At 40.0% G+C, this 224,386-nt stretch overlaps 10 protein-coding genes across 15 annotated transcripts; 4 read left to right on the top strand and 6 right to left on the bottom strand.

Moving 5' to 3' along the window:
* The first annotated feature begins 4,676 nt into the window (after positions 1 to 4,676).
* LOC134303878 (electromotor neuron-associated protein 1-like) lies at positions 4,677 to 19,384 on the top strand. The gene is made up of 5 exons (XM_062989332.1): positions 4,677 to 4,740; positions 7,961 to 8,023; positions 18,505 to 18,586; positions 18,672 to 18,811; positions 19,271 to 19,384. Exons 1-5 carry the CDS (start codon positions 4,677 to 4,679, stop codon positions 19,303 to 19,305), a joined length of 384 nt encoding a protein of 127 aa, XP_062845402.1. The 3' UTR covers positions 19,306 to 19,384.
* A 14-nt stretch (positions 19,385 to 19,398) lies between these two features.
* On the top strand, positions 19,399 to 27,963 carry map1aa (microtubule-associated protein 1Aa). The gene is made up of 3 exons (XM_062989529.1): positions 19,399 to 26,095; positions 27,148 to 27,380; positions 27,642 to 27,963. The coding sequence occupies exons 1-3, from the start codon at positions 19,414 to 19,416 to the stop codon at positions 27,795 to 27,797; spliced, it is 7,071 nt and encodes a 2,356-aa protein (XP_062845599.1). The 5' UTR covers positions 19,399 to 19,413; the 3' UTR covers positions 27,798 to 27,963.
* A 4,124-nt stretch (positions 27,964 to 32,087) lies between these two features.
* On the bottom strand, positions 32,088 to 58,090 carry ppip5k1a (diphosphoinositol pentakisphosphate kinase 1a). 2 transcript variants are annotated; one of them, XM_062989974.1, is made up of 30 exons: positions 58,049 to 58,090; positions 55,266 to 55,720; positions 54,678 to 54,873; positions 54,198 to 54,288; positions 53,717 to 53,802; positions 52,764 to 52,918; positions 52,378 to 52,479; positions 51,351 to 51,512; positions 51,140 to 51,261; positions 50,925 to 51,026; positions 50,679 to 50,765; positions 50,517 to 50,592; positions 49,957 to 50,066; positions 49,273 to 49,358; positions 49,020 to 49,145; positions 47,065 to 47,186; positions 46,787 to 46,969; positions 46,392 to 46,533; positions 45,920 to 46,143; positions 45,700 to 45,827; positions 45,412 to 45,526; positions 45,096 to 45,203; positions 44,542 to 44,655; positions 44,303 to 44,443; positions 43,497 to 43,590; positions 42,605 to 42,730; positions 40,108 to 40,170; positions 36,227 to 36,364; positions 35,989 to 36,102; positions 32,088 to 35,374 (listed from the first exon to the last, which is right to left on the bottom strand). In XM_062989974.1, exons 2-30 carry the CDS (start codon positions 55,416 to 55,418, stop codon positions 34,746 to 34,748), a joined length of 4,095 nt encoding a protein of 1,364 aa, XP_062846044.1. In that variant the 5' UTR covers positions 55,419 to 55,720; positions 58,049 to 58,090; the 3' UTR covers positions 32,088 to 34,745. The 2 variants fall into 2 exon arrangements, with proteins under 2 accessions (XP_062846044.1, XP_062846045.1); XM_062989975.1 differs by lacking the exon at positions 40,108 to 40,170.
* Positions 58,091 to 58,535: 445 nt separating this feature from the next.
* mtfmt (mitochondrial methionyl-tRNA formyltransferase) lies at positions 58,536 to 64,065 on the bottom strand. Its single transcript, XM_062989727.1, has 9 exons — positions 63,613 to 64,065; positions 62,607 to 62,807; positions 62,400 to 62,522; positions 62,045 to 62,147; positions 60,289 to 60,364; positions 60,091 to 60,182; positions 59,925 to 60,003; positions 59,416 to 59,492; positions 58,536 to 59,301 (listed from the first exon to the last, which is right to left on the bottom strand). Exons 1-9 carry the CDS (start codon positions 63,843 to 63,845, stop codon positions 59,116 to 59,118), a joined length of 1,170 nt encoding a protein of 389 aa, XP_062845797.1. The 5' UTR covers positions 63,846 to 64,065; the 3' UTR covers positions 58,536 to 59,115.
* Positions 64,066 to 67,160: 3,095 nt separating this feature from the next.
* adam10a (ADAM metallopeptidase domain 10a) lies at positions 67,161 to 101,854 on the bottom strand. 2 transcript variants are annotated; one of them, XM_062989410.1, is made up of 17 exons: positions 101,839 to 101,854; positions 101,396 to 101,468; positions 89,855 to 90,005; positions 82,446 to 82,564; positions 79,276 to 79,434; positions 77,490 to 77,590; positions 76,716 to 76,892; positions 75,636 to 75,728; positions 74,869 to 75,052; positions 74,561 to 74,724; positions 74,161 to 74,344; positions 73,766 to 73,916; positions 73,148 to 73,331; positions 72,835 to 72,943; positions 71,816 to 72,036; positions 71,535 to 71,661; positions 67,161 to 70,286 (listed from the first exon to the last, which is right to left on the bottom strand). In XM_062989410.1, the coding sequence occupies exons 2-17, from the start codon at positions 101,412 to 101,414 to the stop codon at positions 70,177 to 70,179; spliced, it is 2,253 nt and encodes a 750-aa protein (XP_062845480.1). In that variant the 5' UTR covers positions 101,415 to 101,468; positions 101,839 to 101,854; the 3' UTR covers positions 67,161 to 70,176. The 2 variants fall into 2 exon arrangements, with proteins under 2 accessions (XP_062845480.1, XP_062845479.1); XM_062989409.1 differs by lacking the exons at positions 101,396 to 101,468; positions 101,839 to 101,854 and adding an exon at positions 100,385 to 100,498.
* A 253-nt stretch (positions 101,855 to 102,107) lies between these two features.
* On the top strand, positions 102,108 to 114,657 carry mindy2 (MINDY lysine 48 deubiquitinase 2). The gene is made up of 9 exons (XM_062989331.1): positions 102,108 to 102,902; positions 104,338 to 104,395; positions 107,677 to 107,741; positions 109,132 to 109,290; positions 109,968 to 110,070; positions 110,281 to 110,423; positions 110,705 to 110,875; positions 111,043 to 111,231; positions 111,483 to 114,657. The coding sequence occupies exons 1-9, from the start codon at positions 102,108 to 102,110 to the stop codon at positions 111,645 to 111,647; spliced, it is 1,848 nt and encodes a 615-aa protein (XP_062845401.1). The 3' UTR covers positions 111,648 to 114,657.
* Positions 114,658 to 116,922: 2,265 nt separating this feature from the next.
* Positions 116,923 to 128,723, bottom strand: sltm (SAFB-like, transcription modulator). The gene is made up of 20 exons (XM_062989945.1): positions 128,570 to 128,723; positions 126,939 to 127,026; positions 126,791 to 126,846; positions 126,221 to 126,248; positions 124,689 to 125,247; positions 124,051 to 124,094; positions 123,670 to 123,779; positions 123,407 to 123,556; positions 123,195 to 123,307; positions 122,957 to 123,108; positions 122,620 to 122,717; positions 122,472 to 122,528; positions 121,980 to 122,122; positions 121,684 to 121,864; positions 121,280 to 121,404; positions 120,765 to 120,938; positions 119,675 to 120,001; positions 118,932 to 119,070; positions 118,514 to 118,674; positions 116,923 to 117,812 (listed from the first exon to the last, which is right to left on the bottom strand). The coding sequence occupies exons 1-20, from the start codon at positions 128,702 to 128,704 to the stop codon at positions 117,704 to 117,706; spliced, it is 2,949 nt and encodes a 982-aa protein (XP_062846015.1). The 5' UTR covers positions 128,705 to 128,723; the 3' UTR covers positions 116,923 to 117,703.
* A 1,165-nt stretch (positions 128,724 to 129,888) lies between these two features.
* Positions 129,889 to 159,586, bottom strand: rnf111 (ring finger protein 111). 4 transcript variants are annotated; one of them, XM_062989585.1, is made up of 15 exons: positions 159,144 to 159,586; positions 151,559 to 152,470; positions 150,085 to 150,213; positions 145,267 to 145,387; positions 139,974 to 140,131; positions 138,411 to 138,617; positions 137,673 to 138,025; positions 136,752 to 137,007; positions 134,834 to 135,203; positions 134,332 to 134,457; positions 133,472 to 133,589; positions 133,054 to 133,131; positions 132,141 to 132,236; positions 131,900 to 132,003; positions 129,889 to 131,349 (listed from the first exon to the last, which is right to left on the bottom strand). In XM_062989585.1, exons 2-15 carry the CDS (start codon positions 152,394 to 152,396, stop codon positions 131,238 to 131,240), a joined length of 3,066 nt encoding a protein of 1,021 aa, XP_062845655.1. In that variant the 5' UTR covers positions 152,397 to 152,470; positions 159,144 to 159,586; the 3' UTR covers positions 129,889 to 131,237. The 4 variants fall into 4 exon arrangements, with proteins under 4 accessions (XP_062845655.1, XP_062845656.1, XP_062845657.1 ...); XM_062989586.1 differs by having other exon boundaries at positions 136,752 to 137,004; XM_062989587.1 differs by lacking the exon at positions 150,085 to 150,213.
* Positions 159,587 to 166,009: 6,423 nt separating this feature from the next.
* aqp9b (aquaporin 9b) lies at positions 166,010 to 172,556 on the bottom strand. The gene is made up of 6 exons (XM_062989939.1): positions 172,455 to 172,556; positions 171,912 to 172,038; positions 171,541 to 171,678; positions 170,785 to 170,903; positions 169,857 to 170,074; positions 166,010 to 166,234 (listed from the first exon to the last, which is right to left on the bottom strand). Exons 1-6 carry the CDS (start codon positions 172,554 to 172,556, stop codon positions 166,066 to 166,068), a joined length of 873 nt encoding a protein of 290 aa, XP_062846009.1. The 3' UTR covers positions 166,010 to 166,065.
* A 4,729-nt stretch (positions 172,557 to 177,285) lies between these two features.
* Positions 177,286 to 202,861, top strand: aldh1a2 (aldehyde dehydrogenase 1 family, member A2). Its single transcript, XM_062989938.1, has 13 exons — positions 177,286 to 177,455; positions 186,417 to 186,521; positions 186,853 to 186,993; positions 188,003 to 188,132; positions 191,003 to 191,064; positions 192,333 to 192,461; positions 193,410 to 193,523; positions 198,488 to 198,590; positions 199,992 to 200,176; positions 200,297 to 200,461; positions 201,127 to 201,284; positions 201,496 to 201,570; positions 202,179 to 202,861. The coding sequence occupies exons 1-13, from the start codon at positions 177,339 to 177,341 to the stop codon at positions 202,246 to 202,248; spliced, it is 1,554 nt and encodes a 517-aa protein (XP_062846008.1). The 5' UTR covers positions 177,286 to 177,338; the 3' UTR covers positions 202,249 to 202,861.
* Positions 202,862 to 224,386: the final 21,525 nt, after the last annotated feature.

Here is a 224,386-nt window from a genome sequence, read left to right as displayed (position 1 = left end):
TACAAAGTGCACCTGTATGGTTAGTGTACAATAAGACGTTCAATAAGTGCAGGCACAAAGCAGGTGGCAATTCAGTACTGTATATATATTGTAATCTAGGATGTATGTATATATTCTAATGGAATAAAGCTGAATGTAACATAAATAGAAGTTGTTATTTTAGTCCTAGTACAATTTTGCCAGCGGTGTAAGTTTGAAATGTTAATTCTGTACAGTTACTGCTTATTGTGTCCATCTATGCCAGCAGTACATTCTTAAGATTTAGAATTGCGTCACTAATAATGACTGGCATTTGTACTGACTGTATTTTATTGACTGTCCTTTATAGCTCTGCAATCACAGAGATTGAAATATGAGGAAATATGGATAGAAAAATGCCAGATTCTAGGCATATTTTAGACATGTCTGTATGTATGTTATATACATGTACAGTGTATCACAAAAGTGAGTACACCCCTCACATTTCTGCAGATATTTAAGTATATCTTTTCATGGGACAACACTGACAAAATGACACTTTGACACAATGAAAAGTAGTCTGTGTGCAGCTTATATAACAGTGTCAATTTATTCTTCCCTCAAAATAACTCAATATACAGCCATTAATGTCTAAACCACCGGCAACAAAAGTGAGTACACCCCTAAGAGACTACACCCCTAAATGTCCAAATTGAGCACTGCTTGTCATTTTCCCTCCAAAATGTCATGTGATTTGTTAGTGTTACTAGGTCTCAGGTGTGCATAGGGAGCAGGTGTGTTCAATTTAGTAGTACAGCTCTCACACTCTCTCATACTGGTCACTGAAAGTTCCAACTTGGCACCTCATGGCAAAGAACTCTCTGAGGATCTTAAAAGACGAATTGTTGCGCTACATGAAGATGGCCAAGGCTACAAGAAGATTGCCAACACCCTGAAACTGAGCTGCAGCACAGTGGCCAAGATCATCCAGCGTTTTAAAAGAGCAGGGTCCACTCAGAACAGACCTCGCGTTGGTCGTCCAAAGAAGCTGAGTGCACGTGCTCAGCGTCACATCCAACTGCTGTCTTTGAAAGATAGGCGCAGGAGTGCTGTCAGCATTGCTGCAGAGATTGAAAAGGTTGGGGGTCAGCCTGTCAGTGCTCAGACCATACGCCGCACACTACATCAAATTGGTCTGCATGGCTGTCACCCCAGAAGGAAGCCTCTTCTGAAGTCTCTACACAAGAAAGCCCACAAACAGTTTGCTGAAGACATGTCAACAAAGGACATGGATTACTGGAACCATGTCCTATGGTCTGATGAGACCAAGATTAATTTGTTTGGTTCAGATGGTCTCAAGCATGTGTGGCGGCAATCAGGTGAGGAGTACAAAGATAAGTGTGTCATGCCTACAGTCAAGCATGGTGGTGGGAATGCCATGGTCTGGGGCTGCATGGGTGCAGCAGGTGTTGGGGAGTTACATTTCATTGAGGGACACATGAACTCCAATATGTACTGTGAAATACTGAAGCAGAGCATGATCCCCTCTCTCCGGAAACTGGGTCGCAGGGCAGTGTTCCAGCATGATAATGACCCCAAACACACCTCTAAGACGACCACTGCTTTATTGAAGAGGCTGAGGGTAAAGGTGATGGACTGGCCAAGCATGTCTCCAGACCTAAACCCAATAGAACATCTTTGGGGCATCCTCAAGCGGAAGGTGGAGGAGTGCAAAGTCTCAAATATCCGCCAGCTCCGTGATGTCGTCATGGAGGAGTGGAAAAGCATTCCAGTGGCAACCTGTGAAGCTCTGGTAAACTCCATGCCCAGGAGAGTTAAGGCAGTTCTGGGAAATAATGGTGGCCACACAAAATATTGACACTTCAGGAACTTTCACTAAGGGGTGTACTCACTTTTGTTGCCGGTGGTTTAGACATTAATGGCTGTATATTGAGTTATTTTGAGGGAAGAATAAATTGACACTGTTATATAAGCTGCACACAGACTACTTTTCATTGTGTCAAAGTGTCATTTTGTCAGTGTTGTCCCATGAAAAGATATACTTAAATATCTGCAGAAATGTGAGGGGTGTACTCACTTTTGTGATACACTGTATGTGTGTGTAACCATAATGTAACTCTTTTTCCAAATGTGAAAACAAAATGATGTCTTTATTAATTAGCATATGATTAAAATATTACGCAGTAGATGATAATGTCCTCGCATCAAAGCGCATATGTCACCACAACCTTTGCGCAAAATGACCCAATGTATGGCGTTCATGATAAAGGTTATTTTAATTAATAGACTGTTACCTGAATGATGATATTCCCTTATCCTAGGCAAAGCGTTGTCTTTTTCGATTTCTTAAACCGGATGATAAAATAATGTAATTAATGTGCTTTGGGTTGCCCTCTTTCCCCCGGCATATGATGGGGTGTGTTAATGCCTCCACTGATTTCACTTAAAGAGGCAGCGCACAGGCGGAGCTCTTCCATTAAACTACATGCAATAATGATTCAATCCGGGATAAATAAATATATAAGCATATAAAATGACTAGATAAAGATATGAATAATGAGGAAACTATAAAATTTATAGACTAGCAGAATCAAAAACATCAGTGCGCATTTATTATCCATCACCTTCCTTGTGTTTTGTACGATGTGATTCACCTGTGAATCGGTTCCTTTTGAACAATTGTTTTAATGAGTCGAGCAGATCGATTCACACACGGCGCTGCAAATAAAGAAAATATCAACTCGACATAACAGGCTTTTCTGTTCTTTAAGTTTCCTTTCATCCAGGAAAAAACAACTCTTGTAAGAATGGAAATTTCCTCTTATGTTAATCAAGTAAATAACTGTACTATTGTGCAGTGACCAAACCATGCAAACAAAATAACGACCACCAGCATCTGCATTATTATATTCCTCTGCTCATATTTTCTTCAATTATTGATCACACTGTGGAAAATCATAAGCTAAACATTTGGATTCATACCCTATAAAGCCTTGCTTGAAGAATGCAATAATGTAGTAATGGTAAAAATAAAACTCATTTAAATTCTCATTGAAATAGTTAAGAGATGTATTTTAATTATAATGTATTATAATAAATTATTATATTTAATATAATAATTTCATTTTCTTAATCTGCTTTATCCTGGTCAGGTTCGTGGCAAGCCCGGAAAACCCTGGACAGGGCGCCAGTCCATCACAAGACTTCAGCCCAGCTAGAGCCTGCAGATACTTTCAATGTGGTGTTAAAACACTAATTGGTTGCTAATAAATTCACGTAGATTTAAACACTGTTCTTTCATGAGTGGTGAAACATCTGTAAATGGCTGGAGAAGCTGGAGCAAGACGGTCAATATTAGATTAATACCGGGCGCTCCGGGTGGCACAGCCCACCACCGCTAATCTGTTCCTCCACGTGTTTCACAGGGGGCGTGTGATGGTCTCAGCCCTCCTCGGCCAGCATGGGGGGTGGGGAGGCATGACTCCAACACACCGTATTTTACCATCCCCCCACCCAGACAAAGCAGGTGTACATTTGTAGACTTGTAGTATGAACTGACCTGCAGGGGGCATGAGAGCATTACATTTCCTCTCTTCTGCACCTGCAAAAAGTTAGCAGTGCTGATTACCCCGTCACCTCCAGACAAGGTGCTTCAGCTTCTGGAGTATCTGAAGTCCCACATTTACTCCTGGAATTACACGAAACGAATATTGTTTCAAACAAGTACTAAACTCAACTCAAATTCATAATCATAATAGTCATTTAAACAAAATAATAAGTAGAATAAATAAGATAAACATATTTGATTAACATTTATTTTTATTTTACATAAAAATATAAAACTCGTTTCCAGAAAAGATAATTTAGTTAAAATGCAATAAAACAAGAATATATGATTTGTTATTGTCACAGATCTTTATTTAACTGACAAAAGTACAAAGAAAAGATATATTCCATGTCCCATGTTCCTGAAAAATAAAAAATAAGTTTATTTCTAAATATAATCTGTTCACCAGCTGAAACTTTTTTTGCACAGTATATGTTATCTTTTTTTTTATTTTATTTTGTACATTTTGTAAGCCAGTAGCCCAATCCTTCATTTATTGTCTGTTTTACTACTGTTTATCCTGTTCAGGGTCACAGTGGGTCTGATTCACTGGGCAGAAGTTCACCAGGCCATCACAGGGCACACACACACACACCCAGGGAAATTTTAACCTGATTTGTGAGAGGAAACCAGAGAGGAAACCAACTCCACACAGAAAGGACCTGAACCACTCAACATGGGAATCAAACCCAAGGCCTACAGTGCTACTCACCGCTGCCCCAGTAGCCTAATCTCACCGCTGCCCCAGTAGCCTAATCTCACCGTTGCCCCAGTAGCCTAATCATTATACATTATTAACTACTACGTGTCATCTATACTATCGTACTGTGTCCCAATATGTCAGAATAGTTCATCACATAGTATGTAGTACAGCAGTATTAAGATCTGACTATAAATGTATTCTGTTTTGTTTGGCAACGTCAAATAACCATACAGTCAAACAGCCAATCAGAGCATCTCTTTTTTTGGCCAAGATGGCTTCTGTTGGTCCTGTGTGGTTGGCTCTGCCCTCACACTGCTATGTCAGATTATGGATGTTGTTGTCATGGTAATGACAGAGGTATTGTTGCCATAGAGACAGCAGCGTGAGATGCTCGTGCTGCAGTGGGCTCAGAGGAGCAGCTCTATGCTGGTCAGTGTATCTGTAACAGCGGGTAATATCTGCTTATCGTGACTGGAGGAATCACAACTGATTATCAGCTCCGCAACGTGAAACAACAGACCAAACAGGGTGAGTTTACTCATTTTAACAGATGGTTACAAATGCAGATTGATTCAGTCAGAGCTATCATGGAAGCACGCACAAAGTCTGCATGGAATAGGACAGGTAAAATCACATACTGACCCAATATTAAGAGTTTTTTTTTGGCTCTGTCATAAGCCACCCACCATCTATGCTTTTTTTCTAAATCTGTCTTCTGCATCAATACTGTGTCTCCTGCACAGAACATCTTACAACAAACAACATAATGTTGCAAATAAACACTTCTATGTATTAGTTTCCTAGGTCAGGTCCATGTGCTGTTATGTTTTTCACACAGGACTCCACTCACAAGCAATCAGCATGACTGTCTGTGACTTGGACCATTAGCTACAGCTCTTCGAGACCAAACTTTCAGCACACTTCTCGTTAAAAGTGAAAAATCTGTCACTATGAGTAGTGGAATGCTTTAAAGGAAGAACATAGAACGTGACTTGGCATATAGGTAAAGTTACAGGCTGTTTATTTATTTAAACAATTAACTATTAAATCATTTATTAAAACGACCCTTATTCATTCATTTTCGCTAAACATTTTATTCTGATGGAAGTTGTGATGGGTCAGGTGTTACTTAAAAACACTGGACACGAGGCAGGAACCACAGGGCAACAAACACATTCCTGGGACAATATTGGGCAGCCAGTCATCTTTTGCATGTTTTTGAAGGTTAAAGAAAATTGGAGTGGTCAGGAAGAGCCCACGCAGACATGGAGAACACGTGTAAGACTCCTCACAGACAGTGACCGGAAAAGAGGATTGGACCCATGTTGCTGTGTGGCACCCACTCTACCAGCTGTGCAAAAATGCCAGCCAATTTGGTATAATTGTGTTAACATGTAGTACTAAAACGAAATGCCCTACACTAATTAGCTTCCTGATCAGCGTGTCTTGCCTTTATAGTAAACGTATGGCTGAATTAAGGTTTATGTGAATCTTTGTAAATAAGGACAAATGTTATTTGGACTGAACGAAGGCAAGGCTATGATATACTGTATGGTTAAATATCTGCCCTAAATATACTTCTCATTCATATTCATTCTTTTTGTAGCTGTGCTATATATAGCATAACCTGTCACCATGTGATTTTAACCCAGTTATTGAGTGGGCACAGACGGCTGACGCTGCACTAGTGAATAATGCAATACTGAACACTGCAACCATCAGCACATATGAAGCTATAGGGGAGAAAACTATAAATCTAGGTTTACTATTTTCCCAGTGCAGCATTACAACACCAGTGCATGGTGTGCATGTGTCTTTTCCCCTCTGTGTGTTAAGTGAGGCTTGTGAGAAGCTCCATAAATGACTAGCAGAGTCTGTGTTGGAGCAGAAATCAATCACAGTCGCCTTTATATTATTGTACTGTTGGATTTGGGCTTTCTTCATGGGCTCTCTCAGTTGTCTTTTGTAGTATTTAAAACCCAAAGAACCCTAAACCTGAAGTTGCCTATTAATTATGTTAATGTCAATCATGTGGGCACTCAATATGCAGTACATAAGTATGAAAAATTAATGTTTGTCCAATGTCTTCATTTACTTTGCCTTTTTTTTTTTTTTGTGGAAAATATTTTGTTCTATTTTTTTTCACTGTCAAGTTCAAACCACTAGATAAACCACCAATCACACAACAGTTCACAATCTGTAAATATACAAGTTTTGCACAGAGCTTTCAAAACAGGCAAAGACATTTGCTCCATTTTTAAAAACTGGGGTTGAATGTTACAAGACAAAGTAACAGGTGCTGGCAAGGCGAAACTTAACTTAGCCTTGGGTGTCTAAGGCATCACTGATAATCAAACTGTAAAGTACCCATACTGGCTGGCAGACGAGCTCAGGAATTTGTGACCCTTCTCAGGTATGCATTTACTTAGATTTAGATTTATTTACATTTATTTAGATATTTGCTTTTAAAAATCCTGCTAATCATAATCCGGTTTGAAAAGTGCTTTTACATATTTAGTATTACGCCTTGAAATCAGTAAGCATGTGATGTCCTTGTGAATTTGGTCCAGGGTATTCCTGCTTCGCGCTCAGTGTGACCCTGACCAGGATAAAGATGCTACTGAAAATGAAATGAAAAAATAAATAATAAATTCAGTAGAAAAAAACTAAATTGCAGACTCCAAACGTGTCGTCTAAATGACTAATGACAACATTTCAGGGTTAAAGAAAATCTTCCTTGACTATAATATACCTCACTTGTTACACATTTTACAGTTTTATTTAAGTGACCATGCTGAGCACAAGACAGACAGCTATAAAAACATCTAAGCAAGAGTCATGATTCATAAGCTTGAGAATCTGGTCTAATTCTAATTAGAAGAATGTTACGCAAATGTGTTTTTTTCTGCCAGAATTGTAGTAATTGCAATAAAAAATCATTGACCTTTAACTAATTGCCTTAAGAAAAACATGCAACAGCACAGTAGATCATCAAACTGAGAGAATTATTAGTCATAATTAGGACCAGTTAGTAAATTATTCTAAATGTTCACTTTTTCCACACAGAAACATTTTTCCAGGCCTGCATGCTTCAGTAACTGACAGAATTGTAAAGGAAAGTGGAAAGACGGAGTCTATTAAACCATGATTTGGCAGCCAGGTTTGATGCTGTCAATCTTAAGTAATAAATACATCACACATGCAGGTTGGCAGGATGATATTTTAGCATGAGTCTACAGGGAAGAGAATGTAGAGGAAAAGTAAGAGATTGTAATGACTTCATTACTAAGTTAAAGAAATACTCCAACACCCTTTAACCTAATATCTATTCACCACATGAGGAACAGCAGACTAGACCTGGTAGTCTGTTACTCAATGCTTATTCATGAATTCTTACTCTTGTAATAAATGCTCATGCAAAAAAGAAAACATTTTGCAGATTTATTTGTTTCTCCGCTTATTTTTCACTTAGCCCTTTTTTTTTGGGTCAGGGTGACGTTTCATCCCACACCAGCCGCAAACACTGGGGAGGTTAAAGTAAACCAGAGAAAATCACATTTTAAAGGCACGCTGCCAAATTTTACAGCCCTCCTTTTACACTTCTTATAGGTTTACTTCCCTTGTTACACCTTTGAGCATAGACTGAAGTAATTCTCTGCTCCACATTTTAGAAAAATCACCCTCTGTGTCTCAGCTGGATAAGGATAATGAAACAAGAGCTCTGAGCATGCTCGGTAAGGCCTGGATGCTTTCCTGCTGCTGTGCCCAGAATACTAATCAGACTTGGTAGAATGCACAGTCATCATGGTTGCCGACAAACGGAAAAACATGGTTTGTTTCTTTCAAGATTTTTTTTTCAGATCCTGAATTTAAACCTGACCAATATGCTGCCATATTTATGATTTTTGTTTAAAATTTCTTTCTAAAATCTTTAAATATTTGCCTGGTTTTATGTGCTAGATGTTGCTGTGCACCATCCATTCTGCCAGCGGTGCTGCTGTGCCATCTGTTGATACAACAGAATATTTTTATCCAGATTAAGCCAGTGTGGTGCTTTAATAATGCCTTTGATTAATTCATTTAATTATGAACATATTCATTTTCAGTGTTATGACAACTTTGGTTTGACAGAAAAGCACACGGCTAAAACTCCACCAACATCGCAACTGACTGCCTATATATTTACCATGATCCCCTTCTTCTCTCTGTGATAAATCCTCGCACCAACCTCCCTAACTCCTCCATAGCTCTTTACATTTAAATACATAGATAAATAAAAAGGGTTTGGCTGCCCAGCACAAAGAAGAAGCCACCCTTAACACCAGCCCAATTTTTTATTCTCATTGCTTTGCTCCCTTCCCTCACAGTCTCACGATCATCTATCTATCATCTATCTATCAGTCTCACTATAGTTGAAGATAGCCTGCAGGCACAATCGCTTTATCCTAGTCACGGTGGGTCTGGGGTCAAATTCACCCTAGAATAGACGCTAATTAATTGCAGGGCAACACACATACATATTCACTTACTACTTCACAAAACACAAAAGCAATTTAAAGCAGCCACTCCACCTTCTGTATGTTTTTGTTAGATGGGAGTTGTACTAATGCGTTATGGTATGGAAGTGAAGTAAGGACACAGTAAATTTAATCTCAACCTGTGGCAGATTAAGCCACTGCCTGGCACACATGGCTAGTTGCCAGTGGGCATTAAGAGCACTTAGAAGTCTGTCCTCTTATTTATAGGAATAATGAGAAGGAACCTCCCAAACATCAGGAAGATAGCTTACTAAGACTATTACAGACTACTAATAGTTACAGAGTATAAAGTCTTGTAGTTAATTCTGCTCACTTAAATACAAAAATAATGAATTCAATATTTCTTATGGTGTTGTTATTTTTGTTAAATGCATTTTTGGTAGTTCCGTATTCCTTGCACTGTTTACAAAATCATACATCAAGTTGCTCTTTTTTTGTCTGTCACTGCATCACGTTCCACACCAGTCACACTACTTCATTCCAGACCTCTGGAGCAGATCACATTTATTTAAAGCGCAGTACACACCCAAGCTCACTTGGGACAGTTGAACAAACCCCAGATTTTAGGTGGAACAGAGATCAGTATCCTGGACTCAGAAACTGTTTTCTCTTAGTCCAGTCAGACTCTGGTTCTGGAAGAGACCTGCAATTGTCAACACAGCTTTTAAACATGCACAGAACCAAAAGAGATTTCAAAAATGAGCACCACACAGAGGCCCTCTGACCATGTCAGGGGCTTGCTATTACATCCTAACAGACTGAGCCTGCTCTTAGGTGTCTACCTACATTGTAATACTATGCTGTTTGGGATTTCAATCTGATCTTCTTATTTTTGTTCTTCCCGGCAAATTTGTGTATTTACTGATCATTGAATATAGGCTATAAGAACTGCAATAAATTTGGCTTGTGAGTTTACGACCAGGCCTCCGGTGACCATCCACATCTCATTACCCTCTCTGAGATTGTACTAAAGGATGGAATGGCCAATACAGGCTCAGCCAACCATGCTGCTGTTTACTTAATTACATTCCCACATCCCCCTATCACAGCTTAATGGCTGCCACCATTGCTGACTGTAACACTCATTAACACTCATGACATTGCTGCCACTACTGACCAGGCTTAGTTGTTTTTGCTGACCTACAGCAATGTACATTCAGGAATCACCTGAGCAGCTCTAAGTGAAGTTCAGTAGTTAAAGGATCAGTGCAGTGTGTTTTTAAACTGTATCCTGCAGCATATCTGTAACATATGTCACATTTTCTTGTACTGAGAAAAGAACAGAAACTGGAAGTCTAAGTGCTGACAAAAAATGAACATAATAAAAATTGTGTTAAAAATAAATTTTCATTTCTTATCTGATTTTATATTGATGATTCATTAAAATATAAATCAAATACATTCGTTTATTTTTATAACAGCTTCATAGTTATATGGAAACAGGACAGGGTGCCAATCCATTACAAATAAATAATACCGTCTTCAGCTGTGGTCTTGTTTGCAACTCACTTATTACAGATATGAACTTCCAGGACATTAAAGGTATAGATAAACAACTTACAGGCATCGCACAGATGAATATGTGTACTACACTGCAGCTCTGTAAACATGTCACCTTACTTAAGTTTAGCATTAACAGGAAGGCCAAAATCTTAGTCAGTCTCAGAGGTACATATGTGTAGCCATGAAGCCGACATCCGCCTAAGATCAGAGATCTGGGGGGGTGTACCTGTGTGTTAAAAGCTTATCAATAATTCATAAAGAGAAATTGATTCCAGTCCTTTCTATTCGTGCTGCTGGCACATGGGCACAGAGCATCGGTACTAAGCCATGATGTCACCAGACTGCCATCGATCACGCAGCGCACCAGCTATGCATGCTGAAACCTGAGCTCATACTGCTCAATAAAACTAGATAACTAAGAAGACTGCTGAACTGATTGTCAAGGTCAAGTACAGAGCACAGAGGATGCCAAAAATATAAGTACCAAGTAAATGTGTGTTTTAAGCACCAGATCACAATACATTTTAAATAATGTAAAATATAAATAATACATGAATTATTAGGATTAAATCTGAGTGTAATGAAGCTAATATGTCCAGATTCAGTGCTTATTGTGATTAAATGATGACCTAGTTGGAAATAATTTAGGGCAGGGATGCAGCATGTCTGAGAGCAAGGGTGTGGCAGCCAGACCGCTGTTCAAACATTTGTCTGGGGTTTGACTGAATGGTATTTATAATCCCATAATAATTCCATTTTGGTGTGATCTGACAGATGCAAGTTGTTGCAAATCTCACAATAATTATTTTTGTCCATGCTATATTTAAATATTTTTGGTTTTTTTTATCCAATATAGCAGGATCTGTGACGATTAGCATTTAAAATAATCGCAAACTTCCCCAGCAGAACCGAATGGAAGTATTCATCATAAATGCAATCGGATGGCCCACTGATGTGTCTGTGGGAATTGTGGTAAAAGAATAACATAGATGGAGTCTGGTTACTGGTTCAGATTCAGACAGTCCCACCCTGCAGCTGCTAGACATGGGATGCATTACAATCCAATTCCCCCTCCCTAGTCCTTCTTCAGTCAATACAGTACCAGTATAATGACCAATATAATTACATTAGCTTGGCAGGTACTTGGTGAACGACAGGTCTCAGTATAGCTATATATAGTATATGTCCAGGTCCTTACATCTATTATGTCAGTGAAAATCTATTAAGGTTTTGCTTGGAAAACAAGTAAACTACTGATCAGAACTGTGTCTGCACCAGGTCTTCAGTGCTTTCCCACTCACACAAGTCAATCGATAAGCGGTATAAGGTTTCGCCAACAGGGCTTTAGGATATGATTACACATTATAAAAAGAGGATACAGGAAACAAAGTAGTTAAAAGGACTGGAGCCTAAAGTACTCATAGACATTTGAAGAAGTGCTTGATCTGCATAAACACGAAGCCATCTGCTCCTCCATCTTAAATCAATCTGTGACTTTATTGACTGTTTCACACAAAGCCATCCGACTAAATCAAAGCACCAAAGTCAATTTCTGTCACAGGAAAAGTGACGCCCTGGAAACGTTAGAATTACATGTCTTCCATATCTCCCCCCAAACCCAACGAAGTGAGCAGAGATGGGAAGTATTTGTTCCATGTTCATATTCACTGCTCTAATGCATTTTATTTATCATTCTGGGTGGCTACATTGTTCTACACCATATATTCTACAACCAAGATGCTGGACCAGGGGGCATGCATGTGAAATATTAATGTGTCATGAACTATTTAATATTATTATACAAGTAAACACTGATGCAGAACAGCATATAATACACTTAACATCTTATTTCAATAAATTCAGTGTAATTATACCCGAAATTATATTGTGCACTCACGCCAACAAGTGTGTACATGTGGCTGGATTTGTGGGTGGCTATCCATGGTGTATTATGCCTTTCGCCCAGTGAATCGCACCCACCGCGACCCTGACCAGAATTACGTGCTGGCAAAAGCAGACAATGAGTGAATACATAAAATCAACAGAATGAGATGTAAAAAAACAACATTTAATATTATTTATATTAAATTCAGTTATTTTAGTGTAGCTTCTGTAAAAGGAAAAGCATCCACTCTCGCAAGCCCCGCCCATTCACGTTCCCTGTGCCATGCGCGCTCATGTATCTGTGAACGCGCTCCGACACACGCACACGCACTTGAGCATCAGCGGTAAGTCCCACCCTGTTTACTCTTCAGCTAGTAAAAAATATTTATATTTTATTTAATAAGCTGCGTGACTGAGCAAACAGTGATTGATTTGGGTTCAGTCTGATTATATAATACTGGTGGTTTCAGCAGCAGTTCACACCTGACTGGAGACTGCGCCGGTTCTGTGTTGTTGAACATTATTTATTTGTGTGGGTTGTTTATTTATTGATGATTTTGGAGGCTATGTAGTCGCTTACAGGTGAACGGTCACGGAATGAGAAATGTCAAATCGGTTGCCATAGTGACGGTGCGGGATTTCAGACTGGCGGATCTTAATCTGATGTCTAAAATGCCTGTGGAGTCTGGAAGAGAACTGATATGTGTTGCATGTATAAATGTTTATTTCTTTGTACGGTTTATGGATATGCAGACGTGTTTGATTAATTCCATATTATTTTAATAACCCGAATATGGTTGTAAACAATTTTTTCATGTATTGACCTCACTGAACAGCGTGAAGGTTGTATGGTTTCCCTACATTTCATTTTGAATACATTTTAAAGGACAAACTGCTTAATCCATAAAGCTTTTTTTCTTGAATCACATCTTCTCTGAACTATTATGTTATGTTAAACATTGTTCCTCTGAGCCACTTCGTTATTCTGGATTTAACACCAACTACACATCATCGTCCAGCTGCTCTCACATCAGAATGAGATTCAAACCAGCCTACTCAAACATACACTGTATGGCCAAAATCATTTAAACACCTGACCATGAGCTTGGTATACAAAAATAGTATTAAAATAGAGTGACCTTTATGTGATTTTTCAGCTATAACATCAGCCACTCTTCCGAGGAAGGCTTCTCACAGGACTGTGAAGTATGTCTATGGGAATTTGTACCCATTCAGTCAAAAGAGGATTTGTATGGCTGGGCACAGGTCTGGACAAAGTGCAATCAAATGGTACCACACGCTCATATTTTTACTCACTCATTCACACCTAGGGGCAATTTAAATTTATGTATGGTGAGAACATCAAATGCTGACCCATGTTACCATGCTGCATTTACCGGCAGTGCCACTGAATATGTGGTGAATGTGGTATACATTTTATATGACCAAACTGACATTTTTGTAATGTGTTAAATCACTTGTGCTGTTTTCAGTTTGACACACTACACAATACTGTATTGAAAGTATTCTTCACTCTAATAAAAGCCTTATCTCTTCGAAAAATGTGAGAATCAAATTAGAGGGTTAGAGAGGTTTTATTCAGGTCAGGGTTATGAAAAGTATCAACTGCAATGTAGATAGTCTGAAAATAAGATGCCAGTCACACCACTCAAATATGCCTTAAATGCTCAGAAAGGAGAATGGAGGGATAATTCATGAGAAGGAAAATTGCCAGAATTGGGAATTAGAGCACTAAAAATCACTGTGTTACTGATCACCTGTTCTGGTTCAGCTCGGCGGACCATGATGGATGGGTAGCCACTTTGTGCTCTGTTGAACTGAGCCCTAATTAAAAACACTGCAGCTGTTAGCATTTTTTCTCTTAATTGAACACCTTATACTTGTTCGGCGATAAACTCCAATTTCATACAACAGCGTTCTCATCAGCATTATAAACAAATGGTACAAAAGAATGTGCTGCACAAAGTATATAAATACAGTAGGGCTGAAATCTAAAGCATGTTTATGAATGTATGTCTCATGCTATTGGATGCATTACATATTTACTGCTAATAAAATCTGTGCAATTCTGCAAGATTACTCTCAATTGGTGTATTCTGATTATGAAATAATAGTCTACTGTATCACTGACTCTGCTAATAACCTGAGGCCAACTAAATGCCCCCTTAAATGTTAATTGAGTGTTAACACAGTCTGACAAACAGATGCTTTTACTTTGACACCTCAGCAAAGTGTGTAATTGCTACAGAGTGATACAAGGAATACAATCATGTACAGGGTGAGGCCAAATCTTTTTAAAGGCTGTAACCTATATGGATAGATAGTTTAATGGATGCATTTTAACCTCACTGCTGATAAAACTATATGTCTATATTACATAACAACCTCTCAAGAAGTGCATTCTGGTTTAACTCAGCTAGGAAAGATGGATGACTAACCTACTTTATTAAAAATGCTGTGCTACACTATGCCCCAATACATATACTGACACATATCTCATTACATTCACACCTCCTCCAGAGTCCTAATGCATAAATCTAACAGCATCTCTCTATGGCAGTGTTATGCTCCCCCAATTTTTATTTTGAACATTTATTTTTCTAATACGTTTTGCTTTTTTTAACTACATTGCAGGGTGCTCAGGTGGAGCAGCACCTGACTTGAGCATTAAATTGCAGTAGCCCACTACTGCGGGGATCCAGGGTTCGAATCCCCAGCTGTGCTATCGGCCAGTCAAGTGCCTGTGGGGGAGGGGGGTTATGGATTGGGGTTCTTTCCAGGGTTATTATGGTTCTTAACTAATGCTCCTCATGCAACTGAATAAATATGCTCGTCACTCTGCTTCTCCACTAACCCGTATAAATAAAAATGAGATATGGAATGGGTCGAGGACAGGCAACATAATGAAGCTGAGTCACTGAGGTCTTTAGTGCAACCGATGCTGCTGCCAGTGTATGGGGATTACAGGGTTGTACGCTTATGTTCAGGCACCTGTTAGCATTTAGTGTGGCTTAAAATGGGTGTCTACATACTTATGTTAACAGAGTTAATACCCCTAAATTCCAGTTTTACTTTAGTCCTGCTCCCAGCATCACCCACACTTAAAAACAGGCCTTACAGAGACTTGTAAGACATTAAGAGTTTGGTTTACAAGTAATGGTCAGATGTTTACTGGTGACGAGTGCTATTAGGAGCATTAACAAGATTACAGACAGAAGCTGGCACTGCTAAATAAATCAATGACATTTGATCACTGTGAAACTGGGACAGAACACCTCTCTCATTTCCCCTCATTTACTTTTTCATTTCTTTCACATTTTCTCTCATTGCTGTGGTTTGGGTGCGGTGATGAACTGGAAATGGATGAACTGATATAAAAGAGCAATATCATAATGTACTATTACAAGAAAGCATTTAGTTTAATGCAACTTTAATGCTTGTTCCATTAAGGGACTTGCAAATGCAACTATCCTCCTGTCTAATGTTTAGAATTTCTAAGACCACACCCTTTTTTAGTAGAACCTCAGCTCTGAGAGTCCCACTGCCTAACAGTCAGACAGTTTCACACATTCTCAATCTTTAATTTCAGCAGGATGTCCCTATTTTATGATATGGTGACTATTTAAATGCAAGGTGGTACAGCTGAATCTGTTGTTGTATTATACCAGCATATTTCCTATGTTCACTAATATACAGTATAATACTGATTCTTTTAAAATAGCATTTTTTCCCTGACACAGATTACAGATGCACAAATTCCATGTTTAATATCTGTGTACAAGGCTGACATGCTGAATTGTTCTCATATTCAATTTGAATTATAAGCCAAGCCAATCTATTGTCATATTTCATGCCATGACCTTGTGTGATGTTTACTGACCGAGCATGGACAAGCATATCAACACAGCACTCAAAGTGTTAATTGTTAGCAGTTTTTATACTACTGTCTCGAAAGTATCATTCAAAGTATAGTTTTTTATACTCTCAACATAACATTTGCTGCCACTGTGCTGTAACATAATGATGTACCTGTAAGTGATGCATTATTTTTATTCATTGATTAGTGATGCCTCTATAAAGTGCTGGATAAATGATACATTAACAGATTTGGCAAATGTTTGGATTCAAAGTGTTTTACCATTAGGCCAGGATACAAGCAAAACGATTAGGGGTTAAGGGCCTTGCTGAATGACCCAACAGTTGTAGCTTGTCTAAAATCACATACTGCGTTCTTCACAGCTTTCGGGTGCAACCAAAGTGGATGTTCATGTTTTTCGGATAATAGGAGTCAAAAAAGCTGACATGGTTTGAAATTTTAATGAAATGTACCTCGACCTAAACACATGGAAGAAAATCAGACAATTACAGACATTTACATCATTTAATGATTTGATAAAGATAACCATGCTGTACTAAATACAGTGTATGTCAGCAGCAGATCCAACAGTGCATTTTTGAGGATCTGTTTTGGGCTGTTTTGAAAAACTGCTAATCCTCCAAAGACAGAGACATCATAGCATGTCAAGCAACTTATTGCTCATGCGACCAGACAGTTATCAAAGCATTTCACCGCAAGCTGTACCGTGTATGACTATGTATGTCATAAGCTTTCATTTCATTTAATTTTAGCAGACTGGATTTTAGGTCGACAGAGTAGATCTCAATAGTGTGCATAAATAAATAACACACAGAGCCTTTATAACATACTGTGTAAAATACTGTCTTTGTGCACAATCCTCCTTTTATTCAGCTCTTGTGCTGTATATTGTGTTATCGGGTTCTGTTCTGTTGAAGGTGACATTGGTGGCTTCAGGCCTCTGTCTGTTTAAGTGAGCCAGGTCAACAGGGACGTTGTTTTCTTTCAAATCACTTCATACCGTTATCCATCTCGGTTTTAACTCTGAAAGCCCATTTCAAGGTCATACTGGCAGAGTGCTTCTGTATACATGATACATTTGACGTTTATCACAGAGAGAAAAATAAAATACGATGTTTAAGTGAGTTTTTAAAATGTAAACAGTAAACATAGCCGTGAATTGACTGCTATGTTCATGTTTTGCCAGTTTCTTCTAATAAACATGCAATGTTGCAATTCTAGTAATAAAAGGAAAGAAATACCCTGCCTAAAGTATCACACTTCCTTTCCTTACTGTAACAGCCACCTAGACATCATCAAACAGTTTGACCATCAGTTTGACAATATCTGACCTGCAGCATGTACTTTGGTCAGACTCTTAACAAGAATATGACTTTAGTAAGTATTTTCAGACCTGTCATTGCCTTAATTCCACAAAATTTACCAGCAAAGTTGCTATTAACTAGTGTCTGCTTTATTAGTGGTGTGTCTATTCTGGCATCGTCCATTGGCCAGGCAGTCAAAATATTTAACAGTCATGACAGTCAGGTCCTGAATTTACCTTACAGAATGCAAGCAAGTTCTACACAATTTTATTTACATTACACAATTAACTCCTTGACAAGAAGAGTCTCTACTATTTTTCAGAAGTGCAGAAACAGATCATAACAACATTACCCAGCATAAAATGCTAATCATGCGAGCCTTTACAAGCACATCACACACAGGTTTACTAAGCATGTGGGAGTAGTGTAATGGAGGAGAGTAAAGCTCACTCTCACTCCTCCCGGACTGCAACGAGCAGTACTCACGCCCCTCACCTATGGAATGAGCTGTTATGTTTCTGTAGCTCAGAACAGATTCTGTAACACAGCTGAAGAGAGACTTAATATAGCATGATAAAATAGCATGATGTTCCACCTGGCCATCACGGCATGAGGCTTCTGTTATGCTGCCATGCTGTGTTGTGATATGCATTAGACGTGAGGGCTGTTTTTACTCCCTCTCTTAGAAATGCTGCAATGCGTCGCACAGCTCCAAGACTGGGTCAGTGTATCGTGGCTGGCGTCAACCGCTAGCTCATTATCCCCATGGCAACAGCCAATGGATTTGCTTACAAGACCTTTGTAATGTTGATTTTTTTTTCTGGGAGCGCCGGTCTTGCAATTTGTATGAGCTTTTTCTAATTACAAAAATATATGTGGTAATTAGGTATATGTTTATAGTCCTTCTTTGGATTTCTAATATTTTACTGTTCAAGCTTACAAGAGTGCTTTTTATAACCATTTACAGCAGCCACTGCTTACATAAGCTGAACAGTTTGCTGGACGTGGCAAGTTTAGCTTAATGTTTGCTTCCTAAACAAAGAAAAAAAACTTTATAAATGGAATTTAGGTATTTTCATATTTTGCAGGACAACAACGTCAGCAATACAAGAGTGATGGCCTTGAGACAGCTGTATTAGTGAATCCATCAGTGCACAATTTCACTCAAAGGTAATGGTCATTAATAAAAACAAACTGCTAGTCTTGCTAAAATACTTAACTCATAATGCCTAATACATGCGAGTTCTTCTTTCAGTCAGATCAGAACGCTGCTCTGCGACCTAGCCAAGCACAAGTTATTGATCCTAAGTGGTCAAAGCAGTGAAGGTGGTGACATTCTGCCTAAAAGTGGCACATTTGGTCGAAAGAATTCCTTAGACATCATCACATCAAAGGGTAAGCATGTTTGCTGAAACCACGTAACTTCGATTGTTCTCACCTATTGCATGGCACATAGCAATCAGGTACGGTTATGACCAGCATAGACTTTATTGAAGATACATGAAGTCTTTTCAACAGCACCCCATTCGACAACATTGAACAGATAAATGGCCTTTAAGGGATAGATAACTGCTGTGTTTCCGGACTTCACAGAAACCAAAATTGGCTGTTGTCATCTTAATCAGTAAATGAGGGAAAAAGGACTGCCATAATTACCATTCATGGAGCAGTGACAAAGGTGCTCTCTTGGACTATTGACCAGGGCCAATGGCATCATTTTTAAGTCTCGTAATGCGAAACGGAATTAAGACTTTTTATTATACATCCCTTTAAAATAAAAATGCACAGATTATTACAAATGTGTTAAAATTGTAACAGTTTGTAATTGATGTTACATTTGTGCTTTTTTATCAGATAAAAAAACACCTAAGCCAGTCAGGTCCAGGTGACCGGGTGTGTCTGTGGGTTGTACAGAGGGGGTCTGTAGCTCCCTAGGGCTCGACCAGGAGCAGCACCCACTGCACTACAGACTCAAACCTGACCCTCTGCTGCAAGACATGGAGGGCGTGACTGAGTACACAGATAACGTCTCAGAGACAGTGGACATTCCTTCTCCCTTTGAGTCGCTGGAGCCACCCAGTTCAGGGGGGTTTCTGAAGTTGTCCAAACCATGCTGCTATATTTTTCCAGGAGGCAGAGGTGACTCCGCCCTGTTTGCAGTCAACGGCTTCAACATTTTGATTGATGGCGGCTCAGAGCAAAAGTCTTGCTTCTGGAAACTGGTGCGACATCTGGATCGGATCGATTCTGTGATCCTAACCCACATTGGAGCTGATAACCTGCCTGGAATAAACGCACTGCTGCGAAGAAAAATCGCAGAGCAGGAGGAAGAACACTCCCAGGGTTCAAACGGCTATGGAGAATGGAAGAAAAACCTGATTTCACCTGAGCTCGGTGTGGTTTTTTTCAATGTTCCAGAGAAACTGAAGCTATTGGAGCCAACCCTGAAAGTTAAAAGAAGCATTGAGGAAGCTTCTCTCACCTTGCAGTACCTCAGCAAATTGGGAATCAAGCCTGAACCTCTGCACAGAGTCGTCAGCAACACAATCGAGCCGGTCTCACTTTTTCACAAGCTGGGTGTTGGAAAGTTAGACATGTACATTTTAAACCCGGTCAAAGACAGTAAGGAAATGCAATTCTTCATGCAGAAATGGGCAGGGAACAGTAAGGCTAAGACTGGAATCACCTTGAGCAATGGAAAGGAGGCAGAAATATCAGTTCCATACCTCACATCAGTTACAGCCCTAGTTGTCTGGGTGCCTGCCAGCCCAACTGAAAGGATAGTGAGGGTACTTTTTCCTGGAAATGCACCACAAAATAAAATTTTAGAGGGTCTGGAAAAGCTAAGGCATCTTGACTTTTTGCGTTATCCAGTTGCCACTCAAAAAGACATAGCAGCTGGAGCACCAGTAATTAAACAAACCAAACTTAAGCCAAGGACCGATAGCAAGGAAAGCCTTAAATCTTTGCCTAAAATGCAGGTCACAACTAAAGCCAGCAAAAAGGAAACAAATGAGGATATTGAGGCAAAAAGCAACCTAGTGAAAGAAAACAAAATCGAGAAGAAAAAAAAAGTGCAGGAGAGTGTTAAAACTCCTAAACAATTAAAATCAAATGCAGAGACAACTGACACAGCAAAGCAGGAGAAAAAGAAGCTGGTAAGAGAGAAATCTCCCAAGAAACATTTCAAGACAACCAAAATGGAGGAAAAAAAAGATAAGGAAAAGAAACAGATTAAGAAAGAAAAGAAAGAAGTTAAAAAGCAAGAATCTGCTAAAATAAAGGAAGAATCAAGTAAGCCTGAATTACGGAAAATCACCAAACCTGACCTAAAACCCTTCACGCCAGAGGTTAAAAAGACACTTAGCAAAGTAAAGGTTCAATCAAAACCCAAGGCAGAAAAAACTAAAGCAATTAAAGAGCAGGAGAACAGGCCTGCTGCACAACAAGTATCAAAAGAGAAAGAGGAGAATGACAGATCCCTTGTCTCATCCCCAGAGGATCTTACCAAAGATTTCGAAGCATTGAGAGAAGAAGAACTCAGTAATGCCCAAGAGAACAAAGTGCTCCTGAATCCTGAATCAGCTCTTCCTGATACAAAACTCCCACACACTGAATCTCCAGACGAAGGAATAACCACCACTGATGCTGAGACTGAATCTCCACATGAGGAAAAGCATCTGTATGAAGAAATGATAAATGAATCACTTACAAAGACAAAGGACAAGTTTGAGGATGAGGGTGCAGCTACAGAAGAGGACTATGAAGAAGAATACAAGATAGACACCAAAGCGGCCCCAATTTCAGAAGTCATGGAAAAGGCAGACGATGAAAAGAGGCAGGACTTGATGCAAAAAGAACAGGATTTAGAAAAGAAACACAAAAAGAGTGACAGCGAGGAGGAGGAGGACGTTATAGAAAAAGCTGAGCTGGAAGAAGCAGAGGACGTACTTCATGTGGAGGAGCTCAAATACAAACCTGAGGAGGCCAAAACAGAAAAACTTGGCAAGGACTGGGAAGCCAAGCGAACTGACACTAAACCTGCCGGTGCCAATGAGAACATCTCTTTCATCCAAGATGAAACCATTCCTGTATATTCAGAAACTGAACAGACCCTTTCAGATGAAGAGATCCATGAAGACACAGAGGACAAGATCTCTCATCTTTGCTATGATGATGTTTCCGTCCCTGATCAGCCTGTCCATGGCATAAAAGAGATAAACCCCCCAACCATATCTGTTGCATCTGATTTAACAGCAAAGATAAGTAATGTGGGTCAAGAGCCAGCTTTATCAACATATGCCAGTAATATCTTTGCAGCACCACTGGCAGAGGAGGAACACGTATCCTCAGCCACTTCCATTACTGAGTATGATAAATTATCCTCTTTTGCAACTTCTGTTACTGAAGACCAGTCGATTGCATCTGTGACAGCACCACCCACTGAGGAACTAGGAAAAAGCTCCTTGCTTCTGGACAATGTAAATGGTATTCCATTATCCAACCGAACAGAAGGAAAGGAGTACTTGCACTCAGCGGGTACAATCTCTCCAACATCATCTTTAGAAGAAGACAAATGCTTTAAGTCACCACCATCAGAAGAGTACCAACCCATTGTTCCAGAGATGGAAACTGCTGCAAAGCCAGCCACTCTCCCACATGATGATGATGACGACGACGAGGAAGAGGATGAAGACCAGACTCCCAATGTTGACATGCCTCTTGGAAAACTCCATGAAGCCTATGCATTTGCCACAGTGCAAGAACAAACACAAGATCCTAATAAATGCTCCTCAGTTGTCCCTGCTTCTTCACCTGGAATACATACTGCCCCACAGGAAAAGGATGAAAAAGTGGCTTCTCCTCTTCAAGATGAGCTCAAAGCAGACCTCGCTGGGAAACATCTACCCTCTGCACCCTGTTTCGTCGGCACACCAGAGGGATATCCAGCTTTAGAACTGGAAGAGAGGTGTATAAGTGAAGATGATAGCACCGTAAGAATGGCTTCACCTACACAGTCATGCCCTACTAGTGTTGGTTATTCCCCTACTGAAGAAAAGGCACCAAAGTCTTTATTTATGGAGAAGGATGAGAAAACAGACAAGGAAATACATGGTGTTCAAATGTCAACAAAGGGTAAAACAGATGTATCAAGTGACGATACCAAAAAGACAAGCTCAGTAAAAATAATGGAGAATGAATGTGATCCATTTGAAGTGGGTTTCTCAAGCACAAAGGCGACATTTGATGATTCAGGTGAAGAAGAAGAAGTAGAAGATGACGAGGAAGATGAGGAAGAAGAAGAGGAAGAAGTGCAAGAACAACAAAAAGAATATTTGTATAGCAAGGATGAGTTTAAGACCTGTAGTAAGACCAAATACAAAGAAGAGCGAGAGTGTACCTTTCTTGATGAAGATGACACCTATGAGCCACAGTCAGGACAACCAGATTTAATTTTCAGAAAAGAGAAAGAGGACTCGAATAAAAAAGATACCATCCAATCGGATAAAGAAAACAAATTCCAGATACCCAGCTCTGAAGAGGAAACAGAAAAAGAAGATACAGACTGCACTTACTCAAGCGTAAAAGAGGCTCAGGACAAGTTAGATTCAGTGTCGGCTGGTCAAAGCAGAAAAGATATGTCATTCCCAGACAGAGATGACTTAACCGTGTCCCCCAAGAATGGCGACAAAAGCGTACACTTTAACTTGTACTCTTTCCCTAAGAGTGAAAAGGATCTGAAGGAAGATAATGTACGAGAACTAAGACAAGATACACCTTACGTAGGGAAGAGTTTTACCTATTCTGATGTGTATGATAGTAAATCAAGTTCGGTGGAGTCATATTCTCCAAACCTACCAAAAGACTTTGGTAAATTTGATAAATTTGATAGTGATGGCATTCTGAAGGAAACTGAGAAAAAAGACTCAGCATACAGCTTTACAGAGGCTTCAAATGTATCGGATTTTAAGCAATCTCATCTAAAGGAGATCTCCTCAACATGCAGTGAAACAAAAGCAACAAGCGAGGCAGCATACCACATAAACATTACAGAAAAAACTAAACCAGAAGCTGTGTGTTCTTTCTCACCTGAAAGAGACCCATTTTCTGTTACATTCGATAAGTTTACAGTTGATGAAAAGTCAGGAATCAGTGCTACACCGACAAATGATGATCTATACGATGCTGGCTATTCTGCAAAAAGTCCAAGTTCTTTGCCAGCTCAGTCTTTCAAAGATGTGATCAAATCAACTGCTGAAGACAAGATGTTAGCACGTGGGGAGGAGGACGAGGAAGAAGAGGAAGAAGAAGATGAAGATACTGATAGCGATGATAGAGATGTTTATGAAAGATATGTCAGCGGCAGTGCCATAGAGAAGGATGCCAAAGACAGTTTTAAGAAAGAATTAAGCCCAACATGTGGTGCCATCAGCAAAGTGCCTTCTGAATTAGAGAAAGAAAGAAAGGACTCATTACAAGGACAAAACCTATATCCTGTCAAATCTGACAAACCTACAACACCAACTTTATTTGATCACAGTACAAGCTCCAGCAATGCAGAGGAACCATTTCAGGTCTCATCACTTCTCTCTGGAAGTCACATGGCAGAATATTCCTCTGAATATGCATCTTCCTATGATAAGGAGAACAAACCTGTTCCACTGAGTCAGTTTACTGAAAAAGATGATAGTGACATTCATTCTTCCTTCTCCAAAAAATCAAGTGAGGACAAACATCACAGTGACAAAGATAATGAGTCAGAAAAGCAAAAAACACCAGACATCTTAGCAAAAAAACCCGAAGACACTGTTTCACCAGGTTTTAATTATGCAACTTCATCAGCTCTTGCATATTCCTCTTCTTCCTCCTCTGCATCTGCCTCCCTCTCTACCAGCCGCCAGTTTGGAGAAGAACTAGAGATGCCTGCCAGTGTGGGTTACGAGTATTCACCCTTTAAAGATGAGCACTCTCCTGTTATGGATTCTCCATTCTCCAGTTCTGGTGGGCTGGTCAAAGATGAGTACTTAGAGGTGTCAGAGAAGCTGACTCCTGCCACCACCACAGCAGAGTCTACGTCTAGCTTAGCAAGGTTTTTACCACTGTCACCTTTTGAGGAGATCAAACCGTTCCCTTCTCACTCAGTAACCCCAGATGAGAAAATAGAAGAACTTTTTGCAAGTGGTGCCTTGGACAAAGGCTTCCAGGGTGCCTGCTTTTACAAGCCAGAGTGGGAGAAGGAGACAGGACTGCAGGGTGAATATGCTGCTACTGGGCCTTACAATCTTCCATCCCAGTCTGCTGAGAAAGACTCAATAAAGAAAGATCTGTTTGTTTCTTCGTTGTCACCTCGTGCTGACCTGGCTGCAAAACAATATTATGAAGAAACAGAAAGTAGTGAGGAGGAGGAGGAGGAGGGTTACATGTTTGAAAAGTCATTTCCAACGCAGTCAGACAAAAGAGATCCATTTTCTTTTACTGATAAAGTAGATGCCCTTCCAAATGTCCTCACGTATACTTCTTCAATGCCACATATAACAAAACCAGACACTTTAAATGGCCCTGCAGAGATCAGCATGGCAGCGTCTGAGGCTTTTGGTGGAGACACCAAGGTAACATCAAGCCTATCAAAATCTGAAATGGGAAGTGAGCAGTTTGAATCCTGCAAAGTTAGGAATCCATTTGAATGGGAGATGCAGAAGCAAAGAGGCATCTACCCAGGGGATTCACCGCCTCACTATCGTCATGAGGATGAGTATGAGGAAGAGGAGGAAACAGAGCCTGAGCACCCACCCCGTCCTCTTTCTCTAACATCTGCAGATCAGTCCTTCCCATCTTCCTACTACAGAGAAGAGTCAAGCAAGCTTGATCACTCAGATTATCCTCCAGATACATATATGGGTGCCCACTCTTCTTCGCCTTCTGCAGGTTACTCATCCTCTGAGTACAAACACAGAAAGGGAGACACTTCTCCATCATTCATCAACCCAAGCCTACGACAGCTTTCCAGTGATGAGGAAGATGAAGAACAAAGAAGCCAGGACGTAGATCAGCAGCAGCCATCGTGTAAAATAAGATCCCTTTACCAGCCTCAGCATGGTTCTCATCGGGAGGACAGTGAATCACAGCACCACTCTCGAGTGATGGCCACAGGCATCGGGCTAGCTGGAGAGGACACACCCCCAACATCTGTCAGCGAATCCCTGCCTTCGCAGACCGATTCTGATGTTCCACCAGGAACTGAGGAGTGTCCGTCTATCACAGCAGAAGGGAATGCTGAATCTGATGAGGATGCAGATTATCTGCCTGTGGATAAATCATCTGGTGTCTACGGAGGAAAACACGCATCCAGGTCAGAGAAGACTCATGACCCATTTCCTACACCTATGATGGATCCAGCCCCTTACCCACCTCATCCTGATGTGTGCATGGTAGACCCAGAGGCTCTTTCCAGTCTTACTGACAAACCTTTAAAAAGAGATCCAAAAACCAAAGCTCTGCGTAAATCAAGTAAGTCAAGGTCACCTGCCAGGAAACCAGGTGCTATTCGCAAAAGGTCCCCATCGAAAGACCCCTCTCCTCGTACCACATCTCTAAAGAAAAAGGACTTAGATGATGATCTGTCCAGGTCAAGTCACAACACTGGCAAGGGACTTGTCAATGGGATTAAAAGTATATCAGGTATGTGTTTACCGGCACTCACATAAAAAACTGTAAACTGCACAAAGCAAAAATCTGATTTGCATGTAAGACCTGTACAGATATTTGCCTTTCAAAAGGGCAACATAATACACATTTTGTTGTTGGTTTAATGGAAATACATAGGCTATTGTATAGGGTAATTGCAAATAGACCTATTATGCATTTGCAGGGTAATGGATCAAACCTCAAAGGCAACCTAACTGGAAACCTAAAATTCCAATTAGATCAACAAAATCGCTTGTCAGAGTCCAATAATATGCTGATACAGCACTGTGAGAAAGTAACTACCTCTTACATAAAGGGAATGTGAGTAAACAACACATTTCATAAAACATCATTTTATTTATTTCAGCAAAAAATTTAAAAGAATCTGACATTGATATCACCTTTGTATATAATAGTACTTGTTTTTTCTGTTAACATGATTTGATCTTTTGAGCCTTATAATTTAGCTTTAAGATCAATGTAACTGCTGTATCCGAAGTCCTGACATAGCTTTAATGTTTTATTCGGCTGTGAATATTTACCTGTCAGATCTTTTAGTCTGTTTAGGGGATTGCTCTGTATCACTTTTAAGAATATAATCATTTACAAATAAGAACATTTCACTATGACAGCCAATTTAAAGGTTTTGTGTAACAGGAGGCAATTCTATTAACACATATACGGTTATGGTTATTTGTTAATACTCTGAAGATTATTATGCAAGCACAGAAGAGAAATATAAGAGAAATGTTATTATTAGGCAGTCTTGACTTGCAGTATGCCACACAATTTAAAATCTAAACTCCTTGTAGCATGCACTGTCAATAAAATGCCAAAAATGACAGTCTGTGGTGACTTTTCAGCCACTTAAATTGATGTACAATAAAATACTTAGGCAAATAAGAACTCTTAATTTAGATTAATTGACATTCAGTTAATTTACGGACAAGGTTGCAATTGCATATACCTGTAGTAAATTTACACCACATGATTCATCATTCACTGAGAATTATGTTACATTTGAATAAATCTTTTGTCTCCAACAGGTACAAACTCCGCAAAATCCAGTTCTGCTATTCCCCCCAGTCAACCGATCTATGTGGACCTGGCCTACATTCCCAACCACTGCAGTGCTAAAAATGTCGACCAGGAGTTCTTTAAACGTGTGCGCTCTGCCTACTACGTAGTGAGTGGAAATGACTCTAGCAATGGCGAGCCTAGCCGTGTGGTCCTGGATGCATTGCTGGAGGGAAAAGCACAATGGGGATCTAATCTTCAGGTAGGACATTGCACAAGTCTTTACAAATCCCGTTCTGTGATTAACAACATTCAGTGCAGATAACCACACAGCAGAGCTAAATATGTTTACTATTACGGTTGTACAACCGACACTGTTACAGGGTAAAAAATGTGCCAGTAATATTTACACACTGTTTGCCCTTGTAGTTGAATGACTTTTTGAAACCTAGGATAGCTTATTTTATCTCAACCCTTAACCCAACATCATAGTTGATCATTTCATACCTCTGTTCCATTTTAGGTGACGTTGATTCCTACTCATGACACAGAGGTCATGAGGGAGTGGTACCAACAGACCCACGAGAAGCAGCAGGAGCTGAACATCATGGTTTTGGCCAGCAGCAGCACAGTTGTCATGCAGGATGAGTCTTTCCCTGCCTGCAAGATTGAGTTTTAGTCTGGCATGGTTCCCAATGCACACCAGGTTTACTCCAAAACAGTCCCTTACAGCCTTAAATGTCATTTATTCAGTCTAACAAGCTCCAGGCACGTTGATAGCTCTTGGTCCAGTCAAAATACCTAATAGTCTGATCCTGGCTGTAACAACATTCCGTGTTATACATCTATAAATATATTTCTTATATTATACAAATATACATGTACAACATAGAAAGACATTAGAAGGATGTGCCTTTAACTTTTGAATGTTCATGCTTCTTTTTCCTTTTAATGAAGTCAAAACTCACCCAATTTTTATCATTGCATACATTTTACACTTACATTTGTGTTGAGCAATTAAGTTGACACATAGGTTAAATTCTTTAATTACTATTATATTTATTTAGGTATATTTTATATAGAAAAATTCTAAATCTTTAATTGTTCTGCAAGCACCTACACAACCTACTGAAAATCCTGTATTATATATACCAGATATGGTCTTAATATTCTGAATTTGGCCACTTTACAGCTAGGATATTATTTTCAGTGTAGGAGAGGCAGCAAACCCTAACTACAATCTCTAAGTTACACTGCCGGATGATTCTTTTTTGTAACATGTCTAGCAAAGTGAGCAGTTTCACAAATCCATTGATCTTGCTTTCCAAAATTCATTGTAAAGATACCTTCTGTGTCCTTCTATAGTCACAAATGCTGATAGCAATATGAACAAAATTACAATGAAAGCTGTGGAGTATGTAGGGATATGATATTGTATCAGCTTTACCATACATTCACACCGGCAGTGACAAATACACAATGAAGCAGAAGGAGGAATATCTCGTTATGGTACACAGTATGGCCCAAGGTAGAAACGTGCTTCAAAAATGCTTCAAAGATGTATACATCACTATAAAGATGTCCTACATCTTATATGAGTCTGCCTGGCAATGCAGACTACAAAATATTTACCAATAACTTTATATATACAAAACAAGACAAAATGTTTAAGGTAGTTCTAATAAACACATTTATTAGAGGACCTTACAAACCAAGACCAAAATTAATATAATAAGTTTCTTCTTTTGTTGAAAAAGTAAAGTAAGGAATTTAGTTTGGAGATTTTGTTAGACTCTATGTGTTTATGGAAAGGTAAAAGGTACTTTTAGATTTTAAAAAAGTGCATCTTGTTTTTTTGTAACTAAAGTGGTTCCCAGTCACAGATCTGTCATTTGTATTTTGTTAACATTAACAGCACTTTATTACAAATTATTTTATGCACTGTAAATACAGATGAAATTGATGGAAGGAAGATAAAACAGAATGAAACGGAGACTCTTTGAGTCAAAGCCAAAGGAACAAGCAATAGAGATGATAGTAAATGCTGAATGTTTGATCTGTTTCAATCTGTGGTATGATATAGAAAGTATGAATGGTTTTAAGCTGATATAAAATGGATTATGCACAAGAATGGGTAAAATTAGTGCCTGACTGACCATAAAAAGTACCTGTATCATTTTAAAGGACAGAGGAGAAATATAAAACAGCTAAGAGTGAACTGAGCCTGCCAGAATTGTTGGTGAGCAAAAATATGTGTCCTTGCTTTTAGCAGTAAACCTTTCAGCAAACACCCCACAAAACTAACAGGAGAAAATATGACACTGCTTTCACACTTTTACTTACACATAACATACTTACAAAAAGCAGCACACTGCCTAAGATAGATCTGTTATGTTTTTTTTTTTTTCTCAAATAAGCACAATTTGGCCCAACTGTATATACTACTATTAATCTAATTAGTATCTAATTCTTTATTTTAATTTGTGTTGCTTGTCCGGTTATAGTGCTCTATTTTTGTGAATTGTATTATTATTTGTTATTATTCTTACTATTAACTTATTTTTATTTATTTTTTAGCAAAGAGAAATCTTAAGTCTGAAGACCCAAACAAAAGAATTTTCTGCAAAAACTAATAATAACAATAATAATGAGGAGACTTCTCTGCATATAGAGAAACAGAATGCTATTTAAACAAACTGCCAACAAACTCCTGACTGTCAGGTTATCTGACCAAATCATCTTTTGTATACAAGGTTTTTAAGTGCAAGAGTCCATTTTCAGGCAAAACGAAAACAATAAAGAAGACGACTCATCAATGTGCGGTAAAAATTCATTTTTAGTTGCCTTCTTAAATTTCCACATCCTCACTACACTGGATCATGAAAATTATGAATTTCATTCAGCTTAGCTAGTTTATGCATGTGGTCTTCAATTTGGAAGTGTATGTTGTAGTTACCGAAATATTAAATGCAGTACTATTTTAAAGATATATATTTAAAAGCTAAGTGTTTGAATAGTCTAAATGGCACATATAACCCGGCCACGCTGCCACTGCTCTGTGCATTGTTTTAAATGTGTAATTTTTAGTAGGTTTTCTTGTCTTCTTTTTGTTTGGCTTTTGTTTATTTTATGTGCAATATGATGTATCTTTCTTCAAACTTGTTGTATAAGGGTAAACCTGGTGATTACCAATAAAACAGCTGTTGAAATGTTACACAACTGGAATTCCTTAAATGTTTGAATTTTGTGTTGGTGACAATGCACATCAACAAAAAGCATCACTGTGTGTGAGGGGAAAAGTCTAATTAGGATCTTTATTAAATTTAAATGGTGTATAATTTCGGCAACACAGAGGTAAATCTAAAAACATTTCATTTATTTAAATAATCTAGTCAAATAATCTACATTCTTACCTCTTGTCTCTAGTTCGGAATGTTCTCTCTGTGTCTGCACTGGTTTCAAGGACTCTGCTTTTCTTTCCACCTTCCCAAAGCATGCAGAAGGTGAACTGGCTACTCTAAACTGCCCCTAGGTGTAGGTAAGAGTAAATATGTGATGCCCTGCGATGTACTGACACTCTATCCATGGTGTATTTCACATTTTTAATTTGTAGACCTAACGCCTGCTAAATTAAATTACCTGGCTATTGACAAACAGGAATTTAGTGAACCGAACAGAATTCGAACCGAGCTGCCCAACTTACCTTTACAAAAATAATTTTAAGTACACACACACACAAACACGTGTGCACACACGCACACATACACAATAATTACGAATTGTGTTGAAATTGGCAATATTTTTATTTACAGCTGCTCAAATGAGAAGAGAACTTGCAAATATGTTCTGATTTAACTTTGACTTCACCTTTAAGGAATAAGGAAATTATCTATAAGAAAATACATGACCAAATACATGACCAATTTTATGACCAAAGTACTAAATTGAATCTCTGAGACAAATAGTGTTTAGATGACATGGCAGAAAAAACTTAATATTTCAGCCAGTAGTTTTATAATTTGATAAAGGCAATTTAATATGCACTTAGATTAAGTTACCTGCATTCAGCTTGTGTTACTGATTTAATTCATTATCATGAATATCCAGTTTAAGCATTTATTTATGAAACTGCAGCATCACACAAAGACCAATGAGGAACCCATTATGTTTTTTCTGTATAATAACTACTCCACCCACATATATGAAAACATTTATACTACAGAGCGATATACTGTAATACTTTTATTACAGTATTATAAAACCCACCATTTAATTCCACATACAGACATCCAGTTGGCTGAGACTGTATACACATGACTACAATATTTCCTTTTGGGTCAAATGAGTATAATTTGTCAGAGGCTGCTGTTTTTTGTTCCTGGCCCTCCATGTCCATGCCATCATTCAGCTGAATGAATGGAGAAAAACAAAGCTTATGTGTCTGCATAAAAATGCAGCGCTGGGTACAAGGGCCATGCCAACAACAAAGCCTGATTTGTGATACCACTGAATGCAAAACATTTTGGGTGCCAGCTGCTCATAGAATTGACACTGAGCTGTAATTGTGTTTATTTTTTACTTTCTCTTGTATTGTGACAAGAAGTCCTTTTATTTACCTTATTCCTCGAACAATATATTTTTCATCCACCCCTGAAAGATAAACTGGCAAACAGAATGAGGCACATAAAATATTACATATTAATGTACTAACGATCATATCTATTTTTACTGTGTTCATAATTTTAATTAATTGCAAAAATCTTTAATTACTGACCAGTTATATGAAATGTAACTCCTGCCTGATTGGGATACAAATCTGCGACAACATCATCCTTATTTGGGTAAGACTAGACACCCCAGCTATAAAGTGTATAGTTGTATTTGTCTGTCAGATAACAAGGGAAGAATAATAAGCAGCTTGTTAAACAAAAGATCAAGCAAATGAGGCATTTAAAAACAAGACAGCTAATCATACATCAACTTTTATTAATAACATTCTTCTAGGAACAATAAAAAATGGCAAAATATATATATATACACATACATACATATATACTGCACAGACTGCATACACAGCACCAGCAGCACTACATCTCAGTTATACCTGTTATTAATATACTTTAATGTCAGTGATTATTAAACAAATAAACATTTAGCAAAATAAGACTTTTACACCGTGTATCTATCTCATGTTCATCGCAATTAAAACTGTTGGTAAATTGCAACAAAATGTCTTTTTAGCAAATAGTTCACACTTCTGTAGTTCCTTTTACAATGCTTCAGCACAGTAGTGCAGGTGTTTTTCCCATGTCATGCTTTATGATAATGCCCAGCTATAGATGAACAATGACTGTAGATCGCCACTATTTCTTTACAGACTATATTTGTGCTTGTGTCAACAGTAAGCATCGTCTTTTACAGTGCAAAGATCTGATCAGCAGCACATTTACTGAGTAATAGTCAATAATATCTTTTCTCATTGGTAAGATCTCTATTGCCTTTTAAAAACAACAAACAGAAATGTATACACTGGTCGTCTCTGTACAAAGCAGAGCAAAAGTGCCTGTAGAAAATCAGTATTTTTTATGCAAAGTTGAAATTTAGAAAGATAACATGAGTAAAACTATATGTTTTTAGAAAAATATAAAACCAATGATCCATTTTAATGTGTTAAATTTATATATTAAAATATGCTTTGTGGTAGCTGACAAATATATATTTATATAATGTATGTAGATCTTTATGATTGAATAAGTTATGACTGTGGCATTGGAAGCTTTGGCCAAAAAAACATTAAATAAATAAAGGTATAAATCTACACTAGGCTGTAATTTTAGTCCTGTTTTCATCCACACTGTGAAGTAATTTAGAAAAGTTAGACATTAATTAAGCATAACTTTTTAAAAACGTTTTTAAGCAAATTCCAACCACAAATAAAGTTTTGCACACAACAACTTCTGTTTCGGAAAAGTGAGGGACCTATAAACTCAGCCACCAGTTCTCTGTGTAGCTCATACATTACTAGGAAGTTAAAATATCCAAAAGTATGGCTAGTGTTTTTTGACTAACAGCCCTCCATCCCAGCCAGACAGCAAGGTCAAGTGTGCCGTCTTAGAAATGCAGCAACAGATGGATTAAAAATCGTCAGGAATTAAACTTGTGATCTTAAAAAGACATTACAAATGCTCCTTTGTTTGTTGTGTCAGTTACAATCCCCCAACATAAAATGTCAGTAAACTGGACAGAAAAACTGGACCATTCTAGTGTGCGACTTTATTTAGAATTTACTAAAAATGTTTTACTTTATCAATAAATTATTTTTAGTCCTGAGCTTTTTGACATGTTAAGGGTTAGTTTTATTTACAATATCACTTTCCAATCAAATGCACAATAAGTTTCACTGGATGTTAATTTGAAATTTGTCATTTGCAAAGTGCCATGTTTATAGATCTAGCCTTGTTGGAACAATGCAACTCTAGAGGCCAAAGCCATGAATAAAACAATTATAAATAACTAGAATACTTATAAATGATATTTAACAAAAAAATGTTACGGTTTTATGATTGAAAAAGCACAATTAGGACACCATATATTCTCAATACACAACTGATAGCATGGATTCAGTGCACCTTCCGCTGTGATGCCCTTGGTCACTGGCCATGAATATTGCACTTATAGCCACAGTACAAAGAGGTTACACTCACAAGCAGGGCCTCTGAAGAAACGCATTCCGACATCAACACGAAGCCAATGAGAAATCCTTAAAATGATTTAAGGCTGTGACACACCAAGCTGAATAAATAAACAATATAAATGGACCACCTTGCCATTTTTTTTAGGAATAAAGGCTCATAAATAACCATATAAACTTAATTTTCTGTAAATGTCATTATTGCGTACTTCTAATCGTTTGGGTCTGCCGTATCAAAGTTAGTGCTAACATGTTTCCTCCAGATTACCTAAAGCATTTTGTCCAAATACAGCCTATGTAACATAATATGGCAGCCAAACACAATTAAAAGAGGGACCCATGATTGGCAGCTGGGCAGCACTTTGATCCAGAGAGTGCCCTATGTTTGCTTTTTACTTTTAATGTACTTCAAATATCAGTTAATTAAAAAAAAAAAGCAACAGTGAGGTGTATTCCTCAAAATTTCAGAAAATGCAGAATCATGGCTTTTTAAAAATTCTGTTTGCTATTTTGTTCATGTTCTCTACACTGCAGAAATCAGACAGATTGCTTCATTTGGATTCACAGCATGCATTATTAAAAAATAAACAAGCATTAATATGAGTATCAATACACCCCTAACAAAGAATTAAATTCAGTCACTGTATTTGAGCGGCTAACCGGTAGCAGTTGGCTTGGTGTGTCTCAGCTTTTAGTTCAAGAGTAGCACTAAGACTTCACTCAAACAAATAGCATGCAGAGTTCCAGAAGGAGACTTCAAACACAGACAGCCTCCATTTCCACAAAACATCTGGGCAGAATCCTTTCTACTTGTAAGTCCTCAACATCTCCATTTAGGTCCATTAAAAGTTGTAGGACTTGACCTGAGGTCAGAGGCACTATAGCGTAAAGAGCATGGATTAGCATGCAAGCTACGTATTTAAAGTGAGCATGTATTCACGGCTCAGACACATGTGGAGCTCCGACTTTGACAGGAGTGACGGGGTAAGAAAGACTCCCTGTGCTGTTCCCCCACACATCCATCGTTTCCTGCGTCTGGAAGAACTCTTCAGGCTCATCAGGGCTCAGGGGTGTCTGTGCGCTAGAACCGGCCTCTGAGCTGCTCTCACGGAGCTCCAATAACACTGGTAAAGAGCCTGGTACAGAGCTGGACAAGGTGGATAAGGTCTCCATGGCCAGACTAAGCTCGGCTTGAAGAGAGCTCGGAGAACTGGGGTCTTTTTCAGCTTTGTTGGTGCTCTGACCCTGTTCTACCTGCTCCAGTGCTAAGGTGCCTGGAAATGGCGACTTGATAGAGGCTGTGTTGTCTATGGGGTGGTCACTGGGTCCTTCGAGGCTTTGGGGTTGAGGCTCGTCGACAAAGCCTGACTCCAAAGAAAGGCTTTCAGGCAAAGATGTGGATGGAGGAGCAGGTTGGCTGGTAGCATGAGAGGACGAGTGTATTTCCTCACTGCTTTGTGGGGTGAGAGCCGTCTTCTCGCTAAAGCTGAAACGAGGGGAGGTATCTGCAGTGGTGGGCGAGGAGGGTCCGGCACTGGATACCGTGCTGGAGGGGCCGCTGCTGTCTGCATGGAGAAAAATTTACAAACGCTAGGCATCACTAAACTAGCAAATCTTCTGTATAATACCATTTGGGGTCGAGTGATTTTGAATAGATTTTCTGTTCTTTCTTTTTCTCTTTCTTTACAAAAGAGGATAAAGGCTTCACAAAGACACTATCATGATGTAAAAGCAAACTAATCCATGAATAACCTATTGGTAGGGAGTCATTGGTATTGGTTAGTTTGAAGAAGCCTATAACAGCAATTACAGCTGAAAATATTCTTTGATATGTCTCTAAAAGCTGTTTTGACCAGAGCCCTTGGCTTTATTTCTCAATGACAAATAAACTTTTAAATACTAAAACCATACTATTATAAGAAGAAACCTTTAGGGACACCAGCTGCAAACTGAATGAGGCACAGATAAACCCAATTCTAAAAAAGTTGCATACTTACTTTAACTAACCAAGTTGGCTGGTTTGCTGGGACCTGGTACTTAATATCTGGTACTGGAACTTCAGTCATAGTCAAATAATTGGCAAGCTTGTCAATCATGTTCAGTAATGCTTTGCAACATGTAAACACAGCATAAGGTTGTTTTGGTAAAAGTAAGGAAACCCAAGCGGCACAGTACTCACACCAGGGAGGACGCTCAGAGCGTTGGCGCAGAGATACAGAGGAGGACAGCACTCTCTGTGGGATGTAAGAGTCCACTGAGGGATGGTTCTGAGAGTCAAACACGGCTGAGAAAGCTGGAAAACAGTTACATTTAGATTATAGTTTCAGAAAATCGTCAAGTGTTTTATACAGAGAGAGCTTAAATGATAAGTAGACCAACCACAATTAAGTAACACAGCATCAAAGACCAGACTTTACCTCTTGTGGTCCTGGTGTGCAAGTCCCCTGCATTCTCACACACTGCTGTGAGGAACTCATCCACCTTTTTGAGAGACAGCGAGTTGTGCAGGGTCTCCAGAGGGTAGATTGAGGGCACCATGGAACAGCCTTCAAATCCTAGAGGAGAGAACATAAAAAAGAACAAAGTGTACCCATAACTCTATGAGTTTGAACTCTGAGTCACAGCAGTGTGAGGACTACACGCCCACACCTACACCACTTAACTTTTCACATGATCACACCCTGGTTAGTAAGAGGCTACATTAGAAAAAAAAAAAAAAACCTAACACACACACACACACACACGCGCACACAAATTCCAACCAAAGGGTAGTGTCACTACAAATTTGTGTTGGCATCTAACGGAAAACATTACAGTGTGTTTCGTTTTTCATCCCTTATTTACAGTTTCCCTTTTTTGCGAGTTCTGCCACATACATGTTACCCACACTGGCCAAGTAGGGCCACAGGCTAACACACACCTTCTCTGACACTTGAGCAGCAGCTGGCAGAACATGCCATGCACTCTGTTTCTCCACCACTTGTGTCAGTGCCTTGTGACATGGCCAGTTGTGACTGCAGTGTTCGACTAGGCCAATGGAACATCCAAGTATGTTTTAATTTGACCAAATTTCTATAAGCACCGCTCACACACAAAAAGTCACACATGCAGAGGACTTTTTGGTTCTAGTTGAGAGGAAACTCATTATGAAAATTACGATTTTGGCATTAAAACAGAATCAAAACAGAATGCAAAAACAAAGCAGATTTCACAGATAAGTCAACTTCTGCTACAAGCTCAGGCGTAATTAATCAAACACCTTACATATGCATGAAGTCACACCTTCATTCCAACAGAGTTTATTTTTAATGGGTTTTCAGGCTAATTTTGGAGTGCTGTTATGATTAATGCATGGTTCGTTCATTTATTCATTATTCATATTTATTCAACTGCTTTGCCCTATTTAGATTTGTAGGGGGTCCAGGTGCCAACCAGAAACTGGGAGCAAGAGAGGAATACAACCAGGACGAAACAGCAATCCATTGCAGGACATTACCCACTCCGTTACTCAATCACTCACCCACAACTAGGAGTAATTTAGAGCAGCCAACCCACTTTTTGTGCATTTTTGGGAGGTTGGAGGAAACCAAACTACCTAAACGAGACCCACACAGAAACCCACAAACAGTAAACAGTCGCACATTTTTTGAAAAAAGGAAATGTTGCTGTGTGGCACCTGAAGGAAATGGCTCAAATTAAGAACTCTGGTTTGATCTAGGCCATGAACTGATTAATTTAATTTTAAAATGTCCACTGGATTTCCATGTTTTAATGGTCATTAATAAAAACAAAAAAAAAACAAATGGGATGACATTGGGCAACTAACTACTAATTTTAGAGATTTTGTGAGAGATACTTATTAGCTACATTAGCTTTGCAGCTCCAGTGCAAACGCAATTTAAGTAAATCGATTGGAGTAGTGAATGCTACCAATTCAAAATAAAAATCAATTCAGGTGTCTCTGAGTATAAATACTAATAGCATGTGATGCTGCACACATTTTAGTGTTGCTCTGTATTCATTTGACCAGCATGCAGCAGGCTTTTCACACAGTCAGCATTCATAAGAACTACATCACAAATCACACACCATCCAGTTCCGAAAGCTGCAGTTACATCACGAAACTGTATTAGGTGCCAGGATTAATGTGAGCCCAGTCAAATCAACTACAAACCAATAACAGCAAAGATGCAAGCGTTACATGCTCCACACAAGCAGGACAGAGGGTGAAGCTGGGACGGTCGGCAACGCGCCAATTTAAGTGCAGCACAGTGCAAGACAGGCCAGGGCTAAGGGGGCACTAATTGCAGCAGAGCTGACCGTAAAGATACTCTAAGGGGTCCTGGCCGGAGATCAGCCAGTTTCTGAAGAGGCGCAGGTGGTAGTAGCACTGGTGAAGATGGTGGGCCATAGTGCTGTCCAAACAGAGCAAGTGGCAGGTATTGGGGTCTGTGGAGAAGCGCCTTAGCAGCTGGGCAATCTGCTGTTCCTCCATCGGCTCTGAGGAAGAAGAGGCAGAGCGTGGAAGAGCGGGGAGTAGGGTTGGAATGGGTTGATAATGGCCATCAAAAAATGTTACAGTGTTGGGGACCAGACACTGGAAAGCTTTAAAGTCAAAACAGCACAGCTTTGTCCAGCCAAGAGGAATAATTAATTAAACCTTAATCATTAAATTTCATACAGGCCTAACCTTATAGTCACAGAGTCTGAGAATCCTACTTACAGCAGTACAGTCTCCATCCTAAAGATACCAAACTCTATGAAAAAAAAGTATCAAGCAATGTTTATAATGTTGAGCTTTGTTGGCACAAATGTGTGAATAATAGCGTCACTAAAATGATTAAAATGATTTAAAGAGTATGGTTAGAGAGTCTATGATTTTCAGAATGGTTACAACTGCTTGGGTGGTTGATTCCGATCACACAAAGTAGTTTGGGTTAAATGAATTACATGGCACCACTGAATGAGTAACACAATCTACTCAATCACACTAGGACAGTTTACTGATTAGGCAATCACATCTAACACTGTCCGAAACAAAATACAGGTGCAGTACACAATGTTTTTTGTAAAAAAAAGTAATAGCAACAGTAAGTAAAGAACATTAAAAAAAGATTGGTTGCTCATGTCGCTCATTTATTGCTGAAGGTACCTCTGAAAAACCTGAAAAATGAATGCAAAGTAAAATGTTGGAACTCGAGTCATACATTATGGATACCTCATGCATTATCAAACACATACATATCTGATCAAATTTCTCTCGAGTATTGTTAAGCAAGAGTTTAAAAGAGATAAACTGACCAGCAAACATTATTTAATGTCAAGGCCTTTTTTGGCCAGTTACCACAATTTAAGAGCTTAAAGCCTTTGTGACCCCTCCAGCACCCCTTGATTTGTCTAGTGGTTTATTTTTCTAATGCAGTTCTACAATTAAGTGCATAAGATGATGTTTATATAAGCATTAGAAAAGCTACAAACAGAGTAACCAGCCTAATATAATGAAATTAAACCATAAATACTGTTTTTAAAATACTCTATATGTTAGATTTGTTAAAATACCCTGTGACCACAATTTGGTGAATTTCATCACGGAAACTTATAATGTGACTCAGTAGTGCGTAACACCATATTGCCAAGCTCCTGATGAGATGGCGGTTGGTACGGGGGTTTTCCGCCCAGACCTGAATTAGGGCATCAGTGAGCCCCTGGGCAGTTTGTGGTGCTACTCGGCGGCAGCAGATGCACTGATACATAACGTCCCAGAGGTTCTTAATTGGATTTAGGTCTGAGTCAGTGGCATTAATGCCTTCGTCATCCAGGAACTGGTCATCATGTGGAGGTTGTGTGATTCTTCTCTAGTTCTATAATGTCAATTAACTTTGTAGCATGGCCTCCAAACTATTTTTTATTTTCTAAATAAAAAATAACTAAAAATGATAATTAAAAAAGGGTTATTAACAGTGTAGTTCAATCAACTTCGGATCAAAATCCCTTAATTAGAACACAAACAGCTTGAACACTTCCACATATTGCGATCAACATAACATACTGTAGAACTAAAAAAGAAATTGAAAACACTGAGTCATTGGGGTGAGAGTGACAGTGAGAGAAAATTACAAAGAGAATGTGAGAGTGGTGTTAGAGTGAGCTTTCAGATGAATGGGTGGACAGGGTCGAAGAAACACTGGGAATGGAGGGAACACAGCATTGAGCAGTGAACACCAGAGAAATGTTCCATGAGCATGCAGAACAGGGAAGGTGGAGAAAGGTGAAGTATACTTGAGAGAAGCAGACGTACCATTAGTTGGATGCTTTGCAAACGACACAGAAAATCGCTTTACTGCCGGCATAGACAACAACTCTGAGGAAATAAAAAAGGTCACTGGTGTTACCATCTTTCGGAGTGGACCTGTAGAGGATAAGGGGGCTGTCTGTTCGAGCTATACAGTGCTGAAGGAGTGAAAGATTCAGAAGGCTTTAGGGAAAATAGAGCTGGAGTTGGATGAGGTGTGCTAGACTACTGGAATGCATAGATGCAGTTAGTGCATGACTGAGTGTAAGCAGGAAAAGCAGATTTTGGCACACAGTGTAATTTCCTATAGAAGCTAAATATCTCAGCTGACCTACAAATGCAGTTTTTTTTCCAGGAGGATACAATCTTAAAATGTTTGTTACCAAAGGACACACATTTTGAAAGCTTTTTTTTCCATGTGTAACCCACATTGTACACATTGTGTAAATTTCATTTAAACAAGACGTTTAGTCCATCCCAGCAGCGTTCATTCACAAGGTGCTAATGAGCGTCCCTGCACCTTGTCTTGTGTTTGTTTCATGAATCCTCTATTTCTTTTTACTTACATACGTGAACTGAAAAGTACACTCCACAGAAACTGTTTATGACTGTTTATGGCTTTGACATGTAAGTCATAAACTTGTAATAAAGTAGAAGAATTATTTAACTGCTTTGGTACTGATTGAGCAGACCTGTAGTATATTTGTTTTTACCAACAGTAAAGCCTTGTTACTATATTTTAATTAATTATTTTAAATAATGTTTAAAATGACATGTACAAAAACCCTTTTATGTCTCAAATTGTGACCTCTTCCCTTGCAATCCACACTACAGAATACACTAGCACCCTAGTGCACTTAGTGTTAAATGGAATTGCATTTAAAGTACAACCACATACAAACGCAGCTCTAAAAAATAAATGAACGCAAATGTGTTTTCTATATACTGACAACATTGTTTAAAATATTTAAAATAAAATGTGCTGTATAGTATGAAAACCATCTGGGAAAACAACACAAACAAAAATACACCGGTAGTTCACTGTCACACTGTCTAGCTTCAGGTTTTTAGATGCACAGGTCTGCAATTACAGCTGGTACAATCCTTCTATAACAGCTATACCAATGATAATGATTCTCAGTCTTATACGTGCTAATTGCCAGAAATGTGCAGTGTAAATTAACGTGTGAATTCTATGGAGCAATATGTGAAACTATGATGCATCTGGTGTCAATTTGGAAAAAACAGACATAAAACTAGACTTGTAAAATCAGCAAAACAATGCAGGATAACTGCTTAACTTTACTTTGCCTAGGATTTCTAAAAACCACAACATCAGGGCACTTCCCATAATCAATCAGTAATCAATTACCATTGACTGGGTAAACAAACCTGAACAAGATCTGGCACTGAACCTCTCGCAGACACACACACAACAGAGTAACACTAAACAAGATGCAGATTATAGAGACAACTAGGGACAACTAGTTCAAGAATCGAATGGACATCACAGTGTTGACATGGAATTAGTATGAGAAATACAGGCATTATAGAATGCCTGCTTTGCAAATGGCAGCCGACAGCGAGCAAAAAAAAAATCTTCACAATGTCACTGCCACCTTGTGGACAAATATTTACGCAAATTGGCACAGTAGGAATGTTCTAGAAAGAGGTGAGTGAATTCACATTTCCTTAATTTTGCTTTCTCCTTTCTGTTTCCAGCTTTGTTTATTTGCATCATACCCCCTTTTTCTGGTGCTGCATTAAGAATGAGGATGCAAAAAAAAAGTCCAAACTTACAGTGACACTAAAACATCAACATAATTACAAATTATTAATAGAACCAGCATCAATCAAAATATTGATTAGAACTCTTGAACTAGATGCTAATAGAAGAAAATGAAAAGCAGATTTTAAGGTGCAACGATAAAACACGCTAGCCCACCAGAGCTGACATCTCGAGCTCTCGAGACTGAATCACAGCTTTGCTATCAGATGGCCGGGCGCCTACATAGACACACAATGGACTGTCTGTAAGGGGTTGGAACAATGGCTTAAACAGGGTCCTTCATTGCTGGGGCAATTAAAACCTCTGCTGACTGACTAAGGTGCCCGAAGGTAGGCGGCTGATCATAGATGGCACCTTGCTCTGTAAGACATGAAAAGAAATGATCTATTGCCTGCATGTCAGAGGGGGGTGTGTGACAGCCTTGGCTCTCCTTGATTGGGAGTGGAGAAGTTGTTTTAAGCAAACAAAGATAAACACATTAATGCAGTTGAAAGGAAAGGCACAAACACGATGAATGATAAATGTTGACTGTACCGATTTCATTGAGAGCAATAAAAAGTATAAAAAGATGCATCAATCTGGCCCTGTTACAAAAAAAAAAAAAAACAGTCAACACAAAACTCTAGATGGAAGTGCCCTGAACAGTGTCCTAACCTGTAAACTCTCTTTCTGGCTCTGAGGAGAAAAAATATAACAGCTAGTGCAAGCACGTACCATCTTTATAGGTCAAACTGCCAGAGGAGAATTTTTTGCGGTGTGTGCGGGCGTAGTCCTGCAGGTTGGGGGCGCTAGAAGACCCCCCAAGGACAGTGGTGCTGAAGAGCCCTGCACACTGAGAGCCTGTGGAGGAGGGTTAGAGCACTGTGTTAGTTAGTCATCACTACAAACGCATGCAGTTACTTAGACTTGAAGCGATGCACCAATTACTGTGAAAGTAAGTGTGCAAATCAGTCTTTTCAATATTGCACAACCAAACAGTTAAAAGCTTAATGAATTGTAAAAAGCAATGGAATGTATTCACATGAACCAAATCTATGAATGGTAGGCCTGTGTCTAATAAACTAGACATGTTTGTATTAGTTATCAACATTCTGCCTAGGAGTCAATAACGTAACATGCATTTTTTGTGCACAAGTTTTTTAATTTTAAATAATGTAGAACAATAATTAATCAGGATTATCTTGATCATTCTTACAAATACCAAAAAAACCCTGCAAGCTGTTACATGTTTTACAGCACATACTGTTAATTTGTTAACTTGGGTGGAAACTACTCTGGGTCAGTCTTCAAATCAGCTCACCACAGGCCCATACACGGTTTAAATAAAAAATACAATTTACACAGTTTAGACAAATTAGCCAGACACTGAACTACACCAACCAGTCATCATGGTGTAGTCTTTTCAAAATAACACAGCAAAACTCTTCAAAATCCTATGCTCAAATGCTATGACATCCTTGCACTCAACAGAATAGACCAATCACATTTCCTGACAATGTGCTTAATGTCACTATGAAAGAAAATGAACCTCATTGAAGACACTGCCTTTCTGACTAGAGGAATAGCAAGACAGGACAGTAAGGACAAACGGACACATGATACCAACCTAATCCACTCTGCTTCATTTCTGGAGACTGGCGTGAACATGAGGGGAAGAGGCGGTAGCTGCCTGATTTAGAGGACGATGTCTCTGAAAGAACCTTGAAACATACACAAAATCGAGCAATGAAAGTGAGGTATAGATTAAATCAAGTTCACACTACAACCCTAACTGTAGAAGATCAGCCAGCAAGTGTTGTCAGAGGTCTGTTTACAGATTACAGCATTGGCATGCTAGTTTACACTAAAACACAGGTGAGGAAGTATTGTGTACAAAATTCAACTGTACAAGAGACACCATAAACTAAATGTGTCTGTAAATTTAGAAATTTTATGCACATAAATTTATTCTTTTTCAGTTTAATTCGGTTGGTTTGTAAGGCAATATTCCTTAACTTTGTTTTATTCTGAACAGGTGTTTCATGTATTTATTAAAAAAAAAAAATTATTTCCTGGAATTATAGTTTTAGCCGTACTAACTTTTGTACAAACTGCAAGTCCTAACCTCACATGCTCACCCTAAAGAGCATAAAGTTGTTAAATAATCTCAAACAGATTTGACTATGTGGTTTCTGAGACTGTATGACACACTTCTAAACATGAGTAAAAGTATGTAGCATAGTTAGAATTGCAGTGGCAGCAATTTAACCCAAATTTACCTTCTTCCTCCACACAAGCATCAGACTCAGGACATTTGTTCACTATACAGTGAAATGTAGACACCTCACATTGAGCGTGGTGGACAAATCATTCAAAGAAAGAAGCAAAGATCAGACCACCAATAAAAATCTGTAAAATAGTAAGGGGCCACACCTCCATGGAACTGGTCTTGCGGTTTCGGATAAGAGGGGATCTGCGCAGAGCAGCAACTGACTCAGAGAGAGGCAAAGCTCGATCCGTCTCATCGCACACAAGGTTCTCCAAGCTGCCTGGGTCAGTTTGCTTCTGGTCATTCTAATGCAAATATAAGCAACCACAAATACATCAAATGCATCTAAACATAATTTTGAAACTGAATGTAAGCTTACAGTAATCCTGAAGAGGCTGCGTACCTCAGCAGAAGCAGGCCGGAAGCCGAAACCCATGGGTGCATTCTCCTCTTCACACACTTTAACCCCAGGACTGAAATGCAGCTCAACGTGAAAGCGCTCCTCTGAGGAGGGGTCCTTCATTACAACAAGATTGAAATCAATAGGATTCATTTTTTAGAAAATGAGAATCTATTTTATTTGCTATAATATTAATGTAAAAACACCCCCCTCCTTCCTGTGACTCATTCAACAGGAAATTAAAAAACCCCTATGCAGGTTGGTTTACAGCTGATTTCAGGAGTATGAGGATATCTGGTGCAAAATATTTGCCGCTAATAGCCTAAGCCTTGTAAACTAACCTTGTAAACTCAACAGCATATGTAATAAGCCACATTTTTAATCCCTCCATTTTATTTTTGCAGAAACCTCTTTCTTCTTTGCCAAAACAATTATTAATTAAATAAATTATTATTAATTAAAGAAAGTAATTAGCTTTTATTATGCTTCCTTTCATGTACGTAGCATGTGAATTGCACCAGTTCCGGATGCTGTAAATATGCAAGAATACAAAATACCTTGTTGTTGTCTTCATACAGCATGATAACTATTTGTGTCATGTAATTGAGCTCAGGCACAGCACTAAGATAGTCCATAGCCCTCTTCCATTGCTGGTCTTTCTCCTCCTGCAGCACAATCAGAATCTTACTTAGCTAGAAATGCATGCAGCCTCTGAATCAAAAAGGTACTGATGCTGTCACTTATTTAAAGGGAAAATCTGATTACAATTTTAGGAAAAATGACCGAAATGAAAAAAGTAAATAGAAAACCACTAAATGACAATGAGAGGGAACAGGTTTGTATTAAAACCGCAGCACTTATAACATTACTTACGTTTAGCAGGCCTCCATATCTGAAGATGCTGAGCAGAGAATGAACGTGACTCTCGCTGGTAAAATATAACCGTGTGCGCACATGCCTGCCCGGGGACAGCACACCACGCGAATACCTGGGACAAAGTAACAAAGAAATGAACAAAGAGATTCTGCTTTAGTTTATGCAACCATATTTTGCACTGTTCAATTATGCAAGATTGACCACAGGCCAAAAAGAGTTCGACCTTGTTTAAAATATAATAATTGCACATTTTACAACAGTAACTTTACAAAATAAGACTCTCACAGTGGATGGAGCTTGTTGACAGACTCGTCCTCATGAGTCCTCTGCAAGTCCAGCTGTATCTTTTTGATCAGAGGCAGACAGTAGCCATATGCTATGTCCAACTTCTCCATCTTATTAATGCCATATTCCTAAACAGACAAAAACGTGCAAAAATCAAAAGAATGAAAAAGCACATGTTGAATTATGAATTATGTAAAGTGTGCTGCTGTGGAGTGTGTACCTGCGGAATGACAACGTCGGCCAGCGCTCGGGAGAGGGTGAACAGTTCCAGTGTGTCCTCCAGGCCTAGGGAGCTGTTGTGCTGAACGTCATATTTCACACAGTCATAAATGTCTGGGATTTTGCTGATGTCATAGCGTCCACTCTTCATGCGAAAGTCCCTCTCCAGTTTAGACCAACGCTGCAGCATCATCTCTAAAGTCTCACTGTGGTACAGCTGCAAATCTGAGATTAAAAACACCAAATCTGCATTAAAAAAAAAAAGCTACAGCTACAGCCTTAGTAGAATATATTTTTAGCCTACATCGGACACATTGTCAGTACAGCTTTAGCAAGGCACTCAGTCTCTTGAGCCTTTTCACCAAGTACATCTAGATCTGATTTGTTGATTAGGTATTGGTCCTGCTTCTAATATAGTATGAACACATTTATACTGGCTTTGTGTTTTAATTAGAAGAAATTAGCAGGGTAACCTGCAGATTTGGGGACTTCAAGTTTCTTGCGGATCTGGCAGGTGAGGCTCTGGATTAGGCTGTACACCTTGTCACACGTCTTTACTGGATTCTCAACAGCCTTCATAGAGTTCACCAGAGATGTGCTGTTGGTTGGTGCCAGCTGAGTGAAATAAATAGGTACAAAATACATTAAATTGCAACATATATTAATATACAATCAGCTCAACAAGATAACATGCAGTTCATTTTATTAGACATTTTCAATACTTTAACATAAAGCATTTCAAATAAGATAAATAAATGTCCAGTGACCTGTGCAGATAATAGTAAAGTAAATAACAAACTGTGCCAATGACATGGCAGACTGGCAGATCCTAGCTGATGTACGTTTAAGCCGATAGAATATAATTTACCTTGTCAAAATCTTCATCAGTAAAGTCTTGATCTTTTTGCATGATCTCATGAAGCCTGGCTTTGACACGCTGCTGGCAGCCACTTAGTGAATCGGTGTCATTATCCAGCAAGCCATTCATGTTGGCACTCTTTACCATCTGCACCAGGATGGGTGTTAACTCACCCTCCAGTGCCAACAAACCCTGACGAGCATACCACAAAGTTCAGCTGATACCAAATGTCCAACCGCAGAGACATAGCTTTAAAGACTGAATAAGCCGATATCAGAGATTAATACCTTAGCAAAAGCGGCTGCGGTCATCTGCACCCTGCCCTCGTCAGAGGCGTAAATCTTAAGATCGTGCCGATAGGTGCTGTGTAGCCGAAGTAAGCCACAGCCAGGAAAGCCAGCATAATCCCCTACAGTCACAAACAAACGCCAGGATATATCACAGTCAAAGGGAAGAACCAGGCAAATACAGGACACATGCATGCATTAGCACAATCCCCAAAATAAATCTCTAGTCATGAATACAAGTGGAGGGAACTCGTTTATGGTAAAGCAAACAAGTATATATAAGGAAACCTGCAGTCCTTTCCTTCGTTTGTCATTATTAAAGTGTAATCCACCTGAATCAAATAAGATGGCAAAATTATGTTTTACCTTGGAGTAAACTCCACAAAGTCCCAAAAAGACTCATCGTTTAAGCCCTTATTAATCCTGAAAACTCTCTATAAACATTTACACATATATGTATCTGACCCTAAAAACTGAATGTTTAAAACCCATCAACACCAATTTGCCACTGAGAAAGGACTTTAACCTCCAGATGCTTGGATTGCCTTCGTAATTTAACCTGTAACTGTCCTGTAAATGCTGGATGATTACATAAATAAGGCCTTATCAAGACCTGAGGTATTTTTAGTTTTATGTTTCTTAACTGTAATAGTTGGTAAATTTCATCACAATCCTTGTGCCCCATTGTACTAAAATAATATGTTTTTAATAAGAATGAAATGTTATTTCAACAAACAGCAGCTGGCCCTTAATTGCTTTATCGTGGTAATGTCTTACCCCTTTCTGTGAAAATGGTTTGAACAGCTCTGCTTTATGGTGTTAGTGTATGGAGGTGTTAGGTGCAACTCTGGTTTAATGAGAGGGTGGAGGCAACAAGCAGGCCAGTTAATCATTTAAGAACCCAAAGCATCAATTAAGTGCTCCAAAGCCCTTCTTACCACAGTCAATAGGGGACTCAAATCCTACAGACTTGCACCTACTTTCTAATATACCAAAGATACAAGGCAGAAGAACAAACAGAAAATGAATGAACCAAAAAACAGAACTAAACTAAATGTATGGGCTGAAATCTGGGTTTAAGAAAACATTGTGGTGTAAGACCATATTCAATATTATAAAACATCTAAACACACTAATCAGCAAAATTTGTAAATTTGTTTTATGTTTGCTATATGATAGATATGGAATATTAATAGGATTAGAAAAAATGAAAATGAATTAGAAACAAATGAGAAAATGCACTTTAAGAAAACAATGTGCTAGATCGTGTGTTTATCTATTTAGCAAGTTTTGGTATTCCAAATCTTGCTAAACGTGTGTCAGTGTTTATCACGTTTTAATAAATGAGACAGTGATATTAATAGATCAGAAAAGTGAACATGACACTAGTAGCATGAGGCTGACGCACTCTCCATTCAGGCTTCTAGTCACCTAATCTGACCCTTGACCTTTATGCAGAAATTCCACGAGTGAGACAATGACCAAAGTGGCTAATGCTTAACATGAGAGTCAACCGTTGATGAGTTAATGATGGTAAAAAATGAAGAAAAGTGAGATCTAAAATTTGTGAAAGAAATAAAGGAAGAACGAGAACACAGTGGAATTGATGTGAAGCACCAGTGTGAATAGTTCTGATTAAAACTACTACAGTGGGAGAAGCAACGTGATTTCAAGTTGGTCCTAAAACAATTATGTGGTGTGGGCTCTTTAACCTTTGATCTTAAGTACTACTCAGTCAAGTCCAGTTGGGCTGTCCTAATTTAAAATCCTACATATAAAACATGTTCAATCTTGACACCACTCATAAAAAAGCTGATGTTAGAAGTCAATGGCCACCACTGATCTGAAGAAAAGTTATTCATAAATTATGTGGGATCTTGAGAATCGGTTGGAAATTTCATTAAGGAACAGAATTAATAAAATTTGGGGGAAATGTAGGATAGGTAAAAGTATACCTTGACCTCCAGGGTACATGCAGCGGAAGGCTCGACCCAGCTCCTCAGCCTGTACTCGTCCTGCTGGAGTCAGTTCACCTCCCCACTTTAACACAAGCAGCAGAGACGGCCCTTCCTTACGTGTGTCTGCGCACAGAGCACATGCTGTCACAGTCCTGATGTCATTTAACCAGGCATCTTTCATAACCACTGGATGAATAAATGGCAACATAAATCAGCAACCCAGTTTAAAAGATCATAGTTCTAACTGTACCTTCCTCCTCACTGGAAGTTTTAGGCTGCCCATGAGGAAGATACGTCAGCTGCACCTTCCGGTTGATCCCAGAGAAATGGCCGTACCTGATCACACAACAAGCGAACATATGTGTTTTTATAAATAGCACAAAGATTAGACATAATACCAGTAAAATAAAGCTGGCTGCACTGAGTGCAACATGGGATGTTGCTGTTCAAATCTGAGGTTGTTGCCTGCCACCAGTTACTGCCTGTAAACCTTTGCCCAAGCCCACAAAGGTATTTTTCCTTGCACCTCCTAAAATTATGCCGAAATTGGCTGTAATTGCAGATGGGCTGCTTAAAAAGTGACCGACCGACTGGGTAAGTGATTTGACATACAGTGAACTGTTACCCTGTTCAGAGTGAATTCCTGGCTTCTTTAAATGTAATGCTTTCTGCTATAATTACTGTTGAAATGACTTAAAATGGGGAAATGTGCACCTGTCTTCAAGTCCTACAGATCATTTAAATTAAAATTCCATATTATACTATTAAACAAAGAATAACCGAGTAAAGTCCAAATAACATGCAAGTCCTTAGCAGACTTGAAGTTTAATTGTTCCTCTGATACTTCCTGAAAATATAAACACTTGTGACATTTCCCAGGAAGAGTGGGTGTATGTTCCTGTTAAAAGTGGCCTGGTTTTAAACAGATACTCACATCTCTAGGACAGTCTTGAGTTGCTCTAATTTTGATGACTTCTCTTCAATCTCATGGTCACTGTGCTCCCCCAGATCTGCCAACAGCTGCCTGGTAATGTCCAGCACTTCCTAATAAAAAAATAAAATATGTAATGTCTTACTGCAACACAGTACACAAGCAGTACTTCATCTACTAAAACATTACAAATAAAAAGACAAATGAAGAAGCTGGGAATACATTTGGAAACATTTACAAATGCTGACCTTGTATATTAAAATAATCTATGTAGGCAGTTACTTTATGTAAGGAAAGTGACAAAAGATAGGAAAAATGAGTAACAGTCATTTCAAAAATTATTTTAATAAATGTGACGCTCAGTTCTACGCTAGCCCAGCATCGCTGAGATTCAAACCTGGATTTTAGCTAACAACTAACAGTCTACACAGACATTATTTGCTATGTCTAAGGTGGGTGGCCAAAGCACTGTGACGGACTGGTGTCCGGTCCAGTGTATACCTGTCCAGAGAGACAGATAACAAAAAATGTTTTATTAGTTTATTTCAGCTGTTTTTCTTTACCTGAAGTTGTTTGGGCTTTTTCAGCTTCAACTTGCCAGTTTTGTAGCCACCATATTTTTCAAACAGCTCAAAAAACCTGGAACCAGATACAACCAATCACAGCATTAGTAAGTTTTTGTATAACACTCTAAACAAGCTCCACAATCAGTCACATGAACGCACATGGGATTTCTGACTTCCATCTTCATCTTCTGTTTTGGTGTTCGGTCTCCATGACGGATCACTGCTATTACGCAACGCAACTCCATCCTGCACAAGACAACAATGATTCAGTCATCGTTCCAAACCATTTCCATCTGCATATTCAGCAAACAATACACCACATACAGATGGAAAATCTTTATTTAAAAAAGATGCCCATAGGAATAGAATCTATTTTGTGTGTGAAAATCAAAGACATGGACTCACATAGTACCGGATGTGGTGGGGACAATGGGAATATCCTCGGCCTCAGTTGGAATAGACCAGGGAATATGAAATTGAGGAGCCAACTCCCTCATTACAATGTTTCTATGCAAAGAAAAACAAGTCACACCAAATGTACATTTTGTTAAATGTTAAACATATAAACATCTTCATACGCCCCCCAAGTATTACAGTGTGCCTTAAATCCACTGGCTCACCCAAGTATTTTGGCACAATCATCATAATATTTCATGGAGTTCTTCACAAAGCTGAAACCGTTGACGTCACACACGTATGAGTGTCCGTTGGCCCGCAGGAGGTCGAAACCACAGACCGTTTGCTATAATAGAAATACCACAGAGTTTTTACTGTCTGCATAAACTTTAGCAACTGGAACACATATATTAAAAAAAATAAGCAGTCACTGACCTTGAAAGCCAGGCACACCTTGAGAGCCACCAGTTTCTCCATGGCAGTGAGCATTACAGGGTATCGTACTTCTTTTCCCTCACTGTCCCGTTCAACCTTCCCATCCAGAGCAGGAGACTTTCGGGCCTCAGCATGAGCATAATCAGGCCCAACGGTGTAAACCTGAGAGAAACACACACACACACACACACACACACACACAGACGTTATTTCTTTGTAAATGAAACATCTCTTGGTAGAGTAAAAAAATCCAGTTGGCTCTGCTAGAAAAAGGAAACCGTGTACACACTACTGGTTTATATTTTTTGCATGGGTTTTGTTTTTAAACATTAAAATGTATTTTAAGTCAGATAACTAGTAAATAATTACACAGTAAACATGTACACATTTTTACAAAGCAGGTGGGTCCTGAAAACACGTTTATTTATAAAGTTCTGCTCGGGTAAAAAAGAATATTCACTTAAAATGTTTAAAACTATAATATTCATATTACAGAGAATGTGTTGAGGTCATTTTGACCTAAAGCTTAACACAAAAAAAGACTCAATATGAGTGTACGCACACCAGCTATCAGGTAATATTAATAATGTTAATAATAAATAAAAGCTATGTGGCATAGTGGCACAGCAGATTGTGTGGGTATTTCTGGTATGAGTAAGTGTGTAAATGAATTAGTGAGCAGTGCCTTGGAATGGTGCCCACTCCAGGATCTAATTTCTGCTATGCACCCAGTGTTTCCGATTGGGAAGACTGGTAACACTAAAATAAATGACAACTGTGTTGCTATAAAATAAAGATGTGGCCTGAATCTTGGTAAATAGGGGGGAAATACTACAAATAATTAAAAAGAACAAAAATGAACAAATCCTAAAAAAACAATTTGGAAACTAAAAATCTACCCAACACACCGAGTTTGGACCTTTGGTATGCATGGCCTTATTTATTGGTAATAAAATCTAAAAATCTACCACTGCATATTTAGAATACAAAGTGCAGAAGAGTCTCAGATGACTCTGTTAAACATTACCTTGACATCTGTGCCATCTGTAGGCATGAACTCTTCATAAATGTAAGAGCCAGTCTTTCTCACGCTGCTCTCTGGAGAATAAACACTGCTTCGGCTCCCAATCTGTAGAAGAGGAAGGAATTAAGAGATTAGGAATGTACATCAGTGCCCTAAAAATAAACCTACATAAACATTTATCATGGCAGTGATAGTTCAGAGATTAAGTACTGGTGCACAAGGCAAAGCTAGTGTTGGATCTAAAGCTCATCTTGGTCTTGTGGGTTTTATGACATCACTGCTATATTTTTGGATTAGTGATGAGCCTCTCTAATATGCCACTTTGACAGGAGTTTATAATGATTATTATGTATAACGTGTCGACGAGGGTGATCACTGCAAGTACAAACCTTCCTGAAGAGACGCTGGCTGCCTCCACCAGCTGAGGTCGGGTAGTAAATGTACACGTTGTGATCTTCTGCAGAGACTGGCTTCTCTACAAAAGGTTTGGGAAAAATCTCACCATTCACCTCCACATGGTCCTCCCCCTCAACTAGGTTACACTCTGAAAGACAAGTAACAAGACACAAAGTAACTCTAAGTGGAAGATTAATAATGAATTAGGAACATCTGGTATAGGGTTTCAAAAGGGTTTTAAAAGATTCAAACAAAACAAATTTTTAGTTTTTGCAATAATAAATGTAGTGCACTTATAAGCTCTATGGCCTAAAGCATGTGGATTAAAATTGTAATGACTGAAGAATTTCTGGTGTTTCAAGCCCACCCAACACTACCCGGTGAATACAATTAATGATATATAAAAAATAATATGCCTCCAACTAAGGTAAAACTGCTTGGGGAAGGCTGTTTCAGCATGCCTGCGCCTCTGTGCAAAAACTGTCCATAAAGTCCATAAAGACTTGGAGAAATTCCAGCGGCCAACCCTGCTCCCAGAAATCTAACCACCTGAGTTTATTTTCCACCCCAACCTGACACCCATGGCTTTCATACTCAGCTGTTATTGAGCACGTTGTTCAAGTGTCAATTGGATCTACGTGTAGAATTGCAACTAGCAAGACAGTACATTTATAAAAGTTCAGTTCAGCACCCCTGAGGTTAATGGATGCCCGACAGCCACATTATTGCAAGTATTTTATGTGTCCAAGGCTGAGCTGCTCTACATCAGTGGCTATTTATAGATGTAAGCACTAAAATAAAGCAGAGCCACAACAGAGAACAGGATGTTCTGCTGCTAAAGAGGTCTGTTATTCATTCTCTATCCTCTATTGGGTTATTAATGTTTTCATGTTTTGATCCATCCTGAAAATTCTAAAGGGAACCATAAAATCTGCCACTGCTGTACCATCAGGTTTATCCGGGTCCCGGTTCAGTACAGCGTAGCGTGGCAGGTCGATGCCTTCTTCCTGCAGGATGCGATACACCTCCCTCCTAAGTAGAAAGAACCATAAAACATGTACTTGCAGGTTATACAGATTCTAATCTACAACAGTTTCAATCTACAACTTGATATCCAACATTACTAATGATATTGTATTATACGTAGAAGACTAAAATATGTTACATTAAAGATAAAGAAACCAATACCACGTTAAAAGCCATGGCTTTGTTTGTGGTGTTACAATTTCATTTTACAAAAAGACAAGTCAAGGAGGTTTTTATTGTCATGCCAATGGCATAGCATCAAGCACCATACAGACATAAAAAGGACCAAAAAGTTTCAAAGATAATGGACAGGAATGTCTAAAGTACAAAAAAAAGCACAACACATGCAGCACATTTGCAAATGACTGTTAAAAACTGCATTGATTAAGTCTCAGTCATACCTGTCCTGTATGTAGTACTGCATATTAAGATCATTAATAAGCAGTGGGTTACGGAGTTTGGCATAACTTACAGCCTTATCCAACGGGAAACCTGTCAATGGAGAAGAAAGGATAATTAATAAAAAATAAAAAATGGCTACTCTGTCAAAAACATGGTTGTTAAAGTACAAGACATTAATGATAAAATTAGGGCCCAGTGTACACAACTGCAAAAATGAATTAAAGGTGCAAAGGTGCACTGGTCAATAGTTATTTGTTCTAACTATTGCAAATAAGTTGGAATTACATTAAGGACATGAATATAAAAACGGTTAAAGCAATGTGATTAAAGTATGTCATGACTAGAGCTGGTTTAATGCTATGAGACACAGACAGAAGATTATAAGCACTGGCAATAAAAAAAAATTGGGACATAGAAAACAGAGGACATTTGAAAAGGTTTGGCTTGTTCAATATCTGCCCTGGACAATTTGCACACACCTTTTGAGTGAAAGGAGATAAGGCAGTCACAGAGAGGCCATTTCTCCACCGGCTCATTAAGTATGACGTCCTCGGGAAAGATGACCACAGTGATATACTCAAACTTGCACAGACGTTCCAGGATTTGAGTCATGGGTTTAGACTTAGACTTCTTCATCATACAGCAGATGCCCACCACGATTTGACGCTCTGGAGGCTACAGAGTTGTGCACAGTAAACCAAAACGGGTCGTTAACAGGTAACAATCATCCTTACACTTTAAAAAATGGGTCTGGCTTGGAATTGACTGTGAGGTCATTCAATGCACTGCATCCTAGAGGAAACTGTCCAGCCTGTCTTTTAATATAAAATTAATATAGAAATAAAAGTAAAACTTCAAATAAGAAAACGAAACCTGAAACACAAAGTACATTTTAGATATTTAATATGTTTGAGGGTAAAGTTTTTATTCAGAGCTTGATCTATCACTAGATGTTTTAACTTTTACTGCCTTGTTTACTGCACGTTAATCAGCACAAAATAATAAATGAGCAAAAGTTTTAAAAAAGAAAGCAACAAGAAAAATAAATGATTAGAACATATCCTTACCGTTTCTGCCTCCAGGTCATCCTCCTCGTACAGCTCCATGTCGGTTCTCATGCTGCCGTAGCTGTCCAGGCCCTCGCTCTCATCCTCCTCGCAGCCCACGAAGAATCTGGGAGCGCCACGCTGGCTCTCGCCCGGGCTGCTGGGCTCTGACATCACAGTCCACGGCAGCAAGTGTCAGCGTTCCGCCGCGCCATCGCACGGCAACACTCAGCGTGGGCCGCAACTCAGGCGTGAGGGGGGCACAGAGCACTGGTGTGACTTTGCCCAGCCTGGAGTTTGTAGGTTTGTTGGGGAAAAGACAGGGTGTGGATGCAGGTAAAAAGGCTGAGCAAGTGGAAATGGACCAGTTGTGCTGATGCTGTCTGTTTTTTTCTTCGACCAGGCTTTAGAATGAATCATACCAGTGCTGCCAACCACCAATCCTCATTTTATAGTGAACAGCAACAGTTTCCTACCTGCAAACAACAAGCAAACACAGAATTAGAGCTGAGGCATTACCTAATATAATAACCATGTAAAAGATACTGCAGAGCTGCTGTAAACAGATCCTGTTTAGTGCAGTTTAACTTAATCCTGAGAGTAGGTGGTCCAGCTCTCTGGAAACCTAAGCTGAATATAAAGCACACACTGTATTTAATCTCATATTGTGGCAGCAAAGAAATACTGTATACTAGTATGTATTTATTATTCTAAATGTTTTCATTTGTAATACAATACCTATATAAAACCTCTGAGTATTTACTGATCCCTAATACTAGCATTGCCCAGTTAAAAAGAATCTGCAAGCTACTTTTGTCAAATAATGTTAAACTTCCTAACAGGAATCCAAATTTTGCAAATTTTAAGTACAGTTTAACATGCAGTCTGAGTCCATACTGACGCAAATAGGTCTGCCTTTCATTATTTTAATAATGCAAAAAAAATTCCTGTTTAGATTAGAATCTCTGAATACAGCTTGGCAACACAGCTGGCGCCCTGGGCATGGGTGAGTCTTTTTCAAATCTACATTCTTTGTACAAACTGCAGTTTGCTTTCAATTGGAATCAAGAATTTGCTTTTGGAAATTAATTAAAAGAACATTTCTGATCAAACATTAACTTCATCTTCGGTTATAAGTTAACTGGTTAATCATTGACATCCCTACTGCCCAAGCTTGATGACAGAGTGATTTAGTACATGTTTGTTTTGCATCAGCATTAATTTATTTAAAGACCTTAGTGGATTAAAATATCCAACTTGGATATAGCATTTTTGGCAAAATATAGCTACAACAAATATTTTTCATGCCCAATAACTAATATTCATATTTTAATATTTTTAATAATGCAAACTATGCAAAGCATGTTGCTCAACAGCTACATCATGAGGTGGAATTATGACAATTATTATTAAATTTTAGACAAAATAAAAATCTTGAATATAGCTTTAAATTGTTTTAACAAGCTTCTCTAGCCTACCCTGCATGATTATTCTCTTAATCTTTATTAACTGCTTTATTCTGATAAAATCGCTGTGAGTCTGAAGTGTACCTGAAAACACTGAAAACAACAGTGGGATCAAATCTTGCATGCAGCACCAATCAAATGCAAGTTATTTCTATCTCTCTGAAACACTTTATATTCCAGGGTATAAACAGTTACTGAGGTGACTGTGTTTTAACCTGAAGGATGTTGTGTGTAAGGCATATAATTGGACCTTAGGGACCCCTTTTTTAACATAGGGACAAAGTAGTTTTACTGACCTTGAGAGCAGCTATGTGTACTACAACAAGCTATTATATCAGTACATCTAAGACTACTTTTGAAGTTGTTTTAATGAAGTAAAAATTTATTAATTTCAACTAGCTAATAAATGCCTCTTTTGCAGTGGTTACAATCTCCGGTACTTAAAAAATATTGGTTTCAAAAGAGAAAACACCCTAAATATTGGGTTCAGGTTTACCCGTAGCTGAGAGGTGATTAAAATTAATTACATAATATAAATGACAAGCTTTCAACTTGGAAACAGAACTCCATTCCCTGTTCCTCAATCAGTTCATTAAACAGCTGCAGTTATTGCTTTATTCTAGTGAGAGTGCTGAGTGTGGTGCCACCTGGAAATACTGGGTACAGGGCAGAATTCCGATGTAAAAAAAAGAAAGGGTCATGAAAATCTTGGCTTAACATGTTGTGGACAGACAAGTTTACCAAGTGTGGAATGCAATGATCTGACGCTAAAATGTGATTTAAAAAAATTGTATGGTTTACACAAAAAAATGACTGGAATGTTTTGTTTAATGAGTGAGATATGTAAATGAGTATTGATAAGGGGGTTATATAATAACAGCTTGATTATTTGATACATGATCTGAATGGTACAGATGTTCTGTTAAATGACTAGAAGAGTAATGATACTGTCAATGATTCTGAACGATACAGATGTTCTACTGTAATACAACTGGACCAGCACGGACACACTAACGGTTCTAAATAATACACATATTTATCTGGTCAATGACTAGAACAGTGAGGACACACTAACGGTTTTTAACGGTACTAATATTTTTCTTGTAAATGACTGGAATAGTAACGACACACTAACGGTTTTTAACGGTACAAATGCTTTTTTTTCTTCGCCGTAGTTAGCAACAGTTAGCTAACAGGCTAATTTCGGTTAGCTCACTGTACACATAGTTATACTTAACCGCCGAGGTAAATATAAACTTCTCCCGTCTCAGTACTAATTCCACGATATAATATGAAGTAATGCAAGCATTTTAAATACTAATATAATTAATAACTCACACTGAGATGAGTTTTCTCATTGCCGTCTCTCCTGTACCGTTTGACAGGCTGCAAATGAAACCCAACACTGACGTAATTGAATAAACAAATGTTTGAACCAATAGCGTGGCGGCATTCAGTCATTACCAAATAATGTAGCGGGGAGAGAGAGGCCTTTAAATCCTGTGAGAACTAAATAACATATAAAACTTTATTTTTAACCTGGAGTCAGGGTCGCGGCGGCTCCGAGACCCCTGGAAAATACTGGGCACAAGGCATGAATTCCTTAGACAGGGCGCCAATCCTTTGCAAGGTTGCAAGGTCCAATCGTGTCTGTATGGACGCCCAACCTGCTGATAGCACCGCAGAGATTTTAACCCTGATTCCAATACAGTATTTATTTTGTGATCTCACCAGTTTCTTACTACCAGCATCCCTGGAAAAAAAAATGAATGAGGTGAATAAACAAATAAAACATTAAAATAAAACAAAAAACAAGACACCCCCATAGATTTTCTTTATTAAAACAATTATTCAGATGTTGAGGACATTAGGCAACTATGAATAAATATGCTTTAATATGCATAGTTATGTTTTGTCAGAATTTTTTAATTTCCTAAACTTTTGGGATAAGGAGCATCTTATGGATCTGGCTTGTAAACCACTTAGTCACTTATGTTTAAATGACTGTACTTAATCATTTGTATTTTGACTGTTCGATTTGCATCAGTGCTAAACCCCTTACATTTATGTGGTCAGTCATACTAGCAGTATATTTATAACTAAAATATGAAAGCAAGATCAACAAGGAACCACCAGCAGCTCAGCATCCATTCTGTCATTACATGGCAAACTCTGTTCTCTGACATTTTAAAATGTGTCAATTGATAAAAAAAAAAAACACACAAATTACCAAAGTTTTTTAAAGCTACTGCTTCATTAAATTAGTCACATTCATAAACATATATACAGAGCTTCAACAGTAGTGCTGTATGTCAGCATAGCAGCAATGATCACTGTCTTAAAACAGACAATTATTTGCAGACTGTTAATAATAAATATTTTTTATCTGTGCTCACAGTTGAGGTTTAATGTCTGCACTTTTTCCTGTGTGATGATGGAAAATGTTCAGGTTTCTCTCTGTAGCTCAGAAACCGGCAGTTGTTCTGGACTGGTGATTTCTTTAAAACACTCTGATGAAGATACCCATTGAAGAAATCTGCTGCTGACAATCTTTTCTTCAACATTACTGTTTTGAATCCAACCCAGCCATCCTTATAGAAAAAAATAAGAAATTATTACTTCCTTTTATGCTACACAGTAGAGTAAGTATGTTGCAAATACACAAAAGACAGAATAATTTATGCCAAAGATAAATGCATTATTACCTTGCAACAGATGAGTAGAGTCGCTGATTCTTTTTGGTAATAAATGGACCCTGGCACTGAACTGGAATTAGACTTTTCTTTAAAGAAAAAAAAAGTAAATTTTTTAAGTTATTCATTTATTTCATGCATCTTTAGTCACCAATTTATTCTGTTTATAGACTTGGTGGATCCATATGAATTCATACACCAGGAGTAGAGTTTTTACCTACTGGCATGTTTTGAAAGGTTAAAAAAATTACCTCTTTTAAGATATTTTGTGCAGCTGATACATGATCAAATAGTCTATGTATATAAACATTTTAGATGATTTAATATGATACATATTTAAGATAAAACCAGTAGAGAAGCTTGTGTGTGTGTTTGTGGGCGCAAGAGGAAATAATTAACAATTCCAAAAAAAATTAATTTGCCTTGAACATTTTAATAATACACTGGTAATAAAAACTGCTGCAGTGCATCCGACTTTCTTTTAACCTTGTTGTTTGTAAGCTGGCTGTGATGCACCTTACCTGTGAATGGCACATTGCATTTTCCAACAAAGTCTAAAAGTCTGACTGTCTGACCCATCCACAAGGTTCTCAGAGGAACCTAAGCATGCAGAAACCAGACACATATTAGAACGATGGGTACTAATAGGTTTGGTAAATATTACAAAAAAATCTTGCTGTGTCCTACCCGAGAGCCTATAGCACGATACAGTTGACTGATCTGGTCACAAGTCTGCTCCTCCCAAACAAGCCAACTCAATGAAGAACTGATTTTAGGAGCTGAAAAATGAAGTACAGTACAGTGACTGCACCTTTTGTTCCATATAACACATTCCATGAATGCATACTAAAGAAAGTAGCAAAATATATTGTAAAGTGCTCATACCAAATGTGGCCCCCTCTGTAGCCTGCTCTCTTCTACTTGCAATTCTTTCTGGTAGCTTTCTCAGTGTGTCTATTAACTGTCAAAACAAATACACGTTAAGTAAATTATCAAAATCATCCATATCATATATACAGGTCCTTCTCAAAAAATTAGCATATTGTGATAAAGTTCATTATTTTCCATAATGTAATGATAAAAATTTAACTTTCATTTATTTTAGATTCATTGCACACCAACTGAAATATTTCAGGTCTTTTATTGTTTTAATACTGATGATTTTGGCATACAGCTCATGAAAATCCAAAATTCCTATCTCAAAAAATTAGCATATCATGAAAAGGTTCTCTAAACGAGCTATTAACCTAATCATCTGAATCAACGAATTAACTCTAAACACCTGCAAAAGATGCCTGAGGCTTTTAAAAACTCCCAGCCTGGTTCATTACTCAAAACTGCAATCATGGGTAAGACTGCCGACCTGACTGCTGTCCAGAAGGCCATCATTGACACCCTCAAGCAAGAGGGTAAGACACAGAAAGAAATTTCTGAACGAATAGGCTGTTCCCAGAGTGCTGTATCAAGGCACCTCAGTGGGAAGTCTGTGGGAAGGAAAAAGTGTGGCAGAAAACGCTGCACAACGAGAAGAGGTGACCGGACCCTGAGGAAGATTGTGGAGAAGGGCCGATTCCAGACCTTGGGGGACCTGCGGAAGCAGTAGACTGAGTCTGGAGTAGAAACATCCAGAGCCACCGTGCACAGGCGTGTGCAGGAAATGGGCTACAGGTGCCGCATTCCCCAGGTCAAGCCACTTTTGAACCAGAAACAGCGGCAGAAGCGCCTGACCTGGGCTACAGAGAAGCAGCACTGGACTGTTGCTCAGTGGTCCAAAGTACTGTTTTCGGAAATCAAGGTGCCAGAGTCTGGAGGAAGACTGGGGAGAAGGAAATGCCAAAATGCCTGAAGTCCAGTGTCAAGTACCCACAGTCAGTGATGGTCTGGGGTGCCATGTCAGCTGCTGGTGTTGGTCCACTGTGTTTTATCAAGGGCAGGGTCAATGCAGCTAGCTATCAGGAGATTTTGGAGCACTTCATGCTTCCATCTGCTGAAAAGCTTTATGGAGATGAAGATTTCATTTTTCAGCACGACCTGGCACCTGCTCACAGTGCCAAAACCACTGGTGAATGGTTTACTGACCATGGTATTACTGTGCTCAATTGGCCTGCCAACTCTCCTGACCTGAACCCCATAGAGAATCTGTGGGATATTGTGAAGAGAAAGTTGAGAGACACAAGACCCAACACTCTGGATGAGCTTAAGGCCGCTATCGAAGCATCCTGGGCCTCCATAACACCTCAGCAGTGCCACAGGCTGATTGCCTCCATGCCACGCCGCATTGAAGCAGTCATTTCTGCAAAAGGATTCCCGACCAAGTATTGAGTGCATAACTGAACATAATTATTTGAAGGTTGACTTTTTTTGTATTAAAAACACTTTTCTTTTATTGGTCGGATGAAATATGCTAATTTTTTGAGATAGGAATTTTGGGTTTTCATGAGCTGTATGCCAAAATCATCAGTATTAAAACAATAAAAGACCTGAAATATTTCAGTTGGTGTGCAATGAATCTAAAATATATGAAAGTTTAATTTTTATCATTACATTATGGAAAATAATGAACTTTATCACAATATGCTAATTTTTGGAGAAGGACCTGTATTTATAAATAATTTATAATTATAATACTTTTAATATTTACCAGTCGAGCTCCCATTACAGCCAAAGTGGATCCGAGCTCATCAGCAGTGCAGTGTTCAGGAACCTCGTATAGTTCCTGACTAAGTATCGGCCCCACATCAAACCTACAACACAAACATAACGCACAAATTTAAAACACAAAATATGCATTAGACTAAGTTACAGTTGTAGTGTAGGTGCCACACAGCAACATGGGTCCTTTATAAGTAAAAATATGTGCCAGTGTGTGATGCCTTGTAAAATAATGTACTTTGTTGTTGAGACTTTGACCAGAATAAAGTATGAATTCTTATTTGTACTTAGTGTTGACTGACAATTTGTGATTAGTACGCATATTAGCAGTTTAAAGCACATACCTCTTTGGTCTAATCTGCATGATGGTGACTCCAGTGAGTTTGTCTCCATGTAGAATTGTGTGAAAAACAGGAGCAGGCCCTCGCCATCTAGGTAGGAGGCTGGGGTGCACATTAAGGATCCCACTGAAATAAAATCAGTACTGTTAACCGCTACAGACTGGTCTGTGTTGATTTAAACAAGTTAAAAGTAAAATAAAGTAATCCTACTATGGCAGCTTGTTGATAAGATTCTCTTGAAGTAGGCAGCCGAACGAGACCACCACACCCACATCAAACTGCCTACTCAAGTCCACGTTTGGCCACTCATGAACTCTAAGCTCATGCTGCTCCGCAAACTTTCTCACAGGGACACTTCTGGACAGGGTGACCACCTCGAGTAAATCCACCACTGACTCTGTGCCATTGGCTCTGGGATATGAAATGAACAAATTTTAACCAAGTTAACTAGGACAAAGTGAGCAGGCAGTATGATACTGACATTAAAATGAATCACAGTGATCAAAATTTCCATTACTTACAGCTGCAAATCATTGGATTGTAAAATCATTTTAAAAAACTAGATTCTTAATATTTCTCCTTTCATTTTCTGGTTCTGATTTATTTATCATGATTTCTCACATACAAAATAATATTTAACTGCAGCCCAACAGTCCCAAGCTCAGTGTTTTCATTGAGACTTCTTAAGTTAATTATCATGAGGCCTAATGACCAAACTGTGGTTTTGTCCAGCTTGTATCTTGTTGCCCAAAGTGATGACAGAACAACCCAGGCTTAATCGTTCCCTCTTGGACCTCTGGCAGTGATCAGCTGAAGTACTGCCATGGCATAAATTCTCAACCACTTAGCAGCTTGCACAAACTGAAGTTCTGTTCAACACAGTGCTTACCTTTTAAAATAAGATAATAATTAACAGGGTGCTCCTTGTCCAAGCTGAACCTTATTATTGCAAGATGTCCAGCATGGGGCTTTTCACCCAAAGCAAGCTATTTTGCTCAAATGCTTTGTCAGTACAGAAAAACTTATCCAAATAAATCCATATATTTATCTTCCTTAACTTAATACCTAATGGGCAATGCTGTATGGTTTCATGCCTATGCAGAAGGTTTTGGTAGGGAAGAGACTTGGTTAGTGGCTGAAACTAGACATCATTTAATGCTAAATGAAAAGCAAAAAATATTCATATTTTACGTTGGTTAAAATGAGATTTTCTTACCTGGATGCATGAAGGCGTTTAAGAGACTCCACTGCAAAATCATCACTCCCAAAGAAGAGAATTCTCCAAGGTGGATTTGAGACACAGCCGGTCTGTGTCAAAACTGATGTACTGTGACATGCACCACTTTGATTAAAACATGATGTGAACTTTCCTCTAATGCATCTCTGACAAAATCCTCTAAACACTGAATTTCCATTGATAATTACTTTTAAACAAAGTTGATTCCACATCACTAAGTCTTACTGTTAAGTCTTACTGTTACAGATCTGTTAATCTTCAATAACATCAGCTCCAGAGCAAATACTGACCTGTAGGCTAACTGGCTAACACGTTAGATACCACTGATGTGATAGTATTTACCTTTAATAAACAGATCAGATTTACCATTGTACTCGATTTAATGTAGCTATTTTATTAGAAATCTAAAACATAGTTCATAACTACAGCGAATCAATGAATCATTTATAAAACTTTAACAGCCTGTTTAATTTCCTTAGCTACATATGTGCGCTGCCATCTTTATCCAACGTCACTACCGCTGACGTATATGGCTGCGTCTCAACTCGATAGTCGTTCACTTCATTATATTACTAACGCGATCTGAGAGGGACATCTGGTGGATTTAATAATTTACTACACCAACATAAAAATCAGTAAAAATGTGGCACTTAATTCATTTCTAATACAATGGCGCCATCTGGTGGATTTAATAATTTATTACACAACATAAAAATCAGTAAAAATGTGGCACTTAATTCATTCCTTATACAATGGCGCCATCTGGTGGTTTTAATAATTTACTACATTAAAGCAGAATCAGTATACTGTCACTAACTATATTTATTATACAATAGCCTTAACTGGTGGTTTTAACAATTAACTACATTAATGCAAAAATCAGTAAAATATGTCACTTACTGAATTTATTATACAAAAGCCTTAACTGGTGGTTATAACCAGAAAATGCATTAATGCCAAATGAAGTAAAATATATGTCCGGTAATTCATTTCTAATACAATGGCGCCATCTGGTGGTTTAAATAATTTACTACATTAATGCAAAATTCAGTAAATTGTCACTAACTGAATTTATTATACAAAAGCCTTAACTGGTGGTTATAATAAAAAATGCATTGATGCCAAATGAAGTAAAATATATCACTAACTAGATTTATTATACAATAGCCTTAACTGGTGGTTTTAACTACTAACTACACTGATGCAAAAATCACTAACGTGTCACTTAATTAATTTCTAATTATACAATTAGAATACTTAAATTAAAATAATTAAATTCTAATTATACAAGAGCCTTATCAAATAATTAAATTTTAATTATATTAGAGGATCATCTGGTGATTTTAACTATTAACTAAAATAATGCAAAATTCAGTAACATGAGTCACTTAATTGATTTTTAATGCAATGGCGCCATCTGGTGGTTTCAATAATTTACTACATTAATGCAAAATTCTGTGAAATGTGTTACTAACTGTATTTATTATACAAAAGCCTTAACTGGTGGTTTTAACTATTAACTACATTAATGCCAAATTCAGTAAAATATACGCAATAGATGACATTAAAACTCCAGATGGTTCAGAACTCAGCTGCCCGCCTCCTCACTTACACTCGGTCCCATCACCATATCACACCGGTTCTCCAAAACCTCCACTGGCTTCCAATAAAATATCGTATCCAGTTTAAGATCCTTCTACTCACATATAAAGCCCTCAATAATCTTGCCCCGTCCTATCTTTCTGACCTCATCTGCATCTACAAGCCTATGCGTGCTCTCCGTTCCTCTACTGCTGGTCTGCTTACCGTTCCTTCCTCTAATCTCCATAGCTTTGGTGATCGAGCATTCTCCAGACTTGCACCACGCCTTTGGAACTCCCTTCCTCCTCATATTCAACAATCAAACTCACTAACCTCATTTAAAGTCAACCTTAAAACACACATTTTCCGTTCTGCTTATAACCTGCCGCAGTGAAACCCCCCCCCCCCCCCCCCCCCCTATATGTTGTTTTACTTTGTATTATTGTATTCCTGTTTGTCATTGTTTACTTGTTCCTTGTCTTAGCAATTGTTCTTTGTAAGCGTCTTTGGGTTATTGAAAAGCGCTGTATAAATGTGATGTATTATTATTATTATTATTATTAATGTTTTCTATTGTAGGTTTGAGAAGGACACATTCACATCCCCCTTCCACCGCTGCACATCAACAGCCCATATCACACCTTCAGCTATTACCACACTCTCCCCACGGATACACAGTCGCCTGCTACTGTAGAGAGTCGGCTAGTGTTGCCAATAGTCCCGTAAAATACAGAATCGTTCCTTATTTGGAAACTAAAGGTCGAAACTGATTTGGGACGCGCTTTATTCCTTATTTTTATCAGTGGGAGAGAAATGCTGCAGATCAGACTGAGACGGGGTGATATGTATGAAACAGAAGGAAACTGCTGCTGGGAATTAGACAGTGTTTGGTTATTATTTTAAGTAGTATTTATTTTAAGTCTGAGTAACGCTGTGTGTGTGTGTGTGTGTGTGTGTGTGTGTGTGTGTGTGTGTGTGTGTGTGTGTGTGTGTGTGTGTGTGTGTGTGTGTGTGTGTGTGTGTGTGTGTGTGTGTGTGTGTGTGTGTGTGTGTGTGTGTGGGGGTATATCAGGATAACAACCTGTGCTATACTCGCTGTCTCAGTAGCGCAGTAGGGTAGAGCGCAGCGCGCATGTTTCTCTGCCCCAGGTTCGAACCCGGCTCAGGGTGAAACCAACGTAACACAAGCAGGGCTGGAGATATGGGGGCACTGGCGTGGGCATTGCACCCCCAGATTTTCTCACTGCCCCCCTAAGCAATGCAGTCCAGAACCGGGGCTGCATGTCAGTGTGAAGATGGATTATGTAAAGATGTTGTTTACACTATTGAGAAAAAATGTTACGTGATGCTCTTTATGTTGTTTTGCCTAATAGATGGATAATCTGATTTATTATTATAAAGAATGAAAATAATAAATGTTAAACAGCCTAAATAAAACATTTTGATAATGTTCCTATGACGTAAGACCCGCTATATTTTTTATAGGTCCAACCCCAACCCCAACCGCTCACACTCAGGTAAACACCCGCCATCCCACCCTCCACCCCATGCCTTCCGCCAACCCGCCAGCCCAGGGAGTTCCTTATTTCCAGTTCTGAAAGTTGGCAACCCTAGGGTCGGCTCACCTAGCCGCTGCGAGTGCTGCTCGTCCGGCGGGGATGCTACGGGTCTTTTGCTGCATGTGGTGGTGGAGGAGTAGGAATAAAGGCACACGACAAGGTAGAGTCACTTGAACTGTTTAGTCAGGATTTCAATAAGTGTTATAACACTTTAGACTGGCTCGCTCCAGCACCCGAATTGGGTTCAATGCTGGGGCCATATGGTGAGTCTCATATACAAATCAACTGCAGAAGAAATGCAATTACCTGTTGTACCTGTTGCTACCTCGCAGTCGTGTGAACAAGTAGTTTTTTTTTATTCATGTGAATAAATTGTCGATTGAAAAATTAATAAAATCAGTTTTTATTAATGCATTTCAAGTACTTTAAAAACGACATATCTTTGCACAATACTTTTTGCAGTTTTTAGTAAAAAAATTTCAAAGTGAGCGCAAATAAAGAAAGAGTAAAACAGAAATAAGCTAAAAAAAAAAAAAAAATCATATATACTGTATTAAACACGTCAGCTTTTAAAATCAAACACCATTACAACATTTTTCCATTTTAATTCTCTTACATGTTGCATTAAAATCAGTGCATTAACTGTTAAAGCAATACATGAAGAAGAGGCATACTGAAATTAAAAGCCCCCTATGCCACATTTACCCTTCCTACACCAAATTACCACAGATGAACAGACAAGAATGATTAGATACACTTAAATCAGCTCGGATCAGGACCTTACGCATTAGAGAACACCTAGAGAAATAAGCATATCCCTTGCATATATTTCCCACTGCAGGACTGACAGCAAGGCCACGGCCACCAAGAAAACATACCCTAATTGTCTGTGTGTACATTTAAAAGGATTTTGGAGGTAGCTTTATTTGACTGGGTACTTCAAAAGGCTATAAACCATAAACTCCAGTCCTTGACTGGAGTTGTACATCACTGCTCAGCTATGAAACATTATGGCACATTAGGCCCCGATAAACAATTGTGTCCAGCAAAAGAACTACCACCAAGCAAAAGAAAAAAAGTGGATTAAGTGATTTTACTCAGTAAATCAAAATGAGTTCTGCATTCTGCAATCAGGGGGTGGATATTTTTGTTCCAGACAGAGTAAACATGAAAATAATGTGCGGCCAAAGAGTTCAGAGACTACTCAAAAACAAAATGCTGACAAAACCTAAAAGTCGTGATCACTGTTAGTTTTGCACTAAGCCGACAAACAACAAGCTCTTACATTTTTGAGCTGAGTCTTTTCCTTTAAAAAAAAGCTTAGCAGTAAATCATGTAGCGTAGTAGATGTGCGTTTGAACAGTGGATGTTATATGCAGGGAAACTTGTGTTGGTCGACAGTAAGAAGTACCCGGGTGAGTGTAGTTTAATGTAGATATAGTGATAGCAGTCTTGTGGAACCAGATCTTATGTCTAAAAGTTTTATTACATCATGACAAGTTTTATTTAAAAAAACACAACTAAATTATCCTCTTAAATGCAGTTATGTGGCATTGAATGATGACACAACTTTTCACAATACTCCTCAAAATGTGAACTAAGCAGAAATTGCTAATTGTCCATGTTGTTCCATTTCTAATATAATTAATAGGTCCTGTTTGTTTTCTTTACTTGCCTTTCTTATCTTTCTTCTTTTTAACATTATTACTTTATTAGTCCTCGTAGTTGTTGTTTCCTCTAATCAGCGCAATTATTAAATTGATCAACTAGCTCTGTGAACCTTTTTTCTACCAACAAGAAGCCAGAGGCGGTGCCACATATGCACCACAAAAAAGCTGGTTCTCAGCTCACAAAATCTGCTCAGTCCTAAAACCAGACAGCTGAAAAGGTTTCGAACTGAAAATTTGTTATAATAAGGGTTTGTGGGGTTTTGTTGCCCTTAATACAAATAAAGTAAGAATAGATCATATGAGCAGCTACATGATCAGCTAAAAGCATTAAAGACATGCAACCCTCATTGTATATATGTTGTTTATAAAGATATGTTTATATGCTGTATCTCTCAAACCTGAGAAAATGCAGGCTGCTTTGCAAAAACAGGAACAAATAAGCTGAACTGTGGTCTTGTTTGCAAAAATAATTGTTCTTTAAACCAAAGTAAATGTGAGCAGGTTAGCAAAAAGGAATCACTGATGGCTTTTAAACCAGAGGAACTGTGGGACAGTTAAATATAAAAAAAATATGAATTATTGCTGACTCTAAACCTACAACCACCAGCTTTAAACCCGGTAGAAATGCAATCAATCTGGCACCTTGTGATCATAACTGTGGAGCGGGAAACTCTATGTCTAGCATACCTTTCTTTTTGCCCTTGCTTAAGCTCTCCGGGTGGGACAGAAGTACAATGCTTCCTTCTCCTCTAGTGGCTGATCTGATAGCTGACACTGACTCAAAGCTCTAAACATGACATGGAAATTAAGAACCAAAAAGATGCCTCAAACCCTATAAAAAACCTTTTACAATAATATGCAACCCATTCACACAAGTCTGACTTTCTCTCCCTCTTACTTGCTCTCTTTTTGCCAGGATCTGTACATTTCACTTAATCTAAACCACACCACTTCAAATCAACACTATGTGTATGCTCAAAAAAAATTGTATTTATCATGAACAGAATGGAACAGAACAGAATTGGAGACAGGTGGTGTCAGAATAAAAATGATATCCTTATAATTAGGCATTTCATTCATCTCTCTAACATGCTATGTGCTGGGCTTTGTAATTTGTCCTGAGTGTCAATGAAGTTATTAAATAACCTTTATTTAACATCAAGAAAATGTTCATGTAGGAACCACAAAAACTATAATGAGAAAAACCGTACTGGGGGGGAAACGGTGAATTTAAAAAAAGCTTGCAGTGGTATAACTTTTCATTTAACATTATTTTCAATGATGTCTCTGTGAAAGGACTTCTCACTCACGCAGTCTTTCCTCGACTGGCTGCAGAATCTACTATTTTTTAATCATGTCTCCTTGCAAAAAGCAGTGTAAGAAAGCAGGAGTGAAAAATGAATAGGAATCAAACAGAGAGGCAAACCCTGGGGTATGTAGCTCAGAGAAAAACCCAGGGAAAGAAGAGAGGGGGTACAAAACTGAGCAAAACTCAGAACAGAGATTAAAATAGTGATTCTTTTCTTCTCCTCGAGAAAGGACAGATTCCGTTACTGTTAGAGCAGTGGCTTCATTCTTGTTAGCCAAGTCAGTTTTAGGCCCGCCGAAGCAGATCTGGTTCCTTTATTCAGGTTTACGTTTGTGTACAGGTTTTATTGATTGGTTCAGTGACTCTTTGGAGTGAAGTGCATCCTGTTGTAGGCACTAGCTAGAACCAAGGCAGAGACTGACGCTCAGTGGCGCATCTGACCCATCTGATAGGTATCTCTAGGCTGGCGATGGTTTGAACGCTGAGGCTGAGGCTGTGAACTCTGCCCCTGAGCTCTCCTTCTCTTTAACGTACCTACAGCAGGGGAAAAGAGATGGTCGTGAGTCACCAAAAGGTTAGCAAAGACACAAGTTATCTCACTAACTCTGAACTGTAGTACCTCCTACTTCCAGCTAGAGCTGGGTGATATGACAATGCTGTATTCAAATTACAATTTATACCATCATTACTCATATGCTCCAGGGTATTTTCTAAATCGCTGGCATGTAAGTAGAATTTCTGGGACAGCTATAGAATAAATTTAATGAAAACAAAATTACACAATTTTTTACGTTTTAACGTTTGTCCTTCTGTGTGAAGCTTGAGGCTTAGAAGGAATAAATTGAACAGCAGCAGTTAGGATTCAAACAGAGCAAGAAGATAAAAAATCCGCTTAAAAAAATTAAGAATACATTAAAAACAAATCAATACAAAAAAAAAAAAGCATTCATGCGCCAATTAAACTGTTTATGCCAATTCCACCAAAAATTATAGATAAGCTACAGTGTTTAAAAATGAAAAGCAACCTAAATGCAGCATTATAGAGCTATTAATGCTTTTATTTGATTAGTTTTACTATTACGAGTCGTCAAGTCGATTCCGACTCCTGTCGACCATATGGATACTGTATCTTCAGACCATCCTGTCCTCTGTTTGGGTCTTCAGGCCTCTTAATGGATAGTTCACTGTTACTTTAATTGTCTCCATCCATCTTTTTGTGGGCCATCTTCTTCGTTTCTATTAAATTGGTTCTGGGCTTCATTTTCTAGACTGCTGTAAATATTGTAATATGATATTGTCATATCACCCACTGTTACATTCTACTGTGTTTTTAAAATCCTTTGAGAATTTGGCAAGACAAATGTACCTTTACTTATGCCAAAAAAGCAGCTTGAAAATAAAAACTGAAATGAAGAAAGAAAACAATATGTCGACAGGGAGGGAGAGAGAAAAAAAAAGGAAAACTGAGGTGAAAAAAGAACCAAAAGAGAATCAAGATTCTTTTTTTCTTCCATCGAAATAGGTTTAATAGTTCAGATGAGTAAAATATACGTTTTCAAATCATTATTACCCGCCACCCCCACCACTCCACCCCACTGTTGGAAATAAACAGTATGGATTTAATACAGACCTGTCATAATTACAATTACTGATTATTACCTATTTAAGATAATCATAATTGCATACAGTGGGGGTGGCTCTGTTGAGTATTTGTGGGAGGTGCATTAGCTGCAGTGGTTTTGGACAGGAATAGTCTGAGATGAATTGGGGTGGGTGTATTACCTGGCAATGGTCTCGGAGGGGGTAGTTTGGGGTTACTGCTTGGCGTGTGTACACTACAGATCTTGATGAATCCAGCCATGAGCAAGATGAGGGCTATGCCCATTAACAGCACAGCCCACCAGTAATGCTGTAAAACACACACAGACACAGCGTATGTTAGACAATCATACAAGCTAAAGAGCACGTTACAGCAAAAACTGGGCATTTTTCACATAGTTGAATTCCATTGCTGTGACTGGCAGAAACTGGCACTTTGAGTTAAATGAGCAAGCCGTACGTACCACTATCCACTCCGCGATGTTCTCGTACAGCACAGGGTTGAAGATGGCTTTCTTGAGTCTGGCCAGCGGTCCGTCTGCATCCACCAGCCTGCACTTCATAAACACGTCACAGTAGCCTTTATAGTCGTTGCAGGGAGAACCGGGCTGCAGGGTGCGTACCTTATTTTGAAAGAATTGTGACCATTCAGTTGAGCCTGTACTTTTGCATGTGTTGGGCTGATCTAAGGAGACATAGAGATGCAAAGGCATTTTAAAACACACACAGAGACTTAATTTAGTAGATATCCTTTGTTTTTGTTTTTACAATTTCTAATGGATCTAGCGACCTGATATAGAGTACTGGTTTCAGGGCTGAAAGCTGACTAAAACACTGGATCAGATTTGACAGTACAATATTATTTGATCAGTACACTAACATATTGTATAAGGTGAATGTGTGTAATGCTGACACAAAAAACACAATCCATGTAGATGTAGGACACACACAGCTGTCTGTACAAAAAAAGCAACATCCAAGGGCTCCCTGTGGCTTGTGGTATCATAATACTATATATTATTCATAAGGACAAAGAGCTGTTGGATACAGAGAACTGGTCTCATAGCAACATAATGCAAGTAAAAATTAAGCGTAAAAATTAAGCGTAAAAAAACAAACCGGTATTTACGAATGGCACTGTGTGCACATAATTACATGTTCGTGCAGCTAAGCTCAGATGAATGAATGACTAGAAATATGCTACTGAACCGCAAGGTAGTTTTAAAGTTTGACATTTTTAATACTAAAAAATGCTTGAAAAAACGACAGTTTTGTATGTTTAAAACATTCACGGTCATTAACTAAAAAGAAATAGAAAGCTCAAAATAGAGCATTTCAAAAAAGATTAAAGCTGGCACAAATCCATTTTAGCTCCTTGATTTGAATATATTGCCATATTGTTACAGTGAAGATCTACAAGTCCCTCTGTGTGTGTGTGTGTGAACACTTGGCAGCTTTGTCTAAGGTGGCATGTTGCACTCACTCTTCTCCATGCAGCAGACGTGACACAGTTCTGTCTCATCCTTCCCATCTTTACTGACACACGTACAGATCTGCAACCCAAAGCGCTCACAAATCGAGCCAGTACAGACCTGAAAGACAAAGATGGAAAAGAAAAAAAGAAGTAATTGTGAATAAAAAAGTGGTTTTTGAGTGACATTCTGGTTACCATTTAGACTTTTGAGGTCAAAAGAACATTACCTTATCATATCTTGCAATACCACAGACTGTACCATATCTTGTGACAAAAGTGACAACAACACATGCAAAATAAGTGGGAGACTGAACGCTCGTACCCCGTTAATGCAGACTTGTGTTTCTCTGTTGCAGGACGTTAAGTTTGCTTTGGGCTCAGACGTGGTGCACTGAGCTGTGTTGCCGTCGCAGTTCTTCTGCTGAGCACACTCCGACTCATCCCTGCACTTTTGATCTTTTCCTTTAAACTCACACTCAGGTGTACAGCACGGGCCCTGACTGGGACTGCAGGGGGAAACAGACAGAGAACACCATAGAAAGATTTAAGAAAGTGGGTAAGAATAAAATGCGAAAATGGTATTATAGGGTAAACATTTTTTATGAAAAGTGATCAGCATCTGATTATTTCTAACGGAGGTCTAAATAAGTCTTAGCAAGTCTGTTGTGTAAACATTCAACGTTCAATTTTAAAAATAACTTTATTTTGAAAAATAACAAGTAACCTTTTTAATCGCCTTTAAATAAAACCTGCTTGGCAGTGGTGCCGTTTAGCCCAAATAATAACATTCGAAGGAAATTCTATTATTATTCTATTATATCTATTAATATATCTATTATTTGCTAATAAGTCTACTTGTTTAGTGAATTATATAATCTGAGAGTGTGACGCTGATGAATAGCAGCAGTGGAGGATCTAGTCTGACTGATCTAGTCTGTACCTGCATTTGGCTCCAGGCTTCAGTTTGCACTTTTTGCCATCAGGCTCATTGGCACTGTGGCAGCAACTGTCCTTACACTGATCACTGTAACCACAATCACACTGTTCTCCAGCCTCCACTAATCCGTTTCCACAGATCGGCTGCCCAGATTCTTAAAAAAAACAAAAAACAGAGAGAAATACACAGAATTACAGAAAGATAAACAAAGATATACAAAGAAAGATCGAGATTTTAAATATTTATTATAGACTTATTAGGAGCAAATGGCCAAAACAGTCATCCTTGTAGCTCCATTACAGGACGTACAAGAAGCAAATTTCAAAATCTAAAATCATGTTTCGGCTGATTGATTTTACAGATGCACAAAGATATGACTCCATGTGGAGATTACCTACCCACGAAGCACTGTCTTCTCTTCTTATCCAACACTTGGCTGATGTTGCGGATGCTGCAGATGGAGAACTTGTTGTTGTTTAACTTGTCTCCGGACGTGGCTCTAGCGTACATGATGTAGTTTCCACGCTCCTTCATATCAGTAGTACTTGACTCTCCAGGAGTGCACTCGCTTCCAGAGTCATGCTGAAAATCCCAGAAAGAAAAGTAAAAACATTTAATAAACAGTCATAATGTAATATTTTTTAATGCTAATAATTACTAATGAATTTAAAAATGTCAAGGTGTCCTGATATTAGAAAACAACTAATAGATTCCACTTTGAATAGTGCATTTTGTTGCCTTAGTGCTGTCTTGTTATTGACCTATGTGCAAGATCCTGTTTCAACATCAGTTACTCACAGGAGAGCCAAAGTTGTGTCCAACCTCATGGGCGAAGGTGATGTGGGAAACCTTAGGGGGAACGTGGGAGGCGTAGTTCTGCACGGTGATGATGCCAGTGTTAAGAGACTTCTTCTTGCCATCAGAGTAAACCTTATTGCTCTCACAGATCCCACCAGAGCTTCCTGAGAGAACGCACGACAGAGGAAAAAAAAACAATCAGAGATGTTTTCCTTTCCTTCAGCAGTTCTAACTACAGGCAACCTAGTTATTGCAAAATTTAAAAACATTTAATTTAAGACTACGTCTGTGTGTGTGTGTGCATGTACCTGAGGGAGCGCCGACCCATGCCAGCCCTAGAACTCCATCATCAAAGTCTCTGTCGGTGAAGATATAAGCCAGACAGTAATCATTATGGTTCTGCTCCGAGTTCAGCTCTAGAAACTTCTCCACACCGATGTTGGCATAACGGAATGGGTTTGAATTGTCTTTCTCATCCTCTGTGGTGTTGATCTGAAAAAAAAAATAAAAATAGAGAAAGAGGGGGTTGAAGTGAGATCAAATAATAATTACAAGAGATCAATAACATGCAAAAAGTGGTAACAGTAATGGAAGCAATCAAGTCAGGGACTGGGTTACAAGGATTTTTGGAAAGTGGAAGATGCTCTAATCTTAAATATTTTTAGTTTGTTTGTTTATTAGGATTTTAACGTCATGTTTTACACTTTTGGTTACATTCATGACAGGAAACGGTAGTTTATCTTCACACAAGGTTAATCAGTTCACAAGGTCATATCGAACACACTCCTGGACAATTTAGTGTCTCCAGTTAACCTGACTGCATGTTTTTGGTCTGTGGGAGGAAACCGGAGCTCCCGGAGTAAACCCACGCAGACACGGGGAGAACATGCAAACTCCACACAGAAAGGACCCGGACCGCCCCACCTGTAAATATTTTTAGAAAATGTGCAATAATCTGTTTATCTTTAAATTAAAATTGAAAATTGAAATACAACGTTAATTTAAAATGTACAAATTAATTAGAAAAATTGTGCAGCACTAGTACAGTGACACACACACATAGACACACACACACCTTGATTCTCTTCACCATGAAGCCAATGTTGCGGATGCCCTGGAAGTCTGTACTCTGATAGATGGAGTTGATGGCCTTCACATGGCTGGAGATCTGCGAGGACCGACACAAATAAATCATTTCCATGGCAAAACACTCAACATTAAAATGTACAAACTATTATGTCCCACTGTGATGTCAAAAACAAGTAAACAACTGACCATGAGCTTGTTGTACAAGCTAATCCAAAACCATAAGCTGCGATATTACATTTACCTCCTATTTTGAGACTATTACTCCCTCCTCTTTTCTGGGAAGGTGTTCCATGAGAATTTGAAGTGTGTCTGTGGGAATTTTTACCCATGTAGTCAAATGAGAATTTGTGAGGTCAGGCCCTGATCTTGGACAAGAAAGCCTGGCTCGTAATGGATGTTCTACTCGTGTGAAGTCGTGGATATGTCAAGGCCACTAGAATTTGCTGGACCCTCCCACCAAATCTTATCTTCATCTCACATAGTGCTAAACAGGAAAAGGCCTTCAACAAAAGCAGGGATCTCCATCCTCCTTGAGCCCTGATGTATCAGGACGTTGTGTCTGGTCTGTGCTGCTTTCCAGCTCTTTTTTTATCATGGGTTTACAGCTAGAGCTGCTCGAGTTCCTGCTGGCACTGTGATCGCCAGCTACACTCCATTTAAAGTACTCCTCTGTCATTTTAAACAACGTGATGCTGAAGTGGATTTTGTTTTCGACACCACTAGAGATGCAGTGTTGCATGATTCTAATGCACTTCCTGCTCTGGTTCGTTTTTTATCCTGGGGTCATTTGCTTTTCCTGCTATGGTAAATAATATCGTCACCCAGAGACTGACCATATGTTTACACAAATCAAGCAAAATAAACCAACAGGAGGCCATTCATTTCCTTTGGTCATGCGCTGCACAAACCTTAGATTTAGGTACCAGCAATATATTTGCTTAACTGTTTGCAAATTAGGAAAGAAACGTTTTAGCGACAAATCCACTGTATCCAATAAAGCCAATTGTATGATACGAGTGTCTGACAAAAAGTGAAAAACCAGCTGCACCAAGAAACGACAGGTTACCTGTGCAATGACAGCCTCTCTGGTTTTATAGTATTTAAAGAAGAAGTGGTCTGTCTGGATAAAGAGCTGGCAGGTATTCTTCTCAGTGTCGGCTGCCCGTTTTTTCCTCAGGATCACTGGCCCATGTGCTCGCCCTTCCTCCTCCTCCTCCTCATGTGTGTGCACTTTAACCTTTTCCTACAGGAGAGAGTTCAAAGAGCAGAATTATGCACAGAATGCAGAAATCTCCCAACTCATACAACAACCGATTTTCATTGTAGGCAGCACTCAAATTGAAGGGTTATAAAAAAAACTGCACAGTTCCAGAATAAAGAATAATGTTGTTTTCTACACACCAGGGGCCACTAGTATTATGTAAATCTAAACAAAACAGTACATCAGTGTGGGTCCTATTAAAGTCCCCTTTAAATATCAGATAGAGGGTGGTTGTGAATTGTACAGAGCAACAAACAGTAACCTTATGAACATAAAATATAGGACAACAACCTACAGAGGTCGTACTTGTGCATAAAACACAAACATTTCCTTGACGCAAGAGCAATTTTACCCCTGCTGTTATATTCCAACCACAGTAGATGTGACTGTGTTGTGGTTACCTCCTTGGTGGGTTTCCTGGTCTCACAGTAAATACTAAATAGTAAACTTGCTTAATGATTACTGCTAAAGTAGATCAATAGTTTTTCCATCCTCGAATGACAATCACATATACAGATGTTGACCAAATCACTGTATAAACCCTAAAACACTCGGCGCTGAACTAAACTCTGGACTGACCTCAGCTGGCGTTTCCACTGCGGATGCCTGGTACTTCTTCATTCTCTCGAAGACAGAGCTATCAGCACAGCCTCCTTCACTGCCATACTTATGAGGATAATCTAGAAGTAAAGAAAGGGTACATGGTATCAGAGCCTGACTGACAATCTCACAACAAGGAGTATTGTTTTACTCAATCCAGGAATTCTAACCTATTTAAACTGCCTGGTAATGTGTCTGGTTACATTTCCATATTTGACCTGGTACTGGTACTAGGTACTTTCTCTGTCAGCAATTTACCTGGCATTTTACTTCTGGGGTTCATTCACATGTAACATGTACCTGGTATATTACTGCTAAATTTTCAGGTAAAAGTGCATGTGGGAAAGATGTGTGAGACAGCTTTTCTAATTACTGCTTCCACTGCAGAAGACAAAAACAGTGCTATAAAAAACTCCCAGTGCTAGTGCAGACTTCAGCAGGTTTAGGGAATAAGAGTGCATTATTGTATTTTCAAGCTTGAAATGAACTTCAAGGCTGTACAGTGAAAGAAAAACACGAGACTGTTAGGCTGTGCTGTAGTGGAACTGAGGGGAAGGATTGGGGCAATCAACCAACACCCTTCTCTGCCCAAGCACTAAAAGCTTCTCCAGTGGCATGACCTCAGGCCTCTGCCCTGTGCTGAATGAGAAATGGAAAATCACTTCTATCTAAGAGACAAACACAATGCTGAAAAATCCTCACAGATGTGCTTTGAAAGAAAAGGTGAAATATTTAAATATATCGGCTGTTCGATGCTAGAATAACAGATAGAAGAATGGAAAAAAAAAATCACACTAAAACAGGAAACACATGGTGGACTTTGAACTTCTGGTAAACACAGGATGAGGGACAATGAAAGTGATGTCATGTGGAGACTTACTATTTTGTTTTAAATAGAGCTCTAATAAGAACCTGCAATATTAACCCTTGTGATGTTCTATATCGTTGGGACATGGCCTTTATGGCCAGATCATGAACTGGGAAGTATATACTGTACATACACACACAAATATATAGGTGGAGTACAACAATGGACTAGTAGAGCTGAAACAGAAAAAGCTTTAGCGCACACACACACACACATACACAAACACACGCACACACACACACACACAATGGGGTTTCCTTCTCGTGTTATCAACAAGCCAGAGCATGAAAAAAGCGCGCGCGCACACACACACACACACACACACACACACGTCTCCATTTTGACGTGTTTGTTTGACGATGAATTCCACGCAGATCAACACTATGTGTCGCTGCTAGTGTTTCTGGGTGGGGCCCTGACCCATCTCTACACTCAGCAGGCTGGAGCAGTTAGTGAAAATGCTTTTTCAATGTTTTGCTTGTGTTCGGAATTAAACTTCTGTGTTAGATGGGAAGTTTTAAAAAAGCTTTCCTTACACATGTACTCTTGTTAGAGAAAATATTTAACCTTCTAGAGAGACACTAGATGACTTATAACCTTACGGCTTTTATTTCCTTTCAATGCTGCAGTCAAGTGGAGTCTAAGAAACCCTAAATGCTTTCCTGATCTCCATATATACAAAATACGTCAGGTATAGCGTAATGGTCTATACACACTATATAAAGCACAATGTTGCTAATATAAAATCAATAAATGAAAGTGGTTTCAGCAAAAACTAGCCATTTGTCACCAGTCTTATCGGCTAAACGATCTGATAAATGACAAAAATCATAAAACAGCACCTCAACATTCCCATTCAAATCTGAACCGACGGGCTCGTTTTAAGGACACACTTACCGATGTCGTCCTCGTGGTAGATGACAGAATGGTGGGGCACATTCCGATCTTTGAGGTATCGCTCAGCTGGCTCCACGTAGTACGTTCCCTGATGGCTCTGTATGAATCCCTCAAACTTGCCATCAATGACAGAGCCATGAGTCACACTGCCTGGTTCTCCTAATAGAAAAACACACATATTAAGTCTTGTTGAAAGGCCAAAACTCAAACATTTAGCTGTCTAGTGATGCTGTGTTCATGTGAAAACATATCTCTGCATATTTGTTGTAGTTACTGATATTTGACGTGATAGCAGACATGATCAGCTTGATTCTGTGTGATCAAGTCTTTTTTTAATGCAATTATTTGTCTGTACATAAAAAACATGACAATGTAATATCTAAACAAGGGCAAAAACCCTCACCACCACCACTGAAATAAAACATATGGCCTCGACCAGGGTTCTGCGATTGCTACATGGCATAGACTCTTTTCGCTACTACAACCCCTGGCAAAAATTATGGAATCACCAGTCTCTGAGGATGTTCCTTCAGTTGTTTAATTTTGTAGAAAAAAAGCAGATCACAGACATGACAAAAAACTAAAGGCATTTCAAATGGCAACTTTCTGGCTTTAAGAAACACTAAAAGAAATCAAGAAAAATTATTGTGGTAGCCAGTAACAGTTAGATTTTTAGAACAAGCACAGGGAATAAATTATGGAATCACTCAATTCTGAGGAAAAAATTATGGAATCATGACAAACAAAATAACACTCCAACACATCACTAGTACTTTGTTGCACCACCTCTGGCTTTTATAACTGCTTGCAGTCTCTGAGGCATTGACTTAATGAGTGACAAACAGTACTCTTCATCAATCTGGCTCCAGCTTTCTCTGATTGCTGTTGCCAGATCAGCTTTGCAGGTTGGAGCCTTGTCATGGACCATTTTCTTTAACTTCCACCACAGATTTTCAATTGGATTGAGATCCAGACTGTTTGCAGGCCATGACATTGACATTATGTGTCTTTCTTCAAGGAATGTTTTCACAGATTTTGCTCTATGGCAAGATGCATTATCATCTTGAAAAATGATTTCATCATCCCCAAACATCCTTTCGATAGATGGGATAAGAAAAGTGTCCAAAATGTCAATGTAAACCTGTGCATTTATTGAAGATGTAATGACAGCCATCTCCCCAGTGCCTTTACCTGACATGCAGCCCCATATCATCAATGACTGTGGAAATTTGCATGTTTTCTTCAGACAGTCGTCTGCATAAATCTCATTGGAACGGCACCAAAAAAAAGTTCCAGCATCATCACCTTGCCCAATGCAGATTCGAGATTCATCACTGAATATGACTTTCATCCAGTCATCCACAGTCCACGATTGCCTTTCCTTAGCCCATTGTAACCTTGTTTTTTTCTGTTTAGGTGTTAGTGATGGCTTTCTTTTAGCTTTTCTGTATGTAAATCCCATTTCCTTTAGGCGGTTTCTTACAGTTCGGTCACAGACGTTGACTCCAGTTTCCTGCCATTTGTTCCTCATTTGTTTTGTTGTACATTTTCTGTTTTCAAGGCATATTGCTTTAAGTTTTCTGTCTTGACGCTTTGATGTCTTCCTTGGTCTACCAGTATGCTTGCCTTTAACCACCTTCCCATGTTGTTTGTACTTGGTCCAGGTTTTAGACACAGCTGACTGTGAACAACCAACATCTTGTGCAACACTGCGTGATGATTTACCCTCTTTAAGGAGTTTGATAATCCTCTCCTTTGTTTCAATTGACATCTCTGGTGTTGGAGCCATGATTCATGTCAGTCCACTTGTTGCAACAGCTCTCCAAGGTGTGATCACTCCTTTTTACCTGCATACTAACGAGCAGCTTTAATCTGATGCAGGTGTTAGTGTTTGTAATGAAAATTTGCAGGGTGATTCCATAATTTTTTCCTCAGAATTGAGTGATTCCATAATTTATTCCCTGTGCTTGTTCTAAAAATCTAACTGTTACTGGCTACCACAATAATTTTTCTTGATTTCTTTTAGTGTTTCTTAAAGCCAGAAAGTTGCCATTTGAAATGCCTTTAGTTTTTTGTCATGTCTGTGATCTGCTTTTTTTCTACAAAATTAAACAACTGAAGGAACATCCTCAGAGACTGGTGATTCCATAATTTTTGCCAGGGGTTGTATAAAGTAGCTTCTAGCTGTAAGTGCAGTGAAAATCTCTTCCATACTCTCTTACTCATTTCATGTCTATATATTTTTTCATTTCCTTACCCCAGCACTATCGCAGATCAAACCGTACAACATTCAGTGCTACAGCCCATTTCCCAGACTCATACTGCTGTTACAAAATGATGAAATGAAGTATCTTGGCACAGGTGTGCATTATGTTTATACAAGAAAGGAGTTATTTTCTGTTTAATGTGTCTTTGCCCAGAACCAACAAGTCAGACATCACTACATCAACTACTGATCTGATACAGACTTTCATTCTCTTTGTATAATATTAAAGTTATTAAAGGGAGCGCGGGTGGCACAGCAGTTTATTATGCTAGCCCACTTCGGTGCTATAAGCTGGCTGGGTGTCTACACAGACACGATCGTCTATGTTTGGGCTTGATAACTGAAGCCCTGCGATGAATTCCGCCCTGTCAAGGGTGTTCTTGCCTTGTGCCTAGTGTTTCCCAGTGGGACCAGACCCGTCGTGCTCCTGACCAGGATAAAGCAACTGATGCAAATGAAAACGTAATTAAAATAGGATTCAGTACGCAGACATGATTGGTTATGTCTAAGGAGGGAGAGGAATGATGGGCAAAGCCCTGTAATGGATTGACGACCTGTCCAAGGTATTTCTGTCTTGGGCCCAACCGGATCCACAGCAATCCTGACCAGCATAAAGCGGTTGATGAAAATGAAATAAAATAAACCACCTCACTGGTAATAAGTGGAATTAATTATGAGTTTCAGTACATGCAGAGACTTAAAAATTACCTTTAGGACACACAGAAATCAGACTACTAACAGCAATAGGTAAACTCAGAGGTTTCCCATAATCAGAATGAAGGGCACGTAAACCCAGTGATCACACTAAATTAAATTTCTTCAATAATCTGATTATAGTGCGCATGCCAACACACTCCATCTGTTCAGTTTGGTGTAAATTAGGTGTGATGTGCAGGTGACTTACCGTATAATTCTCCACTGTAAATGTGTGAGGTGTCGTACTGCAGCTCCTCTCCAGAGACCTCCACCTTTAGATCAGGAGCAAACAAAGCCGTGTCCCTCTTCATCCGCAAGTTAAAATGTCTGAGACACACAGAGGAAGGGTTATAGCATCGGATACTTGTTCTATTTACCTGCAACTATACAGTGCATCCTTGATAAATTGGTGTTACTATGTTGCAGGTTAAACCCACTAGAGATCAGGTGGATCTAGGATCAGGTAAGTCCTGCAGGACCAGACTTATGCCTACTGAGATACTGAGTAAAACACCAATGCAAATTAGCCATGGCTATTGCAAATGCTTTCCACATGATTTTTAAAGTAATTCTATGACAAAAACACTGAATACAGTACAAAAGGATTTGTAAAGCTAGGCACTAATGTTGGACAAAAAGGCCTGACTCACATTCGACATTCTGATTCATCTCAAATGTATTTCAAGGGTTGCAGGCCGATGAAATTCTTCCTTCACAAACTCATCAAACCATGTGTTTATAGATCTTTATTTAAGCACAATGAGAATTCATATTATCTATTTACACAACAGGTTTTACACTCCTGTTAGCAATGGGTGTGACTGAGCTCTAGAATCATAAGGGGTGTCCACAAACTTTTGGCCACAGGTATAATTTGCCAGCTAGTCTTTGCTCAGCCACATATTCCTGTATGTGTTTTCAGACAGTGCTGATGTAAGGCAGGTGTTAAGCAGATTGTTTAGCTAACATGAATGTTTAATTATGTGGTGCAATGGAAAAGCATACACTCTAGAGTCAGAAGATCACAGTTCACTCACTAAGCGAAGAGAAAAAGAGGACAAGCAAAATAAAAGGATGAAATCCTTCACAAGACAAGTATACAGGTGAAAGAAGCAGAGCGTACCCTCGGTAATTAAGCTTCACTCACTCTGAGGACCACAAGAACAGGGAAAGTCAACTACATCCCCTGATACACTTGGACATCTGTGACAAGGACAGAAGCGACAAATTCTACAGTTTACAGGCGGCCCATGGAGCAACTAAATCCTCTGTTATGCTTTCCAATTCCCAGATTTCTGCATGTGAAGCTTCGTCTACATTTGTTAATTAATTCTTACTGACCAATTTATCCTGATTGTAGTGGGTTCATTGCATTTCGAAAAATAAATAAATAAAATAAATATATATATATATATTCTTTTTTCAAGTCATCCGCCCGATTACAAGTGATTTGATGGTCGTGTGCACAGCTCCCAGAGGAAATCTCTTTAATATATCCATTACCTCATGACCCACACTCTGAAGTGTCCTTCATCATTCACTCTGCTCCCACAACTATGTCATCTACCTTCTCAGGAGGCCAAAACGTTTTTTTTGCCTGTAAACCTATCCACTCTGCTTTCCGTCCTCTATTTATTTTCTTCCTGCCAGCATCATTTCATTCTTCTTTGTCAGCTTCTTTCTCACTGAGCCTCAGGAGAAAGAAGAAACTGCAATGTAAAATATCCACCGGCAGTATCAGAGATACCTCTTATGTTCTCTAACTGATGACACAAATGATTCTCCCCTGTCTGATAGTACAGGGGAGACAAAGGCTCACAAGGACAATTTAACAATTTGCATTTTTTAAATGTATTTTAATGGCACAGCCAGCAAAGTGGGTGCTGCACAGCAATAGAAAATAGGTTTCTGGGTCTGATCCTTTCCTTCAGTCAGTGTCCAAGAGTGTGTTGCTTTGTTATGATCTAGTGTCCAGTCCAGGGTGTATTTTATTTCCGGCACATTCCTGTAATTCTTTTGATAGGAGTGTTGCTAAGGTATTGAGTAATACAGCTCAGTATAAGGAACAGTGTGTGTGTGGATTTGATTCTATTTTTCTGATCAGTACAACATAGCATGGATTAATAAACAAGACTTTATTTACTGTATGCAAAGAGACTCGTAAATTACGCAGAGTTGTGCATATATGTTAATGCAGTACACGATCCAGACCAGGATAAAGCAGCTGATAAAAATGACATATAATGGAAAAATTTAGATTAAAAAAAAAGATTTAGACTTGCAGGTGAATTGCAAGTGAAGTAAACAAAGCATGATTACAATGACTTGTCTCTTACAAAACTGTATGCACGCCACATATCAATCATATGTGTGTGTGTGTGTGTGTGTGTGTGTGTGTGTGTGTTACAGGCAGGGGGTTCCCAGCACAATTACCCAAAAGCGGCGGCTCTGCTTCCCAGAGTTCTTTACTGTGCAGGCGGCTTGATTTTCAATAGCAACTCCAGGTTTCCAGTAAACTGCGACCAACACTTCCAATCCAATTACCCAGCACTCATTGCACCGCACCCCCCCCCCCCAAAGATTACACAGTGAAATGAATCATCTCCCTTCACTGCACAGTAGTTCAAGGACTTTACTGTAATTACAGTTAGGAGTCTACGTGTGGCAGTGAACACATACAGCATGATGAGAACTGGTGAGCGTTTGCATCCCGAGTGTAATGAAAGAATTGTTTCTGAGTGAGCGACAGAATACAGGGAAGATTAGTAAGAGAGTACAGGATGACTTTCCAAAACAGTGAGTGAGTGTAAGGCATACTATCTACCATTTACAATGAAGATATAAAAACTATGTAAACAAATATTGTGACCCGACAGCAGCAGCTTTATGCATTTAAATGTTCCCGCATCTGCTGAGCATTTGCTGCTTTCTTAAAGTCGGTTCAATCTGGTCTAAATTCAATTTACTAGAACTGTAGCTCATACTGCTGTAGCTTAGCTGTAAGGATAAGACTCTTACTGTACTGTGGCTCTGCGTGTGTGTGTGTGGTGATAAGGATGGGTGTTTCTCTACAGGTGTGTCTAGTGATGCGTACTCTGCTAGCCTGGCAGCACAGCTCAGCACAAAGCTGCTTTTAGCATCAGTACAGCACATTATTAACACAAATGGAGGGTTACAGAGAGGAAAGACGGCATGAGGGGGTTGTTGTTGTTTGTGCTACCAGTTATGTGGCAGCAGTGCAATAAAAGAATCTGTTTATATGTTTATATCAGACAGTAGAAGTCACGGTTGTAGCAGCAAGGATGTGGATCCCTTCGGAACAGAGAAAAATGAGTATTGATCTGACTGATCTGGTTGATAATCACGGCATGGTTGACAGTGCTGGACAAACTGGTTTGAGTATGTCAAAATCTGTTCATCTTGCATAGTATATTAGCCCTAATGCTGAGTGCTTCTGGTTGCTGTCACTGTAACCCAGACAAAGATGAAGCAATGTACTGAAGCAAGCAATGTTCTTGAGCTGCTGTAAATCATCTGAAAAGCTGAGATTAAAAGAAACCAACATGGCACCCGAGAACACAGACTGATAAAACAAAACCTTTCATTAAAAAAAAATCCAGAATATCCAAGAAGTAAACAGTGCAGCTTCAATACCTGAGTTATGGGGGATCAAATCCCAGCCTGGGCTCACACATACAGAAGGTACATGGTGTTACATGAACTTAGCCAGTGGTAGAATGCATATCAGTGCACCCTCAGTGCTGGTCCCAAGCCCGGACACAAAGAAGGAAGGGCATCTGGGCATAGACTGTGCCAAATTAATAAATAATTCACTTTGGCGACCCCCGACGAGAGTAGCCGGAAGGGATCATTCATCATTCATTTGCATACTGTAGCTTTAATCTAGTTACACAACCCAGCAATGCAAATCACCACACAAGACAACAAGCTTGACTAGTTTTTTTTTATCTAACCAAACCCATTATTTACATACCTAAACCAGGTTGTAATAATACTTAAGGCATGATACTGAACGGTCTGATTTAAATGCATCCTTCAGTAAAAAAAAAAAAACAGTACAATGTGACCTCACACTCAACACCTTCTGTTTTGTTTTGCTGCAGGAATCTCATTAATGCTGCATTATAAAAGAGAAATGGACCGTATAACTCAGGTCCTGTGATGCACTGGCATGCCGTCCAGATGCCTTGCGTCCGGTGTTTCCCTGTGGAACCGGATCTGCCGTGATCGGACAATAGCACTGCTGGTGATTCGAACCCTGTCGTTAGGATTGTGGGCTATATTTAGTCACCTGAATTGTTTTCAGCAAACCACCTTGTAGAATGTAGTTCTGGGGTGTCGTTTCACTCCTGCAGACCCATAATCCCTTGCAGCACTAATGTCACTGAGGCTCAGAGACGAGAGATTAGCTTCACATGGTCCAAACACATGGTGACATTCAGCATGACCTCCAAATTCAAACACACACACACACACACACACAACACACACTTCCCAGGGTATCTCCATGGGAGCTAAAGATTTGTCCACAGTGTCACCTGGGTCTCTCTCTCTCACACTGTTTTTCTCTCCCCCCTTAGCTTCTATATTTTGTATAAGCACTGTAGGATTTTGTTATTGAATGCAGGAACAATCAGCTGTGACATACGTTTCAAGTACACCGAGAACCACCTCGGTTTAAAACAATGTGGTCGTATTTGTATCTATAAAACTCACAATCAACCCACCAGGTTAGAATTAAGTATGATAAAACCAAATGCTGGCACAGTTTCCTGTCTAGCTACAAAACCAACAATAACCCATCAAATCTGTGTGCGTTCTCAAAGCCCAACTTTCTCAGCGACGGCTGAATTTGGCAGCATTTTACTGTGAAACTGAGGCGAGCAGAATAATAAATGACGTAGAGACTTCAGACCACATGCTCATGATAACTGTGGCACTTTAAGGAAAAACCCTTTCATTCCCCAGACAAGAAACTTGATTCTACAGCAGCCTCCGGTGCTTCAGGCAATATTTTTCACAGGAAGTTAAGGAGAACTGATACACAATTTTCTTTTTAGCAGTTATGAAAAAGGGCAGCAAGGAAACGAGTTAGATAGTCAAAGAGAGAGGCTGCAGCCTTTCCTTACATTCATAGTGTCCCTATATTGACCTAAAACTAACACTATGTTTAAATAATATGATTTTTATGTAATTTAAAGTCATCAATTAATTATATGCATACTTAAATACTGATTATCTATAAAAAAAAAAAAAAAACTCAAACTGCTCAAACAGGAAAGTCCAAAATGTAGCATGATTTCAGATCCAAACTGCTGAGCAACAAAGTTATAGACATCTAATCATCAGGTTTACATTTACGGTAATAAGTGAATGCTTTTATTCAAAGCAACTAGCACCTGCAACTGATACAAACCCAAGCCACTGAGGGTCCCAGTTGGAAAGAACCATACCTAGGCAACTTGGTGATGGTGGGGTTTACAAGGGACCTTCTGATCACTAGTCCCATACCTTAACCACCGAGTACTAGTGAGTACTAAGTACTAGCTACCACTGCAAAGATTTAGATGTTGTTAGGATGTTTCACTTCCATTTTCCAAATAGACAAATCCAAATGGCCATGTTTAAGTGTTCGTTTAACAATAATAATTAATTAATAAATAATACATTTCTTATTTACTATTTTTAGATATAGCATGTGGTTGAAACATTTTTATGTTACATTTTTTTAAGACAACAGTTTATGCAACATCAGTGGCTGTAAACATGCCTCTACAAACACATGTTCCGCCCCAGTGGGACCCAGTAAAGCACAAATGTAGTGAGGGTGGCATTTAAAAAGTGGTGGCTGCAATGACAAAGCAGGACCGGGGGGTAAAATAAGGACACAGTAAACACACAGGCTTGACTGTTCAAGAGCTCCAGCAGAGAAACAGAGAAGCTTGTTACTGTTTTTTTCAGACTTAAATGCATGCACACACTTTCTGTGATTAAAGCTCGATTAAGGGGGCGTCTGAAGAAAAACACACAGTGGTCTTTTAGACTAATATGCGGTTGTCAGATATAGAGCTTACAACTACTGATTATGTAGCAGTGGATGTGATTTCATGTAATTTCTTGTCTTCTCCTGGTAAGTCCATGGAAACGAGCTTTTTAGACCATGCACCTACCGTGGTAAGAGTGTGGTAATGGTCTGGACAGCTGTGTTGTCTAACATCATTATAAAATCTGTCACACACTTCAGAAAAGTTATTTATGTATGGACCGGCAAACAATAAAACAGACTTTACTTCAACCGGAAGACGATAAAAAACCACACAGACTTTACTTGAATCAGAAGATGATGAAACCACAGAAGCTTCACTTGGACCACAACTTTTTTTAATGGAACTGACAGACTGAAAGAAACCACGTCACCAACAGTAGACTAGACTGTAGACTAGCTGGGTACATACAAATCCAGCATAGACTCACACAGGTGAGTACAAATGAATAAATAAAGCCTAGCGTAATTAGATATTAGCCTAGTGTAATACTAAGGGGGGGGGGGCTACAAAACAAAACTACTTTCCAGTTTTGCGATATGTTTTGTCTGGTCATTCGATCACATTCCAGCGTTGGTGAAATTCGATCTGGTTGCATGTGATCAGTCCACATGCAGCCACAGCTACAAAGCACACAATCGACTGTAACCTCGGGGCAGATTGTGAAATTAGCAGGACAGGGGAGTAAAAGCAGCCATTAGAGCGGTATGAAGTCACTGAGAGCTTGGCTGAAAAGGACAGAGCTTCTCTGGGGAGGGAGTATTTTAGGATACACTGCATGCTTTCATACCCTGATGATAAAAGCGAGAGAACAGAGGAAAAAAAACAAGGAAGACAATAATAGTGTTACAGAAATGTCCTGAATTCATCTTTTATCCGGACCGAGCTTGCCTACTAAGCCTTGTAATACCAAGTCTAATTGCCAGTTACCACACACGTCATGGTTTTAATGTGAAGGTAACAAATTCACCTCTTTTTGTAACAAATATATATTTTTTTTACTTGTGGTACTGGTAGAAATGCTACCACAATGACAGGAATTATAATAATAGACTATCAAGGTGGATTCGTTCTCTGAACGTAGATGACAAGAAAAGGACTCTAATCTGAGAATTTAAGAAAATGTATTTCACACAGACACACACACACACACTTACAGTATTTGTGTGCTTTAAATGACACAGGGTCACATAATACTGCTCTTGTTTAGCTCCAAAGAGCTTTAAAACTTCACTGGGTAAGACTGGGGGTTTTATTAGGGTCATGACACATAGAGCTGATTTCTGAGAACTAGGGCCAATCCAGACTGACTAATAAGTTGCTCTTAAACCAGGCTTTTGCAGGTCAGGTGTAGTCGACTAGTCCTAGTAGCCAAAGGACATGAATAATAACTGATAATAACTGCCACTGTTATGTCCTCACAACGTCGGTTGTGTACAATCTGGCCCCATCTCAACATAAAAAACATTGAAATAGAGGTCAAAAACTAGACCATCAGGTCTCTCAACCCCAAACCACACCAGTACAAACTCGACGGGTTTAACGTACTCACCTGCCATGAGCGTGGAACTCCAGGTGGAGGAACCGGTCCTCATTGGACAGAGCTCTTTTAGCTCGCTGGTGCTTACTGTGCAGGTCGTCTGTGTCATAGGACAATCCCTCATAGTGCCGAATGTATTTATTCAGCCGATTCTCATACTGACCTGTGGAGAGACAAACAAGGGCACAGAGAGGAACTTGGTGAGCTTAGACTGTTTGGATGCATAATGTGGCTGCATGTTTCATTAATTTGAGTTTATAATGTTAAAAAAGATCAACAGCAGGAAGCTCAGAATCAGAGTTTGATTTAAAGATTAATTTCAGACTGAATGATTGAAATAGGAGTGGAATTGACAAAAAATATTTAAAATTAACTGCATCAAATTACATTAGCAACTGACACTCAAGTAGCGGCACAATAAATCTCGCTTACACTAAGATCTGAGGTTGGTATCTCAGCTGTGCTATCAGCTGGTCGTGCATCTACACAGACATGATTGGCCTATTCAAAATTATCATATACTGAACATTATAATTATTATATGCACTATACTAAGAACATCAAGCTCTTGAGAAGTCCTGGAGTCCATGTTTTTTAGGTAGGTCTTAAAATGCTTAAATGCTAAGGTCACATACAGCAGCTTTAATGTTTGTTTCCCTCTTAAAATAGCTCAGGTTTTCTTGTCAATGACAGCAGAACTAAAGATTGTAACAGGTGTTTTAGGATATAAAAATATAAAAATGTATACTAGAGTATGTCTCAGTGTAATGTAAGATGACAGAACGTCTTGAGCTGCGTGCATAACATCTTTCCTCAGCCTGAAAAAACAAAGCCACCAAAGATAACATTGCTCTGTATTAATAACAGTCCGACCTAAGAAAAGAGTCTACTGTCACATCCTAAAAAACTCCCCTTATCTCTCTTCTGCTTCATTAACATCGCAACACCAGCAGTCATGACACAGAGAGGTCAGGTTATTCTCATACAGTTTACTTGTTTCTTTGCAGACACTCTTTAAACTCTTTAAACAAAACAAACCCAAAGCACCAAAAGTGAAACCAACATATGTAAACATGAAAGAAGTGAGGATGTGATAGAGTCGTGATGTGATGCATTTCCTGTCTCAAATCAAGTTCTCAGACTCAACCACTTCCGCTTGCTCCAAATACCAGGCTCACACTCGTATTTATTTTGCTTACTCACAACAAAGAGCACCAATCCACCTCCTCCACACACCTAATATTGGCCACATGTTCTGTAGCCCTTAACACCTTGATCAGCTGCTTTTAAAAGTCAACCAGCTTTAACTGGCAGTTCGTTTCCTGGCACAGTCCTTTCAGAACAGTCCACCTATTTCTAATAGAGCTGAGGTCAGGACTTGGGCGAGGCAATCTCAAAAGTGTAATTTTAGCCTGACGTACGCAATGACATGCTTTTTGGCTCCTTGTTAAGTGTACAAACAAACACTCAAGATTCGACAGCTTCTAATTTATGCCTGACCTGTTCCATGGAGGGTCTTGAGTTATGTCTGACCATCCAGACAAATATGCTCTTATAATGCAGAGACTTGGCAAACGGACCACTGTTCTTAAATGACAACCCAGACTGGTCCAGATCCTCTCAGACTTGACTGGAAATATGTGTGGCACTGGCACAGTCTAATGAGTGCAGTCAAACAGAAGCACAAAAACAGGAAAAACTAACAGATTACTTATTAAGAGAAGGCCCTGGGAAGTACTGAAGAAACCAAGATAAAGAGACAGAGATGAATGAGACAAGAGGGATATTAAAAAGTAAAAGGTGACCGAAACAGCTACAGAGGAAGATGGGTGAAGGGAGAAACGGGATATAGTAAGAGGATTCAGAGGTAGATGGATGGATGCTGGGTGCAGTGTACTGACAGCGATGCTCTGCACTCTTCAGCTGCTAGACAGTGATAAACCCGCCCAATCATCCAGAAAGAGAAAATAAATTGGCCGTGTCTTCTTTCAATTCCAATACCATTTCTCTCTCTCCCTGTGTGTGCAGTCTAACAAGACTAGTCATGATCTCTAACCAAATTAGATGTCTGGGAAAAGCCTCTGCAAAAGTTGGCTAAGAACTAAGCTGATTCCGAGCCTGGCGGCCCTAAAGACTTTCCACAAACCGTACCAGTTTAATCCGCAACAAAAGCAGAAACGGCTTAGAAATAGGCTTACCATTAAAAGTAGTTCTCTCAAAGGTGTTTTAGTGCACCAGTGTTCTTTGTGCATCCTTTTTTACAGGTGACCGCACAGCACTTGGCTTTAATAAAAATCTTACCATATGTTACCACGAGGGCTGGCAGTTGTGCTAAAATGTCTGTTATGGATTAGTGCCTGTCCAGGGTATTTTACTTTGCACCCAGTGTTTTCTACTGGAACCAGACCCGTGATGACCCTGACCAGAATAAAGCAGTGATGAAAATGAAATGAAAATGAAACAATACTTCCCTTCTGCTCACAAAAAAGTACTTTAACAAAAGCCATTTACTGAACCTGGTCATGTAATTCATTACATTAATTTTTTTATTAAATAAAAAGCTGATATTACACATTAGCAGCCTGTAGAAAGAGCTGATGTGCTAAAATGCAACTATTGTAATTGCCAAATGTCCTAACTATATAAAGCAGCTTTTCAGTCGATCTGAGGAGCAGTTTTGTTCACTGACATTTTACAGAACCTGAATGACGCGTCAATCTCACAAAACATGCAAACAAAGCAACATTTCTACTGCAAGCCACTTTTATACCATTACATTTACATTTACATTTTCAGCATTTAGCAGACGCTTTTATCCAAAGCGACTTACACAATGAGCAATTGAGGATTAAGGGCCTTGCTCAGGGACCCAACAGTGGCAACTTGGTGGTAAGCGGGGCTTGAACCGGGAACCTTCTGTTTACTAGTCCAGTACCTTAACCACTGAGCTATCACTGGCCATTACATGCTATATATAATCACTCAGTCCCAGCAAACACAGACACTGTTAAAGCTGGAAATGATTAGCACTGTAATGTTAAACGCTAGCCAGACTAACAATAAATCAATCAGACTAACAATAAATCAATAACTGCTCTGACACCTGGAGCAAATCCTTCAGCCGTTAATCATGACATGTTTGTGAAACACTGTTTTAGCACGGAGAGTCTGAAAGAGTCACGGCACTGCAGCAAATCCTGCTTATAAAAGTATAAAAAAATAAAGCATGTGTGCAGCCCACTACTCTGGTTCATGGCCACTGTCGCTCCCTGATGTGGTGCAGGCGAAAAAAAGCCCGACAACCACTTAGGTAAGATGTGGTGACACCACATAGTGCAGACAGACACAAGAGCCGCACCACTTAGTCAGTCTACCACTACAACAACTAGGTACTACTGCCAGTATGCAACGCAGACACACTCATGCACACTGGTGCATACACCCACACACAGGCAAGCACACACAAGCTCTAGTGCCTCAGATACAGAATCCTGCATGATAACGGCACATACACAAGACGGCTGTGATTCGTATCCTGCGTTGTTGTAAGAAAAAAAAAGAAAACAAATATGCTAGATATTAAATACATGCTGATATTACATATAAACAGCCTTCATTATTGCAATTCTGAATATGTGTATATATAGAAACAGATAATAAATGCTCGGGTACAGATGTAGAACAGATGCTACCACTGAGATTAGGGTTCGAATTGCAGCAGTGCGTTCTTCTACACAGACATGACTGGCTATGTCTGGGAGGATGCCCAAAGCCTTGAAATGAATTAACTGCCATCGTGACATGCAATCAGAATTTGTAATAAACAGGGCACTTAGTACTGGAATTATTTAATGCACTAGCATGCACCTACCATAGCTGAAAAAAGGCACAATTGGCTGAGCCTGAGGGAGGGAGGTCAAAGGGCCTTAATGCAGCTGTAAAATCTCGACCTCCACTGTCTGGTTGAGGCGCTTGCACTAGCAACAAATGATTAGCGGAGTGCGTTGTGTCTCTCCCTGTCAGACTCTCTCTCAGGTTAAAAAAATGCAGCTAGGGTCATATAATATAGTCTCAGCTCTCCTAAGCCTAGGCGGTATAAGCAACTAGATCAGTTAAACTGGAAATTGGAAATGATTAGAGTTTAAGGAAAATGGGTCAAACTGCAAACTGAATGAACAAAACAGGGCATAAACAACATGAATCCTTGGGCCCAACCTGCTTTGGTAGTGGTTTAATGCAGTGTGAAACGTTTTTTTGGCACATATTTCTCAGACCCTTACATCACAGGATGGTCTCGTGTGTAGGAGTCATTTTATTACACGCACACGCACATTCATGATGGGTCTGCATTCATTTCATAGCCAATGACCACTCCCAGCACACATACACACAGCCATACACACAAATGTATAAACCCAGCACATGAACAGAAACGGAGGCCCTAGGGTGGTATGAGGGGTGAATCATCACAGTGCTTCTTTGTACGAGTGTTAACAATGAACGTTCAGGCCGCACAGAACGAGCCCACCAGTCCCAATGTAGAATCAGCAGACTCGAGGGGAGTTTACTACGGCTCAAAAAACTTCTGACGCTGGGGCTCTCGGTCACATGAGAGTACAGGACTACATTTAAAAACGATCAGCCTTTTTCACTACACAAATCCCTGCTGTAACAAGAATGGGCGGGGCTGTAAAAGACTGAAGCATGATTCCTACAGGATTAACTTCTTATATGTTAGAACTCGGCACTGCACAAATCTGTCTATTTGTTTTTTATCATGTAACTGACTAAAGAAAACTCTGATTTCCAGTGCATGTAACAATAATTCACTTTCAAATTTGATGAAAAATGAAACTATTACAATTCAGATTATGACTTCCTACCACAAAACTATTAAACACACTGTAAGGCAGTGGTAGCTTAGTGGTTAGTGATTAAAAGGTCCCTAGTTTAAGCCCCACCACTGCCAAGTTGCCACTATTGGGCTCTTAAACAAGGCCCTTAAACCTTATTTGCTCAAACTATATTCAATCACAACTGTAAGTCGCTTTGGATAAAAGTGTCTGCTAAATGCTGCAAATGTAAACTATAAGGATGCAGATAAAAAATTTGCCCAGGTGCCCAGTTCAGGCACTACTGCATACCATTCAGGCTCTCCCAGCATAAATAAAAACAAAATTAATCACTGATTCAATGAAAAGCTCAATTAAAAGCTGGAGACAGCGTTAAAGTCAGACCAGACCAGACCAGACAATAGGCATGGTAGAGCTGCTCAGCAGACAGACACAGCGGATGTTTCCAGACAAAAAAAGCTTTTGTAATGTTTCAGAGAGCCGAGTTGCTTTGGAAATAACCGGGGGGGTGGAAACAGAAACACAAAGTACAGCCATTGATTTTCTCTTTACCACAATTCAGACACAATGTAGAGCTCCTGCTTGCTTACTAGATGTGGGACCGATTCACTGGAACACAGCCTGTACAGAGCTCAGCCACACCAGTCCAGCTGATTCATCATCTTTAATGGGATTATTAAATGCACCGTTATAAAAACAAGTCAGGCTTTTATAGTGAATGTGGCATCATAATTAAAACTGTTACTAAATATCTGGACCGTTCTGGAGTTTTTGTAAAGCACAGATCACTCATCTGGCAGAAGGAATGAACAGAACATTTATTAGGCAATTCACAAATAAGTGGCTGATTTCATTTACAGATGTAGAACTTTGAAAGACTTTGGAAGTAAATCCGGGAAAACTGGTGAAGCAATCATAGGCGCCAATATTTGACTTCTCTGTAACACTGACATGAGATCATGTAACGTCAGAAGTGCACACTCATGTCAGGGAGGAATACAAAATCTCACCTTGTCAGAAAATGGCCTTAAAATGCAAAACACAGAGAAACAGAAAGGTTTCAGTCCACTTCCTAATAAGGAGGAAGTGAATAAAGTTCAAACACCATGTTGTGTATAACACAAGAACCTGTTTTACTCCAACAAAATCAGAGTGTACTGTCAAAACAATAGAACTGAAAATGCTCCGTTTCTTGTCGCTGGGGTGGTGCCTTCACACATGTAGTTTTAGTATGTTTTGTGTATGTCCCTCATCCCATTTACAAGACAGCACATGAAGTGACTTCTGAACAGTACATACGGTACAGTGATAAACACACTCTAATTCTAGTGTCTAGCTAATCCTAAAGTGCACTATGATGTAATCCAGTTTTGGGTTCATCATGACTTACAAACAGTTCGTTTCAGCCAACAGATACACTGCATACTCGCTTTGTAATTAGCTGATAGCTAAAGGTTGCCACTGTTGCAACCCTGAGCAAGGTGCTTAGCCCTGTGTAGTTTGCCTTGTGTTATCCTTATGTTCTCAGTGCAAAACTAAGCTAAATGATAAAAAAAAACTAACACAAAAACATTTGGAATATAGCCCTTTATGATGAAGTGTTAAGTGAAAGAGAAGTGATGGGTTTGTTTGTTTGAACTGCCTTCAAATCTAAGCAAAAAAGTTAAATCAACAGCTACTTTTATTCTGCCTTCTTCTGGGATCCAGAATTCCTGGCCTGATAATGCCACAGCCATCTGTCACCAGAAATCCAAAGAATCATAATTTAATAAATTACTAATTAAAAAGAAATTCAAAAAAAGATATGTTAATTAGCTCGTTCTATTATTTTTAGACTAACAGACTAATTAACTGTATGTAAACCAAACCACTGCAGCACATCTGTTTCCTTAGCTTTCACCAACAAAACAGCATCCCTCGGACATCCTCAAAGTGTCCTAAAGGAAGTACCTACAATAGCCTTTATTTAGCCCTGCTTTACAAGTGCACACCACAGGAAAAAATTAACTGTAAATAGTGTCACATGACCATGTGATAATCCACCAGACAAACAGGTTGGTTCATGTAAAACATCATTTTTTTACCCAGAGGTAGTCATTTGCTTTTTTCTAATAATTATCAGTGTGTGGGCGAGAGCCAAGCATTAGCATAACCTCTGATAGACGATTAGCACCTTGCCTTGCCTTCGTGTTATAAATTATTCACGCGAAACCACTCAGAAGAGGTGGGTACTTTTGTGAAAGGTGCAAAGTCAACATTGTCTATCAAAGAGCTGCATCACTTTACAGCAACATCTTTAGCGAGAAGTGTCCAGCTCTATTCATGTCATATTACGATATACTTTAAGATCAATACCTCACAGGGCTTATTCTTTTTGATTTTTTCAAATCGTGATGCAACCTGACAATCTAATTTAAAACCAAATGTCAGCTCTAACATCGGTGTTAGCCTGGTGCCTATTTTAAACTTTAATATCACAATAAAATCTTACTTTAGGTTACAAACGCATTGCAATACTCTATCGGAGACGAAATGACTCATTACAACATGAAACTATACTACAAATAAAATTATTGCTGTGAATAAAGAAGATTTGCTCAGTTCTGCAATTCAAAAAGTAGGTTCATTGCCCTACATAAACCAATTTTCTCAGAATCTTAAGAAATGACTTTGCTGCAGGCACAACAGTAAAACACGCTAGCCCACCTCAGCTGGGATCTCAAGGCTTTCAGTTTCAAGCTCAGCTCTCCGCTTCGGGCAGGTGAAAAGAAACGGCTGGATACTGCATGACATTTTATGTCATAATTCTCCCATGATGCACATGAACAACCTGTGATTTTCTGAAAACGCAGCTTAGACAAGCTCTTTAAAATATCAATCATCTTGGAAGCCCTAGTTTTTCAAAATGCTCAGCAACGACTCTCATCAAAAATCCGTTTTATCACATCTCTCAGTACAGACAGCTGATATGCACGGGGAAAATGTTCCCGTCTACGATAATGTCCTGCTGGCTCACAGCTTTACAGTAAACCCTTAGTCACCCAGCCCACAACAACCTTGGATTTGTGGTTAAAATAAAGAAAACTGCATACGACAACTTCACAGTATATCATTCATGAATCAACTGCACATACATGTTCTGTTCCTATTATTAAAAATCCAGTAGAATAACCGAAGAACATAAAAACAATAACAAATCTGCTTGGCTTTCACAAGTAGATACAGCGCTCCAAACTGCATTACATACCAGAATAGTTTGGCTTTCAAGTAGCAGAGCAGTTTTATTTTATTCATTATTTTACCCTCTGTGTTACTGGGAAATTGGAGGAAAGTACCTCTAGAAATCTAAGTACCCAAAGAAGTCCAACATGAACACAGAGGAAACAAATGACAAACCTCTCACATATAGTGTGACTTGGTGCTTCACAACACCTTACTACCTACTACACCACTGTGCTGCCTGTCTTTGTTTATCAAGATTTAATATTTTGCATTATTATAACATTTTCAGTAACCAGTTATTAAGCCACAGCCACAGATAATGACCCCAGTTCACAGGCACAATAGTTAAATAGTTAATAAAATTACTGTAGCAACAAAAGCACATCCAGGTCCAAACTGAAAACGTGGTGCCTTAAAATGCCGATTAAAAACTGAGCATATGGAGCAAAACTATAGTCCTTGAGTACTACTCTGCACTCTACACCGCTGGGACATCTCACAACAGCGAGTGAGCTGAACACAGACGCAGCATGTGTCTCCAGTGACTCAAGCCCACTTCCTGTTTTGTGTCGTGACTCCTCACTGGACACAATTTGTTACAGACTTGAGCATTTTGAACATCTGATGCAAAGGTCACGCTCACAAGCCACACAAAAGAACGAATGTATGAAAACAAAAGGTCTACAGCACAGAGTTGTGCTTGTAAGCATTTGTGTGTGTTTAAACTGCTTTAGACCAAAAATGTTTAGAGTTAAAAGAGCTTAAGCACTTACTGGTACAAAATTAAGAATATTGCTCAAATTTTTGTGGACGTTTACTGGTAACGTTACGGACTGAAACATCAGCCAAAAGAAATATGGTAGCTATCTAGCATGTAAGTAGTTACTACAGTGAGGTATAATGGGAGAGGAGTCTGAGGTTTTTCCAATTTTATTTACAACAAAATAATTTAAATAAATTCAACGTTTTTTGACAGTACATTTATAATAAAAGCAAAGTTTACTTGTCCAGTGTAGTTACAACTATTATAACACAGTGTGACAGTGAATGTTTTACTATATTACAACTTAGACTATATAATATATATTATAATCTATAGCTCCTCTGCAGTTATTAGGCGTTTTTTTTTAAGTTTAAGTATTTTTTAACTTCTGTATTTTGCACAAGATTTTTGCATTTACTGTACCACACTTCTTTTTTTATCTGCTTCTGCAATTACTGTACATTTAGTGTGCCTCTATGGGAAAAATTTATTTCTACTGTATAAACTTTGTTAAAAATAATAAGGGTCATTGCTTTAAGTCACCAGACATTTACATTTCTTTGTCCACCATAAAGCACAACGTAACCTAATCTGGAGCAGGTTAGTCATGAAGTTGTCGTGATAAGTGAAATAACTAAACCACCTGTGTGATATTGTTAGTAAATCCTGATTTATGGTATACCTTTGTGTTTAAAATACCTAAATGCAGATTCAAACGACCATTCTTTCTGAATGACAGAGCTTGTGTTTACTTCTTGTTCATACGTTTTGTTGTTACATGCAGGGATGCGAAAACTTTACTTAATGTTAAAATAATAAACAAATAAATCAAAAGTAAACACTTTTCTGAGTGGAAGACACCAGCTTTACAGGCATCACAAGTAAGAAAAAAAAACACTGTATAGATTTAGTTTATCTTCTTTAAAGGCAGCAAGTCTGCTTTTGTTTCTGCACTATTATAATGAATCATGTCTGAACCTGTTTAACACAAGAGGGACTGAAGAACATCGGGTAATAACCTTTATAAACCATTTTATACACAATTTGCATTAGATATTGGCTCTAAATGACAGCAGAGGTCATTTCCAAATTCCTACACAGTTAAATGTTGGGGAAGATGGACTGATGTAAATAAAATGAAGATGAAATGATACCTGGTCGTAAATGATAAATGGATTTCTTGGTCGTTCTTGGCGGTTTCACTGGTTTATTTAGCTACTGCTTTATCTTTTTTTTTTTCACATTTAACACATAGTAATGTACAAATACGAGTGTAAATATTTGTGTTGTGTGAATATATTCGACACAACACTGTTTTTAATCATTGTTACAGTGACGTAACGTTGTGTCTATGCCGAAGTTAGCTAGCTAGCATAATTAGCCGGACTTACGTTGACAGCTAGGTTAGCTAGCAACACAATTACAGTTTCTTCACGCTTTTAAACTCAGCTGTTCGTGTTTTATCAGTTACGACGTTATAAAAATGAATAAATTAGTCAGAAAGCGTTCCTGGGTGTAGAAGTGTTCTGTGTTTGTTTATACAGAAGATAAGACTGGGTGTAGTAACTGTGTAGTAGCGATCTTTCTCTCTCTCTCTCTCTCTCTCTCTCTCTCCCACCGCTCCCACAACAGTTCCGCCACAGTCCCAGTAACACACCACGCTTACCATTACAACACACTAATAACACCAGTAAACACACTCACCTTGTGAATGTGTCAAACAGTAGAATAACAGAAGCGTTTTAATCACCACCATGTCGGATACATTCAGAGCTGGTACATCCACACCCTCACACACTCTCTCTCTCAGTGAGCGTTTTACTTTCAGTCCTGATACAGTCCTCACAGCTTAAAGCTACAGCAGCACCAACCACTCGAGAACTGCACTTCACTGATCTCAGATCAGATTCTCCCTGCACGTCACTGTTCTCAAACCTGCTTCTCCCTGATCTCAGATCAGCTTCTACATTCACTTTACTGTTCTCAGACCTGCTTTTACATTCACTGCACTGTTCTCAGATCAGCTTTTCCCTGCACGTCACTGTTCTCAAACCTGCTTCTCCCTGATCTCAGATCAGCTTCTACCTTCACTTCACTGTTCTCAGACCTGCTTTTACATTCACTGCACTGTTCTCAGATCAGCTTTTCCCTGCACATCACTGTTCTCAAACCTGCTTCTCCCTGCTCCTCCCTGATCTAAGATCAGCTTCCCTGTTCATTAAACAGTCTTGTATTCGTTTCATTGCAGTTTTGGCTGGTTCTGTTTATACAGTGTTAAGTTTAGGAAAAATGTAGTGCTACCACAATATTTATTAAGGTAAATTGTAAACTTAAATTGCATTAAATAATAAATCATAACGGTTGCGTTTAGTCTGTATAAAACTAAATCTCAATCCAGACGGAATTTCTAAATGATAGTTCGATGTAGGTCGGCTCTAAACAATATCTCACGCTGAAGTCTCCATCTAGTGGTATAACTAATCAATCACAATTCAACCATCATTTTTACATCCATCGCAGCCACAAGATATTTCTAAAACTGTTTTAACACTTTTGGTAAATTATAGAACATAACAAATAAAATAGTAAAACACAAGATAACATGTTATTTTTCCTCTTTCGATTCTGATTGAAAAGTGGGAGGAAATCATGCACCCCAAAAAAAACCTAGTGAACACAAAAAAGAACACAAAGAGAACACACCAAACTACTTACAGATAGCAGCAATAGGCATGCAGTTGCATTGTAGCCTGTACTTTCGTGAAGCCAAGGAACTGTCTGAGGATCTCTGGGAAAGATAAGGGAAAATATATAAATTAATATGTAAGCTCGAGTGCTCGCAGTGGCCTTAATAATTTTGATATGGAAGAAGTTTAACACAACAAAATTGGAAGGTAAAAGAACAGTCATTCATTGTTTACTGCAAATTACTCTATGGTACATTGTTTTTTGAAATCTGTAATCCCACTTTTAGTGGTTGTTCCTTTGGCAAGTGACCCACACTGTACCTGTACTGTATATATAATTATTAGATGGATTATTAGATAGATAGATAGATAGATAGATAGATAGATAGATAGATAGACAAGGAAATTCGTGAATTATTTTAAATCGCTTAATTTATTTGTTAATATAATTTTATTTTTGTAAACACGTACACACAAACACACGTGCGTCTTCCACCTTTGTTATTACGCGTTAAAATAAAGCCGACTTTAGTATGAGTAGTATGCATATGAAGCACAGTTGTGGCCAGTATCCTAGTACGTACTGCCTAGTATGCAAGTGCGCGGTTCAGCCAATCAGAAAACAGCGCGAGTGAGTTATTGGGTGCCTGCGAGGCGATGACGTATGAGGTAAAGACGTCGTCATGGCGTCGGAGGCGCTGGAGCGGTCGATGCTGCAGTTTTAGTTTTCTACAGTAGCCATGGAGGAACATGCAGGAGCGCAGCCGGGATCGGGCGCTGAAGCGGCATGTGCAGCGGAACAAAGCGCTGGAGACGACGGGAGAGCCGATCTGTCGCTCGCTGGTTCAGCCGCGAGTTGCACAACAAGAGCTAGCCGTGTTCCAAGTGCTAACGGTAATGCTAATGCTAACGCGGAACGATCGGATGTTTTGGAAATGATGGAGCCTGACAGAAAGGCAGCGCAGGCGAAAGAGGAACCGGAGCACAGAGGGGAACAGGCTGCACCTGTGTCTTCAGCTACGGATATAAAACAGGCTCCAAACTCGGAGTTAGTAAACAAACCAGGCAGAGATGAGCCCTCTATAGGCACCACTGTTCCTGTGCACACTGCTAACGCTGATTCCGAGATCCTACAGGACAGCCCCAAGCTACCCGAACCCAACACTGTGGGTCCGGACACCAACGCTGGCAAAGCCAAATCTACTGAGGAGTCTAATGGAGGCAGCCTTTCGGAAGGTCTGCCCAGTCTGGACTCTCTGGATTCCTTCTCTAATTTAAATTCCTGCCCCAGCTCAGATCCGGTCAGTGAAACTTTGGAGGATCAGGATAAAGCGCAGACTGGGGCTCATCAGGGTCAGCAAGTGGATGAAGGGGCCAAAGGTCCGAGCTCCAAAGAGCGATGTGGCCCGGTTCAGTCTATTTACCATATCAAGTGGATCAAGTGGAAGGAGGAGAACACGCCCATCATCACCCAGAACGAGAACGGCCCATGCCCTCTGCTGGCTATCATGAACGTGCTTCTGCTGGCATGGAAGGTAGGGGGTTGTTTGGATGCTTTGGTGTCATATCTGGTGAAGTTCTACCTTTACTGTGGAAGCTGACAGTAGAATATGTTCAAGACCAGAAAAACAAAAACACTGTAGCTGCTCCAGGCTTTGTAAACAGGAGAAAAACAAATAGAGAACATAGAAATAGGACATGGAATGAACATGGAAAATTCAACCAGCCCGTTTAAGAAAGTGAGAAGCATAGTGGCACAACTGGTAGAGAAGTCGGGTTAAAAATCCCCCCTTTGATAACTGTCTGTGCAAAATTTGGCATATTCTCCCCGTGCCCGTGTTAGTTTCCTACTAAAACCATGCTGTGGATGAATATGCTGTGCTGAACTGCCCTGTCTGTGATTCCTGGTGGCACTGGACCCACAGCGACCCAAATGAAGCAGCTTTTGAAAAATGAATGAAGCATGAGGCATGGATGTGGCTTTGAAGAGAATGCCAAACGGATGCCGTGAAATTGTAATTGGCTGCTAAGATTTAAAATAGCTGCCTGAAAAATCGCTGCAGCATAATAGGTTTTGATACTCGTCTTTATGTAGTGCAGTGGGTGCGCTCGGTGCCCTACAACTCCAGGGTTTTGTTTCTGTTGCTTTGGTTTTCACCTCTGGTTATTGTCTGTGACTCGTTCTGCCAGTGTCTGGGTCTGGGTGTGGATGTGGCACCCTGTGATGTTGTGACTCAGTGTTCCAGAAAGCACTTAACAAAAGCAGTCATGGAGTCTAAATCAGAAGGGATTTTTTACAGCATCCTCTGGAGAACCCCTCGGTAGACCCTTTCCTATTACAATGGTAGCTGTAATCTTACTGCTCGGCCCCCCCTCTAGGTGGTATCAATTAAAAAGTTAACCCAAGAACTGCCTATATACTGTATGTGATTTGTGTAATGTAGTGATCAGTGGCTCTGTAAATTCTCTACCTTTTTACTACTGGTGTTCAGCTGTCAGTTTCTATTCCTACAATCAGAAATTCTCTAATCGCAGCTTGAAACCCTGTCTGCATTTGCTGTTTTTCCAAAGCACTTTTGAAACCATATTCTCCAGTGTATTGTCATTTCTTCTTTATTATGCGTCTCGGTTAAACAGTGAAAGCACAGCTACGATTAGGCTTGGCTGAGGAAGTAGCTTTAGCCTAATTAGCCTGTTCATTAGGATCTGTATGAATCTGTCTCTTGGCTTCACACCGTGTGTGGAAACGGTTGCTACATCTAGGACAACACTTAAACAGGCTGGTCTGATGAGACAGCAGTCCTCCTAGGCTTTGATACAGACTGGAGCTAATTCTACGTGCGCAGAGGAGTGTGTTTACAAGTCTTTTTATATGTAATCCTAAACCTGCAAGCAATTGAATCAATATTAGTTGGATAGTGTTTGTGCAAACTAAGGGTTGAATTTCCATTTTCCCCATTTTTTCCCCAGGTGAAGCTGCCACCCATGATGGAGATCATAACAGCAGAGCAGCTAATGGAGTACCTGGGTGAGTGTGATGGAAATGTATCTTTTTTTTATCAGTATGCAATAATTACTAAATTATGTAGCCTCTGTTATAAGACCGATTCAGAGTCGATTCAGTGTCATTTGATGTTCTCGCATCTATATTTTTCTTTGCGAACATTACAGACTGCACCCTTGATGCCCACGCTTTACATAGTTTGCATTATTATCTTTGAACAGCTGACATTTTGGTTTTTAAAGATCAGCGGAATTCAAATGCAAAGGTTACATGCAGAACGTGGACGGAATATCAGGACTGGAAGATAAATCTGATGGCCAGTTCCCAGTTACTGTTAGATGAAGTAAACTGAGCGTGCGGTTTGACTGTCTATTCCAATAAGGGAAAGCTTGTGTTATTTTTTTAGCTTGGCAGATTTCAAGCACTAAATGACGGGAAACATTGCTGGTTTGGTCTCAGGCTGTAATTCAGGTCCTGAAGTGGTGTGAATGACAGGGTAGTAACAGTCTGCATGCATGAGATGGGGTGTATTCCCATCTTGCTCCTGGATTAGACTCTGACCAGGGGAAGGTGCTTACAGAGGGCTAATAAATTATTAAGATTTAGTGTTAATCTTAAACAATGGGCTAAATTGGCTGAGAAAAGGTGCAGTAGCGGCTTTATTTTAAATGGCTTTAGCATTCACAGATACAATAAAGCACTTTAAATGCCCCCTCTGCTCCATGATCTCATGATGGCATCTGGTATTTGAAAACCCTGTGGTCAGGTGATTACAGGAAGCTTTCGATTGGGGAATACCCCCACTAATCTAAGGGTAACTTGATTCCCTGTTCACCATGCCCACTTTGCCCACCAGGCTCCACTGACACTGATGGTGCACCCATGCTGTACTATGAGGTAGTGAACAGGACAGTTGGTCTCTTTTTACGGAGTTTTGAAAGATCCCAGTGTCCACATTTCCTTCCACTTCATCCACAGGGTTTTCTTTCTAGCATTTGTTGTGCTGTAAGGTTAATAAATGTAAATCACATAATTTGATGCAGCCTAATCTACTGGTGTTGATGTAATAAGTAGGAAATCTGAAACACAGCAGCTGCTGAGTTATGTGACGGCCTGGACGTTTTTGAAAAGACTCCAAATTAGTCATGCTGAGCTGGTTCAGAGAGCGAAAAAGAAATTGAGTGAGCTGTGTTCATACTTGTCATGTGCGCGCACATTCTGTACACGGCTTAATGATAAACAGGGACGAAACAGTCAAATACACACTATGCTTCTCATACAGACTAAATCTAGTCGTTCTTATGTTTTCCATTTTCAAAGACTTACAAATAAAAATGCGTCTTTATTTACACATCTTGCATTTTTGTATCTATTTGGAAAAATATTTGGTTAAATACATCCCACCCCATTGTTCACTATAGTCCGAGTGGGCAGTAAGTGTGAGGGAATCTTTCTGAATGTATGTTTACTTAAGGATGGCAGCAGGATCTTCTTAAATCAGAAGGCCTACTCCACCCAGCAAGAGCTCTGAAGTTCTTTTTCTGAAATATTTGAAAAAGGAACCCGAGGGCCGAATTGTGGATCTAGACTGGAAGCTGCACACACCCATTTCTCAGTAGTGTTTTTGTTGGCTAGTTTAATGGTGGAGAGTTTCAGCACTAAACATCAAGCTTCTGGGATTCAATTGCAGTATTAGAAGTAACGCTTGTATTTTATAAAGCTTCCCTTTTCATTTCTTTTTTGTTTCCTAACGTTTGTTCATTTGTTTTCTCTTCTGTTTGTTCATTTGTTCTGATCAGATATGTTCTGGGAAATGTTTTATGTAAATCCACTGAGATACATTACACTCTCTCTTGCTCTCTCAACCAACTTGATACAGGCTCTAGCTAACAACACTGAAAGGTCATAAAGACTTTAATGAATGGTTTGGGTCCAGTGGAAAGCATCATGCTTTATGGTCAGTAGCTCAGCTTCCTGGCTTTTTCTCATCTGGATAGTTTCCAGGAAGAGTTAGTAGCCTGTAAAAGTAAATGCTTGTATGCATAAATCACTGTGCTCAGGTTTTGATTTAGTGGTCAGTGCTGCTCCCCGTGGTTCTGAACCCGAGCTGTGTGTGTGTGTGCGTGTGTGCAGGTGTGTGTTGAATAAAAAGTGTAAGAGTGCTGAATGTTAATCAGGTAGCTGACAGGTTCCTTATGGTTGGAGTTTGACCCAGCTCAGATGGTCACTAAAAGTGGGAGCTTACCTGTCAGGTCTGTCTTGGCCCTGCTGGCATCTCTGCCTACATGCTGGGCATTAAGACTGGGGAGAAGAATAGCTTCGAGGACATGCGGGGGCTATTAAATTGCTCTTTGCTGTCAGGCAGGACCCATCGACATATACCAGATGCACACTGCTTCTCAGAACGCCCTTTGTATTTATTACGCTGGGGAAGCTCCGTCTCTCTCGTCTCCACTGTGTATTTCTGTCTACGGCTTCTTTATTGGAACGTGCCTGTTTGAACTTTGCCTGCACCTGAAATAGAAGTTGACAGTTGAATCTTGCATTTTGATTGGTCCAAGGGTCTTTACTTTTCTTTAATAGATGTGCCTGCTGCAGGCAACTAAATCTTTATATAAATGCACTTATTTTACTAAAAAATGTACAACCTCAATTCCTAAACAGTTGGGACAGTAGAAAAATAGTAATTAAAAACAGAAGCTTTGCTTTTCCACCTACACAGTGCTGATGCCTAATTTCAGACTGGCTTCAGACTTCATTTCAAAAGAGCTGGTTTTTATCCGGCAAGCTTGGCTTGGCTCCATAATTAAAAGCCGGTTGTTTTGGAAGTGTAAACCTGTGATGTCAAGGGCAGGTGGGTTAGACAATGCCAATTCTATAAAGACGTTAGGAGTAACGTTTTGTGGAAAGTCCAGTTTCTTAGGACTGTAATTTCTTGGGACTTTCTCCCTGTTAATCAATAAATGCATCTAATACTAATGTATAGCTGGTATAGTGGGTGTCAGACAGCCTCATGGGTTTAAGTGTCACTGTCCGTGAAACGTTTAGCGTTTTCCCGGGTGTTTTGTTTTCCTCCCACCTCCCGAAAACATGCAGACATTTTCTGCTATAAATTGCCTTTTTCAGGCTAAAGCTGAAATGAGCAGAGAGAGAGAGTTGCTGTTTGTGGCTGATTGCCAAGAACAGATGGTTCGTTAGTCGCAAGAGGATTCTGTCGATGCTCCATTTGCCGGCTGTTTTAATGAGCACTGGCTTTTTGATGTGTGTTTTCTCTCATTGTTTCTCCCTCTTTGTTTTTACCACAGGAGACTACATCCTCGATGCCAAACCCAAGGAGATCTCGGAGGCTCAGCGTCTGAACTATGAGCAGGTACGGCCCTCTGTATAACCTCTTTATAACGGAGGCCTATCAGAGAGTGTTAGTATTCACACAAGCACACATCCAGCCAGCTTGCTCACACTTTCTCACTTTGGCCTTAAAAATAGCTTTCCTGGCCTTGTTCAGTTCGAAAACGCTGCAAAGTGTTGTATAGTCGGCTCTTCTCTACAGAAGTGCTGCAGGTTATGTTCATGATGTAGAAATGACCTGATGTGTAGAAATTAACATAAAAATAGCAGAGGTGGTAAGTGGTAAATTGGAAGAGTTTTAGTGCAGACTGGATTTATAGCACAGTAATATGCATTTACCAGAGCGGCTCTGTAGTACAGTGGAACAGTAGGATAAGTAAGTAAATGTATATACATTATGTGATTAGTGCCCTATCCAGAGTGTATTCCTGCTCTGCGCTTAGTTTCTGAAATCCAGCATTGTTTGAATACTGTAATCAGACCTAAAAAAATTGAAGCTAATTAAAATTCCTGCAGACTTTGGTCCTTTTTCTGCAACAAAGCCACAGCGATCTTGTCATGTGTGATGCGTTGAGCCTCACAAGCTCCCTGTCAGCTGAGCTACACGTTTATTCTCCTTCTTTAACATCTCCACTCGCAGTGCTGAATCTATTTTGGTTTGCAGGCTGTAAAATCATGAGGATGGAGCGATTAAAATAGAAGTGTCTTAGATGCTCGTCAGTGTGTTTATGCTACAGCTCAGCCTGGGCATGTATGCTGGCTCGGCTTGTAAGTGTTTGATGTGTCTTTCTGTGCAGCTGTTTTTAGGACTGGGAATAGTTTTGCGATGGTCGACTCGCAAACCTTTTTTAACTTCTGTTTATTCATTTTTATCTTTTTCTACCCACTCCATTCATGTCCAATTGAAGTCTATTTTTCTTTCATTGCTGCTACCACACCCAAAAATCATATTTGCAGCAGTGAGATAAAGGGATCCTCATTGGTGCTGCAATTGTGGCCTCTGCTGGCTGGCTAAGGTGTTGCACAAAGACTGGGAATAATGGAGGTCAGATTTTGACTCTCTATACATGAATATCAGTACTGGTGCAATATTAAAATAAATTTTTATGCTTAGCAAACCCAAGTCTTTCCCAGTGTTTACAGATTCTATCTGACTTGGCCTGATTGTACTAATTTATATTTTGGCTGTTAGCTACATAATTACAGCACATTTGTCGCGTCTGTGCAAAACTATAGAAGCAAACTCAACACACCAAACACCATTACAATTAGGTGATTGGCTACATTATGCAAAAGATGAAGCTGTGTGTGTTTTATTAATGCTATGAGTGCTTATAGTCCCTTGTTTTGAATTCCCTCATATTTTTTCAAGTCTGAATGTGATTGTGATTTCTGACTGTTTTTATTCGTAGAACATGAGTGATGCCATGGCGGTCCTGCACAAGCTGCAGACTGGTTTGGACGTGAATGTAAAGTTCACAGGTGTTCGGGTGTTTGAATACACACCTGAGTGTATTGTCTTCGACTTGCTCGACATCCCTCTCTACCACGGGTGGCTGGTTGAACCCCAGGTGTGTGAACTCGATCCCTATTCTACAGCAGCTCTGGAGTAACACATTAATTATTCTGGTGATTAGAATACACTAATACAGCCATTACACAAGAGAATATAAACACAATGTAATCTTACACCATATTATCTATTGGGATTGTAAAACAGACAGACTGTCTCTTAATTAATTTGGAGGACCGAATCAGGTCTTGCATGTTTTATACATTGTGAGCTGGTTGGCAAGCACCGTTTGTGTTTTGGGGGTGTGTATTAAAAGTATTTGCCCATGGCAGCAGTACTTTTGTCACTGTTTTTAGTTGCTACAGCATGAGATCATCTGAATGCAGTTTGTGCTAAAAGCAATTAGGAGAAATAATGATGAATTTTCTTACTAAATGTTGTGTGTATCTGCCATATTCCTACACTTCTTTCTGCTCCATTAGTCTAGATCTTTCAGTGGTCAGTGTAATAATAACATATGGGGGGAGAGGGGTTGTCTACCTAAACTTCACCACAATAGTATCAACTATGATTTTTAACTGACAACACTGACCTCAAATGCTGCATGTAGTTTAAAGTGCTGAGCGCACATTGTAAGGAATGTACGCATCTCAGGACAGTAAATGTTTCATCTTCTGCTTCTGAGCACATAACTAGGTTTTTTTTTTTCTCTCTATTTGGTTTCTCTTTCTGTAGATGAGTGATATAGTAAAGGCGGTGGGAAACTGCAGTTATAACCAGCTGGTGGAGAAGATCATAAGCTATAAGCAGTCTGATAACAGCGAGTTGGCTGGAGAAGGTGAGATGTTAAAATTTCTATACTGCCTCTATTTCCTCTCTTAAATTATTCTTTCTTCCTTACCAGGTAAAAACAGTGTAAACGGGCAGAAATCTTCAAACGTGAAATCCTGTACTACAAAGAATAAACTAAACCGTGTTTTATATGTTACATTTTAAGGATTAAAAATAATTGGCCAAAGACAACATTCTGCGTTGCGTGTCATTTTAGGTTTCGTGGCGGAGCAGTTCCTGCACAGCACGGCCACCCAGCTGACGTACCATGGCCTTTGTGAGCTCACGTCTACGGTGCAGGAGGGAGAGCTGTGTGTGTTCTTCAGGAACAACCACTTTAGCACCATGACCAAATTCAAGGTACACACGCATTCGGAATGCTCGCACATAGCAGTCTTTGTTCAAAAGAACATGTATTAGTAAGAATTTTAGTAAATAAATTCCAGTCATCGAATTGAGAGCAGTGGAAGCAGCTCTTCAGTGCAGCCAGTAGAAGGGGTCTTATTCAAAAGCCCATGATTGGTCATTGTCCTCTTACTGTAAACAATAAGGCTCAGAGGAAGAGAAATCAACAGGCCATAAACACACAATATACGTGTAACATAGCTGGATGATGTGTGCACCTTTGTTTCGTGTGCCAGGGCCAGTTGTATCTGTTGGTAACTGATCAGGGCTTTCTGACGGAGGAGAAGGTGGTGTGGGAGAGTCTGCACAACGTGGACGGAGACGGAAACTTCTGCGACTCGGAGTTTCGTCTGAGACCGTCCGATCCTGAGACCGTCTACCAAGGTCAGCAGGACCAGATTGACCAGGTAAGGACTGCATATTTTCTTGTACAGACGTGTCGCCTCCTGGAATTTCCTTGCAGCACCAGCACTAATCTCACATGCAAAAGTACTTGGTGTGTTCACCTAAAATGTGTGGTTCGTTTGGGGTTGAGAACCTGAGGCGTTGAGCACGTGTGTACGAATGTGTGCAGGACTACCTGATGGCGCTGTCACTGCAGCAGGAGCAGCAGGTATCCGAGATGGGTTGGGAGCTTCCTGAGGGTATCAGTGATCTGGAACTGGCTAAAAAGCTGCAAGAGGAGGAGGACCATCGGGCATCTGAATTCTACCAGGAGCAGGAGGAGGAGCAGGAGCAGGCCGCTGTAGCTGCGCAGGCCCAGGTACACCATGCCCAGATATGGTACAGCTATAATACCATCACCCCCTTTTAGACCTTGACCAGATATTTGGAGTCTCCGCAGCACTGCATGATGTTCAGTCTAGCATTTTCTAAAGCAATAGTTCATTTAGAGCAGGTTCCTAGAACAACCAGGAACTAAACATTGTCTTTAGTTCAAGGGATTTTTTACAGTTATTTGACTTTAATTCACAGTTTTGGTCTGATGCCCTCTCTGTCGACGCTCTTTTCTAGGTGCAGGCAGCAGGTGGCGCTGTGGCTGAAGGAGCAGTGGGAGCCTCTTCTGGAGCAGCAGCAGCTGCAGCAGCAGCATCTGCCAGTCCAGGAAAGCACAGCTCCACCAGCGAGCGCAAAGCCAAAAAAGAGGCCAAGGAGAAGGACAAGTGCGTGCTGCTGTAACCGCTGCGGCTGTCTTAGATTTGACTGAACTGCAGAAGCTGGTCGCTGGACACAGACTCGGACCTACGCGAGGAGACCGAGTTGGGCGGAGGAGAAGAGGATCTGCTGTTCCTAAGCCACTGGTGCCTGACGTTGTTTACCCTCAGCGCTTCGAACTCGGTGTAGAGCAAACTGGAGGGACAGAATCGCACTACGCCGCAGGGAGAGCTAGCCCGGCCTGGCTGCAGCCCACGGCTTTTATAGCTAAATGTACCAGAGGGGGAATTAACGGCAGCAGTTTGCGCTCGGTTTCCATGACAACAGTTGTTTATAAGCATTTTTATATGCTGTTTTATAGCTGATATATTCACACTTCTTATATATACAGGTAAGGGTCAGGTTCAGATGCTTTTTTGGAGCTTGTGTTTCGGACAGACGATGCAGAGAGGTAGCAGGCCTACGTATGACACTCGCGCTGTACCACCGTGTGCCAGTCAGCTTCTGGGCTTTAAGGGTTCATGCCAAACCTTAGCAATTGACAGAGAGGGACATGAAACCATTGCTGTTAATGTATAGAATTTTTGAGATTATTGCCAGTAGGCGAAAGAGATTAATGCCAGTAGGGATGGGCGATATTTATCTATGATACCGACTGTTTCACGTGGATGTATTTTATTTTTCTCCCTCCTACGTTATATTTTTTATTATTATTTCAAAGGGGTTTGCTGGTAATCTCTGATTCTATACCAGAATTGATGGGACACACATTTTATGAGCAGAAGACTCGTTAAACACTAATTGCAACAAGCATGCCTGCTAAAGCATTTAACAGAAGTTGAATAGCCACTTGTTTGGTAGATTAGCCCAACAGCAGTTTGAATCTTGCCTGGTGTAAAATGGGTTTTATAAGTTTGAAAGCTTTTCATAACATTACTATCGCAATAAATTCCATCGTTGTATGCTTTCTGAGAATATTGTGGATAATATTGGTTCTTAGGAATGACAGACTTGTGTCATGCTCATAGTAACAAGTAGTTGGCTGGATAATAAAATCTATTTTTGTACCAACTATCCTTCCTTTTTGTATTTTGGCTTGTTTTTTTTTGTACAGACTTAATTAAATATGACTATAACCCTCCGAAACGGAGCACTTGTGACCAATAATGAGGATATGCTCAGAAAGTGAATAAAGATGTGAACGATTGTGATAGTAATGATGTATCTATCGCCTGTCCCTGTTTTCCTTTTGGCTGTTTTATTGTCCTCGTGACTCAGTGTCTCCTGATCCTTTCGCAGGCCTCGGATTCAAACAGGCGTAAATACGTCTGTGTAGGGTCTTTGTGTGTACTAGACCGTGTATTGTTACAGTTCAGCTTGTACATGCTGTTAGTTTTCTTGCCAGATGTGTGCTGCGTCAGTGTTGAGAAGTAGAGTCCCGATTTCAAGCGTTTAAGGCGCATGCACTACCCGTCGGTCGCCACTTTAACATGCTGCCATGATCCCGAGCTAGACTAACCCACCTCACGTATTCACACTATTGCATTCAATCGTAACAGATCACTTTATATGACGTACTGATGATTATTTTCTTTATTGTTTGTGCCACGGCTGGAGTTGTGTTCACACTACTTGTGATATTTTGCTGTGTAAATACATGTATACTTGCACATTAGAGCTAGCTACGTGTAAGAGCTCGCCCCACCATGTGCTACTGCCTTTTTCTGAGGCACAAACTCTTCCTATTTATACATTCCAGCTGGATGCCTTTACCTCCAGTGTTGTGTTGAGGTTCAGAACCACACACTTCTCTGCTGGGACAGTTGATCTTAACTGCATTTTATGGACTGTGATGTCCATTTTATGATGTTTTTGAGTTTGGTTTGCCCCAGTATTAGGATGAGTTTGTTTGTAGTAGAAGAACGGGTCCTAATCTCAATCCGGTGAAACCCAGACAATGCACTTTTCTATTTTTTTTTGTGTGATTCAACACACCTGAACTATTCTTAATGCATCATTATGACTCCTAAACATTTAACTTTTGGATTAAATGAATCAGGATGAGCTCTGCAACTACAAGGGCTATATTTAAAAATTTTAAGTTGGTAAATGGGTAACACGTAATGAATTGTGGATATAAACATCAATAGAACCAGATAAACTGAGATGTAGCTTTGATTCCACCAGCCATTATATTATTATATACTTGCGGAGCTATATAATACATCCTTTCATTAATTAGATTAGCTTTATGGGTATACAGTTAGTGACTGTAGCCTACTTGTTGCTCTGTACACTGTCTACCCCATTAATCAATCAAAAAGAAACCTAACAGAACCTCTACTGACCGTATATTATTTGGGTGATGGCTCGTTCTCAGCACTGCAGTGACCCTAACATGGTGATGACAGAGTAGTGTGTCCTGCTTTCAGATAAGTGTCTCAGGCACAGCATTTTCATGGCAATATAAAAAGAGTCAGAAGACAAACAAAGGTTACTGACTTTGTACTCTATAAAATAAAGAATAAAACTCTTATGACCACTGAGAGTACAAGACAATGATATTTAATTAAATGAAGGTTGATGCGACAAAACGGTTCACCTTTCAGCCCTGGTGGCTCAGTGGGTGAAGTCAGGGTGTCGAGTACATCAGTATGAGAATCTCAGAAATCTTTTTTAGTAGCAAGCGCAACAAGAGAAATGTTGTTTTTAAAGCACCATAAAAAAGGATTGAAGGAGATTATTTTCAGCTGCTTGGACAAAATTTTATGGCCTGCCTAAAGTCCATTTTTATGATAAACTGAACTGTCTATTGAATAAATCATCGATGTGTTTAATACATGTATCTTATAATGGCTGAAATATATTTCAGCTTTGGAACAATAAAAACTGCACTTCTGTCTCTCAGCGTGCCAAGTTTTGACTTTTTGAGCTTCACGTTTGCTCATGAGTTCACGAGACTTAGACTAAGCTGTAAGTTCTGTCCCTCAATATGCTTTAAAGCAGACACGTAGCCCTATTCATATTTATCATGTGTGCATCAGTATTTAACAGTTAGGGGCACTTATAGGTTAAAAGATAGATGCTGTACATAAAGGTGCACATAACACCCTTGATCAAAAGATGTATGTTTATTCTTATAAACTAGCAGATAAGCTAAATAGACGACCAGGTAAATTGACTATAATCAGATATTCACATCTGCACTTCTAATTATGTATTGATGTCCCAAATTATGCAAATATGAAGACGAACAACAGGCAAAAACATTTTAAACACAAAGGGGTATGGTTTGTGTGGGTGAAATTCTTTAAATTCACACCATTTTCATTGCTCCGTCATGCTCCAGTGCAGACATATAGGCTTATTTTCACTTAAGAAAAGCTTCCGTGGGCTAATTCTGAACTGGCATTATACAAAACATCTTCCTTCTAACAGCAGGTCAGGTCAAACAGTGTATGCGATATTATCTATAGTGTTGTAAGGAAAACTAAATTGCAAATGACTTCACTTTATTCACATCATGTTAGACAAAAAAAGCAGTGTGTGGGTTCCACCGGGTCCGTGAGTAAAACCTAGAGTACATAGTCGGTGTGGGCTGAAGTCACTCTGTCCTTTACCAGTCATGTGTGGCCAAACTCTACATAAATACGCTGTACAACATTTATAATACCTTTTCTATGACAGGCAGTAGTAGCTGGCTAGACAATCTGTAGACTTTTCTATAGACAAAGAACCACTCAGGCCTGCGGAGAAGAAGCTCGGCCACCTCTGATGGTGTTGCACACGGTTTGCTGTGCCGGCTTCCCCGCTGAAGGCTAAATAGGAGACCACTGTCATATGTCTGTAACAGGTAAAGCACAGCAGTACGTAATACAGGCCCTTGTTTTATGAAAAACACTAAAACATTGTTTTCTTTGCACACTAAGTGACAAAAGCAGGTGCAGTGCTGTGATCCTCCTGATTGATTTACTAGTGATAACTCACTTTCTTTCTGTGGAAACAGGATGAGCTGAATTATAAGCAACATAAAACTTGCATAGCAACAGATGGACTATCAAGAGTAACCACTGGATCCAGGGTTCTTCTACACACTAATTGCTTGCTGGCAGAGATGTCACAGTGATTGCATTTTAGCTGAACATGTGATGACTGATGACAGTAATCTCAAGTTATGTAATAATTGTGACAGGCCTCCTGAAAACCAATCATTTAAAATCTTATAATTGTTTCCTAACTGTAGGAATTGTAATTTTTTTTCTACTTTCTGGAACTTAATACTTAAATATTACTTGTCACAGGGTTGTTTGTCAGGCCTGTTTATAGTTCATTTTTGACCAAAATAGGGTCACCGTAATTGGTTCTAAACTTTTATAATGAATAAAATGCACTACGTATTAAGTTGCAAAATGACTTTGTTTTAAGAAAAAGTTATTTGAGCAACAAGAAAAGCCAGTTAAAACATTTTATATTATATTGCATTATAATAATTGTGAGCTTAACAGGGCTAAAGGCGAAGTTGTTCAGCCATGTTAAAGCACTAGAAGTGCTGCATTTGAGTGTTCAAATGTATCGGCTCACTGAACTATTCCTGTAAGAATGTGAATACAGATTAATTATCTTTGCCTGAACTTGATTTGTGATTAAATATCCAATATATCGATATTCCATTTTGCTGCTTTTTTAAAAACATTAAGCACATACAAATACCCTTTTTGTTTTGTAAGAATGATGGGTGGGGTTTCTCTCCCCCTCTGAATTGACCATTTATTGGGAAAACCCACCACAAGCAGTTGTATGATGGACATTCAGTACTGAAGCCACTATTTTCACAGTTCCTATTTGTACTTTGCTTTGTACAAATTATTTCAACTTGGATATTTATGAAACCCATAAAAGGACCTTTGCAAAATTTTAAATCGTTAATTTTTATGTAAGCAAAAGAAAAAAAAAATGGCACAACAGATACTCACAAGATTACAAAGAAGCTCAAAAGAACATAAATGCAACATATATCACTCATCTTTATTATTAGTGTCTGTGCTGAGTTAATTCTTATAAACGCTGTACATTTTGTGTGTGCATCACAAGTTTTGGTGCCAACCCAGTGCAGGGCTTCAGCTACCCCCTCCCTCCGACATAGCTGATTACGTCTGTGTAGATGCCTGGCTGGCCGACAGCACTGCTGAGATTCTAAGCTATAACAGGCCGCTGCTCCAACCCTTCTGCTATATACAGAGGTTAAACTGTTAAACTTCAGATTTCTAAATACTGACCAAGCCAGCACATACACAAATCCTACAACAGATGATCAAAGCAATCATTAACCCTTTCTCATGTAAACCCTTTTCCTTAACATTTTGCAAAGGTCTTTCTTTACAGGCTGGACCTCAACAGGGCCAATGTTCTTCTGCTGTACAATGGGTTAACTGTTGATGTACATATGAACAAATGTGTGAAATCAGATGGATGTAACCTGTAACGCAAGCCTTAGACGAAGGACAGAACGTCTGATTAAATGAAACCTGCTCAGTAAGACATGTTGCATTGTGGTTCTTCACAGTATCTAGTTTATATTGTAATAAAGTACAGCATTTACACAACAAAAACATGTTAACCTGTATAATTTAATTAAATTCAACACTTGTGAGAAGCAGAAATTCAAGCCATGAAAAAATGATGCAGCAATCTACTTGTTTACATAAAGCAATGTTGCTATTAAGTTACTACAGAACAGATTCTTAGTCCTCCTGCACTGCACATTAACCTGCTCTTACATATCTGAAAGTTAAAAGATTCATCAACACAGACATTAATGTGGGCAGTGTAACAGCAGGAGAAATAATTCTTCCTGAAAAACCTGCAGGTATGTGCTATGTGCTGGAGTAATACTTCTGTGCACGGGCCTTAGTTTACAGCTGACCAAAACGTTCCTACTTTTAACAAGGCGCTAAACAACAAAAAGAGAAGCTTTTTTACAGTAATCAGACTATTTAAAAACATCAAAATATTCCAAACTAAAAAAAAACAAAGGAAATTAAGTTACAAAAGGTAGTTAAAGGCTGCAAAGGAAGAGGATGCTAGAACCTTCCTTTAAATGGTTTAAATCCTCCACTGCTGCTGCTGCTGCTGCTCATCGGGACATTGGTGATCTGGACGATTCTGTTATACATCCCACTGGAGGAATGGCTGCAGTCACACAAAAAAGAGCATGTAAGTGCGTATTCAAGATATGAACTAACATTTATTTAAATCCTATACATTATTTTATAAAGAGTTGCCACAGCGGATACGTGATTGGGCAGTTTTACACTACATAACCTTCCTGATGCAACCTTACTTATTTTTATTCAGGCTCGGCACTTAAAGCACACAGACAAGTGCACCTTTAAATGACTACAATCCCCCTCAGGCATAGTCAGCCATGTCTGCATAGACACCTAACAGTCCAAAAGCTGTTATTTATTCCCTAGTTCAAATACTGTATGCCAAGATACACACAGTAATAACAGTTAAAATGCCAGAGAACTTAGTGTTACTAAAGATCCAAAATCTTACTGAATCCGTTTTAAGTCAGGAATGAGATGACGATGGGAATTATCTATTGTACAGAAAACTAAACACAAACACGGTTTAATTTATGCAAAGTACCAGTCTTGCATGCCAGGCCCTAACTGATTAGCTAAGATGAAAATGTCTGAGCCTAGGGTAAAAATGCAGAACAGATATGACAATGTCAAAATGTTAGTCTTGTAACATCCCCTCTGTACATGATACTTCACTGTCAATCTCACTTAAGGTTGTAATAATTTCCGCCTTCTGTATCTCATTTATAAACGCTGACTTGATGCCTTAAGGCTAAATAGCATTAATGTAAAATCTGTACATACCTGGAGTGTGAAGACATCATGCCAGGTCTGCTTTCTCCCATGCGTCTGCTATCGTTGTAACCACCACTCTGAGAGCTGCTGCTGCTGCTGTGCCATTCCTTTCTGGGTCCTTGATCTCGGCTGTGCCTTTCCACCACCACCTGCCTTCCACTGCTGTAGTGCTGCTCACACACAAACCGAAAAACTTTTTTAGACCAGTTTGATCCAGAGGAGTTTCAGGCGGGCTTGAGAGATAAAATGAAATGGCTAATAGGGATGCGAATAATTAATGGACTTTTATTTTAATAATTAAGTCTTTTACAGAGTGAAAATTGACTAATCACACTGTAAAGAATTATGAAATTAACCACAGTCTCATTACAGCTGAACACGGTGCTTAAGGCATTTATCAACAGAGTTAAGTTATGGGAGATCTTACCTGCTCTCCCATATTTACAGGTCTGCCTCCGTCTCGGCTGCTAAAGCCACCTCTGCCGCGACTGACTGAAGATGCACCCCTCATGGCGGGTCCAGGACCATCCCTGCTCGAATGCTCTGGACGCATCCGCACCGCTCCCCTGCAACAGAAAACTTTGAGTGAGATGTTCAACAATAAAGCGACTTATCAAGAACTATTATTGAAATTAAATGATTTGACTACATTAGGCTAACTAGTAAAGCCTTAGCAACATAAAAACAGGAAAATAGGAAAGAGTAAGACTGGGATCAAGAGACCTTCATACTTCTCAGTTGACACAGCATTTCAGCTTGGTTGAATATTGGGGATTATTTCTGCCCTAGCCAGTTTCACACCTGCGGTTTGACAGTTCTGCATTCATTTACAGGTAATTTAGTGTAATTACACTTGTTAAGTAAAGATTTAGGCCTTAAGACTGCACGCCTTGATGACAATTAGTGCTTTTAAACAAACATGCTTCTGTAATTTGGTATTTAATTATCTTATTTAAACGGCAGTCAAGAGCTGAACATTTTTAGTAGCAACAGGTTTAAACTTTGACACACCTTTAACCCAAATAATTTCTACAAAGTGCTGAATTATGTGCTGAAGTAAAGGGTGATTCCATTCTCGAGGCAGAACGGTATATTAAGATTGATGTATATGAGAACCTCTCCTTTAATTTAGTTTTTAAACGTACAAACAATTTTTATGTTTGTTCATACCGGACATCAGCAGATTTGCTGCTCATGCCATCATTTTTCCAGCTGCCGTGACCAGAGTCTCTGTGCGCTGTGCGTGAGTGGCTGATGGGTGGCGGAGGAGCTCTATTCCCGGTTGGCCTTTCAGGCATCGATACAGGTCGCCGCTCGTCTCGGTCTCTGATCTCCCTCCGATCCGTGTCCCGAACGTTAGAGCGGCCTGCGGGGTGCGGAGGTTCAGCTCGGCGCACGTTGTCAAAGTTTTTGGGGTAGCGCTCGAACCCAGAGCCTTCTCGCCGAAGGTCGGGTCGGCTCTTCTTGGCCTCTGGCTCGTTTACGTATCGATTCCGCCTGAGAACAATAATCAACGTCAGCTTTCAAACCATCGTGTAATAAAGCTGCCTGCATCTCACATTCAATTATTATAGCATGTGTCCAACCCAAAAATTATTGGTTGTAAAGATCTGTGAAGATACAGCATGGAAAATGTAAGTAATAAAAAAAAAAACCCAGAGTTTCTTACATTTACTTTGACTTTTATTTCATTGCAGACACGATGAACCGGAGATATTTCATGATTTGTCTGCTCAACTTCATTTCAATTTTTCATAAACATCCATTCCTGCATTTCAGGCGTGCAACACATTCCAAAAAAAGTTGGGACAGTAAAGCCTTTCCTGGAAGCTGCTTTTATGCCAAACCATGATTACAATCACATGTTGACATCACCTGTTTGGAATCACATCATTATTTAATGTTTTCACCTCATTACTAGCCATAAATTGCCCCCGTCCCCAACTTTTTTGGAATGTGTCGCAGGCCTGAAATGCAGGAATGGAGGTATATTAACAAATGAAATGAAGTTGAGCAGACAAAACATGAAATTGAGTTCAACCTGTCTGCAATCAAATAAAAGTCAAAGTTAATGTAAGGAACACTGCATTCTTATTTTATTTGCATTTTCCATACTGTCCCAACTTTGTCTGATAAGGTTGTAAATGTTTTCCTGTCCAGCTATTAAAAGCTGAATTTCTGTATTTCATTTTGCACCCATTATTTTAGAAAATACAATAGGTGCTTTATAAACGTTGTTTGTTATTATGAAGTCATTCACCTGTCGAAGTTGTTCTGCTGAACAGGTGCATTATCCGGGTAGCGTGCTCTGTCTCTAGAATTGAAGTCGCTGAAGCGTCCCTGTTGCCGGTTATTGTAGTCTGAGGCTTGGTTCAGCCGGCCTCCCGACTCCGGTGCCATTTTCTTGTTGTTGTTCCAGTAAGGCTCATCCCTCCTGCAGGTAGCACAGAAGTCTAAATAACTGCTCTCAAATCATAAGACCACATTCTGAAACCCTGCAAAGAATGAAACCCTGTCTAGGGCGTTCCTGCCTTGAATCTAACCCTGATCAAGATAAAGTGGTTGAATAGAAACAGCTGTCTCTTAAAGAGCCTGGATGTTTGTGCTATTTTCTGTTCGGTTTGATTTGTACTTTCTTTAAGTCGTTTAATACTCCAATGCTGCAATTTTGTTTATAACCCCACAACTACGGCAGATTTCTAAAAAACTGGTCAGCCGTGACACTAATGTCACTAAAAGCCAGAATGCCTTTAGCAGAAAAATAAAGTTGTATACCTGTGGTCCACATCACGGCCTCTCTTTAGACTGCTGCGTTTCTCCTGCTCGTAACGCAGCTGTTCCTGTTGCCTCCTCAGCTCTTCCCGCTCACGGGCCATTCGCTCTGCCTCTTTCCGACGCTCCTGCCAATCGCAGAACCACAAAATCAGGGAGCAGAATTGAGAGACTAGAGCACTCTCATGTGGCCAGTTGTTATCTCTAATAACATAAAAGCTGGATAGATTTAAAGAGCGTTTGCTACAAGTTTCAATTCAAGCCTTACATTCTGAGCATTATCACTAAATCTAGGCCTCCTAACGGTGAAGCTTGACTTAAGCTACACTTGAAAACACATGTTTCAAACTAGGTTGCAACTCGGGTCACATGCGATGCACAATGCATAGTAGTACCAACCGACTTACCTGCTCTATGCGGATCCTCTCTCTCTCCAGCCTCTCTCGCTCCATGCGTTCACGCTCCAGCTTCTGCCTCTCCATTTCCAGCTTCTGGCGCTCACGCATCAGGTTCTCCCTTTCCTCGCGTTCTCTCATGATTCGCAGCCGCTCGCGTTCTCGCCGCTCTCGCTCGGCGACATCGCGCCGCCTAAAATCGAAACCATTGATGCTATGCGATCAGCAGCTGAGGGTCGTGTTAACAGCACAAGCACACGGTCAGGAATTTCACACAGCCAAGGAAAGAGTTTAAGTGGGTGACTTACCTACGCAGTTCCAAGGCCCTGCGGACTCGCTCCATTCTAACCATGCGATCGTGCGTCCTTTGTTCCTTCATTTTTTCAAAGGGAAGGATGTTTTTGTTGCCAGGCTTATTGAGTAAAGGCCTTCTTCGCCTTAATGCTTCGATCTGTGAAAACAACCATCATCATTACACGTTGCACTTCTAAATACCAAATAGGATGGCCATTAATGACATTTAATTAATTGTTCTGCTAAATAAATGCTAGTAGCAATTAAAATGGCCTTTTCTGTTAACTTAAAAAAGCCTTTTATTACAGTCAAATGTATAACAGTTGTACAACTTTCATTAGGCTGAAAAGCCAGTACATAATGGTACTTACTTACTGGTTTGGCTAGTGTTTAGATTGTATTATCATCTTTCTCACTCAGTATTTGTAAAATCCAAAATCAAATGCAACAGATTCACAAACAGCAATCAAGTTCTCTCACAGAGTTGTTATTAAACGTTCACAAACCTGCTCAGGAGGAATAAGCCACCGCGGCCGTCGGTTCATCAAAGGGGGAACAGCAGGCTACAGAACGAGACACGTGCCCATTAATTCAATACCAATAAAACAAGTTACATGAAATATAAATGCAATAATTAATTTTAAGAATAAGTACCTTGTCAAACCTTCCAGGCCTTCTCAATGGGAGTCGTGGTTTGAAGCCCGGCGGCCCTTTAATTTGCTTGCTAACAAACATCTTTCCTGGACTCTTTCCTGAACCAAAAAAAAAAGCACAGTACAGACTTCTTAAAAAAAATCTTAAACTGACATCACACAGTGTTCACCAAGTCACTGTTTATTTTTAAATAAATTACTTCTCCTTTATTTTACCAAACACGAATAAATAAAAAAAAATTATAAATTATAAAGCATTAAATTAGCAGCCAGCGGGCACACTGCTCAAAAAAGAGCCAGGGAAAATAACAAGAAAGAAAACCCATCTGTAAACATACGTGCATGCTTCTTCTCATCCTTCATAAGATCAGATGCAGAACCGGAAACCTTGGCATCAGACTTGGTGCTTTTAGGATGCACTTTCACAGTAGTTTCTTTGCTTTCCTTCTCAGATGGCTTCTTGTCCTCCTTTTTGGACAAGGCTTGAATCCTACAGAAACGTTTCAAAAAGATTTAAATAAACCGCCAACCCGATAGCAGCTAAACATTGGCTCAGCCAGAGAAACAGGTCCTCACTTGCTTGCCGTCTTCGGACCAGTAAGTGTGCGCTTTTCCCCTGCTTTAGTGGGTCCTGTTTTATCATCTGCTTCTTTCTTAGAGAAATCCTTCCTAAAGGGGTCACTTCTAACCTAAAGGATCAACCCGATAGAAAGGAATTTCTATACTATACAAACAGTATCAGAATAAGTGTACAATAAGGAACAATGAATAAGATGTCAAGTCTTTACCCTGTCCACAGATATTTGCTGCCCATGGAGCTCGGTGTGGTCCAGGTGGGATATGCATCTTGCCACCTCTGCACTGGAAGACATGGTCACCAAGCCATAGCACTTAGATCCTGGGCTGCGTGCGTTGGTGACCACTTTGGCACTAAATACCTTTATGAAAACATCCACAGGGTAACAAATGATCAGTGAAACAATATTTAATTAAAATAAAGGTGCCTATTCTTTGTGTTAGTGTATGCATAACAGTCTCAAAAAGTTCTAACCTTCCCATATTTGCCAAAAAGGTTCTTCAGATCAGCAGCTTTAGTGTTTGAAGACAAGCCGCTCACCCACAAGTTACGTGTCGAGCTAGCGGTGCTACTGCTGGTACCTCCTGAATATGAAAAACATTTTAAAGTAATGTAAACTAATACAGCCAAGCTAATAACCTCATCAAGAAATGAAACCATAGTTGTGTTTTGCTTTAAACATACTTAACATTTATACTCAGAGCTTTGTGTCTGAAATTATTTGTTTAACAGAAAGAGATTCTTTGAAGGTATCCGATAATGGGGGATATTTCCCCCTTACAACATATCAGTGTGTTAATCATGTGTGCCACATTCTTTACAATTACGGGGAAAAGATCTTAGTGGCAGCCTTACCTTTCTCATCCTTTGTGGCCTTCCCATCTCTGTCTTTTGAGGAGCTACAATAAAAATGTGGTGAGAGCAACAAGAGAGAAATGAGCAAAGCATACAAGAACTTAAGTTAGCCTTGGACAGTGAGGCACATATGCATACACACAAGCACTGTTGATGATTTACAAAACAAAAAGGAAAAAGAATTTCCATAGGCATGGCTCACACTTGGGTAAGACTTCAATAAGGCTTCTGTCATTGCATCTCCACAGGAGCAGGGAGGGTCAGCTTTTCTGCCAATTTATTCTCTTGATCAATGAAATCTTCAGGAGTGTTCAACTTCACTGCAAATCACTTCATCGGACTGACAAACCCCTCTGTCATCACTGGGACTATCGCTCATTTTTAACCCATAATCATGGACTGGGAAGGGCAATAAAAGCGCTGGTTATGCGAGTAACAGCCGAGTCCTCATCTCTTCATTTAATGCCACCCATTACCCAAAAACTGGCCAAACAAATCAAAGGAACCCAATGGCAGGGATTAGGAACAATGAGCAACTTGTAATGGAAAAAACATCTTGCAGCTATGCACAATGCTGAGCTCTTAGTGATCTGGAACTTGGTAGAAGTATCTTAAAGAACTGACATAGAAAGACAAACCTCTTTGCTTGACCTGCCACCCCAGCAGAAGAGGGGCCTTTCTTCACAGATTCCTTTTCTTTGTCTCCTGTTTCAGCTTTCTTCAAGGCATCTCTGCTCTCTTTCTTGATGGCATCAGTCTTCAGCCCATCATCCCTCTTCGCATCTTTATGGCCATCCTGTGCCTCGGCCATTGGGTCTTCCTCTTGCCTCGTCTCGGCAGAGGTTCCCGGCTCCTCGCAGCCCTTGTCTGGAAGTTTCACATGTTTACCTGTTTCCAGGAGGTCGTCACCATCCACATCCAGCGTGATGGCATCTTCGGCCTGGATGGTGACGGAAATGTTATCGTCCTCTTCGACCTCTTTGGCAGGTCTGGGAGCGGCTTCGCTTTCCAAGGCTTCGAGCTCTTCCGTCGTCGGGACTTCGGGTTCGGCCTCTAGCACCGGCTCAGCCTCATTTTCAGGCTCGGCCTCTGCTTCTGTCTCAAGTTCATCCGGGTCCGGCTGTGCCTCGACGAGGCCGTCCCCGCCGGCGAAGGATTTAGAATTTTCGCGAGTAGAATCATCATGATCAGTTACATCTGAGGGATTTAACAAGGATAAAACATGGCAAAAACACATGGTTTAACATTCACATCTGTGCTAGGTCACCTAGAAAGTAGAATAGAGAGCAAGTTTAGGGTTAGTGCTCATCGGGGTGAGGAAACCACACGTATAACACAAAACACACAGTCCTTCGAATTAGAAAACCGGAGGCCTTCGTTCTGATGCTGGTCCGTTCGTCTGAGGATTCTTCTTTCCAAAAATTGTCTTGCACGCTTTTCCATTTTTGAAAAAGGAGTGTGGCTATTCAGACCAGTGAAACAGCACACACTTCCCTCGAGTGTCCATCACTCCTTGCACTGCCAGGTAAAAATATAGAATACAGAAGAAAGCCAGTTCATGTCGCTGCCATGACTGTCCTCGATAAAAAAGACACAAGTACTTTTGTGCCAGTCTTGACCACATTGCCTTGACCAAAAAGTCCTTCCACTGTAGTCCTGACACATTGCAGCAGAAACAAGATTGCAGACTAAATACCATCTTCTTCCATCTTTCTTTATCCGTAGCCTGTAGTGCAGCTCCTTTTTAAATTTACCATGTACTGTCCACAGCAGAGAACAAACAAACAGCCTGTCGATCCAGTGAGTCCTGATACGTAGAAAACGTTATGATGAGTCCTTCTGCGTCTGCAAAAAGAATCTTGATCCTCGTGTATGAAGATCTGAAGGTAGCAGAAGAATGAAAAGTCCCGTTTGGAAGGCTTGTTGACATTAAAGTGAAGTTGTGGCAGCAGATCTGACATTTGATGCAGCAGTTTTGCTGGAGGTGAAGAGAAAGTGCTGGATACATTTTGTGATCTGTCCTTAGTGTGCATCAATGAAGGAAAATCGGGGTTGTGAGAAGATTTGAAGCAAGGCGTACAATGACAAAGGAGAGTTCCAGCTTCAGAGAAGAACCTGTAAAACCTAAAAAAAAAAAGTCTAAGTCACCCTAACATGACACCAAACATACCTTTCTCTGACTCGTCCTCCTCAGGCTCCTAAAAACGAAAGAGCAGTTGAGAGAAAGTCAATGTGAAACATCTTCACTTGTCATATATACACATGTACAATACAATTAAATGCCTATTCCAAAAATTCCAGCTACTTCGGAGCTGGGGTCAAAGCGCAAGGTCAGCAAACCAAGAGTATAAAGGGCCTTGGTCAAGGGCCTAAGAGTGGCAGAGCTAGGATTCAAACCCACAGTGTTCCAGTTGGAAACCCACACTAGACTACCAGTCCCATGACAGTGACGTTAGACTTGGCAAGTTGCTTTGGACAAGTGGATTTATTAACATTAATTTTTCCCACTTTCCAACTTGAGTTGCTCTGATTCAACACAAATGACGACAATGTATAATCAGGTCTGCCAGAAAATCATGGCAACCACTCTTTCGCTCAACAAATGTTTAAAAAACAGTCTAACAGCATATATAACCCTAAAAAACCTTGTATATCAGAACAAACCGTACATACACCACCACACTGCCCAAATTCACAACTGATCCTACTTTTTAAAGCAAATTTTCCTATACACCCTTACCCTGCAAATTGTATCCTCTTCCACTGCGCTGTCCAAGTCCGAGTCAGTTTTCTTTCCTACACAAGACACGACAAAGTGGGAATTAAAAAAATTATTCACCACAATTTGAATGATTTTTAATTAAACAAATGAATACATTTAAATTTACCTTTGGCTTTCACATTCTTTCGGGTAGGTGTGTCACCTGAAACAGAAATCTCAATGCTTTCTGGATCACCTCCTTCATCTTCTATTGCCTAATTACATTAAATGACATAATACACATTTATATTTACTTTTTGCGAACATAGCCCTTAATAACCATTCAAAAGTCAGCCTAATGGGAACAGTAAAGTCTCATATACAGGCAACTTAAACAGAACAAACCTAGGACAAACCTATAAACGTTTAATTAATTATTAGTAACTTTATAATTAATGAAAATGTAAGCTTCCTGTCTTTATAATACTTAATAAACTTAGTTAGAAACACAGATTCTGGGAGGCAGGGTTTTCTAATTAGATCAGTCAATCCATCTTTAGCATGTTTTACAAGGTGGGTGAAAACCTGGGTACCCAGACCAAACTCACACAGACACAGAGAGAACATTTCAAACTCTTTAGAGACAGTGACAGGGGTCGAGGTTCGAACCCATGTTCTCAAAACATCTATTAATAATGCTCATTGATTTATTACAGTGCATTTAACAGTGTAAGGACAAAAATAAATAAAAGTTAAATGATTATATGATATAAAAACGCCCAGCAAGACCGTTTAATCCTACATAATATTCAACCCTAAGAGAATTTAATGTTGGTGTTTTTGCAGTCTTGGCAGATTACCCAGGGACAATATTTGTTTAAATGACTTTTATTCCAGCATTTGATCAAAATTCATAGTAAACTGCAAAGAAATGGCATTGGGGCATTCCTGAATGTAATGCATAACTTATTTGTTAATTCACTAGAAAAGAAAAATAGTAGATTTTAACTTTTTTTTTTTTTTTTAGATTTTAACAGATCCTCACCGATTAGTAAATAAAATATGGATTTTTTTAAGAACATAAGCAAAATTACAAAACTTGCAATTTAAAGGAAATTAAGTATTACATTTCTTTGTAGGTGTTAGTAAGATACTGTTAGAAACTTTAGTGGTTAAATTGTTAAACTTTAATTTGTTGTGTGAGACCTTACAGTCCTGTGTTTACCTCATCATGCACGAATTCTCCCCGATCAACTCAATGTTCAACAACATTTAATTTATTTAATTAAAAACATTGATTTCAATTATATTTATTTTATGCTGCGAAACAATGTTATAAAGTATCAAATTAAGCACCGTGTACTGTTAAAAATAAACATCGTCCGCTAATAAACACTGACATAAAGCCCACAGCATGCTAACAAACTAGCATCTCCCCATGCTAATGGCTAAGACGCTAGCATGTCTTTGCCTCCAGCTATTTATTACAAGCAGTTTTATTATATATTACAGAATAAACAATTAAACATATCAGAAACTAAAATATTAAATTATGTGCATCATATCCACACAGACGAAATTTGTTTAAAAAATATTTTACTTCAAGAAAAACACCAAGAGATAGCGGCGAGAATGAAGGTTGTGTCCTAAACCGCACACTTACATACTAAGCAGTTTACAGACATAAGAAGTGCACTATTCCAACACACTATCTAGTAGAGTAGTATGCGGTTTGGGACACGGCCGCCTGTGCAGCGTTAGCCATTGTTAGCTTATCTTTCGTAAACCGTAACGTATCACCAATAAACGCGACTTTACCTGCTTTAATCTTGCAACGAGGACATTTTTCACTCCTGTAACATCCAGGTTTCTTCTCTTAAGCTCAGTTTTCAAGTCAACAACACGCAAATCTGTAATCTTCTTGATCTCGGCTGAAATGGCCCCCGACGCCATTTTACCTCCCTCTTCTTCTCTCAGAGCAGCAGCAGCGTCGCGCGAGCTCTACTCAACGCGCGCCGGGAGAACGGACAGTGTGCTGACGTCATCACGCACTTCCGCACGCTCATCGCTCAAATATACAAATATATTAATTCATCAAAAACAACCAAATAGCGTAGAAAGCAAGTGTAGGGGGAATTATATATACAATTGTATATTTAACATACATATTCCATAGAAACGCTATTAAACGAGGAGCCATCTGGGAATCGGTTCTTTTTGGTACAATGAGTTACGCGCGTTGTGATTCACTTGAAAGAGTCGAAATGCTCATCAGTACTACAGCAGCGCGGCCCTTAAGGAATCGAATCTTTGTGAACCGTTCGTTAAACAACTGTAGCGCAACTAGCTGACCAGCAGGAGGCGCTGCAGTATCATTATTGTGAACCCTAAAGTTTAACTCAAGGCACATATACTGTATGTTGAGTTACTTTAAGAGGTATTTTACCCTATTTTTTAAAGATATATTGATGTTAGGTTGGTTAAGATAAATTAATTGTTCTAAGACAAATATATACTTGTTGTGTTTATACAATATCAACATATTACAGTTCTTCTGAATTGCTAAAACACTCAACCTTATTCTTGGGACACATCTGTCCACTGCCAAAACTCATTTATTGAATTAATCATCCTTTCCCCAAACCACTTCCAAAATTCAACAAGGGCCCAGCTGATCTGGATCGAGTCCGCGTCCCCAAGACCCCAAGAAAAGTGTTAGTCCCTTTTCATTAATGAATTAGTGAATAGCAAGACATGAACTAAAATAAGAAATGACATTTTATATTTAATCTTATTTATATTTTATCTTCAATAAATAATCCCCCCCCCCCTCCAATCATGTCTGTGTAGCTGACCGGGGCGCCAACAGCAGAGCTGAGATTCAAACCCAGGCTAGCATAATAGACCGACTTCTTAAAAGCAACAACAGTGCTTTTTAAGAGCAAACCTTCATTACCAAGTTACTTGTCATATATTTTAGAACAAAGATGGGAACAAATCCCAGAAAAATACAGACTGCAGCTTTAAAAAGAAACCATTTTGGAATTTTAAATTGTAATAACTGTAAGTGGGTTTAAACCAGTGCTCATAATATGTTGTTCACATTATGTAAATAAGAAAAAAACAAGTAAACATCAAAGAGTTACCTAACTTTATTAATATTATTTTAAAACTAATGTAAATCCCATGGAGTATTCTCCAGGGACCATTAAGTCTATGAATGCATGGATACCTGCCATTAAGTACTGTATTCCATCACATCATTCAAAATAACAGTTTCATCCCCAAAACTCAGCAAACAGAGAAATCCATGGCCTCGGCGCACTTTCGTTCTCAAAGCACTCCTGTCCTTTGTCTCTCATGTGCAAGTATATGCAAGTTAGCTAGTTGAGAATAATATTAGTGTTAGGCTTTCACAGCAGCAAGAAAAATAAAATTAAGAAACAAACAGAAAAAAAACAATCAAAATCAAAACAGTTTGCTGCACAGCTCAAGTGAGAGAGAGAGAGAGAGAGAGAGAGAATAAGAATGCATTCGAGTGTGTGTCTGTGTTAATCCAAAGGGGGTTTAGCCTGTAAGAGTCACTTTTCAGAGAGTCAAAGAGGAGAAATGAAATCCAGGAAATGGTGAAATCAATACTCAGTTTTCTCATTTCTCCAGGATTATGGTGGCTGCGTTTTAGGTGCCTGAGATTCACACCGAACCAAACGTGACACTTATTTCATGACACAAAGAAAACAAAGAGCAAGGACAGTGATGATCAAACGTGAGGCGAAGAACGTGAAGAGATCCGTCGGAACACAGACGGTGAGACGTGAGAGAAGTTTCCGTGATAAGGAACGCCGTGGAACGGTCAACACTGATACAGCAGCCTATCTCTTAAACATGATCTTATTCCCTAATACAGGAATGTCTCGATTGGTTTTAAAAAATCTTCTGCATGTCACATTGTCTAAAACATGAACCTAATCACATACTGATCGATAAAATGAGTCCTGCAATGTTTCAGAATGGTGGTTGATCTGCCGTACCAGTAAAAAAAGGCATCAGGGAGAAAAATGCTTCTTTACCAGAGCAGCTAACCCAGCCCGCATGTCCTCGGAGCCCGCCAGGCCCGCCATCGTTTATATGTGCAAAGAATTGCATTGCAAGGGTCCATGCAAAAATAAAACAAAACCAAAACATAACAATATACTATGACACATGTGAAAACAATTAAAAGCTACATAAAAGCTTTATAAATACAATAAAATTCGAAACCCTTAATGAATAATGTCATTTCTAGTAGAATCGGTACTATATGATAGCTGGCACTCAATGTTTCTTTTTTTTTTTCTCCCATATTAAATCTGCGCAGGTAATTCATGCTATCTTTGGTTGAATGTGTTACTGGAGAAAACATTAAACACAAAGCAAAAACAAATAAAAAAAACAGTACAACAACCACAACGAGGGGGCGGAGGGGGGCAGTCGTTTAAAAACAGCATCAACTCTCTAACTGAGCCTCTATGTCCACTCTGCAGATGGGGCACTTTTTGTTGGTGAGAAGCCACTGATCCACACACAGCTGATGGAAGAGGTGCATACATGGGAGTCTCCTGTAAAAGAAAAACAAGTGGATTGTAACTTCAGTGGCAAAATATGGTAGTTAAATTGGTTATTCAGTGCATGTATACGTGATAAATAGGGGTTTTAAAATACCTGTAGCTGTGTCATTGTGTAAATGTTGTTTGTGTCTGGTATTATTAGAAATACAATACTTGCTGTTTCTAAATGTCATTACTATGTAATGTGGGACAGTGGTAGCCTAGTGGGTAGAGTTTTGGGCTATCAACTGAAAGATTGAGGGTTTGAATCCCAGCTCTGCCATTCAGCCACTGTTGGGCCCCTGAGCAAGGACCTTAACCCTCTCTGCTCCAGGGACTGCTTACAATAGCTGACCCTGTGCTCTGACCCTGGCTTCCAAACAAGCTAGGATACACCAAAAACAGAATTTCGTTGCACTGTTCACCTGTATTTGTATATATATACATATGCAGATAAAATGCATTCTATTCTATTCTATGTAGTAAAGGAAGGTGTAAATTGGGACACAGATTCAGTCCAGTCTGACCGCCAACGAGAACACACCAGAAGACATGAGCTTACCTGACGTCCTCTCCTTCCTCCAGTATAGACAGACAGATGGTGCATTTCTCCTCTGTATCTTCCTCGGCGCCCTCGTCCTCATCATGCTTGCCATGCAGCTTTCTCTGTTAGCAGGACAGAAGGGCATTGAACTATCTTTCTCAAGAAGTAAAAACGTCAAGCTCCATATGTGGAAGTATTTACTGTCCGAGCAAAAGTGACCGGCGTGTATCCTGACCAATACAGTGCTGTGACTTCTCACCTTCTTGTACTTGTGCGGGTAAGTGCACCTCTCTATAGTTCCCTGAGAGGCTCCTCGGTTCACAGGCCCCAGTCGCTCCTCTAAATGCAGCAGATCCTGCCAAGTACATGAATAATTAAGTACAGTTCACAGCCATGTTTTTTCCTCACCCTACTCACTGCATTTTTCAGCATGCAAGTTTATGCTGCTAAATAGCAACCACTCTTTAACGTAATAGCTTAAAACATTAATTTGTCATGAAAAAAGTGCAGAAAATTTGTTTCACCTAAAATCCTAACAGTGCAATACTTTGTTAAGTCCGGCCCCAAAGACGAAACACACTGACCTTTTTAAAGCACCGCCAATAAGACAGATTTATTATATGATGCAGACAGAAGTAAAGCACAAACATGGAGGACAGAAACTGATTCTCACTGTTTTACAAAAATCTAAACTGTTTAATTCAAGCTCAGATTAGAATCCTGAAATTATGAGTAAAACTACAGCATGGTGACTAGTGAGCTATGAGAAGTGGAGACAAGGTTTGCATTTGATATAGCAAGTTTCCTTGTCCGGGAATCACTTGTCGTGGCTTCATAGTTTTTTAATAAAAGTTCATTTACCCTCAAATTAGCAAAATAATAGTTTTTGAAGCCATTTTATTTTTTTTGCAGTTTTTTAGGTTCTCATGTCTTTAAATCATTATGGTGCAGATCGTTTCTGTATAAACTAAAATACATTTTAAACAAAACTGCATGTGAACAAACTGTCAGTGTTGTCAATAGTGTTTATAATTTCAAGCTTGGCGCTTAGTGCTACAGCCAGCAGTATCATGTGAAAGGCTAAAAAGCTGCGATAAACTGCAACACGCACAGAATTCACATAACGTACATTCTCTGTATAAATGCTAAAAGCTCCAATGAATGACTCTTACCTCATAGGTTCGGCCAAATGTCATTCTAGATGAGATGTAGCGAATGTGTGGATAGGTGACCTCAGACATGCCAGGGTGCTGACAGACAAAAGAAAATAAATCCAGTCAGGAGAGTAATGATATCAAGTCTTCTCAATGCACAGACAACCAGTAAGGCTTCATGATTAGTTCCTAACTAGCACAGTCATTAAGTATACACCTGTAAAACGTATGTAAGGGTTTAAGATAAAGGACAATGCAAAATTCATAAGGTACTAACAGATGTTGAAAATAGGAAGGTAGGGGGGCTCAAAGCTGTCGTTATTAATCTGAGCGATACCTGAACGCGCACCAGTCCTTCATTACGTATGCTAATGCATGCTAATGTTGATAATGATTGCTGGAAGCGGGCACTGACGAAGGGGGGGGGTTCACTTACCATCAGAGGGAGAGGGAAGTGGTGCAGTCTGGCTGGGGGGTGGTAGTGGGACATATGGGGGTGAAGATGCCCTGAAGGGTAAGGAGCTACTGTCACACCAGCCTCGATGCCCAGCTCCCTGAAAAAAACAACCCGGATGCACAGAGCAAAATCAGGCGCAGACAAGACAAAAACAAAGGACCTGGTAAAGAGGAAACCAAGAAGATTAAAAAAATTACTGTCACTTCCTCACCAATTTTAGATCATAACTAAAATTTGAGAAATCTGTTGTATGGTGATGGGTGTCTGACATTCTTTGCAAAGTCTGGGGTCTTCTCCTAGTATTAAGTGTTGGTGTGTCAAGCCGGATCTACATCTAGTGTAGATAACTTGGTCTGAATGTTTTTCACAGTGTAATTTTGGTTTATTCCTGACATTCAGGTGAATATCTTGTAGTTTATTGTGTGTTTGTGCATTCCACTGAAGTTGGCATTTATTTTTAATGTACAGTAGTCGTTTATAAGGGGTTTGATGTGTGTTGGTGGAAGTTTGAGATGAATGATATTTTGTACAGTTCTTCCTCTTGCCAACTGGTCAGCTTTTTTTTTATTCCCTCATATTCCTTAATGCCCTGATATCCAACATAGTCTAATGTCAAACTTTTCACTAATGCTGGTAGTCACACACAACCCACAACCCACAACCTACGTGTTACATCATTGCCAGGTTGGAAAATGGTAAATAGAATTTCAGCGTACTGTTCCAACACATTTTAAAAAGGCCTGCTTAAATAAAAAAAAGTCATAGATGCTTAATTAACACTGTGCTCAGAAACTAGAAAAGAAAAAAAGAAAGAAAAAACGAATCATTAAAAAGTGTACCATGTGGTTCTCTGGTCAGTCTGGCGTGGGTGTGAGGACATGGTCTGGGGCACATGGATATGCTGTCCATGACCATAGTTGGGGTGCATTCTGTGAGGGTGAGGGGGAGGTCTCTCGTGTGCTCGCCTAGAAAAGAAACAAGAAACTTTTAAATAAAAACCACCACTTTTAAGTGTAGCCTAACCAAACGTAATGCAATACAGTCACCAAAGAGCACGACATTTTCAAATGAATTAGCACCAAGATTCTCGCTCAGAGTAAAGACTCATGTAGAGGGAATAAACCAGTCTAAGTTAAAGAACTACTTTTCCTATGACGCTGGTTAAAAATATTTTACCTGCCGAGCTACGTCTGCCCTCATTTCATAATAAAATCTGTCTTAATGGCAAAATAAATGTAAATGCCTGAAAGCTTCATTACCAAAATGTTGAAGTCAAACAGCCTCAAGAAACGTATTACATTTAAACAAAAAGCCTTTTTAAGAACAACAAAGCTAACTCACGTGGGGTGCTGCATCATTCTGTGTCGATGGGCCTCCATTCTCTGTAGGATTTCTTGCTGGTGGATTCTCTGCACGGCGTTGGGGCCCAGCATGGGCAGGTGATGCTGCAGCGTCGGAGGCTCCGGGGCCAAGTGTTGGGCCAGAGGCGCACCGGAGGCTGGTAGATGGTGAGGTGGGAGAGAGGGTGCAGGGGCGGCGGGCACGGTGTGGCCCGGGCCGTGAGAGGGCAGTGGGGTGTGATAGGGCAGGACGGGGTGGGGTATGATGTAGTCGCCTTGGGGAGGGGGCTGCGGAGGGGGAGGGGGGTTATTGTGAGAGTGGGGACATGACGAGGAGGACTGGTGGTGCAAGGAGCGAGCCAGGGGACCGTCTGTAAAAGAGAGAGAGATGAAGTAGTAGTTTTGTGCTGTACTTATTGGGAAAGTGTTGCTCAGGTGATAAGAGCAGCAGACAGATGCTGTTTATGCCAAAGTAAATATCTGACCAAAAGCCATCCTATCTTAAAACCATAACATTACTGCCCTCCACCCTTGCACTTTGCCAACCTCTAATTATCTAGGAAGGCATCTCACAAGATCTTGGAGTGTGTCTGTGGGTATTTGTACCAATTTACAAACAATTTAGTTTGTGTGTGACATTTCAATCAATTCCAAAAGTGTTTAAAGGAGATAAAGTCAGGGCTCTGGATGTCCAGGCTACTGGAGTTTAAAAAAGATTGTTTTATATTTACTTTTTTACACCTGTTAGAAATGTGAATGGGTAAAACATCACAGCTAAAGCCCTATCAAATTCACAGTCACTTATTTTATCATTTATTTATTTAATGATTTTTAATCTGAGGTACCTAAAAATAAAGTTAAATTAAAAATGAATTTTCCCGTGAATTTGGTAGGGCCCTAATCATAACTTAACAAGTAGCAGTGATGTCCACATACTTTTGTCCATATAGTTCACTTTCTTTAACTGTTCCATTAAGCACCATGACTGAACTATCCCTGAACCGTAAATTGTAAATTAGATGTACCCTATCTGGACGCCCAAAATCTTCATTAGCCCTGACGAGAGGGTCTGATTACCCATTACGACAGCATGCATGACTAGCCATGAAAGGAATACATTTGCTAATTGCAGGGGTGAGAGATTGTAAGGTGGTGAAAAAACAGCATAGAAGAGCAGGCGTGAGAGGAGGGTCGAAAATTAAAAACAAAAAAAAGATGAGAAAAGATCCAGAGATGTAGGAAAAGAGCGGGCAGGCAGGTGCTGCAGTGTGCAGCAATTACCCCATTAAACACAAACCCCACCAGGGAGGCTGCCACACACATTCACATTCTACACGCCTCTCCACTGACGGGAAGCAGCAATTAAATCCACCCGCTGGCCGCACACTACCTGCAGCAATTAACACGTTAAACGCCAGGTGCTCTGTCTAATCACCATCAGCGCTGGGTGTGGGAGCCCATTCGCTCACCTAAAAAGTACCCACACAAAGGGTCTGTGTGAAAACCTAAACCTAATCTCTCTACATAGATGCATTTTAAGTCAACCTACACTCTCCCGAGAAGAAGGCGTGTCTAAATTCTTAGATTCTGAGGTGCCTCAATTCTAAGCGATAATCCGACTGAATAACGAGAGAGCATCCGATGCTTCCCTAGCGGTATAAAACGATGTCTTATTAGAATTCTCTCTACTTAGACAGCTGCCCAGGTAGGCAGTAGGCAACAAGGCAGCTCACTAGGTTTTCGGACAGACTCAAAGAGTGAGAACATGCAAGAACCATATTTCAGACACCAGCAGTCCTAGAATAGCATTCCCTTCCCAAAACACTATTTGGGAAATTCTCCTGGAAGCCGAAAACTGCCAAAGGAAAAGAATAGTTTAAACTTTAAAAGACAGCAGGATGAATAAAATGGTTTCTTACAGGGAGGATGCATGTAGTGCCTGCAGGATGAGAGCTGAGGCTGGGGCTGGGGCTGCGGTTGAGCCACCATGGCCGGACGAAACGAGTCGACCGCGGTGGGCTGGCTGGGACCCGGTGCAGGCTGGGAAACGTAGATGGGAGGTCGTGAGACGGAGCCCGGACAGCACGGGTCGAAGGCGGAGGTGCTGCTGAAACTGCTACTGCTGGAGCCGCTGCTGCGCACTGCACTGCTACTGAGATCCACCGGTAGGGTCTGCTAGAGAGAAACAGAGAGAAAAGAGAAGGAAGATCGACCGAGCTCGGTTAATGAGCCATTAGAGAAGAAGAAACAACTGAACGGTGACAGAACAGCGCTTTGAATTCCAATGTAAGCCAGTAAGCCCAGATCAGGAAAAGGGGAATGACATAAAACTGCAAGGTTACGGTCTCTAAATTACCCCATAAGGTGGCCCATATAAAATCCAATTTAACGCTTTGATGTATAAAAGATGAGCCAGTTTACGTCATCCAGGCTTCTCCAGTCTGTGCACATGAGCATTCACTAAGGGCCCATCATAAGATGATTTCATTCCTCTGCTAATGTTTTCAACGTGAACACTAGGCTATCATTTATTTATTTATTAGGATTTTAACGTCATGTTTTACACACTTTGGTTACATTCATGACAAGACACCCTGCTATATCTGTAACTACTATGTTTACATTAAAACATAATGACTATCTATTATAGCACTGCACCAGACTGTATGTTTGTGAGGAAAAAACGATACAGCTAGTCTCCAGGATCGCACACCAGCATTTTCTCCAGCCGCTCAAACGAAACCTAGTATTAAAATAAAGAACCAAGTACAGAACGGACAGAAACGTGCTGGTACCAAGATATATTAATCAAATAAACAGTGAATAAGTGAGTGTGGTACCTGGTCGTGGTACTGGCTGTTGGCACCGACCCCAGCACAGGGTGCAGGCATGGCGCTGGGTCTCTCCAGTGGGCAGCTGGGCTCGGGGAAAGGTAGAGAGGAGGGCGTGGACCCTGCGTGGTGATGGTGGTGATGGTGAAAGTGATGCGGGTGGCTGTGCGAGTGCTGAGAGCCGGGCTGCTGGGGGCCGTGCTGCTGCGCCGGTCCTGGCTGCATGCACCCTGAGTGAGAGTGATTCATAGAAAGATGGCCTGAAGAGGGCCCACTGCAGGGAGAGTGCTGAGGACAACATGATGGTAGCCTGGGCATTGCCACACCGCTGTTCTCATTTGCTAACGCTCTCCTACCATCATCTGAATTAAAACAGAGAAAAAATATTTGAGACCACATGGAATGATTGTTGTTTATTGATAAGTACCAAGATTATTAGTGTACTATTCTTAAGAAATGTCATTTCTATTATTTTCACCACTGGTAGCTAGCCTGTTCTTTTACTTAAAAAAAAAACATTTGTCAGTCCAGAGTAGGGCGCATGTGTTCTCAAAGCTAACAGCCTTTTTATTTCATTTTGTTTTCATTTTTAAGCTGAATCTGACAGAATTAGCTGAACTTGAGTACCGATAACCTCATACATTCTCACAAGACCAGGGTCAAGTCTTTACAGGCAATATTTTGTGCACTAGAAGCGATGATGCATCACTGCGCCTCTAAACTGCGCTGTACGCAGGTTCTTCTCACCCTCTATGACAGCGATGCCGGTGTTGCTGGGGCCAGGTGCACCACTGTGAGAGTCCTGCGTGCTGTCAGGGGCCACAGCAGGGCAGGTAGAGGAGGGGCCCGGGGCATCCTGGGAAGGTTCCGAGTTAGAGGCTAGAAGGGAGGAAACAGAAGAGGTGGCAGGCAGCAAGCGCGCGCTGTCAGAAGTGGTCGGCACAACCAAGAGATCTGAAAAAAAAAGTACAAACCACACACACACACAATAAGAACGATGTGAATTTCTCGCCAGTTGCCTGTCTTAATATCGCAAACTTGGGTGTGAAAGCTGGTGCATTTTTGATTTGCTTCAGTGGACAAGCACCCAGGAGGGTTGCTGCTGATTAACATTAACATAACAGTGTGAGCGTTCCATCTGCTTTTCATATTCACAAATTAATTTCTCCTCTTGGAAAGAAATGCAAATGTGCCAGTATCTCCTATTAGCTTCTTTTACAGCTTGCCCGCTTTCACACCCCCACCCTTTCTCTACATCCTCGACCAGCGATCAAATTCAAACCATTGTAAATGAGTTTTCTTTTATTAACCTAAAGAACGCGTCACGGCTTAAAGTGATACTGGAAACAAAACCATTTTTATCTGGAGTGGCAGTTTAATTGGTTTTAATGACACAGCTCATTCTGGCTCTGAGAGCTCGGGCAGCTTGCTCAAAGCCGCCGACTTCATTATTCTGCCTGCAAACGAAGTTAAGAACGTGCACAATTACAAACAGGGAACATCAGAAGAGATCCGAACGCCGCAACCTACGCTGCAGCTGCCGAGGCTATTTATACCACTGCACTTGATTAAAAGTTATAGATTAATCTTTATTAACGCCGCCCGTGTGCAAGCGGCTCAGGACTGAAGAACACTAACTAAATTTGCCTGACTCATTTCTCCTCCGTCTCACTCTCTTCCTTTCCTCTCACACACGAGCAACACTGAGTGGATTTAACCTGACATCCAATATTTCCCAAACCCACAGTGTTGTATCAGGTGGTCCAAAAATCATCCATCAGCCTAAATTATACAGCCAAAGACCCTCGTTATGAGCAATATTCACTGATACATGTTGAAAGTTACAAATGTAAAAGGTTACAAAAAGCAGATGTTTTTGTATCAACTGGGCCAATAATATTTCCCATTAAAATGTCTATATATTTAAAATAAAAAAAGCATTAAGTACAACAGTCATATTCAAACTATTTAGGCAGAGCCCCTGATACTTTTTAATATACGCCAATAGAGTTCATTTCCTGTAATGAAACACAGTGTTTTGGCACATAAATACCCAAATTTAAATGCAGCCAAGCTAATTTACACCCATTGTGCATATACGCTCTTGCACAAAGCAGACCAATTGCACAGCCTAAACATCACGATCTGACAAAAACAAAATGAAACAGCACTCATCATAAAATACTTCAAACAATTTCAACACACTCTGTTTTAACACTCTTAGACTCTTGGGTAAAAAGAAACTGTCACACAATCCAACAGTCGTGACCCAAGTGGCGTGTGTGTTCAAGAAAAGTACAGTTTCCTCACCATCCTCATCCACAGTGAGGTCCACCACTTCACCGGCACTCTGTCTAAGGGGCTGGATGACGGTAGAGAGGCGATGGCGTCCCCGGCCCTCTTGAGCTCGGCTCTGAGAGCAGCTCGGCCCCCAGTGCATCCTGCCATGGCCTCCCACTGACCTCGGCCTGTAACGTGCACATGAAAAGAGAAAAGAATAGTGTTACTGGATCAGCATATTAACTAAGATAAACACAGATGCATGTAAAGAGGGATTAGCATCCTGTCGGCTTATAAATAGGATTGTTATACCTCTCAAGCTTCCTTTTGATTTGTCTTATCACTCATTAAGTATCAGCTGGTGTGTGTACTTGTGTGGCTTGTGTGTACGTGCCTTCAAAGCACCAATGAGGGATTAAAAATCCAGAAACAGAATAATCCTTTAATAATTCAGGAATTACAATTAGACAAGACTTTCACACAAAACACCCAGAATTCTCATTTAATTGTAAGGAATTCTCCAAACACCTTGGGAAATTGATCGGGGGGGGGGGGGGGGGGGGGGGGGGGGAGAACACTCCCTGTTCGGAGACCTGGAAAGCTCCCGGTCTTCCAGTCCTCCTTCCTAGCCCCTTAAGCTCACATTGCATCATTAATACATCAAAACAAAATGATTACCAACAAGCTCCGAGGGCCTCGGGGAGGAGGCGCACATGCACGTGACTCGCTAAACAGAAGGGTGGGGAAGGAAGGGGGGCGCTGAAACAAATGCAAATGGTAAACCTGACTTTTGAATGCATATCCAGACTAGCGGCAAATCAAGATATCAACAACATGAAGGAGAAAAAACAAGATGCAAACCAGGATGATGAACTGCTAACTCTTTATTTTATATTATTTAGATTTTTACACAATTTAAAAAGAATATGTGCTTTTTTAACAGCATAGCCAACAGAAGTCAAATTGCCAATTGGGTATACTGGTTTAATTGTGTATAAGAAAGTATTACGGATGGTTCTAATTGTCTTGAAAGGGGTGATAGTATTTTTTCATTAAATAATATTGTCTCATTTACTTATCCTGTGTTGGTGGTGGGCTAATGTAACAGAGAGCTGCAACACCTGAGTGCCCCAAATGAATTAAACAAAATTTTAAAAACCACACACCCACCCTGATATTTTCCGGTCCGAATACCACCGAGCATTGGGGTGACAAACATTAACATGCAAGCCTGCGATGCCGCTCTCTAACTGGTAGGCTGTGTTGTCTCTTACTGTAGCGTTGCTAAGATCCCATGGAGAGGGCACCACCTCCTGGGAGGGGTTTCTAATTACCCACAAGTAGGAGAGGGATTATTTTGTAAATACCTGTTTACCACTGCGGCCTCCTTAGGCCTCAGTGAGAGTGGAAAACTGTAAACACTGGCACTAGGGGAGATTCCTGGGTGGCAGGGAGGCGATACTTCAAGGCACCTACACTTCCGGGTTCTGCATACGTGTTTTACTTCTAATACTTGCATTACTATGTATTTCATTTTTATGCTCTACCGCTACTTTATCCTGTTCAGGGTTGTGTTGGGTCTAGCTTCCTGACGTGAAGTATGTGTGATCATTAGCATGGAAACTCCTAGGCTTCTTTTCGCTAGATGTAAACAAAAGACAGTTAAGCGGAAGCCCTACGTTGCTCATCCTGCTGACCTTTGCACCCATGCGCTCAGCCAAGCTCCCTACCCCCACCTGGTCGAGGTTCATAATAGCCGCCATTCTCAGCATTCTCAAGCGAGTTCAGACAACCCGTAGAGATGGAAAATGATAAACAAGGGCGCTCTCTCTTTCTCTCTCAAGCAGGGAAAAAATGGAAAATGCCCTTTCAGAGAACACATTAAAGCAGGCGTGGAAAAAGAGCGAGCAGAGGAGGGGCGAGAGAACAACGGCAGAAAATGTGTAGGAGTGACCAGAGATGCAGGAAGAAGGATACGGGATATGAGGAAAAAACAATGTATGACTCGGACCAATTAAACCATGCTGTATCGCTCCTATGTCGAGCCACTGTAGAACCACTCAGCCTGACCGTCACGGGGCAGGAAAACTAAATGGCCGCCTACAGACAGGCTTGGAAAAGTGACCTCACACAGACTGACCGAGACTAACAGCAGCACCACAGAGTACAGTGTAGTGAAAACACTGTGCAGATTACATGTTCATGTATTAATCTTTAACTAAAACTAATGAATTAATACAGAAGCTAAATTAACTTTAAGTGTAATTCTATGTAAAGTTCTAATAATTATTCATTCTGATGATAATCACCAAGGGTGCACTGTTAATGCGATGATAAATTCCACCAGTGTTCGAATCCCCAATGGTGCTATCAGCCAGTCAGGCTTCTACATACATGCCCATTTATTGATTAGGATTTTAACGTCATGTTTTACACACTTTGGTTACATTCATGACAGGGCAGCTAGTTACTGGTTACACAAGATTCATCAGTTCAAGTTTCAGTGTTAGTTTCAATTTTGTATCTTCAGTTCACCTCACTTGCACGTCTTTGGACTATGGGAGGAAAGCGGAGCTCCCACAGACACAGGGAGAACATGCAAACTCCAGACAGACCCGGGCAGCTCCACCCAGGAATCGAATCAAGGACCTTCTTGCTGTGTAAATCCAATCTAAATCTAACCCTCAACTACCTTAACTACTAATGTCTACCAAATATTTGATACCATGGTGTGTTATGGCTTGATTTTCGAACCCTATTTTTAAATGTGCACGCTGCATCATCACGTCCTCGCCGAATTCATGTGCTGTGCGAATGTCTGCACTGCATGGCATCTGCTGTAAAACTGGTTACTAAAGCCAGGCACCATTCAGAATGCCCCACAGGCACCTATGGAGATGGTAAAGGCCACTTAAGGACAACAGGACAGTAAAATGGTCACTCACAGATGCATGATGGTATGGTTTTTAATGAGCTGATCCCAGTCATGAAATTATACTAATACTAATGAGTCTGTAATTCCTGGTGGGTACGTTCCCTGTAATTAGTGAACATATGCAGCCCCCGCCCCCGTACTGACGAAATGCAAGCAATTAAAAGTCCAGACATGCAGAAACTGATTAAAAACTCTAAACATTTCCAATACACACACACACACACACACACACTCACACACAATGGTACACATAGCTGCCATTTTTCATCCACTCTCGGTCATAGGAAGAATTTTTGCTTCCATGCAAGCTGCAAAGACCAGCAGCCATTAATCACAGCACACACACACATATACACACACACACACTCATACACACACACACACACACACACACTTTTCAAACTGCTTTTCTTCATTCCTCAGTCTAGAGATGAGGCAGATCGGCATTCAGATCCATTACTTGACCCCACTGCTCCCAGCCCCGGCCATACACACACACACACACACTCACTCACTCACTCACTCTCTTTCTCTCTCTCTCTCTCTCTCTCTCACACACACACAAACACACACCCATCCCCCATCCGTGCAGAAGCCTAGAATCACACTGCACCAGCACAGCTATACTGCTGCCCACCATGTGATCAAAAATAATAGGTTTCCTGACCTTTACGAAAACAGGCGAGATACATAGCCGATGCAGAGAAGCTGGGGGGGGCGAGAGAGAGAGAGAGAGAGAGAATGCCAGAGGGGGAGGAAAGCACAGTAAACAAGCCAAAGGCTCATCACAGCTGCTGAGTGGTGAAACTGGCTGCGATGCAGATCTGGGTGGGTACTGAGGGCTAAAACACAGCAACACAGTTCAGTAAACAGCCTCACTAGTGGCTCTTACAATACAGACCTGCTGACAGCAAACTTTCTACAACAGACCAGAGTACAAACTCAACTTAATTATAATAATAATGGAATACATTTTTCTCTGCTGTTTGTTTATACACAGACAACATTTTGTAGAATATATTATTATTATTATTGCTACTCTTATTATTATTATATACTGTATGTATATGCTCTGCATCATCAGAGAGTCTGCATGCTTGCACTTCATATTCAATAAAAGATCAGATCCTTTGTGTGTTCTAGTCTGATTATTCACACTCACCGTACATTACTTCATATAAAAAATTCACAATAGCCTTGTTAGCACAGGTTACAGAATTAGCAGCAAATTATTTGTTAGCTCTATCTATTCAGCTATTACTGACTGAAGCTACCACTATAGCTTTAGCTAGCTCAGCCCGATAAGATATTGCCATAGCCGTTCCTGCTTAGCTTGATCGGTTACCACAATCAGAAAGACCACTGGTCATTTATTTTTAAAAGAAGATAAAGGAAAACTGCACTAAATTGCAAAGATTGTTTCATTATATATTAGCATGCATTAGCAAAATGGACCAATTAGCATGTTTGTATGTGCGTTCGCCTTAAATATTTTCCCTCAGCATCGATTTACCCAAATAGCATTTATTCCCAGCAGCCTGCCTGAGGTAGCGAAAACGACCTCAATGATTCTCTGAAGCGAGTCGGAGGGCGAGACGCGAAAGCTCCGCTCGATCGTTCGTAATAAATCAGATGAAAGGAAGCGAGCTGAGGAAAGAAGCTAGCACATGAGCTCTGACCAAGCTTGTCCTTGAGGTATGAGGTAACAGCTGGGGAAACTGGGAATGCACACACGTGTGCAGCCCTGCCAGTATTATATCCAGCCCCAGATGTGAATTTTCACACAGACACTCAGGGCAGCGGCATCAGCCATCACTCCGAAGGCCTACAGAGGGGCTGCGTACCGTCAAGCTCTGGTGTGGTTCCAGCTGTAAACATCAGCACTGACAGTACGAGAGAGTAAGGCATCCAATACAGTAAACACAATAAAACCTCGTGCATTTTTACCCTGGCTAAGAGAGTCAGACTTTTATTATTCATCCTATATTTGCACACTGGAGCTGCAGGGTCTGCTAATAGCTAAATTACACACTATTGCTAGTACATTATAATCTACTCATGACTGTATATAATCTGAAGGTTTCGAATACAAAAAATACAGACTGGTGTGCTTGTTGCCAAACAATACCACAATACATTAGGGCAAGCCATAGCCTAGTGGTTAAGGCACAGGACTAGTAATCCAAAGGTTGCTGGTTCAAGCCCCACCACTGCTAGGTAGGTAGCTGCTGTTGGGCCCTTGAGCAAGGCCCTTAACCCTCAATTGCTCAGACTGTATACTGTCACGGTACTGTAAGTCGCTTTGTATAAAGGCGTCTGCTAAATGCTGAAAATGTAAATGTAAAATGTACATGATGTTCTGCAGAATCCACAGAAATATAAACTCACCTGTAGGCGTCTCCCACAATCTCGACCTCACTGTCTGTCGAGGTAACGTTGATCTCCTCACTAGCTGGAACAGGAGGCGCAGGAGTAGCTTCAATCACCACCACATCTTCATCCAGTGCAACTGGTTTAATTACAAAAAATCAAACAAACCTCTATTAGTACAGTTTACATTTTATTTCAACATATTTATTAAGCAGAAGCTTTGCTCATGGGTCCTTTGCGCATGTAACCCACAAGATGTATTGTTTACACTATAACTGTTATTTCAGTCATTATGGAAAGGAGCAGTATGTTAAGCTTGGGGCTACTAGCGCTAATACAAAATGCAACAGCTGGACAAACAAAGATCGTAAAAGAGACAGATGTCCTGAAAAAGAATTTAAAATACAGGCTGTATAAAAGGAAACAATACAGCTTTCACCTATAATATACACAAAACATGCATAAATGTGAAACATTCTGATATCTTCTAAAGCTTTTAGTGCTGGCACAATTGCAGCTGTGACTTGCTAGCAGATGTTAGAGAAACTGCACCTTTTAGAAGTGAATTGCAAATGACTGCAACGACAGGACATGTAAATGCCGGTCTGACAAACTCCAGCCATGTTTAACAATGTAAATATTTAAATGTAAACATGTGTCAGTGTGTGACAGGGCTTTTACTTTAGGGCCACACAAACATCATCCCACTAAATTGAGTCTCTTAATGATCAAATTACAGCTGAACATCTTTTCTTCTACGCTTACTTCATTATGCCCTCTTTACATGAGCCAGGTCTTAATAGCACCAGTGGCAGCTATTTTTCTTTTCCTGAGTCGTTGACTTGTAGAAGGAACTAGATTCAATGCAGGCATTCGGTTGACGTGTGTGTGCTGGGACGTTAAGTGCAAATGTAGGTCATGCTAAAGCTGTGCTGCACTGTTTGCAGACTCTTGTGTGTTTGAACACCACCGAATCTTTCATTCCTGCTTGCAGCTGGGTTATGAGAAGCTTGGGGTGTGTTCAACGTGGGTTAAGTGGTGCCTGCAGTTACGTGGCTAAAAGGGCAAATTTACTGCAAGTATGTGTGCAATATGGTAAGGATATTTAGATGTGAGTGTGTGTGAGTGTGTGAGTGTGTGTGTGTGTGTTCTAATTTTGTCTTGAAAGGAAGCGTGGGCGATTTAACCTTATTCAACAACTTATGTCAGAAAGTTCTTTTTTTTTTTTTTTTTTACAGTGGTAGCGTAATGGGTAAAGCTTTGGGCTATCAATCGAAAGGTTGTGTGTTCAAATCCTGGCTCTGCCACACAGCCACTGTTAGGCCCTTGAGCAAGGTCTGTAACTCTCTCGGTTCCAGGGGCACCGTACAATGACTGACCCTGCGCCCTGACCCCAGCATTTCAAACAAACTGGAATATGCAGATAAAGCATTTTATTAGACAATAGAAGCATGTTCAGGACCAAAGGATTATATAGTTATTTCAGATGTTTTGTATTATTTGGCTTTAATTCCCATGCCTAATTAAAAGTAAGTAAACCTAGACGTGCAGTGAGTGCACAAGTCTGACAAACTGAAACACTCCCTCTGCATAAACCAAACAAACTCATTGCAGTCTTTGTACTGGTGTGTGTACCGAGGTTGAAGTGTAAAACTCTAGCGGGTTCCAGCGTCCTCCTGGGTGTGTTGTTAGGGTAGAGTACCCAGCTGAGCACCGCTGCTGCTGCTTAGCACCTTTCACTCCAACGAGCGCAACAAATAAACAAGCACACGCTGTGCTGATATACAGTCTGTATCAATAAGCACAGCATTCAATTGTCAGATCGCTATAACAGGCTGCCAAAAAATGTGTTGCTTGTACTGGCACAGCTGATGAGGTTCTACACCAAGGGACACTGCACAAATATTTCAAATAAACCTCTAAAATAAAATGTGGTGACTGTAGGTACTTAAAATTAGGTATCATCATTCAGAGGTAATATTTGCAAAGTCTGCATGGAACAGGCTTTAGTCTATTGATATTAAAATCACACTTAAAATTCACCTATCAGTCTTATCAGGCTCAAACAGGCCTAAAATAAGGTTTATTACAGCCTTTTTCATAAGCAAACCCTATATATATATAAAAGGCTAAATCCTAAATGATTTCCTACTTTATAAACTGCTTCACTTATATATACAAAACAACTGCTGACCTAGGTAGTCACTATACAGTCTATAGAAATTCTAGCACTGACTAACTTCAGATTTTTTGCTCGACTGGCTCTCCCGGGTCATACAGTTATCCAGACTACAATTCATTTTTTGTTGCAACTTTTCAGCAAAGAAACAGACATGCAGCTTTGCATAATTGGCCCAATTATAATTGCAAATGAGTGTTTTCTTTCTTTACATCATCGAGGCTACACTATCTGCTCCATATGCTTTCTAAAACTGCAGGGTTTTCAAATAAATACTGAAATCAACATCCGCCCGTCTAGCTGTGAAATGATGGACGGCTAGTACAGTAAAATCATAGAATATCTGGATACAATTTCCATGTTTATTATTTAATAAATGCTTTTAAAATTAGTCTAGAGCCACATCTGCTTGCAGAGCCATGGATGTGTGGCAGCTGCTCAACAGCATGATGTTAATTCTGCCCGTCAACACCACTCAAATGATCAACAGGGCAGTCTACCCACCCACCCCAACAAACCAAATAGTGTTCCACTGCCAGTTCACCAATGCGATGAATGACTAAATCATTAAATTATTTTAAAAACTCTTCCCTTTGAACTCTAAGGTACTTCATTCTGTGCTAACCATTTCAATAGGAGCAGCAAGGACTGATAAAAGAAAGGTCGGAAAGAGTTTTTCTGCCTTATTGATGCAACAGCAGCAACCGTGGTCAGTCAGTGTACATTTAATATTTTGACTTCTTGAGGTTTGAGAGTTTGGACTTACATCAGCTCTTACGAGGTAAAAAAAAAAAGCCCCAAAGATTATACCGAGCTCAGAGGAGCTGCTCTGGTGTGCTTCAGTCATCTCCACCCACCTATTTCTCATAGTGCCTCGTTACTAAACAAGTCAGAAATACGTTATAACAGAATAACATTTACGCAATCGTTCAGCCAAAAAGAACTTCAAAACAGCCAACTGTTTCTTCCAGTTTGACTAAAACTAAGACAATAGAAGTTATCACAACCAAAATGACCATAACTACATGTCTGCACAAATGCTAAAGCTAAATCGTTTACTCTAATGAGTTACTTTCAAGGCTGGAAGGTATAGGAGGATCTTCGTTTGTTTGTTTGTTTATTAGGATTTTAACGTCATGTTTTACACTCTTCGGTTACATTCATGACAGAAACTAGTTACTCGTTACACGAGATTCATCAGTTCACAAGTTTATATCGAACACAATCATGGACAATTTAGTATCTCCAATTCACCTCACTTGCACGTCTTTGGACTGTGACAGGAAGCCGGAGCACCCGGAGTAAACCCACGCGGACACGGGGAGAACATGCAAACTCCACACAGAAAGGACCCGGACCGCCCCACCTGGGGATCGAACCCAGGACCTTCTTGCCGTGAGGCGACAGTGCTACCCACTTAGCCACCGTGCCGCCCAGGAGGATCTTTGTATTAGCTCAACAATTTCAGACTTCACATATTGAGTTGAGAATTATTTATGCATTGTTCTGATCGAGGATGTGTCTCATTAAGTTAGTCATTGCTAGTCGCTGTCTTTCCCTTTCGTATTTAGGACATTGTGGGAAGCCTAAGTGGGTTGATAAAGCTTAAACCTTGAGATTCGGCACAGATATTAACCTGGTATGCTGCTAAAAAGAATACATTTAAGTCTATGTGCATTTGTGGTGACACAATTCGCTGTCCTATCTCATCTTAAATTAGCAGGTGTGTGTATGCAAGTTGTCTTACACCGCAAGTGTGACGTCCACGCTGACAGAACTGCTGAACGCAGAAGTCGGAGTTCGCAGCCTCCGCTTTTAAAAACTGACAGCTTCAATATTTCACCTTTCCCCACACATGTCGTACAAGCGTCCTGGGCTCCAGCTCAGTGGAACGGTGTTTACTGTAATACATCGTAACCCTTTCAAAAAAGCAACTGAGATGAAAGTGTCCCATGCCCACGCATCATCTCGTCAACTAGACGGCAGATTTTCACACTTCTGTTCGTCTGAAGTCTATAAAGCTGCAGTGCGAGTGTGAGGTAACAGAGGAAAAGACGTGGTTGAATACAGTAATACTCTCTTTTGGTACAGTAATAAAAGCGCAACAATGAGACAAGGAGAGTAGGTGCTGTTGCTCAACAGGAAATGCACAAAAAACCCAACACACACCCTTTCGCACGCACATTCATGTACACACGTGAGAAATACACAGATTCAAAGTTTGTTTTTTCCATATCATTAAAAGCTTTAAGGAACTTAATAAACTGCCAAATACTGCATTAATAAATAAAGAATTATTTCTTTACGCTACTTCAGAGAAAGTCCAGGTAATAAACATGTAGATTAAGTGATTTAAAAAAATCTATGTGCTTTTAACACAAAGTGTTTGACTAAGAATTATTTCTCGTTTCCATTTGTCCATTTATAGTTTTGTTTATTTGTTTTTTTGTTACTGCCAGGAACTTTAGGATTGCTTGTGTGTTTAAGACTAATATAAAAAGCTAAGTTAAGTTGTGTTAACCAACAATTACCAACAATATAGGCTATATATTTATGGAAACACAGTTGTTGAAGCTAACTATTAATTGTCATCATCTTAGTTCTTACCACTAAGATTAGGTGTTCAGGTGGCACAGCGGTTTGTTACGCTAACCTACCAGCCAACCAGCTAGAGGACACCATTGGTCTAAAGGGGGGTAGGAGTGGGGTGTTCAAAGCCCATTGATGGATTGGCGTTGACTGTCTTGAGCCCAGTGTATCCTGGTGGAACCGGACCTGCTGTAACCCTAAGCAAGAGAAAACACCTGTGAGATTTCAGTTCTGTCACTAGTCACGGGCCTTTAGCTTCAGCAAGTCCTACAGCTTGCATCCAAGCCTGACTTATTAAACAATGTTTTTAACGCACACAACTTAATCAAACAATCAGTTGACATATTTGCATGCTAGAATAAAATCAACAGAATTATATTTTCCCACTTGGAACAGTTAGCTAGCCTGGTATTAAGGAATGACTACACTATAACCGATCAACTACTGACCCCATTAAAAGTATACGTGATATTTTGACTTTTTTCTTCCATCATTGCGGTTCTCGCTCACATCCTGTCCGTGTTCAGTTCAATCTGATTCAAAATCAGTGTGTGCTTTTACATATACCTACTACCTGTTGTTCCCACTGAAGTAGAAAGCATGCATAGTGCCATTACAGCATTTCCATAATAGCACCAGCAGCTTCTGAATATTGTATGATACATAAAAAACATTAGATGCCAGGCTATCGTCACTTGGTGAAAAAGAAAATGGCAAAAGATGCAGATCCTGAACAGATACGATTACAATGCATAGTGTAATGCATTTGTAAAAGAGAACGCCGGTGGATAGAAATAAGTGCATGGTGACATTCGTCTATGCAAACCGTGTGCACCGTGCGCACTGCTCTGCCGACAGAACAGAAAATTCCAGCCTTTTTCCCGGCTGTTCCGAGTCTAAATTGCTGCAGAGAGCAAATAACCTGAACCAGCAAAATCGTTTAATAGAACGCAGCAATCGTCTCCCACTGGCGTTTGGTCCCTGATAGAGGTTTTTCAGCGGTTTTAAAACGTGTCTGTAAATCACTTTCTTGTGAAACAGTAAAAAAAAGATTTTGAAGAAGCACCATTTAAGTCTTTGATACTGTGGTTATTTACTAATAGCTCGCCAGCTTAACACAATTCAACTGGCGCAGTTGTCGAACATCAAACCTTCATCTAATCCGCCTGCGCTGCTCAATGAAACGACAAACAGCTGCCGACTGTGGCGTCACCGAGTCCAGCTGACTTTAAGGTGACTGTGGCTTCTAGACCACAAACAGCTTCCTGCACTTTCACCAGAGATGCTATCTTGGTCTTGAAGCTTAGCTCACGTAAGAAGTATACGCAACAGTTCACTATTTCCTTCCAGCTGAAATAAAAAAGTAGTAGTCTGGCCCGGTGACCTCAGGTAGTGGAGAGGGTGGGTGTGTGTGTCATGGAGCTTAACGAGGCTGGTGGGTGATAAGAAATGGCTAAGTAGAGAAACTGCTATATGACATGTACATACACCAACATGAAATGCTTTAGTAGCCAAAGGTATGCCACTTCTAAGCATGTTTACCTGAGGTGACGGTGTTGCTGGTCACCTGACCCCCAGCGCTGCTGCTCACCCCCACATACAGCTCGTCGTCCCCCTCGGTAGAGGAAGACACGGACGAGTCGGTGGTCAGCTCCTCGCTGGAGCTGCTACTACTGTGCAGGAGAGCATACTTTCGGCGTGCCTCCCTCTTCTTCCTCTGCAGCAGCATTCGCGCCTTTTGCTTGGGCGTGCGCTGCGGTCCGGCCCCGTTCGGCCCCTTCACGAAGCGCTTCCTGCTCAGCTGCCGCCGTGAGCTCAGGCACTGTCGCTTCACGTGATTGGCCTCCGGGTTTTCCAGCCGCGCCCATTTGTGAGATCTGCTGGCACGAGTTCGGTTCATCAAGGGACGCGGCTGTCCGTTCCCTCCGCCTGCGCTCGCCGCCGTCACGTGCTGCTGTTGCCGGACGTCGTCCTCCGAGCTCAGGGTGTCCGAGTCGCCGAAACGGAGGCTGGACGAAGGCGAAGAGGCGCAGTCGCTGAACGATGACTCTGCGTTCCTCTCGTCCTCGCTCCGTGGCTCTAAATGTGAAGGAGGAAGAGGAGCCTCGCTCACTCGCACTTCCTTTAGGGAGCAGTCCGAGGGCCCCGGCTGCTGGCTTTTGCGCTTCTTCCGACCTCTTTCTGGGTCTCTGCGCCCAGCGGCATCTCGTAACGTCCGGTGCCTGGCCTCGCCGCACAGTGCTGTGAACTCGCCAGCTTTGCCGATCACGTCCACCTCTGAAGGAAAGCTTTTGGCCGTCTCCATAGGTTCGGGATTATCCAGAGGCCCTTTTAGTGGCTCCTGTTTGCGGCGCGTGTCAGACGGGACCTCGCTCTTCATTGTGAGGGGCCCGGAATCTGATGGACGAACGCAGCAGTTCTTATGTGTCCATTAGCAGGCCAGCAACCCCACAACTGCAGGAAAAAAGAGGTCACAGTGAGGCTTAGTGCAGATACATTGATTCATTGGTAAATACACTATTTAAAAAAAGTATTGGGACAACATACAACTAAAAATACTGAGGAACTGAATTAAACACAATTGTTGAAGCAATATAAACACAGCAAGTGTCATACTGTATATGTAAGAACCAAAAACACACACACAGGTCCAGACGCGTTTACATTCCTCTTTATACAGTATAGATCCCAGTACTCCTTAACTTCATTCTCATCTTAACCACTAACAAACATAAATAACATGCCACACAACTAGCATTTCTAGACTTAAACACAAACTGTTAATACGAATGCAGAAGGATACAAAACAAAACCACAACAATATAGGGAAAGATCAAATTACTATTACAATTTAGGACTTGCATTGAAAAAAAACCTGGTTACCGGGTGCAGCCTACCAGTGCTGAGGTCTCAAGCTCTCAGGTTCGAATCTCAGCTCCGCTACCAGCCGGCCGGGTGCTTACACAGACTGGTTGTGTGTCTGTAAGGGGCGGGACAATGGCTGAACAGGGTTTCCTCATAACTACTGGAGTTACGACCTCTGCTAGCTGGCACACAGATAGAGGGATGATGGGGATCTGTGCTGACTCAAAACAGATCCTATATCGACCTCGTACAAGTAAAGAAAGATGCGGCCAGTGTTGCACACGTGACTGTTGTGAGGGTTGGAGGTCTGAAGCAGTAAACGTGAATTACGACCAGGTGATCGGATAAAACTAAATTAAGGTGGGAATGCATCATTAAATAAATAAGGTATGCATGATTTAAAAAGCAAACAAAAAACTGTTTACTTTGAGGATGTCACTTAGTACCAGCATTAGCCGATACTTACAACTCTAAATACATGAAGCAGAAGGTGTGCCCTTCAAACCAAAAATCTAATCTGATTGATATGAAGCATAAAAGTGGAAGAATAAAACACTTCACATGTAAATTTTTAACAGGACTGGGACATTCCTGCTTTCACGTCATGAAAACAAACAAGCCTGCACTTATCGGTTGCCTGCTGCTCATTACTAATGTAATAAATCAAGGGTGGTACACAAGATAATGGAAGCACAGACATGATGAGCTGTATTTTATACATACATAAAAAAGAAGTGTCTACGTGTAGTAAAATAAGGGTCTGACAGCGTATTAAAAAGAGCTGTTATATCAGTGCCAACTATAAAGCATCCATTCATGTCCGGCCCAAAAAAGACGATGGATGCTAATTAAACTGTTTCATGCTGTAAAAAAGGTCCACTTATGTAACTTAATGACCGAAATGTTTGCTGTAAACTAATTCTAATTACAAATTCACTTCCACAAAGCCTCGTCCTGTCCTCCTTACCACGTTCTGTTTCTCTTCCGTGGTCACACACCTCCAAATATTTTTCTTACCGCGATGGTAATCTTACCATCATGAATCCTATCTGTCGCCTGTCTGCCAGCACCCATCCAAACCCCGTGACCCTTCCCAGAGTGAAGAGTCTGAACCGAACAGCCTCTTTTTTTACACATGAACGCAGCCACAGCAGCCCAACATTTACACAAGCGCATTTCCATAAATTATTAAAGCCGCCAGCTGTTTAATGTGGCACACCATCCCTTATTCATTGCTCTGGTGGCAGGAAATGATCCCTAAACACAGCTGTGGCATTTGTAAGGTAGGATTGAAGCACCCCCCCTTAGGCTTAACAAGTTCAGCTTCAGGTCTAAGCAATACATGGCAGATCAGTCACAATAGCAGCCAATTATTCAACAGAGCTTTACGGAGATGACAATTAATAATCGTGAAATCATCACCTACCTACATTTCACTTCTGCATACACACAAGAGAATGCAATGGGCAGTATGGCTGTAAAGGTATGCGTCATTGTTTGGGGGAAAAAAAGCATATACAGTGTATCACAAAAGTGAGTACACCCCTCACATTTCTGCAAATATTTTATTATATCTTTTCATGGGACAACACTATAGACATGAAACTTGGATATAACTTACAGTAGTCAGTGTACAGCCTGTATAGCAGTGTAGATTTACTGTCTTCTGAAAATAACTCAACACACAGCCATTAATGTCTAAATGGCTGGCAACATAAGTGAGTACACCCCACAGTGAACATGTCCAAATTGTGCCCAAAGTGTCCATATTTTGTGTGACCACCATTATTATCCAGCACTGCCTTAACCCTCCTGGGCATGGAATTCACCAGAGCTGCACAGGTTGCTACTGGAATCCTCTTCCACTCCTCCATGATGACATCACGGAGCTGGTGGATGTTAGACACCTTGAACTCCTCCACCTTCCACTTGAGGATGCGCCACAGGTGCTCAATTGGGTTTAGTCCATCACATTTACCTTCAGCTTCCTCAGCAAGGCAGTTGTCATCTTGGAGGTTGTGTTTGGGGTCGTTATCCTGTTGGAAAACTGCCATGAGGCCCAGTTTTCGAAGGAAGGGGATCATGCTCTGTTTCAGAATGTCACAGTACATGTTGGAATTCATGTTTCCCTCAATGAACTGCAGCTCCCCAGTGCCAGCAACACTCATGCAGCCCAAGACCATGATGCTACCACCGCCATGCTTGACTGTAGGCAAGATACAGTTGTCTTGGTACTTCTCACCAGGGCGCCACCACACATGCTGGACACCATCTGAGCCAAACAAGTTCATCTTGGTCTCGTCAGACCACAGGGCATTCCAGTAATCCATGTTCTTGGACTGCTTGTCTTCAGCAAACTGTTTGCGGGCTTTCTTGTGCGTCAGCTTCCTTCTGGGATGACGACCATGCAGACCGAGTTGATGCAGTGTGCGGCGTATGGTCTGAGCACTGACAGGCTGACCTCCCACGTCTTCAACCTCTGCAGCAATGCTGGCAGCACTCATGTGTCTATTTTTTAAAGCCAACCTCTGGATATGACACCGAACACGTGGACTCAACTTCTTTGGTCGACCCTGGCGAAGCCTGTTCCGAGTGGAACCTGTCCTGGAAAACCGCTGTATGACCTTGGCCACCATGCTGTAGCTCAGTTTCAGGGTGTTAGCAATCTTCTTATAGCCCAGGCCATCTTTGTGGAGAGCAACAATTCTATTTCTCACATCCTCAGAGAGTTCTTTGCCATGAGGTGCCATGTTGAATATCCAGTGGCCAGTATGAGAGAATTGTACCCAAAACACCAAATTTAACAGCCCTGCTCCCCATTTACACCTGGGACCTTGACACATGACACCAGGGAGGGACAACGACACATTTGGGCACAATTTGGACATGTTCACTGTGGGGTGTACTCACTTATGTTGCCAGCTATTTAGACATTAATGGCTGTGTGTTGAGTTATTTTCAGAAGACAGTAAATCTACACTGCTATACAAGCTGTACACTGACTACTCTAAGTTATATCCAAGTTTCATGTCTATAGTGTTGTCCCATGAAAAGATATAATGAAATATTTGCAGAAATGTGAGGGGTGTACTCACTTTTGTGATACACTGTATATATATATATATATATATGTCTCTGTGTGAGAAGTGATACGTTAATACATCAGTGTGAAGTCGATCCCTCCAGCTCAGATTAGCACATACACATGCACTAGCCATGCTACACAGGCTGCAATGTAAACACATAAGTACCAAATAGCACTTCGTACCGCTGTAGTAAGTACTAGCTAACATAGTCAAGGTTTGATTTGACATGTGCAAGGTTGTAAAAGAGTGATGTAACTGAATTAGGACACCAATTAAAAGCTTTAGTTAAAACTTCAACCCTATAAAAGTGCATGTTTTTTCTGTCCTAAATATATCATAATGTATGCACATGTATTGTCGTATCCTAGTAAACGCTATTTTATCGTCCTGCTTCATGTAGATAGATAGATTGATTGATAGATCGAGCTATCATTTGGTAATCGCTGAAATGAACAACTGCGTTCATATAAATATGATTGCATCAATTTGTTGTTTGAGCCAGCAGCACCCTATCAGGATGAAGAAAACCTGTATAAATCTTTTATCTAAAAATTGTTCATGTTTAGCTGAAACTATTAATTGAACCTCCACCCTTCCTACTACATTTTACTTTTATCATAGCACAGATGTGACATTAAATATCAAACCAAGCATCGGCTAAAACAATCTCTGTTTACACGTGCAGTGGTTTACAAAGGCATAATAAAAGATGCCACTAGTGAGATGTGCAGTGCCATCCCAGACTCCTCTGGGGCTCAGCCCTAAGCCAGCGACGTGCCACTGAGCCGAGAAACCGTGTACTCCGTGTCCTCGGAGGCCCACAGCAGCAGCAACGCCCCCTGGCACCAAGGTGGATACAGATTTCAGAACATAGAGGATTGTAAGAGACTGTTTTAATTTCTTCCCCAGAGGACACGGTGCAGATCCTATAGATGTTGAATTAGCTCGAACACAACACAGAACGTGGATGCATTCTAGTGGGTTCCAAATAAACAGCACAGTAGGAATAGAAACGAGTGTTTTATTTCTTTAATTAAAGAAAAAACTAATAGTATTAATTCAGCTCTTGTAAACAGAATCTGCAATCATTTTTACTAAAATGAACAGATTTTTCTGCTGTGAATTATACTGTTAATATTACTTTAAACAAATAATATACTGCATTTCATAGTAATATTCCAACCCTGTGTTTTTAATTAGTACAGGCTTGTATGACGTTTTTACAATTCTAAATATGAAGCACTACGATGTATCGGGCAGATTCTGGTCCATAAAACCAAATCAGTATTGGACACCTTAATAACCTACTAATTACCAATAACAGATCATCAGTAATCCACGCAACCTTCAATCAACAAGTATAGTATCCCAAAGGGGTTTACGCCGAGTTGAATAAAAACAGTTTAGTGAAATGGCAAAAAGTTTGATAATTAGATTAAGTCTGACATTATTAGTGTAGCTATTAAAAATTGATAAGCAGAGGTTTACCTCCATACTAGGACAAGATGCATACATGCAGTCTGACTCATTACTGATGCAAAACATCCATTAGTGATTTTACTGTGTAATAGTTCCATTGTTCATTATTAAAGCAATGCTAAAGGTTTTACATTTGGGTTAGATCTGCAGCCAGCAACGTAAACAGAACTGGAGCGTGCACTCTGTACCACACACAGATCTGAGTTCAAATCTCCATTTACATCAAGTATCAGCTGCTGGAAATTTATTTCATGACCCTTTAACCGACAAAACTCATCGGACATGGACTGATCTGGTTCATCGATTTAATCATTAGCATCATTACAGGGCATCAGTCGAAGCTTGAGCTCTGAAGTGGCGACCTAACAATGGAAAAAAGATAGAATCTGAACCATTCCAGGTGAAAGTTTTTAATCACATGAAGAAAAGTCTACTTTGTCACAAACTGCCCCCAGCATTACCACACAGTTTGTCCTAATAGTACACACTATGGTAACCTGCGATTGCATTTTGAGTGGCAGTTGATCAGTAACATGCAATATGTATTGGATATGTTCTCCTAGCTAGTGCAAATGATTTACATTTACATTTTCAGCATTTAGCAGACGCCTTTATCCAAAGTGACTTACATTACAGTTACAGCATACAGTCTGAGCAATTGACAGTTAAGGGCCTTGCTCAAGGGCCCAACAGCAGCAACCTGGCAGTGGTGAGGCTTGAACCAGCGATCTTCTGATTACTAGTCCAGTACCCTAACCACTAGGCTACGGCAGTTTGGGTTTAGGATGTCACAATCGTCACTAGCCAAAATAAAGACTGCAATGTAGATTTAATGTATAAGACTGCATAAACTACAAGTGTAGTATGGTTATGTGTAATAGAAACAATAGTGTAATACATTGTAAATGGTAGAGATGTCCTGGTGCTCCTTTGTTTTGCTTATATCCGATATTTATCTAAATATTATCCAATACTAATTACACCTAATTCAGCATTGAATAAAAGAGTCTGAAATCTGATTTAATAGGCATCAGCACAGGCCTGACATCTATACTCAGTAGTGAATAAGGACATACCCAGTAAGGTTCAGTATATCGTATTTAGACCTTAGCTAGTGGGTATAATTAAAGCAAACAGTGTGTCAAATGTAAAACATATCACAAATAAAACTGCTCCATGTTTACCTGAGTAAGAATACAAGCTTTTAAGTTTATATATGGCAAAAAAAACAAAACGTTTCATTTATTTCCTGTCATAAAAGCCACATAATTGTCCGTGCTTTAAATAAATGGCTTCGGTCATGTGACCAACTACACCCCCAACACTCACATTAAAATCAAGACAACCTTTATTTAACGTAAAGTGTTTATATCAGTAAAACACAGAGCAATCTTTGTTAAAACACAAACACAACGTAGGATTAAATGGTGTAACAATGATGATGAAAATAAAGCTGGCTCACTCAGCTTTCACTTAAGGAATGTGTTAGGTAAACACACACTAACTTTTCATATTTAATCTTATTTAAACGTTTCCACTGTGAAAGGAAAAAAGCGACTTAAACAGGCAGAAAGAGCTTTTTATATATATATTCACAAAAATCACCCAAACACGGGCCTAAAATCCACATAGCTAAACAATAGCTGTCCTGCTACTTCTATACGTTTAACAACCCAAACCCAAGCATAAATATTTACCTCGTTTCACTCTCACAGACGCGGTAGATTGTCCGGACTCCTTTCCCGATCATACGGACCAGCGAATTCGATCAAAATCGAACAAAACACTAAATTAGAAAAAGCTGAAAATAAACGTCAAGCTCGGGACTGTGAAACTGACAAGAACCCAGCCAGCAGCGGCCTACTGTTAGCAACCAGGCTAAGCTAACGGTTAGCACAGCGGCTCAGCTAGCTCGACGATTCCTGGTTAATCCACAGAGGAGAGAGAAAATGTGCCGACAGAAAACCGAGCCTGAATAACAGCGGACTCACAGAAACACGGCAGCTCGTATCTAGAGCTTAAAAACACCGAGAGCCGCCGGCCGTGTGTGTTCGGCTCCGAACTGAACTCCCCATTCCTGCCTGTCCGCGGCGTCCATCAGCTACAGCGCTTCTGCTCGCTCTCTCACTTCCTTCCTCTCTCACTGCTCTCTCTCTCTCACTGCTCCCTCACTCACTGCTCTCTCTCTCACACTCACTTACTGCTCTCTCTCTCACACTCACTTACTACTCTCTCACTGCTCTCTCACTGCTCTCTCTCTCTCACACTCACTTACTACTCTCTCACTGCTCTCTCACAGCTCTCTCTCTCTCTCTCTCTCTCTCTCTCTCTCTCTCTCACACACTCACTAACTACTCTCTCACTGCTCTCTCACTCTCTCACTGCTCTCTCACTCTCTCACTGCTCTCTCACTGCTCACTCTCTCACACTCTCTCACTGCTCCCTCTCTCTCACACACTGCTCTATCTTACTCACTGCTCTCTCTCACACTCACTTACTACTCTCTCACTGCTCTCTCTCTCACACTCACTTACTACTCTCTCACTGCTCTCTCACTGCTCTCTCACTGCTCACTCTCTCACACTCTCTCACTGGTCCTTCTCTCTCACACACTGCTCCATCTTACTCACTGCTCACTCTCTCACACACTCACATACTACACTCTCACTGCTCTCTCACACTCTCTCACTGCTCTCTCACTGCTCACTCTCTCACACTCTCTCACTGCTCCCTCTCTCTCACACACTGCTCCATCTTACTCACTGCTCACTCTCTCACACTCTCACTTACTACTCTCTCACTGCTCTCTCACACTCTCACTGCTCTCTCACACTCACTGCTCTCTCACACTCTCTCACTGCTCTCTCACACTCACTGCTCACCCTCTCACACACTCAACTCAACTCAAAGGAAGCTTTACTGGCATGACAAATAAGGACATTCGTATTGCCAAAGCTCAGTTACAGAGAAATAATAAAAATAACAGTAAGAACAAAAATATACAAAAATATAAAATAGAATAAAATAATAATATAAACAGTGCAAATAATAACAATAAAAAAGGTGACATTTACAATAATGAGGTAGTCATAAACGTTTGTTGTGTGTGTGTGTGTGTGTGTGTGTGTGTGTGTGTGTGTGTGTGTGTGTGTGTGTGTATAAGACATGGTCACCCACTGTCCCTCACCTGGTGGCAGGTGTGTGTATAGAGTGCTGCTACACACACTTACTTACTGCTCTCTCACACACACTTTCTTTCACACACTGCTTTCTCTCTCACACACTCACTATTCTTTCACTTACTGCTCTTTCTCACACAGTCAGTGCCACACCAACACCACAGAGACTGAGCTGCACTTCTTAACAGAGTGTCCAAAATACACTTACATAGGGGAGGTCTACTACAAACAATTTCATAAACGTCACCTTGAATTCTGCTCTCTCACCAACACCCAGAAACTGATTATCACGTTGGGAGAGGAGAAGGAGAGCAGCACAGTACGTATGTGCCTGCAACAGTCTGAGAGACACAGACTGATACACCCAGAGGAACAGTCTATTAGGCTACTGCTCTGACTTGTGGTATTTCTTCAATGACTTAGTGGTTAAGTCCGGGGTGGCAGCACGACGTAGAAACCTGTACAGACACAGGTCAAGAGCTTCCACTTATGGTCACAAGTCAAATATTACAAAATAAATATGTAAAAATGTCTTTCCTATGTGTGTTCACTAATGAAAGTTTGTAAAATTTGCAGCGATTTACAGTTTTGACCCAATACCCTGCAATCACAGTGGTAACTTGGCATTAGTGAGGATTGAACCGACAACCTTCTGATCATTAGTTTGCGCTGCGCCTTAACCACTGAGCTACGTGTAAGTGCTGCTGTGGGGCTTCTAACCCTCAATTTAGTAGAAGTACGTTTTACTAGGCCTAGTGGGTAGAGCTTTGGGCTATCAACCAGATGATTGGGGGTTCAAATCCAGGCTCTGCTATGTAGCCACTGTTGGGTCCTTGAGCAAGGCCCTTAACCCTGTCTGCTCCAGGGGCGCCGTATGATGGCCGACCCTGCGCTCTGACCCCAGCTTCCAAACAAGCTGGGATATGCAAATAAAGAATTTAATTGTACTGTACATCTGTATATGTATATATGACAAATAAAGTATATTTTCTATCAGTCTATTTACTGCTTATTACCACCAGGTAGCGCTCTTGGACCTTAAACTTGTAGTAGTGCAGGTATTACTTCTAGTCACCAGATGAAGCTCTTGGACCTTGACCCTGTAGTTGTTGTGCAGGTAATAGTTTTATCCACCAAGTAGAGCTCTTGAAGCTGAAGCATGCAGTTTTGCAGATACTGATTATATACAAAATCATCAGATAAAGCTCTTAAAGGGTCACTGACATTTTACTGAATTTTGCGTTGATGTAGTTAGTAATTATAACCACCAGATGGCGCCATTGTATAAGAAATGAATTAGGAGACGCGTTTTACTGAATTTTGCTTTAATGTAGTTAATAGTTAAAACCACCAGACGAGGCTCTTGTATAATAAATCTAGTTAGTGATCAGAATCAGAAGCAGAATTTATTCTCCAGGTATGTTTACACACACAAGGAGTTCGTTTTCGGTTGTTTTTATCTCTCTACAATATACAAACAAAGCTATTCAGATAAACGTACACATTTACACATTACATGTACACATTTAACACACTAGACAGAATTTTGTATATATACAGAAAATAGAAAAATAGCATAGATAAACGGGCGGGGGAGTGCACTGGGGCCCATGGCGGGGGGCCTCCACGACATGAACTCAACCCCCCACCGCACTGCCTCCCCCCATTGGCTGCACTCGCCAGGTCGTTATTATTATACTGTATTACAATATTGAGTGACAACTCAGCCAATCAGAATGCAGCACCCGGTTTATACACGTGCGTTCGGACGTTCTGCTGCTAGGTCCAAATCACTTTACAGTCTAGGGTGACCATATTTTGGTTTTTAAAAAAGAGTACGCCTGGTTCGGGGAAGGACGAGGGGTGGGGGGGTATTTCATGTCGTTGGTGACACCATGGCAGTGTTTATGGGGTAGAGGTTTAAATAGTTGACAAATGAGTCAATAACCATCCAGCTGTGTTACTGAACTTTAATAAATGTACAGCTGCTCTTTAACAAGGGCCTTTATGGTCAGGGCCAGTGGTAGCTCAGTGGTTAAGGTACTGGACTAGTAAACCGAAGGTTGCCGGTTCAAGCCCCGCCACCACCGAGTTGCCACTGTTGGGTCCCTGAGCAAGGCCCTTAACCCTCAATTGCTCATTGTGTTCCGCTCATTGTGTAAGTCGCTTTGGATAAAAGCGTCTGCTAAATGCTGAAAATGTAAAAAAAATGTTAATGGTCAGATAATCTTATTCCTTCACATTCAGTGTTAAACCCTAAACAATAATAACAACAAATTGAACAGTAAAAAAACAGTTGTCACCTATAAATGAAAATGCCTTATTTTATAGTTTCTTTGATGTATTGTACAATCATATCAGCCGTGTTTTTAACTTTAATTTGATTCACTTTATTTACTTGCTCCCATCAGTAGAAACCCAGCAGTAAGATGTCTTCTAGTGCTTTCTGAGCAATTTCCACAGAATGGAGGGCCATCACGGTGTTGACAAGAGCCTCTGTGTTAGTACGTGCACGTGAAAATGAGACTTATTTTAACAAAACAGATGCACTCCTAAAAAGACCTAAAAACAAACCAATGCAAACCAAAGCAAAAACATACACACAGAATAGCGAGTGCAGACTAGAAAAGCCGAAAAAGAGGACGTATGGTCACCCTAATTTACACCTAATTACCATTAATGACCAAGAGACATTATGCTTTCAAAAATCAGTTCAATTCAAACCCTTTATTTTATATCTGTAAAAGTTCAGTTTGGCAGCAGTTACAGCTGTGAGTCTTCTTTGGTACATCTCTACAAGCTTTGGATTTGGGCAGTTCATCCTAAGGGACTTGCCCCAAAGCCACTCTATTGGTCACTGTCGTGTTTATGTTTTGACTGGTCACCACCATCAGAGATTGTGTGTGTTCTAGGGGATTTTCCTCTCAGAGAGTTTCTGTATTTGACTGCATTCATGCAGTTTTATTGTCAGTTTGGTACCTACATAATGCGCAGAGTCTGTTTTTATCAGACATAGTGTTTCCTGTTCTGTCCAAAGAACTCTTTCTACTATTATACTGTATACCTTTTACCTGACAGTGGTTTCCATCTTGCCACTCTGCCATTAGGGCCGGGTTTATGGAGTGCTGAAGGTTTGAGTACTTTCTAAATCCTTTGTATATTATATTTGTAATATGTTTCGTGTAATGCCAAATGACTGCAAACAGACCCCCCTTTTACACCACTCAGCTGAGTCATTTACTTCTGATTCATTTCTCCAGTTTTGATTCTGGTGTTACCTGCGGTCTTCATCGTGCTCCACACGCTGATCCACAGTGAATCTACCTTCCACACATGCATCTTCATCAGATCTCCGATATCTAGTCTGTCCAGTGTGATCAGAAAATAAAGATCTCCTTGTTGTGAGTAACATAGTGGTGTTTTTTGCTCAAAAGATTGTTTTCTGTGAATCACATTATCGGTTATCATTGATTATGTGGCAAATCTATGCAAGGGAAAACACACCCCACCACAGCTCAGGGTAAGTCAATAAAATACACAGTTAATAATTCTAATATCTCTTTGAATCATCACCTGTACCCCCCCCTTTTTTTTCATTCACTTACTGCCTGACCACCTGTCCATATTTTTAGACACCATGTCTATTATTTACTTATTATACCATCTTTTGAAAATATGTTCTTAGTGGTTCTTTGTCCTGCTCATGCATTTTTCATCAAGAGCTATTTTGACAGCGTGTGGCTATGAATTCAGCAGGATGGATGGCACCATGTTGCATTTGAGATGATTAAGATACAAGTAGGACAGTTTCTTTAATGCCTGTCAACCTTTTATCTAGAATAGTTGTCAAATCTCTTCTTTTTTTGTCAGCAGAGCATGTTGGGAATCCATGGCATTTGTTTAAAAAGATCATTTGATGTCGTTCATTAAACCTAAATAGAATTTTTGACTAGTTTTTTGGTTTACTCAATCATCTGCCACCCGGAGTTTAGTGTACTGAGACTGTAAATAATTTGAATTCCTAAATCATTTCCATGTGTAATGTCGAAGGTGTGTAGAATGTTTGTAGTCAATTGTTTGTGTTTTGAGATTGACTGATACCCTGACCTGGATCTATTCTGATTTTTGGGTCTTTTGTTTACATACCAAATGCAATCCTGACCAGTATAAGGATTATTAAGGATTAATGTATTCATTTTAATTTTACACTTTTCTTGTTGGTCAGTCGTTGTAAGGAAGAGTTGTTTAGTAGAGTTGAATTGTGGAGTAGGACTGACAAATAATTCATGTTCAGTAGTGATTTACATCAGTGGTTCTCACAAAAAAAACACAAAACCCTATTTGTTTTATAAAACAATCAAATGTTAAAGACAATTATAATAATAAAAAATGATTTTATGACTTAATAATAGCAGTTTGGTGGCACAGCGATAAAATATGCTAGCCCACATGACATGCAATGATGATAGACTACCCCAAACAACAAGCTCAGAATCACTGTTGAGTACAGAGACAAGAGTCTATACAGCAACTGTAAAAATGTCCTTTATTATCATAAAATCACACAAGTCAGAATCATTAACAATGTCATTTATTAAAAAACATTTAAAATAATCAGAAAGCAAGCTATCAAGGAAAGTGCCATATCATTAAAAGAGCAAAGTAAAAAAAGAAATACATCTACCTATTAATTTACTTATTTAAATCAGTGTTTTAAGCACTACTTGTGTGTATACCGTTGTTATATCATGATTCATAAAAATCAGAACTTTTTTGTCTGCTTTAAAGCTTAGCAGAATGAGTGCTGCAGTAATCAGGTGTGCGTGTGTCTAGTCTTATTGAACCCACTTCAAATGGTTCATTGGTTGGTTAGGTAACTAAGTGGGCAATTACTTTTTTCACACAGAGCTAGTATTTTTTTTTTAATTAAGTTAATAATTATTATTATTTATTGTTTACTGAGCTAAAGCTTTTACTACAGTCACTACAGTTCCATTTGTCTGGTTACAGCAAACAGTAATGCTTATTTTTATTGGGAATTTGGGATATTGGGATTTTATTCACATTTCAGTTGTGCAATTTAGGCCTTAGCTATGGCCATTATTTAACATTGATTAACCTTTTTGTAATTAAGCGTGGGCATGAATTAAGCTTGTCCATAAATAGCAAAAAGCATATAAGCATATAGACTGGCTGTGTACCACTGCATATGTTTCAGCACCGGCTACAAAATTGATTTTTGTAATACAGTTATAAAAATGTAATGGTTTACACACTATTTCTAACACTATTATTTTTGTGTAATGTGTGTACATAATTTTTGCATGGTAACTGATCAAAGAAAGACACAGAAACAGGTGAAACAGGTATCAAGTAAAACTGCTGCAGGATGGACCTGAAGATAGTAGAAAGTGTCCTGTTTAATTTTTTCTTGGCATGTTTAGCTTATGATGATCATTTCATACTTGTCACTGATAGTATTCTCCTTCTTAGTCTCCTTCTCTGGCTCAGGGTGGTGCAGCTCGATCAGCAGGTAGTAGATCATAGCACCCACTACACCCCCCACCATTGGAGCACAAACTGGAATCCACCACCAACAGCCCCCAGCCCTGAGCACAATGTAGAGCAGACAGTTAAAGCATTAAAGTCCTTATAGATTACTCTGGTTACTTGGTGATCATCTTGGCAATTATTTACATGGATATGAACGAACTCTGATAAAATGGCATAAATTATAATAATAAAGTTGTTAGGGCTAGTCACAGTCATTAGGCTATGGCATCTGGTACAGACCAGCAGAAGAGCTACTGTGGCTGAAATGGGCGCTCATGTAAATAAAAGTCATGAGGCCCATAGAGCACCAAACCCTTCTGTGAAATACTTCTATGTTCTGTTTGTCCTGGTCAGGGCTGCAGGGGGTACAGTTTTGCACCAGACTTCAGTAACACACATGGCCTCAGCCATCCCCCTTCCCTTCAACGCAGCCGCTGGGGATTCAAACCCTGGATCCCAGCAGTAGCAGGCTAACATTATGTACAGCTGCACCACTCAAGCTCCCGTGTATAAATATTATATTTTTATTTATTATTTCTAGGGTAAATGTAAATAAGATGATAAGAGGTGAGGTTTGGATCAGCTCTATACAATAAAAAGTTACTTTTAAAGCATTACACTGCATTTTGGAATACCAGCAGTCACCATAATAAATACACCCTGTTACTTTTTGGTATCAGTTAGATATTTAATCCCAAAGCATCTCATGACATTAATGATACATAATACATCGTCCTTTGTGCTGTTTTCTTTTCATTCTTTTGATTAAAGATGTCTCACTGCATGGGTGAAGTGTGCTCCTACACTCTATTTCAGTCTCCCTACAACAGCTTTTTTCCTGATCTGTCCAGGGGCTGCCGAACACACCAGACATCTCTGCACTGGACTCGTACAGGCTAAACTGTAGTGCTGGTGTGAGTAGTTTGTCGTTTTCCATTTCCAGCATTTGACAGATGCTCTTATCCGGAGCGACTTACAGAAGTGCTTCTTTAGTAGACATTTCTTTACTCTAGTACAAATAGACACCAATGTATTAGTAATCAGTAATGAGGTGGATATTTAGTCACGTTTTGAGGATGGCAAAAAAGCTGTTCGAACAGACTAGGGAAGTTCATTCCACCACCTGGGTGCTAGTGTGGAAATTTCAGATTTCAGTTTTAAGCCAGTTTATAGTCCTGATTGTACATTTTTATTTTGTTTGAATGTGCCAAGATTTGCATATGCTGTTACCCATTCCACTGTCTGAGCTCCATGTCCTGTTGGCTCATTTCTTATGGCCTTTTGTCTTTTTTCGCTGACCTAGTGATCAGTCTGGCAGGCTGATTCATTTCCTCTCTGATCCGGGATTAGTGCCTTTTGGCAGTTATTTTGAATCGGGTCTATTAATCTGCAAAGGGCCAAATGAACAAGCAGTTGAGGCAGAGTTTAACTAAACACAGTGACCCAGGCCAAAGCCCTGTGATAGATCCGTTCCCTGTCCGTGGAACCAGACCCACCACGACCCTGACCAGGATAAAAAGAACAATAAAACATCTATCATCAACTCAGCTTGGACTTAAAACTAGATTCTGAAGCAGTATGATCCAAAAGATGTTGTCACACCTGGCTGTAACGCATGTGCAAAGTAAAGATATTGCACAAATTGTATGACATCCCATTTTGAAAGGTTCATTGCCAGCAACCAGACAATTCATTGTAATTAAAGGAACTCATAACACTACTGCCGGGCAGATGTTCAGCATCTGTAAGAGGTATAATAACAATAAAGTGTAGTTAACGTAGCTGTAATTACAAACTGCTGGAACATGAATTACTTTTAGGGAGGTCATCTTTCCTGTAGGTGTCAGACAAGAAGTGGAATTGTATACTTAATGGAAGTGTATTGTAGGTCTTTTGTGTGAGAGGTTACTGTCTGGCACAGAAACAATGCCCCCTGCCCCGCCCCCTCATACTCTTCGAAATAGCCCAGCCATCAATCAGCGTGATGCTATTTGCTCGCCAGATTTCATTCAGCTACTATTTTGAGTGAAAACATTAGTTCTGAATTTAGCACAATACTGCCTTTACACCAAATGTTGCCAGCCTACTTAATCTCAAAGTTTAATTTTTAAACAAAGTTAAAGTTCACTAGCAATAGATGTGCTAAATAGTTAAAAACAATAGTTATGGTGTGAACAATAGTGGATCTTCTTTGTTGTTTTCTCCATAGTGTCAAATTTGTATCTTTTTATGCTTCCTCTCACATATAAAATCATTAAAATAAGTCAATTTGACATAAGCCACAATTATATACTAAGTGGCTGTAAACAAAACTGAAGGTAACTTTGGTCATATGCATCTTTTTGCAGAACTGTACAGTATTTCAAGTACATGGACTATTTTTTTACTAGTCCTTCAGCCACTGACCTCAACCCAAATACCCAAATACTATTGACCTGATCATGGATTATAACAGGTGCAAACAGTTCTACCAATAAATGCTTCATAACAATGAAGCTTTCAGCCTTGAGTGCTCTACTGTCATTCATGTTGCCTTTTCTACTTCAAATACCTGCGATCATGTTTCTCATATGCACCTTCTCTTTGTGCATTTAAAGTACAAGACTGTGTTATTATAATTAGTGTTTCTGTCTGTCAGTGTCCAAACCAGCTCTGCTATCCTTCTCCTCCTCCGCACACTGACAAATGTTCCAGACAGATCTCGTCAATATGTGACCATGGGCATTTATCTTGAGTAAACAAAGTGTTTTGTTGGTGCACAGAAATGCAATAAATGAGTAAATTAGAGGCCAGTTGGAATATTTTTGTTTGCTCCTTTCTCTGGTGTGTGCTTTTTTAACGTTTTCAGTAAAAACACTGAAGCACCTCTCAAAGTGAAATTGTTTATTCTCTCATGCTGCCTGTAGGCACAGGATTAATGTTGGAATACAAACAGACATTCCAGGATAACAAATGTATGCTTATATATATTGTGCACAATTACTTTGCTTAGTTTGGAGTCATGGTAAGTCTGGCGCCACAGAAACACCGGGCACAGGGCTGGAAGAGACATCAATTCAACACAGGGCAATATGCACTCACACATACATTACTACACAGAGGCACAGTTACTCATCAATATACTGTGTGTTTAATTACACTAAATCTTTAGGGTTTAGAGTTCTTTAGAGTGACTTGTTTATTTCTTTATTAAAAACCTTTTCCATAGTAGACTTTTTGGATTTTATTCTATCATTCCCTAATCTGGTCATTGCCAATGCCCACCCACTAACCGAGTCTCCCTTTTTTCCAAGACAGCTACAAGTCTGGCAGGTTAAGGGCTAACACATGTTTCCTTTAAGGTAAACCATGTAGGTCTTGCAACATCTAAGGGCGAATTTATGGATGCAAAATTGCTCCAGTCTGCACACATGAACTCATAGATGCCTGAGATTAGCTAATGTTGCTTTGGTTGATAATTTCATCACATCCCTTCCACACAGAGAACAGAACCAGTTATGCTTTCTCACCACTCATGTTGCTTTTCGAAGTTGACCTGTGTTGCTTTTTGGGAGTTAATATTACTCTGAGGTCACAGGGTTAAAGTGAAGATTAATACAAGCTATGACGTAAAGAAACGTGTGAGGTTGGGTAAGGTTAAAGGTGGGATCTGGATTCCACCGAGTGTGTTTGTTGTACCTGAACACCTCCATCCCCCATCCTGCCACAGCAGTGAAGATCCGGGGGCCCAGGTCTCGCGCTGGGTTGATAGGGTAGCCACAGTTTAGACCCATAGACACTCCAATGGCCAGGATAGTAAGGCCGATGAGTAATGGCTCCATGCCTTTAGGAGCTCCAATGTTCTTCCTGTCCAAAATGGCCAGGATACACAGCACCAGTGCACCGGTGCCGATCACCTACATCCCACCCATACCCACAAAGACACAATAATCATTACATCATAGCAGAATAATACTGGAAAACAGTCATTTTTATTCAAATTGGTGAAAACACATCAGCATAAATATTAGTGAATGAAAATATTAATTGATAGAACTATTTTTTCAATTAGACTTTTTAAACAATAATAGACTTGTGTGTGTTTTTTTAACTTTGGATGATAATTGAATTTGGCTGTTTATTTACTCAGGTCAGAGGGTTTCACCCTTGTTAGGTGTCACACCAGCACCTGAACCATATTTTAAAAAACCTCACTGTGTATCTTAAGTAAAAGTTCAACTCAAAACCCTGACAGGTCAAACTGGGTTAAATCTACCCCCAACCGACACTTCCTCCCCAGCTACCCATAACGTGCTTGTCAGTTTGAGGTGCATCTTCAGTAAAAGAATAATCCAACCATGAAGCAAGTAATAAAACTTATCTGCAGTGATTCCAGACTTAGCCCCATGTTTGTAGGTCTAAGCTCTTAACATATTTCTCATTTACGCTAACGAGCATCAGATAAAGTACATCAGTCCCTGGATTTTACTGTATATTAGACTATACTGGCATCTCTGTTTTTTTATTTTATTTTAAATATTCATTTGAAATTAAACTATATTCCTGTGTATTCAGCTGTATAAAGTAACCCAGCAGTCGAATCCTTTTATATGATGCATTTTCATACCTGATCTATAAACGCGTTGACAGTTGAGAGATGTTTTGCTGGATATGAGGCGAAGATGTTAGCAGTGGCATTTTCACCTGACACAAGCAGCACTCCATTGCTGTAGTCCATAAAGGCATCTACATTTACAGATTATTACATCAACATTAAATAAGTTTATTTATATATTCATTCATTAATTCATTTCATGTTTTACCACTGTTTTATTCTGGTCAGGGTCACATAGGGTCCGGTTTCTTTAGAAACACTGGGTGCAGTGCAGTAACCCACCACGGACAGGTGGCTTTGGACCTACTGTGATCCTGATTAGAAAATAATAGTATAATAGATATAATAAATAAATGAAGTACCTACCAGATTATTTTGCTGTACATCATATGTGCCAAATTCGGTTCATTAAGTACTCATTTATGATTCAAGGAATCAATTCTCTGATTCCAGGTATTAAGACATGAGTTGATTCAGAAGCTTTAGAGTCGATTCCTCAAATCAGAACTGATTTCAGGTTAGAAGCCTGAGTAAGACCGAATTTGTTGTCCAGAGAAAATAAGCAGCTTTTCAAAATCATATAAAGTCAAGACGAAACCTTGACACACGTTTTAAGAAATGGCCAACAGGGAACTGGTTAAAAATGATTGAATGCATGCTCTGTCATTTTAATGGTTGTAATTTATTACATTTATTCAGCTTTTGTAAAGCATTTGACCACCTCTGAGGTCCGGTCTGTTTCAGTGATACTGAAAGGTTTTTACTCACCATAGTAGAGTCCAAAAACAACACAGGAACCTGTAAAAGCACCAATGAACTGTGCAGCCACGTATACTGGGAATTTCTTAATGGGAAATTTTCCCAGGACAACCAGGGCCAGTGATACAGCTGGGTTTACATGTCCTCCTGTAACATACAGAAATTCATGAGTTCTTGTCCTAAACCACAGTCGTAGTCCAGTGTGTTACTTTGGAGAAAAGATAATCAAGGAATTTTACAATCCTTCTAAAAGCTATAACAGTTATTCAAACCTTAACACCCTTGTGTTGTGTTGTGTTGTGTGTGTTTGTTTTTGGAATGCTTTTCTGTTATACACAAAACTATTAAAAAGACATGGACGTATGTTAGGTGTTTGTTACCTGACACTCCTCCTGCTACATACACAGCCAGCATTACCCCAGTAGTAAAGCCAATGTGAATGCTGAGTGTTTCCCCCAGAGCTCCTCTACTGAGTACAGCCTGGGCTACTGAACCACAGCCGAAGAGCTGAGAAAGAACAGGACCAGAGACAGAGACAACAAATTAGCAGAGGCTAAAAGGAGAAAGGAAACGACATGTTTGGTGACATAACGTGAAAAGATCTGCACTATCTATATAACATACAATAACATCAAAATATGCACAAATTATTCAATCTTGTGATTATGGCATCTATTATCTTATCGCATTACAAGGGAGAACATACCAAGTAGGTATGAGGTTCTAATATTCATGTGTTCATGTATCCAAGATTTACTTTCTTACTTAAATTGTTATGCTCTATATTATATGAATTGTAAAAAAAAATCACTAACAGTCTCAGACTTTTGGCCCCCAATGCCTGTAAGTGTTTTATTTATGTGATGTCTTGTTACAGTATCTAGATGTACTGTAAAATAATAGCAGTTTATTTAAATACTTACTATCAGCATGAAAGTCCCAAGAAATTCAGCTAGAAATTCTCTAAGCATGAGGTGTCGGAGAGTGAATTTCTCTCTCAGAGTGCTCAGATTATCCAGATCCATCTTCCTCTCTTAGGTGGTTAAGCTTTAAGTGACCAGTAAGCACAGTAACCCTGCAATAAGTACAGGATCAGTCCTGACACACACACACACACACACACACACACACACATACACACACTACCTCTGTTAACCTAATAGGTGAGTCGCAAATGAATCGGTTCCCTTTAAACGACTCGTTAAAGTAAGACGTGCAAATCGATTATCACGTCAGCATAGGGTCAAGGCAGCCTAAAAGTAGAAATAAAATTATGTTTTAGTATTAACCAAGTTGTCGAACACTGTCAAAAGGTCAAATATTGCAAGTAATTGCAAGCTGGTTTAAAATGTTAACAATTTGAAAATATAAAGCTGGGTGGGTTGAGATTGAATCTGTTCTTTTATACTAATTTAGGGAAGTTGAATAAATAGTCACTCAATTATTGCAAGGGTGAATTGGTGGTTATCTTAAAGTGCTTTTAGATGTGTGTGTGTGTGTGTGTGTGTATGTGTGTGTGTGTGTGAGAGAGAGAGAGAGAGAGAGAGAGAGAGAGAGAATTGGTGCTCTGCTCAATGTGTCATTATTTTTTAACTACATACAAGTGGGGCGAATTGTGTTAATTTTAACCGATCAACTCTTAACTAACTGCACTTATTTCAAACTCAAATCTTGTGAATGCGCAGATAGATGCTTCATAGAATGCATTGTATGTGCAGTGTTCTAATGGTCTGTGTGCAAAGCTAGTAAGGGCAAATCAAATTCACGACATTATTTATTTCAAACTAAATTTCCAGCGCCATAAACTAAGCTGCACAGCCACGTTTTATCCAGCAGGTGGCGCGCTTTGATCACAAAAATATACAGTGTAACAGCCCTGTTGTAACACACCACACTCCAGCCGCAGCTTCACTTTCAGAGTTGCTATTTTCAAACGCAGATCTACGGATCAGTGTTTATTTAGATAGAACTCAGCTATAGCCTATAATGGTTTACATGTTGTATTGTTAACTGGTTTGGCTGTAGGTTGAGGCCCCATACTAATGGCGCATACTAATAAGGGTTCTATAAACCTTGGTTAGGTTGCCTGAGGTTTAAGCAAGTCAAGTAAGTGTGTGTGTGTGTGTGTGTGTGTTGCATTGTACGATGAATTGGTCCTCTGTCCAGTGTTGCAGAGTGGGACTGGACCCACTTTGACCCCGACCTGGATGAAGCTCTCACTTTACGAATAAACGTATTTGACTAGCATGTGATTGTGTGAATCTATTGACTCCAGAGGAAGCAGGATTGGCGACAGGTACTGAGGGATGTTCATCATTAATCACTTCTTACTGCCACTTTATTCTGGTGTCATGTCTTTGATGTGAAGCAGATACACGCACGGTGAGGTGTGTGTGTGTGTGTGTGTGTGTGCACAGCGGGGGTTTTGTGTGCTGATGGATAAAAAGCACCCAGTGGGATGATGGGTACAAATGAAGACATGATATAAATTTCTTTAAAGTGCCTAAAGTGCTGTTTGCCACTCAAAAAGTCTGATATGATAATGACTACCGGGTAACAGAATGGAGGAATGGAGGAGGGGGGTCTTCTTATTCCTTACCAACTTCTGTTCACCATTTGATCCAGCACTAGAGCTTGTTGTATTTGCTATTAACTTAAAAAAACGTTAATGTTTTGTATTATATTTTGCCATCTATCTATCTATCTATCTATCTATCTATCTATCTATCTATCTATCTATCTATCTATCTATCTATCTATCTATCTATCTATCTATCTATCTATCTATCTATCTATCCACTATAATATATTATATAGACTATTTTGTAGTTTAGAAATATACGTAGCATTTGGCCAGTTTTTTTTATTGAATGCGTGTTATATAAATGTTGTAATTTTACTTCAGCTATACATGTTTAAATAAAATGAATAAAAACGTTCCTGCAGGACCAGGGGGCAACACAGAACACAAGGACAAAAATCCAAAATAGAGGGTGCAAATAAAAAAACAACTAAACAATTAATACAAAGACCTAAAATAAATAGAAGGGACATTTTCGAATCTAAAAAAACGTGATACAGATATAGTGCAACAATACAATATCGTTTGTTGTTTTTGACTTGTTTTTATTGCATTTACTTAATGATTACATGTAAATGTGATTTCAGTAGGAGCACAGTATAGCTCATATTATACTTTTCCACATTATTATAGACTGTTATTTTAGACCATGTTTTCTTTATATTATAGGCTATGCAATACTCAGCCTAAAGACTTAACTGACCTCTTAGTTCTTAAATGAAAGTAAGTGTATATCATTTCCCTTTATAACATATTATAGTTGGCATTCTTTGAGCTTTTATTTAACTATTAATTTAACATTGTGCAGCCACATGTCTTATATAAAGATTAGTATATACTGTATGTAAAAGTACATTATTTTAGACTACACGTGTGTAATTTGTTTTTTGTTTTTATTAATTGCACAGAATAAATGTGTTATTGCAGTTTACACTCCTGTAACACATAGGCTATGATGGAGTACATTTTGAACGTAATTATTTTATATATGTTTTCTACAGTAAAAAGGGGTGTTTTCTGAAATGAAGTGTGATTGTAAAAGCAGACACGTTTTGTTGTTTGTTTTTAATTATCGAGTGTGTAAATCTAGGATTGACATGTACATACTCATTGCTGTAATTACAGGTCTGTTAAAGTGTCAGATGAATTTATGAGAGAAACAAACACTTCAGCTCAGCCCAGATCAGATCAGATCAGATCAGTTGGGTTCGTATGGTGTAGGTTTAGCTGAGTGAGGTTGGTGTAAAATCAGGTTTTTATTGCTGTCTTTATTGCAGCAGCTGTTGAAGTTTAGAGCTAAAGTGTGAAGTGATGATTTGTTTGATTTATTTAGTGCAGAGCTGGAGCTTGCTGCTTGATATATACACATGTTTGGGTGGATGCTGCCCGGTGAAGTGAATCTGCTGTTGGAGGTGTGAAAGTCTGTGTGGGGCTTAATCTCTGCACTTGAAATGTGTCCGGGTGTTAAGCCGTGTTTAGATGGTTTTAGATGGGATGATTGTGTGTATTGGCTGTACTAAAGTGCTAAAGGAGGCGTTGGCACTACGGGTGGCTTCCATTCAGCTTCAGGCTGGAGAAGCCGGGCTGAGGTGTGATCGCTTGATGTTGAGAGATGAACAACATCCTGATGGCTGATCTTTCTCTCTGTAATGCTCAAGTGTTTGGAGATGTGAGGCAAACGGACTTTACCAAAAAAGCTTTTCACGTTCATGTGTGATGGAAGAGTTGAATAGAGAGTTTTGGCAGCTTGATCCAGTGAATGATCCATTGAACGAATCTCCGCAGTGCAACACATGCAGTGTTTATTCAGGACACAGATGATGACTTTAAATATTGTTTTGCATAATTCTCATGATTTTAAAGTTATTTTTTATATTTATGTGTATTTATGTGTACTTACTCATTACCATTAATTACAAACAATGTATTGACCATGCTTTACAAATCTATTTCTGGGAAAAGCTACAAGATGTTTCATCCAAGGATACAAACTAAAAACGTTGAACTATTAAACATGAATTATTATCCAATTATTATCCACTAATATATCCAAACCCCTTTTAAATGAAAAAAGTGTTAGGGATATTTTGACCTGATCTTACATTATTTCAAATCAAAATTCAATTCATACATTTAAATCCTTAAATAAATTGCCTCCAATGTTAATAATTATCAAGTTATATATATAAGTTATATAACACTATAATATTCATCTAATTTAATGAATGAGACGCGCTTGTTTTATCTTCGGGTTATTTCACTGATTCATTTAGATGATTCGACTCCCCCGTTGATTCATTTGATTCAGCGCTCAGACCGACGTCTAGAAGATCCGTGAGCACTTGTTTAAGCTAAAATTGCCATAAACTAACTTTATTTTACTATTGACAGAATCTTTCTCTTTCTCTAATATAATATCGTATTTTAAGTTAGGGAAATTAGATTTGTGTTATTCTGTGTCAACTGTTTCTGTAAATATATTAAGCAGAATGCCATTCACAATCTTTAAACCTCAATATTTAATAATATAAGCAGATGTTTTGGCGTTTAGCTTTACAATAAACGTAGTCATTTTTTAAATGATTAAAACGTCACATTTAGAATAATTAACCTGTTTCGGAAGAATCATTTACAATCTTGATCTTTTTATTTATTAAAACACCTCGCATTGTATTAAGCAGTTAGTGCTTTTAATGCAGCCACTTGACGAATAGTGATCACAGAATCACATTTCATACATTATAAGAATCACATTTCATACATTATAAGAATCACATTTCATACATTATCACATTTCATACATTATAAGTATCACATTTCCTAACTGAAAACTTTTGCGAACTGCGCTCAATAACTGATTCAACATCTCAGTTCTAAAATTTTATTAGCTAAGACTTACAACACTGAATTATACTGAAAACAACAAATGAATGGCTAGTTAATAAAAATAAAAAAAGGAAGGAATTCTTTGAAATGAGAGCTATTGAAAAGAATCGATTCCTCTTTTTAAATCGCCCATCAGTAGAAGTGGGTGGTATCTGTTGGAGAGCCCGGCTGTATGTAAATGTCAGATAGATTTTAATATCAGAAGGACTGCCCCTGGATTTGCGGTCCAATAAAATGGGACGCAATGCCGACACCTGCTTATAAACACAGGAAACACGGTGCAAAGTCCAACATTTGTGCTTACAGGCGGTCAGACTGGGATTGAGCGCCGGATTTCAGCATGACTTCTAGCGCAGTACAGCTTCCCGGAGGCTTGAAGGCAGATCCTGCAGCACTGATGGCATCTCTGCAGCTCATGCCCTCACCGGTGCCCAACCCGGAGATCAAGTACACCAAGGTGGGTCACACTGACTGCAACACACACGCTAGAAAGTAAACGAATTTAATTAGAATATTAAGTAAGTTTATGACTAGTTTTATATGTGCGCACCTTTACACAATCAGGCGCATCAAACTTTTCTTAGAGGTTTAAGGTTTTGTCTGTCTAATCTTAAAAATAAACACCGGCAGTAAAAATGTTAAGATTTGGAAATGGGATTTTTTTTGTGCCTTTTTCCTTCCTTTACTTTGTATGGGTAATACGTTCTTTTGAATTAAGTTTGGGTAAGAGGGTAAAATCTGTAAAAAAAAAAAAGATGTCCAAATATATTGATAAGTATTACTAAGAAGCGAAGCACACACTAAATCACCAAACTAACTCCAGTGGAGTTATATCTGGTGCTATAAAAGTCTAGGGGAAAACTCTCTTAAATACGTTTATAAAAAATAAAGGTGCCAGTAAAAGTTCCTGAAAGTGATGCTTGGGAAGAACCTTTTTTGGTTCCCTAACAACCTTGGATGAGCCTTTGAAAAACAACACTGGGTCATCTAGACATCCATAAATGTTTTACTGATTGAAAGTAATTTTTCTAATTTCTGACATATCATGATGTCATTTTTAATATTAATATAATACTGTACAGGCCTAGTTTTAATTAAATATGCTAAATTTGATCTTTTATAATAGTGTATTGTGCAAACACAAAGAGGGAAATATGGAATTATTTTTTCTATAATTAAAGAGCTTTGTGTTTTTTGTTCACTTGTGTGCACTAGGTTCTGAGCATGTGTATTAAAGTCTGGCACTGACACTGCAGGGTTTTCTATTGGTTTCTTTAAAATGCTTTTACATATTAACAGCCTTTTGTATGATGTAAGTTTAAACATGCATGGACTTATAGTGCATTTAGTCATCTCTTATGCATGTTCCTTGGCAAATGCATTTAAAAATATTCCAGAGTAGCCATAATATTGTGTTAGTGCAGACCTTTTTTAATAAAAGGTTTGTTCACATTTATGGCAAGCGTGCGTAGCAGTGCACTAAATGTGTTGTACACTTTCCAAGCCATAAAAATGCACTTCAGAAATCTTTTCGACAGGCCGTGATATCCTCAAATCTGCAGAGCTGTGTCGGTTTTCACCTTGGGTAAACTTGAGATAAAACTCTTCTTATCAGCTTTTATGAAACACACAGATAAGTTGTTACAGTTTGCACTGTTAGGGTGGCAGCACACAAGACTCACAGCTGAGTGACAGGTATTTTTCTCATTCTGAACATCGTGTGTAAAGTGTGTGTGTGGAAATGGTGTTGCGTTTAGACAACGGCTGAAGGTGATACTCCACACGCGGGCCTAGTAATAAAGCAACTACATTTCTCTCTACGAGTCGCTTTTAGGCCGATATAACACACAAAATCTATTAAATGTTAAATATTAAATGTCTGAGAAGTTGATACAAAAAAGCAACTGTAGATATAAACTGTTTTACCCTGCAAGTCAGGTTTAGGGCAATGCAATACACATAACATTAAGTATTAGAATTTTAAGGGCCACATTAAATTAAAAAGTACAGGCGCAGGGTGGGGTGTGGGGTCTTGCCATTCTATAACATTCTTGCTGTATTAACTGATGGAAACACTGACAGATCCTAACATTACGCAAACTTAGTGAGAGGAATGTTTTTCTAATTTTTACTTTAGTATTTAGGGGGTTGGGGGCGGAGGGGGAGGGGGGTGGGTCTTTGAGCATATCTAAATGTTGAAGGAGACCCTTCAGTATACTCACAATACTTGGTATGCCATTTCAAAACATTACCATAAATTTAATTTGTAGAAATGCTGGCATTTAAAAAAAGACATTATAAAACTACTTGTAGGTGTTGCTGCATTGGCATGCATTGCTGAGTTGTTGAAAAGTTGCTGAGCAAGTGGTTGCTTTATTCTTTGAACTTGACAAATTATGTTTTTTGCCAGTATTCTTTTGGTATAAAGTATTAAAGCTTTGGCTGTTAATGATTTGAGATAAATAACCTTATTTGTATAACTTTATTGCTGATAGTACGCGCTGTTGCATGTGGATTATAACGGTTGGCACAGTGCAGTATGAACAAAGGGCACTGCGTTATTTAACACTAGATAGTCTCTTGGGTGTATTAAGTGTGTATACTGAGCAAATTCTCTGCCGTGTGTAATCAGAGTGTATACTGAGCGAAGGGAGTGTGTGTTCGCTGAAGACCAGGACTTTGTATATGAACCCTCAGGAATTTGAATTATCCAGTGTGTCTTAGGGGCAGTGATTCTGATTTATGGGCATTGCTAACATAGACACTGCTTTTAACCTGTTACTGCTTTTCCTGTTTGTTTGTGTGTGCAGTGATGCAAATATAAAGGTTCACTAGGAAAGAAATAGATTGTTATATTTCCATTTTATGTCTTTTTACTGAATCTGTAGAAAAAGCACAATTATTAAATAAAAAAGGTCCTGTTTTCTTAAACTTTTTTAAAATGTGACAATTTTGGGCAATTGTTAAATTCTGTCAGTAAGCACTTAGTATATGTGATTAGATTTTTTCTTCTGTTTTAAGCAGCCTCTTTTTCTTCCTTGTTTTTAACATCAAAAATAAAGAATTAATACAGAAGGTTAAATAATAGAACATAGATTTTACTTATATTCTTCTAGACTATGGCGGTTATCTATTGAGACTGTTACACACAGTCCTGTGCTGTTGTAGTTGTTGCTAGCGTCTCCGTGCCTGCACTGATCTGTGTGTAACAAACTCTTTAGATATAAAAGGGAAAAAGAGGGTGTTTTTTTAATGAGCGCTGGATGTTGGTTTTACTGACGGTGGTCTCCGTTTGAGCCCTCCGGCCTGATAGCAGCACAGAGGAAGCCGTAAATTAGCCTCCCTGATGGGGAGTTATTGATGTTTTCCCTGATCGTAAGCGAGACGGTAAGAGACGGAAGGAGAGCTATATGAGTTTGCGTATTTTGGGTAATTGATTGAGGTACCGGACCTTTCCATGGGAAAAAGACTGGGAGGAATCCTCACGCTAATTTTGCCCCCCCCCACCATGATGGAGATGATGTAGTCCCTCCATCCACAGATATAGGGAGTTAAAAATAAGTCGGATGTAGTGTACACATGTAGTTCTTGCTGTTGTAAAGTTTGTTTTATTGCTATGCCTTGGTCCCGACGATATTCTTGTGTTATGGTTGAATATAAGATGTGTCAGGTGGTGCAGCAGTGAGTTCTAGAGTTTGACTCTCAGTGAAGCTAACAACCTGGCCGGGTGTCTAAAGAGCACACTTGAAGGTGCTTGGGGGAGGGAAGGTTCTCCAGTGGTGCTGCATAAATGCGGCCTCTGTTATCTGGTCGATGCGCCTGCACGAGTGCAGCATTAAGGCTCTCGTGAACTCATCATTGTTTCCCATCCCTGACTCTTTTACTTTCTTACTCGGTGTACGTTAGGCTCCTATAAAAGCACGCAGTCCTCCCATGTTCACGCTCGAATTTCTTGCCCCCGCTATCAGCCATTAAAGGTTTAGGCGTCCGGCCGGAGCGAGAGCCGGTGTAAACTAATCTGAGGGACAGCTTGTGTGAATGAGGTAGGCTCCATCAATCCGTCAGTGGGTGAGCTAGTGCAGCTGGGGCTGTTTGGGGCTCCTCCGCTCTGGGTGCTGTCCGGTGCACCGTAATATATGGCCATGTCTGACTGGGAGGGTCAGTGGCCTTAACTCGCGAGAAACTGACCCCCACTTCTGGAGTTTTTCACTTCAAAAACGTACCATCCCTCCCCGAGATCCACATCAAACAGCGCAGAGGTGGAGGCTTTGCAGAGAGGATCTGATTTATTATAAGCAGCGCCGTGAGGACGATGTCTACCGTCTCTTGGGTTTCTCTCATCTCCTGCTCTTGCTTCATTACTTTTCTTTCATTCCTCTTACCTCTCCCTTTTATTGTCTTTGGCGTTTGCTTTATTTCTTACTCTGCGTGGGTAAACATGCCCTGAGAGGATCTATTTATCAATGTGTCACCTTCTGAAAGTCTCATGTTGTTTCTCTTGTCTTTTTATAAATGATTTTTAGGAATAATCAACAAAATTTTTGAGAAACTGAATCATTAATTCAGAAAAATCAACCTGGGTGCTTGGGTGGCACAGCAGTAAAACAGGATATCCCACCACTGCTCTGTTCAAATCTCTGCTTTGCTATTGGCAGGCTGGATTTCTACACAAATGTAATGGGCTATGTCTGAGTGGGGGGGGTCGAAAGGATTCCTCATAGCTGCTGCAGTTAAGTTATCTGCTGGCTGGTGGTTTGTGCCTTCACAGAAACGGGGAATAATAGAGATCAGTGCGTGACTCTCCTTAGGCGATACTGATCCCTGTGTGAACCCACTTCAAGCAGGTGAAAAGTAGTGGTTGACTGCTGCTCACGTGTGGTCTGCAGAGATATAACTGGGCAATTGGATATGACTAGATTAGGAGAAAAAGGGAAAAATGCATGAACAGAATTTAAATGGAACATTTTCTTTTTTATAAGAATGTAAAGCAATTTTTCTAATCTGATACTAGTATGCTGTTGTGGCCAAGATTTTGATCTGATAGCTGATCCATCCACTTATTTTAAGCTTTAATGCATAGCTTTAAATAAAGTACATTAATAATAACCAAACTTAAATCTTAACCATTCTTAAATTTTGTTTGGTTGCTCTAAAAGTATGATATTGTAAGAGAAAGTGGAAAAAATTCAAGTGAAAACATGAACTGCACGTTTTAATTGTTGTATCCTAAAGCATGTCCAGTAAGTAAGCAGAGAACAGCTCTGATTGGAAAGGATATGAAACTTCCTGTGTGGACCGAGCCCGGAGCTGCAGGTGCCCTGTTAGGATCCGGCTGCCTCTGGAATCTTGGCCTGTTGCGCGTTACCAAACATTTATGTTTCATTTTTTTTCACTTGCTTTCCCTGAAAAAGCTGGAGAGTGCCATTAAACGTTTCTCATCTGTGTGAGTCATTAGAAGTCGCTGGGGGCCAAACAGATGTTTTGCTGGCTGCATCGCAGACTTTGACATCGTCTGCCCCCGCACTGGGACAGATTTTTTACATTCGCATGCGCAACTGTGAATTGTAGGATCTTCCGACAGGCCCGATCGCAAAACTGCTCTCTCGCAAGGCTCCGATGGGAGCCTCCTGTTCCCTGTGTGAAGTAAATGGACTAGATCGAAATCAGAGCATTAAGTAGAAGCAGTGTTGTGCACATCGCGTGCTGCGAGCCCCACTCCCAAAATCTGTTTATAATAGGTGCGTCTCATCGCTGCGTTAGCGCCGCAAACATGGACTGTCAGAAGCCAGAGATTGGCAGCATTAAGAGAAGCAAAACTTTTTTAAATGCTTGCAGCTGCACTGTGGCGTGTGCGCGCAGACCTGACGTGTCCTCATTGTCCACTTTTCCCGTCAGTACAGCTTGTTAAGTCGCGGTCACACCAGGCTTTTGTCAGTGAAATTACACAAGTGAAATTATATTCATTTTACAGGAATTTGTCGCAATCACTGAGTGAGAAATTCATGAATTTTCACAACTGCATTGCTTATTTATGTATGGCAGCATAGTCAATCTAAAAATTTAGCATGGAAAGCGTGTAAATGTTGTTTACTTTTGTCTTTTTACTCTTTTGACACGGGCCAACAAGAACTCACATTTATTGACGTACTCACCTCTAGAAGCAATTTTAATCAGCCAATCTGTTCTCTGCATGTTTTAGATAGTTGAGAGGAAATTCATAGATGGGTTCTGGTTGCTGTGCTACACCCAATCTACCATGTTTGTTGGCTTAGTTAACTGTTCCCATTGGCAAGAGGGCTCGATTTTGCCAATGTATCTTCAATAACTGCTTAATCGTGGTCAGAGTTGCACTGTCCAGAGACACTTTGCAAGACTGCCAATCCATCTTGGGCCACCACACAAGTTTTGAGATGTTTTAACAGATATATTTAGAGTGGACGATAAGCAATGATTTTTGAAGAACGGCTGTAGGTGCGCGTGTGTCGTCCTCCGCCGTTTTCCGCTTGTTTCAGTCAGCAGAAAGAAGTCGTGTTTTTGACAGATGCCAAAATACCCGTGTGAACGCGGCCTCGGGCTCGCAGTAATGTTTTCGCCATTCAGTCATGAGAACAGCTTTTCGATTCTTGGCGTCGCCTCCCTGACGCGCAAGCAAAGAAAAGTAAAACGTTGATCGATCTGAAATTTTGCACCTCTGCGCTCGTCCTCTTAGCCTTTTCTTTTTTGAAGCGAAAGTGCAGTTTAACGAAACCTCGAGAGTTGATTTACAGCACGGCCCTGTCGCCCTTAATCAACTCTCTCAATGGGACGAGACAAAAGTGGGAGCGCCCCCAGAGCTTAGAAAAGTCTGGGCCAAATGGCCTCCGACGCTCATGCCTTTTTTGAGCAGTGATTTAGATGGCGGCTCGGCCCTCGGCACTGGTCGGAGGTGCCGTGAGCTAAGGAGTTACTTGCTGCATTATTCCGCTCTCGTCTGATTTAGGGCGTTTTGCTAAAATAAGCCCTATAAATTAAAAATCTAATTCTGTGCTCTGCGGGGCTTTCTGTTTTTTCTGTGACGTGAAACAAGGGCACTGACACTTTTATGAAGTGCACTTAATGAGTGTCTGATTAAAGTGATGTAGGGAGAGAGGTTTGGATCTGGCTGCTGTCTGTGTGGAAAAGGGAGTTTATTGCAGACTAGTACAGGCTGATACCAAAAATCCGCCGTCACTGAAAGCGTGTTTTTATACCCAGTTTCTCTTGTGAGCTCAAACCAACTTTCAGTCTGGGTAACAGCGAAGAAAAAAGAGAAAATAGTAAGAATTGGATGCTGAATTAAGCAGAAAAGCTTTTCCAAATGGACGATCATCTCATAGCTTGTCTAATATAAACACTTTTTACTATTTACAGTCAATTAAATTGCGCTTAAGCTCTAAAGTTTATGCTGCTAGAGGCACCGGGACACACAAACTTGGCGTGAGGGTTTTGTTTGAATGAAAAACCTTTGTAAATGTATATGTTTGCAATTCAAAGCCAGTTCGTGCTTCCTAACACCTCATCTATCTAAGCAGCTGCCAGCGACCGAAAACACTTTCCAAAGAATCGAAGTTTGCCTTACCCGACTGCAATGTCCCGATTGGCTAGTGAAACAGCGTCGTCATTAACCTACCCACTGCGAGGCCTGGTTGAAATATTTGTCTGTGCTATCGTATCTGATCACACCTGACATTACGGGTCTGGCGCAGAATCAGACCTACACTTTGCACGACGCGGCCTGCGGCAACTTCAAAGCTTTCCGCCCCGGCTGTACAAAGACATATTTTTGTTCGGCCTTTTATCGAGCTTGAAAAATGCCGGATTTTGGAATCTGACGCGGTTGTTTAACGGACCACTTCCTTTAACGCTTCACAGAGCCTGAGTGCTGCACGTGTTTTATGATCTCGTAAACGAGCAGCAATGTTGTGAAATCTGTCTGTACGAGAATTTGTGTGAGTGCTGGATTGTCTGTATAGAAGTGAGTAACATGGCAATATGGAAGACATCATACATGTTACGTATTGTAAAAATGTGGGGCTTTTAAAAAAAATAAAGCTCTAAAACTAAAAGCATATTGTACAATAAAAATAAGATGATTTTTGAGGAAAAGGGGCGAACAGCTGGTACAAAAATATATTTTACAGGATTTGAATGTACTTTAACATATGGTCCCTGCTTTATTCCAAAATCTGTCTTAAGGTAAATATTTAGGCAGTAAAATATGACGAGGAGTGTGTTATTGTAAATAACGTCCCTGCTGGGATTCCTTCACAAACACCAGCTGAAGCCAGGCTACATGGCTCATCACAGCCGTGATGTTTTTGTTAATAACACACAAATCAGTGTTTCATCACTTTTCTACAGTCGTTTTACACAGTGATGAATAAAGCAAAGAAACCAAAAACTATTTCTGCCACCAAAAATGTAGTTTGATCACAAGTTTCGTTTGCTAATGAATTTCTTTTGTTCTTATTGTTACAAATATAAAGACACTTTATACAATAAAACAATGGCATTGAAGCAGCATTTCAATAACTCAGACTAGCTTGTTTACATTTTTTCCACTAGTCATATTGCACCGCATATAAGCAATGCCCCCAGGAGCCTTTTATGCTGCCCATACTGATACTGATCACAAATGAAAACACGGAGACTTCCTCACTCAGTGACTCAAATCGTATCAAATCTGGGAAGCAATTGTGCAAAAATTTTACTCAATTGCTCTTTTAAGGAAGAGTTTGTATGTTTTAGTTTGTGTGTGTGTGTGTGTGTGTGTGTGTGTGTGTGTGTAGGAGAGACTGTCGCCTGTTGCATGTGAAAGTGTGTGTTTGTGTGTGTGTGTGTGTGGTGTGATAGGGATTTATTTCCCCCTAACCATTCACTGCTCTGTGTCTGGTGGTTGCATCACTCCCCAGAGACAGATCCAACACTACTGCAGATTCCCACATTCTAACCTCATTACACACACACACACACACACACAGGCGCGCACATGCACACAGTCAACACTGTGGTATTAGACATGCTGTGACTGTAGGTCTTCGCTTTCCATCTGCAGTTCTTGAGCTGCACTAGACCCTGTAAATTGATTTGAATAAAGTGAATATTGAATTGATAAGTAAAGCACCGTTATACTACAGCTTACTAAAGAATAAAACCTGTACTTCTAAATTTCGAATGAACAACCAGTTGGTTGTAAGGCAATACATACATTACCAAGATTTCACTAAATTCGATGTTCAGTCAGCGTGAATTCATATTATTGCTTACAAGTTATTGGTAATAAAGTAATGTCTTTTACATTAGTGCTTTATATGAATAAAAAACGGAGGGGAAATTCATCCATGCCTGTGCTACCACAAACCCTTGCTGTAAACCTAAACTCTATTCTCTTTCTCTGCAGATTTTTATTAATAACGAATGGCAGGACTCAGTGAGCGGCAAAACTTTCTGTACATACAACCCCTCCACCGGAGAGAAGATCTGCGATGTCCAGGAGGCTGATAAGGTACCAGTTAACACTCTCGATTGTAAGAGGGTATGGACTAGTGTTGGAACATTTGCCTTTTACATCCTGACAACGCTGACAGTGGGCACTTAGTCTGATATTGATGGATAAACCAGGTCGTTATCCTGCTAGAGCTATTGTGACTCATCCGGAATGGATGGATTTCATTTGTCCCTGAGGTGCACAAACACCTGTTTACAGGACAGGCTTAGATCAGGTTTTAAAATGTCTCTCTGGCCCCCTTTCTCTCGTCGGTCTGCTCTCACTTGCCCTGTATTTTATATCGTCTCTCAGTTTTGTTTTTTTACACCGTCTACCCTCTCTGTCTCAGGCGGATGTGGACAAGGCGGTGCAGGCTGCTCGGTTAGCGTTCTCTCTGGGTTCAGTATGGAGAAAGATGGACTCGTCTGATAGAGGGAGGCTGCTGTCTAAACTGGCAGATCTGGTGGAAAGAGATCGTGCTTACCTGGCTGTAAGTATCTTCATCTCACACATTTGTACATCTGTAACAATGTCAATTAGGTTTTCAGTCGCCCAGATAATTAACAAATGTTTATTTAAACACCAGTAAGTTAGAGTTACCCCGACACGGAAAAAGTAACAACTGCCGAACAGAAATAAGTGCTTTCTGTGCCCACCAAAAATCTACCAGCCTGTGAAACTCAACGTAGTAGCGTTTATCATGGGGTTCAGCAGCCCGAGAGAGCTCGGAGCAGACAAAGACCCCCACAACAATAAGCGACTGTTTAATGAGAGTCCGTCTGCCTGGCGCGTCCGCCGGAGCCGACGTGGCAGCGGCTTTGGCGCTAGCTGTATTCTCAACCATTCTGATTTGTTCTCGAAACGTCCGGGACCCTTGGTCGGTGGCACCAGCAGGGTTAAACGTATGACCTTTGGGTGCTAACGATCATACCACCTAAAACTCAAAGCGCATCTTTAAAGGCAGGACATTGTGCAATGGCAGCCATCACATGATGTCCGTCTTCGTCAGGAGACGTCATACGCTTTGTTTTTCGTCTCAGATCAACGTGACTGAAAAAAAAAAAAAAAAAAACTGCGGCAGAGCAGCTTTGTGCGCCCTCTCTCTCTTTTAAGTATTATGAATAAATCTGTCTCTCGCTTTGCCCTGCATAATAATAATAAACTAAACCCATGGGCTTTTTCCTCCCAAATCTAAACTAGTATACGTCTGAATCACTCTAAAATGGAAATGTGCATGTGGTCCTGATCATGTGTTTATATCAGATTAATCCCTCTTTGATAAGAAATCATGGCTGACAGAGAGATAACAAACCCAGGCCGTGACGCTGGCTATGTAAGTATCGTGTTTCCCCCCGAGGAGCGTGGAGAAAGTGTGCGCTCCGGCCTGCACAAGTCCCAAGTGCAGTGTTGAGGGAGTCGTGTTTAATCCCTGCGAGGGATTTTTCATCGCACTCCTCCTCCTCCCTAGTTTTCTTTCCTCATGCTCCATTTCTCCTCAGACTCTGGAGTCTCTGGACAGCGGCAAGCCTTTCCTCTCCTCCTTCTTTGTGGATCTTCAGGGAACAATAAAGACTCTGCGATATTTTGCCGGATGGGCCGACAAGATCCACGGCACCTCTATTCCAACCGGTAAGGTAACGCTTGTCCTGGTTCCACAGCTGCTTAACTTAAACCCACAGGACACAGAGTCACATCAACATATCTTCAGCAGAAGTCACCTGGAAACAAGGAGGCATTTATATTACAGCAAGGATGTGTCTGTTTGAGCGATTTCTTTTTTTTTACTGTTTAAACTCACAGTCTCGCTCCCACTGTCTCACCTAAACAGTCCCTATTATGCATTAATGTCTCAAAATGTTGAGACTTGTGACTAGACATGTCCTTAATGCAAACGTCTCTATAAACTATTTCTAACTCTCACCCAATAATAAAGACATTTGTTAGACAACAAAGTTTGATAAAGAAATCTTAGCAGTCTATCATTCAGACAAACTCTGTGTATTGCTGTTTGCTTGTGAGCATTTCCGCCCTTGGCTTTATGGCTGTGTTTCCAGATTGTAGCCATGGTGTGGTGCTGTGAAGTGTTGGAGTGATTTAGTGGAGATAGAAGAGCATAGATTGTTAATATATGTCACTGGAGAAGACAGAGTGTGTAAAAGTAATTTAGAGGAGATCCAGGACCAGAGTTATTAGGTGTTATGGTGATTTGGAAAATGTATAATAAGAGGGTTGGTTGGTATGGTGTAGTGTAGTTTGTGAGATGGTTTGGAATGTATTGTGAAGCCGGCATGATTAGTGCTGCTTTTTTAAGGATTGTAACGTTACAGAGATGTTCAGAGCATAAACACATCGGCTCCCTAAGCGGTTATAAATCTGCACACTAATGGCCGCCCTCCTACCGAGCAGCGCCACCATTGGAGCACAGTGACAGCTCCGGGGCTGGGGGGCACACAGGGCATATAGGGGGGCTGTTCTGGCTAATTTAGCTGTTTGAAAGAGACGCAGCAGGAGGCCTGGAGACTATTGGACAGCAGCGGACTCACAGCTCTGATATCAAAGTGCAGCTATTAGAGAGACAGAGAGAGACTTAGTGAGTGAGTGTATGTGGAGTCGTCTCATGGTGCATTGTGCGAGCGTCACACAGGTTAAGATAACTAAAAGCGATTTTTTTGTGTTGGACATCTGTATAATTGCTGTGCATTTTTACACTGTCAGAACCATCGTTTTAGGTCCACAAACCTCCAGCTTTCAAATCTGCACTCCTGCTGAATACCGTCTGTTCTTTTTTTTAATGCAGTTTAAGCTTATTATGGCTTCATATGGTTGCCATTGACTGCAGTTAATAATGATCTAGTAGACAAAGCCTACAGGACAAATAGGCAAAGAAAGTTGTCATTGTCAGTAGTGTTATTTCTCCCTTGTAACAGCAACAGTCCAGTCAGGTAAAGAGGACAGTTCCTGGGTGTTAGTGGCCTCTTCCTCTAAGTTTTTGATTGCATTAGGGTACGATGATATTATTTGCTAGTCTCTGTCCCATTTATCCATTCTGTCCATCAAAACACATACAGATATGACCCTGTCTTTGATTCTTTAATGATCATTTTGATATCTAACAGTGCCAGTGTTGTGTTCAGCTTGGACCCAAGCGCAAGTGCAAAAAAGTGTGCCAAAATTCCCCCATATATTTATTTTTTAAAAAGCGACAAGCTACTGTAATGTTTAACAGGTTAAGTATAGATACAAAATGTTAATGTACTTTGGATCAGCGGAAGAGTTCATTTATAACTTTTTAAAATTCAGTGTGTGTTATTGTAATTTTTTTCATTCAAGCTACTTAAACTGTCCTGCTCTGACCACAATTCTCTCGCCGCATCGGCCCACACAAATCGACCGCACTGGCCTCTGATTTTCTCCAGCCTGAAGCCGAAAGTTCTTGACAGCCAGCAGACGAACATACCAGCGAGCCTTTGTTGTGTTGCTAAAGCAAACTCACGTTGCAGGAACTCTCTAGTTCACTTTATTTCATCTTCAACTTAATCCCTAATACAATTACAGCACAAATAAACAGCATGTGTATCCTTGGCCCGCTCTTATCTGACCACCAGGGGAGATGAATCATTGTCCTCGTTGAGTCCAAATGCCTCATGGTACATAGACAATTTGTGCAGCCAGAGCAGAGCAGCTCGGACGTGTTCGCACGATCCTACAGAACAAGAGACAAAAGTCAGATAAATATACAGAGACGTGATTTATGCTGCTTCCTAAACACTGTATGTGGATTTCTGTTTTTAGCTCTTGTTTTTATTTCACTTTTATTTTAGCTGGCTATTTTTTTAAGCTATATAGCCAATCAGTAATTGAGGTCTAAAGGTAATGTAATAGTTAAACAGCTGCATAGTAGTGCAGCAGGCCTGTCTGTGTGGATTTTCTTCTGCTAGTTGATAATTATGCCATTAAGTAGATCAACTAGAAGATTCATTTTTAACAAAGATGAATGCGTTTTAATGATTAAGTCACAGAAAAAAAACAGTTGTAGAAACTGTGTATGTATATTGTATTTCTCCACAAGTTTAATTTCTTGGCTTTGCAGAGACCCGAATTCAAGTTTCAATGGTGCTACCGGCCTGGTCAAGCACTTAACAGACACAGTTGAACGTGTCTGAGGGAGGAAAGACTAGTTGGGAAATGTCAAAGGTGGCATGTGCTAGTCCGCAGCAATCATAAGCCAGCATGCGTGTGGTGCAATGAATTTTAAATGAGAAATGAGAAATACTTTAGAAAAGATGATGCCATTTTACAATGGAATGATTGTCGTCGTACTGATGAATTGCACGTTTTTGCATACCATGGGCATGTACAGTTTGCTTTTTCACGTTTTGATCTGTCTGTGCAGATCATACAAACATGGTCTGTTTACCGAAAGCGAGTAGATGATCCGTAATTACAGCTCAGGGTTTCCTGTATCAGTGTTTACAATTGCCTGTTCTTTGCTCTCACAGATGGAGGGTATTTATCGTTCACCAGACACGAGCCTATCGGAGTATGTGGACAGATTATCCCTGTGAGTACTGCTTTATTTTATATAAGAAAACCTTCCACTTACATAAATGTAAAGCTGTGTTTGTTTAGTGCTGCTGTTTTCAGGACAAGATTTTGGAAAGGTTTGTATTTTTGCAAAATGGGCGGTTTATTGGAAGTCTCTGATGTGTTTATTAGTCAGAAGCACTGATAAGAACAGAGACTGAGAACAAGGGAGGGAAAGAGGAGTTTCCCACTGCAGTTTCGAAATCAAGAACTGGCCTAAACTAACAGAGCCTAGGAGTTTATCACTAATATGAGAACTAACTGGAATTGTTGCAGCAATGATGGTACACAGGGCTCATCATCATTACTGTCATGCTATTGTTAGATTCAATGTAGAAATGTAGTTTTACACTTTGGTTACATTCATGACAAGAACTGTAGTTACTCGTTACACAAGATTCATCAGTTCACAAGGTTATATCAAACAGTCTTGGACAATTTAGTGTCTCCAATTCACCTCAATTGCATGTCTTTGGACTGTGGGAGGAAACCGGAGCACCCGGAGGAAATCCACGCAGACACGGGGAGAACATGCAAACTCCACACAGAAAGGACCCGGACCGCACCACCTGGGGATCGAACCCAGGACCTTCTTTGAAATGCCCAGAGTTACCTTTCATTCTTTCTCTGATTTATAACAGATTCATAGTCAAAGCTTAAATGTAAGTGTAGTTTCTGCTTTTTTAGTGCAGAGAGATAAAATAAAAGTGTTACATGCTAGTTCATTAGCATAGCATCAGCATTTCTTATCTCTAACAAAAATGACACAATTAGGTTTCTTTGGAACTTGACCGAGGTCAACAAAACACAGTTCCATTTTTTTGTAGCCATAATTTCTGCTATTTTGTGATGTACAAATTGCCCAAAATAGATGTGCACAAAAAGACGGAAAATGTGAGAGTGGGAGATGGGAGAATAAGAGGAAGAGTGAATGAACTTATTGCATAGTCAGAAATCCATGACTAGCTTTTTTGCCCTTTTCCTTGTAAGGGGAGGATGTTGTGAGTTACATTACTCATTCCCACAGAGCTTAATTCTTTTTTTAGTTTAATAATAAAAGACCAGATATGATTCAGGCCACAGACAGGGAGTTACCATCCTTTATTACACTGCATGAGCAACCACAATCATTCAAGTGACTCAGCTACACTGTGGATGATCAAAAGTGTGAGAGCGTATGAGGGAGGATCAGGCACTGAAATTAAGATAACGCCGACTGAATTCCTGTCCTATTCGTGTGTCTAGTGGAACTTCCCTCTGATGATGACGGCCTGGAAGCTGGGTCCAGCTCTCTGCTGCGGAAACACTGTGGTCCTGAAGCCGGCCGAGCAGACGCCCCTCACCTGCCTTTACATGGGAGCGCTGATTAAAGAGGTACAACAACATGCAATTACAAGAACTTGCTGATCTAAAGACATGCAGTACTGCTGATGCTACATTAACACAGCAGTGCCAGTGAACACAGACCCCTCAGATCAAAGAGCAGACCACAGTCACAGCCAGTAGAAAGAGCCTGGCCTGTTTATTACAGCACAAACAGATACCCACATATGAATCATTGGGATTTACATTTAAGAGTAACAAGTTTAAGCTGCATTCTAAGCGGTGCAACAAGGGGGCACTGTAGATTCTGTATGTATGTTCTTTTACACTCGGAGTGGCACTTTGTCAGCCCTGGATGACATATATTTGGGCAGTGGTAACTTAGTGGTTACGGTACTGCTCTAGTGATCAAAAGGTTGCTGGTTTAAGCCCCATCTCTGCAAAATTGCCCCTGTTGAGGGAATGAGCCAATCAAGTAACTCTCAATTGCAAAGCATTGTATACTGACACAATTATAAGTTGCTTTAGATAATAGCATCTGCTAAATATTGTAAGACTTGGGTATATCATTTAGGGTGGTGAAAGAGTATTCAATTTATTAACTTTTACTGTTATTGAATGAACCATTATTTATTATTATGGATTTTATTATTGAATGTACAATAGAAATGTGGTGTTTATAAAACAGGTTTAGGTAACTAAATGCACAGATGATACTCTGGGATCTAGAATCATAAAATCATAATAAAGCTGATCTCAGACATCCCGTAATAAATCCTGCCCTGTTTATATTCCTCTGTCTCTTTTTCTGCAGAACTGTGACATTTGCTTTCTTTTGTTCCTTTTGATGTTGTGTCCATCCTCTCTTCCTGCAGGCATGAAGGGAGAGCGGGATGGGTGCGGATCCCCCCTTTTATATCCTGTGGTGATCTTGGCTCCCGTCACCCTTGTTTTTTCTCTCTGTCTAAAGATTATTTTTCTCTTATTGTGTTTGCATAGGCCGGCTTTCCACCAGGAGTGGTCAATATTTTGCCGGGCTTCGGACCAACCGCAGGAGCCTGTATTGCCTCGCACACTGGCATAGACAAAGTGGCTTTCACTGGGTCGACAGAGGTAAGCGAAGTCACGCCGTCCTGTTCCTCCTTTTTTTTTAAACTGACAGGATGGCTGACGTGTGACCAGCCGTGTTGTGGTGGTGCTGCGTGCTGGTTTTGTGGTTTGGATGTAAACAGAGGAGATTTCCTGTGTGTTGCCTGAAACGCTGTAGACCTATACAGTTTACCTCACGCAACACAGAACAACCAAACATTCAAGCGTGCACACAGTCTTAAACAAACACCCAGAATATTGCTTAATCATTTCTAGCACTGGCAAACAGGCTGTCAAAACATCATAAAGATTGAGTGAATGAGTGAAGTACATGACTTTATAATACTAATGCAAACTCAAGAGATGCATGCTGATTTTAAAAAGCATGCCAACTTGAATATAGGTTGGATAAATAGAGTGACAAAAATGACTGTCGACTTTTCTAATTTACAAAGGTCAGTGTTTTAGCCAAAGCTAGCAAGTTTCTTTAGGGCTCCATGTGTAATGTCACTTACATGCTAGAAAAAATTCTGTGTTGTAAAATGTCTCAGTTTTATAAATGTATTTAATCAATTTTTTAAACTTTTTTTGAAGCTATTTATTGCAGTATAAACTAGACTTGACTGAAACCAAACTAGACTGACTTTAGTAACAGTATAAACACTATTTCAAACTGAACTAGACCGCTGGCCAGCACTGAACTAACAGAGGTTGATAGAAGCCACTGCTAGTGAAATTCTCACCATGTTAGGTATGGAATGATGGATCTCTGCTGATCTCACCATTCAGCCAAATGACAACACACTGACATCTTGTTGTAAACGATTATAATTTCTTACTCCAAAAGTCCGGCCTTGGCTTTGTAAATGTGGTTTATGGTCTAAACTGGATTATAGCATCTAATAACTCTCTCGGTTCTGCTGCATGTTTTGATCTGGTTCTGAATCTATTTCACAATTGCGTGTCATCATTTCAGCAGGATTTGGTGCTGTTTAGAAAAGTTTAGTCGTGTCGTTTATGGTGTGAAATGTGTTGAATAAATGAGCCCTGCAGAGTTCCACAATTTGCCATTAAAAGGGTCTGCAAAGACAAGAGCAAGAGCAGATGCTATATATAGACACGCAACACCGACTTCGCTAAAGACGGGTGCAAACAGAGACACCGTAACCAAAGCAAATTCCAAAAAAAAAAAAAAAAAAAAATCCTAAAAATGTGGCTTATGCAGACCACGTCACTGTTGATTTTGAAACAGTGAGAAAGTATCATTTTGTGAGAAATGACGGCCAGTATGATTCCCAGTTATCAGATCATGAACCCCATGTCCTTCCGACAGGTCACGGGGAGGGATGTAGATGACGTAAGTGGACAGAGCGCAGTAATCACTGTGTAAATATTCTATCACTTTAACATCGTCCCAAACTGTAATCCACACCCGTGTTGGGAAAAGCTCACTGTTCACAGAACCACCCAGCCAGCGCTCCAACCTTCCTGCTGCTGGCAAAGACCACCCAGTACTTTCTTATGCATTCTCTCCCTTCCTTTCACCTGTGCTTTCTCTCTCTCTATGTCTTTTACCTTTCTGTCTCTCGCCCCTGTTTCTCACTTGTCATTTCTCTTCAACCTGGCTTCTTACGCTCTTTCTCTCCCTTGTCCTCTATTATTGTCTCTCACACTTATGCTTTCTTTTTCCTCTCACCTGTCCCCACCCAGTCTCTTACCAGTCCACTCCCTGGATTTTCTTCCCCTCCCTTATCTCTCTCTCTCTTCCACCCAAACTTGCTTTCATCCATCCTTTTTCTATCTTACCCAAAGTTTCTCTGACCTTAACTTTTTTTTGTAATGATAATTTTTTAAACAGAAATTTTGTACAAATAAAGTTTAAAAAAAACCCTCAAAAACAGTGTAGAGTTTCAGTTTTAATCAGTAGTTTATTACATGAAGAGAGATACTGTACTTTATCAAGACCATGCACAGCCTCTGACTCACCTAATACACTGTGTTCCAAATTATTATGCAAATAATATTTTCTCAGATTTTCCAAAATTACCTATATGAATTGCAGTCATTGTAATTTTCCAGTCATCAACTATTAGAGTACAATTGAAAGGTTTTTGAACAAACTGCCAATGATAACAGTATATTTAAAAAAAAATAAAACACTCAAAATGCACTCAAAATGCATGTTCCAAATTATTATGCACAGCAGAGTTTTCAACCTTTTCATTTTTATAAAGAACAAAAAAATGGTCATTTGTGAAATTATAAGCATTAGCAGGTTATTACAAACTGAAATCAAACAGTTTTCAAGTCAAAACTTTATTCTAGGTGATGTTACATTTGCACATAGGACCCCTTGTTCGAAAGGAGCTTCTGAACTCTCTCGTCCATTGAATTTGTCAGGTTTTGGATGGTATCTGCTTCAATTGTTTTGCATGAGGACAGAATACCCTCCCAGAGCTGTTGCTTAGATGTGAACTGCCTCCCGCCATCATAGACACTCCTTTTGATGATGCTCCAGAGGTTCTCAATGGGGTTGAGGTCAGGGGAGCATGGGGGCCACACCATAAGTTTGTCCCCTTTTATGCCCATAGCAGCCAGAGATGCAGATGTGTTCTTTGCAGCATGAGACGGTGCATTATCATGCATGAAAATGATCTTGCTGCGGAATGCACGGTTCTTCTTCTTGAACCATGGCAGGAAGTGCTGTTTGAGAAACTCCACATACATTATGGAGGTCATCTTTACCCCTTCAGGGATCCTAAAGGGGCCGACAATCTCTCTCCCCATGATTCCAGCCCAAAACATTACTCCACCTCCTCCTTGTTGGCGCCGTAGCCTTGTTTGCATGGGGTGTCCATCAACCAGCCATCCTCCACTCCATCCATCTGGACCATCTAGCGTTGCACGGCACTCATCGGTGAACAAAACAGTTTTGAAGTCAGTCTTCGTGTATCGTTTGGCCCACTGGAGCCGTTTCTGCTTGTGTGCAGTGGATAGAGGAGGTCGACAGGATGGCTTACGCACAGCTGCAAACCTCTGAAGGACCCTGCATCTTGTTGTTCGGGGGACGTTGGAGGCACCAGCAGTTTCAAAAACTTGTCTGCTGCTATGACGAGGCATTTTTGCAGCTGCTCTTTTAACCTGACGTAATTGCCTGTTGGAAAGAGTCCTCAATTTTCCCTTATCAGCACGCACACGTGTGTGCTCTGAATCAGCTACATACTTCTTGATTGTGCGATGATCACGATGAAGTGTCTTGGCAATGTTGATTGTAGTCATGCCTTGACCTAAACACTCCACAATTTGTTGCTTCTCAGCAGCCGACACGTCCTTTTTCTTTCCCATTTTGGCTGAAAATGTAGGCTGCTTAATAATGTGGGACAGCCTTCTTAAGTAGTCTTGCCTTTAATTGGACACACCTGCCAAACTAATTAGCACAGGTGTCTGCAATTGCTTTCAGTGATATAAAGAGCCCTGACACACATCACCATCAATGAGTTTAACTGACAAACAAAAAAATTCTTACCTTATCACTCCTAAACACTTTTTGCATAATAATTTGGAACACAGTGTATATATAAAGGCCAGTCAGACCATCTCCTGGTTTTGGTTTAGCAAAATGATTTCTGAAACCTTATACAGCTTTATGTTCTTGTAAGGAATTCCATCAATCCACATGAATGAATAATTAGTTAACTCAGGAATAATCAGTCAGACCTATAACATAAACAAATATCAAAATTGAGATTGAAGCTAGGTGCACATCCCACATCAAGATTTAACATAGTATCTACACATTACATTTATCCAGTCTATTCATTTGGATATAAATTTTATTAACTTTATTTGGCTGATAGGTTTATGGATCAATGGACAATACACTAATGTATCTAGTGAGAGCTTGGAGCCGCTCCATAGAAGTTGGCGTGCGTTCGGAAACACATTTATGATTATAGCCCCGTGTAAAACATCCTAATCATTCAACGTTGTCGTCTCATTTCTTGCGGTGATATCTGATTGAAAACAGACAGGGTAAACGTCGGTGTACGTGTGGGCGTGTGTGGCGAGTGGAAATATGGCCAAACGTTTGTTTATGATGAGGAGCAGTGCATGTGAAAACCTGTTCCAACAGCGTTGGAAACGATCAGTGATTAACAGAAACAGACTGTAAGATGAGATCTTGATTTCCTGACCATCCCAAACAGACAGTCTGATCTGAGGAGAGACTGGAAACTCCGAACTCATCTGCTCTGAGATCTCGATCTGTCACTGTTTCCATTCCGTTATATGAACTGGTGAAACCATTGTCTGGTATTAAAAAACATTTGATTTGTAATAGCATCGAACAGAACAACACACGCTTTTTAAATTCAAAGTTAAATAAGCATTTTCTCATTAATTATTAGTTATTATTTTCTCAATTTTGCCTGTTTTTAATGTTAGATTTGTTTATGATTCTGGGATAAAACACAGGCTAAAATCTTAGTAACTGATCAGTTCTGGTGCTGAAAGGACTTAACCAGTAATGCATCGCTATCCATGCTAAACATGCCACATGCTTTCATTTAGAGAATCTGCTGAGCCAAAGACCACACAGGCCTTTTTTCCTCTCTCTCTCTTCCACCTTTCTAATGCTCCTCAGTTCCAAATAGTGCAGATCATCCTACGCAAACCTGCGGTCACTGCTTCCTGTTCTAGATTAAACAACAGATCTGGCTGATCTAACTGTGCATTTTAAACACAGCGTTCCTTCCTCTATGTACCACAGCCTCCGGGGCCACTGATAGATATTTCTGCTGTGGGCCCAGGCCACTGTTTTGCGTTACTAGGCCTAAAAGCTGGTGCAGGGTTGTGTATATGTGTGGGTACGGAGGTCCGACAGGGTAGTTTGGGCTGCAGGATTTATTAACGACAGCTCCCCACTGATGGGGGAGATTTAGTGAGGCTCAGCGACGAAGAAAGTAAAAAAATTTCTGCTCTCCGCACAGGTTGGCAAGCTGATCCAAGAAGCAGCTGGAAGGAGCAATCTGAAGAGAGTCACGCTGGAGCTGGGGGGCAAGAATCCCAACATCATTTTTGCTGACGCAGATTGTGAGTATTCAGACAGCGTTTTATGGTCGTCCTGTCGTACGTGTGGTGTGACGGTATGTGCACAGGTGCCTCCTCAGTTGCCTTGTTTGTCACTTGTTCATGATCAAAGGCCTGGGACTTTTGGGGGTCTCTCAAAAGAGTGCACTACATTTTTAAGTGTCGATCGGGACAGTGATTTGTTTCTGTTTGTGTTTTAATAACTTGGCTCATTATGCAAAACCAAAATGACCCTCTTGTGTGGTATTTACTACCTTAGAATCATGTCTGATCATTCCAGTACAGGCAGTGTAAAGGCAGTGATGTCTTGACATATAATTACGACTGATTAAAACCACACCACAATAACAGTTACAGCTTTAAGTTAGCTGAACGTTCATGGACTTTAACATGTTATGTTTCATTAATTAAATCTGATCACTTATCAGGAAATGTTGACAGTGATAGTAGTAAATACAACAAAAGTGGGACTTTAAAGTGGATTATTTCTTGTTCAGCTTTATTTAAATTTTATTTTACATTAATATTCTCATGTTGTTTCTGGGTTAGAACATGAGAATATTTCAAAATTGGATTTAAAATACATTTTATGTTCATCAAATAAATCAGGACTTAAAAGAGGGGTTGCCGTTTTAATACAAAATTCTATCCAATTTGAGTGGCTATCTGAAAGGAAAGGATTTTAAATGTTCTGTTCAACTCTTCTTTGTAGATTTAGTCCAGTGGCTGTAAGTGCTTCTCCAAATCAAGGTGTCAGGCAGACCTTTTAAATGCTTTCAGCAGGCGTGAGAGGGGCTGCCTCCGGCCCGTAAATCAGGACAATGGACTTTGCACAGGCTGAAGGCATCCCCACACGGCCATAAATCGTACCATTTCATTAACCCCTCACATACCAGCTCTACCTCTGCATTAGCCTGGCATCCAAAATTAGCTAACACACATCATCAGTGTGAAGAAGAGACTGAAAAAAGGATTGTTTTACCAGTAGTTTAAGTTTTAAGTGAGCAAAGAGTTTTATTAAACAATCTAAAGTATTTATTAGATTTCCTCTTTTAAGGGTTTAGTATAGAACTATAGAACTACGTATAGAATTAACATTGTAATAGTTTTTCTGTTGACTGTATTGTATTATTATATAGTCTACCAGAAAAACAGTGCCAAGCCAAAAATGCAGTTAGATGATCTGCTGTGGCGTCCCCTAACAGGAGCATCTGAAAGGAGTCATTTATTCATAATATTAAAACATTATAGTGAACATTAGTGATTTAATAATGCACACTAATGACATGCATTAAAAAGTCATTACTGATGAACCAGATTTTTGCCAGTGTTTAAAAATGTAGAACTGTGGAGGCTGAAAATGAATTGCAGTCATCTTAATCTTAGCATATTTCTTTCCCACAGTGGATCTGGCGGTGGAGCAGGCGCATCAGGGTGTGTTCTTTAACAGCGGTCAGTGCTGTACCGCAGGCTCGCGAATCTTCGTGGAAGAGCCCATATATGAGGAGTTTGTGCGCAGGAGTGTGGAAAGAGCGAAGAGGAGGATAGTGGGAAGCCCCTTCGACCCCACCACTGAACAGGGACCTCAGGTAATGTGTGCAATAAACTCAATTTAGAATAATTCTGACTGCTTGTTGAGGAAACGTTCATAACAGCACTGATCTTTAGTACAAACATCTCACGTCATGTTTTTTCCCCTCAATGTTTAGATCAGTGCTGAACAGCAAAGACGTGTGTTGGAGTTAATCGAAAGTGGCATTAGCGAGGGTGCTAAACTGGAGTGTGGAGGAAAAGCACACTACTCTAAAGGCTACTACATCCAGCCTACGGTCTTCTCCAATGTACAGGACCACATGCGCATCGCTAAAGAGGAAGTACGTAGCACTGGCACGATTACACAAGTGCTACTTATCAACTTATATTGGAAACGAGTAGTTTGTGTCACTTTGTCAAGCTTAATCTACCGAAAGGAATTCAAATCCTCTAATAAAATACAGGGAATTTTGGGGCGATTACTAGAAGACAAATGCATCGACTTTGCCTCAGTGCTTTGTTGGGATTTTGGTTTAATAGTTAAACAAGTCTGTGAGCAGGCAAAGTTGGCTACACAGCTACTATATCATATAAAATCACATTACTATACTGGAGTGTTTGGATCTTTCATGGCTAGCTCAGCCAGAGCAGTTGTGCTTTTGGTCGACAACATGAAATCGCTCGCTCAAATTCAATCACAAGTAATCAAGACTATTTTACTTGTCAAATTTAGCTGATAAACGGCTGATGTGACTGTACTTATAAGGGTAAATCTGCATTTGGAGAAATATTATAGTGAGGTTGTTGAGAGCGTGGAAATAAAAAATGTGTCATGTTGAGTATCTGTAGTTAGACGAACTCTGGAAAGCGAACCAAACATGTTTTCGATGTCATTGACTGACTGGTCCTCATTACCCAACACACACACAATCAATCCTCATAATGAGACGTTCCAGCTGTGCGTCAAAAACTGTTTGCTAATGGCTGTCTGGCTAATCTGTGGCAGATCTTTGGACCGGTGCAGCAGATTATGAAGTTCAAGACAATTGAGGAAGTCATTGAGAGAGCCAACAACACAGAGTACGGTCTGACTGCTGCCGTCTTCACCAACGACATCAACAAAGCCATGGCCATCTCTACAGCTGTGCAGGCCGGCACTGTTTGGTAAGTGGTTTCACATACTGCATATACTGTATTTATATATTACAGACATAAATCACTCGTACACTACTTATGCCATAGATGGGGTTTAAAAAAAGTCTTTATTTTCAATTGCAGAGCATTAAAATGATAACTGACTGCTGCAGAACTGTCGTACCAGTCATGTCGAAGTTATTAGTTACAACACTGACTAAAACTTTGTTTTCATCCGCAGGATAAACTGCTTTAACGCTCTGAGCTGTCAGTGTCCATTCGGAGGATTCAAAATGTCAGGAAACGGCCGTGAACTGTAAGTGCAATTTTGGGTAATAGTCTGTCTTAGTTTTTGTAATCTGACCGCTTAAAGTGGGGAAAGAAGTGCCTGTACTCACCTTATTCTCATGTTGACATGTGCATCAGCAAATCATTAGGTGTTACATTCTGATTTGCCTATCTTATATATACAAAAACGCATGTTTGCTCTTGAGTAAAGTGACATGCTGGGAAACGTTTTGCCTCTAGGCACTAAGGTAAAAACATGTCTTGTCACTCCGACGTCATTGCTTTGTGATGGTTGGCGGCACAGATGGGTCAGCTTTCTTCAGTGCCCTCTGTCTTAAATTAAAACACTGAGCAATAAACAAGATATATTAAAAATAATGTCTAATAAGCAATGCTCAGAGATGTGTAGCCTTTTAACCCTTGTGGGTATGTTTAAATCATGTTTAAAACTTTTCCAGTTAGTATGCACCATCTCGTTTTTTTGCACTATTAGCATGAAGTTAAATTAACACATTTTCTCATCATTCCAACTGTCATTCAGCACCTGTTTAAAAAGCCATATCAGCTGCTTCTACCGGACTCTACTAATAAAATCAGTGTGTGTTGATGGAGATTTTTTTTGCTTTCTGTTTTTAGGGGTGAATACGGGTTGAGGGAGTACACAGAGGTGAAGACTATCACAGTGAAGATGCCTGGGAACTTATAAAGCTTAAACTCACCTACCTGTTCCTACTGGAAGAAGATCCTTCTCTGGATTCATCACTCTGGCATGATGCCATCCACTAACCAGCATCCCAGTTGGGCAGTACCGCCATGTCTACTTTAACTCCAGTAGTGACCTCCCTTCAGCGTTTCCATTAACCGTACTAAAGCACTTGGAGACAATGAGGGAGGAGGATCACACTATACATCGCTCCATCTCCAGCGCCCAACACTAACAGACTGAAAAACACCAACATTACCAATACCAACGCCAACACCATAAAGACCTACATGGTTTACACAACCAACTTACCTTTAATCTAATCCACTGGCTAAAATAGATTTTATACTTAGACCACTGAAGCAGTCTGTCTCAGCATTCAAACCGCTGGATCTTTTTATTATTAAGTATTAATTTTAAAATGTAATTGTTTAATTGTTCTGTCTTTTGCTGTTTTTGTTTTATGATGTATAACTCATCAACATGTTGACCAATGTAAACAGATGGTTTACCTCAACAATAGTTATTATTAGAAGCATTTTACATGAATGATTACTTATTTGTGTCATTTACTTTCATTCTAAACAGCTCTGTACTATAAACATAAAAGCTTAAATATAATAACTGTAGTTTTCATCATTAAAAGCTTCATTTTCAAACGGTGTCAGTGTTTCACTTTTTACATGTTTAGGATTAAAAAGCAATCATATACCAATGGAATTTAATTGATAAAGAAAATACACCATGCTTGCAAAAACCAGGACAATAGTGACAATAAAAAAGCAAGCACTATTATTACTAACGACCCTATAATACACAGCAACAGATACAACAAGCATGTAGCATTACCACCAAGCTATGTCTTCACTACACCACTGAAAGACAACTTGTTAACTAGCTATTGCTAGTGTTAACAAAAGAAACCTGTGTAACTAACAAAAGTACGTTAAAAAGTTACTATTACTATGCAGCATGTCCCTCACAACCTATAAGTGCTGCCTAAGTGTCAGTATACTGATGTACAGAAACTAGTCATGTATATGTGGACATGTGTAATACATGTATATTGAAACAGAAATGAAGCCGTATCTCAGCTCTGGAACATGATAGAGTCACAAAACCTGCACTGCTGCAGCTTCTTAAAGTCTTGGCCTCAAGAACCTATGATACAAATTTAAAGAGAATCAGAGAATCAAATTGATTCTTTTAATAAGAATCAACACCGAATCATCTGACTGAATGTGATCAATGCCTGTATATTACAATGGGTAAATACAAGAAACATTAAACCTTCATATTTTCACTTAGGAACATGATAGAGCAATAAAAACTATATTTTTGTTCACGTCTAAACGTCCAAAATTCAAAATTTGGACCCAAATTTATTAAAAATAAAGTTAGAACAATAATAACTGCACTTCTGTGTATGTCTAAACATCCTGCATCTAGGGTGCAAATATGAAAAAGATCAAAGAAAGTCAAATTTTAGAAAGTACCCCTTATGCTTTTTTTGGCAGAAAATTATGACTTTCTTTGATCTTTTTCATATTTATGTCATAGATTTGGGACATTTATACATACGCAGAAGTGCAGTTATTATTGTTCTAGCATGTTCCAAAGATGAAATATAAACATTTAAAATTTTCCTAATTTTGGGTCCAAATTTTGACTTTCTTTGATCTTTTTCATATTTGCACCCTAAATTTTGGACGTTTACACATAGACAAAAATATAGTTTTTATTGCTCTATCATGTTCCTAAGTGAAGATATGAAGGTTTCATTTTTCATATATTTTACCCATTGTAATATACAGTACAGGCATTGATCCGATTCAGTCAGATGATTCGGTGTTGATTGCTGCTGAATCTGTGGATTGAATCATTGAATCATCTGACTGAATGTGATCAATGCCTGTATATTACAATGGGTAAATTCATGAAAAATTAAACCTTCATATCTCCACTTAGGAACATGATAGAGCAACAAAAAACACGTTTTTGTTTACGTCTAAACATCCCAAATCTAGGGTGCAAATATGAAAAAGATCAAAGAAAGTCAAAATTTAACCCAAATTTATTAAAAAATTAAATTCTTTATATTTCATCTTTGGAACATGCTAGAACATGATGTTCTACTTTTTAGTGTTTTCTAGAAAAAACAATCAATACTACACTGCATACTATTTAGATTTTATTGACCAATTAAGAGAATTAAAAAAACAGTCAGCAGGTCCTTCGAGCTTTATTCTTTATTTCCTTCAGGTGTAATTGACGAGTCCCACATGAATCAAAAGACTTGTAACTGGAATTGCAGTTATATGACACTTAATGTCACCCTTTAACTTGTAAGCTGTAGAATGATACTGTTATATATTTAAACTTTGATAATAACTTGTCATTATAATCCATTGACTTTAGTTCTCTTACTAGTTGAGGTGAATAAATATAAAGATTTTTCTGATTGTGGTTTAGGCTATTTCACAGTCACAGGAGTTTAAAAACAAAAGCATAAGACTATGAAGTTTTGCAATAGTGTCTTTGAAATGTGTTTTTTAATCTCTGGAGTCCCGTGCATGCACAATGCACCAGGTTCACACGGATATTTCCAAATTAGAGTGGTGTAAAAGAGCTCATATAGCTCCACGATAATGAAAACAGGATAAATCAATAAACGGTTCTTTTGGGAGATCTTTTAAACAGTGCATCTGTCTGTCCAGTGTAACTTTAAGCACTTTATTAAAATTACAGCCAAAGACAGGGTGTTTTTATTTCATTCTTTGGCAGTTTGATGGTTTATAGACTAAACTATTGTTTAAAAAAACACATTGTATTGATTACTATTGACTTTTAAAGACCATGGACAAATGGCAAGATCACTCTATACTGTTCTCAATATTTAAATGTTCTTTTTTTGTTTTACCACTGCTATATCCTGGTCTGGGTCACAGTGGGTCTGGTTTCCCCAGAATCAATGGGTGCACATGCCGGACAGGACACAAATTCATTGCAGTGCCTCGGTCACATCATTAATTGTGTCTGTATGTAAATGTCTACGCATTATCACCATCATGTTAAATCATCTAAATCTTCAGAAGGTTCCCGTCATAAGAGACTTTCAAATAAAATCTCCAAATGAATCCTCTCTGATTACATTTTTCACTAAAAAAAATCATTTTGTATTACTGCAGGACGTCCAACATAACCATTTGTTTCAGCAATCATGGAATCAGTCCAAGGTTAAGTGGTGCTAAAACATTCATCAGGAATCCAGCCGCCATATTTCTACACAATGTCCTACATTTATTGGTTATAGCACTTATGGTGTCTAATAAGCATCATTCATCGATCATTACTATGGCCTTCTGAAAAGATTTATAATAACAGATCTGCTTCACCTCAGCGTCGAGTGAACAGAAGAAACGACAGAAACCTTGAATTGTGGCTCATAGGCGCACATTTGCTGTAAAATGAATCATTTCTAATGATCTATGGATTTTGTGTGCTTTGCCAAATAGTTCCGTAAGCTAATGTGAGTCTCGTTTAAACGTCGGAGGTTCTTAATGAGATTGCGACATTAGAGCTGTGATGGCCTCATTTGTCTTCATCGAGATAAGAACAAGGATGAGATAACTCAAGCAGGACTGGTGTGGAGTGACAGGGTCGGAGGAGGAATGGCATCTTTAACATGGCACCCTCCAGGGGGAGACACTTCATCCCCCAATAAGACCATCCGAAAACCATCGGCCCATGTGAAACATATGCTTATGTGTGTTACAGATGTGCAGGTGTGCTGTAGAAATCAGTAAAGCTGTGAAAGATTTGATGGGGCCTCAGGTAGATGGAAGGTACAGAAAACCCCAGTAATTAAGGTAGCAATGACCTAATATATCTACCCCATTTCCATAATAGTTGGGACATTTTGTAAAATGCACTAAAACAAGAATCTATGATTAGTTCATTCTCTTGAAGCTTGTATTTTGTAAATATAAACTTATTTATGCTTGATGCTTGCAAAATACTCAGAAAAGGTTGGGTCAATGCCATATATTATCTTTACATTAAAAGTCATTATTTTGTACATTTGTCAGCTAAACGACAGTTCAAGAGAATGAACAAATCAGGTTTTTGTTTTCAGGTTTGTACTTTACTTATTCATACTGACCTACAGGATTCGTTTTTATGACTCTTTTACTGAATTACATGACTTGTATACTTTAGTAAGCTTCACTTACCTACATGACTTGTCTACTAACCTTTACTTACCTACATGACCTACTGCTCCCTCATACTGACTGACCTACTACATTTAAAGCGCAGCTCCAGAAATGTAGAACATTAACATGTACAGAATAAGTTTTAAAGATATTACAGAGAGAAAAACACTTAAGTAACATTTATTGAACTACAAAACCTATTTACTATTACTTGTGTTCATTGGTCACTGTTTATCATCATCTCCTCACCTTAATAGTGTCCTTGGGCACTTTGAAAGCCATTTATAATAAAATACTATTATTATTAAAGCTTAAAAGTCTATTTTCAGTCCCTTGAACACCTTAAAGACCAAGACTTACATATCTTACTCTATTAACTAAATGCATCTATTAGCTTCTCTGTAGTTAACAAGTAATGAATTAAATAATATTCATTATGATGAACCAGCAACTATTTATAGTTTAAAGAGGGCATGCTAAAAGGATTTTGGAACTGTCAGCATGACAAAAACACTGCCACTACTGGTGTGAACAAAACTCCCTAATCCCTTAATTTCAGTCTTAGCCACAACTACCACTGCAACCCTAAATCATCACAAATAATTAGCCATAACTGAGCACGCTCGAGCCCCTGAAGAATTTTTAAAGCAAAGCAAAGAGACAGGGGTAAAAAAAGCAAAGCACATGAAGCGAGCTGGGCTGCGGCCAACTCCTCCACAACCTCTGATCCCTTAGTTGGGAGTTAGCTAGTTTCCACTTTCCTCTGACATCACTGACCAAGCCTTGAAGAACAATAACACAGGCTTGATCTCATGACTTTACAGCTTGGTTATGCTCTCGACGCGCACATGCAGACGCGCCGGCAGCAACCACGGCGTTCCCAGTTCGCTGCAGCTGTACAGCTGCTGTGTGCGCATGAGAGAGACGCGCACAGACTTCCAGGCCATTACAGAACGAAGGGAAAACAGTTAATAAAACAGAAAATTGTTTCCCAAACCGGGTGCAACTGAACTAGTCAGAATGTGGAGGGTCCGGCTGGCATACCTTCAGCGCCATCACTGTCTTGGAATTCAAGTAATTTCTACAGCTGTTCTCTTTCTGTGACTGACTGGAATACACTTGTACTGTGGATGTTCTGAAACTGACAAACTGCTGCATCAAAAATATACGCACAACAAAAAAGATTATTACTGCAGTGGTGGAACAAGTTTTTATAATGTCTTAAATTCAGAGCATGGCTTTTATTTCTTCATCATTTGATTGTACATATGTAACAAATCTGGTTACAGACAATTCAACAAATGCCCTTCTTCATTAATTAATGATCTTCTAGACATTTAATAATTATAATAATAATAATAGTTATATAATAATAATAATCTGTGGGAATCTCAACCTTGCACAGCATCTGTAAAAAACACTAGAGTATTCCTTTTATAAACACGGACTAGTTTTAGTTAACTTTAGTTAACTGTTTTGTCTTTTGCATGCTGTCATTAAAGGTGGCAGCAAATTTATATCATCACTGAACAATGCCATAAATGTTTCCAACAAACCTGCAAACAAGACCAAATAGAAAAAAAAAAACCACTTAGACTAAATGACCTGAGCATGTAGACTGAAGTCGGACACAGCTGTAGAGTTTACCACACTCTTGGACTTTCTCATGTCTCATTTGAGTAACAGCCTCTAGGGAGTCTGGTTTTGAAACATTCGTGCAAATTGGTCTTTGAAATCAGTAAGCACTCAGATCCTAATTTGTTTTTTTTTTGCCAATTTGAGAAACGCAAGCCAAGCGCTACAGCGTACACACATCCACGAACGAGTGAGGCTGCAACAAAAAAAAAAGCACCTTGTGTGATTCTTTTAAAAAATGCGCTCCAGATGTGCGAGAGGCCCAAGGAAACAGGTGATGATAGCATTAGCGCAGGATTGCACACAGATGGTAAAGGGCTTGAACCTATTTCTGCATCAGTGCTGGTGCTTCGAGTCTGTTTCTTTCCAAATGACATCAATTTGAAAGTAAATGAAGATTGACTGTTCTCACATTGTTTAAAGTCGCTGGATGGAAGAAATGGAACAGAACGATTAACCCGGGAAGCTAGTGACCCAACAGACAACTAGCTGATTGAGGTCACTCTAATGTTTTTTCAAACGCCCAGTATATACTTATACTATATCAAACACTGTACTAACTAGTATTTATTCATAGTTACACCACTAAATTCTGTTTAATATCTAGTGAATACATGATAGAGGCTTATGTAGATTTTTATAAGGTTTAGAATGCCATATCTGTGTCTAATGTGTTCATGCTCATGCACAGACAGCTCTGGTCCAGAGAGCACCCGTCACAACAACAACACACACACACACACACACATACAAGAAGCCTGCACAAACACTAGCAATAAGCTGGCTTCAGCCTCTATTCATGAGCATGGTTTGCTCACTGGTGCACATGTACATTCTTTTATTTTTGCTTAGTGTGATTTAAGCCAAGTCACAAAATTCTGATTAGCTGATAACATGAGAAAGAAAATAATCTGCTATTTTGACGTTTTTGGCTCGCGCAAAGCAATCCATCAGTGTAACAAAAAATCCTGCAGTGAAGCCCACACAGAGAGAGCAAAGTGTCATTTGGAAGCATTTTGTGTAGTCACACAATGCTAGCCTGGGAGAATTCGACCTGCAGCCTGCACACGGCTGCACCACGACTGCAGGCTAAAGTTACCACCTGCTCCAATGCCTTATCACAATAGCAATATGATGTTAAAATAGTTTTGGTGCAATAAAAGCTGGTAGTTATTTATTTCTACTTCGTGATAAAGCTTCCTTTAAGATCCTCTAGCAGATGAAAGCATTAATTTAAATAAAATAAAATCTTAACGACGTGCATGATTGAGATCATCCTGCCAGTCTACATAAAGTCTGTGTCCTTTTAAATTTGTGCACCAGGTTAGTTTATGTAAATGTGTCTTTATTCCTGCAAGAACTCCTCTACATGTGACTTTTGTGCATGCCAGCATTGCCACAGAGGAATCAGTTTTTAATGACAGCAATTATGTACTCACACAGGGAGATGAGCTCAGTCCCGACAGGACTGTGGGGCGGACCGCAGCACCGTGCCCCACTCACTGTCAGGTAAGAGGGCTTCTGGGCAATGTCAAGTCTAATCAGCGGCGGTTGCGCGGCTGTCAGGGCTGCGCTGAAGAGCCACTGCACGTGTCAGTGTTCAGCGCTCCCGACAGGGCGAGGACGGACGCTAAGCAGAGCAGAGCTCCGTCAATGAGATCAGACCTCACACAGGATAGAGGGAGAATCACAGTCAGTCAGAGAGAGGAAAAGAGAGACTAGTGGCATTCAGATTCAATAGTATCTCTAACAGAGCTTATTTTAGGCTAAAACTAGAAATGAGTATGTGTCCTGATTTGACACATTCTTCAAGGCGTTTGATCCACTGGCATGTTGTATGACTTAAAAGCTTGTGGTGATAACTGTCATAATTAAGACAGTAAACACAAATTAGGGGTAGCACTGTCACCTTACAGCAAGAAGGTCCTGTGTTAGATTCCCAGGTGGAGTGGTCTGGGTCATTTCTTTGTGGAGTTTGCATGTTCTCCTGGTGTCTGTGTGGGTTTCCCCTGGGAGCTCCGGTTTCCGCCCACAGTCCAAAGGCTAAACTGGTGAACTGGTGTCCTGTCTGGGGTGTAATACTGCACTGATTCCACTGGGTGCAACCCCGACCAGGATAACATAAGAACTAAATAAAAAGAAATGAATCAAGTCACAGGCCAAGCAGGCCAAGTCACAAAGTTGAAATACATTATAAACCTTTCCACTAATCTAAAAAGTTGCCAAATGTGTAAGAGCTGCAAAAAAATGAAACTAAATTGTGTGAATTTTTAGGCCATAACATACATGTTTCCTACAAGTCTATATAAACTGTAGATCTAAGCAGTACACATCATTTCTAAACTCTGAACTCTATAACTCCATTTTCAGTGCAGCACTTCTCTGTCCAGTCACATTTGGGAGCAGATTTATGGTGAACATGTGATAAATAGAGCAATTATTGAGCTTAAACTACTGAAATCAGATAATGATTGTATTAACACTTATGTAAACACACTTAGTGAAAGTAAGAGCTATCCAGCACCTAATGGCTGTACTTTATCTCACACGGGTGTTGAACCCCACTCTCACAGGCAGAATTACGATCCCCCTCACACCTCCTCACCCCCCACCCCAACGGGGCTCCACCAGCTCTCTGCGGCAGCCATTTGGAGAGAGCGTTCAGCGTGATGGATGCGTAAGCATGCAACACATTGTCCCAGCAAGGTGCCGGCAAAGCGCGCGCTGATCCGGCCACCCTTAAATCACCACATCGCAGCGTGAAGTGATCCAATGGCGTTAGCAGACACCCGTGTCCCTGGAGACTGAGCGCTGCCTGCTCCAGATCTCACACCCTCTCCAAAATGTTTATGCAGCTGGATTGTTTTATTGCGCCAATTGAACTAAGTTGTTCTAATTGAATGTAAGCATCGGGGTCCAGAGGGACACCAGGGCCTGTCCACCTGTCACGCCACGGCACAAAACCCAGCTACACCTGTAGTGCTGTAGCGTTTCAAGCTGCATGTTAAACCGGATGAAAAAATGAGCCCCATTTAAGACGGACATCAGAAGCAAGTGTTTGTTCATCCCCTCAGCTGGAGCTCAGGCTGAGCGCTGCAACGTTTCCTGTCTTCCAGCAGATGCTGAGCGTTATGAGCACGGCGCGGAGGGATCGGCTCATTTCCCACTCTGCTTCTTGAGATACGGCATACCGGCAGCTCGTGACTCAGCAGCAGTGACGAGAATAAGAACGTGGTTTGCGCTCAGAGCTCGGCGGGCCACCTGACTTCCCGTCGGTGCCGAGGGAGCGCCCTCGACTTGTAATGGGTGTTTCACTGATTCCAGTCTGTCACAAAAAGGGGCTTAAGATTTAATTAAAAGCATGCACAGTTATGCAGAGTTTAATAAATACTAATAAACAACAAGTACTTTCAATAATTTGTTTGCTCAGCTGCTGCTAGACTTTATTATAGCTTTCCTGCTCATGCTAGCATCAGTGCACAGCTTTAACCACACACAGAGGAGGAGGCTTCATTATTGAGATGTCTGATTAGCCAAACTTGTTATTAAAGCAAAAATGGAGCCTAAATTAAGGGGATGTACTAAGCAAAAGTCTAGAAATGAAAGAGCTAAACACTGCTGCTACTGAATGAAAAGAAAAAGCAAGGTTACCTAAACCAAGGGAACACTACCAAAATATAATTTATCATTTATCACACTGAAACATTTCGTTTAAGAAGTGTTGAGTCTCTACGAGAAACACTAAAAACATGTCTATTAGACTCACAAATCAAAAAAGCAACACTTCAGCCCTCAGTGCCTCAACAGATTACCCAACGGACTCAAATCAGGCTGATTTCATACGACCAAATGGTGTGTGTTTCTTATTTCTAAACAGTTTATGTTTAGGCTTTAACATTCACAGCTGTGCTTTCTTCAGCTCCTCTCTGCTGAACGTACAGCTGGTAGAGAGTGAGAGAAAATGGAGGAAATTGGATTTGACAGTGTTTTTCATTCTTTCATCCCCCAAAATAACATCACCCTCCGATTCCCCATCTCTGACAAGTGATGTAAATGGACGAGGGCAAAGGTTTACAATAGGAGACTTACATTTAAAGAATAGGGGGGTGAGAATGAGATAGGGTAGAAAAACAAATGTTGAAGGGTTGGGGTGCAGTGGTGAGTGCTAGAATTCCCTCTTTCTCTAGCTATTAATGACACGACACCTCTCTCTCATCTTGTCTGGGGCTTAATGCTCAGCAGCGTACTACTAAATCTACAGACACACACGCTGAGGGCCATTTGTTTTGTGAACTATGTGTAAAATGCTACGAGTCGATTAGCGATGTGTGATGGGGGGCGGGGGGTGATTGAGAAAACACAGACTTTGTTGATTTCTTCCTCCTTGAACTTCAGAAGTGATGCTTGATGTGTATAGAAATACTTCAGTGTGTGTCAGTCTAATCTGTAATGCATTTGTGTGCTGACAATTTCCATTTAAGGCATTCAGCATTTTTTTTTTATCCAAAGTGACTTACAACTGTGACTGTATTTAATCCAACAATAATAAACAATTATTTTTTAAAGAAAAACATAAAAAAATGGTCCATGGTACTAACATATAAACTACAGATGCTTAGGTTAGAGGTTAGGTTGAAAAACACTGGACTACTTGCCGAAGAACAGCTGGCTTGACGTTACCAGTCAGCGAAACCAGGCGTAAAACGGTTCCAACTTAAACAGAAAACCCAGATCCCCAATATCTCTCAAAGAAAGAGACTGACGTCGTGTTGTTTGGTCTCTAAACACCGCCTGAGTATAAATCAAGCGACTGTTTACTGCTTGAAAAATAAAAATTCACAGTACGATCCCCAAGAGGATGACAACATTTAGTCAAGTTCAATTCTGGCTGATTTATTAAACGCCTTTGTTTCACAGGATGCGACTCTGTGAGAATGGTTCACAAAGGGCGATCGAGTAGTGGACAAAATGAAAGAATAGCCTTAACCTAGAACTATTATTTTTGTTGGATGTTAACTCGAAGACGTCTACAACAAATAAAATCACATGTCAGATCGGTTTGGTCGTCTAAATTTTGTTCACACGGCCAGATCCCACAGCTGGCTAGATTCACTCGAGCCGAGGAGGAAACAAGTGTAAGGAAGGGAGAAGAGCCAAAATGCTGAACAGGCTTTCATAGTGATGACAAGTGCTTCATTTTAATGAGAATGGTCCTCTCGCTCTCTCAAGATAAGATAATGAGTAAGCCACTGATCTGACACTTTGCTTAAAGCAGCAGATAAAAGCACTTCAGCCTGTTTGTTTATTCCTGCCTGGCCGATGCATGCGACGCACATTAGGGATGATCTAGCGTGGATTCGGCGCAAAAAGCGTGGCTGCCATTCTTCAACGCCGCTGCCAAGACTTTTCTTTCTCCTCTCCGGGAGAGCCGGTTTTACACTGTCTACACGCATTACGTGCCACGGTGCCTGAAAAACGCTGCTGTCACCCGCCGATTCGCGCGGCGTGCGGGCCACCCAGCTCGGGCGATGCGTACCGTCTGTGTGGTCTTTACGGAACAGAAACGGATAGACAAGAGTAGGAAAGGCGAAAGCATTTAATATCTGACAGTGTCATTTCTGGGAAAGGAAGGAAGCGAGAGAGAGGGGAAAAAAGGAGTGTGGGGGTCCAAGAAAGCGCCGTGAGTGTGGGACGCCTGCCATGTGATGAAAGCAGAGAACTGACGGAAAGGGCTGTGAGGTGTGCAACCCAAAAAAACGCCAAAGGAGATAAATGAGAAGCAAACAATCTGCTTCCCAGTAAGATAGGCTATGTGATTCATTCTTTAACTAGGGCTGTCACAGAAAATAATTACGGTACTGGGCATCCAGCTCTTCCAGTCATCATTTGGGACTAGTTAGCTGTATTAACTGTCCCAGCATTATCTGTGAGATGGAATCTTATTTCACTATTAAACCCCCCAATGTGAGTCCAATAAACAAAAATCTACCTGTTAAACGAAGGGAAACACAACAGAATCTCTTCCTCTCCTTAATGGGGTTTATTTGTGGTTCAGTAGATTAAAAGGCCTGTTTCCTGCCCACATGTTGGAGATGCTTTTGGCCCTGAAGGTGTTCTGTGTGAGCAAGCAAAGTCGAATGAAGCGACGTTGCGTGGCGTTGCAGCTGGGAGAGATTAATAAAAAAGAAGAAGGCCTTGTAAATGCTGCCGCCCTACAGTGATTGTTGCCTTGCCAGAAAGCAGGATGGAGAGATAAGAAACGAAAAAAAACCCACTCTATTCCAGCCAGGGACAAGCTGCAACCCAGCCAAGCCTCAACCACCCAGGCCAGCCAGTTCAAGGGTCTCAGAGTATGTATAAATCGTAATGAAATGGAACATGGAAATGCTGGGCTTTATCCATGTAACCTGAATCAACAATTCTCATCATGCCGAGGAAATTAACAATTACAAATGGACACAAAGTTAAGCATGAAGGTGTTCATGCTCATTCTAGGCTTTAACAGGCACGAAGCAGGTAAGAAGAAAAGCCAAAATCTACAGTTCAGCACATGGAAGGTATTAATATGCAAACAAATTCATAAAAGTCTTGCTTCACCAAGGAGGAAGAATGCGGGAGCGGGTTGTGGAGGGGAGAAAGCGGAAAAATTGTGGTTTGGATTGAGCTTCTTGGCTAAACCCTCCTCACAAAAACAAAAAAAGATTGATGCCCATAACTACAGATGAATGTCAACTAGCTAGTGGAGAGAGAAGAATCCCAGAGTGACCAAATCACCTGAAACACCAAAGCACCAAAAGTTTGACACCCAGAAAGCCTCCGTAGATCAGCATCGGGAAGAAAAGGGGTCGTACCGAACGGATTAGTGATGCACAGTGTCAGAGGATGATATATATTTTTGATAAACAAGCTTTGGTCAACTTATTGCCCTACTTGGGATGCGGCATGGGCCAAATTAGCTCTCATGCCCCCCTCCCCCATACTCGTCGGTTGAGCCAACACTTAGTGATAAGAGTGAGATAAGGTTGCACTCAGGCCGGCTCTATTTGGAGATATTTACTATAATAGCTGTATGTTGTGTAAGTATTGTGTAAAGAGACCGTGGAGAATTCCGCACGCATATGTGCTGCATTTACCCTCTTATATTCAGCACCATTCAGCCAAGAAGAATGATTAATGAGTAATATTTTCTGGCTTTCTGCATGTCGTCTGTAGATAATTGGAGGGCGTAGGGCAAGAGCTGGCATAAAGGATCCAACAGACCAAGAACATAAGAGTGAGAGATGCAAGGAAGAGAGTCTTGGCATGGCCAGCTGCACTACGATTAACTCTGCCTGGAAATGCAAACGTTTCAGCTGAAGCTTGGTGCACACTAGACTAGTTTCAGGTGCAGTACAGTATATGTATTTGTTACTGTAGGATCACGGTGTGGTGCAGGCTGCACAATCAAAGCCGACGAGTGGTCACAGACAGGAATGTTCTACTGAAATTCAACCGTCCTTTGAAATTTAAGAAATGGAAACTCTACGTTATAACTCACATAGAGTAAAAACAAAGTATTATTGCAAAAACTTATGAAGATGCAGGAAGCAATAAAGAGCAGCTGTTTAATAGCATGCAGGATCAAGTCGCACTGTGAACATGTCAAGTCTACACAACCCCCAAAGACACTTACTTAGTCAGCAAGATGAAGGGCTGTGTCACAAACTACATAATATTTGATTTACATTGTGCTCAAAAACGTAATCTTAAAGAAAAAAGCAACACACTGTCAAAATATTTAGTAATGTTTCATGTTTAAAAGGGTTCTTTGCGATGCCTCATCACATTTTATATACATCCAGAGTTTTGCATAAGACTGTATTGGAAAACAAAATTGAAAAGACAGCTAACGTGTACAGTGACTGACTTTCTGTAGGATAACTTTTTTTTAGTAAAATGTGAAATGACTAAACTTAACTGCATATGTTCATTTGTAAACGACATTGAACCTCTTAAAAGCTAAATGAATACTGTGATGTTGAAATTGAATTTAGCTAATATAAATAAAAGATACAGTCCAAGTGTGAACCATGGTAGGGAAAACAAACTGGCATTAGTTGGTGACAGTCATATTTCAATGCCACTCTTGGTGTTTTGGCCGCTAACTAAAAAAAAGGATCAAACACAAACTGTGGAAATCTGTAAGACAGAAATCTGTAAACCAACTGACAAATAGTAGGCAGCTCATGTGAAGGCCAGTTTACTAAAACTGTCAGACTGCATTAGTGTGCAGACCGAGGCAGAACCTAGTAGATTGTTCGAGGGTGTAGCCACTTTAAATCTGCACAATACTTCCTCTAAGCTATTGGACTTCAACAACCAACACAAATCTTGCGCAAAACATAACTCTTACATCACTGCTCTCTATGCACACAACTCGGATTTGTCTCTTGGCACAGCACTGTCCATTTCTGATGAGGTCACGTGGCGAGGGGTCTGTGCAGGAGAGCTCGGCGCTGCAGGACATATTTTTGCGGGCAGACTGCGAGGAGTCACTTTAACGGCGGGGGGTTATTGTTCGACAATAACGCAATCCCCCAGCGACCCTACGCGCTCGCAGACAACGTACGCTGGTGGGAGCAAGGTGTTAACACTGTAGAGCGATTCACGTTTGAATAAGTCTCGAGGTCGGGAAGCCTCACACTGTTGGGAGTCGATGTGTGGGGGGATTACGTGGATGGAAAACGCAACGCAATGAGCAAATTGAGTAATTCTTATGTCTGTAAAATGGCATGCAGTACCACACTCCAGGGAGCCCAAAAAATGAGGGGTGAGGTTAGTTAACAATGACATACAACATTTCAACATTATGGAGGATATTAAGAAACGGAGCACTTAATGAGAGGAAGAAAAAAAAGACTGGAAGAACAGGAGAGCCAAACACCAGCGAAGACAAACGACTACTTAAGGGGTTTCGTGGGGACCAAACAATTGCTATAAAGATGCAGATCGAATCCAATTCTCTTATTCAGCTTTTCACGCTATTTATGTTCATCTAACTGTTCTGCATTTTGCCACTGTGATTACATTAAACGTACAGTATAAAAAACTAATTATAGATGTAAAAAACCTAAAGCCTTCCACCACACACGTTTATGAAAAGTATCGAGTCCAAAACAGAAATTAAAAAGCATCCTGCAGTTACAACCAAGCAAATAAAACTAGCCCAAACGTACAGTTTACACATTTCTGGAAAAGTCAGCTGTCAAAATGCACTAAAAACAAAAATCTCTGATTTGTAAAATCTCTTATACATTTATTTAACTGACACAATGTTTAAGGTTTTACTAAACAACTTGATTGTATGGTGTAAATATAAACAAATGTTAAATGTAATGCCTGAAATACACACAAAAGTAATTGGGACTGTGTAACTGTGTAAAAAGTTACACAGTTTTGAAAAAATAAGCAGGTGAATTGGAATTTGTAGGGTATGATTGGGTATTAAAGGAGTCTTTACATATAAAGATGGGTCGGGTCATGTCAGGTCAGAAAAAACATTCCTCAGCACACGGTAGACAGCAAATAGTAAAGATCTTTCACCATCAACAGCACATGACACTATCAAAAGATGCAGGAAATCTGAATAAATCAGTTTGTGATGGTCAAGACAGAAATCACTGAATGTGCATGACCTACTGACCTATCTATCCATATACCTTAAGTACCAGCTTTATAGGTACTTATACGTAAATATCCACCTATCTACCTATGTTTCTACTTGCTAGTTTGGATAAGAACACAGTGTCATGCATGTCATGATTAATTATCTAAGCACCCATTATAATTGCTTTGTGTTCTAAGAGCATTTGGTGAAGTTCTCTAGTTGAAGTCACATAATTTTAAGTTGATTTGTCGTTTATAAACATGTCATGTGGGATTCTGTCACATGACACAATTGTTTCTTTTAAATCTCAAAAATTCTCAAGATTTTCACATATTCTTACTAAGGAAAAGTACAAAAATGTTACCTGAATTAAGCTTATTAACTTATTTAACACGTTTCTGCATTGGAATAAAAACATCTAGTGCTCTGTGTAGACACATGGATTGTATTTCCATCCTCGCTGTTTTTTTGTCCCATGCAGTTACCTCTAAATATTTGTCACTGTATTTTACTGACACACTGGCAAACTGAGCCCCATCTGCACAGATGGATCATCGAAATTAAAGACTCCAGTAATGACTCAAGCAGAGATTAAGAAAAGATGTTTTGGCTTGTACAGCCCGAGGACTGTATGTGCAAGTGGACAGATGTTTGAAGGATGCTAATTTGCTCTGATGAGATCTTTCAAGTGGCCTTATTTCCTGTCCCTAGATCTCAAAGCTATTTATTGCAAATGCACGCATTGTTTTCTCCATTACGGACTACATTTCCTTTTCTTACACAAACAGGCCTACACACACACACATACACACACACACACACAGACTGGGTAAAGACTCTGTAACATGCAGGATTGAACACTGATCACTTCAGTCCCACGTAAGCCGCTCGGTTCCCCTGTGCGCCCAGGCCGGGGCTCTACACTGTAAATCCTGACGCAATAGCTCACAGGTGTCAGCGTTAAACAACAGTCAGTCAGTCATTCGGTCAGTCAGCCCTCCCTGCAGCCTGGCCGCAGCTGGCCCTCTGATTCTGCCAGTTCCTGCTTTGCTATTTGTTTTGCTTTTGCAATCCACCTTCTCTGTTTCTCTCCTCGACCGCGGTTCTCCGGGTTTCCCTCCCGCCTTCGTTATATACTCCTTTCTCTCTCTGCCTCTCGTTCTCACACTGCATGCCTTTCCGGCTTCAGTACCAGGGCAGGAATTGGGGCAGAGCATAGCACAGGGCATGGGAATAACTTTGCCCTGAATTACCCAGCCAGGCTGACAAGGGTGGAGAACTAGGGCTGTACATATAACGGTATTGGATATGTCAAAACGAGATGCTGACATATGTGGTTTCAAATTTAAATGCTACTTAATAGCTCTGTTGGGTCATTTAGGGTCATAAAAATAAAACAATAACATTATTATAGTGTGATTAAAAAAAAAACTTGTTTAAACCTGTTTAAAATTCATGCTGAAAACCACATACTATGCCAAGATCAAAGTCACACAGATCACATTTCCCTCCAATCTGATGCTTGATATGAATATTGTAAGAAGCTTGTGACCACAGTCTCTGTTTTCATGCACTGCTCTGCGACCCCATGACTGGCTGATTCTTAACCAGATTGTACTTCAGTCATTCAGTCATTGTTAGTCAATATCCACAAAATATGCCATATTTACACATCAGTTTAGGTAAATTATACTAGGATCCATTCAAAAGTTCAATTTTGTGCAGCCATCTGCAAACCCTACAGAATCATACAGCATTCCCTGGTATGAAGAAAAGTGCTAAAAGTCAGGTAAACTTGATAAACCCTTAGACAAATGAAGCCAACATTCAGCCAGCGTGTCAATCCCACCGTCGCTCCCGTAGCACCATGCAAGAATGGGGGCATAAATATTTCATGCCTATTTAGAAACTCACTAGATGCTGAGGCCTGACAGCAAAGAGCTACCCAGGCCCGATCCATGTTCTAATTCTGTTACTCCGACGTCTAAACCATCCTAAACCTGTCAGCAGCCAGGAACAATACCTGTTTATTCAGGCATGAAACAGATGAGAACTGGAAAACCACAGGATTAATACGAGCCGGTTGTTATAAAGAGACAGAAGCCCCCATGGTGCGATGGAGTCCCTCCCGTACCTCTCTGCGTTTACTCTGAAGTGTCCATCAAAGTTCTCTCTGCTGTCGGACTGAGAGAGAGAGGCTCTGACAGAACGACAGGACGAGAGACGGCCGGTCGGGAGGACGAGTTTTTGAGGTGCGACTGCAAAACAACAATAGAGTCTGAACGGCTCGTGTCTCATTAATGAAGCATCGACACTGCACTGGCCTCTGAGACTTAAAAGGATGACACACAACACAGCTGCAGAAACGGAAGATGAAATGGTCTCTGGGGAAGCAGTTGAAGATGTCACTATAGACTTCACTGAAAAATACAGCTCAATAATGTACAAATAAAACAAATAAAAGCTGTAAATATGTCTACTGGAGCATCACAGTTGTAATTCTAGTTTAAAACCAGCATGTCCAAACTTTCTGGAGGATTAAAATTATATGAAGTTAAAAGTCAGAATATCTGTAGTCATTAAAATTAGTCTGATAAAGCTTGAGTAGAAAAATGAGTACGGTCATTAAAGAGGTTATTAAAAAGTGGCGGCTCAGCACTTAAGGTACCGGACTACAGGTTGTAAGATCAAGGTTTACTTTCCAACAACATGCTGCCAATGTGAAGCCTCTCAACAGGGCCCTTAACCCTTAAACCTTTGACTGTATGTATTTTTTATAATTGTGGGTTGCTTTGGATAAAAGCGTCTGCCAAATGCCCTCGAAAGGCATTAGAAGAGATGACCTGAATGCACAACAAGTTAGGTAAAGCAGTGACGATGATGTGGAAATAATTGTAATATTTTAAGAATGAATATAAATTCTCTGCTTTCTCTTACTTTTAACTGTGGCACCTGTAGGAGTATTACCATCCGCAGGCTACAAACGATAGCCAGATTATAATGCGCTCCTTATTTGTCATGGTCCTATGTGTAATTTTATTTTGCTTCACATTTGCATGGAACAGAAAAGTACCGGAAAGCAAACATTTAATAGAAAGTTTGTTAAGCTAAACAAACATCCGTCCCTTGGACATTCCTGACCCCCGTAGCAAGGGCGGTCTGATACGGTTTTAAACCGTCCCTCATTAGATATGCTACACCTGATATTAATAGAGGAAACCATGAAAACGTTTAGGAAATTATTATTAAATTTAATGTTCATTTTGGAGTTATGGTCAACATGATATTTATGAGAAAAGCATGTGGTTTTGGTTCCTGATATATAAGTAAGTGTGAGTGTGTGTGTGTGTGTGTGTGTTAAATGTCAAAATAGTATTGATTCATTTTGGCTGCTCCCGTTAAGGGTTGCCACAGTTTTTACATTGAATGCCCCTTTGGACCCAACCCTCCTGTTTATCGGGGCTTGGGACCAGCACTAAGCGTGAACTGATTTGTGTCCCTCCCATGGTTAGGTTCACACAATGTCATGCACCTTCTGTATTTGTGAGCCCAGCCCAGGATTCAAAGCCCTGGAACTCAGGCACTGTTGTTATGAGCACTGTGGCTCTTACCATTACACCACACAAGCTCACACTGAATGTCAAAATATTATTAGAACATTTTAATGGAATGGTTCGGCCTGTAACGAAACATACACACTTTTGGCTATCGTTAACACACTTTGCATTGGAGTTGAGTCAAATGTTAATAGAAATAATAGAAGTTTGTCAGTAAAACATTTTTCTGTTTGTACTTTGCCAGACACGCAGCAATTTTTAAGGCTGGTGTACAGTACATAACTTTCAGAAACTCACTTTACAGCTCACGCTTAACTTTATCGCCTGCAAACAATTACCCAGTAATCACAGGATATTGCACGCTATAAAATCACGAGACTTAAACGCTACTCTTACATTGCTGACAGAGAGCACCTCATCCCAAAATTCGGCAGGTAAAAAAATGACACCTGTGTACGAATGTATGAACTACTTGACTTAGTCCGATTTGTGCAAGCAAACACATTTGTACTGAGCATTGCAACAATTTATATAAATATATATGTCATGTTTCAGTTATTTACTATTCTGGTAGTACTGTATGTGGTTTGGGACACATTATTACTGTTGTCTTTTTTATTTTTAAGAAAAATCCTTTTCTCATGCTCACATGACTATTGCTATTGACTTACAACACCTTTTAATTAACGGCTGATCATTTCCAACATGTAAAATGCAACACTGTCGTCGATGGGCACATGACAGACTTTGATCTCACCTCAAAATATGTTATCAAGCCTGATTTTGCATAGTGTGCACTAACAATAACTGTGATCTCTGCCCAGCAATTCCACCCTCCATTAAGTCACTTTGGTTTCAGGACAAGGATTGACAAATATCAGGTGAATAAAGAAACAAGACTGAAATAGGACAATGATGCCTTATCCATCCACCCAGTGATGCAGAATCACGTACGCATATAAGAGCTCTAATAAGAAAACCCCAGGACTCTCAGCATCATTACAGCGTATAAATGTTGAGTTTCATATCAAGGTCTCGTAAGTGAGGTAATGCTGACATTAGACGTGTACAACATGGTTATGAAAGCAGGTCATAATCATATTTCAGGGTTTAAATTCCTAGTGGTGCTATCGGCTGGTTGGGCATCTACATACAGGTATGATTGCCTATAATGGTAAAGGGGGTATTGCTGCATTGTGCCCAGTTTTTCCAGGGAGAGTTGGACCCACCACAACCCTGATGAGGGTAAAACTTGGCTGGCTGGCGCTTTTCCCCTCTTCGAATAGCTGCTAATTCGCCCTCCTGCCGCTCGTCAGTTGGTGCATTCACTGATGAGGAAGCGTGATTTCACTTGAATAATCGAAAGCAGAATTACACTGGATTCATTAAGGCTTGCTGGGTGACAGCTTTAGATTGACCTCATGTATACATGCAGCAGGCTGAGTGGCCCTGTTGGCCACTTGGAATCCAAAATGAATTTTCTTAGCCGTGAGACAGCTAGAGAGCTTTGCTTTCATTCATTATGCATGCATGAAACATTCTTCCATGTTGATGTGGCTTAAATAATATAAGGGGGAATAAAACACACTTCTTTTTGTTACACTAATCTGAATACAAGGATTTTTCAGATCATTATAGCCATGCTGTTGGGCATCGGCTCTGCTTTCTCCCCCCCGCTGTGCCCTGGCATCCCAGTGTATCCCTGCTGAGGTGGCTTCCTAACTCTGATGAGTTTTTGACAGGCCTCCGCACAGCCCCTGCCAACCCAGACGTTGTAGCATGGCAGCTTTTTGGCCCTTGCTGCAATCTTCAAGCCAACTTTTTTTTAGATATGTACGGTGAGAGAAAAGGCTGTCATGATCATTATCCAAAGTGTTTTGGCACCGATGTGAAATTAGATTTACAAACAGAGAATTTCTAGGATTAGCAAGCGAACAAGGTAAGGAAATCTGTAACCTCTCCTTTTTTTCTATTGGTGAAAGTTTGTCATTTTAAATGTAATATAAAAATGTAATATAACACCAAAACACCCTGAGTAAACAAACAATATGTATTATTTATGTTTATATTATTCATTACAAGAAAAAGATATCCAACACTAACCGGACCCATATAAAAAAGTAACTGCCAGCTGAATTACCTAGTACCTTTGTTCAATGTCCTTAAATGCTCCATCATCTTCACCATGATTGCTACTTGCTTTGTGATTTTCTTTCCCACACAATCAGTTGCGTTTCGAATTAAACCTGGTGCAGTTTACATTTTTAGAGTCTCTGCAGAAATTTCCATTCAGTCAAAAGAGCATTTGTAAGGTAGAACAGTTTTGGACATGAAGGCCTGGAAGCCATCAACGTTCAAATTCCTCCCAAAGGTGCTTACTGGGGTTTAGGTCAGGGCTCTGTGGAGACCACTGGAGTTCCTCCACAACAAGCTTGTCAAACTACGTCTTCATGGGCTTCATTTTAACAAACAAGCTGAGTGTGTGATTAATGGTCACATAATATGAATTATTTAAGATATTCTTGACTGGGATTAACCTATAGATTTCATTTAAATTCTGCAGAATAAACTGCAATTTCCCTCTGGGATCAATAAAGTATTCTGATTCTGAATACATTGTCAAATTTAAGGTTCAGGATCAAGAACTGGGCAGAGCTACAGGAAACTTGCCTGGGTGTGTCTTGTCTAATGAAAACTGACTATTTAATTCAGGTAGGATAACATGAAAATCATTTGTTTTCAGGGTCAGTTGGTGTTAGAAAAATTTTAACTGTATTTTGTGTTTACTTAGCTTGTTTGGGTAACACGATGGCTCGGTGGGTAGCACTGTCACCTCACAGCAAGAAGATTCTGGATTCGATTCCCAGGTGGAGTGGTCCGGGTCCTGTGTGGAGTTTGCATGTTCTCCCCGTATCGGTGTGGATTTCCTCCCACTGTCCAAAGACATGTAAGTTAGATGAATACACCGGAGACAGTGTTTGACATTGAACCTGAACTGATGAATCATGTGTAATCTGTCGTTAAAATCGGTATAAACAAACGTAGTAAAAATGTATTTACTTGCTTCCTGATTTCTTCTATTTCTGCAC

This window comes from Trichomycterus rosablanca, chromosome 27 (assembly GCF_030014385.1).
Source record: "Trichomycterus rosablanca isolate fTriRos1 chromosome 27, fTriRos1.hap1, whole genome shotgun sequence".
NCBI lineage: Eukaryota > Metazoa > Chordata > Actinopteri > Siluriformes > Trichomycteridae > Trichomycterus > Trichomycterus rosablanca.
This window is presented reverse-complemented; position numbering and strand designations above follow the sequence as displayed.

What these genes read in the sequence shown, in the direction of transcription:
- ppip5k1a (XM_062989974.1), bottom strand. Translation starts at nt 55,418, where the DNA reads ATGTCAGAGCCCAGCAGCCCGGGCGAGAGCCAGCGTGGCGCTCCCAGA. An exon ending in GCCAGCGTCTCTTCAGGAAG is followed by an intron (nt 52,480 to 52,763) that starts GTTTGTACTTGC and finishes CCTCTTCTACAG; the next exon opens with ATTGGGAGCCGAAGCAGTGT. An exon ending in AATGAAGCAGAGTGGATTAG is followed by an intron (nt 42,731 to 43,496) that starts GTTGGTATCATG and finishes CCTCCTCCACAG; the next exon opens with GCTCTCAGTGTGCAGGGCTC.
- sltm (XM_062989945.1), bottom strand. Translation starts at nt 128,704, where the DNA reads ATGGCGTCGGGGGCCATTTCAGCCGAGATCAAGAAGATTACAGATTTG. An exon ending in TCGTTGCAAGATTAAAGCAG is followed by an intron (nt 127,027 to 128,569) that starts GTAAAGTCGCGT and finishes TAATGTAATTAG; the next exon opens with GCAATAGAAGATGAAGGAGG. An exon ending in CAGCAGAACAACTTCGACAG is followed by an intron (nt 120,002 to 120,764) that starts GTGAATGACTTC and finishes TATTGTTCTCAG; the next exon opens with GCGGAATCGATACGTAAACG.
- adam10a (XM_062989409.1), bottom strand. Translation starts at nt 100,436, where the DNA reads ATGGTGGTGATTAAAACGCTTCTGTTATTCTACTGTTTGACACATTCA. An exon ending in ATGGGTCGGCGCTCCCTCAG is followed by an intron (nt 74,725 to 74,868) that starts GTACATGCACAC and finishes GCGTTCTCTCAG; the next exon opens with GAAGCTCTGGTGGGATCTGT. An exon ending in CACAAGTCTGCATTAACGGG is followed by an intron (nt 72,944 to 73,147) that starts GTACGAGCGTTC and finishes TTTGTCTTTCAG; the next exon opens with GTCTGTACTGGCTCGATTTG.
- aqp9b (XM_062989939.1), bottom strand. Translation starts at nt 172,556, where the DNA reads ATGGATCTGGATAATCTGAGCACTCTGAGAGAGAAATTCACTCTCCGA. An exon ending in TGTAGCAGGAGGAGTGTCAG is followed by an intron (nt 171,679 to 171,911) that starts GTAACAAACACC and finishes TGTATGTTACAG; the next exon opens with GAGGACATGTAAACCCAGCT. An exon ending in TGGGGGATGGAGGTGTTCAG is followed by an intron (nt 166,235 to 169,856) that starts GTACAACAAACA and finishes CATTGTGCTCAG; the next exon opens with GGCTGGGGGCTGTTGGTGGT.
- LOC134303878 (XM_062989332.1), top strand. Translation starts at nt 4,677, where the DNA reads ATGCTCGTGCTGCAGTGGGCTCAGAGGAGCAGCTCTATGCTGGTCAGT. An exon ending in GTGCACAATTTCACTCAAAG is followed by an intron (nt 18,587 to 18,671) that starts GTAATGGTCATT and finishes TTCTTCTTTCAG; the next exon opens with TCAGATCAGAACGCTGCTCT. An exon ending in AGACATCATCACATCAAAGG is followed by an intron (nt 18,812 to 19,270) that starts GTAAGCATGTTT and finishes CTTTTTTATCAG; the next exon opens with ATAAAAAAACACCTAAGCCA.
- mtfmt (XM_062989727.1), bottom strand. Translation starts at nt 63,845, where the DNA reads ATGTGGAATCAACTTTGTTTAAAAGTAATTATCAATGGAAATTCAGTG. An exon ending in AAACGCCTTCATGCATCCAG is followed by an intron (nt 62,808 to 63,612) that starts GTAAGAAAATCT and finishes TTCATATCCCAG; the next exon opens with AGCCAATGGCACAGAGTCAG. An exon ending in TACAGAGGGGGCCACATTTG is followed by an intron (nt 60,183 to 60,288) that starts GTATGAGCACTT and finishes TTCATTTTTCAG; the next exon opens with CTCCTAAAATCAGTTCTTCA.
- aldh1a2 (XM_062989938.1), top strand. Translation starts at nt 177,339, where the DNA reads ATGACTTCTAGCGCAGTACAGCTTCCCGGAGGCTTGAAGGCAGATCCT. An exon ending in CGGCACCTCTATTCCAACCG is followed by an intron (nt 188,133 to 191,002) that starts GTAAGGTAACGC and finishes TTGCTCTCACAG; the next exon opens with ATGGAGGGTATTTATCGTTC. An exon ending in TGGGAGCGCTGATTAAAGAG is followed by an intron (nt 192,462 to 193,409) that starts GTACAACAACAT and finishes GTGTTTGCATAG; the next exon opens with GCCGGCTTTCCACCAGGAGT.
- mindy2 (XM_062989331.1), top strand. Translation starts at nt 102,108, where the DNA reads ATGGAGGAACATGCAGGAGCGCAGCCGGGATCGGGCGCTGAAGCGGCA. An exon ending in GCAGCTAATGGAGTACCTGG is followed by an intron (nt 104,396 to 107,676) that starts GTGAGTGTGATG and finishes TTTTTACCACAG; the next exon opens with GAGACTACATCCTCGATGCC. An exon ending in CAGCGAGTTGGCTGGAGAAG is followed by an intron (nt 110,071 to 110,280) that starts GTGAGATGTTAA and finishes GTGTCATTTTAG; the next exon opens with GTTTCGTGGCGGAGCAGTTC.
- map1aa (XM_062989529.1), top strand. Translation starts at nt 19,414, where the DNA reads ATGGAGGGCGTGACTGAGTACACAGATAACGTCTCAGAGACAGTGGAC. An exon ending in TGGGATTAAAAGTATATCAG is followed by an intron (nt 26,096 to 27,147) that starts GTATGTGTTTAC and finishes TGTCTCCAACAG; the next exon opens with GTACAAACTCCGCAAAATCC. An exon ending in AATGGGGATCTAATCTTCAG is followed by an intron (nt 27,381 to 27,641) that starts GTAGGACATTGC and finishes GTTCCATTTTAG; the next exon opens with GTGACGTTGATTCCTACTCA.
- rnf111 (XM_062989585.1), bottom strand. Translation starts at nt 152,396, where the DNA reads ATGAAGAGCGAGGTCCCGTCTGACACGCGCCGCAAACAGGAGCCACTA. An exon ending in CGGCATCGCTGTCATAGAGG is followed by an intron (nt 138,026 to 138,410) that starts GTGAGAAGAACC and finishes GTTTTAATTCAG; the next exon opens with ATGATGGTAGGAGAGCGTTA. An exon ending in GCACTACATGCATCCTCCCT is followed by an intron (nt 135,204 to 136,751) that starts GTAAGAAACCAT and finishes TCTCTTTTACAG; the next exon opens with ACGGTCCCCTGGCTCGCTCC.